The sequence below is a fragment of the Erinaceus europaeus genome, chromosome 16 (assembly GCF_950295315.1).
Source record: "Erinaceus europaeus chromosome 16, mEriEur2.1, whole genome shotgun sequence".
Lineage (NCBI taxonomy): Eukaryota > Metazoa > Chordata > Mammalia > Eulipotyphla > Erinaceidae > Erinaceus > Erinaceus europaeus.
The window spans coordinates 17,399,871-17,677,130 of NC_080177.1; the positions used below are offsets into that span (position 1 = coordinate 17,399,871).

The window sequence follows — 277,260 nt, forward strand, 5'->3', positions numbered from 1 at the left end:
ACCTCTGTCCACAGTGTACATATCTTCCTATCTATTAAAACCAGTTATTTGTCTGCTTTACTCAACATCTTGAGAAACTCCCTTTTGAGTGTGCATCTAGCAAGCTTCATGACACCAGCAGACACATAAAAGGTTATTGCGTAAAATAATGAGTGAACAAATGGAATGGTTTTTTGTGCCGGATAAAAAGCAAATAAAAGGCATTCAGGTAAATGGCCGTTGAAACCTGAGCCCAAAGCATCTGTGAGTAAGAACTGAGCTTAGGGACTTTTCACACCTCAGTGTCACCACCACAAGCTGTGTTGTGTCCTAGCTGCCAAGGGTTTAGGTGGAAAACTATAGCAAGAATACTAAGTGACCACTGCCTACAAATACTACATACTGTGTCTTTGAGAGATAAAATGATAAAAAATGTAAGGAGCAAGTACATGAGAATTTTATAATTCTTTCCATAGTGCTTTACAGTTTGGTAAATTCTCTCACAGATACTAGTTTATCTAGTGTCTTTGACATCACTGTAAGGGTTTACGGCAAACTGTGGTAGCACATTATACAGTCGAAGAAACTGACTCCCTGAAAAGAAGGGTGCTCTGCCCCCCCCAAAAAAAACAAAGACAAATGCAAAGGGAGAGAATAAACTGCCAGAGACTTCAAATGCTGAACTGGAGGTTATTTGTGGAATGTTTACGTTGCAATTTTTTTTTAAACAGACACACCTGGGAACTGTGAAATGTTGACATTTCAAGGGCAAATGTCACATTGTTGATGAGATGTGACCCCTTTCAATAAGAAGCACTTATAAAGATGACATTGAGCCATCGTTTCTCTTTTTTCCTACTTCTTGGCAACAAAAGCTATCAGGTCACGATGTCATCTTGAAAGGAATGCCGTCCTCAAAAGAGAACTAAGTTTCCAAGATCAGACAGGCTCAGGTGAGTTCAGGGTGCTGTGGCCAGAGACAAAAGAGCACTAAACTTAGATAAAGAAGACCAAAGTGCAGCTCTCCTGTCTACTGGCTTTTTTACCCCCACAATAATTTACTCAATCCGAAGGAAAAGGACAGGAACATATGGAGGTAGCTACGATGCTATGAGGAGGTTAGAGGGAAAGAGAGGATTGAATCAGAAAAAAAGGGGGGGATTATGTATAAATGTGGACAGATAGTTGGAGAGAAGATAGTTGACCCATGTCTACAACCTTAGGGGAACTGTGATGGGTTGCAGTGGGGAAAGTGAAGATTCAGAACTTGTGGTGGGAATGGTATGGATTCAAACCCCTGTTGACATGTAATATAAAAATAAATAAATAAAAATTAAAAAAACAAAAAACAATTTACTCAATCCCTGTCAGCTTCAAAGTCTTGAAAACAATGACAATATATACTTTTCAGGGTGGTAAAAAGGATGAAACAAAATTTGTATTAGGGCTTTAAATATGGAGAGACAGAGGACAAGTGGTGGCATACTCCTTTGAGTGCACACATTACCATGCTCAAGGGCCAGAGTTCAAGCCTCTGGCCCCCACCTGCAGAAGGAAATAGTGCTTCAGATGTCTCTCACTTTCTCTCCCTCTCTTTCTCCCCCTTCCATCTCACTTTCTCTCTGTCTCTATCCAGTAAAAGAATAAGTAAATAATAAGTAAAATAGTTTAAATATATGTATATACAGAAGCCATCTTTAACTGAGTATGATTTTTTTTTTTTTTTGATAGGACAGAGAGAAATTGAGAGGAGTGGGGGAAATAGAGCAGAACAGAGAAAGACAGACACCTGCAGACTTGCTTTACCAATTGTGAATCGACCCCCTTGCAGGTAAGGAGGGAGGCTCTAACTGGGATCCTCACGCAGGTCCTTGTGCTTTGTATTATGTGTGCTTAACCTGGTGCACCACCGCCCATCCTCCCTGAATATGATTTAACTGAAGATGAGCAAACTATTTTTTAAAATATTTATTTATTTATTTATTCTCTTTTTGTTGCCCTTGTTTTATTGTTGTAGTTATTACTGTTGCTGTTGTTGTTGGATAGGACAGAGAGAAATGGAGAGAGGAGGGGAAGACAGAGAGGGGGAGAGAAAGATAGACACCTGCAGAGCTGCTTCACAGCTTATGAAGGGACTTCCCTGCTGGTGAGGAGCCAGGGCTCAAAGAGGGATCCTTATGCCGGTCCTTGCGCTTTGGCCACCTGCCCTTAAGCCGCAGCGCTTCAGCCCAACTCCCTACAACAATGTTCTTATCCAAAAATCAATAAAAGGTTATATGAAGTGATCACAGGCATTTGATAATGATCTAAAGCTGCAAAAACTGTATTTAAACACAAAATTCAGATCCTGACAGATATCTTGCCATTTGTTTCTTGAAACAATATATTTGAAAGGGAAGAAATACATCAACAAGATTAGAAAATGGGTGAGCATTAGTAAAATACAACTTGATAGACCAAGATAATCCCAATACCATATATATTTTTTATTTTTTAATTATATTTATTTATTGGATCGAGACAGCCAGAAATCAAGAGGGAAGGGGATGACAGAGAGGGAGAGAGACAGAGAGATACCTGCAGCCCTGCTTCACCACCTGCAAAGCTTTCCACCAGCAGTTGGGGACCAATACCATATTCTATGAATTTAACATACTCATTGAAACTTCAGAGTTCAAAAGTAGCCATCTTCTAAATGTTTCTTGGCATACTCCTCTTTTTTAAATTAAAACTTTATTTTGGGGAAATTGCGCATTTACCTGCAGTTATAAGAAGTAATACAAAAAGATTGCCAATGATTTTTATCTAATTTTCACCAGTAATGACATTTTGCAAAAATATGGTATAATATCACAACCAGGATATTCATATTGACATAGTCAAGATACAAAACAATTCCATTACAAAATGGAATTACAACCACTCCTCTCCCTCCAACTTACTTACTCCTTAATCTTATACTTTGGGTTCTCTTTAGATCACATAAATCTTTTGCCTTTTACTAACTTAATCCTTAATCTCTAATCTGTTCTCCTTTTTATGCATTTACCACATCAAGAATGTTATATAAAAGTAGTTACAGAGTATATAATATCTTGGTATTTACAACATCATGCCATGGACAGTCATTTAAATTGTAGCATCTGCCAGTAGGCCTCCCTTTGCTTTTTTATTTTTAAAAATTTATTTATTTACTATTGGATAGAGACAGACAAAGAAATTGAGAGGGGAGGGGAAGATAGAGAGGGAGGGAGAAAGCCAGAGAGACACCTGCAGTTCTATTTCACCACTCATGAAGCTTTTTGGTTTTTTTTGCCTCCAGGGTTATTGCTGGGCTCAGGGCCTGCACCATGAATCCACTGCTCCTGGAGGCCATTTCCCCCCCTCCTTTTTTGCCCTTGTTGTTGTAGCCTTGTTGTGATTATTATTACTATTGTTATTGTTGATGTCGTTCGTTGTTGGACAGGACAGAGAGAAATGGAGAGGAGGGGAAGACAGAGAGGGGGAGAGAAAGACAACTGCAGACCTGCCTCACTGCCTGTGAAGCGACTCCCCTCCAGGTGGGGAGCCAGGGCCTTGAACCCCGATCCTTGTGCTTGGCGCCACGTGCACTTAACATGCTGCGCTACCACCCGACCCCCACTCATGAAGCTTTTTCCCCTGCAGGTGGGGGTCAGGGGCTTGAACCTGGGTCCTTTTGCATGGTGTGTGTGTGTGTGTGTGTGTGTGTGTGTGTGTGTGTGTGTGTGTGTGTTTAACCAGGTGTACCACCACCTAGCCCCTAGGCCTTCTTTTGTATTGCTGAGTAGTATTCCACTGAATTGATGTCTACTAGTTTCCTTGAGTACTTACCCACTGAAGAAACATCTGGTTTGTTTCCAGCTTAGTTCATTATGAATAAAGCTGCTATGAACATTTCCATTTGCGTTTCTGTATGAATATGAGTCCTCATTGCTCTGTGATCAGTCCCAGGAGTACTACTACTGGGTTGAATGTTATCTGCATGTTTAGTTTTTCAATTAACTAGCAGAGCAAGGTCACTATTTTATATTTTCACTAGGAATGTTTATGTGATCCATTTCCTTTTTCTTTAATATTTATTTATTCCCTTTTTGTTGCCCTTGTTGTTTCATTGTTGTAGTTATTATTGTTGTTGGATAGGATAGAGAGAAATGGAGAAAGGAGGGGAAGACAGAGAGGGAACAGAAAGATAGACACCTGCAGACCTGCTTCACCGCATGTGAAGCGACTCCCCTGCAGATGGGGAGCCAGGGGCTCGAACCAGGATCCTTACGCCAGTCCTTGGGCTTTACGCCACCTGTGCTTAACCCGCTGTGCTACCGCCTGATTCCCGTGATCCATTTTCTTTCCATCATAGACAGCTGTTTTTCATTTCACCAGTTCTGACAGATGTGTAACAATATCCTGTTGTAGCTTTAATTTACATTTCCCTAATGGTTAATGATGTTAAATACAATTTCATATGATTATTTGACATCTGTATATTTTTCAGTAAATTATTTTCTGTTATTTATTTTACTATTTTTTTTTACCTATAATCTAATTGGAATATGAGTTGTAGTAGAAGGTTTTTAAGAACGTTTTCTGGATACTCACCCTTTGTCAGATGATGAGGTTTGCAAATGCTTCCTACCATCCATAGCTCATCCTTGCTCCTTTTATCCGAGTCTCAGAACAAAACGTTATAATTTTAATTAAATCCAACACAGGTTTTCCTTTCATTGATCATATCAAATCTCTGAGCTCTTTACCTGATCCTCTATCCTGACTTTCTGTTCTCTTTCCTAAGTGTTTTATAGTTAATATTTTACATATCAATTTCTAACCCATTTGAATTAATGTTTATGCCAGGTGTGAGGTTCATTCTTTTGCATAATGATGCCAACTGCTCCAACATCATTTGTTGAAAATGTTGTCCTCTTTTTTTTTTTTTTGCGTCCAGGGTTATCACTGGGGCTCAGTGCTGGCACTCCGAACCCACTGCTCCTGGTGGCCTTTCTGTTGTTGTTGCTGCTGCTGCTGTTTTTTCCATTTTATAGGATAGAACAGAGAGAAATTGAGATAGGATGGGGGAGGCAGAAAGGGAGAGAGAAAGATAGACACCTGCAGACCTGCTTCACCACTCATAAAGTATGTCCCCCACCCCACCCCACAGGTGGGGAGCCAGGGGCTCAGACTCAGATCCTAGTGTGGGTCCTTGCTCTTAGTACTATGTGCGCCTAACCAGGTGCACCACAGCTCAGCCCCCTCTTCCATCCCTTTGAGTAAATGCTCTCTCATCTCTATCTCCTCCTTGTGGGGTCACCAGAGCGTGTGGACTTCCTGTATCACAAGCCACAGTTCCCCCAAAGGGCTCTCTCTAGACTGTTACTGCTCCCTCCCTGCCTCTTCATTCTCTCAGGATGCTGTGTCCTCCCCTGTGACTTCCCCATATTCTATCCACACTTTTGTGTAAATACTCCCTTTATTAAAAATTCTCCTCAAATTACCCAATTGAAGCAAGCCATCTGTTTCCTATCAGGAGGACCATCTACTCACTCTGTCAACTGTACCAATAAATGATACATTTTTCCAAGTCCCAAGCACCAGGCATATACTATCAAGTGTCACAAAGCAATAATCATTTATTTTTTTTGAAAAGTTGTTTACATATATTTATAGACAGATGGAGTTCCACTTTAAGACACGTGAAGATAAGAGTGTTTCATTAAAATAGCATGCAGTCAAACATTTTTGTGGTTTCATTGTGTTTTACAGGTTCATAGTATTTTTAAGTGCAGTACTTGCTTAGCCAGCTACTACATCTTTATAACCAAATACTGACCACCCATGTGCACTGCTCATATTATTTATACACTCTGCTTCTATTTGTCTAGGGAACTTCTTTTTGCTCCCAAGTTAGCACTCTGCTCAGCCAGACTGAGCCCACATTCTTCCCTGTCTGTAACAAAGGTGATTAGATCACCCTCACATTTCTATGACCTTAGAAGATTCTATTCCCATAATTAAGAAATAAGGCCTAGGCAAAAGAGATGGAAAATGCATATTTCCTCATTGTGTACAAAGAAGCGACTCTATCCAAGAAGCTAGTGGCATTCGAAGTAAAATAAAATCACAGAGCTTTCCAGGCAAACAGTAGAGTTCAGTGTGCTTGATTTCTCGTGATTTCTATGCAAAAGAAGTTGCCCATGTTTTATTTTTAAAAACAGCAAATATATCACCACTACAAATATGAAATGATGTCTACATAGCCAAAATGAAGTGAAATTAAGGCAATTGTCCAGATAACTCACAATTAAAAAAAATTATAATGGTTGAATGGAAGAAATAAAGGTAAGCAAAAGACAGGAGCATCTTCCCCACTACTTACAGCAACCATGACAACAATTAATTACACTATTCCAAAGTTTCAGAGCTTTTGTCTGAAAGACTTGGGTTCTCCACTATTCAAAGTCTGGTCTCAGTTGTGATATGCATCCTGTAAGTATGGGTGTAGAATAAAAAGGGGAAAAAATGAAACTTGAAGCTTTCACCTTAATTATTCAGGCTGGGTATCAACATTGACCACTAACCAGTGGAAATTTAATTTTTTTTTAATGGATGCATATGTTCGAACTGAAATGGACCTCTGAATTCACCTTGCCCATCTCCCTCGATTCATGAAGAAGGAGACTGGAGTTCAGACAGATGCAGCATTTTGCTTAAGGTCAGACTGATGTATCCCAATTTAGCACTTTTCTCAACTCAATACTTCATTTCAACAGCAGCTTACCAGTGACTGTCCCTGTGGCCAAGCTTTCCAACTGTTTTGTTCAATATGGACCTCTCCTCCCCTTCTGTTTTTTTGTTTGGTTACATCTAGAAAAGATGCTAAGGATACAGGTAAGCAAAGGACTAAAAGACTTAGTCACAGCCAATCAAGAGGACAATTCTTTGTGCTTTCAAATTATAAATTCTCTATAGAAGGAGAAAACCGATTTGTATTGTTGGCCATCTTTTAAACCCATGACTGGGTTAGGGGGGAAGGGACAGAGAGAAATATGATGAATTCAGAAATGTCAGAAAACTTTGGTCTTTTCAGTTTGTTACATGCCTGCTACAAACAATCCCAACAGCAAAGATTGAGAAATACTAGGTCAAAGAATTTTGGCCCTAACCTTTTAGCCAGAAAACAGGATAGCCAATGAAGCAGACCAATACTTACAATGGTTCTTGATTTGATTCCAGTGCCATAGAGATGGTCCAAATTCAACATCAAATTTATTTTAACACTGCAGTGAAAATGCTATTAAACAGAGCATGTAATAAAGTCAGTAGCTACTGAGCAAATTGCTTATTATTTTTTAAGCAAGGAAAAAAAATTTTTGGCAAATGGTTCTATCGTGATAAGATATGAAGACACTTAGACCTTATCTCCCCAATATGAAAATGTCCCTAAATAATCAAGTTGGAAGGCACATACCACTGCCCTAGCAGTTCATTCAAGTTATCTTTAGCGTGTGAAATTTTAATTGTGCTTTTTTTTTAGCTTGTTAACGATGCAATACGGCCGCAAAAAGTGACATCCGTGCATACATATAATTTCTTTTCCAATAGAGTGATGCTCTTCCCCATCTCTGATGTTCACTTTCTGAAGAGAGATTTTTGTTGTTGGTTTTTGTTGCTGTTACTGTTAGTTCCTTGTTTTATAAAGAACCAAGTCCAAGATGGTCTTGGAGAGATACACTTCACAGTTTGGGTTCTATTTATATAGAAGCCAAGTTTGAATGATTTTTGTGTCCTAGCACAAAATGAAGTTTCTTGAAATGTTATAATGGCATGTCCCTACCGTCATTTGTTGACGTGCAAAAGTCCTGGGTGATTTTCTTTTCTCACTGGCTGTTTAAGGCTCACTTCACTCCCTGAAGAGATGATGGGCAGACTGTTATCCATGTGATATCTGATAAGGTGACCAACATTATCAAATACATGATCCTTGGTCCGCACCTTAAAAAGGAAGTAAAAAAATATTTCTAGGTTAAATGGTAATATTTGACCTTAAAGATAAAAACAATCAGCAGAGGGGAAAAAAAAAAAAAGAACAAAAAACACTGACATAGCCCATAAGGGGGGGTATTTCATGAATATAAAAGAGAGAAGGTATTATTTAATCAAATTGCTCTTATCTCTCTCAATGGGGCTGTTTTCAACTTTGTGCTCCCCTAGGGGACTGCAATTTCTTCACTGGATTCTGGGGTTCTTCTACGGGTGTTTTGGTATATATCTCATTGTTACACTGGTGTTTGGGTGGATGGATGGGGATTGAGACAATTCATTTCATCACCTTACAGATGCTACTGTTCCCACAAAGCTGATCAGTCTCTCTTGCCAAAACTACCAGTGTCTTGTCCGTCTATATATTAGATAATTCAGTTCACATCCCCACCTCACATTATACCTCCAACCTGCCTTGACAGGAACATTTCTAACTACAAACAACCTCCACTCCAGCTCTACATCTTATGTTGACTTAATGCTATTCTACTGCTCTGCTCCTAGGATTCCTACCTTATACTCCAACTGCCCTCCGCTATAATTTTGGTCTGTTATACATGACAGAGCACTCTGCTCTCCTGAGAAACACCATTAATGCTTTGACTGAACCAGTCTTTGCCGAAATACAGAGACAGAGGGAGGCAAACACAGAGAGGGAAAGACACCAAAACACATGCTCCTTTTAGCACGGTGATGGTCTGGTTCAAACCTGGATTGTGCTCATGCAGGTGAACTGTCTTGCTGACCCTCATTCATTCTCATAGTTTGGGTGTTTGATCATGAGTTTTGTAAAGTATAAACACTTTGTGAGCAAGGGCAATGCATATACTCCTGATCAATACTCAACTATAAATTCCTGCATGTCAGAGTATCATATCCACTTAATTCATCAAGTTGAACTCAAAGACAAAAAGAAGCTGTCCTCTACTTCATCCTCCAGGGTGATGATCTCCACTCAAAACACTCCTCTAACCTCTACACAGGTACTTCCTGCTCCAGTTGGAAGATTAAAGAGAAAGTAAGCCCATAGTTGCGCAAACCCTCCATTATCAGGTGTGGGAGATTTAACATAATCACAGCATCCTCTAAAGAGAGGTCAGCAATACCTTGCCTTCAGGATCCACCAAGAGAAGATGTTTTGCCTGGCCTCCCTGTAGTCCACTCAGCACATACTGGCCAGGAGATGTGGCACTCTCTCGAACCAAAAAGTCCCCGTCTTTGAGCAGGAGGCTTTCAGCCGCCTTCCGGCTCAGCTTGCCATGGTAGCAGTCTTCACTCCGCAGCTGCTGCTTGATGTGCGGCAAAGAATGTGAGCTGTTGGGCTGAACCGTAGCACCTGGCTGAACGGTTTCCGGTGGCTCTGAAGTCAAAACACAATGAGAGACACCATCCAGTTATCTCTTCACCTGTTCCTTCAGCAACTCATTCACTCAGTCCACATTTTATTAACTGCGCAGCTCTACTGTGTAAAGCACACTTGAAACGATGCTGTTTCTGGAACCAATGGGATTTTTGTTTTCATAGCTTCCAATGCATGTAACTTTAAAAAGTAGATCCAAACACTGCCTTTGGGGAGGCTGGGGTGGGGTGGGGGTGGGCGGCAGTGGTGCCCTGGGTTAAGTGCACATAGTACGAAGAAGCATAAGGACCCACACAATCCTGGTTTGAGCCCCCAGCTCTCTACCTACAGGAGGGTTGTCTCACAAATGGTGAAATAGGTCTGCACATGTCTGTCTCTATCCCTTTCTTCCCCAGAGCACTGACTTAAGGTGGTATAGGAGACTGAACCTGGGACTTCAGAGCCTCAGGCATGAGAGTCTCTTTGCATAAGCATTATGCTATCTACCCCCCATCTCTCTGTAAATTCCCCCCTCCCCTCTAAATTCTCTCTATCCTATCCAATAAAATTGGGGAAAAAATGGCCACAGGAGCAGTGGACTCATAGTGTAAGCACCAAGCTCCAGCGATAAACCTGGAGGCAAAAAACAAACAAACATACAAAAACTTTGCCTTTGTGTTACCCAGAAAGGTCTGCCCAGGTACAAGAGTTTTTTTGTGCAGACGAGAAATGCAAGTGGCCCATGAGAATTGCTTTTATAGCTGCAGAAAGAGGATCTTCAGATCTCAGGGGCTGTGCGTTCAAGAAAAGGAGACTAATGGTAACCTGACATCACAGACAACGTCTAAAGCATTCTCAAATTCTTGGAAAATACCTGTGGTGACTTTGGGTTGTGCCCGTTAAAAAAGACAAAAAACTTTTTCCCCCTTTTGTTGCCCTTGTTGCTTTACTGTTGTTGTGGTTATTATTAGTGTTGTTATTGATGTCATTGTTGTTGGATAGGACAGAGAGAAATGGAGAGAGGAAGGGGAAGACAGAGAGGGGGAGAGAAAGATAGACACCTGCAGACCTGCTTCACCACTTGTGAAGCGACTCCCCTCCAGGCAGGGAGCTGGGGGCTCAAACCGGGATCCTTGTGCAGATCCTTGCGCTTCCTGCCATGTGTGCTTAACCCATTGTGCTACCACCTGACTGCCCCCCAAAACTTTTTAAAGCAAAATCATGAATGTTCTTCTAAAGATGTTTCCAACTAAACACTTGAAAGTTGTGCTACACCTCTTATTATTTTTTTTTATTTTATTTATTTATTACTGGATACAGAGAGAAACTGGAGGGGAGGGGAGGGGAAGATAGACAGAGAGACACCTCCAGCCCTGCTTCACCACTTGCAAAGCTTTCCCCCGGAGGTGGGGGACCAGGGGGGTGGAAGCTGGGTCTTTGTGCATTGGAATATGTGTGCTTAACCAGGTGCCTCACCACCTGGCCCTCCTCTCATCATTCTTATTACATAACTACTCTGTTGTTTATGGCATTGACTCATCTGAGCCAAACAATGGCTTAGGTAGAAAATGACAGAATGACAGAGCAGCATGGCTGGAGTCAGCTCTCCCCCACCCCCACCCCCACCGGAAATGCTGCTAAGATTCAAGAGCACTGGAGGTGTCAAGAAGGTCCTGTCAGTAGCATGTCACACCACTGATGGTACTTTCAGTGAGAATATTCTCCAGCTGACATTGATCAAGTATAATAGGCATTGCTTGATCTTGTTTGATTCTCAAAATTATAATTCTCATAAAGGTCTTTAAAAGGCTAAATAGGGGTCGGGTGGTGGCACATCTGCTTGAGTGCATACGTGACAAGGTGCAAGGACTTGGGTTCAAGCCCATCCGTCTATACCTGCAGAGGGAAAGCTTTGCAAGTGGTGAAGCAGGGTTACAGGTGACTCTGTTTCTCTCCCTCTCTACCTTCCCCTTCCTCTTGACTTCTGGCTGTCTCTATCCAAGAAGTAAATAAAGATAATTAGAAAAAAATTTTTCTAGGCTTACCCAAAAGTCTCAATTTTTAAGGCTTACCCAAAGTCACAACACTCATATGTTTAGATCTGGGACTTGAAATAAAATTTATCTGAAGCCAAATTTTAGACCCTTACTCTAAACCTTTTCTCATGGGTGTGAAAATCTTTTATTTTAATATGAGAAGCCAGAGCACTGTTCAGCTCTGGTTTATGGTGGGGCTGGGAATTGAACCTGAGACCTCAGAGCCTCAGGTATGAGAGTCTTTTTGCATAGCCATTATGCTGTGTCCTCAGTGCCTTGAAAATCCTTTTGTTTCCAAAATTATTCTACCCTCTCTACTTCTGTATTACTCAGAAAAATCCTGAGTAAACAGTCAAGTTATCAGGATAGTATACAACATCTCCAGAAGTAATAGCACAAAATTCTTATATCTGAATCCAGGTAAGAGTTGTATGTTTAATATGACAAATTTACCAGGCAAATAATCACAGACATTAGACTTTGTCTCCTTAAACATAAAGGGTCTTTGCATAGAAACCAGACCCTAATCTTTATGCATGCAAAAGAGTATCTTCATGTCTCATGCAAAGGTATGACAAATGAGAAATCTCCCCAACTCTCTTTTACAACTTACACATGACAATCCCTAGATCCTATACAGTCATTCACAAGGTAACCAGTGCCCTGTGAGCAAAGTCCAACTCCCCTGTTCAGATATTATAGATTTGCTTCTAGTTAAGAACTTCTAAGTGACACAAATATGATTCAGAATTCAGATTTTTCTTTAAATATATATCTTTACATCTAGTGGCTGAAAATATTCTCCTTCACAAACAACAAGATCTAGCTAGTGTTGCTGGAAAGTGCCAACTGAAATGTGTCCAGATTTGAATAACACTTGTAGTTGGCTTTAGTGTTACTTGCTCTGGAGCACACACTTCTGGGGCAAGCGTGCGTGTGCGCGTGTGCGTGTGTGCGTGTGCATGTGTGTGTGTGTGTGTGTGTGTAGAGGGATAGAGGGAGAGGGAGAGAGAGTGAGTGTGAGTGTGAGTGTGAGAGGAGGAAGACATTGTGTAAGGGTAGGGAATGTATGTGTACACAGTTTAGTACTCTACAGCTTTTGGCTTATCCTAAGATTATGGTTGATAGCTTTTGAACGAGAAAAAAAAATCAGACATGATATCATCTTAAAAAGAGGCGACAGATCACGGGCCAGTCAGAGGATATGGACAATATTTTCCTAACACAGTTTCCCAAATTAGCACAAGGACAAGATACACTCAGCAGGGAGATCTCAACCAGTAACACACATGTTGCCAGCATTTAAATTATTTTAATTTTAGACAGTGCACACACAAAGTTTTTTTTTTTTTTTGTCAGAAGTATTAAAAAGAGACAAAGATATTATACCAAAATAAAAGAGTCTGGGGTGGGTGAGGCTGAGGGCTCAGGTCCTGAAACTTTATGGCAGAGGAGGATCTGGGGGGGGGGGTTTGTATTGTTATATGAAAACTGGGAAATGTTACAAATATATAAACTATCATATTTTACTCTCGACTGTAAACCAAATAACCCTCCCCAATAGAGACATTAAAAAAAAAAAAAAGAAGACAAAGAAACTCAATCACAAATGTTCACATCACCAAATAACAGCAACCTTTAATACTGTGACTCATTATCTGCTAAGTGATTTTAGGAATGATCATTATAATTTAAATATTGTTACTTATATATAACTTTATGGAATACTTGGTAGGTTACAAGAGACATACAACCCTCCAAAATTTTATTATGAAAAGGAGATCTGAAGAGTGCAATTACTAATAAGGAGATGGAATCAGTATTCAAAAACCTCCCAACAAAGAAAATTCCAGGACCATGACTTTACTGGCAAATTCTACCAAACACTGAAAGAATGAATGCCAATTCTTTTCAAACTCTTCCTCCAAACAGGAGGAAATACTTCCAAAGTCATTTTACAAGGCCAGTGTTACTTTGGTACCAAAACCAAACAAGGAAACAAGAAAAGAAGGTTATAGATGAACATAGATGTAAAAAATAATAATAAACAAGTATGTTGGCAATACTTTTTTTTGGATCTGATACCAATAGCAAATGTCATCAAATGGGCTTTAATCTAAGAAGTTCGACACTGAAAACACACTTTACTTTTTTCTTCTTGTTTGGATTTCTTTTTTTATTATTTTTATTAGTGATTCAATATTGATTTACAAAATCACATGTCAACAGGGGCATAATTCCACATTGTTCCCACCACCAGAGTTCTGAATTCCAAATCCCTCCATTGCAAACCACTGTGTTTCTCCCAAGGTTACTGATATGGGTTAACCATCATCTCTCAGCTATCTGTCTGCATTTGTAAATAACTGTCCTCCTTTTTTTTCCAGGTCCAATCCTCTCTTCCCCTCCAAGCCAACCATAACCCTATTACTACATCCAAATATCTCTCCCTTTTTGTCCTCTCTCTGAGACCTGATGGAACTGGAGCTTAGAGCCCTCTTATCCTATCACTTCTCCCCCACTGGGAATGGGGATCAAAGTTATTTTGGGGTGCAGAAGGTAGGAGTTCTGGCTTCTCTGCTGGCTTTGGGTGTTGGCAGGTCAATCCATACCCCAGTCAAAACACTTTTTTTTTCCAAAGAGGTCATCCAAATGGTCAGTAAGTACATTAAAAAGTGTGTCTGGCACACTTTAATGATGACTCTTCTATCACTAGCAGTCCTCCTCATCATCTGAGGCCCTAGGCGGGGAGTCCTGAGATTCCTACACAGACATGATGGGCCTAGACCTCAAATAGATCCCTCTCTCCATTGTCACTGGCCATCTCTATCAGGAACGACACAACAGATCCCTTTGTGGACCCCCATAGGACCTTTCCTTCAATTTGGATCAACAACGGTAGAGAATGTTCCATCCTCCAAAGGGAGGCTGGGTAACATACTCTATCTACCACCTGAGAAAGATGGGTCCTGAAATCAGGGCAGCTTGGAACGTTCCTACTCATGACCACAGAATGTGAGCTCAGACCTACAGGGATGCAGAAGTTGCATTGGCTCCTAAGCCGAATATGGGCCCCAGATAAAATTGATGGGGTCTATAGTCAATAATATTTATACACCTTTCCCATATTTGGGAGCTACTCTCTTCCCTGATCCAGCTTTCTAGCCCCTTTTCCAGCCATGACATCATCACCCCAGACAATAACTTGGGTCCACCTGCATATCAGAATTCAGGCTCAGGAAAAAACTAGTATAGTCACGGGCCCTTTGGAATATAACTAAAATAGGCCTACTAACTATCTTCAAAACGGAGACCCCAAATCTTCATCTGCACTACTCCAGCCTTTAGGTTCACCATTAGGCAACAATGTGCTTGGCTTTATATGTTAACTCCTTTTTCAGCCACCAGGTTCTAGATGCTACCATGATGCCAACTGTCCTTCCTTGGGCAGACAACCCCACCAATGTGTCCTGCGCCCTGCTTCCCTAGAGCCCTGCCCCATTAGGGAAAGAGAGAGACAGGCTGGGAGTATGAATCAACCTGCCAATGCCCATGTTCAGTGGGGAAGCAATTATAGAAGCCAGACCTTCCACCTTCTGCACCCCATAATAAATCTGGATCCATACTCCCAGAGGGTTAAAGAATAGGAGAACTATCAGGGGAGGGGATGGGATACGGAGTTCTGGTGGTGGGAATTGTGTGGAGTTATACACCTCTTATCCTATGGTTTTGTCAGTGTTTCCTTTTTATAAATATGTTTTTTTACCAAAAAAAAAAAGTGTGTCTGATATGACTGGCCTCAGGGAAATTTCAAATAAAATCCACAAAGAGAAATCACCTCAGATCTGTGAAAATAACAATTATCAAAAGGCGGGGAGTGGGGGAGAACCAGGTGGTAGCTCACCCTGTAAAGTGCACATGTTACCAGGTAAGAGAATCAAAGTTCAAGCCAGGTGTCACCATCTGCAGCAGAGAAGCTCCACAAGCAGTGAAATAGTGCTTGTGGGGTCTTTTCTGTCTCTCCTTTTCTTTGTCTCCTCATTTTATCTCTGTCTCTCACTTTCTTTTTCTTTTTTTTGCTGGGGCTCAGTGCCTGCACCATGAATCCACTGCTCCTAGAGGTCATCCCCTCCCCTTTTTGTTGCCCTTATTGTTGTAGCCTTGTTGTAGTTATTATTATTGTTGTTGTTGATGTCATTCATTGTTGGATAGGACAGAGAGAAATGGAGAGTGGAGGGGAAGACAGAGAGGGGGAGAGAAAGATATCTGCAGACCTGCTTCACCATGGTCTCAAGAAGATACTCTGTAGCCCCATATTCATTAAAGCATTTTGTATAACATCCAAGACATGGAAACAAAGTAAGTGTCCATTGATGGATGAGTGGAAAAAGTAAACAGGTTATCATTTAATCATAAGAGAGAGAGAGAGAGAGAGAGAGGGAGGGAGGGAGGGAGAGAGAGAGAGAGAGAGAGAGAGAGGCTGGGAGGTAATGCAACGGTTAAGCACACATAGTGCTAAGTGCAAGGACCTGCACAAGGATCCCGTCCCTAGTCCCCCCTCACCCTACCTGTGGGGGGTGGGGGGTGGGGGGGAGTGTTGCTTCACAAGCAGTGAAACAAATCTGGTTTCTTTCTCTCCCCTTTTTGTCTTCCCCTCCTGTCTCAATTTCTCTCTGTCCTATCCAACAACAGCAGCAGCAACAACAACAAAGGAAAAAAGATGGCTTCTAGGAGCAGTGGATTCACAGTAAAATAAAATGAAAGAAGAGAGAGAGAGAGAGAGGGAAGGAGAAGGAGAAGGAGAAGGAGAAGGAGAAGGAGAAGGAGAAGGAGAAGGAGAAGGAGGAGAAGGAGAAGGAGAAGGAGAAGGAGAAGGAGAAGAAGAAGAAGAAGAAGAAGAAGAAGAAGAAGAAGAAGAAGAAGAAGAAGAAGAAGAAGAAGAAGAAGAAGAAGAAGAAGAAGAAGAAAGAAGTGGAAGAGGTAGAGGAGAAAGTGCTTATCCTGCCATTTGAAATGGATAACCCTTGAAGGCATTATGCTAAGAGATGTCGGTCAGACAGATGTCAGTCCTAAACTCTGTGTATCATCACCGTTATGGAGATTCTAAGAAATCCAAACTCATAGGAACTGATTGGAGGTTACAAGAGGCAGGAGTTAAGGGGTGGAGAAGATAGATAATGGTGGTAAAACTTCTAGTAAAAGATAATTAAGTGCTGGAAGGTAACCTATAGCACAACTTTAGTTAGCAGGGGCTGGGGAGATAACATAATGGTTATGCAAAAGACTTTCATGCCTGAGGCTCTGAGGTCTCAAGTTCAAGCTTTAGCACCACTATAAACCAGAGCTGAGCTGTGGTCTGGTTTAAAAAAAAAAAGAAAGAAAGAAAAGGAAAAAAATGAAGGGCAGCTACAATGTTGTGTTGGGTATTTTATAATTGTTAAGAGCGTAGATCTTAGAAATTCCTATGAGGAAAAAATGTAACTACATGAATTATGAATGTTAACTAAGCTTACGGTAGTAATCATTTCAAAATATATACATATATCAAATGATCCTGTACACTTTAATTAATGCACTGTTATGTGTCTATTATATTTCTTTAAAAAATTTCATTATCTTCATTTCTTTGATAAAGACAGCCAGAAATAGAGAGGAAGTGGGATACAGAGAGGAAGAGAGACAGAGAGAGACACCTGCAGCACTGCTTCACCACTTATGAAACTTTCCTCCTGAAAGTGAGGACTCGGGACTTAAACCAAGGTCCTCGTGCATTGTTACGTATGCGCCCTCAACCAGGTGTGCCAGCACCCAGCCCTGCCAATTACATTTCAATAAAATTAGGAAAAAAGAAAATAAAGAATATCATGCAAAGTTGAAAAAAATATTCTAAAATAGAAGAGTGAAATATGCAGGTTTATAGGGACTTATAACTTTCATTTATTTTTTTCTTCTTAAATTTTTTGCTATCTACCAAAATAGTTCATTTATTCGTCAATTAAGACATGGGGGGGTGGACAGTGGTACACCAGGTTAAGCGCACTAAGTAGGAAGCCTAGGGACCAGCACAAAGGGTAGGGGGGTGGGGTCGCTTCACAAGCAGTGAAGCAGGTCTGCAGGTGTCTTTCTCCCTCTCTCTTCCCTTCCTGTCTCAATTTCTCTCTGTCCTATCCAGAAAAAATTAAAATTAAAAAAATGGCCACAGGAGCAGTGAATTCATAGTGCAGGTACCAAGCCCCAATGATAACCCTAAAGGCAAAATAATAAGTAAGTAAGACACAGGTAGATATAATCAGACATCAGTTGCAGATACCTTACTGAAGCATAAACATACTGGAGCTAACCAGAAGAAACAGTCTAGGAAGATGCTGATAGTACTAGGGAATGGGAAGGGACATTTAATTTACTATTAGATAGTCACAGAAAGAAATTGAGAGGTGAGGGGAGAGAGAGAGGGGGAGAGAGAGGGGGAGAGAGACAGAGACCCCTGCAGCTCTGCTTCACCATTCATGGAGCTTCCCCTGTTGTTAAAATTCGGAGGCTCCAGCTGGCCGGGCTAGCTTCACGGGCGGGTAACAGAGACGAGCAGAGACATACGGCTGGGCAGGGAAGCTGTATTTCTTTATTCAGGAACTACGATTCATAAACTAAACCAAACTAATCACCAAACAGAACTCTGCTGCCTCTTTCCCCCGCGGCGGCGCCAAGCACTCTCTAACTCTGGAACTCTGGAACTCTCTCGGGGTTCCTTTAGTGTGTGTGCTTAACCAGGTGCATCACCACCTGGCCCCCGGAAGGGATATTTTTCATTTTATTTTACACCATTCTTTATTTTTTTTATCATTTGGATTTTATTCTTTCTTTATCATTTATCATTTATGCTTTATCATTTGGATGTCCTTGGTGAGCATTTGTATTACGGTGAATTAAAAAAAAAAAACTTCACAGAAATTAAAATGTATGCCAAAATCAGGATAGGCACATAGTCAAAGATATAATCAGAAGAGGGACAATCTTGGAGAAGCAAGAATGTCAGTGTAGGAAGAAAGCTCCTCCTTTTTCTCCCCCACATTACATAGATGCCATCACTGATTCAGATGGACCTTAAGTAAACAGTCAACTCTCTTTCCTGTTAGCACCTATATTTCATAATGTTACCCGTGCACACTGAATCAGTGAAAACTGAACCATTGTCCCAGGGGAGGTGCAGGCTTAGCTTCTCCCAAGCCTCAATTTGTGACATTTTCATTAAACATCGAAACATCGCTTAGCTATTTAAAGACGTCTTGTTTCGCATGTGTTGTGGATTCATTAACACTGAACTCACAGCCAACAGTACTATGACTCATGCTGGATGAAGCTTATCTAACACACAGATTTTCTCCATAAGGCCTAGCACCGCTTTCTCCCGCTTAGAAATAATAAGACAGCTCAGTAGCACCACATTTAAATGGCAAAATGTCAACAAACAGTATAAACATTCAGGGGAAAAAAAAATAACAGCTTGGTATTAGATAGACCACAGAAAGCCTCTTGTTTGCAGTCTGAGTGGATGGCATCACCTTGTTTAACCCTGGGTGGTAGCAGATGTGTGAACATTATAAAATCAAAACTGATTTGCATTCAGGAGAAACACTCCATAGCATTTCTATAAACGTGGTCAGAAAATAAGTTAACATAAAATGTCAGGTAGAAATGAAATGTTGAGAGAGTACCCACAGCAAATTCTTTGCAATGCAAAGGAGGTACCAGAAGGATAAAGAACAGGGAAGCTGGGGGTCAGGCGGTGGCACAGTGAGTTAAGCGCACGTGGCGCAAGGCGCAAGGACCAGCGTAAGGATCCCGGTTTGAGCCTCTGGCTCCTCACCTGCAGGGGGTCACTTCACAGGCGGTGAAGCAGGTCTGCAGGTGTCTATCTTTCTCTCCCCCCCCCTCTGTCTTCCCCTCCCCTCTCCATTTCTCTCTGTCCTATCCAACAATGAACAGCATCAACAATGGTAATAATAATAACCACAACGAGGCTACAACAACAAGGGCAACAAAAGGGGGAAAAATGGCCTCCAGGAGCAGTGGATTCATGGTGTAGGCACTGAGCCCAGCAATAACCCTGGAGGAAAAAAGAAAAAAAAATAGGGAAGCTATCAACAGAGGGGACTGAATATGGAGCTCTGGAGGTGGGCACTGTGTGGAAATGTACCCCTCTGATCCTATGGTCTTGTCAATGTTTCCATTTCATAAATAAAAATTTTTTAAAATATGTTACTGGGTCATAGTGGTTAGTATGTGACAATGGATAAACTGGTCTAGAAGAGGCAAGTGGGCCAACAGAAAAAGTATAAAATAGCCTCAGAAACAGACTCATATATAAGAGGAATGTAGTAACATTCAAGAAAGAAGAAATTGTTAAGTCAATGGGATTTAGAAAAACTGATGATTTACATAGAGAAAATTAGACTTTATAAAGTTTACTGGTGTGTGTGTGTGTGTGTGTGTGTGTGTGTGTGTGTGTGCACGTGTGCATGCAGGTGTGTTTTCTCCACCAGAGTTATCATGGGCTTGGAGCCTGCACAGCAGCTCCCCTGTTTTTGGATTCTCAGGCAGAGACTGGGCACACTGAGGATTTACTGTAGAAAGCAGTGTTTACTATGCCAGCAGGCCCAGTCAGACTCAGACCCACAAAACACTGGGCCCTGAGCTCCATGGCACTTGGCTTTTTATACAGTTATCAAATTTCCCATAGTAACTGATAGCAACAAGCTTAACACGTTACTTTTTCTTTTATGTATAGGTAGTACAACTTGTTTGGGTTATCAGCAGACTCTGGTAGATGTAGCAGATTTTTCCTCCTCGTTTTTAAAAAAATCTTTATTTGCTGGATAAAGACAGCCAGAAATCAACAGGGAATGAGGTGATACAGAGAGAGACATACCCCACTCTCCAACAGGAAACGCTGACAAGACCATAGGATAAGAGGGGTACAATTCCACACAATTCCCACCACCAGAACTCCGTATCCCATCCCCTCCCCTGATACCTTTCCTATTCTTTACCCCTCTGGGAGTATGGACCCAGGGTCATTGTGGGGTGCAGAAGGTGGAAGGTCTGGCTTCTGTAACTGCTTCCCTGAACATGGGGTACATTTTCATATCTCCCTCCCCAAGACAGGCACCAACACATATCATTCATCATCGATATATCATCTCCCTCCAATTTAAGGCACTGTACCCCCTCAGCCCCTTGACTCCCCTCTTCCCTTTGTATTCTTGGATGAGGTGAAATAGACCACATTTCATTAAAGTTTCTCCCTTAAGCACTCTCTACCCTCCTCTCTGGCAATCTCAGTTGTGCAGTTTCAATGTAAGAGCTTTTGTTCCTTCACTTTCTTTCTAATTAATTAATTATTGACTCCAGGGTTATTGCTGGGGCTCCATGCTGGCACTACAGAAATTGAATCCACTAATCCTGGTGGCCATCTTTTCCATTTTATTGGATAGAACAGAATGAAATTGAGAGAGGAGGGGGATACATATATAGAAAGACAGACACCTGCAGACCTGCTTCACCACTCATGAAGCATTCCTCCTGCAGGTGGAGAGCTGGGGGCTCGAACCTAGATCCTTATTCAGGTCCTTTCGATTAGTAGCAAGTGTGCTTAACTGGTCTGTTCCCGATCCCCCACCCTCTACCCCCCTCACCCCCACACACTTTATTTCATTATATTCTACTTAAAAGCTTGAGAGTGTGCTAAGGGCTAGGGGAGTAATGTCAGGAGACAGGCAAAATCTGAGCCTATAGATGACAGAGGACAAGGAGATAACTTTCCTGAAACTGAACTATAAACAAAACAAAGTCCTCTCCATTACTGCCTGGCAGGGTTTGGTCATTTCTATGGGCCAGTGACGACTGTGTTATGAAAGTGAGTTTTTATTGCAGTTACCTTTTTTTTTTTTTAAATTCTCATCCCAACACTAATTTTGTGTGAAAGGGGGCAGACAACTAGCTAAATAGTTGACAAACTTGATGGAGAGGGCCTCCTACCACCTAGCTATCATGCCCATGACAATAAATGCTATTAACTGTATGCCATGTTTGCAGTGCCTCCTTCCAGAGGACGGCAAATAAGTTACACATGAACAGGAGAGCTCATGAACAACTCGTGACAAAACATGTCTGTGGCAGGAGCAGCCCCTCATCTACGAACAGCGACCCTCCTTTCCATGACGTTCTAACACTCTTAAGTCTTAGCTGGACACACAGCCATCCAGCTAGAATAACCTGTCTAGTCCTTTGAACCTAGGTACAGACACATGTCTACAGTCTGACAATGATGAAAGAAGAAGTGACACCTGTCACTTCTGGGAGGCAAAAATGCACCTGTACTGCTCTTGCTTTGCTTCCTACGAAATGAAAGAAGACTGGTGCAGTAGTGAGAGTCCGAGTGTCTACCTTAAACTGGAGACGGAGGCCAGATTTGAGCATGACAAGGTGGTCCTGCCAGCCCTGAGCTACCCATCTTTGAACTATGAAATAAACCAACTGCACTTTAGTCCTCTTCCAACTACAGTCTTTGGGGGAGAGAGGAGGTTTTTTGCTATGGAAATTTAGCCTAAAACCTAATAATAAATCAATATAAAAAAGTAAGTCTCATGGGCCAGGTGGTGAAGCACCTGGGTGAGCGCACACATTATAGTGCACAAGGACCTGGGTTTAAACCTCTGGTCCCCACCTGCAGGGGTGAAGCCGGACTACAGGTGTCTCTCTGTCTCTCCCCCTCCCTTCTCAATTTTTCTTTGCCTCTACCCAATAAAAAAGATGAAGAGGGGATCGGGCAATAGTGCAGCAGGCTAAGTGCACATGGTGCAGAGCACAAAAATAGACGTAAGTAGCCCGGTTCGAGCCCCAGGCTCCCCATTTGTAGGGGAGTCACTTCACAAGCAGTGAAGCAGGTCTGCAGGTGTCTGTCTTTCCCCCTCTCTGTCTTCCCCTCCTCTCTCCATTTCTCTCTGTCCTATCCAACAACAATGACATCAATAACAATAATAGTAACCACAACGACAAAAAAGATGAAGAATACATTTAAAAAAAGAGTTTCAGTACTGATGATTTCCTTCTACCATGTTTGACAAGAATAATGACTGTGTCAAAGTTTTTTCTTTGTTGTCAGTGTGACAGAATGAACTGAGAAGTCCCAAAGGCATAAATGAAAGACAGGAAGTTCCTGTGTCTAAATGTGCTTTTGTTTTGTTTTAATGAACTAATCAGTAATAAGCGTTTGTCTGTGTAAGGAATGATAAGAAGGTTTAGAGAAGTTGCAGATGGTTTTTCAGGAAGAAAAGAAAGAATCAGGAAGATGCAGGGGCAGAAGGAAGGTTCAAAAGTGTGTTTAACAAAGCAGAACTTGGACTGGGTTTGGTGTATTGCACCAAAGTAAAAGACTCTGGGGTAGGGGGTGTGAGGGAAAGGTTCAGGTCCTGGAACATGATGGCAGAGGAGGACCTAGAGAAGGTTGAATTGTTTTGTGGAAAACTGAGAAATGTTACATATGTACAAACTACTGTATTTTACTGTTGACTAAAAAAACCATTAATCCCCAATAAAGAAAAAAAAAGACAAAAGACAGTTTACAAGAAAGTAAATGAAAAATTGTCTCTCTTAGTTGAATCTTCTGAAATCCATATTATGTATATTCTTGGAGTCTGATTTAAGTATTTTTGGAGGGACCTGAATTTAATCTCAAGGGGATAGCAAGAAGTTGAAGAGGGCTAGAGCACACCACATCAGCAGCTAAAGCACATTGCATCTTAATGAGACACACAGAAGAAGCAGATGCCAGAGGTCTAAATTATAAATATACTGCTGCCAAGGGAGAGAGAGGGGGAAAGGATAGGAAAAGGGGGACAAAGTCAGTGAAAACACATTTTGCTGTTACAATTTTGCACAGAGCTGGTCTCAATTTACTTTCAGCTAATGATAGGAATCCTGTTATGAATTAACTTCACCTTCTCCTACAATTGAATTTCTTATTATTGGCCAAGAGACAGTTTCTATGCTTCTGCCATAAATTTTTTTAACACTGAGGATCTGCTTGTAAAGAAACTGGAACTGCAAATGAAGAAATATTCCAGGTCACCTGAAAGTGAGTTTCCTAATAATATGTTGTCTCTTCGAACCATGCATGAAATAGAAGGCATCTAGTTCACATACTTAGCAAGTTGAGATCTAGAAACTTTTTTCTAAGGGGCTGGGCAGCGGTGCACCAGGTTAAGTGTGCATACTACTAAGCACAAGCACCCAAGCAAGGATCTGAGTTTGAGCCCCCCACTCTCCACCTGCAGGGGTAAGCTTTGCAAGCAGTGAAGCAGGTCTGCAGGTGTCTATCTTTCTCTCTCCCTTTCTGCCTCCACCCCCCCCCCCCCGTCAATCTCTCTGTCTTATCCAATAAAATGGAAAAAAATGGCCACCAGGAGCAGTGGATTCAGCTTCTTTCTGTAGTGCCAGCAGTGAGCCCCACCAATAACCCTGGTGACAAAAAAAAAAAAAAAGTTTTTTTTTTTTTTTTCTAAAAACTTGTCCCTCTAGAAAATACTGCTCTAGCCAAATAAGCGTTTCTACAGTGAATGGCTAAGTTCACTGCAGGTAACTGAGCTCATTGTCTCTCATCATCCCTGGCACAAAATGTTCTCTGCTGGACACAAAGACTCAATCCTCATATCCCAATGCAAGGAAGAACCCAAGTGTCCCATTTGTCAATAGTTAGTTTCCAGCTAATTGACCACATGTTCAGGGTCTAACTTGCTACAGAAAACTGCTCAACAAAAAGTTCATCTACCTCATGTGGCACCTAAGACTGAGGTCAATGGGGCATGAAGGTCTAGATATTTAGGCCCAATGTGGACCAATCCCAATGTCCCCTATCTATTTTCTGTAGGGTTGGTCAAGACTTGGTCAAGCTTGTATGGTAACTCCAACCATCTCTCTTGGCAGCTTGAGTTTTCTACTTCCCTTTCAGGTATTGATCCTAGTAAAGATCCTACACACCAAGATCTGTCTCACTACCCACTTCCAAAGAGCCTGACCTGATTGTTTGGGTATCAGAAGTTATATTAGAACGCCTGCAGAAAGATGGCTGAATTTTTACCTGACTGGCAATGAAGACTGGTTATTTAGTCTAAAGAGTTAAAGAGGTCTGGTGAAGCCCAGGTTCAGCAAAAGCTCTTTTTAAATTCCTTCTTGCCATGGCAGACATGCCAGCTGGAAAGCTGCCCTTGGCGGTTCTCGAGAGACTTTCTGGGCTAGTGAAAGGACTTTCTCAGCCTCCGGTTCACCATCTTTGGAGTCAACCAAATTTGACACCAAGCCAGTCTCTGAACCCAACAAGCTTCAATATTTTATGGAAAAGACTTTCTGTTTATTTATTTTTCAGTTGATTATAGACGTTGGGCTTGTTTTGCTTTTATTTATTTATGTTTCTGTTGATGCTTTTACCCCTGGAAGCAATTTGGCAGGGGAAAAAAACGATGTTTGTCTTATTGTATCATAGCCACAGTGTGGGTGAAAAAAAGCCATCTATTTTAGTTCTGTGTCAATTACTTAACAAGGAGTTTTGAAATGAATGAGGTTAATAGCATCACTAAACAGACCCGAAATCATGACCATTGTTCTTCATGCAAAGAAGCAAGAAACAAATTATAAATTATCTTGCAGATTTGTTTTTTTGTACATCTTTCTGCAAGAGCAAACAGAAAAAGCCAAAAGTTGGCAACTAACTGAAAGCGTTTAAGTGGCTGGAGAGATGGTTTAACTGGTAGAGCATGGACTTTCATGAATAAAGCCGCATATACTTATAGCAGAATGAAGCTCTAGTTTTTCTCACTCTCATAATATATATATATATACTTAAAATAATATATTTGAATATATTACTCAATGTTAAAGCCTCAAAAAAAAGTTTAAATAGATAACATCTCCACAAAGTTCTAATTTGTACTAAGTATGGGGAGGGATTGAAGTAAGAATGAGTTCTTTACCTGGTGCCAAGAAAATAGTCTTTTAAAACTGAAGAGTTTTGTATCTTGAATAATGGCCACAGAAAGAAATGTTCAAGCCCTGACCTCTAGTACCTGTGAATATAACCTAGTTTGGGAATAAAGGTCTCCAAAGACAAGATTGGGGTGGGCCCTAAATCCAGTAACTTTACCCTGTAAGAAAGAAGAGAGACTTGGGGCACAGGCATGAAGGCCAGTAAAGACTGAAGCAGAGTTTGGAGCCAATTAGGTCTACAAGTCAAGGACAACGAGTGCTAGCAGATACCAGACATGAGGAGAGAAGAACAATTCTCTTCCAGAGTTTCCAGAAGAAACTAAGTGAACCACCATCTTGATTTAGGGCTTCTGGCCTCCAGACTGTAACAGAACAGATTTCTAGGTTTGTTTTTTTTTTAAATAATTTATTTCTTTATTGGGGAATTAATGTTTTACATTCAACAGTAAATACAATAGTTTGTACATGCATAACATTCCCCAGATTCCCATTTAACAATACAACCCCCACTATGTCATTCATCATCTTTCATGGACCTGTATTCTCCCCACCCACCCACCCACCCACCCCAGAGTCTTTTACTTTGGTGTAATACTCCAATTCCATTTCAGGTTCGACTTGTGTTTTCTTTTCTAATCTTGTTTTTCAACTTCGGCCTGAGAGTGAGATCATCCCATATTCATCCTTCTGTTTCTGACTTATTTCACTCAACATGATTTTTTCAAGGTCCATCCAAGATCGGCTGAAAATGGTGAAGTCACCATTTTTTACAGCTGAGTAGTATTCCATTGTGTATATATACCATAACTTGCTCAGTCACTCATCTGTTTTTGGACACCTGGGTTGCTTCCAGGTTTTGGCTATTACAAATTGTGCTGCCAAGAACATATGTGTACACAGATCTTTTTGGATGGATGTGTTGGGTTCCTTAGGATATATCCCTAGGAGGGGAATTGCAGGGTCATAGGGTAGGTCCATTTCTAGCCTTCTGAGAGTTCTCCAGACTGTTCTCCACAGAGGTTGGACCAATTGACATTCCCACCAGCAGTGCAGGAGGGTTCCTTTGACCCCACACCCTTTCCAGCATTTGCTGCTGTTACCTTTTCTGATGTATGACATTCTCACAGGAATGAAGTGATATCTCATTGTTGTCTTGATTTGCATTTCTCTGACAATCAGAGACTTAGAGCATTTTTTCATGTGTTTCTCGGCCTTTTGGATCTCTTCTGTGGTGAATATTCTGTCCAAGTCCTCGCCCCATTTTTGGATGGGGTTATTTGTTGTCTTGTTGTTGAGTCTGGCAAGGTCTTTATATATGTTGGTTATTAAACTCTTATCTGATGTATGGCATGTAAAGATCTTCTCCCATTCTGTGAGGGGTCTCTTGGTTTGGGTAGGGTACTGATACCAAAAGCAGACAGGGACACAACCAAAAAAGAAAACTACAGACCAATATCTCTGATGAACATAAATGCGAAAATATTGAACAAAATTCTAGCCAACCGGATACAGCAGTATATCAAAAAGATTATTCATCATGACCAAGTGGGGTTTATCCCAGGCATGCAAGGTTGGTTTAATATACGTAAATCAATTAATGTGATCCACCACATCAACAAAAGCAAGACCAAAAACCACATGGTCATATCAATAGATGCAGAGAAAGCCTTTGACAAAATACAACATCCCTTTATGATCAAAACACTACAAAAAAATGGGAATAGATGGAAAATTCCTGAAGATAGTGGAGTCTATCTATAGCAAACCTACAGCCAACATCATACTCAATGGTGAAAAACTGGAAGCATTTCCCCTCAGATCAGGTACTAGACAGGGTTGCCCACTATCACCATTACTATTCAACAGAGTGTTGGAAGTTCTTGCCATAGCAATCAGGCAGGAGCAAGGAATTAAAGGCATACAGATTGGAAGAGAAGAAGTCAAACTCTCCTTATTTGCAGATTTCTAGGTTTTGAGATACTTAGCTTGTGGTCACAGGAAGTTAAAACAGTCAGCAGGGGGAGGGAATGGGATACGGAGTTCTGGTGCTAGGAATTGTGTGGAGCTGTACCCCTCCTATCCTATGGTTTTTGTCAGTGTTTCCTTTTTATAAATAAAAAATATATTTAAAAAAAAAACAGACAGCAGCCAGCTACTTACTTTCATGGCGCCATGGGCTGCCCAGGAGGTGAGATAAGCCTGGACTGCAGGCTGAGCCCAGTGGGCTGTGGAGAGCCTGTGTGTTAATGTAGCAGGGGTCATCGAAGAGATCCACGTGACCTGCGTGCTCTGTTAGTGACGGGTCCCACAGGGGCTGCTCCCCTCTCTCATATGCATCACCTGCAGTGATGAGTTATGATCAGTGTGTTATTTATTTATTTTTGCTTTGATAACAAGAAATAAAATCAGCTTTGAGAAACAGAATGGAGAGAAGAAGTGAAAAACCAGCCCCCCCCGCCCCCCGCGCCATCCATTTGGATCCAATGCTGGCTGTTAGATAGAAAAACATGAGAAGGGGGGCCAGGTGGTGGCGCACCTGGTTAAGTGCACATGTTACAATGCACAAGGACCTGGGTTCGAGCCCTCAATTCCAACGTTCAGGGGGACGACTTTACAAATGGTGAAGCAGTGCTGCAGGTGTCTGTTTCTCTTCCTCTCTATCTCCTCCTTCCCTCTCAATTTCTGATTGTCTCTATCAAATAAAGATAATAATTTAAAAAAGAAAGTAAAACATGAGAAGCAACTGCTTACCGTCCCAGGGGCCTCCCTGGCCTGCAGATGTCTCATTGCCATAAGCAGATGGGAAGCAGCACCAGAAAAGCCAATGGAAAAGCTTCCAGGGGAAGAAAAAGGCCCACAGCCCAGCAACACTGCTTCAAGCTGCAGCCAGGAGCCCAGTGAGTGCTCAAAGTGCCACATGAAACTCGAATATCCATTACTCAAAACACCTTTCCAAATATATATATATATATATATATATATATATATATATATATATATAATTTACTATGTCACTGATTGAGGATATGAATGTGCAGCTAATGTTTAGAGTTAGCTATGTCTAGAGTTCTGCTTCATCACACTTAGCCTTACACCAATGGCTGATATTTATTCTGCCATCTACTGGAAAAAATTCACACCTCAGGCCATTTCCTCTGGCTTCGGCCCCTCCATCCTATGCTACACGTTTCACCAAAGTGGTCTTTTAATAGTGAAAATCCAAACACAATTCTCAGGGGCTTAACAAACCTTCAATGGTTTCCCTTTCCTTGTCAAATAATAATGCTCAAACCGCTCAACAAAATGGCGGCTCTGTCCCTACTCCAGTCTTCACTTTCCTGCAGCCGTCCTGGCATTGGCCTCACAGCACACATTCTCCTCTGGAAGCCCATCTTCTCTTCCCTCTTCTTCTTTTTTTTTTTTTTTATTAAAGAAAGGATTAATTAACAAAACCATAGGGTAGGAGGGGTACAACTCCACACAATTCCCACCGCCCAATCTCCATATCCCACCCCCTCCCCCGATAGCTTTCCCATTCTCTATCCCTCTGGGAGCATGGACCCAGGGTCATTGAGGGTTGCAGAAGGTAGAAGGTCTGGCTTCTGTAATTGCTTCCTCGCTGAACATGGGCGTGTCTTCCCTCTTCTTTAGGAGCCAGATTAAACATCTTTCTTTCAAGATGGCCTCCCCTGACCTCCATGGACTAGGCTAAGTCTCTTTTCTTGCCTGGCAGTTTGAATGGCACCTCTGAAACCTGGCTCACAGTACAACTTCAACAGCTCCTGAATGACTGGATCTTAATGCCATATTTCACTACCTGGAGTTATGAAGTACCTTTTACCATTTAAATGGTTCCACCTCATATGTGCCAGCATAGAATGAGTTTGCTTTTATGTTTAAGCAAGTGCATGTATAGTCTGGGCCGATAAGTGCCATAAGACTACTAAGACGTCACATCTGAAGTGGTACCATGGACCATTCCATTGTTGTGCTGTGAAACAGTGTAAATCCTCCTGTTTCAATCATGAAGTCCTTCAGTGTGATCCCAACAGGACCAACCTATCTTGAATCGCACATCATGGTCAAGAGTACTATATATATATATATATATATATATATATATATATATATATATATATATATATTGTACAAAGAATGGAAACCTAAGAGAATTCCAAAGCATGTGATCAGTTAGAAGACCATAGTCCTACTACCTGCTCCTCCTCCACTTCTTACCTGTTAACCATTACACATTGTCTTGTCCCATGTCACACTCCAGAGATGTGACACTCTGAAGAAAAGTATAATTTCTGCAGAAGGAGGGTGCCCTGCACACTTGTTGGAGGTTGTAACATAAGAGCTTCTGTTTACTTGGTTACGTGGCAATAAAAATGATACCACCTAGTTTAGGCTAAATTTACTTTCATAAACTGACAAGAAGCTAAAAGGTTCTTGCAAAGAAATCAAGGAATAGAGACCACTTTTAAAAGCTTAGTTGTAGCTCCTTCTTAGCTACTGTGAGTTTATTATTTAAACAAAAAGTATTTAATCAGATCAGCCTTTTCATCTTCAAAGTTAAAACTGTTGTGATTTAACATATGTGTTTTACATGTCTTCCTCATTAGTAAAGGCACTGCTGAATCTTGAGTTATTATCTAATGATAATTCAGTCATTATTATTAGAACTGTCTGATGTTTAATCTTTTTTATGTTTTATAATGCATACATGTTAGTATGTGTTCACCTAATTTACATTTCATTCAGTTATCTTGTATTTAGAAGTATCTACCTGCCTCTCCAGAGCCCTGCCCCACTAGGGAAAGAGAGAGACAGGCTGGGAGTATGGATCAACCTGCCAACATCCCACGTCCAGTGGAGAAGCAATTATAGAAGCCAGACCTTCCACCTCCTGCACCCCATAATGACCCTGGGTCCATACTCCCAGAGGGATAGAGAATAGAAAAGCTATCAGGGGAGGCGATGGGATACAGAGTTATGGTGGTGGGAATTGTGCGGAATTGTACCCCTCTTATCCTACGGTCTTGTCAATATTACCATTTCTTAAATTAAAAAAAAAAGTATCTGCCCATAAAATTTTGCTTAAGTGAAAAATAATCAGTAGTGTAAGAGGCCTGCTTCTATATTATATGAACCCAGATTCAGACTCCTGGAATACCTCTTATAATTCTGTGGCCTGTGGGAAGCTCCATTTTTCACATCTGTAAAATGATGGTGCCTAGACAAAAACCCAGTTGTTTTGTAAAGATTAAATAAAGAAAGGCTGGGGAGGTAGTGAGCAAAATGTCTGCCTCAGAGTTGGCATCCAGTAAGTGGTTCCCATCATACTCAGATGTTTAATAGCTGATTTGGGATCTTTGTGTCCGATGCCAATATTTTGCTGCCCCATCCACTCTGTCCATCTTTTTCCTTGCTCCCATTTATCCTTTAAAACTTTGCTCTAAATTCACCTTTTTGTTGTTGTTGTTGTTGTTGTTGTTGCCTCCATGGTTATCACTGGGCTCAGTGCCTGCACTACGAATCCACTGCTCCTGTGGCCATTTTCTCAATTTTTTGGATAGGACAGAGAGAAACTGAGAGGGACGAGGGAGATAGAAAGAAAGTCACACCTGCATACCAGCTTCACCACTTGTGAAGTGACCCCCTCCCACCCCGCAGGTGGGGAGACTAGGGTTCCTTGAGTGGGTCCTACTGCTTAGTACTATGTGTGCTTAACCCGGTGCACCACCACTCAGCCCCCTAAATTCTCCTTCTTCAGGGAGCCTTACTCTGAGTCCTTTTCTCTCCCAGATTGGGTGAAATGCCACTTCATAATACACTCTCAGTGTCTGTTTGCTTTCTCTGCCTTCCCCTTGAGACTGAAAATTCCTGAGTCCTTAAGGAGAGACTGAAAGCCATGTATCTGTGTATCTCCTGCATCTTCAATGCCTGGGATAAAGCATGTATGCAAAAGAAAAATGTTTGTGGCAATGCACAAGGAATAGCATAAGGATACCGGTTCGAGCCCCCGACTCCCTACCTGCAGGGGAGTCGCTTCACAAGTGGTGAAGCAGGTCTGCAGGTGTCTGTCTTTCTCTCCCCCGTCTATCTTCCCCTCCTCTCTCCATTTCTCCCTGTCCTATCCAACAACACCGACAATAATAATAACTAAAAAAAAAAAAAGAAGAAGAAGAAGAAGAAAAATGTTTGTGAATGGAATGACCCCATGACTGGATATCAACCCTGTTTTCTTATAAAGCAAAGTGGGCCCCATCACATTCTCTAGGTCTGAGCCTACCTTCGGTAGAGGGTGCTGACCTCTTGTTTGCCACTCACAAGCATTGACAGGAGTTGACCAAGTCAAGTTCACCCTCCAAAGTAATACATAAAAAATTCCCATTACTTGAAAATGACCATCCCTTTTATTTATTTTTCTTAAATGTGTCACTATATTTAAGTCAGCAGTGCTGTTCTAAACTTAAAAAAAGAAAGAACATTTCAACCTGTACCCAAATTTTAAATTATTTTAGGATAAAGTGTGCAGCTGGTGAGGACTGAGATACGCATGCCAGCCATGACACATTCCAAACGTTCCTCATGCTGTGTTATTCTGAAAGCTATTCCAACCTGCCCAAGAGAAGGCTGGTGGCAGAAAATGAATACAGTACAGTGTATATACTGTAAGGACTGAAATTTTTAAATGCAAACTCATAACATTTGTGGGAATTTGACTTATTATTTTTAATATTACTTATTAAAAGTATCAACATTTCCATTTCAACCTGAAGGTCGAGGAAACATTATTATATGTTGATAATTATTTTTCCGTAAGAAAATTTATTATTAAAGATAGGATTATTTTATATGCCTGAAAATAAATATAATTAACTCCTTCAACTACTTTAAGCCTATAGCAATATTTATAGTATAATGGAATTCAAGATTTGAGTCAGTATTTGAATAAACAAATGTCTTGGAAGGAAAAAGCCAAACCTTACTGAAAATATTTATATAGGTGTCTCTCAACTGCTTCTGTATGAATCTGTGGGAAAAACAGTAAAATCTGTCTATTTGCTCTTCTGGCAACTGCTGTGAATTTATTCACTGGTCAAGAATTTCAGATTACTTTTTGTACCTGTGCCTAGGAAGACACAGCAGGACCCAAGATATAAACATACGTCTTTTTGTGTGTGTGTGTGGGGGGGGGGGGGGTTGCCTGTGGCCAAAAAGACACTCAACCAAGAAAATCCTCCTAGTCAAAACCAGCGAGACCTTATTTGTCTTGTCTGTGGAACATGATTCATTGTCAATCTCTTTGTGGTTTTAGTGACTGTGGTCTGGGAAGGTGGTTTGCTAGCATCTGATTCCCACTAAAACTTAGAACTTGTGTTTCTAAGGAAACAATGATTTTTTTTTTCCCAGACAGCAAACACTATCTATCACCTCTCCAATATTCTGAAAAGTTCCCAGTTATGAACTGTTTACTTGGAACCCTTAAGAGAAGACAGGGTTTGGGAAGTGGTGCAGTAGTTAGAGCACTGGTATTAAAAAGCATAAGGAAGACACTTCTTTGTCCCAGACTTCCCCAAAGTGAGATCTCAGATCACTTAGGATTCTGGTACTATACTTACTTCCTCTCTGCTTGCTTCTTTGTGCTTGGATAATTCCCATTCCTGTCTCATGTCTTGATCTGGCTGTCACATTTAAAAAAAAAAAAATTTATTTATTCCCTCCTTTTGTTGTCCTGGGTGTTTTATTGTTGTAGTTATTATTGTTGTTATTGATGTCATCATTGTTGGATAGGACAGAAAGAAATGGAAAGAGGGGAAGACAGAGAGGGGGAGAGAAAGACAGACACCTGCAGACCTGCTTCACTGCCTGTGAAGCGACTCCCCTGCAGGTGGGGAGCCAGGGGCTCGACCCAGGATCCTTATGCCGGTCCTTGTGCTTTGCGCCATGTGCGCTTAACCCGCTGAGCTACCACCCAACTCCCAAAAAGAGGAGTTTTCTACATATGGCACAAATGGCACCTTAAGTCTACGCTCTTTTGCATGTCTCAAATTCCCTTTTGTTGCCCTTGTTGTTTTATTGTTGTAATTATTGTTGTTATTGATATTGTTGTTGTTGGATAGGACAAAGAAATGGAGAGAGGAGGGGAAGAAAAAGAGGGGGAGAGAAAGATAGATACCTGCAGACCTGCTTCGCCGCTTGTGAAGCGACTTCCTGCAGGTGGGAAGTGGAGGAGCTCAAACCGGGATCCTCATGCCAGTCTTTGTGCGCTTAACCTGCTGTGCTTCTGCCCGATTCCCTAGTTGTCACATTCTTAAGGAGGTCCCTCTAACTCCCAGATTAAGGCAGATGTCTGCCTTATCTGTTCTCATGATATACAGGAATGTGAAACATTTACCATCTTTTTAAGCATTTAATTAGGATGTAGCTTCCAGGCTAAACTGCAAACAGTATGAGTGTGAGCTTTCTCCTTCACCCAATTTGGCCAAGAAAAGTTTTAAAGGATTTATTTCTGAGAAGGGGCAGGCCCAGAGGAACCAGAGCAGCACTCTGGTGCATGTGATTCCCAAGGTCGAACTTGGGGACCTCAAGTTTTGAAGTTCAGTGCTTCAGCCACTGTGCCACCACTAAGGAATGTTCAATTCTGTAGTTCTAGAGGGACAGCAGGAACGAGAGAGAAAAAAACACGAAATCACCACTCCATCATTCATGGAGTCCCAACCCTGAATGGTATATACCTTCCACGAGGTGCCCGGGATCAGATGGGTCTCGTGTATGGAAGGGATGAGTTCCACTGCTACGCCACCTCCTGGGCCCATCTGGGATGGCACAAAATTAAAATGATGCTCATATTTAAAATTGTTTCACTTTGTTTTAATTATAAGAATTGTAAGAACTAGTCTGAAATGTTTAATAACTCTGAAGAATGACATGAAATCCTAATTCCTAGTAAAAGGAACCACGGGGGTGAGAGATAGCTTATCTGGTAGAGTACACACTTTCCCCATGCATAAGGATGTGGGTTCGACTCTCAACGCCACATCAGAGCACCATGGACAGTACCAGAGGGGCACTCCAGGAACAGCAGAGCAGTGCTGCAGTATTTTCTTCTCTTTCTGTCTCTGTCTCTCTCTAACTGAAATTAAAAGGAAAGAAAGGTTGGCCAGAAGCAGTGGAATCACACATGCATGAGGCAGACACACACACACACACACACACACACACCAAAGCAAAGCAAAACAAAAAAAAAAGCATGCAAAAAGGTAGCATAGCTTTTGGGGTATCTTTTGGGGGTATCTTTTTGTATTTTGGTTTCAATGCTCCAGGTCAATATATTTTTTTTCAGATAGAAAGAGAAAGACAGAAACAGACAGATAGAAAGAGAGAAGGAAACACACTGTAGCACTGAGGCTTCCCCAGTATTCAAACCCGAAGGTGCATAACAATGCAGACACCCTCCAGGCAAGCTATCTGGCTGGCCTCAGAGACAAGACTTTAAAGAATCGTATTTTAAATACTACCTTAATTCACTACTCATTATCTTTGCAAAATGGGAAAAATTGGTCAACAAAGCTTAATCTGAAAACCTAGTTTACCAGAGAGGGCACGTGTCTTGCCAAGTGCATGGTGCAAGACTGAGCTCTTGCAAGACCACAGCACCCACAGAAGCTCCACTGCTATGATGTCTTGTCCCTTCCTCCCACTCTTCTATCGTAATGAAAAACTTGGCCCAGAAAAGGGGAGATTACATATGTGCAAGGTCATGGTTCCACATACAGAAACAAAGAAGAGATCATACAGGGGCCAGGTGGTGGTACACCCTGCAGAGTGCACATTACAGTGTGCTAGGACCTAGGTTCAAGCTCCCAGTCCCCACCTGCAGGGAGAAAGCTTCACGAGTGGTAAAACAGTGCTGCAGGTGTCTCTCTTCATTTGTTTCTTCCTTTCTATCCATCTCTCCTTCCCTCCTGATTTCTGTCTCTATCCATAAAAATGAATAAAATAGAAAAAAAAAAAGAAATAATGCAGGTAATAGACCACATTTGTATAACTTCATAAAAATTATGACAGTGACTACCAAACTCCCACAAATTCATTCTGAGCCTCTTAAGTGTTGTCTTCCAACTCTTTCCTCTACTATTTATATGACTTCAGTAAAGACTTCAAGGATGTTCTGTATCTCTTCTCAAGTTGCAAAGTGTTCCTGCCCAAAGAAATGAGTAACTTTCAACAGTCCACAAAAGTAAAATTACCAACTGCACCCTAAGTTGTTTTTACATAAGTGTATCTCCAGTCTGATACCTTTTATGTGTGTGGCAGAAAAGCTATACTCCAAGCAGGAAGATAGCTTACTAGGCAGGGTGTCTGCCTTGCTATGTAGAGTCTGGGCTTAAGTCCCTGCACCACAAGAGAGTGCTGGGGTGTCTTATCAGTCTCTACAAGAAATATAAAGAATGAAGAAGTCATACCAGAAGCAGAGAAAGCATGTGTGTCCAAGGCCCTGGCAAGGGAATAATAAAGGAGGAGGAGGAGTGGGAGGGAGAGAAAGAGGAGGAGAAAAGGGGGGGAAAGTCTTGGTAGCAGTATATATACACAATGGAACACTACTCAGCTATTAAAATGGTAAATTCACCTTCTTCACCCCATCTTGGATGGTGTTTGAAAATAGCATGTTAAGTGAGATAAGTCAGAAACACAAGGATGAATATGGGATGATCTCATTCACAGACAGAAGTTGAAAAACAAGATCAGAAGGGAAAACCCAAAGCAGAACTTGAACTGGAGCTGGTGTATTGCACCAAAGTAAAGACTTTAGGGTGGGTGGGTGGGGGTTCAGGTCCTGGAACAGGATGGCAGAGGAGGACCTAGTGGGGGTTGGATTTTTATGCGGAAAATTGGGTAATGTTATGCACGTACAAACTATTGTATTTTACTGTCCACTGTAAACCATTAATCCCCCAATAAAGAAATTATAAAAGAAGTGGAAGAAGGAGGAGGAGGAGGAGAGGAGGTAGTGGTAGTGGTAGTAGTAGTAGAAGTAGTAGTAGTGGTGGTAGTGGTAGTAGTTAGTGGTAGTAGTTAGTGGTAGTGGTAGTAGTTAGTGGTAATGGTAGTAGTTAGTGATAGTGGTAATAGTTAGTGGTAGTAGTTAGTGATAGTGGTAATAGTGGTAGTGGTAGTAGTTAGTGATAGTGGTAGTAGTTAGTGGTAGTGGTAGTAGTTAGTGATAGTGGCAATAGTTAGTGGTAGTAGTTAGTGGTAGTGGTAGTAGTTAGTGACAGTGGTAATAGTGGTAGTGGTAGTAGTTAGTGACAGTGGTAATAGTGGTAGTGGTAGTAGTTAGTAGTAGTGCTAGTAGTTAGTGATAGTGGTAGTGGTAGTGGTGGTAGTTAGTAGTAGTAGTAGTGGTGGTAGTTAGTGGTAGTGGTAGTAGTGGTAGTGGTAATAGTGGTAGTGGTAGTAGTTAGTGGTAGTGGTAGTAGTTAGTGACAGTGGTAATAGTTAGTGGAAGTGGTAATAGTGGTAGTGGTAGTAGTTAGTGGTAGTGGTAGTAGTTAGTAGTAGTGGTAGTAGTTAGTGTTAGTGGCAGTAGTTAGTGGTAGTGGTAGTAGTTAGTGGTAGTAGCAGCAGCAGCAGCAGCTGTGCCTCATGTCAATTATTAGGTACAGTCAGGAGACACTCAATGCCCTGGCCAATGTGGGGTGACTGGTCCCCTAACTGGGACTCTCACCTTTCAGATTCTTTTTTGCTCCCACTGTCATGTAGAGGTAAAGGTTTTATTTTCATCCTTATGGATCTGACAAGCATCAATTTCCCCCTTCACTTACTGGCTGATCACTGAAGGGAATGCCCTTAGTTAGGTCTTAGGCAAAGAGAGCACCTTTCTAGCAAGAATGCTTTCTTTTTTTTTTTTAAGAGTCAATAGTGAGAGACCCTACAAGGTAGAGAGCCTTTGGCAGAACATGCTGGAGCAAGGGAGGGCCATGAGGCTTCCCAGGAATGCACCTGTGGCCTCCACCAGGGCCATTCAGAAACCAGGAAGCGTGTATCTGCAGCTCTCACTGTGTGTTCAGTGACAACTCCAGGCCTTTGTGTGAAGAACTGCAGAACAAAGGCCACACAGAATCATGTGGCCTTCAAGTAGCAAGACAAGTGGCTGGTTGATTAGGAGACTGATGGTACCTACCTGATGCCCTGCTTTGTTCTAGACAGTTCTCATACACAGTGCTGCACTTGGAGTTTCCGGGCTGCGTAAATGACAAAGTGTGAAATATTTAACAACATAGTATACATTCATAAAGTTTCAACCAAAGTGGACAAAGCATGAACAGTACTCAAGCAGACCAGGAAGACTACTTACCTTTGGATACAGGGAATGTCTGACAGGTAAACAAAGAAAAGGCATTTGAAATCGGGCACCCAGGGCAGGGAGCTGGGATTCCACAAAGGAGTGTGGTTAGGATAGAGACTGACAGCCTGTGAGGTCTGAAACTTGAATGTGAGGTCTGAAACTTGAACTTGAAAAGCTACAGTACAGGATTCAGGCCAAGTCTCAGCCAGAAAATGTGAGTTCCATCACAAGTGTATAAATACTTGGCCAGTGACAAAGCTCTATCTAAGTGTGAATTGGTGGATACTCTGCTGAGGTTTGCACCAGACTCACTTGTCATCTTTGAACATTTTGTGCTGTCAATGGGCTTCAGTTATTATCTCTACACAAAGCTCCCTTCAGTACCAGAATGGAGTCCATTGACGCCTTAGCTTTCGAAAGATTCATCTGAGAGCATCACGCCGGAGGGTCTGGAGACAAGTGAAGGACCAGAATTCAGCTACAATAAGAATGCAAAAAGTTTGTACATTCAAAATATATTTTCATGAGACAGTCCTAAGTTTTGAAGACAAAGAAGATATGGGCAGAGAGTAGGAGAGTCAATGAGCTGGGTCCTTTGCTTGTCAGATGAATGTAACATGTTGTTTTTTTTTAAAGATGCAACTGGGGTAAGGAGATAACTCATCCAGCAAAGTACACAATTTACAAGGTGGAAGGCCCTGGGTCTGAGCCCCCAACATCACATAGGAGCACCATGCATGGAACAGTGGGAGGCTCCATGAATGATAGAGCTGTGTTATGGTGGATTTTCTTTCTCTGTCTTTCTCCCTCTTCATCCCTTTCTGTCTGAAGTTAAAAAGAAGGAGAAGGAGAAGAAAAGAAGAAGGAGGAGAAGGAGAAAAGAAGTCCACTAGGAGTGGTGGAATCTCACAGGCAGGAGGTCTGGTGGTCAATTAAAAAAGATGGGAGTCGGGCGCTAGCGCAGTGGGTTAAGCGCATGTGGCGCTAAGCGCAAGGGCCGGCATAAGGATCCCAGTTCCAGCCTCCGGCTCCCCACCTGCAGGGGAGTCACTTCACAAGTGGTGACGCAGGTCTGCAGGTGTCTATCTTTCTCTCCCCCTCTCTGTCTTCCCCTCCTCTCTCCATTTCTCTCTGTCCTATCCAACAACGATGACATCAATAACAACAACAGTAAAAAAAAAAAAAGATGTGACTTCCTCTGAACTACATTAAAGGTAAGATAGGGTGATGGATGATGCCAGGCTCCATAAGGTGCCAGAGAAAATATAGTGAATTATTCATTGTGGAATCCAGATGGCAAATATGAATACATAACATTCAGTTTTGTTGTATGTTTGAAAATATTCATAACACAATATTGGAAACATAAAAAAAATAAAGGAGAAAGAGGAAGGGAGAGGAAGCAGAAGACAAGAAAAAGATAACCAAAAGAAAAGCAGTGAGGGGCTGGGTGATGGTGTACCACTTAAGCACACAGAGGACAAAGTGCAAGGACCTGAGTAAGGATCCTTTTTTGACATTTTTTTTTTCCCCTCCAGGGTTACTGCTGCACTCAGTGCCTGCACCTTTTTGTTGCCCTTGTTGTTGTAGCCTTGTTGTGGTTATTATTATTGCCATTGTTGATGTTGTTTGTTGTTGGATAGGACAGAGAGAAATGGAGAGAGGAGGGGAAGACAGAGAGAGAGGGGGAGAGAAAGAGACACCTGCAGACCTGCTTCACCACCTGTGAAGCGACTCCCCTGCAGGTGGGGAGCCGGGGGCTGGAACTGGAATCCTTACGCCGGTCCTTACGCTTTGTGCCACATGCGCTTAACCCACTGCGCCACTGCCCGACCCCCCCCCCCTTCTATCTCCCTCTCCCTGGGGCAGTGGATTCATAGTGCTGGCATTGGGCCCCAGTGATAACCCTGGAGGCTAAAAAAAAAAAAAGAAAGAAAGAAAGAAAATATTTTAGAAGCTCAAAGAAGAGATATAGAAAAACACAGAGAGTGATACACAAGCAAGAAAACTATGATATAGATTCAGAATATTAAATATACTTAGCAATTCACTGTTGACAGAAATAAATAAATAAATAAATAATTACTTGCAGAAGTACTTAATATAAAGTTGTCAAGAGTAACTTGTGTCTTAGAAGTGAGTGTGGGCATTCAATGCAGAGAGAAAGATAGTTCCTCCCTACAAAGTAGGGGAGTGGGTGGGTGGATGGGAGACAGGAAGGAGATGAGATAGTATTAATTGAATGGGGAAAGTCCAAGTTTATTTGCAGACAGAAAGCAAGAAGCAACAGAGAAACAGGGGTTGATGGACAGAACAAGGACCCCCCCACCCCCCCACACACACCCCCTGCCGGAGCTCAGCAGAGAAGATTAGCTTTGGAAATAGAAAACTCAGAGATTGGGGAAGGGCAAGTTGAGCTTGGCATGTTGGACCATGTTTGCTTTCCCAGTGAAATGACCTAGGAGCTCATCCCTGAGGCCAAGGTTGGGGGACTGGGAGTGAAACTGACCTAGTACAGACTCCCAACAATGATTTGATTCCCTCTCTAGCTAGCTCTGAACCGCAGATGGGTTGGTTCTCTGGCGATTAAAGATAGAATTCTCCTGCTATTTCCCGGCACAGTAAGAGCTTCCTTACCAAATAGCACAACTTTTCACAGCGTATGGGGCAGTAAGCCATTTGTTCTGTAGCTTGAACTTTGATTCGCACATCGGAAACACCACCGGTGGGTGGCTGCTTCCCTGGGATTTCATTGTAATATTCATGATCTTCTTTCTCTTCGGCAGCAGCATGACCATCAGCTGGCATGTCCTCACTGCAAGGGAAAAAAGAATCAAGAGGCTGGGCAGGAGTTCAAATGCTGTAGGGGATACAGAGCCATGCAAGGCATCCTGGACAGTTTTGCATTCATGTTTTAAGTTTATGGAGGATTAGGCTGGTGAAATAGCTCACTCAGATAGTGTACTGTGTGTCATGCACACCACCCACATTCAGTCCTGGTCCCTGGTCCTCACTGCAATGAAGGAAGGTTCAGTGCTGTGGGTTGTGCTCTCTCTCTCTCTCTTTCTCTCTCTCTTTCTCTCCCTACCTTCTAGCTCTTTTTTTTTCTTTTAAAGCTTTTTTTAGAAAAAAAATATTTATTATTGGATAGAGACAGAGAGAAATTGAGAGAAGAGGAAGAGACAGAAGGAGAGGGAGAGAGAGAGAGAGAGGGAGAGAGGGAGAGAGACATCTGCAGCCCTGCCTCATGACTCGTGAAGCTTTTCCCTTGCAGGTGGGGACCGTGGGCTTGAACCAGGGTCCTTGCACACTGTACTGTGTGCACTTAACCAAGGCGTACCACCGCCTGGTTAGCTTTCTATCTCTATTTTGAGAGAAGAAAATAGAAAAGAAAAGGAAAGAAAAGAGAATGAAAGAGAGAGAAAGGGAGAAAAAGAGGGGGGAAGAGGAAGGAAGGAATGGAGGGGGGAGGGAGGGAGGGGGAAAGAAAGAAGGAAGGAAGGAAGGAAGGAAGGAAGGAAGGAAGGAAGGAAGGAGAAAAATAAAATAAAGGATGTGCTTAGTGGTGCCAAACCTGTGAAAGGAAGCAATTAGATGACTGAGCTGTTCTGCTTCCATGGACAGTGACAATGACAATAGGCTAAGCCGACAGAAAGTTCCAAGGGTGATACTTTCATGTCTCCTTCCACTGACAGTGCCCTGAGGGGAAGGCATTTTGGTCAACAGGATCCTAAAATACAAAGTTTCCCTAAATCTCTCCAGAATGCTTTGACAGTGCCAATTTGGAAAAGTTCCCCTCAAAGAAAATTTAGATAATGTTATTTGGGTAGAGTTCCTGGCCCAGTTATTAAATTATATACACCAGAAATTATCAGAGCACTATGGCCAGCTGTCTTGTCAGCACAATGTGGAGGAGTACATGGGTACATAAAGAAATATTAGAAACATATGTGGCAAGTGGCTGGATTCATGTAAACATGTAATAGTTTTATAATTGAAATAGGGCAAAGTATAAATGGAATTGGAATTAGTCAAAGTGTCTTATGAGTAAAAAGGATGCATGAAGGGCTGGTTGGTGGTGCATCTGGTTAAGCACACATGTCACCAAGCACAAGGACACAGGTTCAAAGCTCTGGTCCCCACCTGTGGGGGAGTGGGGAGTTTCATGAGTGTTAAAGTGGTGCTGCAAGTGTCTCTCTTTCTCTCTCCTTTTCTTTCTTTTTTTTTTTTTTTCCTCCTCCAGGGTTATTGCTGGGCTCGGTGCCTGCACCATGAATCCACCACTCCTGGAGGCCATTTTTTTCCCCCTTTTGTTGCCCTTGTTGTAGCTTCGTTGTGGTTATTATTATTGCCCTTGTTGACGCAATTCGTTGTTGGATAGGACAGAGAGAAATGGAGAGAGGAGGGGAAGACAGAGAAGGGGAGAGAAAGATAGACACCTGCAGACCTGCTTCACCGCCTGTGAAGCGACTCCCCTGCAGGTGGGGAGCCGGGGGCTCGAACCGGGATCCCTACGCCGGTCCCTGCGCTTTGCGCCACATGCGCTTAACCCACTGCGCCACCACCCGACCCCCTCTCTCTCCTTTTCTATCTCCCCATTCCCTCGCAATTTCTCTCCGTCTGTACCCAATAAATAAATCAGAGATTAAAAGAAAGAAGAAATAAGGATACATTAAATGATTTTAAAGTGAATTGATTGCACTGACAACCCACAAGGTTTCTTAGTTTCATTCCTTACCTGTGAACGAAATGATAATGCTTCAATGTAGTTGTGATTCTTGGGAAAATTCATCATCTGTAACCCTTTGTCCTTTTCTACCCTAGACTAGCTGGTGAAGGGAGATATCCCCCCTGCACCCCCCCCAATGTTGATTGACACACACACACATTGACCAGTCAGGAGGGCAAATGCATTTAAAGGTACCCAAGGGTTCTGTTGCTGAGGCACAAATCGTGCAAGTCAGAGAAACCTTGCTGCATTCCCCACAGGGGGGCATCTGACTGTCCTGAAACCAGTTGGGTTTCATTGTGACATTGTACATCTTAAAGCCACCAAGATCTAAGGCCACATGATAATGTTCCAGCCCTGACACAGCTGAGCTGTAGCTGGTCTGGTCACTTTGCAAGCCAGCAACAGACATTTCTATCTCTAAATGTCACTAACAGACATTTCTGCCGTAGACATTCAAATTCTCATCATTCTGTTCTTTGACTTTGACATAACAACAACAACAACAACAAAATAGTGTGACTGGGAGTTGGGCGGTAGCGTAGCGGGTTAAACGCAGGTAGTGCAAAGCACAAGGACCTGTGTAAGGATCCCGGTTCGAACCCCCAGCTCCCCACCTGCAGGGGAGTCACTTCACAAGCAGTGAAGCAGGTCTGCAGGTGTCTATCTCTCTCCCCCTCTCTGTCTTCCCCTCCTCTCTCCATTTCTCTCTGCCCTATCCAACAATGACGATGACAACATTACTAACTATAACAATAAAACAACCAGGGCAACAAAAAGGAATAAGTAAATATTTTAAAAAAAGAAATAGTGTGCCCAATGAGAAATAATCTAATGGCCAGAGCAGCAGACTTGCATGCCACAAGTACTGGAGTGGTACTCTTGCTTCTTTTTCACTCTCTCAAGCGTAGTTTTCTCTCTGTTTCATATTAAAACCAAGTGGAGGCCAGGCTGTAGTTGAACTGCTAAAGAACACACATTAGAGTGGGTAAGGACCTGGGTTCAAAACCCCTGGTCCCTCCCCCCAAGGAGTGAGGGGAGTATCATGATTGGTCAAACAGTGTTGCAGGCCTCTCTCTCTCTCTCTCTCTCTCTCTCTCTCTCTATCTTCCCTTCTCAATTTCTCTCTGTCTTTATTCAAAATAAATAAATGTAAAAATATTTTTAAAAAAACAATAAATAAAACCAACATGGCAATGAATCTAAGGTTAAAACAAAACTGAAGTAACTATAGACATTTATTATTTTTTTTGAGACTACATAATTCATGTATAAGCTATGTAGAACATTAGAGAAACACAACTGTCCCTTCTCACTTCTTCTGTCTTCTTTAATTTTTTTTTTCTAGAGCAAGAGGAACTATTTGGAAACATATGAGTGGAAGAAAAAAAAAAGCACATATCATTGTTAGTCTGCACAAAGAATCCTTATTTTTATGGAAAAAAATTAATTTCATTAGCTCATTTTTAAATGTTAGGTTGATTTTAAAAGAGAGAAAAATATAGCAAGGCAAATAATTACAGAACTCTTGGCTAACCTTTCACAAGAAGCATTTAAAGAAGAATTTTTCAAATACTGTTTGAACCGGAGTTCAAAGGCCTGGCCGATGGTGCTGATGACGTCCTGAGCCATTCCATTGCGGCACTCCAGTATGTGGCAGGCTGCAAGAGGATACACGAAACAGTAACACTACAGTAAAGGTTTAGTCCAGGAAGGCTCTAAGAAGTCAGCCTGCTTCCAGAATGTGAATGGCACCAGAAGGAAAGGGAACAACAGGTCAACCCGTGTCCCTTCAACTCTGAGCTGTGAGGTACACAGAAGGCCATATCTTGCACAAACATTAAAGAGAAGACACATTTGCACGTTAGATCTGAATGTCTCAAAAAATGTACAAAGTTTGGTCTCAAGGCATTATTTGGGGCCTAAATTCTTATAGATGAGGACTAGTCTTTTTTTTTTTTTAGATTTTAAAAAATTTTTATTTGTTTATTCCCTTTTGTTGCCTTTGCTGTGTTTTTTATTGTTGTAGTTATTATTGTTGTTGTTATTGATGTCATCATTGTGGGATAGGACAGAGAGAAACAGAGAGAGGAAGGGAAGACAGAGACGGGGAGGGAAAGACAGAAGCGACTGTGAAGCGACTCCCCTGCAGGTGGGGAGCCAGGGGCTCGAACCGGGATTTTTATGCTGGTCCATGCGCTTCACGCTACGTGTGCTTAACCCGCTGCGCTATTGCCCGACTCCCAGATGAGGACTAGTCTTAACTAATAAAGTGGCTCATGTTCGATGTTAGTCTAGAAGCCACGGTTTTTGCATGGTCTGACACCACTCATGTTACAGGATAACTCTGCTACCCACGCCTCGCCAATGCAGCATGAGGAGACTGGTGAAGACCAGTGTTGTAACATCTCCTCTTGGCACCAGTCTTCCCTTTGTTTTGCTGCTGCTGCTGCTATAGACCAGTGGTTCACATCTTCAAGGACTTACTGAAGGGCTACCTCCAAGAAGCACCAGAATCAAAATTTCATAAGAGTAGCATTGTCAGAAGTTGTGGTGATTTTTATCAAGCAATTTCTCTCAGGCGCAACTATTTGGAAACGGTGAGTTGGTGTTCTTTTTCCCCCCGCGTTATTGGAAAGCATTAATGGGTTTACAGTACAAGTGTTGACACTTAGTTACAACCTTGCATCTCCCCATGATAGCTGTGTGCAAGACACTCCCCCAACGTAGGTGTTTTTCTATCATGGAGCCCCAGGACCCTAGCTCCTCCCCATCCCATCCCTCTCCCTCTTTCCCCAGAGTTGGCTTTGATTTGTTTGTTCTTTGTGCTCTGGTAAAATGGAAAAGGTTAGTTTTTATACGCAAGGTGAAGAAATTATGGAGGGCCATATAACAGCAGAGCATAAGCAAATGAGAAAACTGCTGCTGTTAGGCAGAAACAAGAACCAGTCACTTCTCTCCACACCATATGGAGCACCGTTCTGGCAGTGGCTGCAATATGGCGGCATGCTTAGGGACTGGCACTTTGAAGATTTTAATGGAAATTAAAATTTTCCAAAGATGACTCAGAACGAATTCTAAGACTCTATGGAAGATGGAGGCAGTGGGTCTCAATAAATAAAAAGAATCTTGCTTGGTTTGACCTGAAGAATCGATAGATGAGGAAAAATCCCCAAGAAGGTGAAACCTATACAAGAGGTGCCAGGTTGCTAGGACGCATTCACAGCATGGCGCGGCATCTGGCCTGGCACCTCTTGTTCACGAGACAGTGGAAGCCGACACAGTAAAGTGGGCATAGACTACGAGCCCCGCTCTTCATTCTGCCAGGAAAGCAAACAAACATATCCCATTAAGTTGAAACTCAGTGAATCCACAGATTAACTTTCTTTAATTGGATCTTTTTTAAAAATATTTTTTAAATTTATTTATTATCAGATAGAGATAGAGAGAACTTGAGAGGGAAAGGTGAGAGAAAGGGAGCGAGACAGAGAGACATTGGCAGCCCTGCTTCACCATTCGTGAAGCTTCCCCCCTGCGGGTGGGGACCAGGGGCTTGAACCCAGGGCCTTGCATACTGTGATGTGTGTGCTTAACTGGGTGCGCCACCCACCACCTGACCCCTCTTTAATTGGATTTTAAAACTCTCTATTTTAAGAGTAGAAGTAACATTATGAAAGGGAGGCTGGGTACCATCTGCCACCCTCTGACTGCTTTAAAAAATTGTGAGGGCAGAGGGGGTTGAGGGTGAGGCAGAAGTCCTTCAGTTCTTTGTGTTCAAAGTCTCTCATAGCTATAGATGATATCTGTCATCAAAATGACCTGCATTTTTCTGAAAATAAACAAACAAACAAACAAAAAACTACTGAATGATTTCATTCATGTGTCATATAAAGAATTGAATCACATGAACTTGTGAGGGAAAATCTGTAGCCTAACTGACTCAGATTGTGTGAAAACTGTGGTGGTTATCCTTGGAGATGAGGGTGGGGAACAAAATTGTGCTGGTGAGTGTGGTGTGGAACTATACCCCTATTATCTTATGATCTTGTAAACCATGATTGAACCACTAATAAAAATAAATAATGGGGGTCGGGTGGTGGCGCAGTGGGTTAAGCACATGTGGCGCAAAGTGCAGGGACCGGCGTAAGGATCCAGGTTCGAGCCCCCGGCTCCCCACCTGCAGGGGAGTCACTTCACAGGCAGTGAAGCAGGTCTGCAGGTGTCTATCTTTCTCTTCCCCTCTCTGTCTTCCCCTCCTCTCTCCATTTCTCTCTGTCCTGTCCAACAACGAACAGCATCGACAATGGCAATAATAATAACTACAATGAGGCTACAACAACAAGGGCAACAAAAAGGGGGAAAAAATGGCCTCCAGGAGCAGTGGATTCATGGTGCAGGCACCGAGCCCAGCAATAACACTGGAGGGAAAAAAATAAAAAAATAAAAATAAATAAACAATACAAAAAACAAAACAAAGTTATATACATGAATGTTGTGAGCCAGTGAAATAGCTCATTTGGATAGTGTGCTGCCCTGCCATGCTCAGGAGCTCAGGTCTGAGCCTGCCCCACCCCTCACCCCCCCTGAAAGAAGAATGCTATTTTTAAAAAAAATTCTCTGTCTGCAATTCTCTGAGAATAAGGAAGCCTTAGGAGTGACATAGGAAATTAGACCAGAAGCACATTACTAAAAAGGACATCCAAGGAAAAGAAAGTTTTCTTTTCTTTTTAAAATTGATTTATTGCATAGAGACAAAGAGAGAGGAAAAGGGAAACAGAGAGGGAGAGAGACAGAGAGACTCCTGCAGCACCACTTCACCACTCATGAAGCTTTGCCCCTGCAGGTGGGAACTGGGGTTTGAACCCAAGTCTTTGAGCACTGTGATGTGTGCACTTAACCAGGTGTGCCACCACACAGCCTCTGAGAAGAGTTCTCTTCTGTAACATTTTTTATCATTTTATTGGGAGGGGGATTGGTTTACAATGTAGTTACTGACACATGAACACTATTTCTCATCTCCCTGTGAGAGTTGTCTGCAAAACATTCTCACCCCCAACTTAGGTCCTTTTCTACTAGGAGACAGCAGGACCCCACATCCCTCTCACTGCCCTCCCCCTCCAGGGGCTTTTGCTTTGATACAATACACCAAACCCTGTCCACGTTTGACTCTGTGTTCCCCCTTTCTAATGCTGCTTCTTAAATTTTGCCTTATACTTTAAGTGTACTGATTTGGAAGCATGATCTCGTGTTTTTTGCATTGTCTTGAAAGAACCTTCTATTTAAAATATGAAGTAATTCATACATGAACTGCAGAGAAAGCATAATGGTTACACACACACACACAAAAGATGTTCATGCCTGCAATTTCAAAGTACCAGGTTCAATCTCGGCACCACCATAAGACAGAGTTGAGTAATGCTCTGATAAAAAATAATAACAATAAGCAATTCAACTCTCAGCTTAAAAAAGATCAACTCTCAGCTTAAAACTAACTTGAATTATTTATATAAAAGATTTTCACTGAACACTTATTTGGAAGAAGTAGGTAAGAGGTGGACTTGGGGATGTATTAGTTAATCAAACAACATCAAATCAAAAGTGTCAAATCTCTAAAAGTTATTATTTATTTGTTTATTTAAACCAGAGGACTTCTTAGATCTGACTTTTTAAAAATACTTTATTGATTTTAAGGAGAGAAGCAGGGGTGGGGGGAGAGAGAGAGACAGAGAAATTGAGAGGGGAGGAGGATATGTTCTAGGGCCCAGGCAGCGGCACATCTGGTTGAGCGCACACATTACAGTGCACAAGGCCCCAGGTTCAAGCCCCTGGTCCCCACCTGCAGGAGGAAGGCTTCACAAGTGGTGAAGCAGGGCTGCAGGTGTCTCTCTCTCTCTCTCTCTCTCTTTTCTTTTCTACCTCCTCCTCCCCTCTCAATTTCTCTGTCCCTGACTAACAGAAAATAAGCAAATATGATTTTAAAATAATCTTATATTCTCTTAATATACCCTACTCGAATACATATGTTAAGCAAAGTGTTTAAATTCAAGGCTGTAGTACTATCTAGCAATTAAACTTAGTGCTACAGAAGATTAAAAAAATAACATGGGGAAACATTAAGTTATTAAGTAAAAAAATGAGTACTATTAAAATATGTATTCTATATGTATAAATATACTGTTTATATATTTTTTTTGTTTTGTTTCTGGTTTTGTTATTAGAAAACTATCAGTAGAAATTCAAAAATGCAGCTTCTCAGTCTTACCACCAGATGGCGCTGTAGGATCAAAGCAGAGAGTCGTTCATCATAGGCAGAAGGCCAGCTAACCAGTCACTTTTAAATCATAAATATAAATAAATGTATTAAGCTGACTTAATGGCCTTTTAAAAACCACTTATTTATTCCACTTTGTTGCCTTTGTTGTTATTGTTGTAGTTATTATTGTTGTTATTGTTGTTGGATAGGACAGAGAGAAATGGAGAGAGGAGGGGAAGACAGAGAGGGCGAGAGAAAAATAGACACCTACAGACCTGCTTCACCGATTGTGAAGTGACTCCCCTGCAGGTGGGGAGCCGGGGCTCGAAACCAGATCCTTATGCTTTGCGCCATGTGCGCTTAACCCGCTCCACCATGGCCTGACTCCCATTAATGGACTTTTATAAGCATTTTTCAGAGACTTGTCATGGCCTTCCTGTTTCCTAGCAGCCCAGGCAAACTGAGCCTCTCAACACCAGTCAGAGAAAACTGTTTCAACCAGTATTCTTACACATTTGAAATTAAATGAAGAATATGGATTTATGTATCTATGATAATCACAGAAACTAGCTGTCTGAGTCACTAAGTAAGCATAAAACATTCGTATTTTGAAATTGACTATTTCTAAAGGAAAGACCTTTTGTAAGATAGGGAGCTCACTAAAAGGTCCCAGTCATGACGGAAAAACATGAATCGAGTGAATGGGAGACAGTGGGAACATTCAGGATCATTCTAGTCTCCACATTCTGTCAGCTTCCTCTTCTTTTCCTTGAGGTCTAGCCCCTGAAGATGACTTGTCCTAGGACACTCTGCTTTCTGTGACCAATGAACAACCTGTTAACTGTGGGGCAGAATGGCACTGTTTATTTTCAATCATCTTAATTCCTTTTCAGTGTGTGTGTGGTAATCCAAGGTGTCCTCTTTCAGAGAACCTTGCTCCTTCGATTTCTCACTCCCCTTACTGTTCACTCCCTGGCTCATACACTCCTCTGACCTGTAACGCTAAGACTCTTCCTCTCTTCTTTCCAGCTTCTTCTATGATTTGCTCACCCTCACAGCTATGAATTTGCTGGGGTTTTTTTTTCAGACCCACACCTGACGACCTGATGTTTCTCCCCTGACTCAAACCCAGATTTTTTTTTTTTTTTTTTTGCCTCCAGGATTATTGCTGAGGCTCGGTGCCCACACTACAAAACCACTGCTCCTGGAGGATATTTTTCCCATTTTGTTGCTCATCGTTATTATTATTGTTGTCATAGTTGCTGGATACGACAGAGAGAAATCGAAGGAGGAGGGGAAGACAGAGGGGGAGAGAAAGACAGACACCTGCAGACCTGCTTCACCACCTGTGACACGACTGCGATGCAGGTGGGGAGCCAGGGACTCAAACCGGGATCCTTATGCCGGTCCTTGTGTTTCGTATCACGTGCACTTAACTCGCTGCACCACGGCTGGCTCCCCCCAGATAATTTTTTAACATCATCTTTCTGGCTTCATTGTTACTGTTTTTAATTCTACAAATGGAATCAAGATTCATGGTAGGTGCTTTGGAAAATAAAAAAGACACTAAAAGGAAAAAAAAACAAAACCCTAAACTAAAAGTTAGCTACATCTCACTATTCAGGTATATCCACTTCCAAAGTATTACAAGTGACCAGACTCTATCTACCTCTCTCTCTTTTTTTTTTTTGATACATAATAATGGAGACTATTTTCCCCATGTTATTGTTTAGTCTTCTGTAATACCAACTTGGCTATTCGGAAGTACTGAATTAATTTTATCTGATCTTTATCACTTAATTTTTGTGATGATGTTCTATATTAATTATTTCCTTAAAAATTAAATTACTGTTCAAAAGTCTTTTTTTCTTTTGATACAAATCATCAGATTGTTTTCCAAAATAGCTAGATCCTACCGTACAAGAGCAATTATTATAAATCCAATGTTGCCTTTTTTTTAGTGTTTGAAATTTGAAAGTAAAATATGGTTATCTAATGAGAATTTGTGTCTTTGGTTGCCAGTGTGGTTGATTTTTTTTAAAAAAAATTGTTCCTTGAAGTGTTCTTTGGTAAAGGTTTACTGGAGTTGGCTGAACTATTTGTTGTCTGGATGAGTTTAAGAAAGCCATCTAATTTTTCTCAACTCTGGTGTTAGTATCTATTTTTTAAAAAGAAATATTTATACCTACCTCACTGTGTTGCTGTAAAGATGAAATTAGACAATACATACCAACTTCCCATAACAATGCTTGGCATAAAGTGAGGTTGGAATAAATTGTAGACCCTCCTCCAATTTCTTTTGTTTTTTCCCCATTGTTTAAAACCCCTATTCGGGAGGCTGAGTAGGGGCATGCTAGGTTAAGTGCACACATTACCATGAGCAAGGACCCTGGTTTGAGCCTTCAACCCCACTTCCCACTTGCAGAGGGGAATGCTTCACAAGTGGTGAAGCAGGTCTACAGGTGTCTTTCTCTTTCTCTCCTCCTCCTGTCTCAATTTCTCTCTGTCCTATCCAATTAAGAAATAAGTAGGAAAAAAAAAGAAAAAGAAAAATGGCCGCTGGGAGCAATGGATTTATAGTGCTAGCACCGAGCTCCAGCAATAACCCTAATGGCAACTAAAAAAAAAAAAAAAAAAAGCCTATTTGCTTTATGCCAAATCATACAAGATTACTCTAATAACAGCTACCATAGTTGCATGCTTGCTGTGAGCCAGGCCTCAACTATCCACACTGCATGCAATCATTCAATAAGTCTACAGAAACATCTGACATTTGGCTTTTTGGTTTTTTTTAAAGATTTTATTTATTTATTAATGAGAAAGATAGGAGGAGAGAGAGAAAGAACCAGACATCACTCTGGTACATGTGCTGCCGGGGATCGAACTCAGGACCTCATGCTTGAGAGTCCAATGCTTTATCCACTGCACCACCTCCCGGACCACCTATTTTTTGCTTTTTCATCAACTGGCATCTCAAATAGCTAGCAAGTACTAGCAGTCCCTGGTTTTATCCAAATGGTGTCTTCCTCCCACAATACCCTGTAGAACATTACCAGCCCTTTTGGGGCTAGTGAGAGGGCCTCAAAATCAGGTTCTACAATTCCAGACTGGTTTTTTTTTTTTTTTTTTTTTTTTGCCCTCTGACATCATGGTAAAGATACAAATGCCAGAAAGAGATAAAATAACAGCATTTAAAAAATTCTAATAGAATAATACATGCCAGAATTATTTCTACTATTTTTTTAGTTTTTTAAAATTATTTTTACTTACTTATTATTAGATAGAGACAGAGAAATTGAGAGGGGGAGGAGGAGATAAGGAGGGAAATAGACAGAAAGACATCTGCAGTCCTGATTCACCACTTGTGAAGCTTTGCCCCTGCAGGTGGGGACCAGGGCCTTGAACCTGCTACCTTCTGCTCTGTCATGTGTGCACTTAACTAGGTGAGCCAAGCCTGGCCCCTTATTTCTATTTTTTAAGATATATTTACTTTGGATAGAGAAATGTATTGTAGTGGAGAGAGAGAGAGGGAGAGAGAGAGAGAGAGATAGACCTGCAACACCCTTTCCTCACTCGTGAAGCTTCCTTCCTGCAGGTGGGGCGTGGAGGCTTCCACACTATAATGTGGGTTCTCGCACTTCGTACTACGTGCACTTAACCGTGTGTGCCATGGTCTGCCCCCTGGCCCAGAATGCAGATTGCACATGGAGAAAAAAAAATGTTTAAGAGGTTTCTCAAGGCACCGTGGGATGGAGACAAGTAGGAACTTAATCCCATGAACAAATGGGCAGAAAATACTGTTTACAAAGCCAGTTGTTTGAAAGGTTGATGAAGCATCAGGACACACTAGATAGAGTCAAAGAGAAATAAGATGGAGAAATCCATTTGGAAGCTAATGTGATGGTCTGAAACGAAATAATAGGGAGCTGCTACTGGCACATAGTAGATGCTCAATTAATACCTGTCCAAAGAACACTGCCCAGCCCCCCTCCCCAAAGTTATTTTTACAAACTTCTGTGACTTCCCATGGTCTTTAGGCTGGTACTCAGAAGGCTCCACAGTCTGTGTCTGGCCTCTGTTTTTAGCTAGGGCGACTTGCTAAATCTTGGATAAAGAACTCAATCAACTCACTCTTCCATTTACTCAGCCATTCAACAAAAGGAGGGAGGGAGGGAGCGAGTATCATGTCAGGGCTGGAAAAGCACTGTGTAAGTGTTTGGACAAGTGGGAGGTAATCAGTCTCCAGCCCTCAAGGAGCTTTTGGTAGAAATGACAGACAATGATCATGCCAATAAGCAAGTAAATAACAGGCTTCAGGGCTCAGCGTTAGTAAGAAAAGGCTGTTGGGGAGACAGTAGACGGTTATGCAAAGACTTTCATGGCTGAGGCTCTGAGGTCCCTGGTTCAATCCCCATCACCATCATAAGCCAGAGCTGTGAAGTGCTTTATCTCTCTCATTAAAAATTAAACAACAACAAAAATAAAGTGGGGTGGGGGCAGGCAATAGCACAGGGAGTTAGGCACACATGGTGCAAAGTGCAAGGACCTGAGTAAGGATACCGGTTCGAGCCCCCGACTCCCTACCTGCAGAGGGGTTGCTTCGCAGGCGGTGAAGCAGGTCTGCAGGTGTCTATCTTTCTCTCCCCCTCCTCTCTCCATCTCTCTCTGTCCTATCCAACAACAACAACAGCAATGGTAACAACAACCATAAACAACAAAGGCAACAAAAGGGGAAAAAATAGCCTCCAAGAGCAGTGAACTTGTAGTGCAGGCACTGAGCCCCAATGATAACCCTGGAGGAAAAAAAGAAATTTTAAAAAAGAAAAGAAGGGAGTTGGGCAGTAGCGCAGTGGGTTAAACGCAGGCGGTGCAAAGCGCAAGGACCTTCAAAAGGATCCTGGTTCGAGCTCCCGGCTCCCCACCTGCAGGGGAGTCGCTTCACAGGTGGTGAAGCAGGTCTGCGGGTGCCTTTCTCTCCCCCTCTCTGTCTTCCCCTCCTTTCTCCATTTCTCTCTGTCCTGTCCAAACAATGATGACATCAATAACAACAGCAATAATAACTACAACAATAAAAACAACCAGGGCAATAAAAGGAAATAAATAAATATTTAAAAAGAAAAAGAATTCAAGTGTTAGGATGTAGCAAGACAGATATACTAGGAGACAGGAGGAGCTGCTAGTCAAAAGATTTCTCTGAAGAGATATTTAAACCAAGATCCAAATAATAAGAAGCAACTGCAAGTTTAAGCCCCTGGTCCCTACCTGCAGGGGGGAAGCTTCACACATGGTGGAGCAGGGCTGCAGGAGTATCTCTGTCTTTCTCCCTCTCTGTTGCCCCCTCCCTTCTCAATTCCTCATGTCTCTATCCAATAATAAATAAATAAATAAAAAGAAGCAACCAAATACACAAAATGGGGTCCCAGGTCCATAAGCAAGTGCTCAAATTTACAAACATACAGACAGTCTAAATGCAAGCACACACGTGTCCTTTTATGTAGTTCACATGTCCAGTGGGGCTGTGGCAATTAACTCCCCTCTATCATAATGCAAACATTTTCTCTTTTTCTGACTATACTGATATAAAGATAAATAGTCTTGGTGTATGAGTCAACTTTACCTAATAGATGTATTATTCCCAACTCACGTTTATATTTCTAGAAACTAATACAGCATCCTAGTGATTCTCACAACTGCACATTGAAAACAACAGCTTGCTGCTTTTTAAAGTTCACATAGACCAGCTCTTAAGAAAATCTAGAAGTTATTTCCATACCTCGTTGATTAACTGGATCTTTAGCCACGTATGCAACGTAGTCTGTAGTATCCTATATAGAAAGCAAAAAGGGGGGAAAGAATTGTATTTAAAATGAATGGATTGCATTGTTGAAAGTAAGAGTACATTCACACGATACTGACTGATGCAAGGACTTAAAACACTAATGTTTCTGTATAACGATAAGAAGGAGGGGCCAGGTGGTGGCGCAGCTGGTTAAACATATAGATTCCAGTGCACAAGGACCCAGGTTCAAGCCCCTGGTCCCCACCTGCAGGGGGGAAAGCTTCACAAGTGGTAAGGCAGGGCAGCAGGTGTCTCTCTGTCTCTTTCCCTCTCTAACTCCCCTTCCCTTTTCAATTTCTATCTTGATCCAATAATAAATTAAAATTTTAAAAAGGTTTAAATAATAAAGCAGGGAGTCGGGCGGTAGCGCAGCGGGTTAAGCGCACATGACGCAAAGCGCAAGGACCGGCATAAGGATCCCAGTTTGAGCCCCCGGCTCCCCACCTGCAGGGGAGTCACTTCACAGGCGGTGAAGCAGGTCTGCAGGTATCTGTCTTTCTCTCCCCCTCTGTCTTCCCCTCCTCTCTCCATTTCTCTCTGTCCTATCCAACAATGACGACATTAATAACAACAACAATAATAAAAAAACAAGGGCAACAACAGGGAAAATAAATAAATATAAAAAAAAATTTTAATGGGGAGGTCAGGTGGTGGTACATCTGGCTGAGCACACGCATTGCAGTGCGCAAGGACCTGGGTTCAAGTCCCTGTCCCCCACCTGTAATAAAAAAATAAAATAATAAAATAAAAAAAAGTGAACATAAGAAGGAAAGTATTCTAGGAGGGAACATAAACAAACACACACTGCATAGTTTGATGCTTATGGAATCCACATTCTCTGCCCTGAGGGAAGAGAGTCTGAAGATCGAAATTTCAATGCAGGTATGTCACTGAGAATAAGTGAGAATTCAGGTAGGGAATGAATAGAACACATCTATGTATAGAGTATATATGCAGGTCTGCAGGTGTCTATTTTTCTCTCCCCCTCTCTGTCTTCCCTTCCTCTCTCCATTTCTCTCTTTCCTATCTAACAATGATGGCATCAATAACAACAATAATAACTACAACAATAATAAAAAAGGGCAACAAAAGGCAAAATAAATAAAATATTTAAAAATAAATAAATAAAATTTTAAAAAGAATACACAGAACACATTTTATTAAAAAACAAACAAACAGTGGTTAGGGAACTCTACTTTGCCATGTATATGATCCAGGTTTGAGCCTGACCCCACTGTGCCCAACGAAGCTTGGGTGCTGTGGTCTCTTTCATTCTGTGTCTGCCACTCTGGCTCTCCATAAAAGATCAGTTGAAATGACGGGGGCTATGCTTCTACTAATGTATCAGAGATGAGAATTTCCCAGATATCCAGCATGTGCATCAGAAAATAACTCAGCTAAAGCACTGTTGGGAAGTCTGTTATGTTGTATTTTCTTTCAATTTGAAATACTGTCTACCTTTCCTCTTAATGCCTTATTTGTGCCTTGAGTTATTTAGAAATATGGTGTTTTGCTTCCAGTTAGTTGGGATTTTTATAACTTTATTATTGTAGTTGGCAAATACAAGGATTCCATAATAATCGGAAATATGGTCTAGAAGATTTAAAACTTTGGGGCTGGGTAAACAGCATAATGGTTATGTAAACAACTTTATTAATTGGATAGAAACAGACAGAGATTGAGAGGGTAGGGGATGACAGAGAGGGAAAGAAAAGAGAGACATCTCCAGCACTGCTTTACTGCTCAAGAAGCTCTCCCCCTGCAGGTGGGGACTGGGGATTTGAACCCGGGTCCTTGCACAGTGTAACATGCAACCAGGTGCACCACCACCCGGCCCCTGATAAAAATATTTTAAAAGATTTCAAACCTTAATTTATGGCCTTGTAAAAAATAATAAAGAGGGAAATCATTCAAAATGTTTTAAATGTCATTTATTTATTTGTTGCATAAAGACAGACAGGGAGAAAACAATAGGCCAGGGGGAAACTGAGTGGGAGAGAGACAATTGCACCACTGCTTTACCGTTCACAAAGCTGCCCCTCCCCACAGTTAGGGGTCAGGGGCTTGAACCTGGGTCCTTACATTTAAAATTTTTTTTTAATATTTATTTATTTATTCCCTTTTGTTGTCATTGTTGTTTTATTATTGTGGTTATTATTGATGTTGTTGTTGTTGGATAGGACAGAGAAAAATGGAGAGAGGAGGGGAAGACAGAGAGGAGGAGAGAAAGATAGACACCTGCAGACCTGCTTCACTGCTTGTGAAGAGACTCCCCTGCAGATGGGGAGCCAGGGGCTTGAACCAGGATCCTTAGGCCAGTTTTGCATGTTTTTTTGAGACAGGTACTCTACCAAGTGCACCACTCCCAACCCCCCTGAAAAATCACTTAGGAAGAAGGAGACCCTGGTAAATCTCGAGTTCGTGACATGCATTGCTGACTCTGCAAAATCAGAACAAGCAGCAGCTCAGTGAGCCTGGCTTTTCTGGAGAACAGTCCACTCATAAGTGAATGATATGCTATTAATAATTGAAGATGCTTTTTGTTATGTCAGTTCTTGGGGAAAACAAACAAGTAAAAACAACCCATGCACACAATGCGATCTGCAGATTAGAAGCATGACTCTAGAGGAAAGACGCAGTCAGCCAGCAAGAAATAAATGCTTATGTCTTTAACATCCTCAAGGACGATCACTTAATAACCCACTGGGAGTCATAGAGGAAGTGGAATTCAGGGTCAGCATAACTTGCCTTCAATTATTTAAAATATTAAGAATAGGGGCCAGGTGGTGGCACACATGATAAAGTGTATACAAGACAGTGTGCAAGGACCCAGGTTCAAACCCCCCAGTCCCCAAAAGCAGGGGGAAAGCTTCACAGTAGGTGAAGCAGTGCTGCAAGTGTCTGACTCTCCTCCTCTATCTCCCCTTCCCTCTCAATTTTTCTGTCTCTATCCAAAATAAACGAATAAAAACCAAATGTTTAAAAAATACTGAACACATACCCAAGTAAATGTTTTTTTTAAATCTTTATTTATTTATTGGATAGAGACAGCCAGAAATTGAGAGGAAGGGGAAGACAGACAGAGAGACACCTGCAGCACTGCTTCACCACTTGTGAAGCTTTCCCCCTGCAGGTGGGGACTTGAGGCTTGAACCCGGGTCCTTCCGCATGTAAGCTCAACCAGGAGCGCCACTACCTGGCCCCTAAGTAAATGTGTCTTATGCAAAAAGGATTGAAAGCTTGAAATAAGCTTCATGATAAATAGTTTGTTTTCATGTCAAGAGAAGACTTTGAAGTCCAAGTTTGGGAGGTACTCAGACAGTTATGTTGTCAGGTGTATTATGTGATGGGAATGGAGTCTCGGGACCCCTCCAGACTATGATTTCCTCATTTTCATAACAGTCTCCAACATCCACACACTCCTAAAATTCTAGAAGTGAATATATCTGGAATAATTTAAAGAAATTTAAAAGTAATGCACCAATAGTTGTGTGTGTGTGTGGCGGGGATACAAATAAACATAATCCATTTTGACATTCTCCTAATGCATGTTTGAGATGGAGAAAGTGTCTGGAGACATGAAAGCATTACCAAGGACCGTCTGCAGGGCTGACCACAGAGGGCAAGCAAAGTGCTTCTGAGAGGAGAGGTCAGAGTGATTGATGATCAAGAAGTGAGAAAGAATTGACAGCAGGCTTTTTGTTTTGCCTTCAGTCACTGGAGTTCAGTGCCAGCACTACAAATCCACCACTCCTGGTAGCCATTTTTAAAATATTTACTTATTTATTTTTATTTGATAGGACAAAGGAAAATTGAGAGGAGAGGGACAGATAGAGAGGCAGAGAGAGAGAGAGGGAGCCGGCAGTAGCGCAGCAGGTTAAGTGCATGTGGCACAAAACGCAAGGACCGGCATAAGGATCCCAGTTCGAGGCCCTGGCTCACCACCTGCAGGGGAGTCGCTTCACAAGCGGTAAAGCAGGTCTGCAGGTGTCTATCTTTCTCTCCCCTCTCTGTATTCTTCTTCACCAATAAAACAACAAGGGCAACAAAAGGGAATAAGTAAATTAATAAAGAGAGGGAGAGATAAGACACCTGCAGACCTGCTTCTCTACTTGAGAAGCTACCCACTGCAGGAGAGGAGCAGGGGCTTAAACCAGGTTCCCTGCTCATACTCCTATGTGAGCTTAACTAGGACAGTATTTTTTGAACTGGGCAGGTATTCTGGTGAAAAGAAGGGCACTTCCTTGGGTCATGGGAACTGAGCTTCTGGGCTGTGAGACTGTAAACTCCCTCAGTGAGTGTTCTAAAAACTTCTCTGTTTAGGGCTGGGCAGTGGCACACCAGGTTAAGCACACAAGCTCAAGGACCTGCACAAGGGTCCAGGTTCTTTCTCCCAGGCTCCCATCTGTGTGTGTGTGTGTGGGGGGGAGAATCGCTTCACAAGTGGTGAAGCCCGCAGGTGTTTCTCTGTCTGTTCTACTCCTGTTCTGTTCTGTCCTGTCCTGTCCTGTCCTGTCCTGTCCTGTCCTATCCTATCCTATCCTATCCTATTCCTCTCCCCCCCCCCCGTCAATTTTTCAGTGTCCTATCCAAAAGGGAAAAAAAAATGCCTCCAGGAGCAGTGGATTCCTAGTGCCAGCACCAATCCCCAGTGATAACCCTATCCAAAAGGGAAAAAAGATTATTTTGTTCAGGGTCAGGTGCTGGTGGTGCAACAGGTTGTGAGGACATGTTACCGTGCGCAAAGATCCAGGTTCAAGCCCCTGGTCCCCACCTTCAAGGCGGAAGCTTCACAAGCAAAAAGGCAGTACTACAGATGTCTCTTTTTCTCTTTCTCCCTCTCTCCTCTTTCTCTCGCAATCTCTCTCTGTTGCTATCAAGTAATTTAAAAAATTACCATGTTCACAACAGTGGTAACACCTTTGCTTCCTCCTGTCACTCTGCCAGGCTTTGTGCTAGCAGTCAGCATGCATCACTGCATGATGTTCTCACTCCACTCTGAGGCAAGAGTAGTCATTCCCCATTTTATAACTGAGGACCTCAAAAGTATAGTCAGGTGTAATTAACTCTAAAGACTGGAGCTCCATTCTCTTGCCTCCCAGAGGCCTCAAATGTCAGTGATAATTAGACCAGTTTTCCATCCCAATTTTTATTTTCATTTGCCACCAGGATTATTGCTAGGGCTTGGTTTCTGTATAAATCCACTGCTCCTGGCAGCCATGCTTCCCTCCTCCTTCTTTTGCTTTCTTTCTTTCTTTCTTTTTTTTTTCCATTTCTTTTCATTCTTCTTTTTCTTTTCTATTTTTTTTTTTTTTTGGTTGTTGTTCTTCTATATAACAGAGTAGAGAAGAATTAAGAGAGCCAGGGGGAATGGAGAGGGAAAGAAAAGGAGACATTTGTGGACCTACTTCATGCTTACAAAGTTTGCCCCTACAGGTGGAAGCCAGGGGCTTAAATCCAGGTCCTTGAGTAGACGTGCACCACCACCCAGCCTCATAGTTTCACACTTTAAACCAAACCTGTGGGCTTTCTCTGCAGCTAAGGACAGAGAACAGGGGTTCTTCTCAACTAAGCAGATGTTAACTTGTCACAGGAATGACCATTCTTCCTGGTTTGCTTCTTGGGAGGGGTAGTTCCAGGGTGAGGTGAAAGAAAGAAGGAAAGGCCCAAGAAAACAGGCTAAAAAGAGTCAGGGTTCTGGAGTATCCTGCTAGTTCTGATGCGGATCATGTCTTGGGCTTGAGGGGGGATTTGGAAAGTGATGTTAAAATGACAGGAGCCAGGGGCCGGGTGGTAGATCAGCAGGTTAAGCGCACATGGTACGAAGCATAAGGACTGGCGTAAGGATCCCAGTTTGAGCCCCTGGCTCCTCGGGTGGTAGCTCAGCAGGTTAAGCGCACATGGCACGAAGCATAAGGACTGGCGTAAGGATCCCAATTTGAGCCCCTGGCTCCTCACCTGCAGGGGGGTCACTTCACAAAGGGAGAAGCAGGTCTGCAGGTGTCTGTCTTTCTCTCTCTGTCTTCCCCTCATCTCTCAATTTCTCTCTGTCCTATCCAACAACAATAGCAGTAATAACAATAACAACAACAAGGGCAACAAAAATTGGAAAAAATAACCACCAGGAGCAATGGATTCATAGTGCAGGTACTGAGCCCCAGCAATGACCCTGAAGGTAAAAAAAAAAAAAAAAAAAGGCATGAGCCCTAGAAACTTCAAATGGGAAATGTATGGCAAGGAACAAGTATTTTCCATACCATGCCTAGGAGGTCCATTTGTTTAAATATCTTATAAAAGCTATTTGAGGCCATTTGTTGGTGGTGGAGATGTGATGTGTTAGAAAGAGAAGACACTTGTGGGGGCCAGCTGATGGCACACCTGGCTAAGCGCTCATAGTACTGAGCACAGGGACCTGCACAAGGCTCTGGGTTGGAGCTCCTGGCTCCCCACCTGCAGGGGACAATGCCTCACAAGCAGCGAAGCAGAGCTGCAGGTGTCCATCTTTCTCTCTCCCTCTCTATCTCCCTCCTCTTCTCTCAATTTCTCTCTGTCCTATCCAATAAGATGAAAAAAAAAATGGCCACCAGAGCAGTGGATTCAGAGTGCTGGCACTGAGCCACAATGATAACCCTGGAATCAAAAGAAAGAAAAAGAAAAAGAAAGAACCCTCCTGCACTGCTGGTGGGAATGTCAATTGGTCCAGCCTCTGTGCAGAACAGTCTGGAGAACTCTCAGAAGGCTAGATAGAAGTGGGCCTACCCTATGACCCTGCAATTCCTCTGTGGGGGGATATATCCTAAAGAACCCAACACACCCATCCAAAAAGATTTGTGTATACCTATGTTCATAGCAGCACAATTTGTAATAGCCAAAACCTGGAAGCAACCTGGCTGTCCAGCAACAGATGAGTGGCTGAGCAAGTTGTGGTCTATGTACACACTGGAATACTACTCAGCTATTAAAAATGGTAAATTCACCTTCTTCACCCCATCTTGGATGGAACTTGAAGATATCATGTTAAGTGAGATAAAAGAAGGATGACTGTGGGCGGGGGAGACAGCATAATGGTTATGCAAACAGACTCTGATGCCTGAGGCTCCTAAGTCTCAGGTTCAATCCCCCGCACCACCATAAGCCAGAGCTGAGCAGTGCTCTGGTGTTTCTCTGTGTGTGTGTGTCTCTCTCTCTTCATCTCTCTCAAAAAAATAAAAAATTAATAAAAAATTAAAAATAAATAAATAAATAATCAAGTATTAAGAAAAAAAAGAAGAAGGATGACTATGGGATGATCTCACTCACAGGCAGAAGTTCAAAATCAAGATCAGAAGGGAAAACACAAAGCAGAACTTGGACTGGAGTTGGTGTATTGCACCAACATAAAAGACTCTGGGTATGGGGGTGGGGGGTGGGGAAGGTTCAGGTCCTGGAACATGATAGAAGAGGACCTAAAGTGGATTAAATCGTTATGTGGAAAGCTGAGACATGTTATGCATGTACAAACTCTTGTATTTGACTGTTGACTGTAAACCATCAATCCCCCACAATAAAGAAAATTTTAAAAAAAGATCCTTTCTGACACCCTTGGAGTCATGGCTAAAGTGGGAATTGCCCAGGTGACTGGAAGATCAACACTGGGTTCAAGTAGCAGCTGCCCAGGGCTGCCCACCGCCCACATGCTCCACTTGTTAGCAAATCCACAGTCCCTTGGAATCTCTTGGAGATATGGTGGAGCTCTCAGAATTTGGCTGACTTTCAAGTAGTGATACCTTTGAACTTATATTTCCATTAGAAAATGACTACTTCCTCAAAGGTGAGGAAGTAGTTGAGACCTGAAGCGAAAATTAACTATTTATTTATAACGGAAAATAAATGATTCAAAAATCCTGTAAAGAAGTCTCCTCTCCCCCCTCCACCTAACCCTCCATTTTTAAAAAATATTTTATTGGGAGTCAGGCTGTAGCACAGCGGGTTAAGCGCAGATGGCACAAAGCACAAGGACCGGCATAAGGATCCCGGTTTGAACCCCGGCTCCCCACCTGCAGAGGAGTCGCTTCATAGGCGGTGAAGCAGGTCTGCAGGTGTCTATCTTTCTCTCCTCCTCTCTGTCTTCCCCTCCTCTCTCCATTTCTCTCTGTCCTATCCAACAACGACAACAACAATAATAACTACAACAATAAAACAACAAGGGCAACAAAAGGGAATAAATATTTAAAATATATATATATATTATTTACTTATTTTCCTTTTTTGTTGCTTTGTTGTTTTTATCATTGTTGTGGTTATTATTGTTGTTGTTATTGATGCTGTTGTTGGATAGGACAGAGAGAAATGGAAAGAGGAGGGGAAGACAGAGACCGAGAGAGAAAGACAGATACCTGCAGACCTGCTTCACCGCTTGTGAAGCAACCCCCTGCAGGTGGGGAGCTGGGGGCTCGAACTGGGATCCTTATGCCAGTCCTCAAGTTTTGCACCATGTGCTCTTAACCTGCTGTGCTACAGCCCGATGCCCCTCCTCAACCCTCCATTTCTTTTTTTTTTTTTAATTTCTTTATGGGGGAATTAATGTTTTATATTCAACAGTAAATACAATAGTTTGTACATGCATAACATCTCCCAGTTTTCCATGTAACAATACAGCCCCCACTAGGTCCTCTGTCATCCTTTTTGGACCTGTATTCTCTCCCCCACCCACCCCAGAGTCTTTTACTTTGGTGCAATACACCAATTCCAGTTCAGGTTCTACTTGTGTTTTTTCTTCTGATCTTGTTTTAAATTTCTGCTTGAGAGTGAGATCATCCCATATTCATCTTTCTGTTTCTGACTTATTTCATGTAACATGATTTTTTCAAAGCTCCATCCAAGATTGGTTAAAAATATCATCATTTTTAATAGCTGAGTAGTATTCCATTGTGTATATATACTACAACTTGCTCAGCCACTTATCTGTTGTTGGACACCTGGGTTGCTTCCAGGTTTTGGCTATTACAAATTGTGCTGCTCAGAACATATGTATACACAGGTCTTTTTGGATAGATGTGTTGGTTCCTTAGGATATATACCCAGGAGAGGAACTGTAGGGTCATAGGGTAGGTCCATTTCTAGCCTTCTCCAGAATGCTCTCCACAGAGGCTGGACCAATTTACATTCCCACTAGCAGTGTAGGAGGGTTCCTTTGACCCCACAACCTCTCCAGCATTTGCTGCTGTTACCTTTTCTGATGTATGACATTCTCACAGGAGTGAAGTGGTATCTCATTGTTGTCTTTATTTGCACTTCTCTGATAAGCAAAGACTTGGAGCATTTTTTCATGCGTCTCTCAGCTTTTTGTATCTCTTCTGTGGTGAATATTCATTTCTATGCTTCATAGAAGTCCCAAGTCTGCTTGTCTACTGTGGCATGTTGCAATACTTCGAGTATGGTCGTCGATGTGAAGTCAAGTAATTACTAAAATGTTTTATAGAATGGACTCATTTAAACAGTGCTTGACTGTGTATTTCATACACACACACACACACACACACACACACACACACACTATACTCAAGTGGAGGAACTTCAGTACTTTAGATGCCAGTAGAAGAGGTAGTGATTATGTAGCATATAACCCCAGAATTGCATTCTTTGTAAAGGGAGGCAATTGTTTTTCCTTTTAAATACTTAGCATAGGGAGTGAGACAAATAAAAATGTTGGTTTCTTACAGCAGTGGCCAGATTTAGTTGTCACTACCATTCTTTACCTGTCTTACTGGGTTTTCTGTTCAATCACGACTAAATTTTATTCCTCAGTAGTAAAATTCCAAATGTAGTGAAGAGAAAAAGAAATGAAACTGTTAAATTGGGATTGATTGCCTGGTTTCTGAAAACTACAATATTTATCAATAAATATTTTGTAGAAAAGAAGGTAGTATAGGGGCCAGGTGGTGGCACACCTGGTTAATCACACATAGTACTAAGAGCAAGGGACCCATGCTGGATCCGGGTTTGTGCCCTTGGCTCCCCACCAGCAAGGCGAATTCTTCACAAGTGGTAAGTAGGTGTCTGTTTCTCTCCCTTTCTATCTCCCCTCCCCTTTCAATTTCTCTCTGTCCTATCCAATAAAATGGAAAAAAAAAAAAAGGCTGCCCGATCAGTGGATTCATAGTGCCAGCATTGAGCCCCAGTGCTAACTCTGGAGGGAAAATCAAGTTTGCATAGTGTCCCCCATGTGACTGAAATAAAATCATCATTAAAGTTGGACTCTGTCCTCTTCCAGCCTTCTGTATGCTTCCAGGCACCCATGAAGCCACCAAGCAGTAAAAACCTCCTCCTTCTCCCTCTGTGCAAACAGATGTGCTTCTTGTGCAGCCCCAAAATGGAAGCTTCACTGTTCCACTATCTTTCAAAGGAGCACTGAGTTAGTTGTCTTTTTATGGTGGTGGTGGTGGTGGTGGTGGTGGTGGTGGTTTGGTCTGTCTGTGATGTGGTTCAGAAATGATGCGTTAGGAAACCAAGGAATAGCTCTCCACTCTGCGAAGTGACTTGAAGAGCAAGCACCAGAGCAATCCTCTCACAGTTGCAGGGAAATGAGCACCATTCCATCTCCTGGCAGAGAGGAACTAAAAGTTGGCTCACCCACTTGAGCATTTCCTCCAGAAGTTTCTGCCAACCTTGCTGCTCATTCTAAGAGAAGACGTGGATCCTGGGATGTCAACCAGAATGGCAAATAGGCATTCCCTCATACACCACATCCACTGATTTACACGATTTCCCTGGAACTCTCTGCTGAGAATTCTCTGGGAAGACTGGTGCCGCATTATGGCACACATTTTTTTTTCATGCCCTAGATGTCATTAGTAAGGGAATTTTGAGATGATAATTTTATGGCTGCTAGCATGCTCAGTTCATTAATGAGCCCTAATACTTCAAAAATCAGTAACAGGAAATATCTTGTCAAAATCAGCTGTCTGATTACCTGCTTGCTCTATGTAACTATTCCAAAATTGTAATAAGACATTTGGAAAAGCCACATTGTGGCTTACAGAAAAGCTTATTGACTCTTCTACAAAGAATTATTATAAATCAATACTTACTGGATCCCCTCCAGAGGCAAATGAAATAGACTGCATGTGATGATTTGCAATAATCTGGAAAACATAAACAAATGAAACATGCATGATGAAAAAGAATTACCTTTTTGTAGTTCATACAATTTAACAGTTAAGGGTATATGTTTGTTTTTGTCTGTGTGAAACCACTCTGCCCACATCCTAGAATAGTATCACTTAGACCCCTAGGTTCAGGTGGGCTTGATATAACCATCTTGCAGTCCTTCTCCTTGTGGGTGGATGGATATTAGATCCAAGTCTCTCAGGAAGTACATCCTGGGGACCTGATATCAAGGCACTTGGTTGAGTGCATGTGTTACCATGCACAAGGACCAGGGTTCAAGCTCCCAGTCCTCACCTGTAAGTGAAAATCTTCACAAGTAGAGAAGCAGTGTTATAGGTCTCGGTGTCTTCCTCTTCCTCTCTCTCTCTCCCTCTCTCTCTCCCTCTCTCTCTCCCCCCTCTCTTTCTCTCCCTCTCTCTACCTTCTTTACCTCTACCTACCTAGTACCTCTCTCTCTCTCCTCTCAATTTCTATCTGTGCTATCAAGTAATAAATAAGTTTTGAGAAAAAGAAGACCAAGTAATTCTACTCTGTGATGAATGCTCAGTAGAATGGTGTAAGCATGTACATCAAAAGATATTCTCAAGAAGACAACTGCTGTCCTGTTCATGAAAATCCCAAGCCAGAAACAATCATAGTGATGACTATTGTGATAGTCAAGCAGTGGGCACCAGTGCACAGCAGTACCTGGGATCCTGGGCAAATGAAGTCAGACACAAAAATATACTGCAGAGTTTAATTTACATCAAATTCAAACCAGGGAAGATGGTTTCACACCATGTGAAGGCAGGAGAGTGGTGACTTCTGGGGCAAAAGAAGAGAAAGCAGGTGGTTTTCTACAATCCTTCAAATGTTTCTCTGTCTGGGTAGTAGTTACATAGATATGTTCATTTTGTGATTACCAAGCTGTACACTCAAGATCTGTCCACTTTCCTACATTGTTTTCTATGGTTATAGCTCAGTTAAAATAATTACTAAAAGCAAAATCACTATACAATGATCAAGGTTATCCCCATATTTCAGCAACTGCAAATTAAGACACTATATGGAAGGGTGAAGCATTTTTTTTAAAGAAAAAGAAAAGGAGACCAAATTTTCCTTTTTAGTAGGTCTTACTATAAGCCAGTAGAAAGTCATTAGAATGCAATACAAAGGGCTGGAGAGACAGCATAATGGTTCTGCTAAAGGCTTTCATGCCTGAGGCTCTGTGGTCCCAGGTTCAATTTCAAGCATCACCAGCAAGCCAGGGCTGAGCAGTGCTCTGGTCTCTCTCAGTAAAATAAATAAAATATTTTTTAAAAAAAGAAAATGAGAATATAATACAAAGTCTAAAAACAGACACACACATTCATGGATTTTAAGTCTATGATAAATGTGGTTCCACATAGCAGACAAAAGGGCAGTGATCAAATTAGTAGAGTGGCTGAATTCGCTATTTATATATATGGGAAATGTATTAATAGATTCTGCCTTCATGTTATTTATAGATATACATGTCAGATTCATAAAAGAGCTATAAAACATCAGCAGACAGAAAAAAAGATTATACTTGTGGTGGCTGAGGTAGGAACAGCCATCTTAATAGAAAAAAAATCTTTAGACTTGATTATATAATAATTCAGTTCTAAACCTTTATTTAAGAAATTGACTCCTAAGAGCCTGGAGATAGCTCATCTAGGAAGGTGTCTGCTTTCTCATGCTGGCAGCCCAGGCCACCAAGGTACTGTGTCTCTGTCTCTCCTTTTCTATTCAAAAAAGGCCAGGTGCAAAGCAATGAAGCACAGGTGACAACAAAAGAAAGGAAAAAGAGAAAGAAAAGGAGACCAAATTTTCCTTTTTAGTAGGTCTTACTATAAGCCAGTAGAAATTCATTAGAATGCAATACATTCTAAAGGGCTGGGAAGACAGCATAATGGTTCTGCTAAAGACTTTCATGCCTGAGGCTCTGCGGTCCCAGGTTCAATTTCAAGCATCACCAGCAAGCCAGGGCTGAGCAGTGCTCTGGTAGGAAGGAAGCAAGGAAGGAAGGAAGAGAGAGAGAGAACGAAAAAGGACTCCTAAGACAGGAGAAACAACAGGTAGAGAGAATATATTTACAATATGCACAATAAAACATGCATATAGTTCATCATGATGTTCTGCAAGTAGACCAAAAATGAAATCATTTGATTTCCAGAAGTAATAAAAAATAAACATTTCCAAGAAAGCAAGGTTATGGAAAATAAAACAGGATGGTACCAAACTGATTAAAAAAAAATCAAAAAACACAAAGCATGTGTAGGTAGCAACGGTGTTGGTATTTCCACAGACTATTGGCTAAAGCCTCAATTCGGAGAGCAACTTTGAAGAACACTTTGAGAACTCATTAAAATTGAAATGTGCATAACCTATTATTCCACCTCTCTTTTAGGTTTTATTTTAGAGAAACACTGTCGTGGGTGCATACGCATTTGATAATAGTTTATGGTGTTAAGAGCCACAAATTATTTGTTCACAGGTCAACTAATGGTATTGATACACTAACAGAATGTTATGCAAAAAAAATTACAGTAGCAAAGTTAAATCTTCAAGATCTTGCTGAGGGCTTATTTTCTCAGTTGAATAGAGAGCTGTGGAGTTTTTTTTTTTTTTTTTCCCAGTAGTACATATAGCTTTGTAAATTCAAAGAAGGATTAAAGAATACACATCAAGTCAACAATAGTGCGACATTGCTGCCTAAGAAGAGAAATGGAAGCAAGCATTCACTCTTTTTTTTTTTTTAAGGAAGACGGGCAATGCGTTTATTTGTGAATTCAACTTTTCTTTTTTCCTAGAATGGGAAAAACATAAGAACTGGGTGGGCCAGTTCTCAACGAAATGATGTGGGGTCCTCGAACCCTTGTATGGTTTGGAGAGCTAGATTTAGAAGTTACTGGCGCCCTGACAATAAGTGGTTAAAACCTGGGAGCAGAAGAGGGAGGAAGCCTGAGAGGGGAGGGGGTGGGCAGGGAGGATGGGGAAGGCGGAGGAGGAGAAGGGAGAGAATGGGAGGACCAGGAGCCACGTATTCGGTCTTACTGAGCAGAATGGTGATGTCAGGCGGAGGACTCAGTAATGCTCTTTCTTATACGTGTAATCGCGGGGTATAGAGTTCGAACCAAAGCAAACACTGACTGCAACCCCCTTCCTGGCCCCCAACCCAAGGCAGCCCGGGCCCCACAGCCTCACGGGAGCTGGAGCGGGAGAAGAGGGGAGGGCGAGCGGGAGCGGGAGCGGGTGTCACGCAGGCGCTCCACCAGGTTACGTAAGCGCCCAGGTCCGCGCAGGCGCAACACCGCACCGCCGCGTAGCTGCGATCAGGCTGCAAACACTGGGCGAGAGAGAGAGAGGTTGAGAATCTGAGCTGCTTTGCTTTGCACAATGTCGGAGATGAACGTGCTGTGCGAGCTCTACGAAGAATGCAATGACCTGCAGATGGATGTGATGCCGGGGGACAGCGACCTGCCGCAGATGGAGGTAGGCGGCGGCGGGAGTCGGGAGCCATCCCTGAACCGCTCTCGCCACGGGGCCCTGCTGCTGCTGGAGGAGGAAGGCCCGATGGAGGAGGAGGCGGCGGCGGCGGCGGCGGCGGCCCAGCCCATGGCGGAGCCCCGAGGGGGACGAGCCCGGCCCTGCCCTGCGGAGCATCTCGGCCTGCTCGCCAGCGCTGAATTCGACAGCGAGGACGACGGCGAGGAATTTGATGACTGGGAGGACGACTACGATTATCCCGAAGAGGAGCCGCTGAGCGGTGCGGGCTACAGAGTATCTGCCGCCCTGGAAGAAGCCAACAAGATGTTTCTGAGAACATCCAGAGCCCGAGAAGCGGCTCTGGATGGCGGCTTCCAAATGCATTATGAGAAAACCCCCTTCGATCAGTTAGCTTTCATCGAAGAGCTTTTTTCACTGATGGTTGTCAATCGCCTGACCGAAGAACTCGGCTGTGATGAGATCATTGACAGAGAGTAATTAAATGCTGCTAAAAAAAAAAAAAAAAAAATAGAGGAGGAAACTACTGGAGAGACCTAACATTCCACTGTCTCTTTGGGTTCATGCCAAACAGTTTCGTGCCAATGAAAAACTTAACCTCAAAAAAAATTTTTTTCCCCTTTGTATTGCAGATTGGAATAGGGCAGTGACTGCTCAGTTGTGAAAAAAAGGAAAAGAATCATTCAAAGAAAAGGACTCTTAGGACTTTTCAAGAACATCCTGAACCGCCTATGGCTTTGACTTTGTTATTGGTGAGATTATTATTTCCCTTTCATTGGAGAAAAAGGTCCTTCTTATTTCACTGTTAAGGAATGGTATTTACAACGCTTCGTGATCAAGAAAAGCTGCCAGTACAAGCGCCCACTGACTAACTGCAGGACAAGAAGTAATATTTCCAATTTAGGACATGAGATGTCTGAGTTATTTGGACTGAAAGTCTATTAAGAAGACTTTGAAGATTCCACTTGGTGATCTATTCAAACGATAGTTACTGGAGGTTAAAATTTTACTGTAAGATAAATTGAGAATTCCTTAGTATCCCAAAAGAATAAGCAATCCCCCCCAAAATATGTATCATATGTGCTTGTATCTGAAAAATGTGTTTCTAAGAGCATCTGAAACTTTGTATATGCATCTTGATCATTTATAAACTAGTGTGATCTGTGATTCAACAATATTCATTGCCTTGACCATTTTTAAAAGTCAGAATTATGATGCCCTTAATAAAGTTTTAGATTTAGACACTAAAATGTATGCCAAAGTACTAAGAAAATGATTTCTCACATCCTTATGTACTAGAGAAATTTTCTGTTTTATTTGCTGTCTGTTTTTCATTTACCTTCACAGGCAAGAGACTTTGGCTGAGCTTCATATCCTAAGAACTGTTATGTGAAAAATTGCCAATTAAAAGGAAAGCCCTATATCTGAAAAAGATTTTATGAACAACATGCTGTCAATCTTCAAAGGTTTTCAAATCTGCCCAGAAGTCCACCTCAGTGTCTGGTTTCCCCTCTGTCTCCTCCTCTAATTCAGCTTGTTATTGGCTCTGCACCAGCATTCAAGATAATAAAGTTTCTTGTTCTGTGTATTTTGTTTGGCTGATAATATTTCATATATACTTTACTTTATGGTATATGGAAGTATGGTTGTAACCACATTATTGTTTAAATTTCACCACAAGGGAAAAGTGTAGCAACTACAAATATTTGATTTGCAAATTTGGGTAAATTGAGATGATAGGAATTAATATATAGGAATTAACTAATGTGTATGTGCCAACCTAGGACAACCTACTCTATCAATGAGCATCTTGTAGTGATTATTTTGTTAAAATATTAAAGCTCGACATTTTTGCTACATCTGTTATCCTACATGCATATGCTAACCTTCTGACAGATCATGTTAATAGGCTATGCCCAGTAAAACAGTAAGCCGGCAAGTCTTATCAATAAAAGGGTAGCAGATACTCCTACTACATTATGGCAGGAGACACATTTAATACAAGACAACTACAGTGTTTAGTGTTAAAGTCATCCATTTTTTTTTTTTTGGTGGGGGGGGAAATCTTCTCTTTATAGTAAAGGACTGACAAGGGTGTTTAGAGCCACTCAAGCAAAAGCCTGGTTGGGAGGTGTAGAGGTAAAAATAGATGTGAGAAAGACTAGATGGGAGGCAAAATATGAGCACTTAAGTATCTTAATCCTCCTGCCTCTCCCATATCTCACTTTCACTTGATTTCCAAATAGCTTGTAGTTGGCATTCAGATGAATCTGGGTAGGGAGCTTGTTGCTTTGTGTGTTGTGAATGAGCAGGGTCCTGAAGGAGAAAAAGAAAAAAAAAATAATAATAGAGGATGCCAGTACATGATAAACTAGCTACTTTTATTTACCACCAGATAAAGATGCTGGGGAGTAAACCTAGAAAAGCCAAGATTAAAGAATGGGGAGGTATTATTTCATTTCTGTCAGGAAATTGTGAGTATTGAGACCCTCCCTGCCTGCAGGGTATTACATTTCTCTCTGGAACTGAGGTGAAAGTAAGAGGAGGGGAGTAGAAAAAACACTTCCCTATAGGGTTTGAAGTCTCCTGTGAGGAAGAAGACCTGGACCACCAGTGGATTCTTCTGATTGTTGGTTTGAAAAAATGTTGGCAGTGACCTGACAGGCCACTGCAATTCATCTTTGGGATATAAAATAGTTCTGATTTATTTGTATTATTTTTGTAGATTTGTTTAATATGAGAGAGGAGAGGAAAAGGTAGACTGGAGGAGACACAGCTCAGCTCTGGCATAAGGTAGTGTTTGGGATTCAATCTGCAGCTTCTGGGGCTTTAAACATATAAACTGGTGCCCTAACAGGCTGAATCATATACAGTTGTCACAGACTGGGACCTATCTGCTCCAAATCTGGACTCCACTACATACTATTTCTGTGCCTGTTTCAATTAATCCCTTCGCCTCAGGGTCCTAATCTGAAAATTGGGATAGTTAGATGCCTTATAAACTATGAGGATTAGCTGAAGATTAGATGACAAAAGAGATGATAGATATGTAGATAGATTAGATATAGATAGGCATGCAGGCAGGCAGTAGGTTCTGGGGAAATTCATCCCTTGATTTGATGATGGTTGAAAGGGTAAGGATCTAGAGTGGGAAGTAGAAACTAAGAAGCAGCTAATGAGTACCTCGTGTGGCCTGGGGTCAGGTTTCTGGTTTTTATTACAAATGTATCCATCAGTATGATAAATGTTTGATCAGATGTCCCCACCGGCTACCCACATACATGGATCTATTAAGGCTGCCTCATGCTCATAATTTTTAAATTTATTAACATATCATAATCCAGAGGGAGTAGTAAAGCCCCCAAATTCCCATCCTTTATTATTTTTTTCCAAAAGATCTGGAAGTCTTTGGCCAATCGCAACCTTAGGGAGAGCATCTAATTCACCTTTGTGTTGGGAGTGTATTCTGTTTGCTTGCTCCCCAGTGCTGTCTCCCCAGCCTGGAGGCCAAGTGACACCATTTATCACTGTATCTATACCATTGTTTTCTCTTGCATCTTGATAATGAATTACTGCCTTGGTCTTTGTAGTCAATTGAATTGGTCTCTCACTGAGATAAAAGCATGTTTCCATTTTCCACCTGTGTTATCTTTTCTCTGTACTCCCCTTCTTAATTTCAGCAGCTCTTCAAGAGGGCTGGTAGTATAGAAATGAATAAGGGAATTCTTAAAATTATCTGGGAATGAATAAACTCTTTTAAAAAGACAACAATGAGATAACACTTCACCCCTGTGAAAAGGTCATATATCAGAAATAATAGCAACAACAAATGTCTGAGAGGCTGTGGGGGCAAATGAACCCTCCTGCACTGCTAGTAGGAATGTAAATTGGTCCAACCTCTGTGGAGAGCAGTGTGGAGAATTCTCATAAGGTTAGGAATGGTCCTACCTTATCACTCAGCAGTTCCCTTCCTGAGGCTATATCCTAAAGAGTCAAACACACCCAAAGAGATTTGTGTATACGTCTGTTCATAGCAGCACAATTTATAATAGCCAAAATCTGGAAACCACCTAGGTGTCCAACAACAGGTAAGTGGCTGAGAAAATTGTAGTATATAACACAATGGAATCCTATTCACCTTCTTCACTCCATCTTGAATGGGTTTTGAAGAAATCATATTAAGTGAGACAAACCAGAAAGAGAAGCATGAACATGGAATGACCCCACTCAAAACAGAAGTTGAGAAATAATAACAGAAAGGAAACAAAGCAGAACTTGGACTGGGTTTGGAATATTGCACCAAAGTAAAGGACTCTGGGATGGGAGGGGACTGTGGCTTATCAGGTCCACCGCAGGAGGGGTGGGACTAGGGACACAGACTTTTGGTGGTGGGAACAGTGTTAAACTACACTCTTATTAACGTATAATCTTATAAATCACTATTCAATATGTCAGGGGGGAGACAGATTCAATGTCTCAAGGCTGTTAACTATCCTAAATTTCAGTTTTGTCTAAGCACCTAGTGTTTCAATATTGTAAACTTACTGAATATTGAAATTGAGCTTAAATTGTTAAATAATTTCTAAAATAACCTTTTTCCCCCAAATATCAAGTTACTTACAATATTAGACCAGATAGTACAGAATCAATTGGTCCTGTCATTTCTCCTCCTCTTCCTCCTCCTAGGAATATATATATAGTAGATAGCACTACAAATTGTGCTGCTATGAACAGAGGTATACACAAATCTCTTTGGGTGAGTGTGTTTGACTCTTTAGGATATAGCCCCTGGAAGGGAACTGCTGAGTGATAAGGTAGGACCATTCCTATAGAGTTATTTGTAGATAGCACTGAATGACATAAATCATGGTGGGGTCAAATATGATATGGTAAATCCTAACCATAGGATTTTCAAAGTGAACCAAACTCGATAGTAACTTGGTTATAGTAATAATTATCTACTGTCTTTTTAAACTCTAAGGCTACAAGGAACCTTCCTGTTCTCTTCAAAAATCAGTATTTCTCCCAGTCCTGGAACCTCTGGGACTTTGCTGTATTTCTTAATCCCCTCCTTGATCCCCTACCCTGTCCTACTGCCTCTGATGACCTCAACTAAATAATGCAACCAGTGCCATGAAGCCACATTATGCTGCCACTGCCTCTTCACTTCAGATGTATCCAGAAACATCAAGCCTGAGATGTCAATCTTCCAACTCCAATAACCTGGTGAGAGCTTTCCTAACACATCAGACTACCTAGTTGCATTTCAAGTAGCACACTCTGTAACGAAGTTACAGACCCTAGATATAGACTGGGGCCTAGGAGACTGGGTACATGTATACCCATAACCATAAATTAGGGGCAACTATGTAAAAGTGCTTAATAGTCCTCTGTGATTAGACTTAGACCTAATAAGCTTGGCAAGCAAGTAGAAAAGCCAAAAAAAAAAAGGACACCATACATTGTCTAATCAAATATTTACAGGTTAGACCTAAAAGGTTAGGAGGTTACACCTCCTCCATGACTTCCCTCTAACACTCTATCTACTAAACCAACTACACAAAAGAAAGTAAGTAAAATGTATCTCCTAATCTCCTGACAGTATCAGCATTATTGTTGCCCCCTGATAATCTTAGAAGAAACACTGTATACTCCTGGCCAGGAAATATACTGGCAAAAATATATGTATCATCCAAAGGACAATTATTGACGCTATGACAACTTTTATTAGACTCATAAAACAAATAAACACAGTAAAATTTAAGGTTAACTTAAGACTACACTAAAACCCTAGTTCTATTTATTCCCTAACTTGAGGCCAGACCCCATAAACCTTATACCAGACGGGTATAACAATTGGCATTCAATGCTTTAACAACTGGGAGAAAGTTTAAGTTCCTCAGATAAAGAAGGGACTACAAAAGCTGGATAAGGGCTAGAGACTGGCTCACTTAATGATGGCCTTTTTGGTCACTACTAGGCCACCCCATCATCTAGGGCCCTAGTCAGGGAATCCTTGGATTCCCTCTAGACACTATGGGCCAAGACTTGTAATAGATCCCTCTCCCCGCCATCACTAGTCACTTCCATCATGAACATCATCATAACACCTCTTGGGAACCTCTCAAGGATCTTACCCTCACTATAAAGCAGCAATGGTAGGAACTGCCCCACTTTCCAAAGGAAGCTGGGTCATCCTACTCTACCTGGTCCTGAAATGAGTGCAGCCTAGAATGTTCCCAGCTGTGGCCATGGACTGTGAGCTCAGACTGACAGAGATGCAGAGGTTACATAGGCTCCTGTGCTAAATGTGAATATGTATGGACCCTGGGTCTGATCAATGGGGTAAACAGTTAATTGTATCTATATACTTTGTTCAAGTCTGGGAAGTATTCTGTGCCATAACCTAGCTTTCTAGTTCTATTTTCAACTTTGACACCATCTTCCCTGACGATATTTTTAGTCTTACCTGCATATTAGTTATCTAGCTTAGGCAAAAGAAATTAAAGTCATGCGCCCCTTGGAACATACCTAAAATAGACTTCCTAGCTTCTTTCTCTTGCCCTTATCCAGCTTTTGTAGTCCCTTCTTTATCTGGAAAGCTTAGACTTTCTCCCAGTTGTTAAAGCGTTGAGTGTCATTTGTTGTGTCCAGTCTGGAATTAGGTTTATGGGGTCTGGCTTCAAGTTAGGGAAGAAATAGACCCAGGGTTTTAGCATGGTCTAAGTTAACTTAATCTCATCTGCTCTATTCCTACTTTTTGGGTCCTGTTTATTGAACATTTTGTCTTGCTTTATATCTTACCACCTTTGAGCCACCAAGTTGCAGACACTACTATGATTCTATCCTGACTTCCCTGGTCAGACAATCTTACCAATATATCCCAGAACCCCACCTCTCTAGAGCCATAAGCCACTAAGGAAAGATAGAAACAGGCTCAGGGTATGGATTAACATGTCAACACCTATGTCTAGTGAAGAAGCAATTACAGAAGCCAGAACTCCTAGCTTCTGCACCCCAAAAAGAACTTTGTCCATACTCCCAGGGAGGGAGAAATGTTAAGGGAAGATGACTAGAGGGCTCTGAAGTCCAATTCCATCAGGACCTGGAGAGAAAAAGAGGAAAAAAGAAGAACATTCGGAAGTGGAAGTGGGTGTAGGTTTGACCTAGAGGGGAGGAGAGAGCAGGACCGTGGAATAAATGGGAACATATATGTATATGCATAGACAGACAGTTATAGAAGTAATAGTCAACCCACATCTGTGATCTTGGGAGAGCAACTGAGATTTCCAGTGGAGAAAACGGGAACTTGGAACTCTGGTGGTGGGGAATGTGTGTGGAATTATACCCCTGTTATCTTATAATTTGGGGACAGGGGTAAATAGCATAATGGTTATGCAAAGAGACTCTCATGCCTGAGGTTCCGAAGTCCCAGGTTCAATCCCCTATACCAACATAAACCAGAGCTGAACAGTGCTCTGGTAAGAAAAGAAAAGAAGAAGGAAGAAAGGAAGGAAGGATGTTGTGACCCCAACAGGAGTTTGGGACTATTAGCATACGGGTGACCATTAGCCTGAGGAGGAGACATAGAGGGGAATGCATAAAACGAGGGGCTCAGAGCAGCGCGTTCCCTTGGCCAGGTCACCCTCACCGCTGCACGCTTCTGTTGGTTTGGATTTTGGACTTATCCTCACACATGGTGGTCTTGGGTGGTTTGATTGCAGATTTTAGACTTTGCCTGTTCTCTTAACTAGAATCATTTCTTCATGATTATTGTGACTTTCTAAATAAATTCCTTATTGGTTTAATGTTAAACGGGTCTACGTGTTCTTGCAATAGAAGGAAGGAAAGAAGGAAGGAAGGAAGAAAGGAAGGAAGGAAGGAAGGAAGGAAGGAAGGAAGGAAGGAAGGAAGGAAAGAAGGAAGGGGAATAAATGTGACGTATCTTACCTACAAATGTTCTGTCATTTACAAATGTGTCTATAAACTTGAACCTTATTGTGTTTATAGTGCAAAGTATATCTTAGAAGTTAAGAGAAAGGCACTAGTATTTCTTTTGTGTTTATCTTATAACTTCAAAGGATGGTTTTAAGAATTTAATAAATCAGCTCTTTCTCATGCTCCATTCCTAAGGTCACATCTCCGCTGCCTTTATGCACTGAAACTTATGTTGCCCTTATGATGGGATGCATAACATTTTTTGAGCACAAGTATAATTGTGCAGCACCATTCCTTGTTTTCCCCAAGGCCTTCAGAACAGTTCAAGATTATTTTTAAAGATCAGCAGCCCCTAAGGCTGAGATCAAAGAGACCCCAACTTTTCCCTCCACTCCAGCAATGTGGTGAACGGAACCCCATTCCATGCCATGGAGCAGAAAAGATGTGAGTCATTCCCCCAGGCTACTACATCACTGCTAGAATTACTAGTAGCAGAAGCACACATTATCATGCTCAAGAACCTATGTTCAAGACCCCAGGCCCCACCTACAGTGGTGGTGGTGGGGAAGGAGGGTTTCACAGAAGGTGAAGCAGTGCTGCAGCGCTCTCTCTCTCTCTCTCTCTGTTTCTCTCTCTCTGTCTCTCTCTCTCTCTCCTGCCCCTTTCTCTTTCCTTCCCAGTTTCACTCAATCTTATCAAATAAAAATTAAAAAAAAGAGGAGGAGGGGTACAAATGGCTGCAAAGAGTGGTGGACTCGTTGTAGGCATGGACCCCAGTGATAACTCTGAAAGCAATTAAAAAAAATACTAGTAGCAGAAGCAACCCATGCCTACTGTCTCACTTCTATTCCTGAAATATTATGGGCATTATCTTTAAGGTTGTACTGTGCTTTGGATATTTGAGTGTGGTTGTTCATGAAAAGTTTACTGGGACCTTGGCAGTGACAGAACACTAAGAGGCTTTGTAGTCACTTTAAGAAGTTGAAAATGTAGCTTGGTTACTATTAAGTAGGTTACCCTACTACTCTGAGCTTCAATTTTCCTCACCAACGAAATGAGGATTCTGTCTAGAGGAAATGAGAACACTGTTGAAAGGACAGCACAACTTTAAATAGAAAAGTCACTACATGTGAGACAAAGGAAAGTTAGACTTTAATGATAAACAGAAACAACCTGATATAATCAACTGGGTTTAAAGCACAAAGAGCAAGTAAAAATAATGTCTATATTTAAAGTACATACCAATGCATATTTTTTGTTTATTTGTTTGTTTGTTTTGAACCAGAGCACTGCTCAACTCTGGTTTACAGAGGTGCTAGGGATTAAACCTGGAACCTCAGAGCCTCAGGCAGGAATGTCTTTTGAAGAAACAGTATGCCTATGTATCTTTTATATTTGCCTCAGTAATAATGTACTTTGAGAACTAACTTGGGAGGGACAAGTGTGTATGAATCTAAGATTCATGATGAGTTAGTAATGCTACCGCTCTGTTATTATTCATTAATCCTTGGCAGAACTTTCCCTGTGCTTTGTTAAATTATAGTGACACACTGTCTGAAAACATATTCTCTTTATTGAGCATAGATTCCTGTAGAAAATTAGGTGATATGTTAAACTTTTAACGGCATCCTTGACTTTACCTGCTGGTTGTCAAGACTCATCAGTGTCAGGCTGCACGTTGAGACGGTCAGTTTTATATTCATTCCCGAAAACTGAAGATTACTTTTGCCAAGAACTGGTGACTGGAACTTCACGGGAGGCTTAAAAGGAAAAAGCACATGAAGTTAGGGATTTTGTGACAGAATGAATATTCATGGTTTTCAAATGTCACATTCGAAACTCTTCCTCTCTTTTTTACTTTTACGATATCATATAAGATGAAATTATTTTAATACAAACTTTAAAAATGGAATGCAGACATTCTTAAGTAGTGAAATTGAACTCTCAAAACTTTTCTCATATATTTCACTCTCCCTTCAATGTTGGGAGCAGGGATCTGGTTTCTATAAAAGGAAACTCCTGTGAGAGTTTATACTGCCTAGACTCTCAAGTGCTTTGAACACCTGAAATTTAAAAAAAAAGAAAAAAAATGTTATCTAGGTTTCTTGTAATAATGAAAGGCAGAAGAGAAATACAACATCAGCCACCAAGTTGTAGATGCTACCATGATGCCAACCTGACTTCCCTGGGCAGACGACCTCACCAATGTGTCCTGGAACCTTACCGTTCCAGAGCCCTGCCCCACTATGGAAAGAGGGAAACAGGCTGGGAGTATGGATCGACCTGACAACGCCCATGTTCAGTGGGGAAGCAATTACAGAAGGCAGACCTTCCACCTTCTGCACCCCATAATGACCCTGAGTTCATACTTCCACAGGGTTAAAGAATAGGAAAGCTTTCAAGGGAGGGGATGGTGGAAATTGTGTGGAGTTGGACCCTTCTTTTCCTATGGTTGTTTATATTTTTATTTTATAAAGAAAGAAAGAGAGAAAGAAAGAAAGAAAGAAAGAAGAAAGAAAGAAAGAAAGATACAACAAACCAAAATTTATGGGATGCAATGAATGCAGCACGAGGAGATGATTTACAGCTGTCAGTACTGACATTTACTTATTTATTTTGGATGGAAACAGAGAAATTGCGAGCAAAGGGGTATAGAAACAGAGAGACATCTGCAACACTGCTTCACTGCTTGTGATGCTTCTCTCACTGGAGGTGGGAGCTGGAGACTTGAACCTGGGTCCTTGCACACTGTGATACGTGCACTCAACCAGATGTGCCACATCCTGGTTCCTGCTTACATTCAAAAAGGGCTGGGGAGGAATCCCAAGTCAACAGCCTAACTTTAAAACCCAGGGAACTTGAAAAATGAAGAACAAACAAAACTCAAAGCTAATAAAAAGGGGGGGGGAGAGCAGGAATGAAGGTTAGAGATAAATGAAACCAAGGCTAGAGAAACAACAGAGAGAAAAACCAACACAGACCTTTTCTTTGAAAAGATCAATATAATTTGCAAACCTTTATCTAGACGGACTAAGAAAAAAAATGACACAAATTACCAGGATCAGACATGAAAGTGAGACTGTTACTGTCAATAGTTTTTATTTCAAGAGAAACAAAAAAGATTATAAGAAAATGTGAGGAACAACTGTACCAGAAAACTGGATTGCCTAGATGTAATGTACAAATTCATAGAAACAGAACCCCTACCACAACTAGATCATGAAGGAAGCAGGGGAAATAGCTCAACTGGTGGATCTTGGGACTTAACATGGCCAAGGCTCATCCCAAGCACTGCATGACTAGTGCTTCTCTCACTCTTTCATATGAAATGCTCTCTCTCTCTTCATGTGTGTGTGCATGTGCGCACATGTGTGTTTATATATAGACATACATATATATATCATATGAGATTAATAAATCTTTTTATTTTTAAATTTTTTTATTATCTTTATTTATTGGATAGTGACAGCCAGTAATTGAGAGGATGGGGGAGATAGAGGGAAAGAGAAAGACAGACACCTGCAGCCTTGCTTCACCACTCACAAAGATTTCCCCCTGCAGGTGGGGACCAGGGGCTCGAACCTAGGTCCTTGTGCATTGTAACATGTGCGCTCAACCAGGAGCACCACCACCTGGCCCCTACATAAGTATTTTTTTTAAAGACTAAATATTAAAGAAACAAAAAGTCTGGATAAGTTCAATTGGTAAAGCATGAAAATTGAATGCCTAAGACTCCTGGTTCAATCCTTAGTGTCACATGTACTGGAGTGGTTCTCTGTCTTCTCTCCTATGTGAATCTCTCTTTTTTCACGTCTCTCTATATACATATGTGTATGTGTGTGTGTGTGTGTGTGTGTGTGTGTGTATGTATAGTAAACCTATCTTTTAAAAATGAAATAACAAATATTGGCAATAATGCAGAGAAATTGTAGCCCTTGAACATATTGGTTGGAAAGCACAATGGTACAACCACTATGGAAAAGTGCATAGCATTTTTTTTCAAAACAATTAAAAACAGAATTATCATATGATCTAGAATGTATACTTCTGTTCTATTCCCTAAATAACTGAAAGCAAAAACTGCAACAAGTATTTGATATTATCCACTCTTAAAATGGAAGAGATCCTGAATAGCCTTGAGGACATTACATGGAATGGATTCTGCTAGACACAGTAAGACAAATATTACATGATTCTACATATACGGAGGATTTGGCACAAAGTATAGAGGTGGAAAGTAAGTGGTGGTGGTCAGGGACTAAAGAAATCATTGTCAAATGAATATAGAATTTTAGTTTTGCAAGATGAGAAGATTAGTGGAGACGGGTGATAGGAATGATTGTACAGAAATATGAATGTATTTTCAATCACTAAACTGCACACTTAAAATAGTTAAGACAGTAAATTTTGTTATATGGATTTTACCAGAATATTGTAGTTGGGAAAATAGTATAAAAGATTAAATGTTTGTAAAAATTCTTGATATGTATCAAGTACTCAAACACTAGCTTTCAAAGGAAATCATCTCAGAGTTTTCTTTGTACTTGTAAGTTCTGCAAAAAATAACCTGGTTGGTCCTGTTTTATTTTGGTTTGGAGTGCAGACTCTACCCCCTCAAAGGATAAAGTGAGAAATTAAGACATTTTTTTCTTCTTTCTTTTCTCTTTTTCTTTTTTTGGAATGGGGTTGATTTTTCCAGCTACAGAAAGGGAAAGATACCATAGCATCAATGTCCCCTGGCTTCCCCCACCCTATAGGACATACTCCCACATGATACTCCCACATGAATTTCCAGAGCCTTAAACCTAGGTAGAGCCCATGGCAAGACAGGCACCATATCAGATTAGATATCTTTCTAGCCTCCAAATCTTTTTATAGTTTTGTGCCAGGGAATGAATCCAGAGTACCTTACAAGTATAGTACCATCCCTGAGCAGTTTCCAAACACAGTATTTTCATTCTTTCTTTAAAGCTGGCATCGAGGGGTGGGAGAGACATCACAGTGCTATTCCAGCACCCACAGAGCTCATTTGGTGTTGTCCCTTGTATTTCCAGGTGTCGCTGGAATGTTAACCCAGGCCCTCAAGTACACTAAGTCATATGCTCTACCTGGTGAGTAAGCTCCTAGTTCCAGAAAGTCTTCAATGAGTAAGCCTTCTTGTTGGATTCAACCTACTCTCAGAGGCTCCTTTTAGGTCATGGGCTCCATCAAACAAACTAATAAAGGGGGTCCTAAATTCAAAGACCATTTATCAGAGTCATTTATCATGTGGCTCTCTGAGTCACTCTGGGAGATACTGAATAACTAAAGAATGATCAAAACACAAGGCAGGGTGGTACTGAAATAGAGCACTGAGTTGTGACTCTGAAGTCCTGACTTCTGCAGCTAACTCTGACCCTCACTGAACTAACTCAAGACATAACCCACTCCTTCTCTGAGCCCTAGTTTAGCTGTTGGCAAAACAACAGTAGTTGGAATGGAAGATCTTTATATGTCCCGCTTAAGTTTCCTACAATTCTATAATGCACATAATTATATTAAGGGCTTTTGCGTGTCCCATTTTAATTTTTCAAAGCAACTAGGAATTAATTCTCAGGCGAAAAACTTCTCAGCAATAATATTTGCAATCTCTTTAAGTACTCCTAGTTCATGCTTCCCATTGTGCTGGGTACGTTGAAGACACCATTTCATTGTACTCTAACACAACTCTGTAAAGAGCATGCTGGTTTCTTTCCCTTTAAAAATGAGAAAAGCAATAATCCAAAAGGTGAAATGACTTATCTGAGATAACACAGTCAGGAGATGACAAAGTAACAGGTGACAGTTCAAATCTAAGTCTCATTAGATATATAAGAGATCAAAGAGGGCACCTGGTTAAACACGCATGTTACCATGGGCAAGGAACCAGGTTCAAGCCCCTGGTTACCATGATTCATGAATCTCGAACAACACTACTAATCTCTATCTCCCTCCCCCTCCCTTTCCCTTCCTCCTACCCTCCCTCCCTCTTTCCTTCTCTCCATCTCTATACCCTCCTCCTCTCTCAATTTCTCTCTGCCTCTATCAAAAAGCAAAAAAAGGGGGAGGTGAATGACCACCAGGACTAGTAGATTAATTGTACAGACATCAAGCCCCAGCAATAACCCTGGCTGGAAAAAAAAAAAAAAGAAAGAAAAAAAGAAAGAAAGAAAAGGAAAGAAAAGAAATTAGAAGAAAACAGGTCAAGGCATCTAAAAATCAAAATTGCTTAAGTACAGAATACCTGCACTATAAAATACTGAAACTGATAAGCACCAAACTGGTCATCTGGCTCAACAGCTTAATTTGTCAGAAACAAGTACAGCATCTCAGAGAGATGAGGGATCATATTTGGAGCTGAGCAGAAACCCAGAACTGGGAGCTGCTTTATCTGACTGGAACCCAGGGTCTCCACTCTGTCCTTCCAATCCTGGCATTTCAGGCATGCCAGGCAGTTCAGAGAAACAATGAGTGTAGCTGTGATATCATGTCAACTAATAGAGATCAGTCTGGGTCTTTGTCCATACAGTGGAGTGAACAATCAACTACTTTGATATTCTCTTTCTTCTTTGATATTCTTCTTTCTATCTAGAGAAACATAAAAGAAAACACACACTACCAATTATCTTTTTTGTTTGTTTTATTTTTTTCTTAGAGACTGAGAAAACAGAGAGAGAGAAGGAAAGAGACTAAGGGGGGTGGGGAAGCTGGATTGTTGAGTGCACATGTTACAAAGCGCAAGGACCCAGGTTCAAGCTCTAGGTCCCCACCTGCAGGGCAAAAGCTTCATGAGTGGTGAAGCAAGGTTGCAGGTGTCTGTATCTCTCCCTCTCTATCACCTCCTTCCCTCTCAATTTCTACCTGTGTCTATCCAATAAATAAACCAAGAGAAGACACTACAGCACTGAAACTCAAACCCTGGTCATGCACATGGCAGAGGCACATACTGTCCATACCTTTCGTTTTTTAACAGCTCCAATTGGCCCAGGAACAGCGTCACACAGGCGACTTATTGCTTCCCTAAGGAACAGAAGCCATATAAAGACTTAGCATACAAGCCAGAAAGCAGTAGACACTCAGCAAACATTAGCAAGTCTATTGAGCAAAATTATACACACACATAACAGCGGGTCTGTCATAAACACCTCTCCACATTCCTGCAGAAGAACCCATGAGCTTAGACCTTCTGTGGTTCCAACTTAGAAAAAAGACACTATCGCACTAATTCTCCAGTTGCTTTACAGTAAGGAGTCCTACTATTCCCAGTAAGGAGTCCTACTATTCCCTCTCTTCATCTTGGATTTTTCAGCTTGAGTTTTGTGGTGCTGCTGATAGGTGGAGCTCTGTTGTCTAGGAAGACATCACCATATACAGGGAGTTTCTTACACCAAAACACCCCAGTTGGCTCTAATGGAATGAAATAATACCTTTTCTTCAGTTCTTCTTTACTAAACACCAACTGCGTATTTGCGGGATCAACTAATTAGTTTAGCTCAACTAGAGGCCCTTTAGCAAAAGTCAGAGTTATGAATAAAAAGCTTCAAGGGACCTTAACAACAAAGATAATTAAATACAAAACAAACAAACAACACCTAACCCTGGAGGAAGTTCATAAGGATCAGGAGAGATCGAACGCCAAGGTAGTCTCAGATGGAGCTTTATTGACTAAGTTATGGCTACACGCCATTGAGCTTTCATGTCATTTCACAGAATAATAAAAAAAAATCAATAGCAAATTTCCTCCTTTGCTCATTTTTCTCCCCTTACCAGATATTGCACTTCCTGAGAGAAAGGGACCACTCAAATAAGCAGTTGAGCCTTAATGGAAGTGGTAAAGGAACTGGCGCCCTTCTCTCCAGAAATGCAGTTAGAACTAAGAGCTTTTGTCTCTGGGGCTGGGAACATTCATAACCCCCCTACTGACCCCCCCACACACACACACACCCTACCCTACCCTCCGCCTCGGACTTCCCTTGACATAATCTGAACCTTCCCTTGGTGGTTGTCAATGCAGATAATAGACTTTTCACTATGCAGATGAAAATGTCCAAATGTTTTCCTGGGCCCCTCGGAGAGCACTTTGTAAATTTGTAAATAGCATTAACACACACACACATATATATACATGCACACATACTTACAATGTTATGTTTTTTGTATGTATTATATATCATGGGAATATTTTTAATGATATATATATAGATATATATATAGATATATAGATATATTTCTCAAAGTGGGGAAAAGGTCACAGAGTGGAATATAGACCCATTAAAGAAAAATAAACATACACAGCAGTGCAGTGCAACATCCCCAATGTCCTTAGAAAAGATAAATAGGGAGGCTAGGTGATAGCACACCAGGTTAAACACACATAGCATGAAGCTCAAGGACTGGCTCAAGGATTCCGGTTCGAGCCCCTGGCTCCCCACCTGCAGGGGGGTCGCCTCACAGGTGGTGAAGCAGGTCTCCAGGTGTCTATCTTTCTCTCCTCTTCTCTGTCTTCCCCTCATTCCTCCATTTCTCTCTGTCCTATCCAATAACAAAATGTAAAAAATGGCTACCAGAAACAGTGAATTTGTAGTGCAGGCATCGAGCTCCAGCGATATCCCTGGAGGAGGGAGAGAGAGAAGAGAGGAGAGAGAAGAGAGAGAGAGAGAGAGAAATAGGATTCCCAGCATTCTCAGCATCATTCTGGACTTGTTTTAGGTCAAATTCTCCCTCCCCCCATGGGGGGAGTGAAACACTTCTTCAAGGCATCATCTTGTCTGATTTTCTCAATAATTACTTATAACCGATGGGTAGAATGTTTTTCACTTTAGCATATTTTCTCAGAATTTATATTCATTGCTTGTCTAGGGTTTCAACCTTTGTCTCTTGGGTCAAATAGAGGATAACACAGAAGCCTGTACTCTTGCTTGGTTGGCTGATGTTTTAAGTCATCGAAATGACTATTAAATAATTGATGAGACATACATAATTGATCCAAATTGGCCGCTGGTAGAGCCAAACTAACTAGTGAAGTCACCCAACATATATTACGGGTGGTATTCAGTAAAGAAGACCTGAATGAAGGTATTACTTGATCCTTTGCTTCCCTAGAGCCAACTGGAGTGGTTTGGTATAAGAAGTTCCCTGTGTATGGTTTGAAATAGCAAAGGAAGGTATTGATGCTGTCAGGCATAATAACAGTTCTTAACAGAAATTTGTTTTATATAGCACTATTTCATTTTACAAAATGTCCTAGGAACTACTTTCTTGACTCTTACACCAATGATCAGTATCTTCTAACAAACAGTAAAGCTGTAAATCTGAATTAACAGGATTGCTTTATAGAATCTCAAGAACAAAGCTTCCTGGGGCCGGGTAAGGGTACACCTGGTTAAGTGTACCTACTCCCCATCTGCGGTGTGTGTGGGGTGTGCTTCATGAGTGGTGAGGCAGTGCTGCAGGTCAGCTGCTCTGTCTGTCTGTCTGTCTATCTATCTATCTATCTATCTATCAATCATCTATCTCTCCTCCCTTCTCAAATTCTCTTTTCTATTCTATCACGTATAACAGAAAGAAGGGCAAAAAGTGGCTGCTGAGAGTAGTGAATTTGTAGTGCTAGCACCAAGCCCCAGCAAAACTCTGGTGGCAAAATAAGTAAGTAAATAAAGCAAGCAAGCTTCTTGGCAGAGTGGAGCCAGGAATCTCAAGACATGTACAAAAGACTTTCATGTCTGAAGTGCTGAGGTCCTAGGTTCAGTCCCTAGCAGCAACATAAGCCAAGCTGAGAAGTGCTCTCCTTCCTTCCTTCCTTCCTTCCTTCCTTCCTTCCTTCCATCCTTCCTTCCCTTCCTTTGTCTCTCTCTTTCTCTGTATTGCATGCACTAAAAAATAATAATGAAATAGAAATATTTGAATGAAAAATATGTAATTCTTTGTTTTAAAAGCAAGGATGAGATATTCATGTCATGCTTGTTAAATTAAGGAGAAGGAGGAGGACAAGGAGAAAGAGAAAAAGAAGAAACAAAGAAAGAAGATTACAAAATTCAGTGCCAGAGAAGATGGAAATTATTCCATATTCAGCATATCTATCCATTACTAGGGGCCTTGATTAGTATTAATGGTGTTTTGCTAGAGAGCAATTTGGTAAAAGATGACAAGTGTCACAAAACTTGTCAGAGAATTTGTATTCAGTTAGCATTAATGGTCTGGGGAGACAGCAAAATGGTTACACAAAAAGACTTTCATGCTTGAGGCTCTGAGGTCCGTTATTCAGTCCTCAACACCACCATAAGCCAGAGTTGAGCAGAGCTCTGGTCTCTCTCTCTTTATCTCTCTCATTAAAGTACATAAAATGGTTTTTTTTTTAAATTAGCAGTGAGCATACATATAAAAGAATCCTTTCTCTTAAAGTAATACCCCTAAAGTTTGTGACATAAATGTGAAACCTAACGGTGTAGCTAAATTCTGCCTCTGGGAATGTCAAGTGTAAGGCCGACAGAAATATGAGGGGAAAACACTGAAATAGACTAGTGAAAGGACAAGTAGGTCTGGGTGTGGTACACATGTGTTGGTAGCAGCCACCCAAAATGATCTCTGTACAAATAGTGACATAAAGAGTCGGGAGTTGGGCGGTAGTGCAGCAGGTTAAGCGCACATGGTCCAAAGCACAAGGACACATGGATCCCGGTTCAAGACCCCAGCTCCCCACCTGCAGGGGGGTTGCTTCACAAGTTGTGAAGCAGGTCTGCAGTTGTCTATCTTTCTCTCCTCCTTTCTGTCTTCCCTTCCTCTCTCGATTTCTCTCTGTCCTATCCAATAACAATGACATCAGTAACAACAACAGTAATAATAATAACCACAGCAACCTTAAAGAACAAGGGCAACAAAAGGGGGAAAATAATAGCTTCCAGGAGCAGTGAATTCGTGGTGCAGGCACTGAGCTCCAGCGATAACCCTGAAGGCAAAAAAAAGAAAAAAAAAAGGGTCAAACAGTGTATGTGTGTCTATTTTGTATTGTTTTCTATTTTGGAGTCCATTGATATTTGGTTGTAAACAAAATGGTGTCTTCCGTGCCTTATGGTGGTGCTGAGGATCGAGGATTTTGCAGGAGATGCACAAATAATCTCCAAAAATATTCAAAAGCATGCAAACTAAGCTCCCACCACAGCAGATCTGCTCCTGTGCTGTGCAAACGTGAGGACACCTTAAAGATGTCCCTGTGGAGAGTCCGGCAGTAGCGCAGCGGGTTAAGCACACGTGACGAAAAGCTCAAGAACCGGTTAGGATCTCCGTTCAAGCCCCCAAGCCCCAGGCTTCCCACCTGTAGGGGAGTCCCTTCACAGGTGGTGAAGCAGGTCTGCAGGCGTTTCTGTCTCTCTTCCTCTCTATCTCCCCCTTCTCTCTCAATTTCTCTCTGCCTCTATCCAGTGACAAAAAATAAATAAATTAAAAAAAAAGATTCTCTCTTAAAAAAATGAAACAAAAAAAAAAAGATGTCCCTGTGGGGAGGTGGCACAGCCTTTCTCTTGACAACACCCACGGTGAGCTGGGGTGGCGTTCACGTGACAGATAATAACAGATCTGCATGGCTTACTTTGTTCTCGTCCTAGCTTACCTCCTCCACCTTTACAGTCACCCAATTCAATTTTGTATTCAGTTCATTTTTAAGACTTGCTTGTTTCCATGCCCCCAAATTGGTGTTTTGTTTTGGTTTATTTTGGTCTTGTGAGGATATTTCTGAAATATTTTATTTATTTATTGGATACAGACAGAGAGAAATTGAGGACAGAGGGGGAGAGACAAAGGGCGAGACAGATACCTATAGTATTGCTTCACTACACATGAAGCTTCCTCCCTGCAGGTGGGGGTACTGAGATATATGTATTCAATTGGGCACACCATTACCCAGCTTCCCTCCCAAAGTTTTCTAAAGAAAGAAAAAAATGAGCCTTGCTCGGGTTCAGCAATGCTTTCATATTAGAACACTCCCTGTTGCAGCAGGAAGCCTGGGTTCTAATAAATGTGTGGCTATTTCCAGGCCAAGCCCAGAAGCAGCTGCCTTCTGTAAGTATCTCATTTAGTCCTCACAATCTCATTGCAAGGTAGGTATTTTATTTCTCTTTGAATTCAATTTAATTTGTATTGTTTTGGAACTAGAGTCTTGCACGTGCTCAATTTCACTACTCTCAGGCTGGCTTTTCCACAATCGACTAGAGACAGAGAGAGAGTGACAGAGAGTGGGAAGAGATATCACAGTAACAGAGTCATTTAGTGACTTTGAGTCTGGTCATGTGCATAGCAGGGCACATACTCTACCCTGTAAGCCCTCTCTCCAGCCCTGTCCCTGCTTTTTAATTGAGGAGATTAAGGTTCAAAGACCTTAGATAACTACCTCCAAATAACGCCATTGCAAATTCAAGGTCTGACTTCACAAGTGGTGAAGCTGTTCTGCAGGTCTCGGTCTCTCTCTCTCTCTCTCTCTCTTTCTCTCTCTCTCTCTTCCTCTCCCTCTCCCTCCCCCTCCCCCTCCCCTCTCCCTCTTCCTATCTTCCCCTTCCCTCTCAATTTCAGTCTCTACCCCAAATAAATAAATAAATAAAACATAAAAAGGACATAAAAAAGGAAAGTCTTCAATACGCTGAAAATTATATCTTAAGAATATTATGCAATATGAAATAAGCCCGTTGCAGAGAGATAAATAACATAGGCTTTTGCTTAGATGGAAGTCTTTGAGAAATTGAAATCACAGGGACAGGAAGTGGGATGGTGGCTGCTAGGGACTAGAGTTGTTGTTTATAGGGTCCAGAGTTCTCATTTCACAGAATGAAAAGATTTACAGCAACAGTATAGTGACCTCTGCACAACAACAGTGATGTATAACCTCCCCAATGGTACCTTTGAAATAGTTAACAGGGAATATATTATCAACATATTTAAATGATTAAGATATGTACACTTGATGTGTATTTTTGTTGCTGTCATCCTGGACCAACTTTTTCAGACAGAAAGATAAAGACAGAAAGACGCTGCAATACCAGTTTCCCCCAGTGACTCCAAGGCTGGGCTTGAACCTGGGCCCCAGGTGCACTATCTTGCCATGTGTATTTTAACACAGTTTATAAAAGGACTAAATACGCCCCTTCCCAGCATTGTTATTAATTTCAATGGATTTGAGACTCCAAAGAAAGTCCTGAACAAAAATGGTAAAGCTTTTCTATAGGATTTAGAAGGTTACCACCCCTACCCTACCCCCACCTCCCCACCCACACAGACCCCCCCCCAAAAAAAAAATCTGAGACCCTCTCCGGAATTTACACATTCCCAGTTAGGAAACACCACTTTAAAATCAAAAAACCTATCAGATTCTGCTTTCTTTGCTGTTATCAGTGTGAACACATCTGAAACCCCAGACAGGGAGGCCTGCATTTTGTTGCCTTTCTCCACAAAGATCTTTTCTTTCCCCTCAGACTGGGACCAAGAGATTAACTGTAACATTTTTCAAGAACAAGCAGTACTTTCTGTGCTTTTTTTTTTTTTTTTCTTAGAGAGAAATCACCACACCCTCAACCTAAAACTGCTGACTTTACAAATGCCGAGGAGAAAGAAAACAGACGCCTTGAGCAAGGAATTGTCACCAGACTGAGGGAGCCCCTGTCCCTCCCACATTTCCCCCAGCTGCCCAGGAAGCCTGTGTTTCTTTCTGCACCACCCATCTGGCGCTGATTTAGCCGAGAGCTAGCCTGCAGCGAGCCAACAGGCAGCAAACAACCTCTTGGGCGCAGAGTTTTCAGTTTCATGCCTCAAGATTTCCATCCCCAAGCCTGCACTAGAAAGAAAGAGGGAGAAGAGCCCCACTGAAGCAACAGTGGCCACTTTGTTTATTGTTTTGCCACATGAGAGGGAGGAGGGCAGAGGGCTGATGTAAGAGAATGAGAATGCAGCTGAAGATTTGGTTTTAAGCATATAAAAACCCTGCCTACACCATGGGACACCCCCCCCCCAAAAAAAAAAGCAATTTTGTCTGTCTTCATAAAGTCCAAGCTACTCTCTTCATAAAGTCCAAGCTACTCACTCCAACAAAGCCACCTTTCTTCACCAGTCCCTGGTTGTTACAGGACTTAATTTTTTTTGTCTTGTATTTTTCATCCTGAAACAGTTAAGCTCCTCTGAAAGCGATATTACCTAACCCCATCTTAACTATTATTTTCTTTCTAATGTGGAAAGTTATAACACAATCCAAGTGAAGGATTCCGTGAGAGGAGGCAGGGAGGAGGGGATGCAGACGGATTGTTTCCTAATGTTCAGATGCAGTATTTCAGTCAATAAGAGAGCCAGAGAATGAGTAACAGGAAACCAAGCAAATGACCCAATAGAGCAGGTTGAAGACAATTCCCCCTCCCTTCATTTCTCTCTCTCTCCACCTACCCCCTCTCTCTGAATTTCTCTCTCAATTTTGTCCAGGAAGAGTTAAAGTGAGAACAAATTTTAAGTGCAGCAACAAGTTTTTAAAAATGAAGCTCCCGGGGGTTGGGCGGTAGAGCACTGGGTTGAACGCACGTGGCGCAAAGTGCAAGGACCAGTATAAAGATCCCAGTTTGAGCCCCCGTCTCCCCACCTGCATGGGGAGTCGCTTCACAGGCGGTCTGCAGGTGTCTGTCTTTTTCTCCCCATCTCTGTCTTGCCCTCCTCTCTCCATTTCTGTCTTACTCAACAACAATGATAATAATAACCACAACAGTGGTAAAACCATCAGGGTAGCAAAAGGGAAGAAATGGCCTCTAGGAGAGTGGATTCCTGGTGCAGGCACCGAGCCCCGGTAATAATACGGGAGGCAAAAAAGAAGGAGGAGGAGGAGGGGGAGGGGGAGGGGGAGGAGGAGGAGGAGGAGGAGGAGGGGAAGAAGAAGAAGAAGAGGAAGAAAAAGCTCCCAAAGAGGCAAAACAAGGTCTCTTCAATTTCTCAAGGATCTTTGCCTTACTTTTCATCTCTAAATGTGGTACTTTTAAAGAAATAGTTGGGGGCCAGGTGGTAGTACATACATTACCATACAAAAGGATCTGGGTTTGAGCCCCTGGTCCTCACCTGCAGGCAGAATGCTTCACAAACAGTGAAGTTGTGTTGCAGGTACCTCTCTTTGTCTATTTCCCTCTCCCCCTTTCAATATCCCTGTCCTATCAAGTGAAAAGGAAAAGAGGAAAAAGACTATAGGGAACGGTGGATTCGTCTTGCAGACGCCAAACCCCAGCAATAACCACAGTGGGGAAAAAAAAAAAAAGGCCAGCTTATCACCTGGGTGTCTCAAACTGCCTGTGTCGTTATGCATGAAGGGAGCTGTAATTCAGACCCCACGTCACTGTGGCCCAATGATGTTTCAGTTTTTCTAAGAAACCCAGTACTTTCTTTTTTGAAAGCTTTTGCCTTCAGACCATCAAGGCTCAGTGACTTCTGTGTTCAATTTCGTTCATCTTGCTGAAATAAAAGATACCCAAGGAACTGTGCAAGCCTGCAGACAGGACACTCTTAGAACATGAGCCTGGGTCTGTAGAGATAAGCACACAATGGATTCCCTCCCTCGGTGTCCAGAGACAGGGGCACTTCAAACTCCCTCTGCGTGTTTATCAAGGGGCATCACCCATGAGCTATGGAAAGTAGACTCGGCCCATGCCAATTCACCTCCTTTCATTTCAGAAACAGCCACTTGGGGTCCTGGGATGGCCAAAGGAAACCTCTCAGGACTGCCCATAACAACGACTCCCACACTGATTTATCTCACACCACTCTATTCAACCTGAATACTGAGTTCTAAAGTACATTTGCAACCCTACCCAGCCCAACAGCTACAGAACACGGCTTATTATCTCTGCACCAGGAAGCTCCCTTTTGGTGCCTACTCATTGTGCTTTCTTGAAATGAAAGCCCATCCTCTTCACCTCCTCCATAGGTCTCTCTCTTGGAGAATGGAAACAGAGAGTTGGTATTCTGTCCCCACATGCTTTCCTGTGGCAGAATCACTTATTCCAAAATCTGAACACCTGCTGCACACCTTCCAAGTGCTTAAGCCTCATCGTGAAAATGATGGCTTCGACCTTGTGAAAATGACAGTTCTAAAAATGGAGTTGATTTCTAAGCCCCAAAAGCTGCTTTTTCTTATCCTTTTGGATAAGCTGAGCTTTTTTTTTTAAATCTTACTTTAAATGAAATATTTTAAATATTGCAAAGGCATATCTTTTTGAGCCAAAGAGTAACCTTTTCAGCAATATCACTTAAAAATCTAAACTCAAGCCAGGCAATAATGCAGCGGGTTAAGCACACATGGCGCAAAGCACACGGACAGGCATGAGGATCCCGGTTCGCGCTCCCAGCTCCCACCTGCAGGGGGGTCACTTCACAAGTGGTGAAGCAGGTCTGCAGGTGTCTGTCTTTCTCTCTCCCTCTCTGTCTTCCCCTCCTCTCTCAATTTCTCTCTGTTCTATCCAACAACAACAACAGCAATGACAATAATAACAATAAATACAACAAGGGCAACAAAAATGGGAAACAATGGCCTCCAGGAGCAGTGGATTCGTAGTGCAGGCACCAAGCCCCAACAATAACCCTGGAGGCAAAAAAAAAAAAAAAAAGATTCCAGACTCATTAAAAAAATTAAAACCAGTATAATCATTTGCTTTATTCCCTACATCAAAACAAATAATATTCCTCTAGTTCTAGCAATGAGGCCTAGCTTTAAAGAAGAAAAATTTGGTATTCCTTGTGATGTTCTGAATAGTTTGCCACTGATATTTGGGTAGTATAGGACAGTTTCTTTATCATAGAGGGTGGCAGTGGTTGGTGTCAGAAATTAGTGTATGCCCATCGTTACTGTTTGGTGGTTTTCATTAGTACCTCTAGATTTTTATCTAGGAATTCTAGATTTTAACATGTGCCTACACTTCTGTGAAGAGTCAACAACTGGCGGCTGGGTGGTGATATGCCCAGCTAAGCACGCATAGTACTAAGAGCAAGTACCCACACAAGGATCCAGGTCCGAGGGCTCAACTCTCCACTTGCAGGGGAAACACTTCACAAGCAGCAATGCACGTCTGCAGGTGTCTATCTTTCTTTCTCCCTCTTTATCTGCCCCTAATCTCTCAATTTCTCTCTATCCTATCCAATAAAATGCAGAGAAAAAATGGGCACCAGGAGCAGTGGGTTGATTCATAGTGCAGGCACCGAGCCCCAGCAATAACCCTGGAGGCAAAAAATAAAAATAAAACAAAGAATGAAGAACTGAGTTAGCCAGTTGATTCCCATGACAACATAAGGGCAAGACCATGGCGGCGGTGGGGGGGGGCGAGGGGGGGGAGCAGCTGAGGGTTGTGCATCTGCTGAGAATTCCCAACACGATCCCTGCAGAAAGTGATGGTCAACCCTGAATATTTTCTTTTTTAAAAAAATATTTATTTTATTTATTTATTCCCTTTTGTTGCCCTTGTTGTTTTATTGTTGTAGTTATTATTGTTGTTGTTGTTGTTGGATAGGACAGAGAGAAATGGAGAGAGGAGGGGAAGACAGAGAGGGGGAGAGAAAGACAGACACCTGCAGACCTGCTTCACCGCCTGTGAAGCGACTCCCCTGCAGGTGGGGAGCCGGGGTTCGAACCAGGATCCTTATGCCAGTCCTTGTGCTTTGCACCACCTGCGCTTAACCCGCTGCGCTACAGCCCGACTCCCAACCCTGAATATTTTCTTTCTTTCTTTCTTTCTTTTTTTTTATTGTTGTACTTATTGATGTCTTCGTTGTTGGATAGGACAGAGAGAAATGGAGAGAGGAGGGGGACACAGAGAATGGGAGAGAAAGATAGACACCTGCAAACCTGCTTCACCGCCTGTGAAGCAATTTCCCTGCAGGTGGGGAGCCGGGGGCTTGAACCGGGATCCTTATGCCGGTCCTTGTGCTTTGCGCCACCTGCGCTTAACCACTGTGCTACCGCTCAACTCCCTACCCTGAATATTTTCTAAGAATCAACTGAGTTAGAGGCCAAAATGAAGACTCCCTGGAACTGTTCCTAGAGATTTTCATTCTGTAGGTTTGGAGCAGGGACTTGGCAAGCTGCAGTTTAGCAAGTCTCCCAAGTGATTACAAAGAAGACCAGTTCATGGCCCACACAGTTGGTTAACACTTGGACTTGAACTTGATGTGTCTCTGTTCTCTGGTCTTGACCAAATGACTGGACTAGAGGATTCTACACTTGATCTTAGCCAAAAGGCCGAGAAGCGATGGACTAGAGGATTCTAAGGAGTCCGGTCACCTGTTCCCAGTGACTGGGGTAGTTAGTAAAAGCCACCCCACTAATACATCTGATGATATTCCATTTAACAACAAAAGTTAACATGACTTAGGTCTCCCTCAAAATGTATGAACTTTAATATTCAGCTTCTAAGTGCTGAGTTACTTTGTTTCTTTCTCTCTCTCTCTTTCTTTCTTTCTTTTTTGCCTCCAGGTTTATTGCTGGAACTGGGTACCTGCACTACTACCAATCCACTGCTCCTGGAGGCTATTTTTTCCCTTTTGTTGACCTTTTTGTTATTGCTGTTGTTGGATAGGACAGAGAGAAATTGAGAGAGGAGGGAAGACAGAGGAGGGGAGAGAAAGATAGACACCTGCAGACCTGCTTCACTACTTGTGAAGCAACCCTCCTATGCAGGTCTGTGCGCTTTATGCCATGAGCCCTTAACCTGCTGCACTACCATCCGCCCCCCACCCAAATTTTTTATTATCTTTATTTATTTATTGGATAGAGACAGTCAGAAATTGAGAGGAAGTGTGAGAGAGAGAAAGAGACACCTGCAGCACGTCTTCACCACGTGTGAAGCTTTCCCCCTACAAGTGGGAAGCAGGGGCTCAAACCTGGGTAACATGTGCACTCAACCAGGTGTGCCACCACCTGGCCCTGAGTTAATTGGTTTCTCCTCAAGAACCTGAGGTCATCCACACTTGAAGATAACCAGCTAACTACGCACACTCAAGTCAGTGTATGTGTGCATATCATCTGGCTGAGTGTGTATGTGAATATGCTTGTGTCGTAATATCTACACTTGTATAAGTTTCTGTAGGTACACGTGGTTAACAGACCCTGATTTTAGCTGTGGCAAATTTTTAGAGGCTAATTCATAAAGTGGGTCACATTTTCCATGGAAATGATGTTATCAGATGGACTTTCATTTCTGACCGAGGATTCTTCCACAAATAAAATATAGATACTATAAACAGCTCATCATAAGTGAATATAACAAAATTATAACAGACACTTTAAATACCTCTACAAACATCTAAAGCTTTAAAACAATGTCTTAAGAACTATAAAAGGATATAAACATTAAACATGCTGTCTTTTTAAATCTTTTATTTATTTATTTTCCCTTTTGTTGCCCTTGTTTTTTATTGTTGTTGTAGTTATTATTGTTGTTGTTATTGATGTCATCATTATTAGGACAGAGAGAAATGGAGAGAGGAGGGAAAGACAGAGAGGGGGAGAGAAAGACAGACACCTGCAGACCTGCTTCACCGCCTGTAAAGCGACTCCCGCTGGTCCTTGCGCTTCATGCCACCTGCGCTTAACCCGCTGCACTACCACACGACTCCAACCATCACCTAAAACCAGAGCTCAGCTATATTCTAATACATACGCTATAAAAACATTAAATATCTGATTAAATTTTAGAAACCTTAGATTTCACTGAAGATTTGGGAGGGTGGGTGATTTAAATTGTCCCAATCTTTTTTTTTTTTTAAGGTATTCAGGGAAATTGATCTAATGTATTTTTTCCCTTTGAGGCAGACATGTTTGTTAGTGCCTCCATTTTATAAGCCTCTTTCTCCTCATTGTGGTTTCCTCTCCTCTTCCTCCCAACTTTCCATTAATGTTACATAATGATGAACGACTGACCATGAGAATGATAATTATGGAACCACCATATTGCCAGCACGCAACCTGTCCTAGTCAAAGATGGCTGCTCTAGGATTACACCGTAATCATTTTTTTTAAAGTATTTTTTCTTGTTTTGTTTGTTTGCTTTTTGATAGAAACAGAGAAGTGAGGGACAGATCGCAAGAGGCTATATATAGCACTGAAGTTTCCTTCACTGTGGTGGGAGCCAGGCTGGAACTTGGGTCACACACACGGCAAAACATTGCACCACCCAAGTGAGCTATGCTGCTGGCCCAAGTTTTTTTTTTTTTTTTAATTCCCTTTTGTCTTATTGTTGTCTTGTTGTTGTAGTTATTGTTGTTGTTATTGATGTTGTTGTTGGATAGGACAGAGAGAAATGGAAACAGGAGGGGAAGACAGAGAGGGGGAGAGAAAAACAGACACCTGCAGACCTGTCTTACCACCTGTGAAGTGACTCCCTGCAGGTGGGGAGCTGGGAGCTTGAACCGGGAACCTTATACTGGTCCTTGCGCTTTGCACCACATGTGCTTAACCCACTGCGCTACTGCCCGACTCCCAAGTTTTTGTTTCTGAAGTAGCTATCTTAGTGTGAGCGATTGTCTTAGTTTACTTGCATGTTCCAAATGATTAGTGATGTTGAGAATTTTTTTTCATGTGCTTATTGTCCATTTGTATATTTTCTTTAGAGAAATGTCTATTTAAGTCTTTAGTTCAGTTTGTAAGAGTTGTGTGGTTTTTGTTTGTTTGTTTTGTTTTGTTTTTGCCCTTGAAGTGTAGAAAATCTTTACATATTCTGAATATTAACCTGGTATCCGCTAATATGATTTGCGAATCTTTTCCCATTCTATGTTTTGTCACAGTAACTACACCCTCAGGCCTTTCTCCTGTTCATTCAGATAGTAACTGTGTGCCTATGTGGGAAAGACATTGTGAGTCTGAACAAAATGGGGCCATTGTACTTGACTGCCATGGCTTTTGAACACTTTCCAACACTTTGGAAACTTTTTTTAATTACTAGATTTCTGAAGATATAAAAAGAAATTTAACTGACTATTTCAGCTCAAATAACTGAGAAGTGAAATCTTAGTGCTAAATAGGTGTAAAGAACTTTGGAACAGTGAAACATGGAACTAGAAGGGGTCACTGAAGGGGTCACCGAACACACACACTCACACACACACACACAATGCAAAATGCAAAAACCTCCAACAAGACTTCTGGCATCTAATCTACATGTGTACAAAAGAAAAAAAAGAGTAGAAGAAGAAGAGGAGGAGAAGGAAGTGGCAGCCCCACTTATCTTGGAAAAAATGTGAGGGTTATGTCTTTTTATAGCTGTTTCCACCAGCTGGTAAAGGTTGTGAGGCCTGATTCCTGGGGTACCAGACCCTTGATGAATCTTAACATTCTTTTCTGACCAACGTATAATAAATCTTGTCTTATCCAGCCAGGTACATTCCATCTCTGCCTGAGTGCTGTTAGTTGGGCCTCAGGCTGACCACCATGAACCAAAACTTAAAAGCTACTGTTTTAGTTTCTTCTTACCACTCTTCTGGAAGATTTCTTCACTGTGGAGCACTCCCTTGCTTGGCAAGTTAACCCGTTCGTCTTCTTGATCCCTCTCAGATGGTCTTTATTTTGCACTTCAGGTGGAGTCCACACTCTCACAAAAAGACACAGAATCTGCACACTGGATGATGTGCAGTTAATTTGAATTTACCAAGAGTTACACATGCTCATCCAGGCAGGGCTGCTACCAGATCTCTTCCTGCATCCCACAGGGAATTCAGATACATGCCAACTCGTTTCCAAACAGAGATCTTAACTTGGCCATCTTACAAGTAACATACAGATAAATATTTAACGGGTGCAAGGTGGTGGCACAGCGGATTAAGCGCACACAGTGCAAAGCGCAAGGACCAGCGTAAGGATCCCAGTTCGAGCCCCCGGCTCCCCACATGTGGGGAGGGGGGTCGCTTCATAGGTGGTGAAGCAGGTCTGCAGGTATCTTTCACTCTCCCTCTCTGTCTTCCCCTCCTCTCTCCATTTCTCTCTGTCCTATCCAACAACAATAACAACTACTAACAACAATAATGATAAAGGCGATGATAAACAACAAGGGCAACAAAAGAGGGGAAAATAGCCTCTAGGAGCAGTGGATTTGGAGTGCAGGCACTGAGCCCCAGGGATTACCCTGGAGCCAAAAAAACAAACAAACAAAGAAAAACCAGGTAAATATTTAACATTCACAGCATATTTTCCTTCCTAAGGTTCACATTGCTTAGAAACCACATATGCAGGCTCTGCTACAACTATTCAGTTTCATCTTAGATCTCCTTTGCAGCTAATAGTCGCTGGCACATTGCGCACCTGTGCGCGCACGCACACGCGCACACACACTTTTCTCTGAAGTAAAAAATAATAATAATAAAAAAAATCAAAATGCCAAGGTATTAAAGTAAATGCGTATCACTGCTCAGTGAAGTTACAGACAGGAAATTGAGTCCCATTACAATATCCTCTAAAGAACAGCTTGTTGCTTTAACTTCTACCAAGTCTCCCCAGTAGACAACTTCTTCCCCTCTCCAGCAGCAGTTCAAAGGTCACAGCACTATTCCAGGGTTTTTCTTCTCTCAAAGTCCCAAAAGGACAGATAAATAAGCCACACCCCACGACCCCCATCATTTGACCAACCAGAGAAAAATGAATCTTAAATTAGGAGCCCCCCCCCCCCTCCGTGGAACACTCACTATTCGTGCTCCAACAGTCCCCACTTCCCTTTTCAGATCCCCTGACGGTAATCACAGCAATGAGGCAGCCTCACTTGGAGCGACTGTTTCCCAGCCGCCTGAGGTCTGGCGTGGGCAGACTCTGCTAGGCGCCTCTGGCTTAGCCTGGCTGATTTTATTTCCAATTATGAGTTATGGGAAATATAGGAAGAGGATGGGGCAGTTAAGACAATGATGTGGAGGTGTGCCCTGCCCCATGAGGGAAATCATGGCTTGTGGTGGTGGATTGAATGTCCCCTCCAAGGTTTTCTAGGAAGTTCATCTTCCTAGTTGAAAGCCCAGGCCTCTTCCACTAGCTTCTTCTAGTGGGATTAGCCTTAGAGGGTCACTACTTCCGTCTCTGAGGTGAACTCCCACTAGACACAAAGAAGGGCATCTGCTTAGGGGGAGAGAGAACAGTTTTCTCCACTTTGCATGATATGCATGCTTACTCAGGCAAGGAAGGTTGGGGTTGAAGCAAGGGCAGACAGCATAATGGTTATGCATAGTGACTCTCTTGCGGGAGCTGGGCAGTAGCGCAGAGGGTTAAGCTGGCATAAGGATCCCATTTCGAGCCCCCAGCTCCCCACCTGCAGGAGGGTCATGACACTGGCGGTGAAGCAGGTCTATAGGTGTCTATTTTTCTCTTCCCCTGCTCTCCCCATTTCTCTCTGTCCTATTCAACAACAACGAGAGCAATGACAACTATAACGATAACAACAAGGGTAACAAAATGGGAAAAATGGCCTCCAGGAGCAGTGGATTTGTAGTGCAGGCACTGAACCACAGCAATAACCCTGGAGGCATAAAAATAAGAGACTCTCTTGCCTGAGGCTCCAATTCAGTCCCCCTATCACCATAAATCAGAGCTGAGCAGTGCTCTGGTAAAAAAAAAAAAAAAAAAAAGGAAGGTTGGGGTTCAGGATTTGTTTACTTACTTTTTTTTTTTTTAATTTAGTTTAACCAGAACACTGCTCAGCTCTGGCATGTAGTGGTGCTGAGAACTGAAACTGGAACATAGGCACGTAAGTCTTCCCGCACGTAAGTCTTCCCGCATTACCATTTTGTTAGCTCTCCAGTCCCAGCGGCCCAAATTTTCATCCTTTATTTCTTAGAGACAGAGAAGGCTCAAGAAAACAGGAAGAGAGGAGAGAGGGTGAGAGAAAGGGAAAGGAGAGACATCACAGCACCATTCCACCACCCATGGAGCCCTCTCAGGTTCCCCCCATGGATCTCCCAGATGGTGCCAGAGCTCAAACCCAGGGCCTCATGTACATCAAGATGGGCTCTACTGTGTGTGTGTTCTCTCCTGACTCCTAGATTGCAGAGGAGTTTGGGTTTTAGCAATACAATTTCTTTTGAGTGTGTGTGCATATGTAATTCTGTGTGCATATTTGAATGCAAACTTCAAATCAATTGAGTCCTACTTTCTTCAGCTTTGCATTAAAAATAATAATGAAAGCATTTTCATCTCCCCCCCCCCTCTCTTTTGTTAGGCTACTGCTCAGCTCTGGTTTATGGTGATGGTACTGGGGATTGAACCTGGGAGGTCAGAGTCTCAAGCAAAAATGTTGCTTCGCACAACCACTATGCTATCTCCCCAGTTCACTGAAAGCATCTTTATAAGAGGAAACAAATGACTCTTATCTTGAGCATGATCCTCAGGACTCTTTTCTCTTAATTTCCTTCCAATAATGTGTTCCAGACATTCTTAAGGGCAGTGTGGTTGTGAGCCTTTGTTTTCTCAGTCATCTTGTTTCTCTTTCTTTTCTTCCTTCCCTTCCTTTCTTCCTTCCTTCCTTCCTTCCTTCCTTCCTTCCTTCCTTCCTTCCTTCCTTTCTTTCTTTCTTTCTTTCTTTCTTTCTTTCTTGCCTCCAGGGTTATCACTGGGGCTTGGTGCCTGAACCACAAATCCACTGCTCCTGGAGGCTATTTTTCCCATTTTTGTTGCCCTTGCTGTTGTTGTTATTATTGTTGTCGCCATTGATGTTGTTGTTGTTGTTGTTGGATAGGACAGAGAGAAATTGAGAGGGGAGGGGAAGACAGAGAGGGGGAGAGAAAGACAGACACCTGCAGACCCACTTTGCCACCTGAGAAGTGACTCCCCTGCAGGTGGGGAGCCAGGGGCTCAAACTGGTATTCTTACGCAGGTCCTGTGCTTTGCTCCTTGCTGCACTACTGCTTGGCCTTACCTTGTTTCCTGTTTCTTGTAGGACAAATCTCTTCCTTGGTCCTTTTATGAAGTTTCAACTGCTAAAACTGAGAATCTAGTATAGAATTAGTCAAGAGGATGGATGACAGGGTTAGTTTTAGTGGAGGAATTAATAGTAAAAAGTCACCCAAAAGGCTCCACCCAGGACCAAAGCTGGTGTCAAGGTGGAGAGGTATAAATGGGGCTCCCACTCGGGTAGGATTTGGAGAGTTGCTGAGTAGTAAGTGAATGGCTTCTTGTCCTTTGCATTTCGTCTGTTCTATTTAACTACATTCTATACTCTAGGTCTTGTGGATTTAACTCTCAAACAAAAAGCAGAAAGGTCCCTGTTGAAGATTATACTTTTACCCCATCTTTCTCCTGCTCTAAATAGACTATTTTTAAAAAATTATCTTTATTTATGTATTGGGTGGACATAGACAGAAATCGAGAGGTGAAGAGGAGATAAAGTGGGAGAGAGAGAGACACCTGCAGATCTGCTTCACCACTTGAAAATCTTTCCCCCTGCAGATGGGGACTGGGGGCTTGAACCTGGGTCTTTGTGCACTGTAACATGTGTGTTCAACCAGCGGCATCACCACATGGCTCCCAAAGAGACTTATCTTAATATCTCTCAAGGTTTCTCCTTTGTTGTCAAGAACTTTGTATTTCTCCCTATTATCTAGAATAATGTATTAACTAATATGTAGGGATGATAAGGCTATTGTCTATTGGAAAGACGTCAGCCTGAATACAATTGTATTTGTAGGGGCAATTAGTTATATGAGTATGTTAGCATTTTCTTAGTTGATGGGAAGGGAGATGGATCTGAGCTTTGCTTTGCCTTTTTTTTTTTTTCTTTTCCTCCAGGGTTATTGCTGGGCTTGGTGCCTGCACCATGAATCCACCACTCCTGGAGGCCATTTTTTCCCCCTTTTGTTGCCCTTGTTGTAGCCTCGTTGTGGCTATTATTATTACCATTGTTGATGTTGTTCGTTGTTGGATAGGACAGAGAGAAATGGAGAGAGGAGGGGAAGACAGAGAGGGGGAGAGAAAGATAGACACCTGCTTCACCCCCTGTGAAGTGACTCCCCTGCAGGTGGGGAGCCGGGGGCTCGAACTGGGATCCTTACGCTGGTCCCTGCGCTTTGTGCCACATGCACTTAACCCACTGCGCCACCGCCCGACCCCCTGCTTTGACTTTTTTTTGAGGGGGTGGTGTGTGTGTGAATCTGGGACTTCATGCACAATGTCACTACTCCTAGATGAGTTTTTCATTCAGAAAAATGCCACAGCACCAGAGCCTCCCCCAGTGCCCTGCTTCACAAATATGCCAAGGCATGTGCTCTGCCTAGTGAGCTGACTTTTCAACTGTGCTCCATCACTATACATGGTGCCAGGGATTGAACCCCGGACCACATGCATACAAGGTATGTGCTCTACTGCTGAGCCACATCAGGGGCTCTCTCTACACCTTAGTCTTCTGTGTGATGGAAAAAGGTCACAAAATAAATACCTTACGATGACACACAATAAATTCTTTCATTTGAAATTCTAGCTGATCCACTGAAAACTTTTTTCTCAAATTAATTTTCTGAGCCAAGTTAAATTGCTCATGTAAAATCAAATCTAAAACTATCAGGAACCTGATCCTATAGTCATATTTTAACGATAAAATCTAAGAGAACTGATGACAAGCAACTGAAAAGCTGGTTGGATATCAAAATACATAAAGTCGAATGAGCAAAGGAGAAGATGAGTAAAGATAAATGAAAAGAAGTGACTGGATGGTGGCACACCTGGTTAAATACATGTATTACCATGAACAAGGACTTGGGTTCTAGTCCCTGGTCCCCACCTACAGGGGAGAAGCTTCACAAGCAGTAAAGCAGTGCTGCAGCTATCTCTCTGTCTCTCTCCTTTTCTGTCTCCTCTCCCTCTCAATTTTTCTCTGTTCTATAAATAAACAAAGTTTAAAAAATTTTAAGAAGGGGCTGAATGGTGGCTCACATAATAAACCACACATATTACCATGTGAGAGGATCCATTTTCAAGCCCTGGGTCCCCATCTATAGGGAAGGAAGCTTCATGAGTAGAGGATCAGCACTGTAGGTGTTTCTTTCTCTCTGTCTCTCTCTCCCTCTCTCTCTCTCTCCCTCTCTGTCTCCCCTGCCATTTATCTTCTAATATATATATATACATATATATATATATATATATATATATTCACTAAAAATGGTCAGTCTATGCAACCACCAAGCCCCAGCAATAACCCTGGTGGCAAAATAAATAAATAAGAATGACAGAAAGACTATTTGGGAAGTAAGGTTAAAATGAAGGAATTAGGGAAAGTGAGCCATTTACTGATGCTGGCCACATGATGACAATTAAATCATCTGCATGGGGGCAGCAGTGCTTATACAGCTTTGAGACACACACTTTCTTGAAGGTACTAGTTTAACATCAAGGGGAGAAGCGGACTTGGAGAAAAGATGCAAATCTCAATTGTGGAGGGCAGCAGGAAGGAGAGTTACTACTTTCTTGGGCATCGCCTCAGCTCATATGCACTTGTAGATCATCACACAAAACCTTGACATCACTCTCACGCACAGCAGCATATCAGCCCCCAGAGGAAGAAGGGAAACTATTTTTTCTCTTGCATATTGATTTTTTAATTTTATTTATTTAATTTGATAGGACAGAGAGAGATTGAGAGGGAAGCAATTTAGAGAGGAAGAGAGAGATGCCTGCAACACTGCTTCACTGTTTGGGAAGTCTTTATTTCCACTGCAGGTGGAGACCAGGCTTGAAACCCAGTCCCTGCGCACTGTAATATGTCCACCCAACCAGGTGCAACACCTCCCATATCAGCTGCAGCCAGGAATTCACCACTAAAAGAAACCCACAGGCAAATTCTGCAGCAGTCATCTTTCCATTGGGCAAGCTTAAGCTTTGAACTAGTTTCTGGAAATGGATTTTTATATCTTCTCCCTAACCTTCCACGGTGGGTTTTCCTGTTCTTCCATCTTGATCAGGGAGTCCCAGGCCTCCTGCCAAATCCACAAGACAGAACATCTTGAACTCTACAAGGTCTGGAGCCACAGGTCTGGGGTTGGGGTGTGGGTGGTGGCTTAATGTGTGTGGTTCTGAAGCAGCAATACCACTGTCTGGTTTTGGGATTTACAGACTAGCCTGACTAGGTCTCCTCACTGCAAGTCAGGGCACCAGGGGCATCTCTGCCTTTCCTCCTCCTCACGCCCAGCTAGGCCCTCTCATCACCCCCTGACATGGGGCCCACTTATACTTTTTGTAGCCACTCTTGCCGTGATTTTGAGCCCTGTCCATGTTGACGCTTCTTCCCTCTCTGCTCTCAGACATGCCACTGGTTGGGTCCCTCACTTTATTTTGGGCTTAGCTCAAATGTTCCTTCCCAGAGAGACCTTCCTTGTCAACAAAACTGTTAAAAAGTGATCATCACTCTCAAAATTCTACAAATCTGTCCAGAGCAGTCTTCCATGCCCTAATCAAGCGCAAACACATCTCTAAGAAGTCATACCCTGTTGTTTTCTCCGGGCTGGCTTCACGAGAGGAGACAGACGACCAGGGACTCCTGGCTGGGTTGTACGCAGTATCTCTTTATTCATGCAGGACACAGCGCAATCTATACCAAGCTAAGCTAAACTAAACTAAAAACTACAAACAATCTTGTCCTAATAAATATACTAGCCCAGTAGGGTGGGAACAGGATGTGATGCAGAGAGGGTGGAGAGAAAAGTGACTGGTGAAAATTAGGGTATGACAAGGAGAGGGGGCGGAGCAGGTGAGATTTCTACCACTAAACCACCAATGCCCTGGAGGGAAGGTGGTGCTTGTTAACAGAGGTTATGTAAATAGAATACAGTGTTATGTAAATAGAATGCAGGGGGGATTAAACCAAATGAAACAGAAGAGGTTTTTAAAGCATACTAACAATACCCAGGGGGGTGGGTGGTAGCACACATGGCACAAAGCACAAGGACCAGCTTGAGGATCTCGGTTCGAGCCCCTACTCTCTACCTGCAGGGGCATTGCTTCCTAAGCAGTGAAGCAGGTCTGCAGGTGTCTATCTTTCTCTCCCCCTCTCTGCTTTCCCCTCCTCTCTCCATTTCTCTCTGTCCTACCAACACAGCAATAACAACAACAAAATGGGGGAAAAAATAGCCTCCAGGAGCAGTGGATTTGTAGTGCAGGCACCAAGCCCCAATGGTAACTCCGGAGGCAAAAGAAGAAGGAGGAGAAGGAGAAGGAAAAGGAGGAGGAGGAGGAGGAGGAGAAGGAGAAAAAGTCATACCCACTTGGGCCAGGGAGAGGGCATAATGGCTATACAAAAAGGTTTTCATGCTGGGAGTATGGATTGACCTGTCAACACCCATGTTCATCAGGGAAGCAATTACATTAGCCAGACCTTCCACGTTCTGCATCCCACAATGACCTTGGGTCCATACTCCCAGAGGGATAAAAAATGGGAAAACTATCAAGGGAGGGGATGGGATACAGAATTCTGGTGGTGGGAATTGTGTGGAGTTGTACCCTTCTTATCCTATGGTTTTTGTCAGAGTTTCCTTTTTATAAATAAAATTTTTAAAAAAGACAAAAAAAAAAAAAAAAAAGGCTTTCATGTCCAAGACACCACGGGTTCAATTCCCAGCACTATCATAAGCCAGAGCTGAGGCCTGCTTTGGTCTCTATCTCTCTGCATCTCTCTCCTTAAAACAAGTAATTTAAAAAAAAAAATGAATATCCACATCTCTTGCCAGATACTTCTCTTGTTGCTCATTAATCATAAACCAACTCTCTGACAGTGGGCAGTGACACACTCAGTTGAGCGTACATGTTACAGTGTGTGAGGACCTGGGTTCAAGCTCTCTGTCCTCACCTACAGGGGAAAGCTTCACAAGCAGTGAAACAGTGCTATAGCTGTCTCTCTCCCTATCTTCCCCTTCCCTCTCAATTGATGTTTCTATCCAATAAGTAAATAAAATGTGGGGGCCAGGTGATAGCGCAGTGGGTTAAGCACACATAGTGTGAAGCGCAAGGACCAGCATAAGGATCCTGGTTCTAGCCTCTGCCTCCCCACCTTCGCAGGCGGTGAAGCAGGTCTGCAGGTGTCTATGTTTCTCTCTTCCTCTCTATCTTCCCCTCCTCTATCCATTTCTCTCTGCCCTATCCAACAACAAGAGCAGCAGCAATGGTAACAATAATAATAACAAGGGCAACAAAATGGTCTCCAGGAGCAGTGTATTCATAGTGCAGGCACCGAGTCCTAGCAATAACCCTGGAGGCAAATAAATAAATAAATAAATAAATAAAATGTGTAAGGGTGGAGGAGATGGCATAATGGTTATGCAAACAGACTCCTATGCCTGTGCCGATCCCTGTTGGGGTGCCAGATGCCGGGCTAGCTTTGCAGGCGGGAGACAGACAACCAAGGACTCATGGCTGAGCTGGGAACGCAGTTCAATCTTTATTGATAAGCAGAAATGCAGTGCAATCTATCTAATCTCTATTCATTAGAAAATCCTGTCCTTTATATCTCCTGAGGTGGAAGTGTTAGATCAGAAGAGGAAATACGTAGGATAGGGGGTGGGGAGAAGGAAAAAGCTTGAACCAGTGGGGATTAAACAGTGGAAAACAGATGTGACTAAGAGAGGAGGTGGAGTGGAAAAAGAGCTCAAACCAGTGGGGATTAAACCAGTGTGGGTTTAATGTTTACAAAACAATGATTTTGTAAACAGACCACAGCGTTAAGCAATGCAAGCGAACCTAACTGATGATCAAAACAGAAGGGGTCTTAGAAGCAGAATTAGAAACAGACCAACATGCCTGAGGCATCAAAAGTCCAGGTTCGATCCCCCACACCACCAGAAGCCAGAGCTGAGCAGTATTCTGGTTTTAAAAAACTAAAATAAAATAGGCCTGGAGAGACAGCATAATGGCTATGCAAAAGATTCTCATGTCTGAGCCTCCACGCACCTAGGTTTAATTCTTAGCACCACCATATGTCAGAGTTGAGCAGTACTCTGGTATTTCTATGTGTCTCTCTCATTAAAATAAAATAAAATAAAACAAAATAAAATAGAATAGGAGTCAGCAATAGTGCAGCGGGTTAAGCGCATGTGGTGCGAAGCGCAAGGACCGGCCTAAAGATCCTGGTTCGAGCTCCCGGCTCCCCACCTGCAGGGGAGTCGCTTCACAGGTGGTGAAGCAGGTCTGCAGGTGTCTGTCTTTCTCTCCCCCTCCCTGTCTTCCCCTCCTCTCTCCATTTCTCTCTGTCCTACCCAACAACAACAATAATAACTCCAACATAAAACAATAAGGGCAACAAAAGGGAATAAAAAATATTTTTTAAAAAAAGAATGGTAGATGTGTGGGCTGTATGTGGGTGCAAGCAGCAGCACACAAACACACATGTTACTATGCACAAGGAACTGGATTCAAGCCCCTGGTCCCCACTTGCAGGGGGGAAACTTCACAGTATGAAGACATGTTGTGGGTGTCTTTCTTTCTTTCTTTCTTTCTTTCTTTCTTTCTTTCTCCTTCTCTCTCTCTCCCCCCTTCCCTCTCAATTTCTCTCTATATATATCAACAAAAAGAAAGAAAGAAAATGACTACCAGAAGCTGTGGATTCTTCATGCAGGCACCAAGCCCCAGAGAGAACCCTGGTGGCTCTGAAAAAACAAAAATTGTGGAAATGGTAACTTTTAAGTCATGCATATTGTACCACGATAAAATGTGATTTTTGAATTTCTAACAATAGTAAAATGTTCAGTGTGGGGGTAGAAATAGAATAAAATCCTTTTTTTCCCATAGTTTTCTATAAAAAAAATCACTGTGAATTTATGTATAAAAGGGGGGGAAAAGGATCAGAGAGGTATTCCAAAACTCAAAATGCTTATACACATTATCACTAGATAAGATTTTCTTTTAGATGGGTGATTTCCTTCCTCATACCTTTGTGCATTTTCGAAGTGCTCTAAGTAGATGCGTAAAATATTTTATAACTAGAAGATACAATTTTTATAAAGATTTATTTATTTGATGAGAGAGAGAGGTCAGCGCACTGCTCAGTCATAATGCAGTTTCAAGTATCAAACCCAGAGCCTGATGTATTCAAGCCTGCGTTCTCAGCAGGTGCTACTCGACAGTCACTGAAATAAACCTTAATAGCTCATCTGCACACTCTTACCCTACTTTACTATAATAATGGCCCATGGATGCATCGATGAATGAATGGAGAGAAAATCAGTCACCCAGAATAAAAACTAGGCGCACTGTTGTCCTCTGTCTGTAATAGCCCTTGTCCTGTCAGCCACTGACTGCCTACAGAAAGGTTTTTTTTTTTTTTTCTAGATGAAGGCATATAGAAAGAAATGAAGACTGATATATGTTTAAGTTAGTCACCTGAAAGATAGTGGAGCAGGCTGAGGTTGTGGAAAGAAAAGGAAAGAAAGAAAGAAAGAAAGAAAGAAAGGAAGGAAGGAAGGAAGGAAGGAAGGAAGGAAGGAAGAAAGAAAGAAAGAAAGAAAGAAAGAAAGAAAGAAAGAAAGAAAGAAAGAAAGAAAGAAACGAAGGAAGGAAGGAAGGAAGGAAAAAAGAAGACTTCCACAGACAAAAAACGTAGCAACCTCCAAATCCTGGAAGGCAGTCAAGTGGAAGGAAGCCTCCCAGCCATTCATTCATTCAATAGAAATCTGCTAACTCTCTTCCCTGTGCCAAAGGCCCAGGTAACCACCAAGAGAAGGCACAAAGTATCAAGAATTTGACTCTGGAGGGAATACAGAAGATAGGTGAGAAGTCCGCAAAGCCAGACTCGAATGCTTTCTAAAGAAAGACCTTCCACAATAGGATTTCCAAACCACATTTTACAAAACCTTAGAGCTACATGGATACATTTGTTTATGTTACAGGAAAGAAGAGGTTCTGGGACCAAATAGTTTTTAAAAATCTTGAGATAAACTGGATTCTCTTTTTTAAAACTGCAGCATAAGATTTCTCAAAATTTTACATGTACTCCTGCATACTGCAATTCTTCTAAAGAGCAATATATTTCCATTTTTGTAAACCTTTTGAACCAACAGGACATTTTCTGCAGACCTAGAATTCCACAGCTTCAGCTCCTCTCTTCATAATGAGAACATTCACCTTTAGAACAGGTGGTCTCAAGCATGCATGCAGACGTGCTGGGCCACCTGCCCCTAAGCCACCTAAGGAGCACATAGAACAGATGCCCTGTTGCCCTTTCTGAATCATTCATTTCAATCCGGGTCTCTCAGAGCCTCACCAACCCCTCCCCCCATGCAATCTTACTGCAAGTTTCTGCACTCAGATCTTTTTTTTGTCCTTGTTTTGAACACGGCCTTAATGAACCATGTTTAGTATTTCTGTTTCTCAAGGCAAATTCTTCCCCCAAAGACACCTGGGTCCACCTGGGTAAAGGTCCCCCTGATTCAACCCTTCCATCTAGGCCTCTCTATTCACAGAAGAGGGCGAAATCTAAGCTGGTTCTAGCATCAGGGGTTCATCAGTGGAGAGAGCTTGGGCTTTCTGATGCAGAAAGTTCTTCCCTGGTTCGTTCATTTATTCATTCATTCATTCATTCATTCATTCATTCATTCATTCATTCATCCCTACTGTTTCAGCAGATTTTGTAACGTTCTATTGCTAGATACTATTTGATTTCACTTTAGGGATCAAACCCAGAGTTTCATGTACATAAAGCTTGTGCTTTACCACTAAGTAAATACTCTCAGTACCTAGCTATTCCTCTGATGGCATCATCTTAACAATTTTTATGCAGAGGATAGACACTCCACCAGGCAACTGTAAAATCTTTCTATTTTTACTTATTTACTTTTGGATAGAGACAGAGAGAAATTGAAAAGGGAGGGGGAGCTAGAGAGGGAAAGAGACTGAGAGACACCAACAGCCCTGCTTCACCATTTGTGAAGCTGTCCCCCTGCAGGTGGGGTCAGGGGTTTGAATCCAGGGCCTTGCACACTGTAATGTGTATACTTAACCAGGTGCGCCACTACCTGGCCCTCTCAATTGGAAAATCTTTCACATGAACAGATAAAGTCACTCATCCAAGGGCCACTAGGCTACATTCTACCCTCCAAGCCTGCGGTGACCTGGAAGGCTTGCTTGAAATTCTTAGGGGGTTGAAGGTAGAGAAACTATTGTGAATTTACATCTAGAGGCCTGTCCTCAAAGCCCCTCCCACTTCATCATCTTACCTTGTAACTTGGGTTCTCATTCCAAAATCCAATGACCTCATTGATTGCAGCACCTCAATGCAGCCCATGTACTGGAAGAAGGGGAGAGAGAAAGGAAAAAAAAAAAGAAGAAGAAGTGGGGGAAATCACATTAAGATGTCTCATAGGTTCAGAGTAATTTTATGGGAAACACTTTAAATCAGCTTCTGATATCAAGCTGCATCTGCACACTTGGCCTCCCATTGGTATTTCTGACCATTAATGGACACATTTCTCTAGTTTCAGTTCCGTTATAAAACGTTAGCAATAGCCAAACTGTGCTCTCAGAAAGGCAGGTAGCAGTGATGAATGTGAGCTTAGTGGTTTGGAAGTGTGGGCTTGGGGCCAGACCTTGTAGATCTGAATCGTGGCTCTGCCAAGGTGCTATAGAACTCCAGCATATTACTGGACTTCTCTGCATCTCAGTTTTGCCACTGACAAACTGGAGATACAATTAGGATATTGTGGGAGCTCAAATATTTCATACATGCGTTTTGAAGTCACTTTATTAGAGGCAAATGATTAACGTGACCAGTTGCTGTCATGTGCGTTCAATTAGCTCCCTGTGTTAAGTGTCTATAGACCTACATCCATCATAGACGGGCATCTGCCTCTTCCCTGGTGCACTGCGTCCTCAACCACCGCTGTCCCCCTTAATACATTTTATTTATTTTACTTTAACGAGAAAGAGAGAGAGAGAGAGATATGATACAAAGAAACAGACAGATAATAGACCACAGCTCAGCCCTGGCTTATGGTGCTATGGGGGTGTGTGGGGGGTTGTTTGAACTAAGGGCTTTGAAGCCACAGGTATTGACAGTCCTTTTGCATAACCATTATGCTGTCTCAAACCCTTTCAGCTTCCTCCTTTCTCCCCTCTTAGTTTTTACTTTTTAATTTTTTGGTATTTTCTTTATTTATTGGATAAAGACAGCCAGGCATTGAGAGGGGAGGGGATGATAGGGAAAGAGACAGAGAAACACCTGCAGCCCTGCTTCACGATTCATGAAGCTTCCCTCCCTGCAGGTGGGGACTGGGGGCTTGAACCCAGGTCCTTGTGTATTGTAGTGTACACTAAGCCAGGTGTGCCACCACCTGGACCCCTTTCTCCCCTCTTTAGAGTCCTTGGCTTTGCTGCAATAGACCACAGCTAGTGTAAGCTTCACTCTGTATTTTTCCTTTCTTTTTTTTTTTTTAAGTTCCATCTATGAGTGAGTTCATATATGCACACAGGCATTTTTTAAATAGAGTCAGGTGGTGGAGACAGAGAGGGGGGGGAGAGGGAGAGAGAGAGAGAGAGAGAGAAAGAGAGATGCAACAGCACTGAATCATCCTTCAACACAGTGAGGGCCAGGTTTGAACCTGGGTTGTACACATGGCAAAACAGCACACTACACAAGTGAGCTAATTCACCAGCCCTTCACACAGTAGTTTTAAGAGAAGTTGTTGGCATGTACACATGCTCAGGTATTAAGGGAAAAGTAAAAATGATTCAGAAAACATAAGAACTTCAAGTATGAAAGAAGCAGAAAGGAAGTAAAGAAAAAGAAATTCTAAGAACATACTGTAAGCATATAAATACAAGTTACAGAATTTAGGAGTTGAATATGCTCCTTTTTTTCTCTCTCTCTTTTTTTTTTTCAAGAGAATGTTTTTTGTGTTGTTTTGCCTTTTAGGCTTTATTTACTTATGAGGGGAAGTTAGAGAACCAGAGCATTATTCTGGCATAAATCTGAGCAAATCTGAAATGCGTCACGAATTTGAGTGTCAAAAGAGGACGCACGATTAGAAGGGGAATAAAAGTCATTCCTACATCCGGAATTAGGAAATCCAGCCTGAGCGTGTGTGTGTGTGTGTGTGTGTGTGTGTGTGTGTGTGTGTGTGTGTGTGTGTGTCTGTCTGTCTGTCTGTCTAGAGAAGCCCTGAGTCAGTGCTGTGTGAAGGTGGGTAGTGGAGAGGGAAGCAGTAAGAATGCTTCCGCAGAGCGGAGGGAAGCAATGCCAGCCCACACTCCAGGAGCAGCAGTGGTGGCAATCGGAAGGAGGGGACCGACTCCAGTGACATTACGGAAATAGACACTACAGGATTCGGCAGTTGATTTGATCTCCAGAGGAGCTGAGAAGGATGAGTCAAGGATGACTCAGGCGTTTCCAGCTTGGGGGGGGGGGGAGCAGAGGAAGCAAGTGACTCCATGAACAGACACAGGAAACCCGGGAAGGGGGGCTGTTTGGAGATCAGGGGCTGCAAGGCTCTGCTGAGGGAGGTAAAATTCACAAGCTGGACACCACAAAAGAGACGTTGGATTGTGGAGAGGAATTAAGATCAGGGGTGCAGACTGTGGAGTGTTCTGGGTTGCTCTGCCAGGTGAGGCCAGGGGGAGAGATTGCTGAGCAGAGAGAGTTGCTCTGAGGATAAGCTCTGGAAAGTTCAGCCTGATTGAAAGTGATCTGGGAGCCCCTTGGAATTGATAAGCTTCCTGTTTCACTTTCCTCTGGAAGCCTTCCAGCTGTCTTCCTCAGAAGTGGTGAAAGGGCTGTGGAAAGAGGGAGGTGGGGGGGGGGGGCTCACTGGGTTAAGTTCACACAGTACTAAGCACAAGGAGCCAGGTTGGAGTCTCACCCCCCAACTCCCCACCTGCAGGGAGGACACCTCACACTTGGTGAAGCAGGTCTGCAGACGTCTATCTTTCTCTCTCCCTATCTCCCCCTCCTCTCTCAATTTGTCTGTGTCCTATCCATAAAATAGGAAAAAAATGGCTGACAACAGCAGTGGATTTGTAGTGCAGGCACAGAGCCCCAGTGATAACCATAGAAGCAAAAAAAAAAAAAAAAAAGAAAAAAAAAGAAAAAAGGCAGGAGGGGAAGGGGCACCCAGATACTTCTCATAGATCTCCCCTCCCTAGGGCAAGCTGGTCCACCAGGTGTTGCTTACTGTCTCATGGGGGTGGGGTGGGGGTGGGGGTGGGGTGGTAGCTGGATGAGTCACCTGGCACTGGAGGTCACTCCCCTCCTGGGGTCTCTAGTAGTGAGAGCAACATCACTGAATAGTTCATTCTGTCCCAGTGACAGTCAACTGCCCCAAACCCAAGTGCTTCAGGGCAGTTAAGTGAGGTCTACAGACTTCTGAAGTTCATTAAGTCCTACGGCTTGTTAGGAATGTAAAGCTCACTTGTCACCATGCACAAGTATCTGGATTTGACCCCCTGCTACCCACCTGCAGGGACGGAAGTTTCAAGAGCAGTGAAAACAGTGTTGTAGGTGTCTCTCTTTCTCTGTCCCTCTCTACCCCCCCCACTCCCCTCTCAGTCCTAACAAATAAATACATTAGATTTAAAAAAAAAGTTAAAATAAAAAAAAAGGAAAGGAAAGCAAACCTAGGTAGAAACCCCCTTTCAGAACTGTCCAGAGAGGGTCTGACAAGTCTCTTCTCAGGGACACCCAGGAGCACCCAGTGGTGGAATCTGGGTTATCAGTGATCAGGAGAGAGTGACAGGAAGAGAAGAACCCTCCTGCCCCCAACCACCACCAACACCAACACCAGGTTTTGTACTTGGCAGCAAGCAAGTCATGTGCTTCCTTCTAAAGCAGGCCCAGGCAATGCTTCCAACCTCCTTTTCCTCACTGACACCTCTGTTTTGTCTCACGTACCCATGTGTTAGCAACAGCACCCATGAACCCTTCTGCCTGCCTCACAGAGATGAACTAACTCCAAGTTCTGAAGAACGAATCAGGGCCTTCTGAACTGGTCATGGGAGAGAACACAACTGCTCTTGTTCCCTGGGCAAGAACTGGGCAAGTTATTGTCCTGCCAACAGGGTCACTTAAATGTACAAAGAGAGGAAGGGAAGGAGGAGGAGGAGATGGAGAAAGCTGACTAGTCTCCCCATGAGGGGAAGTGGGGGCAGACTGAAGAAACATGAATCATGGCCTGAGGTGATCAGGACGGTGTGAAAGGAGGAAGGGATGCTTGGTTTTCCCAAGTGCCCCAAAGTCCAGAAAAGTCTTAGGTTTCTGACTGACTCACAGAGTCTGTTTTATTCAGAAACTACCACTAGGAGGCAGTAGGCAGAAGGAAGAGCAGAAAAATGGCCATCCACTTCTTGGCTTGGGTGTCAGATAGCCTCTCCCCCATGCTAATGGTTGAATGGTGAGTCCTGAGAAGTTTAGTTTGTCCATGGAGGTATGAACTGGGGATGACAATATCTCTCATTCATTTAATAAATACAGATCAGCATGAGACATGGCCTCTGTTCTCAGGAAAGCCAGCCCTAACAGGACAGGACAACCATGAAAGAGATGATTTATCTGTTCTTTCGACGAGCTTAGTCATCATTGTTAATGCCATTTAATAGATGAGGAAATTAAGGCACATTAAAGGGAAGTGCCTGGCTCAGTTTCATTTATTCAGTGAGACTGAATCAGGGATTATTCAGGAGTCTCCAGTCCATTTCTTAGACCCTGTGGTCTTGGACTCTTGTATAACAAGAGAAAACAAAAAAGGAGTCATGGGCTGACTTCCACGGAGCCGTCTTTTGGCTGACCCAAGGGGTGGGTAACCATGGGACCAGCCTGGGGTCACAGCATGAATCCAAGCTGTCTGGGGACTTCAGGAGGTGGCACATGAGATGGAAGACACTCCCTAATTCCTGGCCTTGTGAGGACACTGCAGACCTTTATTAGAGGCAGAAAGAGTGGTGAGAAAGTGGTGAAGTACAGCCATGCTCAGACAACCTTCCCATTCAGCACCTGGCTGGTGGCTTACCTAACCCACCAGTCCACTCTGCCTTCATGCCCTGGAGCAGCAATGATATTTTTGTGCTGTCTGAGTGTCAGCCACTTGCTCCTAGGAAGAGGTGAACAGCCTATTCATGCCTGTGTATATCTTGGGCTTGGCTTTCCAGAGAAGAAATGACAGAGGTTTTTTAGAGTGAAGGAATGGGAGTTTGGGTATGTGAACTTTTCATCTTGACTCACCCAGGGTCCTAGACAGAGAATCTTTGGATACCCCCAGTAGATAATATGGGCCTAGACCTCTCATAGATCACTCTCTCCACCATCACTGGTCACACCCACTGGGAATGCCATCTTGAGCCCTTTTGTGGGCTTCTTCAGGAACACACCCTCACTATGAAATAGCAGTGGTAGGGACTGCCCCACTTTCCAAAGGGAGTCTGGATCATCCTATTCTGCCACTGGATGAAGACTGGTTCTGAAGTGAGTGTAGCCTAGACTATTCCTAGCTGTGACTATGGACTGTGAGCTCAGCCTGACAGGGACTCAGAGGTTATACAGGCTCCTGTGCTAAATAGGAATAAATAAGGGCCTCAGGTTAGATCATCATGGTAAATGGTTAATTGTATTTATACATCTTCTTCAAGTTTGCAAGCAGTTCTCTGCCCTAATCCTGCTTCTGAATTCTACTCCCAACTCTGACACCATCTTCCCAGACAATATTTCTACTCTACCCCTGTGTTAGATATCAAGCTCAAGTAAAGATCATTAAGACATTGGCTCCTAGGAACATTCCTAGAATAGACTTCCTAGCTTTCTTCTACCCTAAGGAGTCCACTTTCATCTGCTCTAATCCAACTTTGTGGTGTTTTTTTTTTTTTGGGGGGGGGGTTTATTTGTTTGTTTGTTTTACCAGATCACTGCTCAGCTCTGGTTTAAGGTGGGGCAGGAGACTGAACCTGGAACTTCAAAGCCTCAGGTGGGAGTAGACATCATAATGGTTTTACAAAGAGACTTTCATGCCTGAGGCTCTGAAGTCCCAAGTTCAATCCCCCCCCACCTCCACCACAAGCCAGAGATGGGCAGTGTTCTGGTGTTTCTCTCGCTCACTCTGCATCTCTCTCAAAAATAAAACAAAATATTTTTAAAAATTTTAAAAAAGAAGCTCCATGTTGGACATGTTAAGCTTGATAGACATGGGGCTGGAGATTACTCACCTATAACTTCAAAGCCTCAGGCATGAGAGTCTCTTTGCATAACCATTATTCTATCTCCCCTGTCTGATCCCTCTTTACTAAACACTTTCCCTAGCTTTCCAGTTTACTGAAGTTCAGCTACCAAGTTCCAGATGTTCCTATGATTCCATCCTGACTTCCCTGGGCAGACAATCGTACCATTGCTTCCTGGAACCTCCTCTCCAGAGCCCTACCCCACTAGGGAAAGATAGAAGCAGGCTAGGGGTATGAATTGACCTGCTATGTTCAGAGGAGAAGCAATTATAGAAGTCAGAACTCCCACCTTCTGCACCCCAAAAAGAATTTTAGCCCAACTCCCAGGGGGATAAGCAATAGGGAGTTTCCAGTGGAGGAGATGGGACACAGAAGTCTGGTGGTGGGATTTATATGGACTTATACTCCTATGATCTTATAATCTTGTAAATCAACATAAATCTCTAATAAAATATAAACAAAGAAAATGAAAATGATGGCTTTAAGCATACTGTCAGAGAAAAAAAAATATGTTCTCAGGGAAAAATGCCTGAGGGATACATGAGAAAACTGTTAGCAGAGGTCTCCTTGGAGAACAGGAGAGAGACTTCTAACAGACCTTTCATAAAACTCAAATTGCTGGGGGCCGGGCGGTAGTGCAGCAGGTTAAGTGCGCATGGCAGGAAGCGCAAGGACCAGCATAAGGATCTGGATTTGAGCCCCCAGATCCCCACCTGCAGGGGGGTCGCTTCACAAGCAGTGAAGCAGGTCTGCAGGTATCTTTGTCTCCCTCTCTGTCCTCCCCTCCTCTCTTGATTTCTCTGTCCTATCCAGCAACAACAGCAATAATAACAATAACAATAAAAAGGGCAACAAAATAATGGGGGAAATGGCCTCCAGGATTCATAGTGTAGGCACTAAGCTCCAGCACCCTGGAAGCAAAACAAACAAACAAACAAACAAAAAAACCCCTCAAATTGCCTACATGGTACTTTCTTCCAATATGTCTGTATCTCTGTAAAGCAGGAGTGGTGTTTCTTCCTGCTTTGTATTCTCACTGTAGAACCCAGCTCACCAGTGTTCCTGAGATGAAGGAGCAAGGAATGGTTGAAGAACTTCTGAGAAAGGATGGGATGTGCACATAAGAATAATCATATTAGGGGAGTCAGGCGGTAGCGCAGTGGGTTAAACGCACCTGGTGCAAAGCGCAAGGACCGGTGTAAGGATCCTGGTGTGAGCCCCCAGCTCCCCACCTGCAGGGGAGTCACTTCACAAGTGGTGAAGCAGGTCTGCAGATGTCTATCTTCCCCCTCCTCTTTGTCTCCCCCCCTTCATTTCTCTCTGTCCTATCCAACAACAATGACATCAATAACAACAACAATCACTACAACAATAAAACAAGGGCAACAAAAGGAAATAAATATTTTAAAGAATTATAAAAAAAGAATAATCATATTAAAGACTTAGATAATGTAAATAACTCTTTCAAATGGAATCTCATCTTACTATGTCCCCAGAAGATAATCATAAGGGTCAAAAACTAACTGTTTGAGGGCCAGAGAGATAGCACCATAGGTAGGGTGCCTGCATTGCCATTTGAGTGATCCAGATTTAAGCCCCGACACCACATAAAAGGTGTTATTGGCAACAGAGAAACAAAAACCCTCCATGATTCAATAATTAAGATACTTATTTGTTAATTGATCCAGATTGAAGAAAATAACCTTCTAAAGGCAAATCAAAACCACATTCTACAAGAAAAAAAAAATCCAAATGACTCACTTCAGATCCTTTTTGACATTTGGGAAAGAACTGGTTTTTCAAGAGAAGTCAAATATAAGACTGGTGGTGGGGGGGTAAGTGAGGGTTTGATAGTATAGTGGTTATGCAAAGAGACTCTCATGCCAACATCCCAGGTCCAATCCCCCACACAGCCATGAACCAGAGCTGAGCAGTGCTCTAGGGGGAAGAGGGAGAACAGGGAGTGGCACACCCGATTAAGTGTACATAGTACTAAGAGCAAGGACCTGCACAGGTTAGAGACCCCGGCTTCCCACCTGCAGGGGGATGCTTCACGAGCCGCAAAGCAGGTTTGCAGGTGCCTCTCTTTCTCTCTATTTCTCCCTCCTCTCTCAGTTTCTCTGTCCTATCCAAAAAAATGGAAACAAATTAAAAGACAGCCTTATTTTTAAGTGGGCAAAAGAACTAAGTGGACATATCTCCAAAGAAGATATACAAATGACCAGTAAGCACATGAATAAATGCTTAAGCTCATTCAGCAGATAGTTCTGACACTAGGGAAAACTGCATGGCTAGAAATCAAAAGTTATACTTCTATCACATGACCCAGTTATTCAACTCCTACATGTACCCAAGAAATTACAAAACATATGTCTGCAGAAAAAAAAACAACACTCCCACAAATGTGCATGTCAGCATTATTCACAATAGACAAAGAGTAGAAATAACCCAAGTAGACAATGAATGGAGTAACAAGAAGTGGCATATTGTGCATCCATTTGGCAATAAGAAAGAATAAAATACAGATACAGACACATGCTACAACATGGATGAACCTTGATTCAAAGTGAAAGAAGACAGTCCCAAGAGACTACACCTTTTATTAGTTCACTTATATGAAATGTCAAGAACAGGTAAATCTACCCAGCAAGAAAGGATGCCTGGAAGGCTGAAGGTCAGGGTTACTGCTGAAGGGTACAGGGCTCCTTTGGGAGCTAATAAAGATGTTCTAAAATGAGTGATTTTACCCATAAACCTCAGCAACAGAAAAACAAACAAACCCATCAAAAATACGGAGAAGGTATAATCAGGCTCTCTCACCAGAGAAGAAATTCAGATGTCAGACGAAAAAAAAAAAAAAAATCTCAATGTCACTGATTATCAGATAAATGCAAATTAGGACAACAATGAGATACAACCTTACACCTGTGAGAAAGCCATGCATCAGAAAAAGGAATAGTAAGTGCTAGAAAGGAGGTACTGAAAAATGAACCCTAGGACACTACTGGTGAGAATGAATATCGGTCCAGTTCTTATGGAAAATAATCTAGAAATTCCTCAAAATATTAGAAATAGACTAGCCATATGATCTGGTGATTCTGCTCCTAGTATCTATGATCTATCCAAAAAGCCCCCAAACATGTACCCACAAGAGACTTATGTACACTTGTATGCATCACAACATAATTTGGAATAATCAAGATTTAGAAGCAACCCAAGTGTCCAAGGATATATGAGTGGATAAAGAATTTGTATATAAACACACACACACACACACACACACACACACACACACACACACACACACACACACACACACACACACTGGAATACTCTCCAGCTGTATGAAAAGAGATCTTCTTTTGCCACAAGAATGGAGCTGGAGGGACTCCTGCCAAGTGAAATAAACCAAAAGGAGAAGGAATACTGGATGGGCTCACTTATAGGTAGAACTTAAGAAGTAAAACAGGCTTTCTTGGGCCCTGACCTCAGCCATATAAGTATCTCTTCCCTTGCTCTCTCACACTCTTTCCGGGACTACCGTGTGAGCAGTATGTAAGTCAGCTCTGTCTTTCTTTCTTTTTTTCTTCCTTCCTTCCTTCCTTCCTTCCTTCCTTCCTTCCTTCCTTCCTTTCTTTCTTTCTCTTTATCTTCCTTCCTTCCTTCATTTCTTTGTTTCTTTTTCTCTACCTCTCTCTTTCTCTAACATGTTTTGTTTTCAATAAAAATTTACCTGAAAAAAAAAAGAAGCAAAACAGGGGCCCGCAGTGGCACACACCCAGCTGAGCGCACGTTACCATGGACAAAGATGCCAGGTTCAAGCCCCTGGTTCCCACCTGAGGGTTGAAGTTTCCTGAGCAATGAAGCAGAGCTTCAGGAGTCTCCCTTTCACTTTTCCTCACCCCCCACTCAATTTCTCTCTGTGTTATAAAGAAAAAACAGATAGGCAAAACAAAGGAAAATACAGGATAAATTTTTAGTTAACTGGGGTCTATTTGAACAAATCCAATGAATCAAAAAGGGGAAAGTGGGGAGGGACTGAAAGGGGCTGGGAACCCAGTGCTTTAAGATGGCAGGTGATGGTAGTTTGCTGGTAGGTGAGGTGTGCTGACCCCTGATTTGGAGAAATGTGAGGCTGTGCCCCTGTAATAGCAACAGTCTCGTAAAATAACATTTATTTAACAAAAGTAAGAAAATGAGCAATCATTACACAAGCTCTGACAATACTAAAGCCCGTTGAATTGTACCCTTTAAATGGGTGGATTATAGGGTAGGTGAGCTATATCTCAATAAAGGTCATACCAAGTTACAGTAAAAAAATTAAACAGAGCAGGAGGGAATTCTACCACTGAACCACTCATGCCAAAAAATGTAAATAGGGATCTTTGCAGTCGTAGTACCAGTAAAGAACACAAATTACCTGGCCGAGCGGTGACGCACCTGGTTAGAAGCACATATCACCATGTGCAAGGGCACAGGTTTGAGCCCCAGCTCCCCACCTGCAGGAGGGATGCTTCATGAGCCGTTAAGCAGGTCTGCAGGTGTCTAGGTGTTGATCTTTCTCTCTCCCTCTCTATCTCCCCTTCCCTCTCAATTTCTCTCTCTGTCTTGTCAACTAAAATAGAAAGAAGAGAAAGAAAGAAAGAGAGAGAGAAAGAAAGAAAGAAAGAAAGAAAGAAAAAATGGCCACTGGAAGCAGTAGATTCACAGTGCATATACTGAGCCCAGTGATAAAATTACCACACACATGAGGACCCAGGTTTGAGAAGCCAGGCCCCATGAAGGGGGGAGTGGGAGGGCTTTACACACAGAAAAACAGGTTACAACTCTCTCTTTCTCTCTTTACACTCCCCCTCCTCTCTCCCTCTCACCTTATTTCTCTGTCTCTATCATAATAAAACATTGGGATGTTGAAAAAGTCAAAGTCATAACATGTTTTTCTATGTTTATTTATGCAAAAACACATCATGACTTTTCCAACAGTCCAATAAACAAATTAACTATATTTTAAAATGAAAACAGCCAGACAATACCAGCAGACTGTGTGGTTCTGATACAAACTATTAAGAAGTCACATGTGGGGAATTGGGTGGTAGCACAGCAGGTTAAGTGCAAGGATTGGCATGAGGATCCTGGTTTGAGCCCCCAGCTCCCCACTTGCAGGGGAGTCGTTTCACAAGCGGTGAAGCAGGTCTGCAGGTGTCTATCTTTCTCTCTCCCTCGGTCTTCCTCTCCCCTGTCAATTTCTCTCTGACCTATCTAACAACAATGGCATCAATAACAACAACAATAATAACTACAACAATAAAACATAACAAGGGCAACAAAAGGGAATAAATACATATATTTAAAAAATAAAAAGAAGACACATGTGAAAGGCTAATGAATAAATAAATGAGGAGATACTAAGGTAGTTTGAAGTCTTCTCCAGCACCCTCAAGGCTTAGTTCATTGCACTTCCTTCAGGCTTCTAGTACTGGTCACACCACAAGGTTATACTCTCCCACCAGCCCTTCAATTTTATTTGCTCAGATGTCTTCCCTCCCGCTTTATCCTGGGCTTTCTCAAGGGCAAGGAGCAAGTCTTAGTCACCACTATCTCCAGCACCTCTTACAGTGCAATATGTGATTTCTTTTAACCAAGAAGCCAAGAAATAATGTTCAGGAAGTCTCAAAATAACCTGTGCCTTAGCTGAGCCATGTGGGACGTGTACCTCCTTAGGTCCATTAAAATAATCTGAAAGGGAGTGTGGGGGTGGTGGTGCCACTCATGGTGCAAGAACCAGCATAAGGACCAACTCAAGGATCCTGGTTCGAACCTCCTGCAGAGGGGTTGCCTCACAAGCGGTGAAGCAGGTCTGCAGGTGTTTGTCTTTCTTTTCCCCTCTCTATCTCCCCCTGCTCTCTTAATTTCTCTCAGACCTATCCAACAATAGCAGCAGCAACAACAATGGAAAAAAGATGGTCTCCAGGAGCAGTGGATTCATAGTGCAGGCACTGAACCCCAGAGATAACCCTGGAGGCAAAATAATAATAATAATGTAATAGTAATAATAAATAATCAGGAAGATAAGCTGACCCCAGTTCTTTTTTCCAGGTTTAAGCTGAAACGTGGGCCATGGGAGAAGAGAAAGCTAAATCTTTCCCTACTAAGAAAACCTGAGTAGGCAGTAAATGAGTTGAAGAACCCCCTAATGGGGAGCACCCCTGGAGAGCAAATTTCCAGGGAGCTTACTGCAGACAGCTTCTCTGAATGCTCCTTAATGGAAGAGGCACATCTTGGCAAATGTCAACTCCTAACACCTTCCCTCACCCCACCTTCTGTGCCACACCCTTTATTTCCAGACCACTTTAACAGGCATAATTATAGATTTGCTTGCTTGTCATCTCTCTCCCCTACTAGAAGATCTGTAGTATGAAGGGGAGATGGCTCTATCCCCATATGCTTTGACTGAATTCATCATATATTTTTTAAAACTTTCGTTTATTGGATAGAGATAGCTAGAAGGGGGTGATAGAGAGGGAAGGGGGGTGATAGAGAGTGAGAGAGACAGAGAGACTCCTGAAGCCCTGCTTCACCATTCCTAAGGCTTTCCTCTTGCAGGTGGGGACTGGGGGGCTCAAACCCAGATCCTTGTACTTTGTAATATGTGCGCTCAATTGGGTGTGCCACCTCCCGGCCTCCCCCCTTTTTTTAAATTAAATTCACGACTTGCCACCCTTAAATGCAAGCATATAGCAATCTTTTCTGCTTCAGGTTCAAAGTCTGAAAAAAATCTGTATTTGTTGATTCATTCTCACTGGGGACTTGGCAATCAGAGAAGGTTAATCTTGGAGCCAGGTGGTGGTGAACCAGGGTAAGCACACACATTACAGTGTGCAAGGACCCAAGTCCAAGCTCCAGGCCCCCACCTGCAGGAGGAAAGCTTCATGAATGGTGAAGCAGTGCTTCAAGTGTCTCTCTGTCTCTCTATCTCCCCTTTACTATCATTTACCCTGTCTCTATTCAATAATAAATAAATAAAAATATTTAAATAATGGTTTTAAAAAAGAGGATGTTAATCTCCTGCATCCTTGCTGCTTACAAAAATGGAATCATCTCAAAGAAAGGTGTGTGTTTTGTTTGCTCTTGCCAAAGCAAGATTTCTCTCTCTAGAGTTCCCATCTAAACCCAAGCAGACTGTGAAATGAGCAAGATCTGTTCCTCTTGGTCCAGTGCCCTCCTATGTTCTTTCCCCTCTAAGTAGACTCCTTCATCTGCAGCAGGAAGAGAGAAAGCTATGTCCTGAAAAATCCAATCTTAGTCCCTCTAAAGCAAACAGAGATGATAATGTCTTAAGTGTAGCATCTGGGAAAGCTGGGGTTATATAAGGAAAACTTTAAGGTGAGGCAGAGAAGAAAAATTTCTCTGGGACATTGGGTAGGATTCTACAAATAGATTGTCTTGAGTACTTGGAAGCCCAAGAACAACCAAGTTCAGGGTCCAGCTGGCTCCCAGGGATGCTCTTACCAGTAGAAAATGAACTGTCCACAAATGCCCAAAGGAATTTTCCAGGGTGAAAGAGATAGCATAAAGGTTATACAAAAAGACTTCATGCCTGAGGATCCAGAGTTCCAGGTTCAACACCACACACACACACACACCACCACCACCATAAGCCAAAGCTGAGCAGTGCTCTGATATATCTATTTTTCCTCTCTCTCTTTCTCTCTCTCTGCATCTTTCTATCTGAAAGAATCTTTCTCATTAAAATAAAACAAATTATATGTATACACACACACACACACACACACACACACACACACACACACACACACACACATATATATATATATATATATATATATATATATATATATATATATATAACCAAACAAACCTCCCACTATGCATTTGGAAGAATAAGCTGGTTGTCTGTGGGCAAGGAAAGAATGACAACTATCTGAACCAGGAGGCGGCTGTGTGGAGTCTCATACCAACAGTCCCACTCGCCTTAAAAATCCCTTACACCCAGGGATTCTTGTGATCTGAGAGAGCCTTCATCTCTGCCCACAGACCTCAGCATGGGCAAAGTCCCTCAGTTTGATATCATCCCTGAGGCAACGACCACATAGGTAGCACTTGGAGGACAAGACCCTCTCCCGGGAAATGTCACACACCACATGTTGGGAGAAATGAATGGCTCCTTCTGCCAATGGGCATGCAGAAGGTTGAAGGTCTAGCTTCTGTAATTTCTTCCCCGCTAAACATGGGCATTGACAGGTCGATCCATACTCCCAGTCTGCCTCTCTCTTTCCCTAGTAGGGTAGGAGCTCCAGAATACATTGGTGGGGTTGTCTGTCCAGGGGAGTCTGGTTGGCATCATGCTAGCATCAGGAACCTGGTGTCTGAAAAGAGAGTTACATATAAAGCCAAACAAATTGTTGACTAATCATGAGCCTAAAGGCTGGAATAGTGCAGATGAAGAGTTGGGGGGGGGGGTCTTGGTTTTGTAGATAGCTAGTAGGCATATTTTGGTTATATTCCAAAGGGCCTGTGGCTATACTAGTTTTTTGTTTGTTTGTTTGTTTGTTGTTGTTCTATAGTAACCTGCTGTGTCTTGAAGATCCATCACAGCATTCACTAAGCTATTGCTCTCAGTTCACACCATGTCAGACGCCCATGATGCTCCTGAAAAGCAGAAATCAAATATGGCAAAGGTAAATTCTCCTTCATGGAAGAGCTGGGAAGTTGCAGGCCTGGTTGCTCAAGGACACAGGTTCAGGTCCCCTAGCCCCACCTGCAAAGGGGAAGTTTTTTGAGCAGTGAAGTAGTGTGTAGTCCCTCTCCCTCCCCCCTCCCTCCCCCTCTTGTCTCCAAGGTTATTGCTGGGGCTCAGTGCTTGCACTATGAATCCACTGCTCCTGGAGACTTTTTTTTTAATCGGATAATCCAGAGAGAAATTGAGAGAGGAGGGGAAGATAGAGAGGGGAAAGAAAGACAGACACCTGCAGACCTGCTTCACCACTTGTGAAGCCACCCCCCTGCAGGTGGGGAGCTGGGGGTTAGAACCAGGATCCTTGTGCAGGTCCTAGTGCTTCATACTATGGGCACTTAACCCGGTGTACTACTGCCCAGCTTCTCTTAGGTCTTTCTCTGTATCTTTCCATCTCAAGTTCTCTCTATCCTATCAAATAAGGAAAATAAATAAATAAACTAAGACAAGTATTTATACTTTCCCATATTTGGGAGCTACTCTCTCCCCTGATCCAGCTTTCTAGCCCTTTTTCCAGCTATGGCACCATCTCCCCAGACAATAACCTGGGTCCACCTGCATATTAGATGTCAGCCTCAGGCAAATACTAGTAAAGTCATGGACCCTCTGGAATATACCTAAAACAGACCTACTAGCTTTTTCCAAAACGGAGACCCCAATCTTCATCTGCAATATTCATGCCATTAGGTCCATGATTAGTCAACAATTTGTTCTGCATTATATCTTGACTCTTTTTCAGCCACCAGGTTCCAGATGATACCATGATGCCAACCCAACTTCCTTGGGCAGAGGACCCCACCATGTGTCCTGGATCCCCACCTCCACCAGATCCCTGCCCCACTAGGGAAAGGAAGAGGCAGGCTGGGAGTATGGATTGACCTGCCAATGCCCATGTTCAGTGAGGAAGCAATTACAAAAGCCAGACCTTCCACCTTCTGCACCCCATAATGATCCTGGGTCCATACTCCCAGAGGGATAAAGAATAGGGAAGCTATCAAGGGAGGGGACTAGATATGGACCTCTGGGGGGGTGGACAATGTGTGGAAATGTACACCTCTTAACCTATGGTCTTGTTAATGTTTCCATTTTATAAATAAAGTTTTAAAAAAGAAAAAACAATTAAGTCTCCTTCACCAAATGTTCTCAGTGTACACTTTGTCAAAACTCTCCAAATACTTGTACCTTCAACTCAGTGCCATTGCAGTTACTGAGATTCAGAAACTCTAGCCAGTAGCATTAACCTAGCTCTTTGTGTGTGGGGGGGAACAAGTGGCATTTTTGCTCTACCTCCTAAAACATTTTAAAGAGTTTTTTGTCACTGTGTAATCCTAGCCCTAGGAAACCAGAAATGCTGCTTCTTCTATTGTTCTTGGAGAACAAGCTCTCGCCTGGCAGGATCAGTTCCCCATCATGAACATCAGAATGGTGATACCAATCTAGAAAAGTGGTTCCTACTCAGATTAAGTCACGTTTATTGTGCAGTTGACTCCTCTCTCCTGTTAGACACAGTAAAATCCCAAGTTGTGCCAAGGCATTAATACATACAGAAGAGAACCCTTCGCCGTGATGCTTACAGGAATAACAAGTGAATGAATAATTGATCCCAACAGCTGGTGAACTCAAGATCTCTGGCTAACAAAGGCAAGGTTTTCCTTACCCCCTGGAAGGTCTTCATTCCTTTAAACATATTATCCTCTTCTATTGCAGCTGATCTGCTTCCCTAACTCTCTACTCTACTTGTTGTCGGTGGGCTGGTCCACAAATATTTCTGATTATTCACTTTGCCAGCACATATTAGGATTATGCCTCACCTGCTGTTTTTTCTGCAGCTGGGTGCAGCTCCTGATTTGAGTAATGACTTGAGTAATTCAAGCAGACTGACATATTTCCTTTCTCTTGCAGTTGAGGAAGTACAAAGACTGAATGTCCCCCACTGCCTCTAACTCAGGACTTGAGAATGATCTAGACTGAAGTGCCTTTCCCCAGCCACTTTACGATGGGCATATGACAAAAGCTAGAGATAACCTTTGGTTTTCTTTTTTTTTTTGTTTTTGTTTTTTGTCTATGTCATCAAGCTATGGGATTTCAGGTTATGGCAGAAACATCTTGTCTCTCTTGATTAGTACTGTGCCCTCCTAAGGGGAGAAGGAAGATGCCAGTGGGTCTGCAAGCCTGGACCTTGAGGATCAGACAGGTCTGACTTGAATCGCAGCTTGACATATACAAGAATGTTTTCTTTTTCTTTTTTTTATAATTTATTTATTCCCTTTTGTTGCCCTTATTGTTGCAGTTATTGTTGCTGTCATCGTTGTTGTACAGGGCAGAGAGAAATGAGAGAGGAGGGGAAGATGGGGGGGGGAGAGAAAGACACCTGCAGACCTGCTTCACCGCTTGTGAAGCAACTCCCCCTGCAAATGGGGAGCTGGGGGCTCGAACCAGGATCCTCACGCCGTTCCTTGCACTTTGCACCATCTGCGTTTAACCCACTGTGCTACTGCACAACTCCCACAAGAATATTTTCTAAGGGGCTGGGTGGTGGCGCACCTGGTTGAGTGTACATGTTGCAATGTACAAGGACCCAGGTTTGAGCCCCTGGTCCCCACCTGCAAAGGGAGAGCTTTGCAAGTGGTGAAACAGGGTTGCCGGTGTCTTTCTGTCTCTCTCCCTCTTTGTTTCCCCCCTTGCTCTCAATTTCTGACTGTCTTTACCCAATAAATAAATAAAGGCAATTCAAAGAAAAAGAATGTCTTCTATCTAAAAGCTTCAGTTTCCTCGTCTGTAATAAAATAGGGACAATATCTGTTTCACAGCATTGTTGCTAAGAGTGAAATAAGGGAGTAAGGTGAGTAGAGGGCAGGTGGGCATGGAAAAGGGTCCAGTGACTATACCAGGATGATAGTGTGCTTCTTCCAGTTGCCTCCTAGTTTGAGAAGCAGATTTGTTAAGTCTCAACCAATGTGAAGGGAGCTCAGTCAAAGGTTCTCCGTGCAGAAGTGTGATCACACAAGATGTTCTGGAGTTGAATATGAGGAGCTCGAACCTAGCCTCAGAAATCAGGGAAGATCTTTCAGAAGGGAATGCTGGCATGAGTCTAAGAAGAGGTCAGGAGAAAAGTTTCCAGGTATCATGCACAGCATATGTGGAAAGTAAGGAGAAGCATAAGGGGTTCTCCAAAAATACCCACTAAAGCCCAGAGATAGGACTTGAGGGCAGACAAGGACTATCGTCTGTTTGTTGCCTAGTTAGTGACTCACACAATTCAATGTGCTCTTAAGATCCAAAAGCTGGGTACCATATATGTGTGTCCTTAAAAGTCCAGCACAGCTCATGGGACACAGTTGACACTCAATAAATATTTAGAGAATGTCTGATGATTATAACCAAATTTCAGCCCACCTAAACTTAAATGATAGGCCAAATTTCTCTTCATTTATCCCATAAATTTCCAAACAATATTTTCACCCAGCCCACTTCTCAGACCCAAATAAATGTAAGCTAAAAATATAGCCCAGGTCATGAATCATAAATGAGGTGGAAAAGTAGTGACTCACAGAAGTTAATCTGTTTCCCAGGAGAGTGATGTTGTATGTCCTTTGCTATGAAAGGATAGGCAAAATGCCAGCACCATCACTGCACAGATAAAGCTAATGCAATTCCCAGGCTTGCCATTGGGGGCCCAAGTGGTCTTCTAGTTGTCCTATTCAGAGGTGACATGCGGCAGTGATCCTGCAAATCCAATTTCAGCAGAGGGATGAACCCAAGCTCCGAAGTTTACAGAGTGAGCTCAAGAAAATGACTTGGGGCCCACAGTCAGATTTAATGTAATCCCTATCAAGTTCCCACTAAGTTTCTTTAAGGGAATAGAACAAAAAGCCTACAAAAGTTTATTTGGAACCAGAAAATACCTAGGATTGCCAAAGCAATCTTGAGAAAAAAATAACAAGACTTAAGTTATCATACTTTCTGATCTCAAATTATAATACAAAGCTACTGTAATCAAAACTGCCTGGTACTGTCTTGCCTGGTCCACAGAACAGTGGAATTGAATTTAAATCCCAGAAGTAAAGCTCCCACATCTACAGACCATTAGTTCTTCACAAAGGAGACCCAAAACATTCATTGGAGAAGAAGTTATTTTCAACAAATGGCAAAATTGGGAAAATTGGGTTGTAACATCTGAATCACCATGCACAAAAGTCAACTTCAGGTGGATTAAAGACATGGACATTAGATTAGAAACCATCAAATACATAGAAGAACATATTGGCAAAACTCTTCACAGTCTATGTGTTGAAAATGTCTTCAGGGGAGTCGGGCTGTAGCGCAGCGGGTTAAGCGCAGGTGGCGCAAAGCACAAGGACCGGCATAAGGATCCCGGTTTGAACCCCGGCTCCCCACCTGCAGGGGAGTCGCTTCACAGGCGGTGAAGCAGGTCTGCAGGTGTCTGTCTTTCTCTCCTCCTCTCTGTCTTCCCCTCCCTCTCTCCATTTCTCTCTGTCCTATCCAACAATGACAACAACAATAATAATAACTACAACAATAAAACAAGGGCAACAAAAGGGAATAAATAAATAAAATAAATATAAAATAAAATAAAATTATTAAAAAAATGTTAAAAAGTAAAGAAAAGAAAATGTCTTCAAAGACTCAAATTTAACAGCAAGGAAAACCAGGATAAAATAATGGGACTACATCAAAGTGAAAAGCTTTTGCACAATAAAGGAAACCATCACCGAAGTGGAGAGACTCCCTACAGAATGAGAAAAGATTATACACCATAGAGATAAAGGGCTAATGACCAACATACATGAAGAGCTCCCTAAACTCAGCAATGAATAATAAATATATAAACAAGACATCATTAAAATGGGACGAGGACATGAACACACTCTTGACCAAAGAAAAGATCCATGGGGTCAACTGACATATGAAAATGTCCACAGAGTCACTGACTATATCAGAAAAGCAGAGACAAAAATGTGCTATCACTTTACATCTGTGAGAATGTTATACAGTAGAAAGGACAGAAACAATAAGTTGAGCATCTGCATAAGAACTATACACTCACAAATGAGGACATGCTCAAGTTCTTCCACAAGGCAGACACACATTAGCAGCTCCATCAAACTCTGCTGCTCTCCTTCCCCCACCAAACTGAATGGGAACCCACTCTTTTTCACAGCTTTAAGAACTCAAAAACTCATGCTCTGTATCCTATCAAGTTAAACTCCACTCTTGACAACTAACTTGAAATCTCCTATAGCACTCTATATAACTAAACTATTATGAAAACCCGTGTATTATTTAAATGACTATTACTGGAAAAGACCAGTTGGAAAAGGTCAGTATCTTTGTCATCAGTTGGCATATATTTTCAGACATGATGTTCCAGTAGGAGCAGTTATATGCTGGTGGTTTTGATCTTCCAAGTTCTCTAGGACTGTAACCATGCCCACAGTCATGTCTGGAGGCTATGAAAGCTAAAGAACCTCATTCACACACCCTCTTTCAAAATCACAACACTGATATCCTTCATGAATGCTTGGTTGTTCTGTTAGGCTGAAACCACCACTCACAATAGTCAATTTCCCACATGGTGACACACTACTAGTTCTCAGCCTTTGCAATTTCTCAGAAAAGAAGAGGCCAACAATATGCCTTTGCAGGACTGTAAATGTTAATCATCTCTCATTACACTTCTTTCCACACATGACAGAAGAGTTTTTTGTAGTTTGAGTCCATGAATTCTGACTCCTGACATTATGAGGAAATGACTGCTATGACTTGAAGAGAATTTAGATACTATTGAGATTAATCTCTCTACTTTTAATGGATAAAAATTAAGCGGTTTATTTGATATGGCTCATTGTTTAAAAGGCAGGCAGTATAAAGTCCACTAACAACAAGGTGAACAATGAAAGAATAAAATATAGTGCAAATCAAGGGCATATAGAGTTTTCTGTAGCAAAGAGGGCCAATAACCTAAGGGGCTCAAAGATGCCCATTGCAATTTGGCAAGTCTTGGCTTGAATGGTGAAATAGTTGCAGAGTAATGAAAGCAGGTGGCAAAAAGTAAGAGATTTAGAGCATGACAAAGAAGAAGTGAACACAAAGTGAGCACAATGCTTTTATTTTGAGTAGTTTTTATTTCAACAAAAAGAAAGGATAAGCTATGGGGTAGCAGTTGCCTGAACAGACTTGCAGATGCTCACATGATGAAAGGTTGACAATAACAGAGAGGTAGGAAGAATTAGCGAGATCACAACCTTGGGGAAGCAGAAGTGGCAGTGAGCTGTAAATGGGAAGGTCTAACTCTAATGGATTCTTTTCAGAAGAATCTTCCCACTACAACAATAAAACAACAAGGCCAACCAAAGGGAATAAATAAATAAATATTAACAAAAAAAAGAATTTTCCCAAATACCCAAATTAAACAGCTTTCAAAGATTCAAGAAATATTTGCCCTTTTCATCTTTCTGTATATCATTCAGCTTTTTTAATATTTCTATAAATAATCATGACCAAGTTCTAAGCTTATGTAAGAAAAGTGCTGTTATGATAGAAGTACAAACCTACAACTACAGCAATTTTAGAGCTGTTCAGACATAAATCACAGGGGCATTGTGATAGAAGCAGGAAAAAGGTGGCTTACAAGTCATTATTATTTAACTCCCCAACCCTTAGATTCATAAAATGTTTGCACTGCAAAAGACTAATCATCCCAGTACCTTGATTTTTCAAATCATTTATTTGAGCAGTGCAATTTCAATGCATGTTAAATATATCTCAGTAAGACGATTATAAAAATTAATATAAGCTAAAGACCAAGAGGAGCAAATCTGGAATTTCAGGTTGAGGAAATGATATAATTGCTATATAGATGACTTTCATGCCTAAAGTTCTGAGTTTCCAGGTTCAAACCCCAGCACCACCATAAGCCGGTGCCAAGCAGTGGAATTTCTTTCTCAAAGATTTTGTTTTCAGATACCAATCATCTATGAAGAGAAGGAAACATAACCTTCACTATACAGAGGATCCTATATAAAGCATTAAAAGATTTATATGTAATATCACAAATCTCTGAACATGATTTTGAGACTCTGCTAATCCGTTTACTCTACCACATGCACTAAGTTTCCCCCCCAAAAAATTCAAACAGATCTTCAAATAAAACTCAAATACTGTCTTTAGGTTACTTGAAGTAACAGAAAGCAACTGAAATAGATCCTCAGATTTAATTTTCTCACTTTGTACTTTTGTGCTTCTATTTAATTTTTTTTTTTTTTTGGTAATCTATTCAAAACATCTCAGCATCTTTAACTGAAGAGAAAAAGAAGATGCAATGAAGGCCTCCATTTACCTTTAATGTCCACTGGCAGGAGGGGGACTCATTAGTGCTATTGGCTACTACAGTAAGAATGACTTTCTACAAGAAAATACAGTTCAGTGGTGGTATATGAAAAGATAGGTATATGAAGTAAGATTCTAATACAGAAATCAACTTTTTATAGCTAGTAATGTCTTATTCAGCTTTGAGATTCTTATGGAATTCAGAAGATTTCTTCCTCCCTTCATTCATTGACAACACTCAAAAGTTGCAACCATTCCCCTAAATATCTCTGAGCATGGACTTTATAAGAAACAAGAAGAGTAAGTGACCCTTCATAAGAAACAAGAAGAGTAAGTGACCTCTTACAAAAAGAGTAAGGCCACTCATTTCCTATAATACCTGAAATAGCTTCAGAACATCATTTTAAGCATCCTTCTGAAATCCCATATCCTCCAGAAAGGTCTCTGGTCCTCTCACTGAAGAACTGATATGGACAATTCAACCATTACCAAAAGTCATTCTTGTCAACAATTCAAACCGTTAGACTTTTAAGTGGTCTGGGGATGAACAATTGCCAATCTCTGCATAGCTCTCTGTATCTCATTCACCTTAAATGATGAGCCCCTAGGCTACCAGCGCAGAGACTCTAGGTTGCCTAACTTTCCCTCTGTTGTTTTTTTCTCCTTTCTTCCTAACTCAGAGAGCCACCACCCTTGGATCCAAGGAACTGATGTTATCAAATAAGACTTCAACGAAAGCTATTTTTAAAGTAGTCAAGAGGTGTGCCATTTTGCCTTTGTTCTACCTTCTCCTGGGTGCTTAGAGAGTGGACAAGATGGTGGGAGAGGGTGCTCCAATGGTCTTGCTATAATCTTGAGGGGGCTTAAGGAAGAAAGCATGTGTTGAGCATGGCCAAAGAGAAAGATGGACAAAGCCTGGTTATTGGCATCAGTGGAACCATTATGCAACTCTAAAGTACCTGCCTATGAGTTACCTGAGGGAAAAAAATAAACGTCCATCTTGTTCCAACTCCATTTGTGCAAGTCTTGTGATGACCTAATTTGAAGAGAGAGCTTTCATCTGTTCTTTGCAGATGTTAGTCAAGGGATCAAATCTCATCCCTCTTGGTTCCCTTTCTTCCAAAGGTGAGCTCTGTCAAGAGGTCTCATACTACAATCAGTCACATAGTTCTTCCATATATTTTCCTACTTGTTGGTAAAATTATCAGTGGTCCGGGAGGTGGCACAGTGGATAAAAATAACATTTCTATCCCCCTTGTTTGAAGGTAGAACTCTAATGATAACAACACCCAAAGTCAAAGTCTTACATGTGATAGCTTCCAATGTCTGAACACTATTAAGAACAAAGAACTGAACCCAAAGGTTACTTTTTAAGAGCACTGCTAACAGAAAGTGAATATTAGTATTTTTTTTTTAAATATTATATTTATTTATTAATGAGAAAGACAGGAGGAGAGAAAGAAAGAACCAGACATCATTCTGGTACATGTACTGCTTGGGGCTCAAACTCAGAACCTCATGCTTTAGAGTCAAATGCTTTATCCACTGCACCACCTCCCAGATCACAATATTAGTATTTTCCTTTGAAAAAAGCACTTTGGTCCTTTATTAAGAGCCCATGAACTCTTGATTTTGATCCAGATGTAACAGGTTGTCCTTTCTGGAACTCAAAAGCTAATTGAAGTGAGAAGTATCAGATTGTCCAAGAAACCTAAAGATGGCTTCATTGTCAAAAGCAAGGTGTAACAGCTGAAGGAGCAGGAGGAATTTGAAAAAAAACTATGAAAAATACTGACATATAAATAAAAACTCTCAACTATATGAGGGCATGTGAGTTTAGGACAACTAACCCACTACACTCTTGGATCCCAACACAGCAACATAACTTATAGAACGAGTTAGATTCTATTTCTACCAGAAGGAAAAGAAAGGCACAATTCTATTCTGCATCCACTCACAGGTATAGACCCAAAAAAGCTGAAAACACATGTCTGCACAAAAATCCATACATGAATTCCCACCGTAGCTTTAGTCATAATAAGCAAAAATTGGGAACAACCCCAGTGTCCATTACATAATGAATGGATAAGCAGGTTGGCATGCCCATACAATGGAATATTAGTCAGCCATAGAATGCTAATATATGCTGCAAGAATGCTGATATATGCTGCAATGTGCATCGATCTTAAAAACACCATACTAAGTGAAAGAAGGCAGCATGTGTTAGGGGGCTACCTAGGGACTACCTGGAAAAAAGGCCATTAGCAAGCCCTCCCTCTGCACCCTGCAGGTAAGCCTGGAAGAGGGTCCAGATGTCAAGCTGTCTGCATCTCCCTTTCCACCTGACTGCTAATGCCATAAAATGCTGATTTGTGCACCTGGAGACAACGGTTAAATGTTAATCTCCTCCAGATCCCACTTCAGCATCCCCTGAAACCACTATAAAAGTTGGAAGATCTCTCTTTCTCTATCCCTTGGGGGTCTACATGCCTCTAAAGCATGTGTTTTCCACTCCTTCCTATCCCTGCTCTCTCAATAAACACTCATTTCCCTGAAATATGGCTGACTGTCTTGTGATTCATTCTTGTAGATGTCAGTCTAGAGTCCTACCAATAGAACTTAAAGGGGACCTCTATGCCCCAGAACAATTCCATTTATGAAATGTCTAGAATAGGCAAATCCATAGAGATAGAAAGTAGATTAGTTTTTCAACAAAAACAAGATTAGAAAAGAAAACACAAGTCGAACCTGAAATGGAATTGGAGTATTACACCAAAGTAAAAGACTCTGGGGTGGGTGGGTGGGTGGGGAGAATACAGGTCCATGAAAAATGATGAATGAAATAGTGGGGGTTGTATTGTTAAATGGGAATCTGGGGAATGTTATGCATGTAAAAAAAAAAAAAAGAAGTAGAAACACAAAGCAGAAAAAAAAAAAAAAAAGAAAGTAGATTAGTGACTGCCAGGGACTGGAGGGGTTGGTAAGAGGGACAGCAAATAGAACAGGGCTTTAAAAAAATTGATTTAATAATGATTGACAAGACCATAGGACAAGAGGGGTATAATTCTACACACTGCTGGGGCTCAGTGCCTGCACTACGAATCCACTGCTCCTGGAAGCCATTTCCCCCCCCCCCACTGTTGTTGTTGCCCTTATTATGGTTATTGTTATTGTTGCTGTTGTTGTTGGATAGGACTGAAAGAAATTGAGAGAGGAGGGGAAGACAGAGAGTAGGAGAGAAAATAGACACCTGCAGACCTGCTTCACTGCTTGTGAAGCGACCCCCTTGCAGGTGGAGAGCCGAGGGCTCGAACCCAGATCCTTGCCCGGTGTTTGTGCTTTGCAGTAAAGGGCTTCTTTTTGGAGTGGTAAAAATATTCTAAATGTAATGGTGGCTGTACAATTCTGTGACCATACCAACATCTACTGAACTGTGCTATGGAGGTGAATGTTACATAGTATGAGAAATATATCTCAATGAAACCTTTAAAAGTAAGCCACAAATCTGACATTTTTCTCTCACTCTGAAAAAAAAAAGAAAAATTACTAACCATTTTTTAAAATTTTATTTTATTTATTCCCTATTGTTGCCCTTGTTTTATTGTTGTTATTATTGTTGTCATCGTTGTTGGGTAGGACAAAGAGAAATGGAGAGAGGAGGGGGAAGACAGAGGAGGAGAGAAAGACAGACACCTGCAGACCTGCTTCTCCGCTTGTGAAGCGACTCCCCTGCAGGTGGGGAGCTGGGGGCTCGAACCAGGATCTTTACGCTGGTCCTGGCGCTTTGCGCCACCTGCGCTTAACCCACTGCGCTACAGCCCAACTCCCTACTAACCGTTTTTGAAGAGAAAGAAGCATAAAACAGTTGTGAGAGGATTCCACACGAAATACTTTTTGTTTTCCAGCCAGAGCACTGCTCAAGTCTGGTTTCTGTACCTATGGTCAGAGACTGAGCCTGAGACTTCAGAGCCTCAAGTACGGAAGGCTTTTTACATAACCACAGTGCTATCTCGCCAGCTCTCCCTGTGAAATCTTTTTTTTTTTTACATTTTAGAAGAATGATATCTAGAGGGAGATGCTTCGGCTATCTGAAAGACTCAGTGGTTTCCCAGTGATGTCAATGAAACTAGCTTGCCTGGGCCACAACCAGAGGGTGTTGACAAGCATGTGTGAACACTTTGTTCAGGAAGCACAGTCCCCCTCTCGGCTCACTGAGCTGCTGGGTCGTGACTCATACAGCGTCTGCCCTTCACTTCAGAGTTGCTCAGTGTGTGGCGGCAGCATTAACTCACGAGCAGGTGAGCCACCCGAGATCTTTCTGAAAGTCAGCAGGATATAAATCATAGATAAATAGATTCCCCATGAGCATGCACATTATGCTTCCTGGCCGCCAGCCGATCAATACCAGCTCCTAGCTAGAACCCACGGGCCCATGTCGCTCTCTCTCCTCCTCCTCCTCCTCCTCTTCCTCTCCTCATTCTCCTTTCCTCTTTTGTCTCTTCCTTTCCAGAGCTGAAAGCCCAGTGAGGAAGTCTGAGTCTTACTGTTCTAGGAGGGGTTAGGGGTGGTAGTAGTGGTGGTGGTGGAGGGGATTTGGGGATTCAATAGGCCTGAACCCTTTTATTTGGTTCACTGTGGGGTCTGCTGGAGGGTTCAAAACCCTCCTCACCCATCATCTTTCTGGCTCTCTGGGTAATTATTCTAAATGCAGCTGCCCTCTTCCCCGCTCCCTAATGTCTTATCACTGGAAAGCACACTGAAATGGTGCTTACAGTCCTCAATTTATGACCTTGATTTTCACAGGACTTTACAACTTCTTAGTGTTTGTCATGAAGGATAAAGAACGTTAAGATCTGGTGTCGAATAAGGGTTTCTTTTTTTCTTTTTTCTTTTGAGGGAACAGTTCAGATCCACTCTGGATATGTTCACATATTTAAAAAAAAAAAAAAAAAAACCTCATCCTCATATCTGAAGGAATTAAGAAGGGCTACTATAGGGGTGGGAGTAAATGACACAATGGTTTTGCAAAGAGGCTCTCATGCTGGAAGCTCCAAAGTCCCAGGTTCAAACCCCATAGTCTTCCACCACCACCACCACCACCTTCATAAGCCAGGGCTGAGTAGTGCTCTGGTAAAAATAAATAAACAAATAAATAAAAATAAAAATAAACCTAGAAGAACTGAGTCAGGCATTATATATAGAAAGATGCATGCCGTGGCCAGGTGGTAGTACACCTGGTTGAGCGCATGCGCTACAATATGCAAGGACCCAGGTTCACAAGTGGTGAAGCAGGGCTGCAGGTATCTCTCTGTCTTTCTCTCTCCCTCTATCACCCCCTTCCCTTTCCATTTATGGCTGTCTCTTATCTAATAAATAAAGATTTAAAAAAAAAAAAAAGAAAGATGCATGCTAGCTCCCTGGGTTGTCTGTCTTTCTGTCTATGATTTATTTGTTGGGGAGCCCTGGGGGGTACAATTAGAGCTACTCTGAAAAATTGTAGGCATTTATTTTAAACTTTCTATACATCTGAGATATTTAATTTTTAAAATTTAAAACACTTCCTGAACATATCTGCATTTAGCCAAAGTAAATACCTTTAAAATTATTTCAGAGGGGCTGGCAACATAGCTCACTTGGATAGTCGGCTGACAGTCCATGTGTGTGACTCAAGTTCGAGTCCAGACTCCACCACACTAAAGAAAGCTTCGATGCTATGATCCCTCTCCCCGGTCTCCTTCTCTTTCTTCTTCTCCCTCTCTCTTGCCCTCTCCTTCTTCCTCTCTCTCTATCCCCCTCCCCCTTTAGAAAAATCATTTCAGAAACCAAAAGAAAAGCAATGTAGAAAAAGGAGCACCTTGGGGCAGGGTGGTTGTGTGGTGGGTTAAGCACACATGGTGTGAAGCACAAGGACTGGCGTAAGGATCCGGGTTCTAGACCCCGTTTCCCACCTTCAGGGAGGTTGCTTCACGGGTAGTGAAGCAGGTTTGCAGGTGTCTTTCTTTCTTTCTTTCTTTCTTTCTTTCTTTCTTTCTTTCTTTCTTCCTTCCTTCCTTCCTTCCTTTCTTTCTCTTTCTTTCTTTTTTTTGTATTAGCCTAAGTAACTTTATTTAATTTATAAAAAGGAAGGTGTCTATCTTTCTCTCCCTTTCTCTCTCTTCCCCTCCTCTCTGCCCTATCCAACAACAACAATAACAGCAATGGCAACAATAACAATGACAACAACAACAAGGGCAACAAAAGGGGAAAAATAGCCTTTAGGAGCAGTGGATTCATAGTGCAGGCACCAAGCCCCAGTGATAACCCTGGAGGCAAAAGAAAAAAGAATCAGGTGTGCCTCTAGCCAGTGATACCCTCCCCTCCATATACTGGCAGGGTCACTTCCTCATCTAGTCACACTCTCCAGAAAAAACCCGACTCAAGTGGGCCAGAGAACCAGGACCCTGCTGGCCAGGGTCTCCCTCATGGTCAGCTCCTTCATCCATTCAAGGTCACATATATCTACCTAGATTTGACTTCTAGAAACTCAGTTCAAGTTGAGTGTTGAAAAAGAAATCAAAGGGATAGAGAAATAGCTCACCTGGCAGAGTCCCTATACAGCTATGCACACAGACCAGGGTCTAACCCAGGTACTGTAAAGCGGTAACCTCTTCACTAATAATAACAATAATAAGGAGAAATAAGGAGTTCAATCACCTGCACCATCACAAGCCAGAGCTGTGCAGTGCTCTGGACCCAAAAACAAGACAAGACAAAGGAAAGAAAAGAAAAAGAAACCAAGAGCCTAAAAAGATGTCCTGTTCAGTCTAGTCTTGTCTACCTGTCTGTGTATTAGGAATGAACCAATAGCGCACAGATATGCACAACAACAGTTGTCTAACCCGTGTTCTTCTCCAGTCAGACAGTACCACAGGTCTCATCTAAACCCACACACAGGGGTGTTGTAGGGTGGCTAGTGACTAGATCTTCTTCCAGTTGCTGGGGGAGATGGTCAGCCTTGGTGGATCTCGACTTCTCCAGCTACACAGTCACGGGGAAAGCAAAGCCCTCAACTGGGAACCAGAGTCCCTGGGATCCTTCTGAGAACCGGGACTGGGGAAGCAGGTTTGTGAGGACCAGGAAATGACGGCAAACTGTGACCAGGAAATGGCAAACTGTGACAGTGTGGGGAACGTGAGGCCATCGGGAATTCAGGGGGTGTCTCTTCAGAGAAGAATGGACAGAGTGTGGTCCACCTCTGGGACATCATGAGCTCATCATAACTACCTGAGAGGACACACTCAACTATCCTAGTATACCGGTAGCACTTTGTGCACTGTGTAGCCTTCCTCTGTCTCAACAAGCATGAGTGTGTGTGCATTTATATGCACAGCTCAGGAAGAAGTCTAACACCATTGTCAACACACAGCTGACACAGCGAGAGGAACTGTGCGCCTTTCACCTCCCACAAAGTTTAAACCTTCCTCAAAAAGAATCAGGGCTACCTACCTCTGACATTTCAGAAAACACAATAGAGAAAAACAAAACTAGGGGGCTGGGCAGTGGCGCACTGGGCTAAGTGCACATAGTATGAAGCCCAAGGACCCACTTAAGGATCCCAGTTCGAGCCCACAGTCCCCCTACTGCTGGGGGGGCTCAATTCACAAGCAGTGAAGCAGGTCTGCAGGTGTCTATCTTTCTCTCTCTCCCTCTCTCTATTCCCCTCCCCTCTCAAGTTCTTTCTGTCCTATGGGGGTGGGGTGAAGGGAGGGAGAGAAGCAAAGCTAGTGCAAAGTGTTCAAAACTCTTTTTCCTCATTTCTCCTTCTTCTTTACCCTCTCGTTTAAAGAAGGGGAAAAGTATGTGTACTTTTTAAAGAAGGGGTGGCCTCTTTCATCTAGGGAAGCGCTGGGTAAAGGAGAGACAGAACATGTCTTTCCATTTTGTTGAGTCAAGTGTCTCATGTATGGGCAGATGTTAAGTCAAATTGGTTTCTGACAGTTAATGTTATCACAGCTGAAAACAGTATGTATCTTTTTTTTTTCTTCCTCCAAATGATTCAAGAAAAGCTATTGAGAACTAATTACATCTACCTCCTTGGAACAAGATAATTCTGTTTGTTGTTACATGTTTACAAAACGCTATGAAGATGCAAAGGGCACCATAGGAAATACTGACTGTTATTAAGAAAAAAAAACAAAAAAAACAGGAGGATCTTCACTCAGTCTAAAGCTGATGGAAATGTCCACAACGGCAAACACAAACCTGGCATGCTTGGGGTTTTCTTTAAAAGGAAAAGGCTTAGGGCCATAGAGAAGTATCTAAATTTAAACCTCCATTCAGTTTCACCTCCTGAAAACAGGATTCCGTGCTGGCAGTCAGGATATCCACTATATTCTTCTCCGGTTTTCATTTTGTACTTTGCCTTGGGACATTCTCGATCTATCACTTTGGCCAGACATAGTTTGGAGAGTGAGTGCAACAGCATTCATTTAAACACTGCCACTTCTTCAAGGGCAAGGTGTGGCTGAGTGTAGCAGGAAAAATAACAGGGTAGAAACCATGCTCGTTGATGACAGCCGTGAAATGATGCATCTCAATGTGAAGATGGAATGGGACATCACTGTGAAACATACCAACAGTCTGAGCTGTCAAAGTGCTGGCACACAATGTGACAGTGAAACTCTGCTCACTGGCTGCCACTTCATCATTTTGCTTCCCCCCCCCCCACTGGAAAGCCCACAATGGCTGACACCATTTGAACTGTGGCTTCACCAGGAATCGTATTGTGTATGTGCCACAGCTGCATAGGGCAATCATAATGGCTATTGAAAAATACAACTTGGGCTGGGAAGACAGCATAATGGTTATGTAAAAGACTTTCATCTCTAGGTTCATCTTGGTAGGTTCAATCCCTACCACCACAAGCCAGAGCTAAACACTCCTGTGCCTGTCTCTTTCTCTCCCTCTCCCCCCCCCACACACATACACAACACACATTAAAATCAATGAAATATTTTTAAAAAAGAAAATACATCGGGAGTTAGCCTGTAGTGCAGCAGGTTAAGTGCAGGTGGTGCAAAGTGCAAGGACCAGCGAAAGAATCCTGGTTAGAGCCCCGGGCTCCCCACCTGCAGCGGGTCAATTCACAAGCAGTGAAGCAGGTGTCTATCTTTCTCTCCCCCTCTGTCTTCCCCTCCTCTCTCCATTTCTCTCTGTCCTATCCAACAAAGATTACATCAATAAAAGCAATAATAACTACAACAACAATAAAAACAGACGCAAAATACAAGGACTGGAGGAAGGAGCCCGGTTCAAGCCCTGGATCCCCCCCACCTGCAGGAGCGTCACTTCACAAGAAGTGATGCAGGTCTGCAGGTGTCTCTCTTTCTCTCTCCCTCTCTGTCTTCCCCTCCTCTCTCCATTTCTCTCTGTCCTATCCAACAACAATGACAGCAATAATAACTACAACAATAAAACAACAAGGGCAACAAAAGGGAATAAATTTTTTAAAAAGCCAAACAAATTGTTGGCCATATATTTTACTTTTAACTGTAAACCATTAATTCCCCCAATGGAGAAAAAAAAGAAAGAAAGAGAGAGAGAAAAACAATAAAAACAAGAATGGCAACACAAAGGAAATAAATAAATATTTTAAAAAAGAAAAGAAAATACATCATTCAGGGCTATCCAGGAGGTGGCATAGTGGGTGAATCATTGAACTCTCAAGTATGAAGTCCCAAGTTCAATCCCTGACAGCACATGTAACAGAGTGATGCTTGAGTTCTCTCTCTCTCTTACTCTCTGTCCTCTTATCTTGCTTATTAATAAATTAAATCTTTTGAAGAGGTAGCCTTTCCTTGGAAAATTAAGACAAGAGCTTTGGAAAGACTTGATGAAGGCAAATTGCTTTTAAAAAATAATAATAATGTTGAGGGGGTTGGGCGGTAGTGCAGTGGGTTAAGCGCACATGGCATGAAGTACATGGACTGGCACAAGGATCCCAGTTCGAGCCCCCACCTGCAGGGGGGTCGCTTCATAGGCAGTGAAACAGGTCTGCAGGAGTCTATCTTTCTCTCCCCCTCTCTGTCTTCCCCTCCTCTCTCAATTTCTCTCTGTCCTATCCAACAACAACATCAATAACAACAATAATACTAACCACAACAAAGATAAAACAACCAAAAGGGGCAAAAGGGGGGAAAAATAGCCTCCAGGAGCAGTGGATTCATAGTGCAGGCACCGAGCCCCAGCAATAACCATGGAGGCAAAAAATAAATAAATAAACATTGTCAAGGGCTGGCAAAATATCTCATTTGGAAAGTGTGCAGCTTTGCCGTGTGCACAGCCCAAGTTCAAACCTGGTCCTCACTGCATTGAAGGAAGCTTCTTTCACTCTCTTTAACTCTTTCACTCTCCCTCTCTCTCTGCCATTCTGTATCTTAACAACAAAATAATAATAATAATTAGGTATAGATACAAAGATACAATAGTTCTAAAATATTTCAACATGGAACTAACCCTGCACTCAGACGTGTCAGGAGATACCTCTAGGAGTTCACCTTAGTTTAAAGAAAAGAGACGGGGGCCTGGCAATGGCACACCCAGTTAAGCGCACATATCACCATGCACAAGCACCCAAGTTCGAGCCCCTGCTCCCCAAGAGCAGTGAAGCAGGTCAGCAGGTATCTATCTCTCTAGATCCTTCTCCCCTCTCAATTTCTTTCTGTCCTATCAAATAAAATAGAAAAAAAAAAGGGAGGAAAGGAAGAAAGAAAGGAAGGAAAGAAGGAAGGAAGGAAGGAAGGAAGGAAGGAAGACAGGGAGGAGGGAGGGAGAGAGGGAGAAGGGAAGGAATGAAGAAATGAAGGAAGGGAGAAAGAAAGAAAGAGAGAGAGAGAGAAGGAGGGAGGAAGGAAGGAAGGAAGGGTGCACAAGGACCCGGGTTCAAGCCCCTGGTCCCCACCTGCTGGAGGACAGCTTCACGAGTGGTGAAGAACGGCTGCAGGTGTCTTGCTGTTTCTCTCTTTTTTAAATTTTTAAAATTTATTTATTTTCCCTTTTGTTACCTTTGTTGTAGTTACTGTTGTTGTTATTGATGTTGTCATTGTTGGATAGGACAGAGAGAAACAGAGAGAGGAGGGGAAGACAGAGAGGGGGAGAGAAAGATAGACACCTGCAGACCTGCTTCACCGCCTGTGAAGCGACTCCCCTGCAGATGGGGAGCCGGGGGCTCGAACCAGGATCCTTACTCCTTGCGCTTTGCACCACCACCTGGCTCCCCGTGTTTCTCTCTATCTTCCACTTCCCTCTCGATTTCTGACTTTCTCTATCCAATAAAATAAATTAATTAAAAAATAAAAAACAATTTGTAAAAATAAAATAAAGTTGCAGTAAGAAAGAAAAGAAGGAAGGGAGGAAGGAGAGAGAGAGGGAGAGGAAGAAAGAAAAAAGAAAGAAAGGAAGGAAGGAAGGAAGGAAGGAAGGAAGGAAGAAGAAAGAGAGATGGCTGCTGGGCATGATGGATTTGAAGTGCTGGCACTGAGCCTCAGTTATAACCCTGGTGGCAAAATTAATTAATTAATTAATTAATCAACTAATTAATCAAAACCAGAAAAGAGGAACTATGGGCAAAATGTATGCATGAACGAACGACCAATAGTGACATTGTTGCCTCCGTAAAATGTAGAGGAAACATTTACAACACAGAAACAGGTGCCGATACAGGTGTAATTTATGTATCCAAAGAACATGTGAAACATTTCCATCAGAGAAGAGGCACTCTGCTATCAAAAGAAGGAAACACTTCATTCTTTACCACTCTGAAAACACCTAAAATCTCGCTGCCTTGGTGGGACAGTTATCAGACTGGGGTGTTTGTTCACTTAAACCCACAAATTGCACTGCCACACCTCACCCCCCACACCTCACCCCCCACACCTCACCCCCAACGACTTTGCCTGCCTGCTGGACACTCCACTCCATCTCACCCAGGTGGCTCTGCAACTTCACGTTCAAAAGTGTCAGAAATTGAACCTCTTCCTTCCTTCTCTCCATGTCGCCTCTCCTGTGTCCTCTGGGTCTTTTTGGTGGGTTTTTTTTTTTTTTTTTTTTTTTGCATTTTTTAGAGCCAGAGCCTCCTATGTGCAAGGTTTCACCGTTCCTGTTCAATTTCTTCATTCAGAGACAGACAGACACCCACAGGGGAGACACCACTGCAGAACTTCCCCTAGTGTCATGGCACTCCATGTGGTGCTGGGGCTTGAACCTGAGCCACATGCATGGCAAGGCATGTGCCCTACTTGGTGAGCTGTCTCTCCTGGCCTCTCCTCTTTAACTGAGATGTCCTCCCACCCCAATCCAGATCTTCTACCTCTCAACCTTATGCAGGTTAGATTAGATGCTATCCTACACCTTTGCCCCATTTTATCATATTTTTCTTCCATGATATCTACCAGGGTTTCTCTACCTCATAACCTGACGTAGATTCTTCTCAAACTAACTACTGCTGTAACAGCCTTGGAAATGGTCTCCCCACCTGCAGGCCACTTTTTCCTCAGACACAAGTGAATCCTCATGCCTCTGCTCAAGCACCTAAACTCTTTAGCCTGATATCCACAACCTGGGTTCACGTCCTAGTCTGTCATCAGTCTTTTCCAAGCAGCCTCAACTTTAACCAAGCCAAAATTAGCACTTCCCCTTGTCTAATGTTTTTTGTTTGTTTTGGTTGGTTGTTGTTGTTGTTTTGTTTTGCCTTTTGTCACTGGGGTTCAGTATCAGCACTACGAATCCACTGCTTCTGGCTGCATTTTTTTTTTTCTTCATTTAATAGGACAGAGAGAAATTGAAAAAGGAGGGCAGATAGAGAGAGGGAGAGAAAGATACACATACCTGCAGATCTGCTTCACCACTTGTGAAGTGATCCCCCCTGCAGGTGGGAAGAGGAGGCTTGAAACTGGATCTTTGTGGGTGTCCTTGCACTTCTTCCTACGTGAACTTACCCAGCCTCCCTCCCTTGTCTAAAGGCTTTTTGTTTTTTCTCCTTTCAGCGCTATCTCTAGAGGTTGGTGCTGACACTATGAATCCACTGCTCTTGGAGGCCATTTTTTTTTCAATTTTATTGGACAGGACAGAGAGAAATTGAGAGAGTAGGGGAAGACAGAGAGGGAGAGAAAAAGACAGACACCTGAAGACCTGCTTTACTACTTGTGAAGTGATTCCCCCCCTGCAGATAGGGAACCGAGGACTCAGAGATCCTTGCACAGGTCTTTGGGCTTTGTACTTTGGGTTTTTTAAATATTTCATTTATTTATTTATTTATTTATGAGAGGGATAGGAGAGAGAGAAAGAACCAGACATCACTCTGGTACATGTGATGCTGAGGATTGAACTCAGGACCTCATACTTGAGAGACAAGTGAATCAAGTACAAAGCCCGTAGTCCAGGAGATGGTGCAGTGGATAAAACATTGGTCTTTGCATGACAACAGGTGGGCTGCCTTCTTCTTCCCAACCCACTCTTGTGCCCTTCCTTGGTGGACACCTCTGGCTTGGCTGGTTGCTTCTGAATTTCAGTTAGCTTATGGGGAGGTGGTGGGGAGTTGAGAGCAATGGAGCCCTGAGCAGAGAGGATTCTCATTGTGACAGGATGGGCCAGTACTGAGCAGATCAAGAGAGATGTGACAGTTTATAAAGAATAGCAGAACAACAAATGAGACCTCCCAGAATTTTTCTGTTTCAGCAGAATTTACTTCTATAGCTATGCAAAAAAAAAGAAAGAAAGAAAGAAAGAAAGAAGAGAAAAAGAAAAAGAAAAAATACAACTTTTTTAGAAGATGGGACACACACAACCTACAAGCCTAAAATCTCATAAATCTATCAGCCGATATAAATCAATAATTGTACAGCATTTTTTGCAGTTAGAAAAATACTTTAATATGTCCTTTGAAACTAAATGGAGAGGACTGGCAGTGATTATGATTAGTGAAGCAAATAAGTAAGTGCAGGACAAAGCACGGGATAACTTCACTCATTCATATATAGTCAACCTGGATCTGTGACATTGAGAGAACTCTGGTGGTGACCACTGGGAGTGGGGGGCAGAAGGCACAGAATTTTAGTGGTGGGAGGGGTGTGAAATGATACCCTATCATCTTATAATCTTGTAAATCACTGTTAAATCACAAATATATGGGGCTTGGGAGACAGCATCATTGTTCTGCAAAAAGGTGTAAAGCATTTTTAATCAAAGAAATATACAGAGAGAAAGAGTCCAGAGCACTAAGCAGCTCTGGTTTATAGTGGTGCTGGAGGTTGAACTTGGGACATGAGAGTCTCAGGCATGAAAGCCTTTAACATAAGTGTTATGCTGTCTCCCCAGCTCATAAAACACTGAAAGAAGAAGAGGAAGGGCTGAAAGGGGGGAGGGGGTTGGAGAAAATATAGGAGCGGGGGCATGGCACATCCAGTAGAGTATACACATTACCAAGCACAAGGACCCAGGTTCAAACCCTTGGCCTTCACCAGCGGAAGCTTCATGAGCAGTGAAGCAGTGCTGCAGATCTCTCTCTATCTCTATCTCCCCCTTCCCTCTCAATTTATCTCTGTCCTATAAAAAACAAAAAAAAAAAAAAGAGAGGGCCAGAGCATAGCTCACTGGGTTAAGCACACATAGTAGGAAGCATAAGAACCAGCACAAGAATCCTGGTTTGAGACCCCTGACTCCCCAAATGTAGGGGTTAGGGGGTCCGCTTTACAAGCAGTGAAGCAGGTCTGCAGATGTCTATCTTTCTATCTCCCCTCTCTGTCTTTCCCTCCTCATTCAATTTCTCTCTATCCTACCCAACAACAACAAAAGGGAGGCGGGGAATAGCCACCAGGAGCAGCGGATTCCTGGTACAGGCCTGAGCACTAGGGATAACCCTGGAGGCAAGAAAAAAAAAAGCGGGGAATGGCTGCTGGAAGTGGTGGTTACTTTTACATTGTGTGGGCACCAAGACCCTATGATCGTGGCAATAAATAAATAAATAAATAAATAAATAAATAAATAAGAAAATACAACACCCTCAATGTCAAGTTGTCAGCTTCAGTTAAAATTATTTTCTCCTGAGAGTTGGGAGGTAGCGCAGCGGGTTAAGCGCAGGTGGCACAAAGCACAAGGACAGGCGGAAGGATCCCCATTCAAGCCCCCGGCTTGAACTGCAGGGCAGTTGCTTCACAGGCAGTGTAGCAGTTCTGCGGCTGTCTTTCTTCCTATCCCCTTCTCCGTCTTCCCCTCCTTTCTCCATTTCTCTCTGTCCTAACAATGACGACATCAGTAACAACAACAACAATAAAAAAGGGCAACAAGGGAGTCGGGAGGTGGCGCAGTGAGTTAAGCGCACGTGGCGCAAAGCGCAGGGACCAGTGTAAGGAACCCGGTTCGAGCCCCCGGCTCCCCACCTGCAGGGGAGTCGTTTCACGGGCGGTGAAGCAGGTCTGCAGGTGTCTGTCTTTCTCTCCCCTCTCTCTCTGTCTTCCCCTCCTCTCTCCATTTCTCTCTGTCCTATCCAACAACAAAGCAACGTCAATGATGGCAATAATAACCGCAAGGAGGCTGCAACAACTAGGGCAACAAAAAAGGGGGAAAAATGGCCTCCAGGAGCGGTGGATTCATGGTGCAGGCACCGAGCCCAGCAATAACCCTGGAGGAAAAAAAAAAAAAAGGGCAACAAAAAGTAAAATAAATATTTAAAAATTACTTAAAAAATTATTTAGTGGTCTGGGAGGTGGTGTAGTGGCTAAGGCACTAGACTCTCAATCATGAGGTCCTGAGTTCAATCCCCGGAAGCACATGTACCAGAGTGATATCTGGTTCTTTCTCTCTCTCCTCCTATCTTTCTCATTAATAAATAAATAAAAACTTAAAAAAAATAATTTACACAGTTCTCAGGTTGGATGCCCCAGCCTGGCCTGACGGGCAATGCCATGCTCCCAGAACCCCAGCCACCTGCCTTCCACCTCTCTCTGGCTGCTGCTCCACTACCTGACTCCTCCCTCACCATCTCTCTAGGGCTGGCTGCCTATGTTCAAACCAATACAACGCCATGTTTTCTTGACCGGGGATGTCAATTTGGGGTCAGTAAGAGGGTGCTAGGGAAATGCCTCTCTCTCTCTCACCACAAAAATGATTTCTTTCAGGAAACTATCCTGAATCTGTTTTCTAGTCCACAGGGGTTTCAGCCCAGATGAAAAGAAGATTTAGGACTCTCAGGACCTTAGGTAGCATTTCATTCAAGTTTTCAATGAGAGAAAGTGTGGTCAGTGAGGTGAAGGTCACACGACTGTTGCCAGAGTCATTACTTGAACCTAAATTTTGTGACTCCTAGATCTGTGTTCTCCTACAGAGGTGATAGTTGCAGAAAGAACACAGTGGCAACAGGGACTAGGCCTAGTGTGGACAATAGACAATACTCATTTGTCAGTTCAGGATTAGGATACAATATTGCACAAGGATGGGTGGGTGGTAAGAGTATTGCTGTGAGATGTACAAAGGAAGTAAAGAGAGTCTCTTAGCTCAAATTCATATTTACTTCCAAAGCTGATGAACCCAGTACCCAAGACACCCAAGAATGCCCTTGGGGGGGTGGGGGGTGGGGGAGGGAAGAGAGGAAACCTGTTGCAAATGACAGTTTCTCTTATGGTGGGAAAGAAAAACCACCATTTAACAGATTTCCCTCCTCACAACTTCACTCATTTTCAGCTGTACAGGTGATTCTGTATCCTAAAACCAAAAGAAAAGTTATTTTTCTTTTTTTTAATTCTTCTTTTATATTATTTACTTATTTTCCCTTTTGTTGCCCTTGTTGTTTTTTATTGTTGTTGTAGTTGTTGTTGTTATTGATGTTGTCATCAATTAGATGGTTAGATAGGTCAGAGAGAAATGGAGAGGGGAGGGGAAGACGGGGGGAATAGAAAGACACCTGCAGACTTGCTTCACCGCATGTGAAGTGACTCCCCTGAAGGTGGGGAGCCAAGGGCTCAAACCGGGATCACCTGCTGTGCTACCGACGGACTCCCAAGAGTTATTTTTCTTTTTTTTAAAAAAATATTTTATTTATTTATTCCTTTTTGTTGCCCTTGTTGTTTTATTGTTGTAGTTATTGTTGTTGTTGTTGTTGGATAGGACAGAGAGAAATGGAGAGAGGAGGGGAAGACAGAGAGGAGGAGAGAAAGATAGACACCTGCAGACCTGCTTCACCGCCTGTGAAGCGACTCCCCTGCAGGTGGGGAGCCGGGGTTCGAACCGGGATCCTTATGCCGGTCCTTGTGCTTTGCACCACCTGCGCTTAACCCGCTGCACTACAGCCTGACTCCCTAAGAGTTATACAAAAGACCATTTAGCCCAATGCAATTCTTAGAATCAAGAGCAAATACGATCCATACTAGAAAGAAAAGATTCAAGAAAGCAAAATGAGAGAGTCTGTAACTATGATATATTTTGCCCAAAAAGAATCCTTTCCACCTCATGGCCTATCTCTACTCACAAGGATGTAAGTTTTTGTTTATTTATTTGTTTGTTTGTTTGTTTTTGTCTCCAGGGTTAATGCTGAGGCTCAGAGCCTGCACTATGAATCCAACTGCTCCTGGAAGCTATTTTTCCCCTTTTGTTGCCCTTGTTGTCTATCGTTGTTATTATTATTTTTATTATTGCTATCATTGTTGCTGCATAGGACAGAGAAAAATGGAGAGGGGGGGGAAGACAAAGAGGGTGGAGAGAAAGACAGACCTGCAGACCTGCTTCACCACTTGTGAAGTGATCCCCGTCCCTACAGGTGGGGAGCCTGAGGTTCAAACCAGGATTCTTACACTGGTCAGTGCGCTTTGTAGCATGTGCACTTAATCTGCTGTGCTACCAACCTGCTGTGCTACCACCCGGCCCCATATTTATTTATATTTATTTATTTATTTGTTTAGCCTATGGGGTTAATGATGGGGCTCAGTGTTGGCACTATAAATCCACTGCTCCTGGTGGCCATTTTTTCCATTTTACTGAATAGGACAGAGAGAAATTGAGAGAGGAAGGGGAGATAGAAAGACAGATGCCACTCATGAAGCATCCTCCCAGAAGGTGGAGGACCAGGGGATCAAACCCAGATCCTTGGGCAGGTCCTCGAGCTTAGTACTATGTGCATTTAACCACGTGCACAACTGCCCAGTACCCAAGGATGTAAATTCTCTGAAATCTCAGACCTGGCCTTCTTACTCATTAGTGTAACCCCAGCATCTAAAACAGTTTCTGTGACATAACTAGTTGTCAGTACATGATTGCTGAATGAAATCAGTCTGGGCAGGGAAGTGTACAATCACATAACATAGTTAAGAAAGTAGAATGTGTGGTTGATTTTTTTGCCTACAGAATCTATCTCCACTAACCATGATGACCCTCTCTCCCTCTCTCTTGCTTTCCTAGTGGAATTACATCATCATCAAATGACCATTGGTCTAAATCTTCCTGTATGCATTTCTCTACAGATAAGAAATTGGGGGGGGGGGGGAAGGGTTCACAACTCTGATTCATTTGGTACAGCATTTCAGTCTTTCGACTGCTTCATATCTCACAGAATTCTGAACAAAAGACACATAGGGGACATGCGGGGTGACCCAATGTGTGACCTTACAAAACCACTTCTCTCAATATTGGCTTCCCCAAAGAGGCATTGAGCTTAGTCTCTAATAAGTCTCTTCCATCTTTCAAAGTTAGCACTCTAGAGAAATTAATAAAGTATGGGCTGGAGAGATAGTTCACTAGGTAGAGAGTACGCCTTGCTTTGTACATGGCCCAGGTTTAAACCCTGGCACCCCATGGGAAAGTCATGTTGGCATGGGGAAGGGGGTATGTTCTGTTGCTTTAGTGTCTCTCTGCCTCCTCCCTAAATGAAAGAGTGGGCAGTGGAATCACATCTGCCTGAGGTCCTGACTCCACAATAAATAAATAAATAAATAAATAAATAAATAAATAAATAAATAAATATCAGGTACTTCCTTTATTAATATTGATCTTTTGAAAAAAATATTTACTTTTCCTTTTGTTGCCTTGTTGTTTTTATTGTTGTTGTAGTTACTGCTGTTGTTATTGATGTCGTCGTTGTTGGATAGGACAGAGAGAAATGGAGAGAGGAGGGGAAGACAGAGAGGAGGAGAGAAAAATAGACACCTGCAGACCTGCTTCACTGCCTGTGAAGTGACTCCCCTACAGGTGAGGAGTCGGGGGTTCAAACCGGGATCCTTACGCTGGTCCTTGTGCATCGCACCACATGTGTGTAACCCGCTGCGCTACCAAATGACTCCCAATATTGATCTTTTAAAAGAGATGCTAACTAGTGTCTCCTAGCACTGGAGTGTGGATCACTAACTCAACTCCCCTCCTGTGTCAGTCACCATTGCCATGAAAAGACAGATGATGTCCTCACTAGTGCTCCAAAATGCCAGTGGAGACCCTTCTTCTCAAAGATGGAGATCACATAGCACAAAGCAAATCTGTACTCACTGAATGGGTTATAGGTGTGGGGAGGTATGGGGGTGGTTAGTCGGAGAGCTATGGTGTCCAGGTGAGCAGGAGGCAGGTGCACAGAGCGTGGGTTTGGAGACTGATTCGGTTTCCTTTTTTTTTTTTTTTTTGCCTCTAGGGTTATTACTAGGGTACTGGGGCTTGGTTCCAGCACTATGAATCTACCACTGCTGGTGACCATTTTCATTTTTTCCTTTCCCCACCCCCGTTGTATTCAGTAGGACAGAGAGAAACTGAGAGAGGAGGAAAGATAGAGAGGGAGATAGAAAGATAAGCATCTGTATACCTGCTTCACCACTTGTGAAGCATCCCGTTACGGGTGGGGAGTGGGGACTTGAACTCAGGTCCTTGCAATAGTGCTACATGCACCTAAGTGGGTGCACCACCATCTGGCCCCCTCATTTTCCTATTTGTACCCAGCAGATGCTTATTCTTGACAAGCCAGAGAGTGCCCATGAAGTTTAAATAGATACATGAAACAACTTCCGTTATAAACTGTCACTGGGTGAAGGGGACAAGAACTGAGTGTCCTATAAATGTACCATCCTTACAGCTTTTTTCTCTCCATTTTCCAAGGCTTCCCCCAAGCTTGCTCTCTCTTAGGTCCTTCCATTGTCCTTTATTCAGTTTTCTTTGGGATTTGGTCTGTCTGTGATACTTACTGGACTAGCTCTCAAATTTGCATACAAGAACAGACTTCTCAGCTGCATGTGATTCTAGAAATCTATACCACTGAGACATCGTGCCTTTAAACCCAGTTAGTCAAAGCAAACTTAGCTGAGTCCCTCTCCCCAACTCTCTATTTCTACCATCAGCATCACTAGTCCTGTTCTGAGGCTCAATTTGAATTTATTTTTCCAGCCCTCACACATCTTCAATAATGACCTGTGACCTTCATAAACAACAAAAACAAACTCAATAAATGTTAAGTCTTTCCTTGTGCCTCGGACCTAAAATCATCTGGTGATCACTGAACATAGTTGAGGCTTCTTTCTCAGTCTCTTGCATTCCTGCCTTTTCTTCCTTCTCCACGTCAATCCATATCCTCATCCCTAAGAAGGATCTTTCCTGGGAAGATCTGGACTCCCAATTTCTAAGCTTCTCCTGCCTCAGCCCATCCCAAATAAATCCACAGGCAAATAAATCATCAGTTGCCTGTAAACCTTTAAGAGTTTCCAGGGATGCTTTATTCAGCATGGAAGAGCTTCTGCCAGCCATCCACTCCTCTTCAAGCTACCTAAGGTCTGCATCTGTTTTCTCCCACTCCTGTTTCTCACAGCACTGACTGCACCAGTCACTTGCTCCAGCACCTACCGCACTCCAGCTCCCCTCCTCTGCAGCTACATCCAGCATCTTGGACGCTTCCCTGCAGCCACCACTGCGATGCCTGCCTCCTAGACTTGGCTCATAGCCTTGTCCTGCCTGCGGGAGCCTCTTCCTTCCTGCCAAGCCGGACCAGATACCTTTCCCAAGATGCCCCTTTACCTGAAAGTCTCACAGAACAGTGACACCCAGACCACACATTCTTTCCTTTTCTTTCTCCCTCCTTTTCTTTTCTGAATTCCTTCAGCACTCTCAGACTTCCTATCTCTCGCTAAAGATTGTTTTCTCATTACGAAGCATACTGGAACAGAGAGAGGGCTTAGAAGCAGCACACAGGACTAGCATGCAAGATGCCCCAAGTTCAATACTGGACAGCACCAGCAGACAGAGCTAAATAGTGTTCTGGTAAAGAAAGAAAGGAGGAGAAAGAGAAGTGGGGTAGGGAGGAGAAGAAGAAGAGAAAGAAGAGGAATGGAAGAGGGTATAATGGAAATAATGCAGAAAGACTTTCATACCTGAGACTGTGGGGTCCCAGGTTCAGTCCCCAGTAACACCATAAGCCAGAGCTGAGCAGTGCTTATCTCTTTCTCTCATTAAGATAAATAATTAAAAAAGAAAGAAAAGAACTTTATTTCACACACAACTGTTAGTCTGCCCAATTGAAATATGAGTCCCAGAAGAGCAGGGCCATCTCTTTTAGTCTTCTTTTACTCCCAATCTGGAACCGGCAAGGCCAAACACAAAGCCAGAAAGGACCTGGTTCTGTGCATACAGCAGGGACAAGGCCCACTGCCCTGCCCAAAGCACAGGCAATAAAGGGCTGGGCTGAGGGGGAAGTGCATCAAAGACTTTCAGATGAGCTCCTAGTACAAGGCTAGGGACTGGGTTGTGTTTTGAAAAAGGCTGTTAAAGGCTGAATGGAATGCTTTTAAAAATTCATTCAAGTCCTTAGCACACTCTGTATTACTCTAGCACAGAGATCTCTGCTGAAATAAAGTGGTGGTAGTGGGGAGGGGGAAGCTGGTGGATCTCAACCACTAGTCAGAATTGAAATTCTTGAATCTTCTGGGCTGGAATACTTGGTCCAGTGGAGACTAGAAAGCTCTATTGCAACTGTCCTTCTGAGAAGTGGCCTAAGCACCTGGCGCCCACCTGCAAGTCGGCACCAGTTCATGCCCTTGACCCAAAGGCTGCCTGACTCCAGTGCAAACCACGTAAATGCAGGGGGTGGAGTGTGTGTTTGAGGGTGGGGGCTGGGAGCCTAGCTCCCCAGCTCCCCAGCTCCCCAGCTCCCCTTGACCCAGTTATACAACAACCTAGAACCCAATCCAGGTGTGGTGCAGCCTCTCCACGTCCACCCCCACTCCCACCTCCCAGGAATTCTTAGAAGGAGCACGAAGAGGGACTTGAACTTACCCTCACGTAGTAGTTCATGCCCATTCCCAACAGGTGCTGTAGAAAGTGCCCGTCGGGCCTTCTCTCCGAGGTTGGCTCCCCAGGGCCGGGCAGGGGACAGGCATCTGAAGGGCAGGCGGGGGGCCTGAGCCCCACCAGGTCGGGCTGCGCAGTGGGCTGTGGCTGAGGTGCCGCCCCTGCCCTACTCAGGCTGCTTTCTGGGGACGCCGGCTCCCGGCTCTCTTGGAGCTTCAGTCGGGGCACCTCTTTGGTCCCCAAGCAAAAGTTTTTGAGACTCAGCAAGGTGGCCGGGTTGGCCAGCTTGACGCTGGCCAGGCGGGGGATGAGGGTGCAGAGCGGGGTGGGGCTGTCCTGGGACGCGGCCGAGGCGGCATCTTCTGGCGGCAGGTGAGGGGCCAGTGCGGGGCAGGGAGGCTGCGGCGAGCCCTTGCTGCCCAGCGAGCCTCCGGGGCTGCCTTCGTCCAAGGACGTGATGGACTCGTTCCGAAAGCGGCTGTACTTGGCCCTGTGCAGCATCCCGGGGGACCCGAAGAGTCCTACATACAGCACGAGTCCTGCCGGGCCGTCCTGGCCGCGCTCTCGCATAGCCGCCCCCGGCGAAGCAGAAGCCGCCCGAGGCCGCAGCGCACCGCGCGCGCCCGCCGGGCAAAGCCGGAGCCCCAGCCGGAGCCGGAGCCGGAGCCGGAGCCGGGGCCGGGGCCGCGGGGAGAAGCGCGAGCTCCGCGGCGCCCCGGCCGCTCGCGCCGGCCGCCTGGCCCGCTCCGCCCGGCGTGACAGCCCCCTCGCCGGTTGCCTCCAGTCCCTTCCGGGCGCCGGCGCTCCGGTCCTGGCTTCCCGGCCAACTCGCCGGCCCCCCACGCGCGGGCGGAGCAGCCAGGCCGCCGCCGCAGCGCCGGCGGTGCAGTAGCTTTGCAGGAACAGCCAGCGCCCCCACCCCCAGCCTCCCCTTCAGCACACAGGAACTTTCAAACCTGCTCCCTCCGGCTCCCACAGGGCGGGGCAGTGACCGGACACTTAACCCTTTATTTGTCCCGGGGATGCTTCATGCCTCCTTCTCTCTGTGTGTGTGACTGTGTGTGTGTGTGTGTGTGTGTGTGTGTGTGTGTGTGTGTGTCTCCCTCTCCCTCTCCCCATCTCTCTCTCTCTCTCTCTCAAGAAATAATAATAATAAGCAAATCAAATCTCAGGACCTGGTGCCTGAGTCTGACGTCTGCCCTCTCTTGGAAGCTCTTGCCTGTCATCCCCGCTGGTGGCCCAGCTGGGTGGGGGGTTGGGTTGGGGAGGTGGGTGGGAGGGGAGACTAGGGGCCGGCGCCGTTCTGCATTATTTCTCCCAACTAGCAACCTCGCTGCGCGTTCCTGGGGACCCCCCCCTACCACCTCCCCGCCAGCCACCTCCCCGCCCGCCCAGCCCAGCGCAGGGTTCCCCTCCTTCCTGGCTGCGTCTCTGAGTAGCTTTTCCCGAGCCCCTTTCTCAGAAAAAGGGTTGAGCTGTGCAAGAGGCGACGCCGAGTGTTGAAATTTTTATGAATGAACTTTACTGAATGAATCTGTGTGTGTGTGTGTGTTTGTGTGTGTGTGTGTGTGTGTGTGTGTGTGTGTGTGTGTGTGTGTGTGTGTGTGTGAGTGTGTGCGTGCCAGCTAATAACTCTGTGAATGAAGCTGAGAATAGCTGTAATTGACTGATGGTCTCAGGGGTACTTGGTTTCTGGCCAATCAGGCGGCTGCCTGATGACTCATGCACCATAAATATACGAAACGAATAGCCAGAAGAAATGAAGCTGGAGCAAGAGGCTGCATTTTTGTATGTGATGGCTGACGAACGGGTTAAAAAGGCAAGAAATTAAAAAAAAAAAAAAAAAAAAGCAAGCTTTACTCTAAAGCATCAGCAAGCTGGGGGAGGTGCAGGTTAAGAAATCTCTTTTCTTTTGTTTTTTTGTTTGTTTGTTGTTGAGATCACCGGGAAAGCCAAGCAGAAAGCGCTAAACCTGAAATCTATTGTTTCTCAGATATTAGGACATATGGAACATAACTCTGGTGGAAAGTCGTGATGCATCTGTTTTAGAAACAGAGCTCTATTTTTTTTTCTTTCTGTTTTATTATTGATTGCTGGTTTCATCTCCCTTCTGGCGGCGACTTCCTGTCCCTATCAAATGCCTTCTGAAGACATGATGACAACTGCAAGAGGCTTAGCATACAGGAAGCCAGAACAGAGAGCCCAGAGAGAAAAAGGCAGGTTCCTTGAAAAATGGAGGAGAGGAAAAGTACAGAGCAGAAGAACACCTCTGCTGATGTGTGCCCCCAAAGGTTGTATTAATATTTCTCCATCCACCAGGGCTCTGGCATCTAAATCTGTTCATTCAAAATCCAAATGTTAAAGCCCCCTTGCATTCCCAGGAGGCAAGGATGTTTCCTCCTTTGCCTCACTGCTATGCAGCTGCATTTGGTTCATGTGTATTCATGATGGGAGAGTGGGGCGAGCTGGCTTCTTTGGCATCCAAACACAGGTTTTGACACCTGCCAAGAAGGCATCCCCAATGGCTTTCTTCCCTGGAGAAATAGAGACCTTTTCACATCTGTTCTTCGGGACCTGCTAGAATGTGGTTTTGTTTTTTTTGGTTTTGTTTTTTACTTGGCAAGTCCTTTCTGCCTTCTCCACAGACCTTCCCTCAATCCTTGCTGAACACCTGGTAAAAGTGACTTAGAACTCACATTCCTAGGAGATAGGAACCTCTGCAAGACAGTGAAGTAACTGATCTGGTCCTCCTGATTCCTTCTTTGACTCTTCTCTCCTTGCCTGGGTTCCTTCCATCTGTCATGGACCCCATGTTGTGCAGCTTCCATAAAGTTTCTATGCCTCTCCTTGCTGGAATGCCCCCATCTGTTCCCAGAAAAAGGCATTGCCCAATCTTTTTGGAACCTCTGTCTTAACTGCAGTAACAGGTGATATATAAGCTTATAATATTTAAGCTTACTCTGATTCACTCCCTCATGCCCCTGGGTGAGTAGTTAACAAAATCATTGAATGAAATAAAGACTTGGTCTTTATTTCAATGTATGCTTAGACCATCAATGTATGCTTAGACCATCATCAATGTATGCTTAGACCATCATCCTCATGTGTTAGCACTCCCTCGAAAATTCCTTTTAGGGAGTCAGGCAGTAGCGCAACAGGTTAAGCGCACGTGGCACAAAGCACAAGGACCGGTGTAAGGATCCTGGTTTGAGCCCCCGGCTCCCCACTTGCAGGGGAGTCGCTTCACAGGCGGTGAAGCAGGTCTGCAGGTGTCTTTCTCTCCTCTCTGTCTTTCCCTCCTCTCTCCATTTCTCTCTGTCCTATCCAACAACAAGGACATTGATAAGAACAACAATAACTACAACAATAAAAACAACAAGGACAACAAAAAGGGAATAAATAAATAAATATTTTTTAAAAAAGAAAATTCCTTTTAAAAGCCCTAAGCCCTTGCAACTGGTGAGATGCTTTTAATGTGTCCTGACTCCTCCTCATTATCCCCAAAGGGTCATCCTTTGTGCAAATGTCCTCCTTGTTTATTGACTGACTTTTTTTTCCTCCAGTGTTACTGCTAGGGCTCTGGGCCTGCATAATTCTTCCTCTTCCTTTTCCAGTCTATTTTTTAATTAAAGGAAGACAGAGAAAGGGTGAGGGACAAAGAGACAGAAAACACTGCTCCACTGCTCCTGAGTCTTCCCTGTGCAGACGTCCCCATGTAGTGAACTGTGCACTCTACCAGGTGAGCTATCTCCCAGCCCCTATTGAGTGACCAGCAGTTGTGAGCAATGACCTGGTGGAAACATGGCCTCCTGGAGCTCTTAGCAGAGGTTCTCTCAGCAAAGTGTCAGGTGCCTTGCTTAGTACTGGCTGGGCTGTTCCCACCAGGCTGCAGTCTGGTACCCACAGCTGGAGTTCTCACTCTTTTTTTTTTCTGCCTCTAGGATTAGCCCTGGGGCCTCAATGCCTGCACTAGGAACCCACTGCTCCATCATTTTCTTTCCTTTTTTTTTTTTTATTGGGTAGGACAGAGAGAAGTTGAGAGAGGAGGGGGAGATAAGAGAAGGGGAGAAAAATGGACACCTGCAGACATGCTTCACTGCTTGTGAAGGGCTCAAACCAGGATCCTTGCATGGTACTTGTGCTTTGTACTTTGTGTGCTTAACCCTGTACACTGCTTTCTTGTACTTTTAGTACGTTGTGTGCTTAACCCGGTATGCCACTCTCTATAATGCAGAGCGCCCCTGTGCTGAGCTATTAAGGGAGAAGTTAGCACTGAGTAGAAGCTGAGAAAGTCCAGGCTGTCTACAGAAGCCATTCCCTAACAGTCATGTGGACCACAGAAGGGAGGGAACACAGAGCCACTCTGCTTGTGTGGTTACCCTTCAGCCTTGGTGACTCGAGGATCAGCTACCCAGGGAGCCACGTGCTCAGGTAGGCACAGTGAAGTCAGACTCCTGGCTGAGACTAGCCCACACTCCTCTGGAGGCATAAGTCTGAGGACAGTTAGGGAGACCGGACCAGGTAAGGCAAGAAAGCAGCTGTGGCAACCATAGACAACTTCTGTGCTCCTGGGGACTTAGGGGACCCAGGCTCTCCCAGGCAGTGCCACTAAGGCCTTTCATGCACATGAAAGAAACCAGAAGGAAACAGGCTGAGAAGCTACCCCAACAGACCAAAAGAAGGCTCATTCACTGAGCAGATTTCCTGTCCAAGTAGGTAACAGGCAAGATGGTTGGATGGTTTGCTTCACCCCAGAACACTAGAGCATCTTTTCCAAATAGTAATGATGAAAATAATAGGAATTAAAATTAGTATTTATTGGGGGCTGGGTGGTAGTGCACTGAGTTAAGCTCACATAGTGTGAAGCTAAAGGATTGATGCAAGGATCCCGGTGCTAGGCCCCGGCTCCCCACCTGCAGGGGGGGTCGCTTCACAAGCAGTGAATCAGGTTTGCAGTTGTCTTATCTTTCTCTCCTCCTCTCTGTCTTCCCCTCCTCTCTCAATTTCTCTCTGTCCTATCCAACAACAGCAATAACAAGCTACAACAGCAACAATGAGAAAAAAAAAATGGCCACCAAGAGCAGTGGGTTCATAGTGCAGACACCAAGCCCCAGTGATTACCCTGGAGGCAAAAAAAAAAAAATTACTACTTATTTATATCCATCCAAGGAAGTTACATCCAATCATTATACCTTGGGGAGGCTAGGACTGTTTTTTGTCACCTTCTGGATTGAAGACTTTGAGCAAGTTTGATGACTTGGTCAAGGTCCCCTGGGGATGCTTGATACTGGAGTCCCTTCTTCTTCTCCTTCTGATTGAAAAAGCCCTGCTGGGTGTAGCTGTGCTCTGTGCCCCTCCCCCAGGGCACCAGAGGCCTCAAGTCTAGATCCCAGACCTCTCATCACCATTTTTAAAATCTTTATTTATTTACTGGATAGAAATATCCAAAAATTTAAATGAAGGAGATAGAGAGGTAGAGACCCCTGCAACACTGTTTTATCACTTGTGAAGATTTCCCTGTGCAGGTGGGGGGCCAAGGGGCTTGAACCTAGATCCTTGTGCATTGTAACATGTGCACTCAACCAGGTATGCCACCACCTGGCTCCTTCATCACCATGTTTTGAAAGAGACTGCAGAAACTCTGTGTTTGAAGCACATTCTGTGTGTCAGCGTGGCGGGACACTCACTCCAAGGGTTTGGCCTTCACTGCTGGGACACCCACTGGAGGCACAAGAGAGTAACTCACACTTTCTGGAGATCTTCCTTATAAAATGCAGCCCAGAGTAAGGATCCTGGCTCGAGCCCCCAGCTCCCCACCTGCAGGGGAGTCGCTTCACAGGCGGTGAAGCAGATCTGCAGGTGTTTTTCTGTCCCCCTCTCTGTCTTCCCCTCCTCTCTCCATTTCTCTCTGTCCTATCCAACAAACTATGACATCAATAACAACAGCAACAACAAAAAAGGGCAACAAAAGGGAAAATAAGTAAATATAGTAAAAAAAATTAAAGTAAAATGCAGCCCAGGACCTTCACAAAACTGCCAGGAGCAAAAACATGGGCAGTCGATAAGAAAAGCTTTGCCTCATTAAACCAGGGTAGCTCGCCAAACCTCTCACCACTGCCTGTGGAGAGCAGAGTGGTGCTGAGACCTGGTGGTCAGCCTCCTTTGTTTTGAGACACCAGCTCTCCAAAGGTTCCTGCTGTGATCACTCACCAAATCTGTTCTTTCTATCTCTGAATCACCTTTTGATTCCATACCCCGCTTCCCCCTCATATCATTCATCTCCAGACCAAGTCCTGGTCAACTTTCACCAAGACATGCATCCAATTAGATCAGGATGATCTCATTCAAAAATATCATCACATCTGTGGCTTGGATTAAACTTCTTTTTTTTTTTTTCCTCCAGGGTTATTGCTGGGGCTCGGTGGGTACCAGCACTATGCTCCTGGAGACCATTTTCTCCATTTTGTTGTTGTTATTGTTGTCATTATTGCTGTTGGATAGGACAGAGAGAAATCGAGAGAGGAGGGGAAGACAGAAAGGGGGAGAGAAAGACAGACACCTGTGACAAGACCTCCCTGCAGGTGGGGAGCTGGGGGCTCAAACTGAGATCCCCACACAGGTGCTTAGTGTCATGTGCACTTAACCCACCGAGCTACCATCCAGCACCCAGATTAAACTTGTAATGACTCCAGAGATTTGCAGGATATGATTTCAATCCATCACCATGTCTAACCCCAACTAGCTTGTCCACTGCTTCCCCAGCCACTACTTCTTATAAATCTTCTTTCAAACAAGCCATACTACTGGCTACCTCTTAAGAATAAAAGAACCATGCTGAGGCAAGGCTGATGGTATTCTGGTAAAAGTGTCCTGAAAAATTTGACTGCCTTCCATTTCCACCACCCATACATGCTCTCTCTCTCACTGTCCTCAGATCCCAAATGTTAGATATTTTGGCATTTCAAAATCTCTCCTCAAGGGAGTTGAGCAGTAGTACAAGGACTGGCACAAGGATCCTGGTTCGAGCCCCCGGCTCCCCACCTGTAGGGGAGTTGCTTTACAGGCGGTGAAGCAGGTCTACAGGTGTCTGTCTTTCTCTCTCCCTCTCTGTCTTCCCCTCCTCTCTCCATTTTTCTCTGTCCTGTCCAACAATGATGACATTAATAATAACTACAACAATAAAACAACAAAGGCACCAAAAGGGAATAAACAGATAAGCATTTTTTAAAAATCTCTCCTCAGATTCTTCATTTATGCTGAAACAGATGATGGATAACATTTTCAAGTGGTATTAGTAGTGGCCGTCTTTAAATATATTTTATCCAGTTTATCAAGGAGGGAATGAGCCAGCAGTATGGTCAGGAAGTTAGAGTAAACATTTGAAGGCCAGGAAATATGCTATGAGAAATCTGCAGAGGGTAGACGTTAGTTCACCTGGTAGAACATGGACAAGTGCCTTGCTATGTGTGAGCCCTGGTCTATACCCAGCTCCACAGAAGCAACTCAGATGTCCGATGACAGTGAATGGCTAAGAAAGCTGTAGCAGATAAACACAATGGAATACTACTCAGCTGCTAAGAGTGATGAAGTCATCTCCTTTGATGTTTCTTAGACGGAGCTTGAAGAAAGCATCTTAATTAAGATTAGCCAAAAAGAGAAGGTTGAATACTGGGTGATCTTACTCAGAGGTGGAAATTAAGACAGAAGGACAGAAAAGAAAAACAAAGTAAACCTTGAACTCGGTTTGGTGTATTGTACCAAAGCAAAGGACACTGGGAAATGAGGGGAGGGAATGGACTGGGGGCTGGGGGGGGGGGTTGGAGTCCTGATATATGGTGGTGGAGAGGGACCTAAGTAGGCTGTAAATGTTTATGGTGACACCTATCATGGGGAGATAAGGAATTATACCCAGGGGTCTGGTGGTGGTGCACCTGGTTAATCATACATGTTATAATACGCAAGGACCTGGGTTTAAGCCTCTGGTCCCCACCTGCAGGAGGAAAGCTTTATGAGTGGTGAAGCAGTGTTGCCAGTGTCTCTCTGTCTCTTTCCCTATCATTCCCTTCCCTTTTGATTTCTGGCTGTCTTTATTCAATAAATAAATAAAGATAAGGGTTTTTTTTTAGATAAAACAATTTATTTATTCATGAGAAAGATAGGAGAAGAGAAAGAACCAAACATCACTCTGGTACATGTGCTGCTGGAGATTGAACTCAGGACCTCATGCTTGAAAGTCTAGTGCCTTAGCCACTGTGCAACCTCCCAGACCACGATAAAACAATTTTTAAAGAAATTATACCCACATATCAACAACTGTATTGTACCAAAAGAAAATAGAAAAGAAGGGAGTCCAGTGGTATCACAGCGGGTTAAGTGGCGCAAAGCACAAGGACCAGCTTCACACCTGCAGGGGAGTCGCTTCACAGGCGGTGAAGCAGGTCTGCAGGTGTCTGTCTTTCTCTCCCCCTCTCTGTCTTCCCCTCCTCTCTCCATTTCTCTCTGTCCTATCCAACAACGACGACATCAATAACAACAGCAATAGTAATTATGACAATACAAAAAAAAAGGGCAACAAAAGGGAAAATAAATACAAAAAAATCTAAAAAGAAAAAAAAAGAAGAAAAAAGCAGAAAGAAAGAGTCCAGGCAGTGGTGCACGTGGTTTAGTGCCCACATTACAGTGCACAGGATCCAGGTTCAAATCACCTTGTCCCTACCCGCAAGGGGAAAGTTTCACGAGTGGTGAATCGAAGCTACAGGTCTCTCTCTCTCTCTCTCTCTCTCTCTCTCTCTCTCTCTCTGCCTCCATGGTTATCGCTGGGTCTTGGTGCCTTCACAATTAATCCACTGCTCCTGGCGACCATCTTTTTTTCATTATTGTTGTCCTTGTTGTATTTGTTGCTGTTGCTGCTGTTGTTATTGCATAGGGAAGAGAGGAGGATAAGAAAGAGAGGGTGAGAGAAAGACACCTGCAGACCTGCTTCACCACCTGTGAAGTGAGCCCCCTGCAGGTGGGGGAGCCGGAGACTTGAATTAGGATTCTTAGGCTGGTCCCTGCGCTTCACGCCAAGTGCGCTTAACCAGCTGAGCCACCACCAAGTCCTCGTTTCTCTCCCTATCTCTCCTTTTACCCTCTCAATTTCTCTGTCTCTGTCCAATAATAAATAAATAAGTAAATAAACAAAATGTTTAGAGAAAGAAAGAAAACCTGTCATAATTGAAAAAATAAACGATAACCTTTAGGATTCTATTTTCCACTGGACAGAAGTGATTTGCTTCCATTTTAAACAAGGTTCACAAGTTACCATGTACCTTCAGAGTGTGAGCCCTCAATTAATAGCAAAAAGCAAAATCAGATGCAGGTGCATGTCCCTGGACACTTAAATGAAGCTTGGTTGAGTCTGTTGTTAATGCTTAGCTATAACATTGAAAGGATAGACTGTTTACTTTTGAACCTTGATCCCAAGCTTTTAATGATTTTTTTTTCTCATCCATCAATGGCTGTGAAAATTCTTTTCTATTTTATACAGAAATAGTAGTAAATTTAGAAGTAAAAGGGTGTGTGTGGGGGGGAAAGCAGTTGGTGGCACACCAGATTAAGTGCACATAGTACTAAGTTCAAGGACCTTGGAGGCAGAAAAGAAAAAAAAAAAAAGGTTGGGAGGGATGGGGAGAGATGGACCCTAGAATAAGGGTTTTATAATAGTTAAATGATCCTTTTGTTGTTGTTGTTGTTGTTGTTAACTCCTCTCTCTCTCTCTCCCCCTCTACCTATCTATCTCTCTTTGCCTCCAGGGTTATCACTGGGGCTCAGTGCCAGCACTATGAATCCACTGCTCCTGGAAGCCATTTAGATAGATAGATAGATAGATAGATAGATAGATAGATAGATAGATACCTGAAGACCTGCCTCACCGCTTGTGAAGAGACCACCCCCCACCCCCCGCAAATGGCTGGAGGCTCGAACTGGGATCTTTGTGTGGGTCCTTGGGCTTCATACTATGTGCACTTAACCTGGTGCACCACCACCTGACCCCCTGCTTTTTCTCTTTTTTAGAGGAGGTTGTTGTTGGTGGTGGCGGCAGTAGCAGCGGTGATGTGTGTCCCCAGATCACTTCCAGCTACATGTGGCTCCAGGAACTGAGGCAGGATTCTCTGGCATGCTCTACCAGTTGAGCTATTTCTCCAGCTGCTAAAGTTAGAATGGAATACTGTTTCGTTTTCAAGATTGACCTTATTATTGTCTATGTAGTAAAAATATCTTTTCCATTGTGAAGTAGTAATAATCGTCAATAGTAGCCACTTACGAAGTTTTATGGGACAGAGTTAAAGCTGGCAACCTTATGTCCTTCTCTTAGGTGATTTCTGAGGCAGCTCTGAAAAGTGCTGTAAGGCTGGCAGGGGATGGACTTTGTGACCTCTTCTTGTAGCCTCCAAAGCACCCGTTACCTGGATGGTGATGGAAACATTATTCACAACGGGCTCTAAAACTCCTGTGGGACCCTACACAAAAGTAGCATTTCCCCTAGAATCTAAGTGGGCCCAGATCTCTCACAGTGGAAGAACTTGAGGCCCAGTGCAGCTGGGCATCTCTGGGGTTGTACAAGAATCAAGAGGAGAGCCTTCCTCTTTGATGGCCAGGGAGCTTCAATGCAGACAGGAAGATCCTCAAGACAGAGGAGGAGGGCTGGCTGCAGTATTGCAGAAAATCTAGAGGCATGGTGGAGCTGTCACTCATCAGGAGGGAGTGCAGCAGATTTTGCATGGGGAAGGGGACATCCTTGGGACCTCAGTTCCTATAAATGTTGCCAAATAATCCCAGGGAACCCTGTTACTCTGAAGCCTCTGGACCATCAGCCATGCTTTAAATTCCCTTTCCTCATTTACAGAGAAATACTGTGTTTGGGGGCTAGGCAGTGGAGTACTGGGTTAAGCACACATAGTGCAAAGTGGAGGGACAGGTGTAAGGATCCCGGTTCAAGCCCCCAACTCCCCACCTGCAGCAGGATCACTTCGCAAATGGTGGAGCAGGTCTGCAGGTGTCTTTCTCTCCCCTTTTGTCTTCCCCTCCTCTCTCAATCTCCCTCTGCTCTATCCAGCAGCAACAACAATAACAACTGCAACAATGAAAAAAAAAAAAAAGGATGGCCTCCAGGAGCAGTGGGTTTGTAGTGCAGGCACCAAACCCCAGCGATAACCCTGGAGGCAAAAAAAAAGGAAAAGGAAAAGGAAATAAAATGTGTTAAAGGTCTGACAGTGGTGGTGCACCCAGTTGAGAACACACATTACCAAGAGCAAGGACCCAAGTTCAAGTACCCTGTCACCACCTGCAGAAGGGAGAGGCTTCATGAGGGGTGATACTGAGCTACAGGTGTCTCCTTTTCTTGCCCCCCACTCCTTCCTTATTCTCTCAGTTTCTCTCTGTCCTATCAAAGAAAAGATAAATAATTTTAAAAAGAAAGACTTTGCTAAGACAGTTCAGCATAATCCAGAGATGAAAATAAAATCCCCTGGGTATGTAGACAGCACAATGGTAGTACTGAAGACTGGCCTGAGAGAGAAGTCCTGAAGTCTGATCCCTGGTCCCACCCATTGCCAGAGTTGAGCATTCTGGTCGACAGAACTTAGCACAACACAACAGGAAATCAGACCCACCCATATCTTAACTTAGGCACAAATCTGTTAACATTCCCATATGACCTCAGGGTGGTTGGGTAATTTGTTACTATGCATAAACATGTTCCCCAAATAAAAATAGTATAATTACTGTGCACACAGTCTTCTACCATTTTTTGTTCATTGGCAACAACAGCAAAAAGGTCACATTGGTCCATGTCACTGAATGCTTGGTGTTATTTTAGTTGCATGTACTACCACTGTGCAAATGTGTCTAGGAGAACCAGCAGAAAGGGGCATTAAATATGTGTGTGCCACACACACACACACACACACACAGAACACAACATACAGCACGCAACACACACACAACAATGATGCTCTTGTAACTAAATCCTGCCTTTAACAATCACTCATCCAGGCCAGACAGGGGTGCCTTTAGTAAAGTGCACATATTATCATGAACAAGAACTTGGGTTCAATCCTCAGGACCCCACCTGCAAGGGGAAAGCTACACCAGTGGTAAAGCAGGTCTGCAAGTATCTCTCTATCTCTGTCTCCCACACCCCTCTCCATTTGTCTCTGCTCTATCAAAATAAACAAACTGAAATAAAATAATTAAAAACACTCATCCACAAGCTGGAGAGACAGACAACCTAATGGTTATGCAAATACACTTTCATGTCTGAGGCTACAAGCTTCCACATTCAGTCCCCAGCACCACCACAAACCAAAGCTAAGCTGTTGTCTGGTAAAATAACCGGACCGGTGTAAGGATTCTGGTTCGAGCCCCCGGCTCCCCACCTGCAGGGGAGTTGCTTCACAAACGGTGAAGCAGGTCTGAAGGTGTCTATCTTTCTCTCCCCCTCTCTGTCTTCCCCTCCTCTCCATTTATCTCTGTCCTATCCAACAATGACAACAACAACTATAACAATAAAAAAACAAGGACAACAAAAGGGAATAAATAAATATTAAAAAATAATCATAGTAGTAAAAGTAAAATAAATGAATATATATTTTAAAATATGTATTTATTTATGTGCAGAGACAGAGAAATTGAGAGGGAGCCAGGAGATGAGGGGAGGTGGTGATGCACTTGGTTAAGTGCATGTGTTACCATACACAAAGACCTAGGCTCCCAGTCCCCACCAGCAGGGGGAAAGCTTCACAAGCGGTGAAGCAGTGCTGCAGGTGTCTCTCTGTCTGTCTGTCTCTCTCTCTGTGTGTGTGTCTCTACCTCCCCCTTCCTCTTAATTTTCCCTCTGTTCTAGCAAGTAAAATAAATAAAGTCTAAAAAAAAAAAATAGAGAGAAAGTGAAGGGGAGAGGGAGGGGGGAAGGAAGAGAAACACGTGCAGCACTGCTCCACCACTCCTGATTTGAGCTCCAGCATCTCAGGTACCAGAGCGTCCCTCTGGTTCCTTTCCTCTCCTTAATAAGCAAACAAATGAATACTCATCCAAACTCTAGCTAATGGGCGTGGAGTGTGACTGCACACGCCCTTTTGTACGGTCAGATTTGAAAGACAGTAAGAAAACACCCTCATACACATACTTGATTATAATTAGCGCTGAGTGGGCCAAGAGGGTATGCTTTTGGGTGCCAGTGAAAGGCCCCAGAAAGAACTGGGACGCGGCTCTCCACCCCACCCCCAGCATCTCTTAGCCCCCGCCCCCTTCCCCACCGCACCCCACCCCACTGCACCCTAGCAGGGCTGGCGCGGTGCCTGCAGAGCGCAGTCGGGGTTCGGGGCTCCAGCCCGGCCTTCCCAGGAAGAGCCTCGGAGCAAGTGCTGGGCTGGTTGCCGGGGGCGCAGCATCAAAGCCGCAGGTGCCCGGAGAAGAAAGGGGCCTGTGTGTGCGCCCGCGAAGCTCACAGCCCCTCTCCGGGCCCAGCACTGCCAGGGGTGGGGGGTTGTGTGTCGCTGCGCTTTCGCTGCGTGGGCAGTGGGCGGGGGGGGGGGCGGGGTAGGGAAGGGGAGGACCCCCGGGGACAAAGGAGCCTCAGTGCGGGCGAGGCGCATGAAGCAGAGCTGTGTCTCGGGGCCCTCAGCTTCAGCTTTGTCTGCGAGGCCATGTCAAAGGGAGGTTACAGCAGAGGCCCGCGGGCTCTCCTCCCTTGCTGGTCTGGCGGAGGGGAAGGCCCTAGCTTGTCCCCAGATGCTGGGAAGTCAAGTAGGAAGGGCCCGGGGCTGGGCGGCCAGCGGGGCTGTGGGCAGGGGGGGGGGAGGGAGAGGGAGGCCCGCGCGAGAGCCTTCACCCCTGGGTGGGGTCGGGAAGGAGGGTGGTGCTTTCTCAGGATTGACCTCGGAGACCGACAAACACAGGCACAAACTATCTGTATTGTGGGTTACCTTTTATTTTTAATGATTAAATTTTATTTTTAAATGTTTTATTTATTTTTAATCAAACAGACAGAGATCAGAGTGCTGCTCAGCTCTGACTTGTGGTGTTTGAGGACTGAACCTGGGACCTCAGAGCCTCGGATATGAAAGTCTTTTACGGAACCATTATGCTTTCTCCTCAGCTGTAGCCTGATCCTTATGCGGGTCCTTGTGCTTTGAGCCATCTGCGCTTAACTCGCTGTGCTAACACCCATACCCCGCACACATGTATTCCTATGCACATTTATATACTGCTAGAGTGTGCGTAGGTTAGTTTTTGTAAGTCTATGTCTCCTAGGATCTGTTTTCACACAGAGACTTTCCACTGGCCTCCTTTCAGTATCTTTTAAAATTTGAACCATACAGCTGGGCGGTGGTATACCCAGTAGTGTACACAGGTACCTAATGTGCAAGGACCCAGGTTCAAACCCCAGCTCGCCACCTGCAGGAGGGAAGTTTCATGAGCAGTGCTGCAGATGTCTGTTTTTCTCTCTGTCTCCTCTTCCCCCTCAATTTCCCTTTCTCTATTAAGGAGGGGAAAAATGCATTCTGGGAGATGTGGATTCATCGTGCACATACAGAGCCTCAGCATTAATACTGGTGGCAATAACAAAAAGAAACTTTAAAATTTGAACCTTGTGTATTGTTAGCTATGCAAAAAGAATTATGTTTTTTTTTAAGACTGCTATGTCTTGAGTGTGAAAGACCGTAAATCTGAGAGACCCAGGTCATAATCTCATCTCTGTCCCTGGACAAACATGGGAAATAATCTAACTGTATTTTCAGCCTCCTCCCCCTCCATAGAGTAAATATAGTAGTAGCTGTCCTGCCTGCTTCAACTTTGCAAAAGCACTTTGGGTGTCAGACTTCACTTTCCAGTCCATCACCGATGTGAGGGTGATCTGGCTGCAACATCTGTCACCCCATTGATTGCCAGGATTGATTCGGCTGATCCGGCAGGCTAGGCGGTGTCCCCTTCCTCCCTCACCCTCCATGTGTGTCCCTCCCGAGGCTGCACGCTAGGTGAAAGAGGACGGCCTTTCCCGAATAGAGAGGGACCAGTCTTCAGTTGAGGGTATACGAGTAGCTGCACTCCACTGCTAGAACCTCCAAACAAACTCTCCAGTTCATCACATTGTCACAGTTACATATTATGAGCACAGCCACTCCCTCCTAGCCTGAGAACCTTCTGAAAAAGCAGCATGGCCACAAGGGCATCATTGATGCTTCCAGGTCAGAAAAGAGGGTGAAGGGTGGGGGTAGACAGCATAATGGTTATACAAAGAAACTCTCTTGTCTGAGGCTCCAATGTCCCAGGTTCATTCCTCTGCACCACCATAATCCAGAGCTGAATGATGCTCTGATTAAAAAAGGGGGGGGGGGAGAAAAGAGGGTTGAAGGAACAGGAAGAAAGTTCAGCAACAGAGCAGAGGACTTGCATACATGAGGTCCAGGTTTGATTTCCACAGCATCCGCCAGAGCAAAATAGTGTCCTGGTCCTCCCTCACCCTCATAAAAATAAAAGAGGTTCTAATACTTAGAGGACTGCTGTGATCAGAGCAGCATGAAGCACCACAATGGAGTCCTTCTGGCAAACCATCTTTATTTCCTCTTCTTTCTTTACCAGAGCACTGCTCAGCTCTGGTTTACGGTGGTACAGGGAATTGAACCTGGGACTTTGGAGTCTTAGGCATGAGAGTCTGTCTGCATAACCATTATGCTATATATCCCCACTCTTTATTTCCTCTTCTGTCACGATCACATGGCAATTCAGAATGGACTGACTGCTTTTGAGGCTTAAAGTTAGTAACAGAGGTGCACCCTGACAGATGATGTGGTGGTTAGTCTTGGACTTATAAGCATGAAGTCCTGAGCTTAATCTCAAGCATTGATGTGCTGGAGTGATGCTCTGGTTCTCTCTCCCTCCTCTTCTTCATGTTAATAAATTCATCCTAAACAGACATAGAGAGATGGCTAGGAAGGAGGTAGTTCTCTTCATCTGGTGGAGGTGGATATGTTGGCAGTGATAGAAGTTGGCTGAAAGGGCTGGGCAGTAGCGCAACTGGTATGTTACCTGGGTTTGAGTCCCCTGCATGGAGGAAGCTTCATGAGTGGTGGAGCAGGCTTCAGGTAGCTCTCTTCCTCTCTTTTCTCCCTCTCTACCCCCCCCCCCCTTTTGCCTCCAGGGTTATTGCTGGGGCTCAGTGCCTGCACTGAGAATCCACTGTTCCGGGAGGCCATTTTTCCCATTTTGTTGCCCTTGTTGTTATTACTATTGTCACTGTTGTTGGACAGGACAAAGAGAAATCGAGAGAGGAGGGGAAGACAGAGAGGGGGAGAGAAAGATAGACACCTGCAGATCTGCTTCACCACCTGTGAATTGACCCCCTGCAGGTAGGGAGCTGGGGCCTCGAACGGGGATCCTTACACTGGTCCGCATGCTTTGCACCATGTGTGCTTAACCCTCTGCGCTACTGCCTGGCCCCCTGTTTCTGTCTAGCTCTATAATCATCCTAATAATAATAAAGTTTGTCTGGGCTAGTAAAATAGCTCACCTCAACAGTACGCTTCTTTGCCATGTGCCAGACAGTTTCAATGCTGTATAGTCTCCCTCTCTTTCTCTCTCTCTCACTGCCCCTTCTTCTATCTGCAAAATTCATCCTGGAGTGGTGAAGCCCCAGTGATGGCATAAACAAACAAGCATTAGGGGGAAAAACATTGCTGTTGGTGGTTGGCACTGCCCTGTGACTATTCTCTGCTTGGTTGGAAAGTGATTACCTCCCTGCAGGTGTACGGTGCCCTGTGGTTGTGAGTTTTGGCAGCCTCTGTTTCAGGAGTTCTTGCCTGTCCCCACCCCCCCAGAACATGAAAAAACAAAAATTTCCTAGATACTCTATTTTCAAAAGTAAAACTGGGAAGTGGGAAGTGGGAAGGGGAAGAACTTTAGGGAGTTTTCTAGTTTCTGAGTACAGGCCAGATAAGCCTGGGTGTTTGACAGACGGGAGTTTCTCTAATAGACCTTCTCAGATGTAAGGGACTGTAGACAGGTCTTGACACTTCCGCCTGCCGTCTTATTTGTACATGAGGAGGTTGAATCAAATCATCTCTATGGCCCCCTGGAAACTTCCCATAAGGCTGCCTCCACTTTTGGGGGCCTCAAGCTGGCTCTATAGTCTTCCAGCAGGCAGCACTCTGAGAGGAATAAGAGATTTGAGGGGGCAGGGTCCCCTCCTCCCCAGTGTGAGCAGCATCCAATGCCCAGAGAGGTGGAGCCGGTGGCCAGGTGGAGAACAAAAATAAAAGAAACTGCCCACACCAGCTTTCCTGTGTATCTGCTGGGCAGACCCCAGGGAGAGCCCTGTCCCAGCACTCTGGGGGGAGACCATGGACAGGAGGGTGTGCCAACAAGTCAACACCCCAGAGGGGCCAGTGCCACTGAATTGACATTGTACCAAAATGCTTGATTCCACGGGGTTGGGCATTCAAGTGAGCAGCAGTGTGTGTGTGTGTGTGTGTGTGTGTGTGTGTGTGTGTGTGTTCATCTGCATGTGTTAGTAGGAAGTGAAGGGAAATGGTGAGGACCCAACACTCTTGAGCTACATACTTTTTCTCAGAAACAAGGGAAGATGCAGCCAGAGTCCCACATATAAATAGCTTGTTCTCTTTCTCTCTCTCTCCTTTCTCACCTCCCTCTCTCTCTCTCTCTCTGTCTCTGTCTCTCTCTCTCTCTCTGTGTGTGTCTCTCTCTCTCTGCATATAACTTTCCTACACTTAAGGCCTTCTGAGATGGTTTAGAAACATAACCAGCACTTTAATACAGGTTCACTGGGAAAATATTCCAAATGCTGAGCAAATGATTTCTAACTCAGGGAACAGGAGCACAGAGACTAGGACTAGCCGTGCTGCTCTCAGTCCTTTAGGGTTCTCAGTCGCGGGCACTTAGTGGGAAGTAATCTAGGCGCTCAGCTACAACACAGTAAAGGCCTTCATTGTATGCCTTTAAGAAGTCTTTGAACAGTGGGGCAACTCATTCTTCCCCGAGGGCCTTGGTTTTTGTTGTTGTTGTTTATTTGTTTTGTTTTCTTTATTGGGGGATTCATGGTTTGTAGTTGACAGTAAAATACAGTAGTTTGTACATGTGTAACATTTCCACATAACAATAAAACCCCCACTAGGTCGTCCTCTGCCATCATGTTCCAGGACCTGAACCCCCACCCCCAGTCTTTTAATTTGGTGCAGTACACAAAGAGGGTCTTGGTTTTAAAATTAAGGCTCACAGGGCCAGCAAGACAGCTCCACTAGGAGGATGCCTACTCTGCTGCATGTGGCCCAGGTTTGAGCCTGCCACACTAGAAGAGACTTTGATGCTGTGGCAGTTTTTTTACCATTTCTTCTCCTGGCTAGGGTGCAGGGGGAGGGGTAGCCTTCCCTAAGCAGACCCCTAACAGTCTGTCTCTCTTTATTTGAAAAGGTTACCCAAAGCAGTGAGGGGGAGCGGGGAGTAAAGGCCCATAGTTGGGGAGGTGTTGTTCACTTCCAGGTCAAGCAGGATGCAATGACTTTAAGAGTTCATGCTCTGTGGGCAGACTTGTGCTCTGCTCTCTTCTCTAGACATAGAGGTGACTCAGGCAGTTCCAAGCCCCCTGTCCAAACCCCAGAGATACCTTCAAGGATGGTTCTGAGCGGCAGTAGGGATTAAGACCTCAGGAACGTAGCTCCTAAGACAGGTAACTAGAACCCAGCTCCCAGTGTCTTGGAAAAGGATGACAAAAGGACCTAGTGTGGGGTTGTATTGTTAGGTGAGAAACTGAGAAATGTTATACATGTACAAACTACTGTATTTACTGTCAAATATAAAAACATTAATCCCCCAATAAAGAAAAAAAAGAAAAAGAAAAGAAAACTAGAAAACTTGCATTAATACCACTCAAGCTTGAACCAGTGTTGTGATCATGGCTCCACCAGTTCAGTCTGGGCCTTCTGGTAATATCAGGTTGTGCTTTTCTTGGAGCATCCACTAGGCAGCCCTTGCCAGAGGTGCTGCCCTGCCCTTTTGCTCCTGTAATGCCTCCCCATGGGAATGAGGAAAATAAGTGGGTGCTGTGGGAGGAGGCCCTGGCCTATGACCAGAGTGCTGTGTGAACTCTCCATATCCTTTACCCCAAGGATATGGGGGAGGAGAGGAGGTCTGTTTAATCAAGGAGATCTGGGTGTGTCTGGCTAGATCCACCCTGGAATATCAGACACAGTCTTAGGTGCCAGAAACCAAGGTCAAGAACATTTGCCTGCTCCAGGCCCACTTATCTGAGACCTTGAACCTGCACTGAAGGAATCTAGTGCACCAGCACTGAGTTCCTGTAGTCTCTCAGCCTCTGCATGATTGACATTTTGTAGTCAGGTAGGTTTTTGTTAGGGGGTGATATTGATGGTGATGGGGGGTGCTGTCTTGTGCAATACAAGACTCTCAGTGGCATCTCTGGTCTCCTCTACTCATTAGACACCAGCTCTACTCTCTCATGTCCCCTGGGAAGAGAATCAACCCAGGCACCCTTAGAGTGTCCTATCCTGCACATTCATGGTTTAAGCAGCATTTTAGATATTATTTGAAAAAAAGAAAGATAGATAGGTTTTTTCCAGAAGATTCGTAGTTCTGGCAACAGAGAAAATGCTTTATGGTCAGGTTAATTTGGAGAACTCTGTGCTCTGTGGTTCATCCAACATGTTAGGGGGAAATCCTTCTTGATGTGTAAAAAATCCCCTCATAGAGTAAAAAAAAAAAAAAAATCATTAGACTAATGGAGGTTGTGAAAGAGCTGACATTAATGGGACATGTTCAACTCTGTTTAGCGAAGACTTTGCTTAGTTGTGGCTACTGTATATTATTATTATTATTATCTTTATTTACTAGAAATAGCCAAAAATTGAAAGGGAAGGGACACTCCTTCTCTATCTGCCTTCCCCTCCCCTCTCAATTTCTCTGTTCAGTCGAATAAAGTGAGGGGGGAGAAAAATGGCCACCAGGAATGATGGATTCGTAGTGCCAGCACAGAGCCCCAGCAACTAGAGGCAAAAAAAAAGGGGGGGGGGGGAGGTGGACAGAGAAATACCTGCAATACTGCCTCACCACTCTCAAAGCTTCGCCTCTGCAGGTGGGGTCCTTGTGCATTGCAACATGTGTACTCAACCAGGTGCGCCATCACCCGGCCCCTAGTCGTAGCCACTGAAGCTTTGTAAATTCCTCCCTTTAAATCCAGACAGCCTACATCAGCTCTCCCTAGACTAACCATTCCAAGGAAGAGATCCAGGGCCCAAGCTCACAGCAGCTGGCACAGGCTTCCCAGACCAATCTGTTGTTTCAGGATTCGCTATCTGTTCTGAAACAATGAAAAAAAAAAAAAAAAAAGTCTGTCCCTGGTGGGAGCGGTGGGAGAGGGAGAAGGGGGAGGGGATTGTGAAGTCATTATCCAAAGAAGGGGTACACTAACCAGACAAAACAGTAGGTGTCTGGCTATAGTTCTTTATTCATGATTCTCTTTAAAGGTTTTATTTTTGGCTATTTTTTTCAAAGTGCCCGAGCAGTGTCATCACTTGATTCTTGCTCAGATTTCATGGAAACTGGCAGCAGTATATTTGTATTGATGCAAAGTTTACAGTGACATGAGGAGATGCCCTTACAGTCTTAAAAGAGAGTTTGGTTAACATTCCCAGGATGATGATGATGTTATTGGCTGTGGATAGAGGATGAATGAGAGATCTGGCTATGACTGTGTTCTGGGTAGTCGCCCCTGTAGAGTTCATGACCATGAAAAGGAAGTGAGGGATTGTCTTTGAAAATGAGGAAGAGCAGCCCTGATCCGGCTTACTCAATTTCTATTCTAAGCAAGGGATGCAATCACTTTCAGTGCTGTATTCTGGTCGCTAAGGAAACCAGATAAGTGGGTTGCCAGCGCATCCTTCAATCTTCCTGTGAAGATTAAAGCACCTTGTTCCAGTTACAGGGCAGATGGGAGAGTTATAGGTGTGAACCAAATCTCTCTTAACAGAGGGAAGAGAGTTAAGATAGGTGAAGGGTAGAGGGAGATGGTTTTGGTTTGTGGGGAGGAGGTAAAATGGGTAACTTGCTGATTTAACAAATCAAACCCATTTCTGACAGTGGTCAAGAAAGTTACAACATGTTTTTTTTTTTTTTCTCTGCCAGGGTTTTTGCTGGGACGTCACAACTACACAATTCCACTATTCCTGGTGGGTTATATATTTACTTACTTATTTATTTTCAGGGTGAGAGAGGACAGACACCACGGCACTGCTCTACTGCTCATGAAGCTACCCCTGGCTTCCCATGCAATGGGGGCTTGGACTCAGATCCTCAAGAATGGAAAAGTATGCGCTCTACCAGGTGAACTCCCAGATCTTTAAACATGACTTCTGACTTCTGCTTCCATTTCAAGTTATTTATTTATTTATTTTAGATAGGGAGAGAAAATGAAAGGGAAGAGGGATAGAGAGGGAGAGATACCTGCAGCACTGCTCATGAAGCTGTCTTCCCTCAAGTGGGACTGGGGCTTGGACCTACATCCTTGTACACTATATGTGTGAGCTCAGCCAGGTATACCACCATCTTATTAAAAAAAAAAAGCATATATATATATATATATATATATATATATATATATATATATATATGGTTTTCTTCTCCCATTTCAGTCATTAACTCTCCTTGTCAGTGTATTAGAATAATCAGACTTAATGCAAACTTTGGGAAGTCATTTGAAGACTAGAATATGGTTAATTTTAATTGGCCTATTCCTTATTATTCTTATGAAATGTTTCAGGTGTTTAAAAATTATAAAGGGCATTATTTATTTCATGCAGGAAAGACTAGAGTACCACTCCTGCACACATCCAGTCTCCAGGGATGGAAGGGATGGAACCTAGGACCACCACATACACTCAATCCTCTGAGTCACCTCCCTGGTTTTCAGTGTCATGCTAGATGCTGTGTTGAATAAAGACCACAAGAGGACAAAAGTGAAAACACTATGAGCAGGGGGGAGATGGTTGCAACAGTCCAGGTGAGAGCTGGTGAACAAGTGAAATTCACTGGGCTGGGCAGTAGAGCAGCGGGTAAGTGCACATCGTGACGCAAAGTGCACTGACTGCCTTAGGGATCCCGGTTCGAGCCCCCAGCTCCCCACCTGCAGGGGAGTCTCTTCACAGGCGGTGAAGCAGGTCTGCAGGTGTCTATTTTTCTCTCCTCCTCTGTCTTCCCCTCCTCTCTCCATTTCTCTGTCCTATTCAACAACAATGACAGCAACAATAATAATAACTACAATGATAAACAAGGGCAACAAATAAGGGAAAAAACGGCCTCCAGGAGCAGTGGATTCGTAGTGCAGGCACCAGGCCCCAGCAGTAAACCTGGAGGGAAAGTTTTCCTTCCATAGGTGGGGACTGGGGCCTTGAACCGGCTTCTTACATACTGTGGTATGTGAGCTTAGCCAGGTGTGCCACCACCATATATATATATATGTATATATATATCTTTTGCTTCCATTTCTTATTTATTTATTTATTTTCCCTTTTGTTGCCCTTGCTGATTTTTATTGTTGTTGTAGTTATTGTTGTTTTTGTTACTGATATCATTGTTGTTGGATAGGACAGAGAGAAATGGAGAGAGTAGGGAAGACAGAGACGGGGAGAGAAAGACAGACACCTGCAGACCTGCTTCACCGCCTGTGAAGCGACTCCCCTGAAGGTGGGGAGCCGGGGTTCGAACCGGGATCCTTACACTGGTCCTTTCACTTCACGCCACATGCGCTTAACCCGATGCGCTACCGCCCGACTCCCTTCTTCTTCCATTTCTATCACTAATTTTCCTTGTCAGTGTACTAGAATCAGATTTAAAGCAAAGTTTGGGAAGTCATTTGCAGACTAGAGCATGGTTAATTTTAGCTGGCCTATTCCTTTTGACTATTCCTCACATCCAGGGTTTATGAAGTAATGAAAGTGTTGACTTGAGTAAACAAAGAGAAAACTGAGCAGATAACTCAGGGAATCTGTGCACACTCAAGTGGGGGCCACTTTTACATCCTTCCTGCCCATGGAGATAAGGATGCAACCAAACACGGCCTCAAATAGATGCACTTGAGGAAGGCTTTGGTGTTCTCTCTGGGGAATTCAAAACCATGGCCAAGCCTGACACTTCCAAGGAGAAAGCATTCCTTCTTTCCACAGAAGCCTAATCTATTCTTGCCCTGCCCTGCTCCCTGCCCCCAACCCCACCTTTGTACACCTGGCTCAGTAATTGACAAGTTTGTTTCATTTAGTTCCTTAAGCACTTGGGTAACGATTACCATGCTCAGCTAGGAACTCCCTCAACTCGGCTCCAACTCCCAGGCTGGAACCCTGGACATGGGCAGCCAGGTTACAGTATGCAGTTATCCAACTCATTATTATGAGTGTCTCTTCACTTCCTCATTGGAGTTTTCTTTTTATGATTATTATTTATTTCCCCTTTTGTTACCCTTGTTGTTTTATTGTTGTTGTAGCTATTATTGTTGTTGTTGAGGTTGTTGAATAGGAAAGAAATGGAGAGAAGAGGGGAAGATGGGGGGGGGGAGAAAGACAGACACCTGCAGACCTGCTTCACCTGTGAAGCGACTCCCCTGCAGGTGGAGAGCTGGGGGCTCGAACTGGGATCCTTACACTGGTCCTTGCATTTTTGTGCCACCTGTGTTTAACCCGCTGTGCTACCGCCCAACCACCCCCCCCCCCACTGAGTTTTCACATATTTAATGTCTTTAAAAGGATGGGAATGAGGCTGGCAAGATAGCTCACCTGGGAGGGTGCCTCCTGGGTCATGTGTCCACTTGAGGTTGGAGCCTGGCATCCGATCGCATGTGGGGAGGCTCCAGTGCAGTTCTCTCAGACTCTGTCTGTTTCTTTCTGAAGAAGTTGGCCGGGAGTGGTGGAACTCAGTGATGATAAACAGGATAGAAACAGAGTGGAGAGAAACATCAATGTGATGACTGAGATATGCTCAGAATCATAGCATCTTCCTTTTTGCCGATTGTGTTCTGAGCGAGCCTGCTCTGCACCAGGGGCCCACAAGGCTGCCCCTACCAGCTGCTATGTAATAAGGCAGGTGTCATATTATAGACAGCAGCAACACCAGAACTCAAGTCAGGATCACCTATTTGCTAGTTCAGAAATTTCCAATGACTGAAGCGACCACCACTGTGTCTTCTGTCAGTGTTTTCTTTTCAAGATGAGATATGATAAGTAATTTGAGACAGCACTAGTCACCCTCTAAGGTCAGGTTCATAGTTCAACACATTTCTCTTCCCACACTCCGTTAAAAACATTATGGACATAGCTCAGTACAGGGTAGCTTTTAGTTGTTTTCAGGTGTCATGCACACCCTCTTCTGGCCAGAAGAAAAACTGGTCACTCCATTACAAAAGAACTCCATTCATTAGGAGTGGTGCAGATGCTGGTTAAAAAGAGGAAATTCTAATACAATTAAGACAGCACCTCCTCCTGTCTTATGATCACCAAAACATTTTTGCTGGTTTTTTTTTTTTTTTTTCAAAATTTTCCTCTCAAGATTAGTGATCCTACATATCTGGACATTTTACTGTGACTATCTAGGGAGTGATCAAGTGCAGTCTGTAAGGCAGTGAGGGGTCCAGTCTTGGCAGTGCCACATACCACTAGACAACTAAGTGGAGAAAAGCACCGGTTGGTTGGTTTGCACACTCTGGAGCATTTTGTGCTGAAACACAAAGCAGAGAGATTAAAAGAATCGGGACTGGAACGAGACTGTGTTTGAAGTTCAGTCCTGCCATCTATCAGCTGTGGGATGTAAGGAACAGTGTAAGGATCCGGGTTCAAGCCCCTGGCTCCCCACCTGCAGGGGAGTTGCTTCATAAGCTGTGAAGCAGGTCTGCAGGTGTCTCTCCTCCTGTCTTCCACTCCCCTCTCCATTTCTCTCTGTCCTATCCAACAATAACAACTACAACAATAATAAAAAACAAGGGCAAAAAAGGGAAAATAAATATAAAAAAATTAAAAAAAAAAAGACTGTTAGACTAAGTGAGTTATTATGGAGAAAATGACTTAGCAGTGCTTGGCACAGGGTAAGTAGCATACAAAAAGGGCTCCTTCCATAGAAACTACCTTTATCTTTGGATGTAGATGCTACCTTTAGACATCAGGATACTTACTGGCTAGATGCCCATACCAAAGACAGGTGGAAATATTACTAACTCTTCCCTGCAGATCTTACAGCCTCCTCACTCACACAAACCCATCAGAGCAACGAGTAATTCTATAAGCTGGCGTTTGCTTTTATCTCCATTCTGCATGTAAGACAAGTCATAGTTCCTTAAGTATTGATGCTGAGATGAAAGGCTCCATTTCTGGGAGGGGGTAGATAGTGTAATGGTTATGCAAAGACTCTCATGCCTGAGGCTTCGTCAAATTCCAGGTTCAATCCCCCGCATCACCATAAGCCAGAGCTGAGTAGTGTTCTGGTAAAAAAAAAGAAAAGGCTCCATTTCCAAGATGTTAAATTAATTATATAAGTACTGCCTCTATTATTTACATAGTACTAAAAAGTTATTAGCCCTGAAACGTTATGATTATCCTTCTACAGCAAAAAAAAAAAAAAAAAAGAAAACAAGATGAAAAAAATCCATTCATGTTGCAATTTATTCTAATTTTGCTAATTTTTATTAGAGCATTACAATTAAGACATTAAATTAGAAATTCATGTGGTATATTTTAGAAATTAAATTACAAAATAATACAAATACTTTTAAGGTGTGATGTGCCAACAGAGTTTCAGTTTGTATTATTAATCAGGATTCAGATTTCTGATTAAGCAGTTTGCTTATTCTGTGATGTATACAGATTAGGAGGGCAAGGGAGAAGGAGGGCATCTGTAAATAAATTATCTCACTGAATAACTTTTAATCAAATAAAAATAGAAGTTTTAAAATTGATAGATTAATGTTTTAAACTGTTGGCACAATGTACAGAAAATACTTACACGACAGGCTTAAGCAAACAGTAGCTTTACAAACAATAATACTTCTTTATACATATATTAAAGTAACAATGTGTTAACAGTTTTGTGTTAAAGTGTTGTAAAATGAAGTTTACTACTCATTTGCACATTACAATTCCCACCCCGCCCACCTCCCGCAGCTTATTAAGAAATCAGACAAGTACATTATTCAGATATTAATTTCTCAGTATTTAAACTATCTGAATTCCTTTTGACTAATTCTTTCCCAAACACTTGGAAGCATATAAAATACTATCTCTGCAAAAATGACATCCAGTGAAAGCCTTTAAAAACATTTCAGTGTATAACACATTATTTTCCCTTGTTTAGTCAAAAGAAATATATTACATCATTTACAAGCATATTGAAACTCAAAAGTAAGCTAATATGAGTATTTGTCTTGTGAGAAATAATCTTCACAGCAAACCTACTGAAGCAGAAATCTAGTTTGGGGAGTGCAATCCATATTGGAATCCATACTTATGTACTGAAATAGAAACCTAACATTAATTATTGCCAGGAAAACAATCTCTACATACTAAGAAAAAAAAAATCACTGCCTTTTATTTCATGTGATGATGAATCTTTACTATCTTTTCAGATCTCTCTTTAGATCTTCAAAGAACCACCCCGCCCAATTCCAAAGCAACAATAATAAAAGGGGGGGGGGAACCTTGCTAATTTTCACACCTCCTATATATAATACACACAAATTCCAGAATTTATCCAAAGGAAGCAAATTAATACTTCTTTAAGCCTAGTTTCATAGCAGTAGCATTTCCTTGAATAAATTTTGGGTTGTCCTCTGGAGGTTGCCTTGTTTCCTGTACAAAAGGCTGTGGTCCCCTGGGTCTGTGGCAGAAGGTACTGCACGTGCAAGGGCGTGTCTCTGACACATCATCGAACACGCTGAATGGCTATAGCAACATTTCAACTACTGGTGTTCTGAAGATTCTCCTACCTCCTCTGTTGATACAAATGTCAAAAAATTTAAACGACAACTTTCATTCAGAAAAGACATAGAAAATATAATAGGCCTTTGAAAAGCCATCTCCTCAAGCTCAAGAGTGGTCGGAATCACTGACACCAAGCAAAGGACATTCACACCATAAAAATAGGAAAACATTTTTAAAGTCACTTTTCAGACTGTCAGTAGTTCAAAACCTCTATCATTTCTTTAGGCCGACTAATGCATCCCAATGTATAAAAGACAGTAAGATCTGCCACATATATGTGAATCCATGATTACTGTTTCATAGGCTTCATTCCTCACATGCTGCTTTTTTAAAGTACTGGATACTTAGTACCTAAGAAAGTCTACACTGGAGAACAGTTTAGACAGAACAGTGTAATAGTGTCCCTGTTTAACACCCTAATCAAGTTGGTATACTGACATTTCCAACACAGCAATGCTTTGTAACTTTCATAATCCACAAATACTAAACCATCAAGCAAGAATCTGCTCTCACTGGGAACTCAGTTTCAACATCATACAACATAAAATAAAATAATAATAAAAAAAATCTACCACAATAGTCTAAATGAGTTCAGTAAAAACTCTGCCCCATTTTTCTCTCCTGCCTCCGTGAGGCGAAGTCCTACCTATTAAAGCCTGAGCAGGGAAAATACCCCTCCCCTTCTTTAGTTGTGCGCCTGCTCCCGGGAGCTTGTGTGTGTCAAGTCTAAGGCTGGTATGTGTTTGTGTGTGTCGGTCAGTTGGTGGGGGAAGAGGAGGCTGGTTGGAGAGAACACAGGAAAACAGATCATCTGCAATCCTCCCACTAATACATTAGCTTGTAAAGGTTACTACAAGGTGGTGACTGACTAGCAAACCAGACATTTAGCTCACTAAGTTTAATTTCTCCCATGCAGGTAGACACATTCCCAAAGAACAGAAATAAATAATAATGATCAAGAATTAATACCTGCCTATATCTGCATACTCAAGCATCTAACAGTTTTCATCGCAATTAAAACAACTTTCTCTTTTCTTCAAAATGTCCTCTTCCAAGCCTAGAATATCAGGACACACGTTATAAGTTATACAAAGTTCCTTTCACTGACCTCCTGTCAGTAATTACTAAGGTTGGTGTTATGTGGGAGATGTCCAGGGTGAGAGAGAAGAAGATATACATATATGTGAAATGTAAGTGAAATGTTTCTCTCACTCAGGACAAATGGGAATACCCAACCAAATCTGCATCTCCAATCTAGAAGGCCCTGAATCAGAAGCATGCGAGAGGAAACACCATACTTTGTTTCTGGATCATTTACATATAACTGTTGCAGTCATACGACCAGTTATTCACCTGTTAAAGTCTGCCTTGCTCTGTGTCAATTATGACTATATACAAGAGAATTCCTGAGGTAAGAAAGAAGTGAATACAAAAGAACCTGGAAGGGCTCATTGTGGATGATTTTCCACTCTTAAAGACAACACCTATCACCTCCCACAAATAAGGCCAGCTCTAGTCTCTCAGCTCTGATCTATTTAGATCTAAGATGGCTCCTTTGCAAGCCTGGATTCTGAAGGCTCTACCACACATTCCAACTTCAATTGATCACAATGATCACTGACGTCTGGAATAAACATGCCAATCAAATGAGAATTGCATCAATATTTAGCACAAAGACTTTGTGGACTTAGCCATAGTCATTAATTTAGGTTTCAAGCTCCACCACCAGTTCTTTCTTTTTTTTTTTTCCACAGAAATCCAAACAATTTTTTGGTCAGATACACTAAGAGTGAAGGAAGCACACACAGTATCGAAGTAAATATTGATGAATATCTCTAGAACTTTCAGCTGCAACTTTCAGAATTACTCTAAGTAGACATCCAAATTAAGAAGAAGAGTGTCAGGTACATTTATTTCTCATTTTAATAATTATTTTCCAGTACAAAATCAGATAAAAGAATTACAATTTTCTTTTTCTTTAAACAGTTCTTAGACACTTAGATGCTAACTGAAAACTAAGCTATAGATCATTAACAAAAGTAACAGACAGCTACAAAAAATATCTATCAGGAATTAAATACACGTATTAAAATACTGGACAGTGCAAACTGTTGAGATGAAGCAGAAAAGATAATGGCGGCAACCCTTACACAGGTGGAGAGAGACGGCTGGCATGTCCTGAGTTATACATCTGAGGGTGCAGAATTAGAGTCGGTGTGCTCATTGCTTAGCAAGCTGCAGTTGCTGGGCTTCTGCTGCTCCTGACCTGCTTGGTGGTCGCTAGTCCAGGCCTCATTGTCCATCCCTGACTCTAACACCTCTGGCGTCTCTGCTTCTTCTTCCCCACTATGGTCTGCATTGTCTTCCTCAGAACCATTCAGGGTTTTTCCAAGCTGAAGGGTTTCCATCGTTCTTTGGGTCTCAGAGACCCAAGACTCAATTCTACTAGTGAGTTGAACTTCTACAGATATGGGTTCGTGAGTATAGTCTTCCTCCTCTTCCTCATCTTCATCATCCTCTTCTTCAAGCATGCCGGGCACAAGAGTGCTGGTGGTGCTGGTTATGGAGGAATTCAGAAGGTCTCGGCAACTGCCGTCCAGAGAGCCGGTCTCCGTACTCTGCTGCGAGGCCCACTCCAGGTCATCAGGCTTCACTTCCTCTTTATCGCCTGACTTCCCGGGGTTGGGAGCAGAGGTGGTATTGCCTGCAGTTGCCAATAATGGCTGCTTGTTAACAGGGGCTGTGTCAAATGGAAGTTTGTTGGGTTTTTCAGATGTGCTGTGCTTACAGGAAACCTCTCTCTCGTTTTCTGATGTTTCCAGTCCATCTGAAGTTTCCACCATGTTTCTCCAATTTGTCTCTGAAAATAGCAAATAGGTTTTAATAAAAAAAGAACACTTTCTGAATCATGCAAGACTTGAAAGAAAAAGAACAAACAACAGACATTTACTGGCTTACTAACTAGTATGCAAAATGAAAAAATTATAGTCTAGTTTACTATTAGTTTCTATTAGTTTACTATTAGTTACTATTGTTATAAAGGAGTAACTTAAAAAAAAATGTTCCTAATGCAAAAGATATACCAGCAGGAACTCATTCATACTCATATACAAAATCAATGTGCTCATAAAAAAAAAAAAAAAAAAATCAAGGAACTGCCTGAATTTTTATTTATTATTTACTTAGTTTTTGACCTAGAGGTATATAGCCTCATGCACCCAGAAGTTAGCCAAGTAGAACTACCTCTGATTGGGCAGGTTTGTATCATGTGCCTTCAATAAGCTATCAATAATAGTGTTTTTATTTTTAGACTTATAGTGGGGCTTGTGTTTCAACTTATATATGTTATTTTTATTTGATAAGAAAAGTGCCTCCTTTTATTAACCATCTGCATCACATCCCTTTTCCAACTTAGCAACTAAAAAGCAACAGGTAAAATCCACAGAAGAGGTCAGGGGGAGGTACCAGAGACAAGTACTGTGAATATGAAGTGCCAGGAACTGAATCTGGGGTGCTCAGGTCTGCAAGTCCTGTGCTTGACCTCCTGTGTCATTTTCCTGGTCTGTGACAGTACAGTGTGTTTTGCTTTCAATTTCCTTTGTGGTTTCAAAAATAAACGTGTTACAATGCAATGTTACTTTGACATAAAAGATAAACAGAAAGACAGTGTTATTATGTATGTTACTTCAATGAAAAACAGTAATGTAAGAATTTAGCTGCCCAGGAGTTTGTATGTTACTTCAATGAAAAACAGTAATGTAAGAATTTAGCTGCCCAGGAGTTTGCTTAGTAAATAGACCACATGCAGGTGGGGGTAGAACACACAGCTGTTGTGCAAAGAGATTCTCTTGCCTGAGGCTCCAAAGTTCCAGGTTCAATCCCCCCCACACCACCATAAACCAGAGCTGAGAAATGCTCTGGCAAAAAGAAAAAGACAAGAAAAAACTAGAGCACATGCTTGAGGCTCTAGGCTCCACCCCAGGCACTGCATAGGGCAGAGTGTAGTCTGGTTTTCCTTCTCTCTCTTCTTGTAAGGTAGAGATAGATACATTTTAAAATAAGGGGGCGGGGGGGGGGGAATCTTAGGACTGTGATTTTCGTAACTGCATTCCAGGGTCTCAGTCTCAGTTCCAAATAGTCTACTGACTTTTTAGCAGAAATGCTTAATATGATTTTAAACATTTTAAAGCAAAGTTGGGGTAAGTAGCAATGAAGTAAAGATAAAAACGAGAGGTAACATGTAAAATCATTTCCAAAAGGATTTGAAAGGTGTGTGAAAGTCTATGAGGGTGTTTCTGGAGGAGATTAGCATTTGGATCTGTAGGTTGAATAAGACATGCTGTCCTCTGAAAACAAAAGCAAATAAAATGTATGTGACGACTTACCGTATTCCTTTTCGTTCACTTCAGAGATTGGTTCAGAAATAACACTGCAGAAAGAAATGGCACTTGCTGCAGAGGGGTTCCGAGAATGCCCCATGTGGTGTGGGACCTTCTTCACGTTCTTTAAGGCTTCCTCGGCCTGCTCTTGCTCCACTGCTGCAACCATGTCTTTATAGGCTTTCCTGGCTTCTTCAGTGAGTTCCACTAACTTATTAAACAGACTCTAAAAAGAAAGAATTTTGCATTAGTGTATTTTGGGGGGCTATAATCTTTACTCCAGTTATTACCAGAAGAGATCTCTAGCTTCAGAATAAGATATAGTTTCCACTAGTATCAAATCCAAATGGTATGCAAGACATGCATCTTATAAAACACCAGCATATACATGAATATATATCTTTATCACAAATCTTGAGGCAGTTTCTTGATTTAATACTAGTCACTAAAATATATACTTCTCAAACATAATATTGTATATTAAAAATTCTTGCAAAATGTATCAATTCAACTATTCTAGTCCTTACCATATTGCACTATAGTGGGGACAGAGACGACTGAAGCACCTCTCTGTTCTCAAGATACCTACCTTTCATGTGGCTGGAAGGCAGGACATAGCTATAATTCAAGGAGCAATTACTTAAATGCCTTCAGACACACAAAAAATTGTGGCAGGGGTCAGGGGAACACAGAATCTAAAGTATGAGAAGTTCATTAACAAGATAATATTTAACGTAGGGCTCAAGAACACTAGGCAAAAGTTTAAGGGGTAAGGAGATGATAAGACCATGAGTTAAGGTATATTCAGAAGAAAGTACAAGGCTTGTTTGGGTAACAATGAGGAATCATCTGAGTCAGAATATCAGAGGACTGTGTGTCCATGCAGGGTGATACACAGGGATGGAAAAGATAGCAGTCTCCACAGAAATTAAAAGTTCCCTGTAAGGAGGCCAGGTGGTGGCACACCTGGTTAAGCGCACAAATTACAGTGTGCAAGGACAGAGGTTCAAGCCCCTGGTCACCACCTACAGGGGGAAAACTTCATGAGTGGGGAAACAATGCTTCAAGTGTCTCCCTGTCCCTCTCCCTCCCTCCCTCCCCCTCCCCTCTCAATTTCTGTCTCTATTAAACAAACAAACAACCAAACAAATGTTCCCTGTAAAATCCTAGGATTCCCACACATGTATGATGGGCCTAGACCTCTAACAGATCCCTTTCTCCACCATCACAGGTCATCTCCATCAGGAATTAACACCATAAACCCTCCTGTGGGCCTCTACACGACCTTGTCCTCAAGGACCTTGTAGAACAATGGTAGGAACTGCCCCACTCTGAAGGGAGGCTGGGTCAGCATATTCTGTCACTCGAGGAAGACTGGTCCTGAAATGACTGCAGCCTAGAATGTTCCTAGCTATGACCATGGAATGAGAGTTCAGACTGACAGGGAAGCAGAGGTTACACAGGCTCCTGTGCTAAATATGAATAGACATGGGCCCTAGGTCAGATCGATGGGATTTATAGTTAATGATATTTATATACTTTTCCATATTTGGGATCTTCTCTCTGCCCTGATCCAGCTCTCCAGTCCTATTCTCAACTCTGACACCATCTTCCCAGACAATACTCTTAGCCCACCTGCGTGTTAATTGTTGGGCTCAGGCATAAATTATTAAAGCCATGAGCCCCTTGGCATATACCAAAATAGATTTCTTAGATTCTTCCAAATTGAAGACCTCAAATTTCATCTGTTATACTTTTACCTTTAGGTTCCTGATTATAAAACAACTTGTTCTACTTTCTACCTTGATGCTTTTCAGCCATGCTGCAGATGCTACCATGACACCAGCCTGACTTCCCTGGGCAGACGACCTCACCAATGTGTCTTGGATCTTCACCTCCCCAGAACCCTACCCGACTAGGGAAAGATAGAAACAGGCTGGGGGTATGGATCTACCTGTCAACACCCATGTCCAGTGGAAAAGCAATTACAGAAGCCAGACCTCCCACCTTCTGATCCCCATAAAGATTTTTGGTCCATACTCCCAGAGAGATAAAGAGTAGGGAAACTTCTAATGGGGAGAGGGGATATAGAACTCTAGTGGTGGGAATTGTATGGAATTGTACCCCTCTTATCCCATAATTTTGTCAATCATCACTAAATGACTAACATAAAATATTATTAAAACTAACCATACAATTAAAAAAGAAATGCAATAAACGTTTTGATAAGTAACCCAAAAAGTACTGTTTAAAATTATATACATTTAGTATAAGCATATATACATAATATATAACTGTATGTTATGTATGTATGTATATAATAAAATATGCATGTTAGACATCTAAAAAAATTTCCTTGTAATGTCTGCTTGTTGGAAGAATTTAAAAAGGACAGAACAAGAAGTTGGTGATGGTATGGCCAGCAGGAGCTTTAGAGATGATGAAACTATGGCACAGAAGACAATATGAAGACACTGAAAAAAAAAAAAAGGCAAATATGAAAACAAAAAATAAAGAGCATAGAAGGAGAATATTATGAAGCTAAATAATCACAAGCTCTACTCACCATGCATAAATGTCAACCCAACATGGGTCAAAGACAAGAACACTAGTTAGACAAGAAAGTATGAAACAGATAGAGAACATACTGGCAGAACACCCTACAATGTCTGTTTCAGAAATGTCTTCAGAGACTCAAGTTCAACAGCACTGAAAACAAAAGTAAAAAGTAACTAATGAAGAGCTTCTGTAAAGCAAAAGTAACCGTTGCCAAGACAAAATATTTTCATACGTACCCATCAGACAAAAGGTTAATAACAGACTCTGGGTGGGTGGGGGGAGAATACAGGTCCAAAAAGGATGACAGAGGACCTAGTGGGGGTTGTATTGTTATATGGAATGCTGGGAAATGCTATGCATGTACAAACTACTGTATTTACTGTCAAATGCAAAACATTAATTCTCCAATATAGAAATTTAGAAAAAACATAAAAATACTATGGCTGGCAAAAGGGAAAATGAGCTGCCAGTAGTATCACAAGCTATTTTAAAAATCACCATGATAAAAACAGTCTATAGGCTGCGTGGTAGTGCAGCGGGTTAAGCACACATGGCACGAAGCCCAAAGACCAGAGTAAGGATCACGGTTTGAGCTCCCGGTTCCCCACCTGCAGGGGGTTTGCTTCACATGTGGTGAAGCAGGTCTGCAGGTGTCTTATCTTTCTCTCCCCTTCTGTCTTCCCTTCCTCTCTCTATTTCTCTCTGTCCTATGCAACAACAATTATAGCAATAACAACAATAATAATGAAAAAAAAGTCTAGATGTTCAGTTAATAACCTTTATATTATCAGTCTCTATGGCCAAAGCAGTTACTGACACACTGAGAGAAGACACAGGTACCATGGGTGTAAACAGCTGGTTTAAGGAATTTCACTTTCTAGAGGAAAATCTTCCCCAAAGATTTTTTTTCTAGAAGCATAAAATATACTCAAGATACAGACCAAAGAAAGTTGTTTTGCAATATGTACTATCCACTATCCAAACAGCTAAACAGATTACTGAGTACTCCAAAGCTGAACCCAGGAGAAACACTGTTGCAGAAATAGAAGCTGACATTTTTTCGACAGGCTGCAGTATTAACTTGTGTAAATGTTTTCAATACTAAAAAAGGAAATGCAAGACTGAAGAATTCTTCACTCATTCTTGGATAGTGGTCATCTCAACTTCTTCAGATGTTTTCATATAAGTAACAGGCTCATGTCAACAGAAAAAAAGTACTATGGGGGCAGTAATAAGGGAATGTGTCTGAAGTCTTACCTCAGCACCAAAGTAGTTGAAGATCCCTACCACACTAACAGGAACAAGCTTGTTCACACAGCGTCCTAGAGCTTTCCTTCCAAGTGCAAACACAAACGGAATTTCTTGTTCCCGTGCCATGGCTATAACATTGTAGAGAGCTTCATCCAGGCCACCTGAAAAAGGCAACACACGTGTAGGTTTTTATCTTAGTTTACTCCTAAAGGAAGCTAACGCAGCACCAACATCTAAACCAGGCAAAGGATTTTATGAGTACTGTGGCGTCTGTGTTGTTTGTGTTGTTTCTTGTATCAGTACTGTCTACAGCTATATGTATGTATTCTCTTTCTTCCCAAATTCCAAATTACTTCATTGCCAGTACTGTTCTCTGTCGCCAGGATTGGCATAGCAGGAGTCAAATTTCAGTCCAGTGAGCATTTATTAAAAAGAAATTCAACCGTTAACAGCTGACTTCTTTATCCTATCTCTCAGTTTAAGTAGCAGCCTATCATATGTAGTAAGACAGATTACATACTACCGTGTTAATTGGCATTTCTTTGATGAGGACTACCAGCTTATTACAACTACGTAATGAATCTGTCTATTCCAATTGCCTGAATTGGCTCCTTCAGGAAAAAGAACGGAGTGCATGTCACAGTGCAGAACTCTTCTGTGCCGGCTGATCAGCCAAGAGCCTCTGTAGGTGCCTGCTGGCCAATGAAAGATAACCCACACAGAAACTTTCATCTTCTCTCTCTCTAAAAAGGGCATCAGTAAAAGGTACATTAGCATTTTTAAATAGAATATATTTGGAGCAGTGAAGAAATGCACTTTTACTATTTCCCACTCTGATTACAACTGAGGGAGCACGTGGCAGGCCAACTAAACCCCTCACTGGTATATAAAGAGGAGACTTTCTTTCACTCCTACTCACTTTTACTACTTAATTTCAGCTTCTGAAACTGTTCAATTCTCAATTTTCCTTCCTCATGCTCAACACTTTGTCCTGTATCTAAACTCTGCTAAGAAAGGTGTGGTTTCCACTTTAAAAGTCACTAGACAGCCTACAATTACGCTAAATAAGTAGCACAAAATTTCAAAAGGAGACATCTCCTACCTTTTGACTGGATCTTCTCACAGTTTGGAGAAATTATCACACACTTGATCTTGTTTAGCTTCATGTGCTTGGTAACCTCCCTCAGGCCCATCACCAGCCGCCTCCTCGCTTTAGCTCTTACAGGGTCCTTTTGGTAGATGCGCTCCTGGAAGCTCACAAGCTCTTGAAGGAGAAGAGTCACACATTCATCAATCTCTTTACAGAGGACCTGATTACAATATCTGTAAAAGAAACACAAACTGGGTGAGTCTGTCCTCATTTATTTTCTATAATTATCAAATTACATTAGGAAAATATACATCTGAGAAGTCTTTGCAATCTTTCAGTCAATCAGAAGAACACATTTCTATGCTTCTCTCAAAACATACCAACTGATACTGCATCTGCTGATCCCAACCTAATCAATGCAATGAGTACCACCTCAGCAGGCTTCACTTGGGAATGTGTCCAGAGATACCAGGTGTGGAATGTCAAACCTTCCGCCTCATTACTCGGGTGAGAGCTTTCCTTTCTCATAGGACTCCTTAATTCCATTTTGGGTGATCCACTTCCTAACAAAGCCTCAAAACCTAGATAACAGACCAGGTCCCATGAGATAAGGCATATGTTCACATGTATCCATAAATTAGGGCAAAATATATACCTGAAAGCAAAAGTGCACAATAGTCTGCAGTGAGTCAGTATATGCAGCAAGCTAGTAGAAAGACCTAAAAATGATACCATAAAGTACATAATGAAATACTGTCTACTTAGACCTAGATACCCTCCTCACCTATGTCCTGGTACACTTCCCTCAGTCACTCCAAAGCTCACCTTATCAAAGTAAGGACTGCTAAAGCTTAGTAAGGGCAAGAGACTGGCATACTTTAATGATGACTCTTTAGTCACTATCAGGCCACCCCATCATCTGGGGCCCGAGTCGGGGAGACCTGGGATTCCCACACAGACACGATGAGCCCTAGACCTCGAACAGATCCCTCTCTCCATTATCACTGGTCATCTCCAGCAGGAACAACATAATAGACCCCTTTGGGGGCCCCCATAGGGCCTTGCTTGCCCTCAATGTGGATCAATAATGGTAAAGAATATTCCATCCTCTGCAGGGGGGGGGGGGCAGGATAACATACTGTATCTACAACCTGAAGAAGCTGGGTCCTGAAATTGGTGCAACTCAGAATGTTCCTACTAATGACCACAGAATGCAAATTTGGACCTACAGGGATGTAGAGGTTACATAGGTTCCTGTGCTGAATATGGGCCCCAAATCAAATTAATGGGGCTTACAGTCAACAATATTTATACACTTTTCCCATATTTGGGAGCTACTCTCTTCCCTGATCTAGCCTTCTTTTTTTTTTAATATTTATTTTATTTATTTATTCCCTTTTGCCCTTGTTTTATTGTTGTAGTTATTATTGTTGTTGTTGTTGGATAGGACAGAGAGAAATGGAGAGAGGAGGGGAAGACAGAGAGGAGGAGAGAAAGATAGACACCTGCAGACCTGCTTCACCGCCTGTGAAGCGACTCTCCTGCAGGTGGGGAGCCGGGGTTTGAACCGGGATCCTTATGCCAGTCCTTGTGCTTTGCGCCACCTGTGCTTAACCTGCTGCGCTACAGCCCGACTCCCCTGATCTAGCTTTCTAACCCGTTTTCCAGCCATGACATCATCTCCCCAGACAATAACCTGGGTCCACCTGCATACTAGATGTCAGGCTCAGGCAAAAACTAATAAAGTCATGGGCCCTTTGGAATATACCTAAAATAGAGCTACTAGCTATTTCCAAAACAGTGACCCCAAATCTTCATCTGCAATATTCTAGCCTTTATGTTCATGATTAATCAACAATTTGTATGGCTTTATATGTTAACTCTTCTTTCAGTCACCAGGTTCCAGATGCCAACCAGACTTCCCTGGACAGATGACCCCACCAATGTGTCCTGGAGTCCCACTTCCCCAGAGCCCTCCCCCACTAGGGAAAGGAAGAGGCAGGCTGGGAGTATGGATCAACCTGTATTCCCATGTTCAGTGGGGGAAGCGCCGGACTAGCTTCGCGGGCGGGAGACAGATGACCAGAGAGACTCATGGCTGAGCTGTACGCAGTATCTCTTTATTCATGAGGAACGCAGCGCTATCTAAGCCATCTAAACTAAACTAAACTCTAATCACAATCCTGTCCTTATATATATACTTGCCAAGTAGGGTGTAAACAGGATGTGATGTAGAGAGGGTGGAGCGAAAAGTGACTGGTACAAATCAGGGTGTACTACGAGAGGGGGCGGAGCAAAAAGACATCATGAACCAGTGGGGATTAAACCAATGCCCTGCAGGCAGGGTGGTGCTTCGTTAACAGTGGTTATGTAAATAGAATACAGTGTTAAGCAGGGGGGATTAAAACAATAAAACAGAAGTGGTTTTTAGAAGCAGAATTAGAAGCATACCAACAGGGAAGCAATTACAGAAGCCAGACCTTCCACCTTCTGTACCCCATAATGACCCTGATCCACACTCCCAGAAGGTTAAAGAATAGGAAAGCTATCAGGGGAGGGGATGGGATATGGAGCTTTGGTGGTGGGAATTGTATCCTTCTTATCCTATGGTCTTGTCAGTGTTTCCATTTTATAAATAGACAAATTAAATTAAAAAAAGAACAAGTTTCTCTGAATAACAATCAAACTCCTAAGGATAGAAATTGATAGTAGCCTGGTATTAGATAAAAAACAAAGCAAATGTTTTCATTCCAAATATCTCGAGAAGTTCTCATTTAACTAAAGCTACTTGTCTATGAAAAGTTCAATTATTTTATAGATGCTGACTCAATGTCCTGATATTGACTGCTCATCCTTCATGTGTGAACAGTCAAAATCTTTAGGCTCTAGCTTCCTCAATCAGAAAGACAAGGAATCAAGTAAAATGGCTCGAGTGGTCCCTCGAGCTCTGAAAATACATGGCTATGGAGGATGAACTCAATAGTTAAACTGAAGCCCAACATAAAGAGAACTTGAAGTGAAATTCACGTCCTTCTATTCCACAAGGCAGTTAAATAAGAACCTTGTGAGGTCACATATGGCTAGAATGCAAACAGAAATTTGTGAGACAACTATTAAGTATTTGATTTCAGGGATAAGGAAGCCATCTAAGGTTATTTAATTCTTACATACTCTGCTATTCTTGTTCTCAATATTCTGCTCAGCACTGCTCCACTGCTCAAGTCCTCCTTCCCACCCACCCTGCAGGTGACTTGAATCTGGGTCCTTAGGCACGGTAACAAGTGCACTTTACTGAGTGAGCTACCACCTGCCTCCTCATCCTTCATTTTTGCCACAAGCCAGTACTCAACTAGGAGTACTGGTGTGACTTCTAATCTAGGTAAGCATGTTCCCACTCTTAAATTATAATAGCTTTATAGTGGAGAACTAGAGGTTTATCTTTAGTGCAAAACAATGTCCAATTGGAGGCTGGGGGTAGGGATCAACCTGCCCTTGTCCAGTAGCGAAACAATTACAGAAGCCAGAACTCCCAACTTCTGCACCCCCAAAAAACTTTTGATCCATACTCCCAAAGGGGGAGAAATGATAGAAGATGATCAGAGGGCTCTGAATTCCGACTCCATCAGGACCCGGACATAGATGAAAGAAAAAGGAAGGACATTTGAAAGTAGTAACAGGTGTAGGTGTAACTTAGAAAAAGAAGCAGGACCACACACACACAAAAAGGGCAAGTATATACAAACATAGACAGTTGCAGAAATAATAAACTATATCTGCAACCTTCAGAGAACTACTGTAGCTTCCAATGGAAGAATGGAAATACAGAAGAACTCTGGTGGTGGAAATGGGGTGGAATAATATCCGCTATCTTGTAATTTTGTAAATCAATACTAAGTCACTAATAAAATTTAAAGAGAAATAAAATAGGAGCATTTCTGTGCTTATGTTAAATACGTTCAAAACGTCTGAGTATGACACTAGTTCAGAAGATGAGATAAAACTGGACTGATGAAAGATACATGATTGCAGTTAAAAGTATGCAAAATTAAAGAGTGCAATTAGAGAATACATCAGAAATGCAATCTTCATTTTTTTTTTCCCAAGCTGTTACTTCATACATATGTAACAATTTGTTTTCTAGGCATTCATTTGTTCCACATCTGCTATTTGACATTTAATTAAATTCTCCAATCTAGACAACAAGTATTGTTTGCTCAAAAACAATAGTATGAAGAAAAGGAACAGACTAATGCAATGTGCTTTTGATTTACACAGATTTCACTTTCACCCCATGTTTCTTTTATGGTTTTTTAAATGATAAAGTCAAGCTACCTACACAGTGTCCAAAACCCTCCTTTCTCAGAAGAATTGCCTGTGTAAGGTAATTCACAGATGGGCATTTTATTTTTCTACTTACCTACCTACCTACCTTCTTTTCTGGTCACTGCAGCAGCTTCACTGATCTAGGCTGACTTTCTCAGGTACACAGACAGATAGGGAGAAAGGGAGTAACACCACAGCACTGAAGCTAGGTTACAATATGTCAAAATAGGCACCCTTTCCAGGCAAGCTATCTTGCTTGGCTCTGGATAGTTTTCTAAAACAGCACATTTACACCCTCAGACACTCCCTGGAGTCCAACACTGAATTCTTTCCTCCCATCATCAGCACCAGCAGTAAAGGTAGCCAAAAGAACTTGGGTACACTGACACTCAGGACCTAGCGGGGAAAGGGCCCATCCACAGAGGAAATTCTAAGGCAACTGCTTAGAAGAAAGCAAAGGGCAAGAAGTTCCCTCCGTTTTGTCTGGCCTGGGACCAGGTATCTTAATCAAAAACATCTACTTGAGAACAAACAGCTTTATGTACTGTGTTAACTTTATGTAATAGGGAAACTTGTTATTAATGGTTAGAGTAGGTGCTATTCCTTACTGATTTGAGAGAGGGGGTAAGAGAGAGAAAAGAAGAGCCACCGTACTGCTGCTCAACCATTCCTGGAACTGCCCCTGCTGCCATGTATGGTGCTCCACAGGGTGCCAGGGACTTGAACCTGGGAATGAAGTGTGCATTATACCAGTGAGCTAGCCCCTGGCTCTTTGAGAGGTTTACTTTAACGGTGCAGTGAGATGAACAAAACCAACGGAAGCATTTAAAGGGGGAAACCACATAACAGTTCATATGAAGAAGTCAAATTTTGCATGGTACAGACACTATCTGGTATAGAGAGAATATAGTTACTACCAAATCACTTTCACATGAACAGTGATGGCAGGCAGATGACAAGTGTGTTAAATATAATGAGATCAGCTGTTAAAACAAAATCTGAAAGAAGTTAAAGATCCTGGGTGTTTTGTCTGCTCAACCCACCGAGTAATGATGACACCACCGCTAGAACCTACTCAGCCTCAGTGAAGAGATTAATCAGTTTGGTGTGGTGGCAAAGGAACTTAATTCGGTGGTGGGTACAGTGACTTATACAGACATTTGTGTAGGTGCAATTATACTCCTAAGACCTTCTGATAATATAAATCAATAAAGAGATTTTAAGTGAGGAGACTGAGACCAAAACTTACTCTCTAAATCTCTTGCTGTGGATTTTGGTTATTGTTGAAGATGCCATTGGACTGCCTATTCCAGAACTGGCTGGAGAGCCTTGTGACACAGGTGTCATACAGTACGGAGAGTTCTGACTTGCTGGAGAGAGTGAAGTATCACTGGGCATGCTCAGTCCAGTATCTGTGGAGATGTAGGGGAGGAAGGCAAAGAATTCAGAAACTCCAAAGTGCCAGAAAGTTCTATATTGATTACAATTTTGAATGGTAGTTATCTTTGTGACACTTCCAAATTTTCCAGAAGCTAACAGGCTGGGCATTATTCACGTCACAAATATAAACATTTCTGATATTTCTTATCACCTCATCTCCTAATACACTCTTGTGAAAACCAAGTATAGTCTCCAAGTCTTCACAGAGGAAATGAGCAATTAAATTACATAAAGCATATAGTTCTAGTGGAGCTTTAAGAAAGACTAATTTTAGTTTATGAGAAAGAGAATCAGAGTACTATTCCAACCTCTATGGTGCCAAGATTAAACCTGGGGTCTCCTGTCTGTAAGTGCTGTCTGTGCTCTGCTACTGAGCTACCTTCTCAGTCACTAGAGAATGAAAAATAATTTCCACACCGGGAGTCAGGCAGTAGCACAGGGGGTTAAGCGCACGTGGCGCAAAGCACAAGGACCGGTGTAAGGATCCTGGTTCAAGCCCCCGGCTCCCCACCTGCAGGGGAGTCACTTCACAAGCAGTGAAGCAGATCTGCAGGTGTCTGTCTTTCACTCCCCAGCTTCCCCTCCTCTCTCCACTTTTCTCTGTCCTATCCAACAATGACGACAGTAAGAATAAATACAACAATAAAACAAGGGCAACAAAAGGGAATAAATATTAAAAAAATAATAATTTCTGCACCGTTTCCAGGTATATTTTCTGCCTATTCCTTTAAAATCTTTTTTTCCCCCCCACTGCTACAAATTCCTGTTGCTTCTGACACTGATGTTTACTAACACCCCCCACACACACACACACTCTCCAGGCACTGTCCTAGTTTTCTTCTCACTTGGTCTTTGCTTCTGTGCTCAGGCAGATGCATTTTCAGATGCTATTTCTTGACACAATTGCCTTCAGTTTCTGCTTCTTCCCTAAGCAGCTTCTGCCTGCAGACATCTAGTCCACTAGTTAGTAAAGACACACATGTATCTTCCTGTCTCTTTACCAGACTGGAACCTTTCTGAACTAGAACAAGTTCACTATGTGTTTTTAATGTATTCCTACCCTATCTACCATCACTGTCGCACACATGGCTGGTGTCCACTAGACATTTCCTGAATGGATGAACAGATACATCGGGGCAATAATATTTAAGAGTGAATGGAAATCCTAAGCCAAGTATATTCTACCTGAATAATCCTTAGATGCAAACTTGCTTTTCTAAACACCACAAAGCACTGCTACTAATCTATCTGCAAAACAGATTTACATTTGTTTTAAAAACTTGAAAACCAGTAGTGGAGATAGTGTAGCAGTGCACACAGGACTGGATATGAGGTCCCAGGTTCCATTCCTGGGACCACTAGCTGAGCTGAGTGGTTCTCTGGTCAAAACAAAACAAAAGGAAAACTGAACAATAAATAGATACCATCAAAAAGGGAAAACCTGTCCATTCTCTCTTAAAATCTTTCTTTAATAACACAATGTAGAAGAGATCTACAGTTTCACTGAAGTTTCATCTGGAATCATATAAGCTGACTGACTACCAGAGGGGTGGTGAATCTAGCTGGATACTATGTTGCAACAGGTTGTGCAACTCTTTATTCAGTGTTGCATATGCACTGGTTCCATGACAGCAGGAGAGAAAACCCAATAAAAGACTCAAAGAAAAATAGCCCTGCAAAGAGAGGTAGTCAGTAATGTTCTGTATATAAAAGATACAGTAAAAATAATTGGAACAGGGAGTCAGGCAGTAGCGCAGCGGGTTAAGCGCATGTAATATGAAGTACAAGGACTATCCTAAGGATCCTGCTTCAAGCCCCCGGCTCCCCACCTGCAGGGGAGTCGCTTCAAAGGTGGTGAAGCAGGTCTGCAGGTGTCTATCTTTCTCTCCCCCTCTCTGTCTTCCCCTCCTCTCTCCATTTCTCTCTTTCCTATCCAACAACGACATCAGTAACAACCAGTAACTACAACAATAAAACAACAAGGGCAACAAAAGGGAATAAATTTTTTAAAATCTTTAAAAAGATAAATTGGAACCGTGACAGCTATCTCATGCAAGAAGTTCAGAGCTTAATTCACAAAATGCCAGAGGCCTATTGTATTGTCTAACACTGCCCCTCCACCTTAACAAGTTCCCTCCAGAAGTATCTTTCAAGGAAATGACTATAAACACAAAGAAATCTGACAGTCTGGAGTACTTCCTCCACTTAGGAGCATAATGGTTTATCAGTCAATTACAATACCCTGGACCACTCTGTGAGGAGAGGGAAAGGGATGATCTTACCTTCCTGGGAAACAATTTCTTGTGGTAAATCATCAATAAAATCTAAGTGCATTTCTACTGGTTCCTCAGATCCCAAGAGATTGTGGTCCACAGTTAAACGGCCCTTCTTTTCCTCTCTTTCTTTCAAAATAACCTAAAAGTCATTATCATTCTTTAATTACTAATCACTCTTTAAGTATGTACTGAATGATTAAAATATTCACTATTAAACACTTACAGAAGTTCACTTAAGTATGGACTTGAGGACTTGGTTGGAATGTTTAACTGGTTTCATAGAATGTGACCAGCAAAGTGCTAAATTTAGTGTCAGGCACTACAGTTGAAGTGCTATACCCAAAATTGAGCAATTAAACAACTATAGCTAGCAAACCATACCTATTTCATTTTTCAAATCTAATACTTCATTAGATGACAAACGAAAGTTTCCCCCCAAATGGAGAAAGGAAAAAAAAAAGTTTGGAAAGTAGGTTATAGTTACACTAGATTCTTTTTTTTTTTTTGATTCCAACTATTTGCATATGGGTTACCTCAATTTGTTCTTCTAACAGTAACAGTGAGCAGTGAGTTAAATATAGCACATACTACTCTTGATTTACAGATGAAGGTCAGGAAAATTTGTCTAAAACTATATAGTAAAAACCGAGATCAGTACCAGAATCTAAGGTTTCTAATTCCTAGGATTCAATGTTTTAGGATGTTACGTTTTTAACTTTTTTGTTTGATCTTATAGAATGATTTCATCCTCTACAATCCTATTTAACACAAACATAGTATGTTGATGGTACCTTCAAATTTTTGAGTTAAGCAGTTATCAAAAGGTGTATGCCTGTCAGTATTTCACAATGTTCTGACTGGTTAAAATGACACAACTACTCTTACAAAAAATATTTAAATCTTATTAATCCTGTAAAATAAATTAGTAAAATAATTTTAAAAATCCAGATTCTGGTTTACCTTTTTAAGTGCTGTGGGCCGCTTTAATTTTGCAATTTCCTTCTCCTTTCCTTTTTTTGTTTTAGAGGAAGTAATTTCCACAGAATTAAAAGACATCAAACAGGGCTGACTTTTAGTTAAAGGTTTTCTATTAGTAGAGTCTTTACTGTGAAAAGCAGCTGCAGTGACCACTGAAAACAAGCAAGAATATTAATTTTACTACTGTGGCCAACATCATATACTTTCAACATTTCTAATGATAAATCTACCAAAAAAAAAAAAAAGTATCCTTTTTGGTGAGGAAAACATTTTTTGAGAAAAAAATTTGTAACACAGCAGAAGCAGTACATAGCCGTAAGATGTCCCCCAGACACAACCTTTATCTACCTTCCTACTCTGTAAAATAAAGAGAAGCCAACGCAGTGAGCCATTATAGTAGTCCAAATTAAGGACAAAATGTTTATATCGTAGGACCAATTAGCAGTTATTAGAAGAGAAGAGGGAACATAGAGGGTGGGTTGTAAGCTAGGACAGGACACATGCTGGTTTCAATGACGCATATCTGAAACCTATAAAATGTTATAATGCAGTGACACATCGATTTGACAATGGCTTGTTCAATAATACAACAAGGACAAGCAAATCACCAGCTCTGCTCTACTGCAGCAGTGGTCAGGCATGGCAGTTATTCCAACCAGCCTTTCGCCATGCCTTGCTGTATCTACAACTGAAGCACTGCATCTCTCCACTCTATTGAATGTGTGCCTTTATATGGGAATCTCCTTTACCTAAAATATGTAATCATCATCTCTTTGTTTCTCTCTGGCAGTAAAGAACAGTGACTTCCTCCCTTCAGCTGCACCCTTGGCACTACCCTCTCTATGTCTAACTGGTGTTCTCATTCTCCACTGGTTACTCCCAAGCCTAAAGCAATCAGAGCCTCCCATCCCAATCCTCTCACTACAGCACAGAAGCATTTCTGTTATCTCCCTGAGAATCAAGAGAATACATTAGTGACAGAATTTATAAGCTTCTTAAAAGGAGATAATAGGCAACCTCATTCCTATCTAAAAATCCACCAACCACTTCTGCTCTTAAGTTTTCTCAAGTTAATTCTTTTCTCCTTGCATCATTCAATTTCCTCCTTTAACTCATGACTCTTTTTCCCTACTCCATACAAGTTAAATGTGCCCTAGAACCCCACTTCCCCAGAGCCCTGCCCCACTAGGGAAAGATAGAAACAGGCTGAGAGTATGGATCAACCTGCCAACACCCAAGTCCAGCGGAGAAGCAATTACAGAAGCCAGACATTCCACCTTCTGCGAAGGGGATGAAATACGAACTCTGGTGGTGGGAACTGCGTGGAATTGTATGTCTCTTATCCTATGGCTGTGTTGATATTTTTATTTTATAAATAAAATAAAATATTAATAAATAAAATTCTGTACAAAGAATCACTAAAAAAAAAAAAAAAAAAAAAAAACCCAGACAACTCTTGTTGTGTGGCTTTTTCTAACCCCCACTTCTTTCTTTTTAAAATATTTTTTTATTATCACCAGGTTTATTGCTGGGGCTTGGTACCAGCATTACGAATCTACTGCTCCTAGCAGTGATCGTTTCCTTTTCCTTTTTCTTTTTTTTTTTTTTTTTTTCTTTTTGACTTTTTTTAGATAAGACCAAGAGAAGCTGAGAAAGGGCAGGGAGACAGGGAGAGGAAGAGAAAGACAGAAACCTGTAGAACTGCTTCACCACTTGTGAAGCAGACACCCTAGAGGTGGGGAGCAGGGGCCTTAACCCAGGTCCCTGCAATTGGTAATATGTGTTCTGAACCAGGTGCACCACCAGCCAGCTGCCCCTTTTCTACCTTATTAAATTTCTTTTTTTAAAAAAATATTTTTAATATTTATTTATTTTCACTTATGTTGTCTTGTTGTTTTTTTATTGTTGTAGTTATTGTTGTTGTTGTTGATGTTGTCATTGTTGGATAGGACAGACATAAATGGAGAGAGGAGGGGAAGACAGAGAGGGGGACAGAATGATAGACACCTGCAGACCTGCTTCACCGCTTGTGAAGCGACTCCCCTGCAGGTGGGGAGCTGGGGCTCAAACCAGGATCCTTACGCCTTGCACTTTGTCCCACGTGCGCTTAACCCGCTGTGCTACCGCCCAACTCCCCCTTATTAAATTTCTTAACGATTTGCTTTCTTGTCACTTCCATGTGTCATAATCTGGTGTCTCCTCTACCTGCTCTCCTAAAACAGCTACCATGGGTAGCTGTCTCAAATGTACTCTTTAAGATTGCCAAATGTCTTGAACTGGAAGGAACTGTGAAGTGAGGTAAGCCAAAAAGAAAAGTACAAAAAAATACTGGAATATCTCACCCATAAGTGGAACTTAAGAAACAAAGACAGAAATGGAAAACACAAAATAGAACTTGGACTGGGTGTGGTGCACTGGACTAAATCAAAGGAATCTGGGGAAGAGGAGGGGTGGGAAAGGCCTGGGTTACTGGTGCATGATGGCGGGAATGGACCTAACTTGGGAGTGAGAGTGTTTAGCGGACACCTACCACAGGGAGATGAGACACTGTATTTGTGTCAACAACTATACAATCAGCCGTTAACTCCTCAATAAATTGATTTAAAAAACTGCCAAATCCAGTTCTCTGAATCTTCATGCTATCCTAACATCTTGTTTTCAGCATTTGGTACCAAAAAAAGAAAAAAAAAAAAATCACAGTGCTCCCTCTTCAATATTCTACCCTCACTCTGAGGCACCACACTTTTTCTTTAAAAAAAATTTTTTTTTTTTACTAGCTTTATTTACTGGAAAGAGACAGCCAGAAATCAAGAGGGAAGGGGGTGATAGAGAGGGAGAGAGACAGAGAGACACCTACAGCCCTGCTTCTCCACTCATGAAGCTTTCCCCCTGCAGGTGGGGACCGGGGGCTCGAACCCAGGTCCTTCTGCACTGTACTACGTGCACTCAACCAGGTGTGCCACTACCCGGCCCCGCACCACACTTTTTCTTACTCTTTCTCTCAAACTTATTTTTCTGGTTTTTTTTTTTTTCCTTCCGCCCTACAATTTCTAGTACTCCGCAAAGCTTTTACTCCTGATCATCTTTTTTCCTAAGTTTTCTTTCCACTGACAATTTTATGTTCTTGTATAGTTACAACAACCATCTCTATTTGAAACTCACTGACTTCTAAATTAAAATACATAACTCTATGTCATATCTAAATTACATAACTATATGGTATAAATGAACCACCAGGATCTCCCTAAGTAACATTTCAAATGTAACAATGCCAATATCTGTTCTTTTAAACACAATTCTTCTTCCATTTTATATGATTGTAGCCTTTACCACAACTGCAATCCTAAGAGAAATTGGAGTTATCTTAGGATCTGTTTCCATATTCTATCAGTTAATGGGAGGAAGGGAGAGAGGGAGGGAAGGAAGGAGGAAGGCACTATCAGTTACAATGCCTTTTCATCTCTACAGTCTTGTGCTTTTCTTGGTGCCAAGGCTCTAACTCCCAGCCTCACATTTGGCAAAGCTTGTGTTCTACTGAGTGAGCTATCTCCCAGCCCCATCAGAGCTTTTTGTTATGACTTTCCCTTTCCTTTATCCTGTCCGTCACTCTCTAAATCATAGATTTCAGAAAGAAACAAGGGAGCACATCTGAGCAGCTGATGTCTAATAAGGTTTGTTCAAATTTAGTTTCAGTAGAAAGCCAGATCATTTTTTGGTCACTCACAAACTGAAATCTCTTGTGTTTCCAATTGCTTTTAAATTTGAATATAATTGGACTGAAACCTCTTATGTTTCCAACTGGTTTTAAATTGAATTATTTATCTGTTACAGACCCAAATTATTCATGGCTTTTATTTCAACACCTGAAGGAACAACTCTGGGTCAAAATGCATACCAACAGGTACTTTAACAGACACCTGAAAGGATCCAACTATACTGACAAGGAAAAAGAGCTCCAGGAAAATGCAAGAACAGGAAGGATACTAGCCAGGACACAGTGGGTCTGTCTGTGAAAGAGTAAGGAGGCTGGGAGTGTGTGCTGGCGGAGGATGGCAGGAGGGCAGATGGTGACTGGGACAAGCAGGGTTCCCCGGCAGTCATTATTCAGGACTCTGGCTTTCTGTCAAGTGAGATGAAGAGCCTCTGGAGGGCTTTAAGCAATGGAGTGCTAGAATCCAGCTGATGCTTTTGAAAGGTCACTCCTTCTAAACAGATTAGGGCTAGAGGGAAGGAGTAGCCAAGAGATAACCACGTGCGAAAACATCAGGGGCAACTAACGTGGCAGGAAAGTAATGACGGAGGAATCTGATGCTGGGTGTTTTTAGTTTTATGTATCAAACTTAGATGAATGAGAGCCAGAAATATGTCAGCAAAGTCAAAGAACAACTTACTTAGACGAATGTACTACCTGTATATGACAGAGGCCTGGTGTTAGTAATCTGCCGAGCTTTCATCGCTTGTTGCTGCTTTTCTAGAGCTGCTAACATGTCCCCCAAATCCAGCTGCACAGGGGTTTTGTTCTTTTTGCCAGCTGCCTTTGATAAAGCTTCCTGCAAAGCAAACATGAGAGCAGATCAAAGCGTGGTGACTTTAGATGTTACTCCATTCACCAAACTCTACTAATTAACATTTGTTAAAAAAAAAAAAAAAAGACAAATACCTGTAATTTTTTTTGCTCCATACTTATTTCCGAATATTCTTGAGCTGTGGCAAGAGCTGCTGCTAAAGCTTTCTTCTTCTGACTTTTTGCACGTTTAGGAACTGAGGTTGTAATGGGAATTGGTGTCTGAACTATATTGATTGGTGAGTTTTCAGGTAAATCATCCAACTATGACAAGCAGAGAAAAACACATGCCAATGTCAATTATTCCACAGAAATTTAACTGTGGGGGCTGGGCAATGGCATACCCAGGAGAGCATGCATGTAACAATGCAGCAGGACTAGAGTTCAAGCCCTAGTCCACACCTGTGGGGGGGGGGGAGGGGAAGGCTTTATGAGCAGTGGTGCTGCAGGTATCTATCTCCTCCTTTATTGCCCCTTTCTCTCAATTTTTTTGGTCTCTATCCAAAGTAAATAATACACACACATGAAAAATACTAACCTAAATGCAAAGATGAAATAAATTAAAAATATTTTTTAAATATTTTTATTATTGGATAGAGACAGAGAAAAACTGAGAGGGAGACAGACAGATACCTACAGCACTGCTTCACCACTTGTGAAGCTACCCCCCTGCAGGTAGGGACCAGGGATTTGAACTTGGGTCCTTGCACACTGTAGTGTGTGTGTGTGTGTGTGTGTGTGTGTGTGTGTGTGTGTGTGAGATTATCCAGGTGTGCCACTGCCTGGCCCCCAAATTTTATCATACTAGGGAGAGGCAGAAATAAGCTGGGGATATGGATCGACCTACCAATACCCACATCTAGCAGAGGAGCAATTACAGAAGCTCTCATCATCTGCAACCCATAAAGAATTTTGGTCCATACTTGCAAGGGGGGAGAAATGTTAGTGGAGGATGACCAGAGAGCACGGAACTCCAATTTCATGAAAACCCAGAAAGAGAAGAGGAAAAAAGGAAGGCTATTCAGAAGCAAAGGAAGAGAAGGCAGGACCATCAAAAAAAAAAAAAGGTCAAATACATAAATATAGAAATAAGAGTCAATCCATATATGTGACCTTGAGAGAACTATTGCAGTTCCCAATGAAGAGAATGAGGACACAGAACTCTGGTGGTGGGAACGGTGTGGAGTTATATCCCTGTTATCTCATAACTTGTAAATCAATATTAAGTCACTAATAAAAGTAAATAAGAAAAAAATCATCATAAAGACAATGCAGAACATAAGATGTTCTGCAGTATAACTAGAATAGACTCTTCCAAAGGACTCAGTGTCATAAGCAACAGAATAAAATTGGGGGACCACTCTAGACAGAGGAATTATAGAGACACAAAGTAGCTTTAATATATGATACATGTATTAAAAGTAGCTTTAATACAATACATGATGCTTCTCTGGATGCTAGACTAAACACAAAGTCGCTCCAATGTAAAGTTTTGTAACAACAGAGGAAATTTCAGAATAGGCCACGATTTTTTTTCCCTAAGATATGTCTATGCCTACAGAGGAACTACGCAGTTTAGAGTTTTTGTTCTACATTTAAAAAAAAGCATTCAAGACAAATATTAAAATACTATTTATTCTAAACTATAATGCCCCTTATTTTTCTATTAGGTTTTCAGAAAAGTTATGATGCATTTTTGCATAGAGAAATGTTGAAAAATATGTTGTGACTTTTCTGACAATCCAATACTTAAAATTAGTATTTCTTGGGAGTCGGCGGTAGCACAGTGGGTTAAGCGTAGGTGGCACAAAGCTCAAGGATCAGCATAAGGATCCCAGTTCGAGCCCCCGGCTCCCCACCTGCAGGGGAGTCGCTTCACAGGTCTGCAGGTGTCTCTCTTTCTCTCCCCCTCTCTGACTTCCCTTCCTCTCTCCATTTCTATCTGTCCTACCTAACAACGATGACATAATAACAATAATAACTACAATAGTAATAAAAAAAACAACAAGGGCAACAAAAAGGAATTAAAAAACAATATTTCTTTTCAACATAGTTATTATTCATACAATGTTCTGTTCATCTTCTTAAAACTACTTACTACTTTTGAAGGAAGTTTCTGTTGAATATTCTCATCTTTAGCATTTCCATTTTCATTTAATTCACAAAATCCATCTTCATCCTGAAATTTTCACATTAAGTGAAAACAAAGTTGAAAACAACACACTTTTGAGAAAACCATTTTAGGGAGATAGAATGATGGTTATGCAAAGAGACTCTCATGTCTAGGACTCTAAAATCCTGGGTTCAGTCCCCCACACCAATATAAACCAGAGCTGAGCAGTGCTGTCTCTGGTGGAGAGGCTGGGGAGATGCCATCAGCAGTGCAACCGCCTTTTCATACCTGAGACCCATGAAGGTTTCAGTCGCCAACACCATAAACCAGAACTAAGCAGTGCTCTGGTTAAAAATACAAAATAAGGGGAAGCAATTACAGAAACCAGACCTTCCACCTTCTGCAACTCACAATGACCCTGGGGCCATGCTCCCAGAGGGATAGAGAATGGGAAAGCTATTGGGGAAGGGGATGGGATATGGAGATTGGGTGGCGGGAATTGTGTGGAGTTATAACCCCCCCACCATCCTATGATTTTGTTAATGTCTCCTTTCTTAAATAAATAAATAGGGAGTCGGGCTGTAGCGCAGTGGGTTAAGCGCAGGTGGCGCAAAGCACAAGGACTGGCATAAGGATCCCGGTTCGAACCCCGGCTCCCCACCTGCAGGGGAGTCGCTTCACAGGTGGTGAAGCAGGTCTGCAGGTGTCTATCTTTCTCTCCCTCTCTCTGACGTCCCCTCCCCTCTCCGTTTCTCTCTGTCCTATCCAACAACGACAACAAGTAATAACTACAACAATAAAACAACAAGGGCAACAAAAGGGAATAAATAAATAAAATATTAATAAATAAATAAACTATAAAAAATACAAAATAAAACAAACCAGAAAAAGATAGAATTGCCTAGAAAAGTGAAAAAAAAAATTTTAAATATCTTAAATTGTAATACTGATATTTTATTCTTTAAGAGGAAATCTCATTTATCATATGCTAAGACAATTTATGCAGAGATAAACGCATACCCACACATGTCCGTCCTTTGCATTTCTGCATCTACAATTCTACTTTTACTAAAAATACTACTCTAAGATGTGTAGGTGATTGAAAAGAAAATTCCAAAAAGACTTCATTATAGTTCAGATCATTTGGGAAATAATTTAAATAGATGACTTAATATGAATTTTATTAAAATAGATCCTGCCCTGCATCCCTACACACATCTGTCAATAAAGGTTAAAAGTTTAAAAGTAAAAGTTTTAGAGTCAGCATCCAGTATAGTGCACATGCTAACATGTGCAAAGACTGGGTTCATGCCTTCTGTTTCTTAACCGACAGCTACCTCTAGACTGAAAGTTGCATGTAATATCTTTTGCTAAGTAAGAAATAAATGATAGTAAGTGCAAATAGTATGATACATGCACTTGACAGGATAACTAAGACACACTCTCAAATCTTCTAGGTCAACTGCAAAACTCCTTTAACATATTATTCATTTATAATCTCTGGCTCAAGCATGTTTTCCATATTAAACTCCTGTTAGTTATAACCTTCTTTATAGAAATTATCCCCCAACCAGAATCAACTACTCAAATAGGTTCCACAGATGTTCAACATCTTGAAAGAAAAATTTTCAACTCATTCTTTGAAATCAATTTCCCATGCCATCCCAAACTCAAAGTGACTTATCTTTCCTTTCAATTTAACTTCACTCAAGAAACTAAGGTGTGCGTAAGCCTACATTTCTTTACAGTAATCTCCTTAAGTGTCATGTCTCTTCACTTTAACATACAGTTCAGGGCACCTTACTTTACATGTAACAGAATATCAGCAAAAGTTCCTTAGAAAAACAGAAACACTGTAGTTACGAAATGTAAACCATATCCTAGAGAAAGTAAAATAGCCCTTTTTTCTTCCTTCTCCAAGATTCTTCTGGATGGCAGCACAAGTTAACTAGACTGAACTACCCAATTCTCAAAAGATTGAGAAAATAAGTAGCAATAACAAAAATGAAGGGAGTTTTATACTAACTGAAGTCCCTATAAAATCAAGTTTTACCTCTATATGCTACCTCAAAACGATGAACACACACACACAAGTGTATTAAGATAAACATTAGTGAGGTAAATGTTCGAGTAACCAAAAATACAATGAAAACAAAAATAAGTTCAAGATTTGTAATTTAAAATGCCATGCTAAAGTTACATGTTAAGACATGAAAGTTACCTGTCATAAAAATGTTGGCAGTGTAATAAAACCCATTTTTATTTGTAACATTTGCTTTAATAAGCTTATAAACAGTTTGTAAAATACCTCAAAATATAAAGACTCAGAATTTGGATCTCCTCTATGAGACTGACTGGAATTTAACTGCTTGTTATCTTGTCTCTTCTGCATATTCTGTCTTCTTTCTGAGGAAGTACTATGTCCCCGGCATCTGAATCCAGCCTAAGTAAGCACCAAATGGACAAAAAAGAAAAAAAGCCTTATTATTTTTGATAAAATAGTACAAAAAAGTATATAATGCAATGAATTTACATGAACAGCATGGCTTATTATTAAATACTATACTTTGGGTAAAGACAGTCACTTAAGAAAATATGATACTATTGAAAATTAACATATATTCCTATCATAATTATTTACATAAGCTTTATTCATACTAGTCCCCAAATGACAACCTTTTATATGATAAAATATTTAACTGTAGTAGCTTCATACAATAAAATATTAATCAGTCACAAAGAGGAACCAACTACTGTGATACCCAAGAATCTGGCTGCAGCTCTACAAAACGATGCAAGTGTCAATAATAATACCAGGAGAGTCAGATGAGTTATTTATACAAGAGTCAAATGAGTTATTTATGTAGCATTTCTGAAAAGATAAATCTATAGGAAGAAAAACCAGACTAGTGGACTCCAGGGTCAATGTGAAATGTTAAAAAAAAAAAAAAAAAAATTGATAAACGGTAGAAAACAGGTCAGAAACAGCACACAGAGAGAACATAAAAAAATTTACAAATGACTAAAAAACTAGCACAAATCATAGAAATGCATGTCAGGACAACTGCTGAACTAGTTTCAAAGCCATTATGTCAAACCATGCATGAAAATAAGTCTTGAATAAGTAGTGGGGTGAGGGAGGGGGCTCGGCAGTAGAGTGTCTACCATGGAAGCAGAGAGTCCCGGGTTGATTCAGGCATGACAGAAACTCCACAGAGAGTGGTGCAGTGTTTTGCACTCTTTCATACATACTATCCATCTCATTCATTAAGAGAAAGAAAAGAAAAGAAACTGGCTCAGTGAGAGAGCACATGCAGGAAACTCTAAATTTGATTTCTGGTACCAAATTAAAAAAAAAAAAAAGGAAAACATACAAGTGACTTTTAGACTTCTAAAAGACTTTTTAAAGCCTAAAAAACAATTAGAAATTACACGAGGGGAAAATAATCTAAGAGGAAACTAAAGAGTGGTCAGGATGATAGTTCAAAGGGTGAGAGCACAGAACTTGCATGTATGAAGTTCAAAATTCAATCCCTACCACCACATGCCGGAATGATGCTCTACTTTCTCTCAGGATCGTTCTCTAATAAATAGATCTTTTAAAATAAAACTTTGCAAGTCAGAAGCAAAAAATACACACTTTCAAAAGCAAAAGCATCAGTAGAAAAATGTGTTCAACATTTGGTTCTAGTTCTTTGGGGATGAAGAGAAATGCAAAATGAACAAACATACTTATGCATCTGCACAAATGTCTTTGTTGTTGCTGTTGTTCTTTTAAAAGCCTCCCAAGGCAGAGATAAAAATGTCTTCCCCGGCTCCCCACCTGCAGGGGAGTCGCTTCACAGGTGGTAAAGCAGGTCTGCAGGTGTCTATCTTTCTCTCCTCCTCTTTGTCTTCCCCTCCTCTCTCCATTTCTCTCTGTCCTATCCAACAACGACAACAATAATAACTACAACAATAAAACAACAAGGGCAACAAAAGGGAATAAATAAATAAATAAAATGTTTTAAAGTTAAAAAAAAAGATTTTAAAAATGTCTTCCCATGTCATTGTACTTATTCTCCAGGGAGTACTTACATCAAAATCAACAATGACGCAAAAACTGAATTTAGTAGGTGCAACAGTTACAATTTTAACCTAACATTCTAGTACTTCAATCAGTATTTTGTTGATTCTGTTTATCTAGTCGATATGATCAATTCTTGTTTTAGCTCTTCTAGTTTTAATCAAATAAAACTAGATGGCTTTACAAATATGCCACAAGCAATGACTCAATTTTTTTTCTTTTTTTGCTATAACCATAGGAAAGGGGCTATTACTCTTGTTTTCTGGACAGTCTAATTAATATTAGGGCACACCCAAGCACTTCATTTCAGAGAGGTGAAGCACATTTTTAGTCTATTTAATCACATTAGTAACTTGCCAGCATTTTAGTTCAGCCAAAGATCAATTCATATGAAAATTTTAAGTCCTTAGCTACATTTAAGAAATATAGAAAAGCAATCTAAAAGTTGACAAGCAAAATACTGACGAACCACCACCCCCTTCCCAAGCCAAAAAACAATGCAGGGAAAAGGTTTTGGCAGTACGAAATTTCTTCCGCTGTAGTACAGCTAGCTCTTCCTCCCTAAAGCAAAGAAACTGCCCAGTCTGGCCACCTAACAGCATGAGGCAGCCGTCATATGGCAGTGCTGTGAGCACAGACTGTGGTTTGTGGCATTTGCAGTCATATAAAGACACATGGGCAGGGCTGCAGTCCTGAACTCTAAAGAAACTGATGTGCTGAAATGCTCTTGAAATTTTATATGCTTAGGAAAAATCTTATAGCAGATACAGCAGGATTGTGAGGCTTTTTTTTTTTTAAGGAAATACTGTGATTTGTTTCATATACAGAAAAACAGGAAGTGGTACAATATAAAACACATTTACACACCATCTGTGTTCAGTTTTGTGATTTTTTTTTTCACTGAAGTAACTGCACTGGCCATGCCATTTTGAAATTACAGATAGCATATTTTCTTTTACTTGTACATTTTTTGTGGTGTAGGTGGGGAGGGTTGCTTAGTACATGTACAATTCCATCACTCCCAGACCAATTTGTGTGTGTGTGTGTGTGTGTGTGTGTGTGTGTTCTCTCTCATTCTTTCCTGTTTCAGACAGAAAGGTAAAGACGGAGAAGAGGAGACACCACAGCACCACTCTACTATTCATGGAGCTTTCCGTGTCGCTGTGGTATTTCATGTGGTACTCATGTAATGAGCTTGCCCTGTCACATGAACTATCTCCAAGTCCCTCATATTTTCTTTTAAAGAATATGCATGTCTAAAAATAAAAACAAAAACCTTCCCCTCAAAATCAGGAGACCATTTATTTGTTGTATACTAATCAAATTTTTCCAGCATAATTCAAATTACCTGTGAATTATTTCTTTGTTCAGTCTGCCTTCCCCCTCTAGAAAATGCCTGATTTTTTTCCATCCATGGTTTTTTCTGAGTTGCCTGGCAAGTTACATTGGACCAGTTTCCACCACCTATAATAAAGATTTTGAAAAAATGACTTGTTCAGCAATGATGTCAAAAACCTAAACTAGTCCCTAATTTTGGGTACTGAAATTCAATCATCATAAACGCAATACTGGAAAACTTTCAGTAGCATTCCAGCTCTAAGTAACACAAGTATCATGTTGCAAAAGACCTCCAACTGGTACTTCCTCAAGTTTCTCAGCAAAACTTGATTTCCAAATTACTCTGAATCTCTTTGAAGGATTTCTCAAATTATTAAAGAAATCAGCAAGCTTCATGCTTAAGAGCAAAACGTGGACATGAACAAAACATAGCAAAAACACTAGGAAGGAAGAAGGTACCTGCACATAGAGAGGCCTCCGCATGCTAAAAAGAAAAACAAACAAAGTAATTACTTTCTGTTTAAGAATCAACGCCACACACTCAACAAAAACAAGACATGACGTACTTTAGTATGGAACATATGCACTGTAATCTCGGGAAATCTACTTCATAAAAGTGCTCATCACAACAACAAAATATACAAAACACCATCTTAGCCATCCTTTCACTGCAGGAACTATTAACAAACGTACAACACTTCAGCTTCAGCAGAGGACGCAGAGGTAACACTGACAGAGATGACTGATAGAGCGGTGTTACATACATTTAGGTTGTTAGAATCCGGGTTTCTCAAAGTCCCTGCAGCGGGCTGGTTGTTGCTGTGTTTGGGACTGCAGTAGCCACTGTCGCTATCAATGTCAGCTTCACTAGCTCCCTGCTCACTAGAAGATTCTGCAGTGGGGTGGGAGGCTCTTCTCCTCCTGCCCTTGGACTTCCAGAGCATTGTGGCAGAGCTTTCTGAGAGAGACTTGTTAGCAATGTCTGATGGGAAATCTACAAAGCAAGGGAAATGGACAAATCATCAGACTGATTTCTTCTTCAGTGATCATGAAGGCGCTTAGGAAAAGAAAGGTATCTAGCTTTGTGAAGGAACGAAACTGGCCAAAACATGAACAGGACTGTCAAAAGTCAAGATGCTCCAAACAAATGAATTGATAACAAGTTTACTATGAAAACAGAATGTGTCTGTAACTTACAGAGACTAAAACAAACTGCCATCACACAAGGATGAGAAGATCATCAATCTTTTGATGCTCAGGTCCTCCTACGTGGTGTCCTCTTTTCCCAGAGACACCTCTAGTTGGAATTGGTCACCATTCCCTCGCACTTATTATGACAGATTCCTCATGGATTTTAGCCATAAAAAGGAAGCCACAAAGTGTTGCCATTGCTAACCTGATAAGAACGAGACCGTACTGTCCACCTTCTTCTAGAACTTGCTTCTTCCCCAGTGAGTTTTACTGACTTTGAGATTCTGATACATGTCGCTGTGATTAATTTCTACCGCTGAAATACAGAACGCCTTCAATAGGAATATGCTGTGTTTGTCCTTTGAAGCACAGATAGAATGCTCACTGGTTGTTTGGAGGGCTGTGCTATTACAAATACTGTAACTATAAACACTCTTTTTCTTTTTTAAATTATCTATTTATTTGGATAGACACAGCCAGAAATCGAGAGGGGGGTTATGGAGATTGGGTGGTGGGAATTGTGTGGAGTTGTACCCCTCCTACCTTATGTTTTTGTTCATTAATCCTTTCTTAAATAAAAAATAAAAAAAAAAAAAAGAAATCGAGAGGGAAGGGGGTGACAGAGAGGGAAAAAGACAGAGAGACACCTGCAGCACTACTTCACCACTCACAAAACTTTCCCCCTGCAGGTGGGGGCCTGGGGCTTGAACCCAGGCCCTTGTGCACTGTAACATGTGTGCTCAACCAGGTGCGCCACCACCCGGCCCCTAAACACTTTTTTATCAATATAAAATGTATGTGTATACACGTGAACATTTGCTAAAGTCAATACCGTTGTCCTTAGCAGTATGTAGCCTTAAGTAATATACTTACTCCAATTTACTCAGTAATACCAAATCATTTCCAAAGGTGTCTATAATTGCTCACCTTCTAGAAGCAGGTTCTCAATGTTCCCATTCAACAAATACTTAATACTACCTTCTAGGCTATAATTTCTGCCAGTAGCTAGATATTAAAAAAGAAAAGTGGCTTACTGAAAATTTTAATTTGCATTGTCCTTATTAACAGTGAAACTGAACACCTTTTCTGATTTTAGCCACTAATGTTTTTGCTTCTGTTCTTATTAGTTTTACTTCCGAATTGACTTCTGTTCCCCCCCACCCCCCAACTGGGCTGTTTCTTACTTTGGTACTTTTATCAACTGCACTGAAGCTAGAGCTCACCATGCGGGGTCATGCATGCATTGCCATTCAGGAGGCTCTGGTTGGATTGCCAGTAGCACATGGGAAGTGCTATATCACAGAGGGCACTCCAGTGCACTGGTGTCTCTCTGCTTACCTAATCAAAGCATCTCAGAGCAGCAAAACTGCCACAACCACGTTTGCACACATACAAAATATTTTTTTTCCCCAGCAACCTCTGAATCCAAAAAAAAAAAAAAAAATCACAAAAATTTCCCTTTTCCACACTCTGACCAACATTAATACTGACTTGTTCTCTGTTATATTCATATGTTCTTCATAACTATAAGTAAGAAGGCTCAGACAGCCTGGGAGATACTCACCTGGAAGGGGAACATGTCTTGCCATGTGCAAGGTCCTGAGTTTAAGCCCTGGATAGTGGGCAAGCGCTATACTATTTCTCCTTTCTGTCTTTCCCCATCTCCTCCCCTCAGCTTTCTAATAATGAATGATAGAATTAGCCTGGGGAGGTTGCTCAAAATGCCTGCATAATAATTTTTTTCAAAAGGAAAACTTGGTATCATTCGAGTGAGTGGATGTTCAATATTTCTCTTGACCTGTTAGCTACTACTACGACTACTGGACACTGGGAAGCTCTCGGTTTTTTTTTTTTGTTTTTTTTTTTGCTATGCTGTTGCAAGGTCCATCTGTAATCAAAGGACTCCTTTTCTGTCTTAGGGAAAGTGCTCATTTGGATATCTTCATAGGAGTGGAACAACTGGATAGGAACAATGATTCCTACAGTTCCACCCAACTGTTTTCAGTCCCAACGCACAATGTTCTGGGCCACGGAGGGTCAGATGGTATCATTTTCTTAAGAGTCCTATGAATAACTCCCTACTAGTCCTTTGTTGTTTTTATGCATAAATAATATTCTGAGACAGAAAGAAACCAGAGCACAGCTCAACTTGGGAATATATGGTGTCAGCTATGCCTGTAGGCAGGCTCTGTATTCCACTACTGAGCTACCTCCTGGTATCAGGCATGATTGATAAACAGACTTTTTTTTTTTTTGCCTCCAGGGTTATCACTGGGGCTTGGTGTCTACATTATGAATCTACTGCTCCTGGAGGCTATTTTTTTCCCTTTTGTTGCCCTTGTTGTTTATCACTGTTATTATTATTGTTGTTGTTGTTGGATAGAACAGAGAGAAATGAAGAGAGATGGGGAAGACAGAGAGGGGGACAGAAAGATAGACACCTGCAGGCCTACTTCATTGCTTATCGTGACCCCCCCCTGCAGATGGGGAGCTGGGGCTTGAACCAGGATCCTTATGTCAGTCCATGGGCTTTGCGCCATGTGGCGCGTAACCCACTATGCTACTGCCCAGCCCCCTCTGCTTCACTTTTATACACAGCACTGATAGAAGACTACTGGATTATATAAGTCTTTTTTTTTTTTTTTCCTCCAGGGTTATTGCTGGGCTCGGTGCCTGCACCATGAATCCACCGCTCCTGGAGGCCATTTTTCCCCCTTTTTGTTGCCCTAGTTGTTGCAGCCTCATAGTGGTTATTATTGCCATTGTTGACGTTGCTTAGTTGTTGGATAGGACAGAGAGAAATGGAGAGAGGAGGGGAAGACAGAGAGAGAGGGGAGAGAAAGATAGACACCTGCAGACCTGCTTCACCGCCTGTGAAGCGACTCCCCTGCAGGTGGGGAGCCAGGGGCTCGAACCGGGATCCTTATGCCGGTCCCTGCGCTTTGCGCCACGTGCGCTTAACCCACCGCGCCACCGCCCGACTCCCGCATAAGTCTTTCTATCTAGATGAAATGTTCTTTCCCATAAATGTCTTGGTATTTCTTGATCTTACAACCAGTTTGACAAATTCTTTAAATGTAATACCTGTTGGAATTCTTATTAAAACTGCATTAATTCTACAGGTTAATATGGGGTGACACCTGCAATATCAAATGCTCTATGTGAATTTATTTAAGATTCTTTTTAATGTCAGAAAATAAAGTGATAAGTCTCTGTATAAATGTCTCAGACATCTTTCTATAAGGTTTATCCCCAGGTACAATTTTGGAATTACTGTATATAGTATCTCTTCTTAAATTTACGTACTTGTTGCACACTACAAAGCAATGATCATTTGTTTATTTTATATCTAACCATTTTACTCAATCAATAATTAACATGGGCATGTGTTCAAGAGTAAACATTTCTTACAAATTCCTTTAAACTTTAAAAAGTATTCCATTCTACTTGTGGCTAATCAACTAGTCCTCAGAAACTGCAAGCAACCTAAAGAATAAAAATGCTGATGGGATGGGGGAAGAATACTGATTAAATGTATAATTTTATACTCAGATTATAACTATCTTTTCAGTTTTCTAATTCTCATGATTCAGAGAGTTGGCTGTGATTATTTAATGAGCAAACTCATGAAGAGCAAGCGGATAAAGAGCAAACTGTATCAGCTCCAGAGCTGAAAACAAAGAACTGGGTCACTATGACAAAGAACCACCCTAATAGAAAACTTTCTAAGATAATCACACTGGGGGCTGGGTGGTGGCGCACCTGGTTGAGCACACGTATTACCATGTGCAAGGACCTGCCTGGGTTCGAGCTCCAGGTCCCCCACCTGCAGGGGGAAAGCTTTGTGAGTGGTGAAGCAGTGCTGCAGGTGTCTCTCTGTCTCTCTCCCTCTCTGTCACTTCCTTCCCTTTTGATTTCTGGCTGTCTCTATCCAATAAATAAAGATAATAAAATTTTTTTTTTTTAAGTTATTACATTGCAATGCTATCCCATAGCTACTTCAAGCACTTGCCAGTCTGTTAACCTCCCTGGTTTGTGCATTGCAGACTCAGTTACTGTAATAAGGCAAGCTTTTTAGTATTTGTTTGTTTTTAAAGATTTTATTTATTTATTAATGAGAAACGTAGGAGGAGAAAGAGCCAGACATCACTCTGGTACATGTGCTGCCGGGGATTGAACTCAAGACCTCATGCTTGAGAGTTAGATGCTTTATCCACTGCGCCACCTCCCGGACCACTGTTTGTTTTTAAGAGAACTAGTGGAAGAGACCATAGCACTAAAGCTGCCTTCAATGAGGTAGTGTTCAGGTTCAAACCTCGGTTGCACACGTGGCAAAGCAGCACACTATCCAAGTGAGCTATTTCACCAGCCCATTTCACTGATTTTCAGATACTTTTCATTTTTCTTTTTGCCTCTAGGGTTATCGCTGAGAGCTGAGTGCCAGCACTACGAATCCACTGCTCCTAGAAGCCATTTTTTTTTCTTTTTTTCTTTCTTTTTTTTTAATATTTATTTTATTTATTTATTCCCTTTTGTTGCCCTTATTGTTTTATTGTTGTAGTTATTATTGTCGTCGTTGTTGGATAGGACAGAGAGAAACGGAGAGAGGAGGGGAAGACAGAGAGGGGGAGAGAAAGATAGACACCTGCAGACCTGCTTCACCGCCTGTGAAGCGACTCCCCTGCAGGTGGGGAGCCGGGGGCTCGAACCGGGATCCTTATGCCGGTCCTTCTTCTTTTTTAATTGGATAGGATAAAGAAAAACTAAAAGGGTCGGGGGAGAAGGGGAGATAGAGAGGGAGAAAGACACACCTACAGACCTGCTTCACTGCTTGTGAAGAGACCCCCATGCAGGTGGGGAGCTAGGAGCTGGAACCAGGATCCTGGCACAGGTCCTTGTACATCATACTATGTGCACTTAACCTGGTGGGCTACTGCCCCACCTCCCTCCCAGATACTTTCTTTAGGATTTTTTTTTTCTTCTTTTTTTCCACCAGAGCATTGTTCAGTTCTGAGTAATGGTTGTGTCAGGGATTAAACCTGGGATTTTGGAGCTTCACAAACAAAAGCCTAACCCTAGCCATTATGCTATCTCCCCAGCCCCCAGATACTTTCTTGAATTATTTTAACCTTCCTAGGGAATTTTACTATGGAGCAGAAAAAAATGGAGAGAAAAAATATATTGAATCAGAAAAAGTGGTACAGTTCACAATTATAAAATCAATGAGTAACAAGAGATCAAATTAGTAATATATATCTAAGAGCTTTGCCTTACCAGTCTGCTGTGAAGCATCTACCAGAAGCACGATTTTTGATCGATTATCAGGACCTGCTGCACTTGTCTCTTTCTGAGTAGCGACATTTTTCACCAGTGCTCTTTTGTTTTTTATGTGCTGTTGTAAAACCTGCTGCTGATTTAAGTAAAAAAAAAAAAGAAAGAAAGAAATTAAGATAATCTTTGGTATACTAGACATAAAATACACATTCTACTGTAAAATATACCAAAATATATGTTCCAAATTAGTGGCTTCAACTCAAAGGGCAACAGATTACTGTTAGTATTTCACATAATTATCTGGCTAAGTAATGTATTACGTATATGTTTATATACTTTCCAAATAGCTAATCACACAATTATGGTGAAGGAAATATAAATTCATTTTAAATTATTGCATCATTTCTCTCAGTCAATAACTGATCTGTAACTGGAGTATAATCATACCATGAGAGGCTACAAGTTTTTATTTATCCAAAGGCTAAATTTTAGTTTCAAGATTCAATGAAGTATACACACAAAAAAGTCTGCTTCAGAATTTTTAATAACATACATATAAAAAAGTTGACCCTTCACTTTTACAAATGTAAGTGTAAATTACTTAATAGCAATCTATGCAGTAGATCTCTGAACTTAATTTACTAAATTCAAGTGCTGAAAATGCACTCTGAGAAATCGTGTTTCTTCAACATCTGAAAGTTATGTGCTATTACCTTATTTCCAATAGTTATTTCTCCTCATTCTCAAAGGTCCCAAAAGGATTCTCCTCAGCCCAGTGTTTCCATACACAAGGGCTAAAAGCTTTTCTAATGCCACCTCTGTTGCTTGTATTTTAATCTGTAATGGGTATGCTAGAAGACAGCAAAGACTTTTCACTAAAAAAGCTAATCTAATGGAGCCTAAAGCAGCATCAACTCCTAGATGATATAATCACAAGATGCACCTGACAAATCACTCTGACTTCTATCATCTCAAAAGTACTCGGTAGAAAGATGTTTTCTTCTTTTCTTATTATTAGTTTTGGTATTTATGCCTCAACAGAAAAGCAGCTTCTTAGTGAAGAAACAACTATAAACAATCAACCATAATTTTCTTGTGGGTTTAAAGATCTTGGTGTCTTTGTTTTATTTAATCAAAATGCTGGTCCTAGATAAAGGTGGTCTCAGTTATTTCTCATCTGTCAACCCAAGGACATTCCATGTTCATATAATAGTAAACATCTCTGGAATAATAAAGTGTTATTCCCTAGTCAACAAGTTTTTTGGCTCTTTATGTTAACTCTTTTTTTCAGCCACCAGGTTCCAGATGCTAACATGATGCCAACCAGACTTCCCAGGGCAGATGACCCCACCAATGTGTCCTGGAGCCCTGCTTCCCCAGAACCCCACCCCATTAGGGAACAAAAGAGACAGGCTGGGAGTATGGATCTACCTGCCAACACCCATGTTCAGCAGGGAAGCAATAACAGAAGCCAGACCTTCCACCTTATGCACTCCATAATGATCCTGGGTCCATACTCCCAGAGGGATAAAGAATAGGAAAGCTATCAGGGGAGGGGCTGGGATAAGGAGTTCTGGTGGTGGGAATTGTGTGGAGTTGTACCCCTTTTATCCTATGGTTTTTGTCAGTGTTTCCTTTTTATAAATAAATGTTTTTAAATGTTTTTTTCCCACTAGAGATGCACAGAACACAAAACAATGAAGGTGGAGAGATCAAATGAATCATGTTATTTTCCTCCTTGCTTGGTTTGTTTTTTTTTTTAGGTGTATTTATTTTGATAAGAGAGGCCCAAGGACTTCTCTAGCATATGCAGTGCTATGCAGAAGCTACTACCAAAGTCTCTCTTGCTCATACAAGTCTTATACACTGCCCACTGAGCCACCTCCCCAGCCAAAACAATGAACTACTTATTTCTGAACACTGAACTATCTTTTAATATTTTACTTATTTTAACGAGAAAGTTATATGTGAACATATATATGTGGGGGATAGACAGACACACACACACACACACACTCACACACACACCAGAGCATTGCTCAGCTCTGGCTTACGGTGGAGCTGGGGTCCGAACCTGGAACCTCAGAGCCTCAGGCAAGAAAATCTTTTGCAGAACCATTATGCTGTCTCTCTAGGCGAGACTATATACTAGCCATTCAACTCTGCTAGCACAGGACCCAAATGTAACCACTTATTATTAATATGTACAATAGTATAACTACTTAACTATAACATTATATTATAATAATTTGGAAATATCTGTGTTTTATGTTTATGTGAAATTCTCTGGAGATTACAGGTAAATAATATTTTACTACCAATTAAGAATAAGAAACCATAAAAGTTGATTTTTTTTTTTTTTTGCCTTCAAGGTTATCGCTGGGGCTTGGTGCCTGCACTACAAATCCAATGCTCCCAGAGGCTATTTTTTTCCCTTTTGTTGCCCTTGTTGTTTATTGTTGTTATTGCTGTCGTCATCGTTGGATAGGACAGAGAAATTGAGGGAAGAAGGAAAGACAGAGATCAGAGAAAAATAAGACACCTGCAGACTTGCTTCACTGCCTATGAAGGGGACCCTCCTGCAGGTGGGGAGCTGGGGGCTTGAACTGGGATCCTTATGCTGGTCCTTGCACTTTGCGCCATGTGCGCTTAACCCACTGCGCTACCACCTGCGTTACCCCCCCAAAATAAAATATTTTACAAACAACATAACCTTGGCTATTGTATTATAATGAAAAAAGTTTCACAGTAAACTGTGTTAAAGGCTGATTAATACAAGTAGCAATCTGCTGCTACTTGTATTCACAACAGAAGTGTCCAGCATAAAAACCAATCAAAATGGAGGGCAAGGAGGTAGTTCAACAGGTAGAGTACACACATTTTCATGGCCAAGGACCCAGGGTCAAGCCCCAGCCCACGACATGGGAACATCCACAGGGAAGCTTCACAAGCTATGGCATGGTGGTGTGGTGTCTCCTCTCTTTTTCTCTCTAGCTCTCTCAACCCTCTAGCTCGAGGAAAGAAGGGGGGGGGAAGCAAATGAGCAGTGAGAGTAGTGAGAGTAGTGGAGATGACCTGCAGACACTGAGACCCAGTAATAACCCTGGTGGCAAAAAGACATTAGAAAGAAAAAAGCCGGGAGTCGGGCAGCAGCGCAGCAGGTTAAGCGCAGGTGGCGCAAAGCTCAAGGACTGGTCTAAGGATCCCGGTTCACGCCCCGGCTCCCCACCTGCAGGGGAGTCGCTTCACAAATGGTGAAGCAGGTCTGCTGCAGCTGTCTGTCTTTCTCTCCCTCTCTGTCTTCCCCTCCTCTCCATTTCTCTCTGTCCTATCCAACAACGACGACATCAATAACTACAACAATGAAAAACAACAAGGGCAACAAAAGGGAAAATAAATAAATAAATATAATTTAAAAGAAAAAAAAAGAAAGAAAGAAAAAAAGCCAAGCAAAATTAGTCACTTACTTTTGGTACCACTGGTCCCCTGTTACTGTTTCTGCTTCGATGACCGGATATGGGGAAGACCTGGCCGAGCTGATTCGGACGCTCAGTACATTCTGTGGTTACAGTATTTACAGTGTTTGTAGCCTGGAAGGTGTTGGAGTAAGGTGTAGGGAAAGGATGGTAAAAACCCATAACTTGGGCACATGGCGCTGGCATCAGCTGGTAGTAAGTGTATTCTGCAGATACGGGTGGCTGAGCAGATATAATAGGGTAGGCGAGGTATGGTCCAGCTGGGTTTGGATTGGGCTGCTGCCATCGGATGTCACTGTTATATAACGGAAACTGTCTGTAAAACCAGATTAAAGCAGGGTAAATTTACTGACAAGTCTAAAACTAATGCTAAAGCAAATCCTCCTAGTTCAATTTATTAAAAGAAAAGAACAATATGGAACAGCACCTTCAGATTCTGAAAAAGGAGGTAAAAATTTGTCTTAGAAACTCTGTAGTAGTTGGAAGTAATGATGTTCACGTACCAACAATTCAAATGACAGTAAAAAGGAATCCAACTTGATAAGTGTTATTAAATCCCAAACTTTTTTTTTTGTGCCTCCAGGGTTATTGCTGGGGCTTAGTGCCTACACTAAGAATCTACTACTCCTGGAGGCCATTTTTTTTTCCTTTTGTTGCCCTTGTCTATTGTTGTTGTTCTTATTGCTGTCATTGTTGTTGGGCAGAACAGAGAGAAATGGAGAGAGATGGGGAAGACAGAGAGGGGGAGAGAAAGATGGACACCTGCAGACCTGCTTCACTGCTTGGGAAGCGACCCTCCTGCAGGTAGGGAGCCGGGGTGCAAATCAGGATCCTTGTGCAGGTCCTTGTGCAGGTCCTTGTGCTTTGCACCATGCGCACTTAACCTGCTGCACTACCATCCAGCGCGCATGCATACCAAACTTTCAAAAAATATATCATTCTTATTTATTTATTTATTTATTTATTGCCTCCAGGGTTATCACTGGGGCTCAGTGCCTGCACTACGAATCCACTGCTCCTGGAGGCCATTTTTCCCTTTTGTTATCCTTGTTTATCATTGTTATTGTTGTTGTTGCTGTCAATGTTGTTGGATAGGACAAAGAGAAATGAAGAGAGGAGGGGAAGACAAAGAGGGGGAGAGAAAGATAGACACCTGCAGACCTGCTTCATAGCTTGTGAAGCAACCTCCCTCCCACCCCCCCACCACAGGTGGGGAACTGGGGGCTCAAACTGGGATCCTTACTCCTATCCCTGTACTTGCATCATGTGAGCTTAACCCGCTGCACTACCACCCAGCCCTTATCATTCTTACTTATTACTTTGCTCTCAACTTACTCAAGATATTTCTGCCTAAAAGTGGCTGGACCTGCCAACAAAGGTAACCCAAAGTCCCTAATGATTGCTAACTGTGACAGTCCTCTGTAATGAGCAGGGTTAGGTGATCACTGTGGAAAGTTATTATAACAATGGGAGATTTGATGCCTTCACTTATCATTCTTTGACTCAGTCCAAGGGCCTCCTACTCCTCCCTCATACACCCTGCTAACCACTTGGGCAAGTGGAGCTCTTTCACTGGCTCCCCTCCTTTGCAGAGGAAGCAGGTTCTCAGTCCTAAGGAAAGGAATGAGGAGGGTGTGGAGAAGTAATCCTGTTCATTGCCTTCTTATCACTAACATTAGAGCTTCCTCAAGTGCAGCTTCCAAAGTGCTAGCAGGATTTCTCCCCAGCAGTCCACTGTACTGCTATTGAACAGGGGACCATGGGGAGCAGGAAATCAGGAGGTTCTCATCACTTCTCTGATGACAAAGCAAAATGGGTGAATGTTGACTAAATATACTCCAAAAACATTTTCAAATAATCCGCAGGGCCAGAGCTTTAGCTCACTGGGTAGGGTTCTTGCACTGACATGTGTGCAACTCAAGCTTGAGTGCTGGCACAGAGGAAGCTAACGGAGGAAGTCACAGTGCTGTGGTGTTTCTCCCTCTTTCTATATATGTGGATGAAGAAATCAGCCTGGAGGGGCCAGGTGGTGGCATACCTGGTTGAGCTCATGTTACAGTGCACAAGGACCCAGGCTGGAGTCCCTCGTCCCTACCTGCGGGGGGGGGGGGGGGAGCTTCATGAGTGGTGAAGCAGTGCAGCAGGTGTCTCTCTATCCCCTCTTCCCTTCTCAATTTCTAGCTGTCTCTATTCACTAAATAAATAAAGATAATAAAAAAATAATAAAATTGTCCTGGAGCAATGAGACCCAGTCCCACCAACAATAAATTTAAAAAACCTTTATACTGACTTACACTTTAATTCTCGGAGATTATTTTTCATTAAGAAAACAAATTGAATTTAGCATAATGTACATTTGGCCACTATGTAAAGTACAAAAATAGTGTAGCAGTATTAAATTTAGCTTACATGGTGTATTGCATCAAAGTAAAGGACTCTGGGGGGAGGGGGCTCAGGTCCTAGAACATGTCAGAGGACCTAGAGTAGGTTGAACTATTATGTGGAAAACTGAGAAATGTTATACATGTACAAACTGCTATATTTTATTTTTTTTGTTACTGTATTTTATTATTGACTGTAAAGCATTAATCCCTCCCAACATTTTTTTTTTTAATTTAGCTTACAAAAGCCACTTTGAACATAAAAACATAAAAGGGTTTTAAGAGAAATATGAACTTCAATTGAGAAGGGCCCCTTAGCTTCTACTATTTGTTCAACTTATGAAACTATTAAGAGTCTTGATTAACTTCCATATTCAAGATCTGAGAAAGTAGTATTCTTAAAGCCTATGCCACAATGTGTGAAAATATTGACTGTCTCAGCCCTGGGGTAGGGGGCAGGGGGGTGGCTGGGTAGAGGTTAGAGCCACCAGACATCTCGTCCATTTACCCAGAATACTAGAAAAGTTGGGTTTTCTGTAAGTGATTAAACGTGAACGAAGCTGAAAGCATTTTTATACTGAAATAAAACAAGCTACAAATGTTAATCAATCATGTAGCCTACACAGGGTTAAAAGCGCTATCATGACTCACAAACCGTGCCCTAAACACCAAGTCACACATTACTAGCATTTTGCTAACCACCTGCGGCTGTAACAGAGAAGCTGAATTTCAGCTAGAACCAAAGTCTAGTGATACATCTCAATTAACCATCAACACCCCAAAACTATTTCTCCTTGTGCCAATATCTTGGGAATTATGATTAGATCCTAACCTCAAAAAAGGATTTCTCTTCACCTTTCTGAATAATTCATCCCTCCCTTTCAATTTAGTTCAAATGAATTTCCATGACTTAACGGAAATATAAGCAAAGATTTTTCATTTCTGATTATAAAGGATGAGAAAATAATGTATGCAAACAATTTTTAAACTTCTGTCATTTGATTTTATTTACTCCTTATAAAAAGGAAAATATTTAAAAGTTACAAAACGAAGTATGCTTTCCAATTTTTTATTTTTCTTCTGCCTCTGCCAAAAGAAAACAATGAATTACCTATTGGGCTGGTTTTCCTGCACAAATGGATAACAAGTAATCAGGTAGCTGGGAATTGGAGTTGGTTCTACACCAGAAACATTTCCGTTATCATTTGGAAGTGCCATAGGAATCATAAATGTGTCAGGATTCTTCTTCTGGGGAATAAAAGGCTCCACCTCAGCTGACAGCTTGACATTCTACAAAAAAGAAAATGAAACACATTATTAATAAATGAGAAAAATCTTAAATATTGCAAATTCATAATTTAACAACCTCAGAATCAATCTTTACAAGCAGTGATTAGGTCTCTTCTTAGAGGTAACAAAACATCCAAAGGAAAAGCAATGTGAAATTTAAATAACTGAATTTAACTAGATTATTTAGACAAAGTCATCAAATAAGACAGGGAAAATCTTATCAAAGGACTACACTGCAATGAAATCATTTCTTACATAACCTAAGCTGTGAAAACAGTTAAGAGTACAAGGAAGTCATACTTCAGATTCCAAAAATAAAGCTGGCAGTAAAAAAAAAAAAAAAAAAAACCTAGCTCTTTAGACAAAACAATGTGTTTTTAAGAAATTCTGCTTAGGAGAAAAAAAAAAATCACTAAACATATCTGAAGGATAATTATATCTGTTTAAATACAGTCTAAAAATAGCAAATTTCTGTCCATTTTAGGAAATGAGATCAGTAGCATTATGCTAAAAGGAAAGAAAACGTCAAAATTAAATAAATAAAAAAAATACGTCATAGGGAAAACTTCCGGTTCACAGTTAAACTGGGAACTTTTAAGTACTTCAGTTTCCCAGTAGACAACCTGAGTGAACAAAAAGCAATCCATAACACGCACTTCTTTTTAGCTCGTACTGTATTTTGTCTTGTAATAAATCTACAGGGACTTCTCAAAGTATTTAAAATCAGAGTAGGTGGCTGTCTGGGGAGGTGGCTCAGCAAGCAGTCCAGTGCACGATCTGAATGCTGGAGGTTCTGGATTCTATCCCTGGCATCACATTTTTAAACAGATTTTTTTTTTTTAACTACAGTACATGATGACGCACACATGGGAAGCAAACCTATAAAGTAAAGAAAATAAGATGCAAAGCAGTCTGAATAACTTAGGGGGCTGTTACTGGGGGGGGTAAAGTCCCCTTCTAAACTCATCTAGCTGGATAAAAACTATACAGTTTTCTGTATGTTACATTTACCAACAAAGTAAAAGTGTACTTATAAACACAAAATATCTATAAGTAGTTCTGCAAAGGCAAAATGTTGGAAAGCAAGTAGGTAAGACACAGGAAGACAGTGAATACTTTTTAGTGAAACCAGCAAGTGAAGTGCAACCCAATGTTTCAAGCATTAAAATAAATTGCCTCAAAGCAGTAGACCTGATCACAACCCTTAAACCCCGCCCCCCCAAAAAAAAACCCTAATAGGGTGGCACTTATTAGAAACTCCCAGCAAAGTACAGTCCTTAGAATAAAGTGGCAACACTTTTGTGCAGCACTGAATCCAACAAGCTACAAAAACCAGACTTTAACACGTGCAATATATGGCCTTTACTGCTAGAAACTATCGTCTTTTTCAAAGGAATTCACTGTAGGTTTTCAGAAATGCTGGGATAAATGGGGAAGAAGAAGAAATCACAAGTACATAGCAAAATTAGCTTGACATCTTTTCTTCCTACCTGACTTAACTTTGAAGTCTATCGTCATACTACTACACAAATTTGAAGTAAATACAGTAATAACACTTATGAATATCTGTGAACTGAAGCTGGTTTCCTGAATTAAAACAAACAAACTCCTCCAGATGCAAATATAGAGTATACATTAGTAATCATCACTGTAACAGTGGTCACTAGAATTCATAATTGATCTCTAGAAGATACAAAGTTATCATCCAGGTAAATATTTCCAAGAAAGAAATGCGCATGTTAAACAACAATATGCAGATAGTAGAAAACTTACTTAGTTTATATATGTGCATAAAAGGAAAAACATTTTAAACGACACTAAAAATCTCAGTTTCAGAGGCTAGGAAGATAGGTTAGTGCACAGGCCTTGTCATGTGCACAGCCCACATTTGAACCCTGCTACTAGATAGGAGTGTCACAGCACTGAAGGAAGCTCTGGTTGTGTAATGTCGATCTCACTGTGTCATCTTCAACCCTTTATTCCCCCCCCAACAACACATAGTCCCCCCCTCTTTCTCCCACACAAACACAATATAAAGTTTCAAGATTTCTTAAAAACAAAATCCTTTTGAACATAACAACTTATGGGACCATTTTATAAATCTGGACTGGTAAATACTAGGATGTTTTTCTAAGTGAGAAATGGGGGGGGGGGGTAGATAAGCATAATGGTTAAGCAAACAGACTCTCATGCCTGAGGCTCTAAAGTTCCAGGTTCAATTCCCCCACACCATAAACCAGAGCTGAGCAGTGCTGGGGGCAGGGAATATATATGGTTACATCAAATTTTCTAATATAAAAAAGGAATAATTCTGAGGTAATAATAAAGAATATGGCAACTTAAAAATAACACTTTTCCTAACCATTCCCCCTTCCAGTTATAAAGAATAAAGTCAGGTAAATAATACTTTTCCTAGCCACTCCCCCTTCCAATATCACCAACTCATAAATTACTTTGGTAACAAGTTCAAACTTTGTTTCAAGTCAAAAGCTGCCAAGAACTTTGTTACACCTAAAGTTCATTTGTGCTTTATAAGACTTTGATGAAGCTGGGTAACTAGGTTTGAATTTAAAAGTCTGGAAGGAAGTGCAAGGTAAGGACCCAGGTTTGAGCCCCTAGTTCCCCTCCTGCAGGGGGTCGATTCATAGGCTGGATGAAGCAGGTCAGCCGGTGTCTATCCTTCTCTCCTCCTGTCTTCCCCTTCTCTCTTGATTTCTCTCTGTCCTATCCAACAACAACAGCTATAACAACAATAACAACCACAAGGACAACAAAATGGGGAAAATGGCCTCCAAGAGCAGTGCATTTATAATGCAGGCACTGAGCCCCAGCAATAACCCTGGAGGCAAAAACTAAACTAAACTAAACTAAAAGAAATCTGCAAGGGCTGGGGAGTTAGCATAATGATTATGCAAAAAGATGTTCCAGGCCTGAGGCACCAGAGCTACCAGGTTCAGTCTCCAGCACCACCATAAGCCAGAGCTGAGCAGGGCTCTGGTAAGAAAAGAAAACAAAACTTAAGAAATTCTGTAACTAACGCTGAATGCATCTTTAAATATTAAAATTTATATTGGTTTCTATTCTAAGCGTCAAAAGTCAACAATAAAGCTCACACTGAAATGATTCTTTGTTTTTAACAAAAAAGAGAAGCTGGTATAGTACAGCTGCACAAACAGAAGATGTCACTAGCAGGAACAGGCTGGCAAACTTGCTCCTATAGTTACAGCTGTATGGTTTCAAAAGTTGTTTATTATGACTTTGGGTCCTTCAGTGTCTCACACAGCTATGTGGAGCATCTGCTATTCTTCAGCTTGAGAATGTTAAGATCCCCAGCTATGGTAGTGCAGTGGTTTAAGTGCAGGACCCGTTTAAGGATCCAGGTTCAAGGCCCTGGCTCCCCACCTGCAGGGGAGTCGCTTCACAAGTGGTGAAGCAGGTCTACAGATGATCTTTCTCTCCCCCCCTCTGTCTTCCCCCTCCTCTCTCCATTTCTCTCTGTCCTATCTAACAATGACGATATCAATAGCAATAATAACTACAGCAATAAAAAAAACAAGGGCAACAAAAGGGAATAAATAAATATAAAGAAAAAAGAAGAAAAGAAATCCCCAGCTATTCTTAAAAGTTCAAAGAATAAATAGGAAAGCTTTCAAGGGAGGGGATAAGATACAGTATCCCGGTGGTGGAAACTGCGTGGAATTTTGCCCCTCTTATCCTATGGTCTTGTCGGTATTTTTTATTTTATAAATAAAAAAAAAAAAGAGAAAAGTTCAAAGAATATATCAATTATCTAAATTTCTTATGTGACAATATTTACTAGTATTTGTAAAACAATGTTAAATAAGTAGCTTTTCTTTCTTTCTTTTTTCTTTCTTTCTTTTTTTTTTCTTTTTTTTTTTTACCAGAGCACTGCTCTGCTCTGGCTTATGGTCCTAGGCGTGAGAAAAAAAAATTTCAAAGAATAAATGAAGTTTATAACAAACAACATGTTAAGTACGCAACAAATCCTGGCACTGTTTCAATTATATTAGTATAGAGATAAAAGAAAATGTCTTGCAGAATGGACAAGTGTAAGAAAATTCAATTTCAATACTTCACCTAGTGACAGAACTTTATTTGAATATCTATGTTCAATCTCCACTTTTGCTTCTACTCACTTTTTAGTGATCAGAAATTTTTAGCAAGGAGTTGTCTCCTAAAAATATATACAAATATGGAAAAGTCTAAACTACATTGAGCAAAGCCCAACTATTCTTGTGCTAAGACTTGTTAAAAATATATATGCACAGGGAGTCGGGCTGTAGCGCAGCGGGTTAAGCACAGGTGGCTCAAAGCACAAGGACCGGCATAAGGATCCCGGTTGGAACCCCAGCTCCCCACCTGCAGGGGAGTCGCTTCACAGGTGGTGAAGCAGGTCTGCAGGTGTCTATCTTTCTCTCCTCCTCTCTGTCTTCCCCTCCTCTCTCCATTTCTCTCTGTCCTATCCAACAACGACAACAACAATAATAACTACAACAATAAAACAAGGGCAACAAAAGAGAATAAATAGATAAATATATATATATATATGCATAGTAAAAGGATCTTTCAGAAATCATACCATCATCTTCAGATTATGAAAAGTCAATGTTACTCCCACAAACCTGTCTTTGAAAAAAAAATACTTAAGTGCTTTCATAATCTAAATTTTTGTATGCACAAAAACAGATGTCAGTCAACATTCTGATGGAAACAATCTAGAAGTCACAAGAATTTATCAGAACATTAAACTCTCAAGCCCTGTCTATGTATTAAACAAATGCATCCAGATAACTGAGACCTATTATATAATTCTACAAATATTTCATAAACATATATCCTGGGAAGAAGACTACTTAGATGAATGATTTAGACAAACATTACTATGAAGACACAGCAACAGGAAATGCCCACTGAACTCCAAGATAGAGACTCCAACAGAGTGCAAATGATTTCCCACAGATTAAGCAATAAAAAATAAAAATAAAAAATCACACCCACTTAAAATTAAAACCTCAAGTATAACATAATAAGGCATTCTCCCACAGTGAAATTTCAGTATGTACTATACACCTACAGGAAAAAATATGGCCATGGAAATATTTCACATTCTATATTAGAGCAAAAATATGATATGTCAAGCAAGCATTACAATACTTTCTAGCTCATGACGAAAGGTAAAATGTCTTCTGAAACAATAAAAGATGAGTGCTTACAAGATACTTTCTTTTTGGTATATAGTTCATACTTGAAGCCACTTGCCAAAAAAACTGCTGAGTTCACATACATACATACATGCATATGTACTTAAGACATTTATACATACATGATTTTACAAGGCTTCAGAACACATTACGGAAATAGTTCAAAGTATTTTAGACTCTGCTTATGTATCTTAGGCATACCTTATCCGCCTCTCTTCATAAAATAGGTTGAATATAAAATTGGTAAAACCTGATAGCATTTTTATAAGAGTCTAAGTATTGTAAAGTTAACACTAGTTTCTGGCTTATCTATTTTTTATTGGCTTTTATATTCACTATTCTGTCTTACTTTTAGAGTTTTTCCCCTAACTTCTTAGCTTGGATACATAACCCTTACATTTTTTAAACTGCTCAACAGTGAACGCCTTCATAGCTATACATCTGCCTTGCAATATAGCTTCTACCATGTCCCACGGGCTTTCATACAGCATCATTTTATTACTTTCTAAGTAACCTTACTTCTTAATTTCCTCTTTGACTTTACCAATTGGGGGGGGGGGTGACTTGTTAAATAAATTTCCATATATTAAACTTTAGCTACAGAATATTTCTTTTTTTTTTTACTACCAAGTATTTTAATCAATAATTACATCCACAAAGATGAACTCTAAGTACTACTAGTAAGAGATACATTACGGCAACTTAGTTATGATACATTTAGTCGCAGTGCTGCTATTTGAGCTCAGAAGTTGAAGAACTGTAAATCAGATGATTTTATGTCTCTATTAGTGAACAGCACTCTGTAAGAAGTCAAATGTAATGGTTGCATGTTTACTTTCCTAAGAATAAGAACAGTAGGATTATGGAAATTCTTTTAAAAATATGTTAGGGGCCAGTGGTGGTGCACCTGGTTGAGCACACATGTTACAATGTGTGCTCAACCTGGGTTCAAGTCCCCCGTGCAGGTGTCTCTCTGTCTCTCTCTCTCCCCCTTCTTCTCAATTTCTGGCTATCCTTACCCAATAAATAAAGGTAATAAAAAAGTAAAAAAAATAAGAAAAGAATGTACTCGATGTTGATGCACTAAAAAAAAAAAAAAAAGCCATACTTACATTATCAAAAATACAAGAGACTGTAACTCTGATGTGCTCTGACACTTATTAAGTCTTTGTTTATTTTTTAAATCTCAAACTGTACTAATCCTCCTAAAATAGAAGCACTATGCCTTTATAAGCAAAATAAACCCCACGATTTATTATATATATTTCAAATCACTTTATGATGATTTTTTAAGGACCTCCCTTCCAAATGCATTACAGAAATTAATATCTGTTCTTGGAACATCTATCTCAGGTGTTAAAACTAAGCTACCTGTTTTGACCTAATAAAATATTGCTGAAAAGAATACTCCTAAGACTCTGCTCTGGTTGCCACAGCCTTTCAAGTAACTATTACTGAAATGAAGATTATCAAACTCAGCAGAGCTCCCAGAGACTTAACTTTATAATCTTGATCAACACTTCACAATTTACATTTTCACACGAAATTTTCACATTTTTAAAAAAGATGATTATAGAGCAGCTTCAGGCACAAGGAGCCTTGACTTTACTTAAAGTTAACTTTTACAATACTACACAAAATTTTACGGTGAAATGAAAGAAATTGTTAAAATAAATTAAATGTCTAATGAGTTGCTAACTACACTAATGATTACGTTTTAAATCCTGCCCCACTTGCAGGGAAGAAGCTTCATGAACAGTAAAGCAGTGCTGCGGGTGTCTTTGTCTCTCACTATCTTCCCATTTCCTCTGTTCTGTCTTTATCCAAAGTAAATTTTCAAAAAACGTGTGTATTTTTTAAAGTTGCAAAGTCATGCACACATCTGAAAATTCTGAATATGAAACAATACTAAGTGGGAGAAAAAAAGCAGATATTCTGAAAGGAAAAATGGAAATTCAACACTCACGAAATATATTTTAATGACTTTTATCTATCTATATTCACTTCATTAATACAGACATAAAAGTATACTCCAAATAATCTGGGAGAGCTGTTACATTACTCTTTAGGATAGTGGAAACAATAAAGCACTCCACAAAGTTATTTCAATGCCAGTAAATAGCTGTTAGCCTTTCTGAGGATATAATGGAAATAGTGGAGACTTACCCCCAAAAACTGATAATATAAAAAAGAAGCATATTCTTTCCAGATCCATAAATGGACCCCTGAATTAATTCATCACAGCATGAACTAGGCAAAGGAACATCACTTTTCAGGATCTCAGTTTCCTAACTACCATCTGGAGGCACGAGAGATGGTTCTAATCATTCTTTCATTTAAGATTAGCTTGAGGAAGAAGCAAGAGGCAGTCGTAGAGGATAAAAAGGAACATCTTTCTTCAACAGACAACCCACTTTCCTGATTTGATCCGAGTTTAAATTTCTAGAAGGCCTAACAGTTGTGTATTTGAAAAGAAGCCGATGAAAGGATAGGTTCTTCAGTTTCAATAATCTGCTCACTTAACAGCACTTGCTGTTAAAACAATCACACCCAAGTAGCTAGTGCTACAAGTTACCACCTAAATAGTTAATTACATTTCCTCTAAGATGAAAGGAACTATAAGTATACATATGGTAGCATTACTAGTTACAGTTCTGGCATTATGGTAATGGACCAAAATATTTAACCCTTTCATTAGTGATACACATAACCAAGACTGTTCCAAAAACTGTCCCCTATCCATAGGTCAGGATCTGAAGGCTTAAGCACCTAAGTAGATAACTTAGAAAATGTTTTTCATTAAATGGGGTATAGATTGTATACAGAATACTCTCTGTTCCAGCAAAGTCTGCACGTATTAACCAAAAGGCTCCAGCAAATTTTGTTTTGGTAAATCTATGTCTGGCTTCATAAAGCTCATTTGTATTTTCAGGGTTATACTCACATAAGGCTTTTAAAGTTAAAGCCTTTGTTTCAAGAAACACAAACAAACACACAAATGGAAAGCTGGGCTTTGCCTGCTGAAAAAGCAAATCAAAGCTGACTCTGACTGGCTACGTACATGCACGTACAGGAATCTGGGTAAACTTGTCTCCTGTATTCTGGTGCTGATTATCATTTGTAAAATAATGTGACAAAGCGCTAGTTTCTTTTTCCTTATCTAGCTGCTTAGTGCCTCGCTGAGTTAGGCCTTCAGTTGGAGAGAAAGAGTAAACTTCCACATGATCAAATTTAGTGATTTCTTAGGGGTATCAAGATCGGGAAAATACCTAAACTTTGGGGTGGGGGGAGGGTAAATTCTTATTTGACATGATTTCTTCACTCTGTCATCCAGCACCTGCTTGCACGGGCAAATAAAGAAGTGGATGTAAATACATGCCAAACAGAATACCACGGGACTTTAGACTATACCAAGGGATCCTGGGGGAATATGAGATGAAGCCCTCCATGGCTCAGGTCCCTTTACCCTTAACACATAATCTGGATGGGAAGAGTGAAAACATAAGATAAAACAAACGACACGAATGCTTTTGCACAATGCTGGCTAGAAGGGCAAGTAGAAACGGTAGTAGCTCCTATCTTGAAGGGAACACCTCCCTCCCTAATCACCCCTGCAAACAAACAAACAAACAAAAACGATGCCTCGCTCCGAAGAGAACAGCTCTAAATAAAAAGCCTGTGACCCTTCCCCTTCCTATGTAGTTATCACCCTTCTCTCGGGGTGAGAAACCTCCAAAAGGCATTCCCTATGTAGAAAACACATTCCAAAACTGAATGGAATTGGAGGGGGGAGGGGGATGTGTTTCTCTCCAAGTTATACATATAATAATGATAATAATAATAAACCCTCTTCTTGGGAAAACACAAACCACACAGAGTCCCATCCCCTTCCAGCAGCGAGAAGGGGCAGAATGGAGTCCCCAGGTGCCCCCCCTCTTCCCCGCGCCCGGGAAGGAGGGGCGTGGAGGGAAGGGCACGGCCAGCCGGGGGGCTGCACAAGCCCCCCAGGTCCGCGATGGCTTCTGGAACAAAGCGCGAGAGCCAAGCGGCGTCGAGCTCCCCGGAGAGGCGGGGGGTGGTGCTCCGAGCTCGGCAGCAGCCCCCTCCCCGAGGGCTCGGGCGTCCTCGCTCGCTCACTCGCCGGCCCCGGAGGAAGCAAGCGGGCGACCCCGCTGCCCGGCCCGGCGGCCCAGCCCCAGCCCGAGCCGAGTACCTGGTCTGCCGGGGCTCGGTCCATGGCGCTTGCAGCCGCGACAGGCCCACGTTAGTCGTGGTGGAGAGCGCCCCGGGCCGCTTCCTCCATGCCCACCCCCCCCACCCCAGCGCGAGTCAAGACCCGGCTCCGGACCTCCGGCCCTAGCCGTCCGTCCCCGACTCGGAGTCCGGCTACGCCACTGGTCGAAGAGGCGGCTGCGGCTCGCGGAGATGGTGGAGGCGGTGGCAGCCCCGGGGAGGGATCATCTGGGACGGAAGCCGACGAAGGTCTTAAAAGGCCCGAAGCGTAGTCGGAAACGGAGACGCGCGGAGGGGGGGAGGGGCGGAGCCGAGAGCAGAGTGGGCGGGGCGACCGCTGGCGGAGCCTTGTACGGGAACAGCCGCTTCTGCCTGTAGACCCGGAGCCTGAGGCCTTAGGAAGACTGCAAGGGAGGCTCGGGGTTCCGAACTGCACTGCGCTTCGCTGGGCAACTTTTACCGTCCTTTTGCACTGTGAAATTTACAAGATTGTTGGGACCCTTGGGGTTCAGAACACCCAAAAGCCCAGTCTGCAGAGATCACAGAGACAGTTTCATGATCCCAAATCTCCTTTTAGTGACATTGAAAGATCTTTTTTTTTAGCTGTCCACTTGCACATCGGATCTACTCCTGGTTAGAGGACGTCATGATTAGAAAGGAAAATGCCGGGAGTCGGGCGGTAGTGCAGTAGGTTAAGTGCAGGTGGCGTAAAGCGCGAGGATCACCGTAAGGCTCCAGGTTCGAGGCCCTGGCTCCCCACCTGCAGGGGCGTTCTTCACAAATGGTGAAGCAGGTCTGCAGGTGTCTTTCTCTCCCCCTCTCTGTCTTCTCCTCTCTCCATTTCTCTCTGTCCTATCCAATAGCAATGACATCAATAACAACAACAATAATAACTACAATACAAGGGCAACAAACGGGAATTTTTTTTAAATTTAAAAATAGATATAAAAAAACGAAAGGAAAATGCTAGAGAACGGCCGCCGCAGAGAGACCTAGTTAAGAAGCTTCACGATTTTTTTTTTTAAAGGGAGGACTCTGAGGGATGAATTTAAACTGTTAAGGATTCATGATGCCTCTAATGGGCCTCCCTAACCTTCCCCCCCCCCCCCTTCATTCTCTATATCTAGGGGAAGAAAGAGAATGTCATCACACAATACATCTAAATTGATGTATGTCCATGGTTCTCCCATGTGGAACCGGGTTCGAACCCCAGACCTCACACAGCTGAGTTAGCTCTCATTTACTGAGTAGTTAGGGGTTCTTTTGTTTTTGTTTTTTTCCTCTAGGATCAAGCACACCTCTAGGCTCTCCCTGAGGCTGGTTTCAACTACTTCGGAACCTTTGATTTTTACCTAGAGACGTAATCATATTGCCTAACAGATAATGATCTGCTCGGGTATGTTGCCTTTTCTGTAGTTCATTGATCGTTCCCTTGATGTTCAGTTCTTTAGCCGTAAAATTAGACTCTTTGTGAGTAATAAACATGGAAGAATCCCGCTGGGCGTCCTCTAGGACAGACCTCCAGTCCATTGCTTCTCCTCTAAGACATCCTTCTCAGTGGTAGGCTTCAGATTGGCGGGGGGGGGGGGGGGGGGGGTTGTATCTGCTAAATTACACTAAAATAAAGGAAAAGAGAGTAGAGGAGGTTCCTTGTTGGTGGACTACTAGAATGGAGATTCATAGCTGAGAAAGGGAAAGAGAATTTTGAAGTTTACTTTGTCATTGCTACAAGAGACATCAGTGAAGACTTGGTGTTGGGGTCGGGTGGTGGTGCACCTAGTTGAGCACACATGTTACAATGTGCAAGGACCCAGGTTCTAGCACCTGGTCCCCACCTGCAGGGGGAAAAGCTTTACAAGCCCTGAAGCAGTGCTGCAGGTGTCTCTCTGTCTCTCTCCCTCTGTATCATCCCATTCCTTCTTGATTTCTGTTTGTCTCTATCCCATAAATAAAGATAATTTTAAAAATTTTTTAAAAAGAAAAGACTTGGTCTTTTCAGCTAGTCTTGTTTAAAAATAACTCCAAGAGGAAGCTAGCCTGTGAAGCCACTATGTATACTAATATTGAGAGTGTATTTTGACCTGGTTAAAGGAGCTATATTGGGTCAACTAGACTTACAGCAAGACTAAAAGTAGAGATAATTTGCAAAGAGAAATAGTTATAGTCATAGATATGGCTCATTTATTTTGTTTAATGAATTCACCTGCCTCAAGTTCTATATCTATGTACGTGTATACATAAGTATGTTATTTGTTTAAGTGTACATTTATGTATGAATGTTACATATATGAGTAATTTATACAGAATTAGGTCTGTAGTATCTATCAATGAATGCTGAATGAATTTAGGTTTGCTCAAAACAACCAAGCTATTTATAAGATAGTTATGTAAACTAACAGATGATCATTCTCTTTCACAACTGAAAGATAAAATGAGCTCTGAATTTTCAGAATGCCTTTCCACTGGTCATCTCTAGCAATATAGTAACCCCATGTAGATAAAAGTTCCAAAATAATGCAGTTTTTAAAATTCTGGGGGAGGCAGGTGGTGACACACCTGGTTTAGCACACACATTACAGTATGCAAGGACCCAGATTCAAGTCCCTGGTCCCTACCTGCAGGGAGACGGCTTCATGAGTGGTGAAGCAAGGCTGCAGTTGTCTCTCTGTCTCTTTCCATCTATATCTCCCCTTCCCCTCTCAATTTCTCTCTGTCTCTATCCAATAATAAATAAATAAATACTCTATTAGTTTAGTTTTTCTTTTTTTTTTTTGCTTCCTTACTTTTTTCTTTTTATTTATTTTGCACTGAGAAATTGGGAGGGAGGAAGAGATAGGAAGGGAAAGAGATAAACCTGAAGTACTGCTTCACCACTCCCGAAGCTTCCCCTCTGGAGGTGAAGACTGGGGGCTTGAACACAGGTCCTTGCATGCTGTAATGTGTGTGCTCAACCAGAAGCACCACCACCAAGCCCAAATTTCATTTATTTTAAGGAATGGAATGAATAAATTAAAATATAGACTCTCCAAAGACCTTTCCATATCACAGGATTTTATGACTATGATATAGACCTTGTTGAAAATCTTCTATTTACAACACATAAAAAAAGGGGGATTTCCAGGGATTGAACCTGGGGTGTAAAATATGCAGCACAGGCAGGAGAGATAGCATAATGTTTATGCAAGAGACTTTCATGCCCGAGGTCCCAGGTTCAATCTCTCACACCACTACAAGATATTACTTCTTAATTTAATTTTTTTTTAATCAGAGCACTGTTCAGCTCTGGCTAATGGTGGTGCAGGGGATTAAACCTGGGACTTCGTAGCCTCAGGCATGAGTCTGTTTGCATAACCATTTTGCTATCTACCCTCTGCCCGAGATTTTTGTTTTAAATTTATTTATTGGGAGTTGGGTGGTAGTGCAGTGGGGTAATCACAGGTGGCCCAAAGTGCAAGGACCCATGTAAGAATCCCAGTTTGAGCCCCACCTGCAGGGGAGTTGCTTCACAAGCGGTAAAGCAGGTCTGCAGGTGTCTATCTTTCCCCTTCTCTGTCTTCCCCTCCTCTCTCCATTTCTTTCTGTCCTATCCAACAACAACATCAATAACAACAACAATAATAACTACAACAATAAAACAACAAGGGCAACAAAAGAGAATAAATAAATATTTAAAAATTTGTATTTGCTGGGGGATTAATGGTTTTCAGCCAACAGTAAAATACAGTAGTTTGTACATGGGTAACATTTCCTAGTTTTCCAAATAACAGTTCAACCCCTACTAGGTCCTCCTTTGTCATCATGTTCCAGGACCTGAACATTCCCCCCAAACCCCAGAGTCTTTTTACTTTGGTGCAATACAGAAAGCATTAATATTTTAAGAACAGAATTACGGGAAATTATAAGTACAGGATTGTCATAACATCCTTCCAACTTAACACAACCCTAGGAAAGATTGTAATAGCTATTAAAATAAAAAAATTAGGTGGACAGGAGGTAGTAGCGAGTTAAGCATCCATGGCACAAAGTGCAAGGACTAGCGCAAGGTTCCCGGTTCAAGTCTCCGGCTCCCCACCTGCTGTGGGTCGTTTCGCAAGCAGTGAAGCAGGTCTGCAGGTGTCTATCTTTCTCTCTCCTCTCTGTCTTCCCCTCCTCTCTCCATTTCTCTTTGTCTTAGCCAATAACAACAACAGCAATAATAACAATAACAACAACAACAACAAGGGCAACAAAATGGGGAAAATGGCTGCCAGGAGCAGTGGATTCATTGTGCAGGTGCTGAGCCCCAGCAATAACCCCGGAGGCAAAATAAATAAAATAAAAAATTTAAACTTTGGTGGAAAAGAGGACATTTAAGAAGACTACACTTTATAGGTGATGTGATTGAATCTTAATTATTTCATTCAACATCAAAGCTTTTGCATTGGGCACTATGTACTATAGGTACTGTAGGTAGATAAGTTAACAAGATGCTGTGAACACAGACTGTGTTTCTCTTGTGGGCAAGACATACACGGGACAAATAGTTATAGGAGAGCTGGATGCCTTGAAAAAGGAAGTTCAGGGCAGGTGTAGATAGCATAATGGTTATGCAAAAAGTCTCCCATGTCTGAAGCTCTGAAGCCCCAGGTTCAATCCCCTGAACCACCATAAGCCAGAGCTGAGCAGTACTCTGGTTAAAAAAAAAAGAAAAAAGAAAAAAGAAAAAGGAAGTTCAGTGAGTTCTATTATGTTAGGAAAGAAACATCCTAATGGTCATAATCTAAGTAAGTATAATCTCATCAAAGGCCTGAAAGTTGAGTATAAGTTATGGTAAATAAAAGAAAAATTAGGAAGATTGTTCCAAGTAGAGGACTCTAAGGTATGAGAGAGAATCAAGATTTTTCCTAGAAATGAGGATGCAGGACGAGAAAGATAATCTAATAAAGGACAACTGCTAAGAAGTTTGAATTAGAGAGAATACAAAACTTAGAGACAAAATTGACCTTAGGGATACATAGAGGCAGACTGTCCACTGTAACAAGAATGAAGGGACAAAAAATAGCTGTAATTGTAGATGCAGGTATATGTTGAGGGAATCCCTGTCTACTGGCTCCTATTTCCTCAGTGAAGTAGGAACCAAGGGCATCTACTGATAGTGGAAGGAGACAGAGTTGTGATGATCACGCACTTGTCAAAACTCAGCAAACGTATCTATAGGACTTATATGACTGATAATTTGTGAATGTTGCCACAAAATCTGTGAGCAAATATTGAATTCTAGTGTCAGTAGATGCATAATCTATATAATCTAAGACACAGAATGTAGTGCTGGCCTAGGAAGGTATCACAGTGATTGCATACTAGACTTTCATATCTGGGGCTCAGAAGTTCCAAGTTCAATTCCTAACATCACCATAGATCAGTGGTGCTCTGCTTGCTCTCTCTCCCCCCTCACCCCTATGGGTGTATATTTCTCTGTGTGTCCATTTCTCAGTAAAGAAATAAGTAATTTAAAAAATAGAAATATTTTAAGATCCTGCAATATTACTTCTAGGCAAGTAGCCAAAGAAAGTGAAAACACTCATTCTAAAGTATGCGTGCACCCCCTCTGTTCGGAGCAGCAATACTCACATTTAAAACAAGCATGAAATCAACCTTTATGCCAATCATCAGACAAATGTATAAAAAATTACTAGATGTGGCCCAGGAGGTGGCTCAGTGGATAAAGCATTGGAGTCTCAAGCAAGAGCTCCCTAGTTCAATCCCTGGCAGCACATGTACCAGAGTAATGTCTGGTTCTTTCTCTCTTCCTATCTTTCTCACTAATAAATAAATAAATAAAATATTTTATTATATTTATACTATATTATATATATACTATAATATATATATATATACTATTCAGCCATTAAAATAAATGACATTGTGTCATTAAGGGAAAAAAATGGATAAAACTGGAGATGATCATGTTTAGTGAAACAAGAATTGAAAAACAACTAGCAAATTGTATCGTCATATATGGAATATAGATAACTGAAATAAATAAACATTTGATAATAACAATAGCAATCAAATGGACTCTTAGAATCTGTGGAAAATATGGTGAATATCAGAGAGATGAAGATGTAATGGGGATAAGAGGAGGAGTTTCTTCTGTGTGATGGCACAGAGTTTTGGAGGTGGGTATTGTGAGCTGTACACATACATACACAATAAGTGTCCAACTAGGCCCCTAAAATCTCTTATTGTAAACCAATGTTGAATTAATAAAAGAAAACAACTGGAGGAACTAAAGATATATCAATAGACTATACCACTATACCCTAATGATTTTAAAATTCCTCTAATACCAAACATTTTAAACTCACTATCACATTTTCACTCCATATACCAAAGTCTGCAAGTGCCCAAGATACTTTTTTAAAGACTTCCTTTTTTAAAAAAAATTTTATTTACTTATTCCCTTTTGTTGCCCTTGTTGTTTTATTGTTGTAGTTATTATTGTCGTCGTTGGATAGGACAGAGAGAAATGGAGAAAGGAGGGGAAGACAGAGAGGGGGAGAGAAAGATAGACACCTGCAGACCTGCTTCACCGCCTGTGGAGGGACTCCCCTGCAGGTGGGGAGCCAGGGGCTCGAACTGATATCCTTACAAGATATTTTTTTAAGGGGGCCTGGCAGTGGCACACTGGGTTAAGCGAACATAGTATGAAGTGCAAGGACCCACACAAGGATCCCAGTTTGAGCCCCCAGTTTCCCACCTGTGTGGGTGGGGGGTTGTCACTTCATAAGTGGTGAAGCAGGTCTGTAGGTGTCTATCTTTCTCTCCTCTCTATCTCTCCTGCGCTTCTCAATTTCTCTCTGCCCTACCCAATAAAATGGAAAAACAAAAATGGCCACCAGGAGCAGCAGATTCATAGTGCAGGCCCTTATCCTCAATGATAACTCTGGAGGCAATATATATGCGCTGCTTATTAAATCAGGATTCTTTCACCCAGGGTTGAGATTTGTTAAGCCAGAGCATTTTATTAAATGAGGGCAGGAGTCAGTAAAATGTCAGAAACTGTCTCTTTAAACTCTCTTCAGGGCTACTTCTTTCTCTGCCCTGAAGGAAATCTCTTGAAGGCCACACCAACTACCTGGCAACTTGAAGCTTTTGTTTCTTCTAACTCAGCCCTGCTTCAAGCTGGAAGCCTGCACTGGGTGTGTGTGTGTGTGTGGGGGGGGGGTGTTACAGCCCACCTTTCTCTTCTCTGCCTTTTTGATTCTCTTCCTCTCTGACTCTGCTACTCTGAACAGCTTTCAGATTACGCCAGGTTTGGGCTTTGAAAGGGTGGGCAGGTACAGTTTTCCAGTTGACTGGCTTGCATGAAGTCGTTTCCACATAACCACTTACCCTGTGCTTTGCTGCTTCTCTGCTGGAGCCCTCAGGCCCATCCCATCATCACTCTTTTTTTGGAATCCTTTTTGACATGGTTTGCGATAGGATTCCTTCCCTCCTAGGAATATTTTATTACACTGGACTTATTTCATACTTATTCTATTCTTTTTTTTCTGATATAATATATGTATATGTAGTATAATTAATTAATTAATTTGTTGTTAAAATTCGGAGGCTCCAGCCGGCTGGGCTAGCTTCATGGGCGGGTAGCAGAGACGACCAGAGATGTACGGCTGGGCAGGGAAGCTGTATTTCTTTATTCAAGAACAATGATTCATAAACTAAACCAAACTAATCACCAAACAGAACTCTGCTGCCTCTTTCCCCCTGCGGAGGCACCAAGCACTCTCGAACTCTGCAACTCTCCAACTCTCAAACTCTGGAACTCTGGCACTCTCTTGGTGTTCCTAGGGGCGGGGTCAAGCAGGCCCGAGAAACTAGCAGGACTGATCCAATTTTCTTGGTGGGGGAGAACTAGAACAACCCAATGTAAAGCATACAACATTAATTAAAAGTTTTTGTTATCTCTGCTTATTGGATAGAGTTAGTCAGAATTGAGTGGGAAGGGGAGATAGAGAGGGAGAGACTGAGAGACACTAGTAGCCCTGCTTCACCATTCATGAAGTTTTCCCCTCTACAGGTGGGGACCAAGGGATTGAACCTGGGTCCTTGAGCTCTGTAATGTGTGCACTTAATCAGGTGTGCCACTGCCTGGCCCCTAGAGAGTATAATTTATAGGGAAGGTCAAACAGCAGTATGAGAAGCTCTTAAGAATATTTCTCATGAGGAAACTCAGATCAAAGTTTAAGCCCCATTTCCATGACAATTTGAGGTGGATTTTGCAAGAATAGAGCCTTGTGGTTGTATCGTTGTGTTGAAATCTTTCACAGTTGACAGCAGTTTTCCCCTCAAGACTGATGACTATACCCAGTGCCGACTTTTTGTTAAGATAGAGTTTGTCTCTGATAGTCCAGACCATTTACTCTTCGCTGACAGACCCCCTTTCATAGTTCTCTGCAAAAGCTAGTGGTGGAAAATCCTGACTGTTCACTCAAGTATCTTGTCACCACTTCATCTTCTGCACTTTTATTAAGTGAATCCAGTCCTTTTTTTTTTTTTTTGTCTATTATTCTATCCACCCATTAATTCATCTTAGTTTTGGTGCATAGCACAGTTAAGTTGTAGATATCAGTATACATTTCCCTGAGAAAAACGTGTGTCCACAGTTGGTGGAAGTGTACCTTACTTCTGGAGTTCTCTCTGTCTCTTACAACTCTGCCTTTGGTCTTCTCCAGAAAGTGACACTTCCCTAGTATCCAAGTCCCTGCATCTCCTGGAAATACATATCAAGTTCTTCAAGTATTTCTCTGAAAGCTCCTCTCCCTGAGGTAAACAAAGGGAAACATCTCTTCTTCCCCTGATGAGCCTGGGAGGCGTGGTGAGTCTCAGGTATCTCCAAAGCAATACTTTCCCTGAACCATTAATCCCCCACCTTGCCCATAGATGAATAATACCCAGCCCCAATTTCTCATCATCTTTTGCCTGGCTTTAGGATGTTGGTAGTACTTGGCATCTAACCTCCTATACTCTAGGGGCCCAGTCAGGAGACAGCATCCTTACTGAAAGTCATGTTACACTACATGTTCATTTGTTTAACACTTTGTTTTGACGTGTCAGAGAGTAAACTCAGGGCCTCACACATGTGTGGAAATGCTGAGGTCTGTATTCTATATCCTGAGAAAGAGGAAGAACACTGTGGGTAGGGGTGGAGGTAGACAACAAAATGCTCCTCTGCTATCCCTGAAATTCCCTTGATCCTGTCCTTAGAGCTTCTACACAGTGCTGGGATTCAGACCCAGGACATTATCCACAGAAATTACATATCAGTTTGCTCGTGCATTGGATCAACCTTCTCGTGGTGCATCCCGTGAGTACCCATTCATTGGGGAAACTGACGATCCTTCCTAGCCGACTGAATCCACATGGATCCCAGTCACTTTCAAAGCCAGCAACAAGCAGCTCCTGACAGCTTTCAACCTGATGCTGTTGACTGGCTACGGAAGAAGGGCAAACGCTAGAAGAAGAATGTGCTCAACCCACTGAGTCACCTCCCAGGCTCTACTTGACAAGTATGCTGTGAGTACCTGCTTTGTACCAAGTCAGGCACTCACCTGAGGAATGAGAATAAAACAGGAGGAAAGACAACACTCCTGCTCTTGTGAAATTTACAATTCAATCTGGGAAACAGACAAAAAGCAAGTCAAAACAGAAGGTAATTTCAGGCAGAATTGAAAGCTGTGGAGGAAAGTGAGCCTACTGGTGTGACTCAGGTTGATGGAGAGAGAGGTGCATAGCCACCCACGGGCTGACCTCGGGAAGATTATAACTGACCAGAGAACTGAAAAACATGAGAAGGTTAGGGGAAGGACTATGCAAGTATCCCAGGAGGAACAAATCTTAGCGTTGGAGGAACAAATCTGGGCGTTAGAGGAACAGGGAGTAGCAGATATGAATAGAGAATGGTGGGTGGGGAAAAATGGTCTGAGCAATACGTTGAAGAGGAGACAGAAGCCCAGTCAGATCTTGTAGGAACCTGGTAGGCCAAAGGAGTTCAGAAATCATTTTAATTCCAAAAGCCATTGAGGGTGGGGAGTGTGGGTAATAACTTAGCGATTACCCAAGAGACTTTCTTTTTTTTTTTAAAAAATTATTTATTTATTCCCTTTTGTTGCCCTTGTTTTTTATTGTTGTAGTTATTATTGTCGTCATTGTTGGATAGGACAGAGAGAAATGGAAAGAGGAGGGGAAGACAGAGAAAGGGAGAGAATGATAGATACCTGCAGACCTGCTTCACTGCCTGTGAAGCGATTCCCCTGCAGGTGGGGAGCCAGGGACTTGAACTGGGATCTTTATGCCAGTCCTTGAGCTTTGGGGCACCTGTGTTTAACCTGCTGCACTACTGCCCAACTCCCCCAAAAGACTTCATGCCTGAGGCTTCAACATCCCAGCTTCTACCCCTGCCAATACCATAAACCAAAACAGTGTTCTGGCTTATTTGCTTTTTAAAAATATTTATTTTATTTATATGTATGAGAGAGCATTTCATATGAGACAGAGGATGAGACAGAAAGATGCCAGAGCACCATTCTGGTACACATGGTGATAGGGACTGAACCAAGAATTGTAGGCATATAAATCCAGCGCTCTGTCAGTTCAACTCCATTCCCTGTTATCGTGTTTTTTTTTTTGCCTCCAAGGTTATCACTATGAATTAACTGTTCCTATGGCCATTTTTCTTTCCATTCCTCCCTCCCTCCCTCCCTCCCTCCCTCCCTCCCTCCCTCCCTCCCTTCCTTCCTTCTGCTTTTCTTTTTTATTGGATAGGACAGTGGCAAACGCTAGAAGAAGAAGGATAGGATAGTGAGAAATTGAGAGGGGAAGGGAGATAGGGAGAGAGACAGAGAGATACCTGCAGACCTGCTTCTCCGTTTGTGAAGTGACCCCATAGCAGGTGAGAATCCTTGCACTTGGAACTATGATACCTGCGGATTTGCTTCACTGCAGTGAAGCGACATCCCTCCCCACCTTGAGCCAGTCTTTGTGCTTCACGCCACGGGCACTTAACCCACTGCAGTACTGCCCAGTCCCTTCAATATTTTATTTCCTTATATTGGATAGAGACAGAGAAATGAGAAGGGTGGGAAAGATAGAAAGGAAGAGAGACACCTGCATCCCTGCTTCACCCTCGCAAAGCTTTCCCTGTGCAGATGGGAACCAGGAGCTTTGACCCTGGTCCTTGCGCATTGTAACCAGGTGCGCCACCGCCTGGCCCCCTAAAAGTAATTCTTAGACAAAGATTCCTGTATATTAATGGCAAACTCCTTCCCTCTGTTTCAGTCTGAATGAAAAAGTGGTCTAGAGCAGTGAAACTGTGTATGCATGAGGTCCTAATTCTATAAAAACAAATAAATATAATAAAATAATATTCCATACATAAGTATCACATACACAAACTCCCTTCTCCATTCTAGATGTTTTCCCATTGTCCTTATTGTCATCCAAAATGACCAGGAGATAGCTCTAGGTACTGTAAAACCTTGCTGTGCATGAGGTCCTGGGTTCAAGTTCTGGTACAACATGGCCATATTATTGGTAGTCCTGGGAAAGCATTGCAATGCTGCTGTGGTATCCCTCCTTTCTCTCCAAGAAAGAAAGAATAATAAAGGGGGGGGGGTTGGGAGGCAACACAAAGGTGGTATACCATGTACACGAAGCTCCAAGTTCATTTTCCAGAAACATGTTTAAAATAAATGAGAAAAGGCAAAAATCAAATAAAATGCTGCCTATGTATTTGTTGACTCACTGCTGGTTTGTCTTAGTGTTTGGAACACTCACTGCCTGGGATGTAACATGTAAGTCAGTATTGTTCCTGTTCCAAGTGGATGCTCTGAGCTTGCATTTTATTCAACCCAAGAACTCCAGGGCTGACTTATTTCTTGCTCCAAGTGCATTTTGTGTGTCCCTGCCTGCCTGCCTTTGCTTATGTAGTGCTCCCAACTTAACATGTCTTTCCAGTTTTGAAGTGTATTTCCTTTATTATCTGAATGTGGAAGATCGTCCTGAAAATTCCTTTATCTCATGCCACATCCTGCTTGAAATTACTTGTGTACTGCAGATAATTATTTATTTTTTAAAAAATATTTATTTTATTTATTTATTCCCTTTTGTTGCCCTTGTTTTATTGTTGTAGTTATTATTGTTGTTGTCATTGTTGGATAGGACAGAGAGAAATGGAGAGAGGAGGGGAAGACAGAGAGGAGGAGAGAAAGATAGACACCTGCAGACCTACTTCACCACCTGTGAAGCGACTCCCCTGCAGGTGGGGAGCCGGGGTTCGAACCAGGATCCTTATGCCGGTCCTTGTGTTTTGCGCCACCTGTGCTTAACCCGCTGCGCTACAGCCCTACTCCCTGTGGATAATTATTGATGCAATTGTTTCCCTTCTCAGAGGATGAACTTCTTGGCAAAATGTTACTCACCAATGTTTGTCGAATGAATTCCTGTAGCTGACTCAGACATTCCTCAGAAGAGGGAAGAGAGCTGATTAGATGGCAGATGGACATGGCAAATCTAGATCTTGTAAGAACACAGGTTGCATGAAGGTGGGATTTAGAAGATCTTACTATCTAAAAATGACTTGTGAATGGTAAGATCAATAACACAAGAGATCATCTACAGTAAACGGTCTCATGAATCTCACTTGGGTGAGAAGGAACTGAAAAGGAATGAGTTTATTGCAGAAATGGGCTTCAAGAGTCAGACAAAAAGTTAGCAATGGCTTTCACTTTTATGGCAGTGAGGTCTTCCAACTAAGTCAGTCAAAACCAGGAAATTACTTCCTACATTTATTATGTCTTTCAGATTATTTTCATGAACTCATCTAAATCTCAGTCTTCTTATTTTTTATAAGATACAATATTAATAGTGAAAATTATAAATCTCTGACACTTTCCCTTTATTTAAAAAGTGCATCACAATCTGAAATTGAAAATTCTTCAATCCAATGTTTTGTTTCTCCCTGTCTTTAAAAAATAAATAAATAAACACCTTTGAACCCTGGGCATTCACATAGGAGTACCTGCAAGAAGGAAAGTTTCACTAGTGGAGCAATGCTGTGGTATCTCTCCTGTCTGTCTCTGTCTCACTCTCTCTCTCTCTTACTCTCTATTCAGAATAGAGGTGAAGCAGCTCTTCAGGTGTCCATCTTTCTCTCTCCCTCTTTATCTGCCCTTTCCTTTCCCCCTCAATTTCTCTTTGCACTATCAAATAAATAGTACTAACTTTAAATAATCTGAGGGCAAGGGGAAACCAATCCTTGCATAACCAAAAGACATATAACTTTTGACTCCTCCAAAATGTCATTATAGTCATCCCTTGATATTCAAGAGAGACTCTTTTCAGCCACCATCACCACCACCACCACCCCCTGCCACCACCCCCAACCCTCACAAGATGCAATAAAATCCAAGGATTTTACAGTCAGCCCTCCAAATCTACTGAGTCTGCATTCTTGGATTTAATCAATTGACATCCAAGGCTGGTAAAAGTCCGTGGATACAAATTTACACATACAGAGAATCAATGACATTTACTTTTAAGAATCCACATAACACAGTGAACTTGAGTTGTTTAAGTGTCAACTATCACATGTAACTCTATAAACTTGTGTTGAAGATGGCATGAAAACAGCAAGACTTCCCTGTGGTGACTTCATTCCTTGAGATTCATCAACATGCAAATTTGTTGTAAGGATGGAACTTGTTTCCTTCTACCTTTCAAGACTCTTTCAGCAATCAAGAGATTAAATTGACATAAGAGGGTAGGGGAGACAGCATAACAGTTATGCAAAAGGACTTTCATGCCTGTGGATCTGAAGTCCTAGGTTCAACCCTTGCACCACCATAAGCCAGAGCTGAGCAGAGCTCTGGTAAATAATTGTAATAATAATAATAGTAACTGTAAAATCAAAAGTAAAGTAAACTTTTAAAAATTGACATAGATGGGTTAGCAGAAGAAAAACTAGTTATGTACATATGGGAGCTCAGGAACTCAAAGACATGAAACTCAAGAACCAATTAGGCAAATTGAAGTTTATGTGTTGTTCGGACCTAAGGGCCAAGTTAGAGGTCTGGGGCTTCAAAGTGGAAGAGGAAAACCCAACAGGTGTGTGGTAATCATCTATTTGCCCTGCCATCCAGATCAGTCATTCAGATAAGAAGTTATCTTCTAATGACTCTTTCTGGCCTACGCAGCCACTGATCTAAATCATCTAGGTAACTAAGGGAGAGGTGAGAGTTTTTTTTTTTTTTTTTTTTTTTTTTCCTGGAGCATGTTTGGTCTTAATTGCCTTCAGTTCAAAATAACTCACATGCCATAGTGGTTCATTTAAAGGTGACTTTTTCTGAGACCCTTCATCGACAAGAAACTACAGAAAAGGTGCTGGTACTGTCTTACCTGCTTATAAAACTCCAGCTCTGTTGTCCGGGAGGTGGAGCAGTGGATAAAGCATCAGACTCTCAAGCATGAGGTCCTGAGTTCAATCCCTGGCAGTACATGTACCAGGGTGATGCCTGGTTCTTTCTCTCTCCTCCTATGTTCCTCATTAAAAAAATAAATAAAATCTTTTTTAAAAAACTCAGCTCCTTTTTGTGTTTTTTAAAATAGTGATTTATAAGATTATAGGTGAATAGTTCTATTCCACTCCCACCAGAGTTCTGTGGCCTCTACCCCACACTCCAACAATAACCACCATAGTTTTCCCAAGGTCTTAGATATGAGCTGACTATATTTCTTTCAGGTTCATGTGTTTCAATTTTCCATATTCCGCATATGAGTGAAATCATCCAGTTGTTGTCCTTCACTTTTTTGGTTTCTTTACTAAGTAAAATCACCTCCAATTCCATCCATTTTTGTACCAAAGGACACAATAAAGTATTTTTCTATTTCTGAGTAGTACTCCATTGAGTATATATGTTCCATTACTTCTTAATATTTTTTTGTATTTATAAGACTCAAGTGAATGATTTTTATTCTGTTCTTAAAGACCTTTCCCACTTTTCTTAGTCAATCAAAGTATTCTTCACACAGTTTTTTTTTAAAAGAATTTATTTATTTATTCATGAGAAAGATAGGAGGAGAGAAATGTGTACCGGGGATCGAACTCAGGACCTCATGGTTGAGAATCAAATGCTTTATCCACTGTGCCACCTCCCAGACCACGACACACAGTTTTTTTTTCAGATATTTTAAACATTTAATCAGGAAAATTAAAAATCATACACCAGAGAGGCACTTGAGCCATTTGGGCAAAGATGGTTGACTTCATGTGGAACTTGGAGTCTGCTTTTTAATTCACTTCTAAGGTCCAGTTTTCACTTCCTTTATAAGTTCCTTCTATACCAATTACAACTTCCATTTCCTCCTCCCTCTCAGGTAAGGAAAACAGGGCCTGGTGTTCTCCAAATTCCCTCTCTCTCAGTGAGGGTAAAACCCCAGATTCTTTACCATTCCTTCCATTCTTCTTCTTCTAGCGTTTGCCCTTCTTCCGTAGCCAGTCAACAGCGTCAGGTTGAGCCTGATGTAAAGTTTCGAGACCTCCTTTGAATCTGGAGAGGTGGCAGTCGTTGACTTTGTGGGTCATAGTCTGTCTGGAGCCGCAGGGGCAGTTCGGGTCGTCTCTGGCTCCCCAGCGATGGAACATAGCGGCGCACCGGCCATGGCCTGTTGGATAGCGATGGAGGAGGGCCCAATCATAATGTGCTAGGTCAAAGCCGGGTTGACGCTTGCAGGGGTCTGTGATGAGGTGTTTGTTCTTTACCTCAGCTGACTGCCAGCTCTGTTTCCAAGAGTCTGGAACAGAGAAGTTCAGTGTAGGTGTAGGGGACCAGATTGGGTGACAAGACGTCAAGCGTTGGACAGGGTGGGCGAAGATATCCGCGTATATTGGCAGGTCCGGTTGAGCGTAGATGTGGGAAATGAACTTAGATGATGCCGCATCCCGACGAATATCTGGCGGGGCGATGTTGCTAAGAAGTGGCAGCCATGGAACCGGGGTGGAAAGGATGGTTCCAGAAATGATCCTCATGGAGGAATATAATTCCTTCCATAATTTGAATTGACAGAACTATTAAGAAAGGGAATTGTAGTCAAACTAGTCTTGGTGCTCCTCACCGATCTGCCCAGTTCCTCTTTCTCATGGACTTTTGACAGACCAGTGGGGTTTCTATATTCTCAGGTGTACTGGACTGGGTGCTGACCAAGGTCTCTGAAAGAAAAGCACTAGGAACTGCAGCTCCTGCCACCCAAGGCTCTTCACAATGACTCCCGAGTAATAGTAATAACCACAGGTTACACTGTGCCAGAAACAATGTTGAGCCTTTTACAGAGAGTATTGCATTTAATCTTCACAAAGAAGCCATGAAGTAAACAAAACAAAGGATAATGTGGGGTGAATCTCAATGAACTATAGTCTATCACAACAGAGTTGGGGACTCAGAATGGGGAAGGAAAGATTGCTAAAGGGAGGCTGGGAACCTAAGTCCTTATGGTAGAGTAGGATGATGGTATGGCTGAGTGTGAAATGTACTGATATCTATCTTGGGGAAAGGTGGACATATACCCTTGTGATGACAAAAAAACAAAACAAACAAACAAAAAAAAAACCCTGTCAATTGGCATTTCCTTAATAAAATGATGTTGAAATTGGGGTGGTGGAGGGAAAGCCTTGAAGTAGAAATTGTCTTTCTATCTTCAGAACAGAAAAATCAAGACATCTGTCTCAATTAGCTTACACAAGATCCCAGGACAGAGAATGACATAACCAGAATCTGAATACAGCCAGCCAGGGAGTGTGTACATAAGTAGAATACCCTTTTTTCATGGTGGGACTATTGAAAGAGATTTTTAACTGCTTTCCTGTGAGAACTCAGCCTGCTAGTCCTGAGCTGGGTCAGACCCAGAGGTATGCATGACCTTGACTATGGCTGGAGTCCTTCTGTTTGTTCCACATTTCGGCCTGACATGCCCTGACATACAAGACAATTGTAAGCCTAGTGAAGAGATCAGATTGGGAGAGAAAGAGGAACCCAGGCTCCAGGGGAAAGGTCCTTCTGGCAGGTTCACATACTGATCACAAGGAAGTGGTTTTGGATGTCCCATTCAACTGGAATCAAAGAGCCCAGCTGCCTCAATAGCTCCAGAGACTCAGATGTCAGTAAGTCTGATAATATATTTTCCAGAGGCAAAGGAAAATCTGTTGCCACATTTGCAGGCAGTAAATGTATCCATTCTAGCCAGTGCAAAAGCAGTTTGGTTGTAGCAGGGAAGGAGAGGAGTCTAGGAATATGTGGTTAAAGGACCCAGAAAGGAGAGAGATCAAAACAGCAATTCTGTCACAGAGGAGTGACAGAATTGCTTGATCCCTTTTTCCCCTCTTCCCATTATGTCATTCCCTTTCCCATTTGCATCTTCTCCATTTCTCTCCTCCTGCCTTTTTTTCTCACCCTGTAAGTGTGCTTAGAAGCTGCTAAAATTGGGCTCTGCAGCATGACTTTTTACTACACCATTGCCAAACTGAGAAATGAATAGAGTGAGATTTTTCAGGCCAAAGCACTCACTGTCTCTGTTCTCACAGAAGTCATGTCTGGTGTGTTAGCAGCAGATAACACTATCCAAAGAGTAGTGTTGCCTGCTCCACCCAGACAGAAGCTAGTAGCAACCTTTGAACTTTGTTACGTGTAACATCAGCTGCAAATTTCCGTTGTTGTGGGAATCTATGACTTAGTGCTCTGACTCTTACTTCTTCTGAGATCTATAAGTTTTTTTTTTTTTTTTAAAAAAAAAACCCTTTGTGTCCTTGAAATTGTATGTTAAAGTGATTTAGTTTGAGCCTGGCTTTAAAAGTATTAAGGTATTCTTTTCACTGCCAGCTAAATGTATGTTCTCAGGGAAATATACATATTCAAAGGAAAAAAACAAAGTTGAACTGCATGAGCTGGTTGAATTCACTCTGTAGTGCAGCTGGCTAGAGTGCCAGATCATTGACTCATTCATTCTGTTACAATTATACATGTCAGAAGTGAAATACTACAAATAGTTAAAGCATGGAAAATAGATAAAAAGTGTAGGAGGTATGTATTAGATAGAGCATGGAAGGTCTCCTTATAGAAATGACACTTAATCAGTCAGAGCAAGCACTGAGGGAGTGAGTCACATCAACAGTTAGAGAAGAAACTTCCACGTAGAAAGGACAAGTGCAATGGAGCTGAGTTGGAAATGATCTCAATGAGACTGAAGCACAAATGAAAGGCCAGTCAAAGAAGAACAGACAGAAGAAGAAACCAGTCATAGTTATGCCATGCCTACTAGGCTATCAGAAATAGTTTCAACTGGATTGAATATGTGGTGAGGAATCATTTGAGTAGGAGAGATAAAGATCTGACTCATGTTTTAGAACGATCTGGTCTCTGCTTAAATGATGGCATAGGACAGCAGAGGTGGAAGCAGGGAAGTAAGATGGAAGGCCAGAATAGTCAAAGTAGCTCAGATTTGGGGTATATTGTAGAGTTAAGAGGTCTTGGTGGTGAAGCTAGGCGGAGCACCTGGTTGAATGCACACATTGCTATGCACGAAGACCCAGGTTCAAGTCCCTGATCCCCAATTGTAGAGGTGAAGCTATATGATTGGTAAAGCAGTGCTGCAGGTGTTTCTCTTTCTCTCTCTTTCTTCTCCTCCCCTCTCAATTTCTCTCCTATCAAAATAAAAAAGTAATTAAGTAATTAATCTGAAAAAGAGGACTTGATGGATTTATATGTGGGTCGTGGAGATAAGAGAAGATTCAAGATGACTTCTAGGCTTTTAGCTTGAGCAACAGGTTAATAGTGGAGCTCTTTACTGAGACTTTAAAAGTGTGGGAGGGAGGAAGGAGGTAGTAAATTCAGTGTTCAGTGTGAAGTTTGAGACTGCCTGTGTCACCCAAGTGAAATGCCAAGTAAGGAACAGTAAAGCTACCATTATAACTTATTACACCAAAAGTGATTAAGCTTGGGTTTATGAAGAAGTGCAACATTAAGTTTCCTTTTACATCTGATAGCCAATGGAGATGTGAAATTGAAAGAAAAAAATGTACCACTTCTCAAGGGTACTGCACTCCACTCTATACAGAGCCCCATTTTCACTTGCAGTGCCAGTCATGGGAGAACATTAGATGGGAGTATTAAAGTGTGGGGCTCACAATCAAAATCCTCTATTACTACCACTTGAACAACTTCAATGTCACATTTCAAGGATCCCCCTTCTCTCCTTGCCCTGAACTTCCAGTGTGGTGAAATACTTTTGCAGAGGAATGAAGCGGTACTCCTACAGTATGTTGTAAACCACTTGATGAAAATGACAGTTCCCCGACTTATCACCATTTTCTCAGAAAGCTCTGTGCAATGAGAGTCAAGTGGAGGAAGAGAGACTGAAGGACAAAAGAAGAAAGATAAGGTAGAGAGCCAAGTAAATCACTAGCTTGTGCTGCATAGAAGACACGGGGGCAGAAAAAAGCTGGAGGCATGGGATGATGGTGCAAATTATTCAATTGCACAACCGCTACCGTCTAAGACTTCTCTCTGTACATATAGAACAGCCACCTCCTCTCCCCTCAGCTAATGGCCACAACCTCCTTATAGAGACCTCCCTAGCTCCTACCCCCAAACCATCTATTTGCTCCAGATATGTGATATTCTGGCCTTGTTCTGCTCTCAGTGGTGCCTGAGTAGAATACATATACAATAAATCATCCCTTCTGTTGTCTTAGTCGAGGAATTAAGCAAAGGGAGCCTCCAACTACTGAGGACATGCATCCTTGAAACATCCATCACCTGACCCAGCCCTGGCCAACAGAAGCACCTGAATACAAGGAACACATGTTCCATAACATCTTCTAGATACATTTGAATGAACTGCTAGGTTGAACTTCAGGCATACCAAATACTGTTTACGGAGGATGTGGTGAGTCACAGATTTCACAGATGGGCAGCATGGATTCTGGATGAGGAAAGGTCACACTGAAATAGCATACGATTCAAATGATGTTGGATGGGAGCCCAGAACCTATACCATACAGTCACATCACCTGATATCAGATGATCAGAATTATTCACAGAACACGGAGGACCTGGGATTGCATCATACTTACAAGGCTGGGGAGATAGGCCTTGGGATACTTTAGAGTACACAGCAGGATCAATAAATACTCATGTATGCAAACAATGGGAGACTTTTCTCAACCAAACCCTTTCAATAATCAATAAAAGACTTTATCCACAGTGTTTTCTTATGAGGTGGTTTGCCAGAATTACTGAATAACCCAAGACTTATTAAACAACACACTGTCCAACAACCAATCTTGTAAAGGATTTCTTTATGGACAGAGTTTCATCTGTTCTTTTTTTTTTTAAATATTTATTTTATTTATTTATTCCCTTTTGTTGCCCTTGTTTTTTTTTTTTATTGTTGTAGTTATTATTGTTGTTGTCGTTGTTGGATAGGACAGAGAGAAATGGAGAGAGGAGGGGAAGACAGAAAGGAGGAGAGAAAGATAGACACCTGCAGACCTGCTTCACCGCCTGTGAAGCGACTCCCCTGCAGGTGGGGAGCCGGGGTTCGAACCAGGATCCTTATGCCGGTCCTTGTGCTTTGCGCCACCTGCGCTACAGCCCGACTCCCTCATCTGTTCTTTCTTGAGATCAAGCCCACTGGGGAGGAACACAAAGACCTGTGGGCAAAGTAGTCGCACCATTTAAAAAAAAGGTGTCAGTGGAGTTGTTTGTCTCCCAAAGAACTTGGAGCTTATGGAGTCCCTTTTGGCTTTGACCCCTTCAATAGAGCCAAGTCTGTTGGTATGCATGAGACCCCTTCTGTTTCATTTGGTTTAAATCCCCCCTGCTTAACACTGCATTCTATTTACATAACCACTTCATTCTATTTACATAACTGCTGTTAACAAGCACCACCCTCCCTCCGGGGCATTGGTTCAATCCCCACTGTTTCATGATATGTTTTTGCTCCACCCCCTCTCCTTGTCACACCCTGATCCTCTTCTTGTCACACTCTGATTGTCACCAGTCACTTTTCTCTCCACCCTCTCTATGTCACATCCTGTTTCCACCCTACTTGGCAAGTATATATAAAGACAGCATTGTGAGTTTTACAGTACCTTGAGTTTAGCTTAGCTTGGTATAGATTGTGCTGCGTCCTGCATGAATAAAGAGATACTGCCTACAACCCAGCCATGAGTCCCGGGTTGTCTGTTACCCGCCCGTGAAGCCAGCCCGGCGAAAACAACATAACCTGTCGAAAACAACACATGTCTGCTTGGAATCCTTTCCTTCTAGGAGAGGATCATCAACTAGACTCCATTTACTGAACCCATTCACTTGAAAGCTAGACAGACACACTTTTTTGCTATTTGAAAAGCACATAAAGAGTGAATAGTCTTAATGAACTAAGTCTCTTCAAATTGATCTCATATAACACCATGGGCTATCTCAGCTAGGTGCCCAGTCTCTCACAATTGGCTTGGACTTCAAACACACCATGCTGGAGTGGTTTGAATCATGTTCTTTTAAAAAATATTTTACTTTGTTGTGTATTTGTTGAGTAGAAACAGAAATAAATAGAGAGGGAAGAGGGAGACTGACAGGGAGAGGGAAAGAGAGACGCTTCAGAAGCTTTCCCTCTGCAGGTGGGGACTGAGGGCTTAAACTTGGGGACTTGCACATATTAATATGTGCGCTCAGCTGGATGTGTAACCTCCTGGCCCCTGAATTCATCTTCAACATTTTATTTATTTATTTTGTCTCAGGGTTATCTCTGGGGCTCGGTGCCTGTACTATGAATCTACTGCTCCTCCAGTCATTTTTTACATTTTTGGGGGGGTTGGGGCAGAGAGAAATTGAGAGGAGAGGGGAAGGGAGAGAGGGAGAGAGGAAGATAGACACCTGCAGACCTGCTTCTCCACTTGTGAATTGAGAGAGCTGGGGGCTCGAACTGAGATGCTTGTGTGGGTCTTTGCACTTCATACTATGTGTACTTAACGTGGTGTGCCACCAACCAGCCCACTCACCTTCAACATTTACTGCTCTGGTGGGCATATTTGAGCAAGCATAAAATGGAGGTGAGAATATCCGACACATAGGGTTATTTTGAGAATTGGATTAGTCCTTATTCTCGGAGAGATGAGAATACCGAGAACATGAGAAGCACACAATGCATTCTAATCATTATTATTGTTACTAAAAATCATGGTTTTTAAAAGACTATTGGTAAACAGTTTTTTTTTGAACAGTAGACTCAATAGAAATACAACACTTAAGTAGACTCCTCGCTATTTCCAGAGCTAGCACTGTATTTGTGACTTCAGAGAACGAAGTTTTATATAAATCTTGAATTTGCTGAAGGCTTTCAGTGAACAGTAACCTTTTTATTTACTTATATTTATTTACTTACTTCCACCAGGGTATTGCCAGGGCTCAGTGCCTGCATGATGCGTTTATATACCATACCTAGCAGCCATTTATTCTTTCTTCCACTTCTTCTTCTTCTTCTTCTTCTTCTTCTTCTTCTTCTTCTTCTTCTTCTTCTTCTTCTTCTTCTTCTTCTTCTTCTTCTTCTCCTTCTTCTCCTTCTCCTTCTTCTCCTCCTCCTCCTTATCTTCCTCCTCTTCCTCCTCCTCCTCCTCCTCCTTCTTCTCCTCCTCCTTATCTTCCTCCTCCTCCTCCTCCTTCTTCTTCTTTTTCTTTTTTCTTCTTCTTTCTTTTTTTTTTTTTTTAAGAAGAGAGGGGTTGGGTGGTGGAGCACTTGGTTAAGCAATACATTACAGTGCATAAGGACCCGGGTTCAAGCCCCCAATCCCCACCTGTAGGAGCAAAGCTTTGCAAGTGGTGAAGCAGGGCTGCAGGTGTCTGTCTGTCTCTCTCCCTCTCTATAACCCCCTTTCCTCTTGATTTCTGGCTTTCTCTATCCAATAAATAAAGATAATTTTAAAAAGTTAAAAAAATTGGCATATCGCACCCAAGTAAAAGACTCTGGGGTGGGTGGGTGGGGAGAATACAGGTCCATGAAGGATGATAAATGACATAGTGGGGGTTGTATTGTTCAATGGGAAACTGGGGAATGTTATGCATGTGCAAACTATTGTATTTACTGTTGAATGTAAAACATTAATTCCCCAATAAAGAAATAAATTTTTTAAAAAAACTTAAAAAAGAAAAGGAAAGGAAAATATGAAGAGAGGAGAGAGGAAGTGAGACATCTGCAGTGCTGCTCCTCTGGGAAGCTTATCCCTTGCAGGTAAAAACCAGGGTGTCAAATCTAGGTCTTTATACATGGGAGTGTGGGCTTTCTAGAGGTTCTGCCACTGTCTAGCCCCAAGGTATGATCTTTTTCTTTGTAATGTCTTCAGTCAGTTAGGCTTTTATTTTAACTTTTTGATGTTTATTTATTTATTTATTTATTTATTTATTTATTTATTTATTTTTAGCAGAGCATTGCTCCACTCTGGCTTAAGGTGGTGTGAGGGATTAAACCTGGGAATTCTGGAGTCTCAGGCATGAGAGTCTCATTGTATAACCATTATGCTATTTACCCTCCCCCCCACCAATGCTATTTACCACCCCCAGACACTTTTTTAAAACTTTAAAAAAAAATTTAGTATTTATTTATTTATTCCCTTTTTTGTTGCCCTTGTTGTTTTACTGTTGTAGTTATTGTTATTGCCCTTGTTGTTTTATTGTTGTAGTTATTATTGTTGTCATCATTGTTGGATGGGACAGAGAGAAATGACCTGGAAGCATCCCAGGTGTCCAACAACAGATGAGTGGCTGAGCAAGTTGTGGTATATATACACAATGGAATACTACTCAGCTATAAAAAATGGTGACTTCACTGTTTTCAGCCGATCTTGGATGGACCTTGAAAAATTCATGTTAAGTGAAATAAGTCAGAAACAGAAGGATGAATATGGGATGATCTCACTCTCAGGCCGAAGTTGAAAAACAAGATCAGAAAGAAAAAAAAAGGACAGAGAGATATGGAGAGAGGAGGGGAAGACAGAGAGGGAGAGAGAAAGATAGACACCTGCAGACCTGCTTCACCACTTCTGAAGAGACTCCCCTGCAGGTGGGAAGCCTGGGGCTCGAACTGGGATCCTTATGCTGATACTTGTGCTTTGTGCCACCTGTGCTTAACCCACTGAGGTAGCGCCTTTTTAAACTTCTTTAAGTGTATATATTAGATAGAAATAGGGAGAAATTGGAAGGGGTAGAGAAGCTAGAGAGGGACAGAGACAGAAAGACACCTGAAGCCCTGCTTCACCACTTGCAAAGCCTTCCCCCTGACGGTGGGAATGGGATGGGAAGGCTTGAATTTAGGTCCTTGAGCAGTGGAACATGTGTGCTCAACCAAGTGCGCCACCACCTGGCCCCACTATGATCTTCTTAAATTGAAGCGAAAATGCATATATTATAAAACTGACTATTATAAGTGTACGCTTAGTACATTCACAATCACCTCTATCAAGTTCCAAGCATTTTCATGACTCCCAATGGAGACTCCACCATTGCAAAATCACCCCACCCCCTCTCACTAAGAGACTTTCTGACTCTATAGATTTACCTGTTCTGGATATTTCATTTAAATGGTATTAAATGTGTTGTAGAGATATCTCAGTATTAGAGCACAGAACCTGCATATCTGAGGGCCTAGGATCAATACCCCACACTGTTACGTGCCAAAACCAAACACTGGGCCTCCCTCATGCCCACTATTTTTTCATGCAAATACATAAATATCAAAAAAAAAATCATATAGTCTATGACCCTTCGTCTCTGGCTTCTTTCACTTACAATGACTTATTTGAAGGTGAAACAGCAAGCACCTCACCCAGTCAGCTCTACTCTAGGGTTTCAGATTCCTTTCTCTGTTACAGAAATGCTTGAACCAACAGTGGAAGGATTCCTGGGAAAACTTCGGAATGTTCTAAGACTTTTCAAACATATCAAATATCTGAGACAAATGTTGCCCTCAACAGCTGCAGAGTTTGGCAACAGTGCAGAATCCCCTGCCATTTTCTAGTGAAGGACTTTGAGACATCATATTGTTTCTTTGGCTACTATGACACATATGCAACCTTTGATGCACTTACTCCAGAAGCTGTGTGTGGAATAAAAGCACAGGATGTTCTAGGACCTAATCCAAGACACTATCTCTGACTTCAAGTTGCTCTGGGACCCCTGGGGGAAAATGACAAATGGTCAACATTGAAATACGATAGAAGAAATGGAACTAGACAAAGTTAAACAGAGGGAAAGTATCTTAGCCCCAAAGGAGACACTAGAGACTGGCAGTCTTCATTTCTGTCTTTCTTCCACAGAAGACTGGGTCACTGGGTTGTTAGTGGAAGAGCACATTTAAAAAAAAAATTATTTATAGAATGAAAACACTAATAAGAGCTTAGGATAAGACAGGTACAACTCCACACAGTTCCCACCACCAGAACTCCATATCCCATCCCTTCCCCTGATAGCTTTCCTATTCTTTTTTTTCTTTTATTTTTATTTGCTTTTAAGTTCTTTTTTTAATTTTTATTTATAAAGAGGAAACATTAACATAGCTTTCCTGTTCTTTATCCCTCTGGGAGTATGGACCCAGGGTCACTATGGGGTGCAGAAAGTGGAAGGTCTGGCTTCTGTAATTGCTTCCCCACTGAACATGGGTGTTGACAGGTTGATCCATACTCCCAGCCTCTTACTCTGTTTCTCTTTCCCTAGTGGGGCAGAGCTCTGGGGAAATGGGGCTCCAGGTGTGGGGTCATCTGCCCAGGGAAGTCTGGTTGGCATCATGGTAGCGTCTAAAATCTGGTGGCTGAAAAAGAGTTAACATATAAAGCCAAACAAATTGTTGACCAATCATGAAAAGGCTGGAATATTGCAGATGAATTGGGGTCTCTGTTTTGGAAATAGCTAGTAGATCTGTTTAGGTATATTTCAAAGAGGCAGTGACTTTACTAGATTTTGCCTGAGCCTGAGATCTGATACACAGGTGGACCCAAGCTATTGTCTGGGGGAGATGATGTCATGGCTGGAAAAAGGACCAGAAAGCTGTATCAGGGAAGAGAGTAGCTACCAAATATGGGGAAAGTGTATAAATATTGATAACTGTAAACCCCACTGATTTGATCTGATCTGATCTGATCTGGGGCCCATATTCAGATGTAACCTCTGCATCCCTGTAGGTCTGAGCTCGTATTCTGTGGTCATGAGTAGGAAAGTTCCAAGTTACACCAATTTCAGGACCCAACTTCCTCAGGTGATAGAGTATGTTAACCAGCCTCCCTCTGGAGGATGGAACATTCTCTACCATTGAAGGCAAGGTCCTATGGGGGCCCCCAAAGGGATCTATTATATTGTTCCTGATGGAGATGACCAGTGATAATGGAGAGAGGGATCTATTCAATGTCTAGGCCCATCATGTCTGTGTAGGCATCCCAGTACTCCCCGACTAGGGTCCCAGATGATGGGATGGCCTGATAGTGACTAAAGAGTCATCATTAAAGTATGCCAGTCTCTTGCCCTTATTCGGCTTTTGCAGTCCTTACTTTGATAAGGTTAGCTTTGGAGTGAGTGAGAGAACTGTAATAGCAAGTAGGCAAGGAGGGTAACTAGGTCTAAATAGACACTATTTCATTCGGTACTTTATGGTATCATTTTAGGTCTTTCTACTTGCTTGCTTCATTTATTGATTCACTGTAAACTATAGTGCACTTTTGCTTTCAGGTATATATTTTGCCCTAATTCATAGATACATGTGAACATATGCTCTATCTCATGGTCTATATCTAGGTTTTGAGGCTCTGTTAGGAAGTGGACCACCCAAAATGGAATTAAGAAGTCCTATGAGAAAAAAGGTCTCACCTGAGTAATGAGGTGGAAGGGTTGACATTCCACGCCTGATATCTCTGGACACAGTCTGAAGTGAATTATGCCAAGGTGGTATTCATTGCACTGATTAGGTTGGGATCAGCAGATGCAGTATTAGTTGGTATGAAGTGAGAGAAGCATGCAGAAAAGTGAGCCCCACCCTAGAGGTTCTAGGACTGGGAGAAATATGGGCTTTATAGAGGAAGTGGGAGGTTCTTGCTGTCTTAGGGTTTAAGAAGGCAATAGATAGTTATTGCTATAATCAAATTATTTGGCAATTGGGTTAACCTTGAAAATCCCATTGTTAGGATTTTCTGTATTATACATGACCTCACCATAATTTATGTCCTTGGACATTATTTATATATAGCTGTATCCTATAAAGTAGTGCTACCAGTTGCTTCTGTTCTCCCTGGTCTAAGCTTTTAGGAGAGTCAATATTTCAAAGAACAAGTCACTATTAGAAATATATTAACAATTTGTATTAAATGCATTAACAGTTTGAACCAACTGTCAAAATTCAGTCTGAATTCAGTCTGAATTGAAGTCTTAAGTACTCAGATTGGAGAAACATAGACTCAGCCTATGGTTTGTGCATTAAAAAGTTTGAGACATTCAATCAATTTTCCCCTCTCATATTAATCAAACAGTGATTTATGAGACTACAAGTTAATAGGAGTGTACATCAACACCATTCCCACCACCAAAGGACTATCCAGTGAAACTGAACATCTACTCTCACTCTCCACCCAGAGATTTTTACTTTGGTGCCCTGCTCCAAGGAAGAGCACATTTTATACATTGTGAAACAATCCTGCTCAAAATGTGAAGTGGTTGTTGACTTTGGAACATATACTAATTTATTATTACAAACAAAGTACACTGTAACCATGGATGCTTCTTCTTATATTCCCAAAGCCATTGTGGCAAGGAGGTCCAGATTGCAGGCTAGGGACAACATTCATCATTGTATGGAACAATGTTTTGTGACTGGGAAATCCATCCTATTATTGAGGCAGTTACTTTCTCTTTAAATACCTCTCAACAACTTCAACTCAGTACAGGTGTCTAGGTTCTAAGAGCACATTCTCTTCATCAGCTTCTATCTCAGTCCTCTGCCACCGTGACGACTCTGCCCTCATTATTTGCAATCTGTGATTGTTCTTACACCTGACCTTATTGTCCACATTTGGTCTCCTGCTGGATCCCAGCAGAGGTATTACCAAGCTCTCCAGCATCAAGTCACACGCCGTGTTCTGAATGTCTAAATAAAAAGGCTCTGAGTCCCTTCTTTCATTTCTCTTCTACTCCAGGACTCCCTGGGGTGTCTAAGTCTCTCAGTCACTTCTGAGTCCAAGGTTCTGCCTCTGCTGAATTTGTGAACCTTAGCCCCGGCTCGTGACGTGTGTGGTGGGGGTGTCTCACCCTCTTTATGTGCTGCTCCTTCTCTGTTGGACATATCTGATCACTCACACCTCAAAAGACTACTTACCAAAGCAATAGCAGGATGTTCAGAGACAAATGAAATGTGTTTAAAAAAACTGCATTGAAGCATATAAAGACAAATAATTTAGATTTTTTTTTTTTTACTTCTTGTTTTTTGTTATTTTGGATATATATAGAGAGAAATTGAGATGGGGAAGGGGGAGACAAAGAGGGGGAAAGATAGACAACTGACACACTGCTTCATCACTAGTAAATCTTCCTACCCCTCAGGCAGAGACTGGGGGCTTGAACCCAGGTCCTTGCACATGGTAGAGTGTGTACTTAACCAGGTGTGCCACCACCCATCCCTAAGGGCAAATTATCTAAATTTGAATATCTCAGTCCACTCCAAAGTCTTATGTTGTCTTTGGTGCAGCAGAGAACTTTCTGGATCACAGTCCTGACATTTTAAAAAAAAATTTCTTTATTACGGGATTAATGGTTTACAGTCAACAGTAAAATACAATAGGTTGTACATGCCTAACATTTCTCAGCTTTCCATATAACAATTCAACTCCCACGAGGTCCTCCTCTGCCATCATGCTCCAGGACTTGAACCCTCCCCCCAAAGCAGAGTCTTTTACTTTGGTAAATACACCAACTCCAGTCCAAGTTCTGCTTTGTATTTTCCCTCTGTTCTTGATTTCAACTTAAATGAGTGAGATTGTCCCATATCCTTCTGACATTTTAATGTGTTTAGTGTCACAAGTCACCTCTTCTGTCTCCTGAACCTTCAGTTACTACCTCTATTCTGGATTTTCATTCTTATGCTCATGTTTAGATATAACTCATATGTCTCCTATATTAAAAATTAGGCACATGCCCCTCAGCTCAGACATCTACCTCTTCCAGTAATTGCCTTATTTTTCTCTTTTTCAGAACAACCAAACTTAGCAATGGTTACCTATTTTTCTATCAAATTTCTTTGCTTTCTTCTCAGTCTACTCCAGACTGATTTCTCTCATGCTCTTACCATAATGTTTGATGTCGCAAAATTTAACATGCCCATTTTGTGTCTTTTTTTTTTTTTTTTGCCTCCAGGGTTATCATTAGGGTTTAGTGCCAACACTATGAGTCCACTGCTCCTAGAGACCTTTTTTCCCCCCATTTTTATTGGATAGGACAGAGAGGAGTTGAGAGGGGAGAGGGAGATTGAGAGGAAAAGAAAAAGATAGACACCTGTAGAACTGCTTCACCACTGATCCGTAGCCCCCATGTCCACTTGGTCGATTCCAAATTATACTCCTCCATGAGGATAATTTCTGGAACCATCCTTTCCACCCCGGTTCCATGGCTGCCAGTTCTTAGCAACATCACCCTGCCAGATATTCGTCGGGATGCGGCATCATCTAAGTTCATTTCCCACATCTACGCTCAACCGGACCTGCCAATATACGCGGATATCTTCGCCCACCCTGTCCAACGCTTGACGTCTCGTCACCCAATCTGGTCCCCTACACCTACACTGAACTTCTCTGTTCCAGACTCTTGGAAACAGAGCTGGCAGTCAGCTGAGGTAAAGAACAAACACCTCATCACAGACCCCTGCAAGTGTCAACCCGGCTTTGACCTAGCACGTTATGATTGGGCCCTCCTCAATCGCTATCCAACAGGCCATGGCCGGTGCGCCGCTATGTTCCATCGCTGGGGAGCCAGAGACGACCCGAACTGCCCCTGCGGCTACAGACAGACTATGACCCACATAGTCAACGACTGCCACCTCTCCAGATTCAAAGGAGGTCTCGAAACTTTACATCAGGTTCAACCTGACGCTGTTGACTGGCTACAGAAGGGCAAACATAGAAGAAGAAGAACCACTGTGAAGTATCCTCCCTCCCCCTGCAGGTGGAGAGTCAGGAGCATGAACCTGGATCCTTGTGCAAGTTTTTGTGCTTAGTACTATGTTTGCTTAACTAAGTGTGCCACTGCCCAGCGCTGCTCCCCCTCCCCCCATTTTAGGTCTTAATAGAACAGTATCAGCCCAAGTCCTCCTCCTCAGAGAAACTCTTCTACTCAAAAACTTATTGATGCCTCTGTTGGAGTTTTGTATGCTTGCCCCAAGCTTTGTATGTCCCAAACAGAACTCCCTTCAAACCCCTTTTTCATGGACCACTACTAAATATTCAAATAAGAAACAGCTGGGCAGTGCTTTTTAGTTTTTTTAATTGCCGTATTGAGGCATCACAAATATAGCTCAACAAACTGCACATACTGATCTTATTTCCTATTTTTGTAAATTAGTATGTAGTTTTCAAATATATATTTTTTAGAGACGAAAGGTGTGGAAGAGGAAAAGGAGAGACCACAGCACTGAAACTTTATTCAGGGCAGTAGGGGCTAGGTTCAAGCCTGGTTCACTCTAGAATTTATATAAATGAAATCATATAGCAAAAACTCTTTTTATTTCACTTCTTTCATGCAGCATGATAATTCTGAGTTACCCATGTTATAGTTCATGCATTTTTATTAATGAATAAAAGTCACTGCATGAATAGTCATAATCTGTTCATTTATTCCCCAGTTGATATACATTTAGGTTGATTTTAGTTAGGGGGTACTACTAAAAAAAATCCAACAATATAAGCTACTCTCTGGCCTGACCCAGCTTTCAAGTCCTATCCCCAACTCTGACAACATCTCAGACAATACCTTTAGCCAACCTGCATGTTAGCTGTCAGGCCCAGGCAAAAGTTAATAAAGTCATGGGTCCCTTGGGTAATATCTAAAATGGACTTCTCAGCTTTTTCCAAAACGGAGACCCCAAATTTCGTCTGCTCTCTTCTTACCTTTAGGTTTCTGACTACTAAATAATTTGTCCTGCTTTATATCTTAATGCTTTTCAGCCACTAAGTTGCAGATGCTACTCTGATCCCAACCTGACTTCCCGGGCAGACAACCTTACCGATGAGTCCTGGAACCTCACCTCCCCAGAGGCCTACATAATTAGGGAAAGACAGAAACAGGCTGGGGGTATGGATCAACCTGTCAGTGCCCATGTCTAGTGAGAAGCAATTACAAAAGCCAGACCTCCCACCTTCTGCACCTAATAATGATTTTGGGTCCATATTCCTGGAAGGATAAAGAATAAGGAAACTTCCAGTGGAGTGGGTAGGATGTACAACTTTGGTGGTGGAATTATGTGGATTTGTACCCCTCTTATCTCACAATCTTGTCGATCATTATTAAATAACTAAAAAAAATTTAAAAATTAACTAAAGGGATTCTCTTCAGGTGGCCCACACGTTTGTATACATGTTTTCATCACCCCAAATAAAGTATATGATGCCTGAAAAAATATAAGCATTCACATACAAGTTTTTGTAAGAATATGAGCTTTCTTTCTTAATGTAATTATTTTTAAATATTTAACTTATCATCTGTTGGTTAGAGATGGTGAGAAATCAAGAGGAGAGGGAGAAATAGAGAAGGGGAGGGGAGGGGGAGACACCTACAGCACTGCTTCACCAGCCATGAAACTTTTCCCCTGCAGGTGGGGACCAGGGGCTTGAACATGGATCCTTGTGCATTGTAACATGTGTGCTCAACCAGGTGCGCCACTGCCTGGCTTTGGATATAAAGTTTCATTTCACTTGAATCTAAGAAGGGGATACCTGAGGGGTATTGTTAAGTGTGTCTTTGTTTTATATATTTTAGGATTTATTGGATTTTTTTTCTGTCTCAATTTCAATAGGATTTACATCTTGAGAGAGATAGAGAGGCCAGAGTATTATTCCAGCATATGGGATCTATGAGCATACTATTCCAGAGCCTGGGCGTTATCTTGCTGGCCTTGGCTTCCTTTTATTGTAAAATAACATTCCACTGTTAAGATGTGTCACTCTAGGTTGCTCCGTACCAATTTAGTGACTGCACAGAACTATTGTGATAGCTAAATGCAGGGCAGTAAGTGGACCATCTAGCATACTTTCTGCTCATGTTGACTTGCCTTTTACTGTTCACTTAAGCCACAGTACAATTTATTGTTGACGAGCTTTTCCCCCTCTAACACCCATGCAATCGCTTGTGCTGTTTGCTTTGTTTTGGAAACCTTTCACAGATATCACCCACTGGTTACATCTTACCTGTTTTTATTTTTTCATTCATTTTTTTAATTTAAGAAAGGAAACATTAACAAAACTGTAGGATAGGAGGGGTGCAATTCCACACAATTCCCACCACCCGATGTCCATATCCCATCCCCTCCCCTGATAGCTTTCCTATTCTCTATCCCTCTGGGAGTATGGACCCAGGGTCACTGTGGGGTGCAGAAGGTGGAAGGTCTGGCTTCTGTAATTGCTTCCCTGCTGAACATGGGCATTGACTGGTTGATCCATACTCCCAGTCTGCCTCTCTCTTTCCCTAGTAGGGTGGATCTCTGGGGAAGTGGGGTTCCAGGATACATTGGTGAGGTTGCCAGTCCAGGGAAGTCTGGTCTGCATCATGCTGGCATCTGGAACCTGGTGGCTGAAAAGAGAGTTAACATACACAGCCAAACAAATTGTTTTTAAAGTTCAGTTCCTTCTGAATGAATTTCCTGAGTGACCTGCTCTTTTTCTTCCCTGGCCAGACAACAATTATTTCACCACAAGAAAGCACTGTGTCACAGAACTTATCCCACTTACCATCAGTATTTTATTTCTGCTATTATCAGTTGTAGTGGTAGTGGTCGTAGTAATGGTAATGGTAATGGTAGTAGTAATAGTAGTGATTTACTTCTGCATCTTGCAAAAAAAAAAAAAGCTTTTCAAAGGCAAGGCCTTTATCTTTAGCACTGAGAAAGGTTTATTGGCCTGAAGTCACAGAACGATGTGTTAGTTAAAGCTAGGAATTTGATATAATTGCAACTCTATGACATTCTGAAAAAGAAAACACTATGGATACTGTTCCATGCACACCTAGGTTTACTACATTGCTAATTACAATGGTCAGGAACTGGAAACTGTTAAGTGCCCTAGGACAGATGAATGGATAGAGTAAGATATATATATATATCACTCAAGTATAAGAAGAAGTGAAATGGACTGGGCAGTGGCGCACATGTTACAACATACATGGACCTGGGTGTTCAGGCCCCTGTCCCCATATGCAGGGGGGAAGTTTCACATCTCTCTTTCCCTTTCTCTTTATCTCTCTTTCTCTTTCTCTACATCACCTTTCCATCTCAGTTTCTCTCTTTCTCTATCCAATAAATGAATAACAAAATAAAATGATAGATGAAATCCTGTCATTTACATCACCATGAATGACACTGAAGGGGGTCATGCTCTGCAAAATTTGTCAGCAGGAGGAAGATAACTACCAAATGAACTCACTTATACATGACCTATAAAGAACCAACACAAAAAAACAGACAAAGCCAAATGTAAAATGAACTCTTGGATTCTGGCCACAAAACTAAGTTTTCTAAAAGGAGAGAGGAGTGAGAACTTAAAAAAAAAAAAAAAGTGGAAGGATATGGACATGCCTCTCTGTCTTCCCCTCCTCTCTCGATTCTCTCTGTCCTATCCAACAATGAACAATGAACAATGACATCAACAACAACAACAATAATAACCACAACAAGCCTACAACAACAAGGACAACAAAAGGGGGAGAAAAATGGCCTCCAGGAGGTGGCAGGCACTGAGCCCCAGCAATAACCCTGGAAGCAAAAAGAAAAAGGAAGATATACACAATCCTTTTTGCACCAAAGAAAAGGACTCTGGGGAAGGAGGGAAAGGAATGGGATGGAGGGGCTCTGGGCTCCTGATGTAAGAGCATGGAATAGAACCTAAGCTGACGGGACAGAGTGGCTTGCAGGCACCTATCATGGGGAGGTGAGAGGTTGTACTTATGTGTCCAAAACTGTATTGTAAACCATTAACCCTCCAATAAAATGGATATATATATATTGTTTTCAAATATATTTGGGATTAGTGAAATAGCTCACCTGGAAAGATGTCTCCTTTGCCCTTGTGTGTGACCCAGGTTCCACATTGGCTCCCACTGAATTGGGTGATGCTATGGTGTCTTTTCCTCTCTCTGTCACTATATCTCTGTTTCTATCTGAAAATGTCATTGCAGAGCAATAAAACCACTGTGACAGCAATATATGTCAACAAGGTCTTATAAATCAGCATTTCCTGAAAGCAAACAAACAAAATATGGAGAGCAGAAAATAGTAGTTGCCAGTGGCTTGAGGGATGAGAGGGACGGATGACTAAGCAAATCATAGCACAGAGGCTTTTTTTTTTTTCATGTCTCTAGGGTTGTCACTGGTGCTTGGTGCCTGCACTACAAATCCACTGCTCCTGGAGGCCATTTTTTTCTCCATTTTGTTGCCCTTGTTGTTACCCTTGTTGTTGTTGTTGGACAGGACAGAGAGAAATCGAGAGAGGAGGGGAGATAGAGAAGGGGAGAAAAAGACAGACACCTGCAGACCTGCTTCACCGTCTGTGAAGCGACCCCCTGCAGGTGGGGAGCAGGGAGCTCCAACCAGAATCCTTACGCTGGTCCTTATGCTTTGCGCCATGTGTGCATAAGCCACTGGGTTACCGCCAGACCCCCAGAATAGAGGCTTTCATGGCCATGGAACTACCCTCCTTTGTAGAGCGCAGTGGTTGCATGTCACTAGATATTTGTTGAAACCCATAGTCTGTGCAACACAGAGTAGGACGGGAACGCCATGTTGGATTTGGGACGACACTGATGGGTCAATGCAGGTTCATAGATAGGGATAGATTTCCTCTCCAGGGAAAGGTGTAGGGGTGGGGGAGGTTCTGCTTGTATGGGGGCAGGAGGCAAGGGGAACTCTCTGTACTGTTCTCCCAGTTTTACTGTGAACCTAAAACTACTCTTAAAATGATACAGCTAGATGTTAGGAGTCGGAGCACTGAAGTGAATCATTTTGACATCTGTGTGCTCGGTGTAGGAGATGTGGCTACTAAAAAAAAGCAGTTGCTGCTTTTGTGGAGATAGGCACTGAAGCGAATAAATATGCAAACTACCATTTATTGATCATTAAAGAAGATAGTGAATATGGTTGTCCCAGAGAATATATATATTTTTAAATTTTTCTCTTTTATTTATTTCCTTTTTGTTGCCCTTGTTTTTATTGTTGTTGTAGTTATTGTTGTTGATGTCATCGTTGTTGGATAGGCAGAGAGAAATGGAGAGTGGAGGGGGAGAGAAAGATAGACATCTGCAGACCTGCTTCACCACCTGTGAAGCTACTCCTCTGCAGGTGGGGAGCTAGGGGCTTGAACCAGGATCATCATGCCAGTCCTTGCCCTTTGCGCCACATGCGCTTAACCCACTGCGCTACCGCCCGACTCCCAAGAGAAGATTTTTTTTAAAAAGTGATCCAAAGGATCAGAGGGAATTATCACTTTTAAAAGGCTCTTCAGACAGCTGGCGTGACTCTAGTGTTTCTCATAAGATCATGCATAGAAAGAAGGGAGGTGAGGGAATATCAGAGTCAGAGCACAGTAGCTGGAAGGTAGAATCTCTTTGGCTGCTGTGTAATCTGTACCTGGCTTGGCTGGGAAGGGGAGTGCTGCTACAGTCCAGGTGAGAGCAGGCAGGTAACAAGTGCAGGCTACCTGGTTCCTTATGGGTACCTGTCGGGTATGGTCTCTGTGGCTGAGAGTAAGATCAGTGGGGAAAAGAAGAAGCTTGTGGGAAAGGCAAGAACTATGAGCTGATAAAGTGGAAAAGATCCACAGAGGTCATGCTATGTCATCATTTCAATGCAATGCCCCTTAAGTAATAGTGGTAAGTAATAATACAATACTATGCCTATAGGTTGATATTTCTTGAGTATTTACTATGTCTTGGGCAATACCCTAGTGCTCTTTTCCATGGATTAATTCGTTTCATTCATGTTCTGGCTATCTGTTGCTTCATATCAAATCACCCTAATAGTTAGTACATTCAATATTTATAATCTCTGTCTGGCTCTCAAATTTGCAGCTTGTGTGGGGCTTGCTGAAATGGAGGGTTCAATCTGCTCCTCTCAGTGTCAGCTGAGGGGACTCTGAGGTTTGAGCTCTTTGAAGGGTGCCCACTCACTTGCCTTCAGAGATCTGTACAGGCTGGGTTGGCAGCTGCAAGTTTCCTTTCCTGCTGTTGCATTCAGTTCTGCGCTATATTTCTTCACCCAGACTTCAAATTCCTCAGAAACATCAAAAACGCCTTATTGATCTTTGCATAATCTCTGTATGCGACACCATGTCTCCCAAGCTTCATAAAAGTTGACTAAGTAGCAGCCTGTGATGATGGGGTGGCCTGGTAGTAACCAAAAGAGCCAACATTAAAGTATGCCAGCCTCTTGGCCTTATCCAGTTTTTGTAGTCCTTTATTTGGCAATGCTAGCCATAGAATGATTGAGGGACGTGAAATAGGAAGTAGGTGAGGAGAGTATCTAGGTCTAAATAGTAACTATTTGATTGAATACTTTATGGTGTTTTTGTTTAGGTATTTCTTCTTACTTGAAGCACTTATTGAGTCACTGTAAACTATCTTGCATTTTTATTTTAAGGTATATATTTTCCACTAACTTATGGATACATGTGCACATGTGTTCTGTCTCATGGGCACTGGACTCTATCTGGGTTCTATGGCTTTGTTAGGAAATGCTTGGTGACTACATTCTATCATGGGCCTACCTTGATCCTGGTGAGAAACTAACAACAAACAGAGAACATCTGGAATGGTAACCTGAGGCACTAACTAATTGGAAGTGGAGAAAGAAAACCAGAAAAAATGGAGGGCCCCAGCTGGAACCTGAAGTTGCTAAGTTGCTCACCAGTCTTTCTTCCTTCCTTTCTTCCTTCCTCTTTCTTTCTTCCTTTCTTTAATGCAGTATCAAGAATTGGACACTGGGTCTCACGAATGTGCATTGCCACTGAGCTATACACGCTGACTGACACATTTCCCCTTTTTTTCTTTTTTTTTTTTTACAGTATTTATTTATTTCCTTTTGTTGCCCTTGTTTTTTATTGTTGTAGTTATTATTGTTGTTGTTATTGATGCCGTCATTGTTGGATAGGACAGAGAGAAATGGAGAGAGGAGGGGAAGACAGAGAGGGGGAGAGAAAGACAGACACCTGCAGACCTGCTTCACCGCCTATGAAGCGACTCCCCTGCAGGTGGGGAGCTGGGGCTCGAACCGGGATCCTTATGCCAGTCCTTGCGCTTTGTGCCACGTGTACTGAACCCGCTGTGCTACCACTGGACTCCCACATTTCCCGTTTTTTAGAGTGAGAGAAAATGAAAGAGAGAGAGTGAGCTCAAAGCAGTGCTCTACCACCCGTGGAGTCCTCTTCAACCCCTGTGGTATTGAGGATTGAACCCACAGCCCCACCTATGTGAGAAAGGCATTCTTAGGGCTCGGCCCCCTCACAATTCCTTGTAGTAACCCCTAAGGACTAGGCTAAAATGGTAACAACACATATGCAGATTTACAAGAGTGTTTCCCAAACTGTTTCACAATTTCTAAAGAAGTTTCTTAAGAAAATTTCTTTGAACTGTAAGCTGTCACAGCTCAACTGTTTAGTCTGTAAGTATTCCAGCCCCATAGGTCCTTAACCCAACCCATAAGGGCCTGAAAAACAATTGAAAAAGAGCTGCTTTTGTCAAAAGATCCTATCACAATAACTCTTATAGAAAAGCCTCCCACCCCCAAGCCTTCCCTTCCTCCAACCAGGAAAAAGGCAGTTGAAGAATTCCAGTCCATTATACATTCTTTCCATTCCATGTCCCCAGCTTTATCAAAAAGCTTTAATCCTTTCCTCTTTTCTACTGTAGATTTTTATGTAGCTTTTCCAGTGGACTGTAAAATAATTAAATGGTGTTAAGTATGGTTATAGTAAAATCAGAGTTGTGTGTGAGTGTGCATGTGCGGTTTGTTTGTTGTTGTTTTGCTTAGAATAAGAAACTAAAATGCAGTTTATCTAAAAAATATGCTTGTGGGCTGGGAAATAGCTCCTACAGTAATAGAGTGAACATATCAATATTCTTCAGGGCCCAGACTTGAGCCCCCAGCCTCCACATAAGAGCACCGTGCAAAGGAGTAGCTTTACAAGAGGAGGAGTTGTGGTGTTTCTCCCTCTCTTTTTGTTTCTCTGTCTCTCATTCTCTATCTAGAAAAGAAAGGAAGGAGGAAAGAGTCTTCTAGGAGTTTAGTGGAGTCAAATAGGTGCACAGCCCAAGAGAAATCTTAGAGCAATTACTCAATATCCTACAAAAATGTTAATATATATATATATATATATATTACAAAATTTTAATAGATGTGGATCTATAATTTCACTAAAATGTGAGGCCAAGTTTTTTAAAGTTCCAAATTCTTGTCTTATTAAATGATTTTGCAATAGTGTTTCTTCAGATAGAAGCCTCTGTGTTTCAGCTTGTCTTCCCTAATTATTAAAACACTTGGTTACACAAGCTCCTGTGCTAAATATGAATAGATATGAGCCCTATGTCAGATGGATGAGGTTAGCAGATAATGTTATTTATATATATTCCTGATGTTTGGGAACTACTCTCTGCCCTAATACAGCTTTCTAGTCCTATTCTCAACCCTGACGCCATCTCCCAGATAATACTTTTAGTCCACCTGCATGTTAGCTATTGGGCTAAGGTAAAAATTAGTAAAGTCATGGGCGACATGGAACATACCTAAAATAGACTTCTTAGCTTCTTCCTACACAAAGACCCCTGGTCCCATTAGCTCTATTATTACCTTTCATTTCCTGTTTATTGAACAATTTGTCCTACTTTATATCTTACTACCTTTTAGCCACCAAGTTGCAGATGCTACCATGAAGCCATCGTGATCTCCTGGGCAGATGACCTCACCAATGTTTCCTGGAACTTCATCTCTCCAGAGCCCTACCCCACTAGGAAGAGATGGAAACAGGCTGGGAGTATGGAACAACCTGCCAACACCCATGTCCAGCAGAGAAACTATGGCAGAAGCCAGACTTCCCACATCCCCATAAAGAATTTTGGTCTAGTGGACCAGGACATGGCTCAGTGGATAAAGCATTGGATTCTCAAATATGAGGTCCAGAGTTCAATCACTGGCAGCACAAGTACCAGAGTGATGTCTGGTTCTTTCTCTCTTTCCTATATTTCTCATAAATAAATAAATAAATTCTTTTTTTTTTTTTAAAAAAAAGAATTTTAGTCCACACTCCCAGAGGGATAAAGAATATGGAGAGGGGGAGTCGGGCTGTAGTGCAGCGGGCTAAGTGCAGGTGGCGCAAAGCACAAGGACCGGCATAAGGATCCATCCCGGTTCGAACCCCGGCTCCCCACCTGCAGGGGAATCGCTTCACAGGTGGTGAAGCAGGTCTGCAGGTGTCTATCTTTCTCTCCTCCTCTCTGTCTTCCCCTCCCTCTCTCCGCTTCTCTCTGTCCTATCCAACAACAACAACAATAATAACTACAACAATAAAACAACAAGGGCAACAAAAGGGAATAAATAAATAAAATAAATATTAAAAAAGGAAAAAAATGATTAAAAAAAAAGAATATGGAGAGGATGGAACATAGAATTCTGGTAGTGAGAACTGTGTGGAATTGTACCCCTGCTATCTTACAATCTTGTTAATCATTATGAAATCACTAAAAAACAAAAAAAAAAACTATTTACAGAACAAATGAGAAATTTTTCTAAGGATATAATGTTGAGTGAAGAGCAGTTTGAAATAGGGGAGAAAACATTAGACATAGACAAAAACAGATTTAAAAAAAAAAAACCAAAAAGGTTTGAAGTGGATTTGTGAACCAATATGAAAGTTTGGCTGCTTTCCTTTTTTTTTTTTTTTTTAATTTCATGATAAAGACAGAAAAAGAGAACCTAGCATCCACGCTTTCTTCAGTGCATTGTGGGGATAGGGGCTTGAACCTGAGTCGTGCACGTGGCAAAGCAGTACACTATCCAAGTGAGCTTTCTCTCCAGCCCCCAGTTGTCCTTGTCTCGGAGACCACTTAGACAAGGGTTGGAGCAGGGAAAAACCAACTAATTCAGGTACTAGCGATGAGAATATGACTGAGTCATGTCTCAGAAATCAGTTTGGCATCTGCTCAAATAAAAGGATGAAAAAGGGCAGTGAGTAGGCAAGAGATATGAAGAGGGTCCAGTCAGGTAGCAGCCAGACTAGCCTGAATGTTTTGACAAGTCCCTGAATGTTTTGACTAAGCCCCAGCAATGACCCTAGAGGAAAGAAGAAGAAGAATGAGGAGAAGGAGAAGGAAAAGGAGAAGGAGAAGGAGAGGAGAAGGAGAAGAAAAGAAATAGGAAATCAGATGCTCACTCCTGACTCCCTAAGGATTCGTTGAGATTACTTACTCTGTGCAATTTGGGGAGAAAAGAAGTGGTCGAGCCAGTCTTAAACTTTCCCTACAAGACTGAGCATAGTCTGGTGTGATAGTCTGTTTATAGTGAAACTTTTAGATACATTACTAAGCCACACCTTTCTCAGAAGTCTGTCTGACAGCCTTTAGAGAACTTGCCAGTATGGCTTGGTGATTTATCTATGTAGTTCTTTCTTATTTGTCTGTGACTGGTGTTTCACCAGGTAACTATTTATTTTCCTAACTAGGAACATCCACACAGGAACATCCATAATATTAAGCTAC

General features: G+C 42.2%; 3 protein-coding genes across 10 annotated transcripts; 1 reads left to right on the plus strand and 2 right to left on the minus strand.

The window, feature by feature from the left end:
* Window positions 1-5,604: 5,604 nt before the first annotated feature.
* On the minus strand, window positions 5,605-156,775 carry SHC4 (SHC adaptor protein 4). Of its 2 annotated transcripts, none has more exons than XM_060174627.1 (11): window positions 155,728-156,775; window positions 111,386-111,456; window positions 84,193-84,256; window positions 78,859-78,978; window positions 65,695-65,748; window positions 54,560-54,611; window positions 44,110-44,194; window positions 40,442-40,619; window positions 37,640-37,700; window positions 9,141-9,394; window positions 5,605-7,986 (listed from the first exon to the last, which is right to left on the minus strand). In XM_060174627.1, exons 1-11 carry the CDS (start codon window positions 156,310-156,312, stop codon window positions 7,831-7,833), a joined length of 1,680 nt encoding a protein of 559 aa, XP_060030610.1. In that variant the 5' UTR covers window positions 156,313-156,775; the 3' UTR covers window positions 5,605-7,830. The 2 variants fall into 2 exon arrangements, with proteins under 2 accessions (XP_060030610.1, XP_060030609.1); XM_060174626.1 differs by having other exon boundaries at window positions 44,071-44,194; window positions 155,728-156,772.
* EID1 (EP300 interacting inhibitor of differentiation 1) lies at window positions 69,069-70,868 on the plus strand. Its single transcript, XM_007517323.3, has one exon. It carries the CDS (start codon window positions 69,173-69,175, stop codon window positions 69,758-69,760), a length of 588 nt encoding a protein of 195 aa, XP_007517385.1. The 5' UTR covers window positions 69,069-69,172; the 3' UTR covers window positions 69,761-70,868.
* A 24,658-nt stretch (window positions 156,776-181,433) lies between the features above and the next one.
* Window positions 181,434-236,439, minus strand: SECISBP2L (SECIS binding protein 2 like). Of its 7 annotated transcripts, none has more exons than XM_060174630.1 (19): window positions 236,190-236,405; window positions 226,576-226,754; window positions 223,075-223,399; window positions 219,608-219,743; window positions 213,907-214,136; window positions 213,602-213,626; window positions 213,153-213,268; window positions 210,047-210,181; window positions 207,724-207,804; window positions 205,722-205,889; window positions 205,470-205,611; window positions 201,044-201,213; window positions 200,090-200,222; window positions 197,617-197,779; window positions 192,057-192,277; window positions 190,961-191,115; window positions 187,151-187,370; window positions 184,916-185,625; window positions 181,434-182,775 (listed from the first exon to the last, which is right to left on the minus strand). In XM_060174630.1, the coding sequence occupies exons 1-18, from the start codon at window positions 236,211-236,213 to the stop codon at window positions 184,949-184,951; spliced, it is 3,300 nt and encodes a 1,099-aa protein (XP_060030613.1). In that variant the 5' UTR covers window positions 236,214-236,405; the 3' UTR covers window positions 181,434-182,775; window positions 184,916-184,948. The 7 variants fall into 7 exon arrangements, with proteins under 7 accessions (XP_060030613.1, XP_060030612.1, XP_060030615.1 ...); XM_060174629.1 differs by having other exon boundaries at window positions 181,434-183,822; XM_060174632.1 differs by having other exon boundaries at window positions 181,434-185,625; window positions 236,325-236,439.
* Between the last annotated feature and the right edge of the window lie 40,821 nt (window positions 236,440-277,260).

What these genes read in the sequence shown, in the direction of transcription:
- SECISBP2L (XM_007517325.3), bottom strand. Translation starts at nt 236,213, where the DNA reads ATGGACCGAGCCCCGGCAGACCAG. An exon ending in GGAGGCCTCTCTATGTGCAG is followed by an intron (nt 213,269 to 213,601) that starts GTACCTTCTTCC and finishes TCTTTATTATAG; the next exon opens with GTGGTGGAAACTGGTCCAAT. An exon ending in TCAACTACTTTGGTGCTGAG is followed by an intron (nt 187,371 to 190,960) that starts GTAAGACTTCAG and finishes CTTTCTTTTTAG; the next exon opens with AGTCTGTTTAATAAGTTAGT.
- SHC4 (XM_060174626.1), bottom strand. Translation starts at nt 156,312, where the DNA reads ATGCGAGAGCGCGGCCAGGACGGCCCGGCAGGACTCGTGCTGTATGTA. An exon ending in GCATGAACTACTACGTGAGG is followed by an intron (nt 111,457 to 155,727) that starts GTAAGTTCAAGT and finishes CCCTTCTTCCAG; the next exon opens with TACATGGGCTGCATTGAGGT. An exon ending in TTAAATGCTTCTTGTGAAAG is followed by an intron (nt 40,620 to 44,070) that starts GTTAGCCAAGAG and finishes TTTCCCTTGCAG; the next exon opens with TGAGGACATGCCAGCTGATG.
- EID1 (XM_007517323.3), top strand. Translation starts at nt 69,173, where the DNA reads ATGTCGGAGATGAACGTGCTGTGCGAGCTCTACGAAGAATGCAATGAC.